The sequence below is a fragment of the Podarcis filfolensis genome (assembly GCF_964270895.1).
Source record: "Podarcis filfolensis genome assembly, chromosome: 3".
NCBI classification, from domain to species: domain Eukaryota; kingdom Metazoa; phylum Chordata; class Lepidosauria; order Squamata; family Lacertidae; genus Podarcis; species Podarcis filfolensis.
The window spans coordinates 85,982,481-86,262,492 of NC_139606.1; the positions used below are offsets into that span (position 1 = coordinate 85,982,481).

Consider the following 280,012-nt stretch of genomic DNA (forward strand, 5'->3'; position numbering starts at 1 on the left):
CCAGGATTGTGGATCTAATGATCAGATGACTATGGAAAGCCTACCAAAAAAAGCCTTGCATGCAAGAGTGCTCTCTTCACTTGTGATTCCCAGCAGCTGGTATTCTGCTTCTCAGCGAAGAGAGAACATGTTATGCTAGCTATAGTGATTATCTTCAATGAATCTGTCTAAGCCCCTCTGAAAACCACCCAAGTTGGTGGCCAACATCTTATGGGAGCAAATGCCACGGTTTTAACAATGCTGTGTGAAGAAGTACAGTGGTACCTCAGGTTACATACCCTTCAGGTTACATACGCTTCAGGTTACAGACTCTGCTAGCCCAAAAATAGTGCTGCAGGTTAAGAACTTTGCTTCAGGATGAGAACAAAAAATTGTGCTCCGGCGGTGCGGCAGCAGCAGAAGGCCCCATTAGCTAAAGTGGTGCTTCAGGTTAAGAACAGTTTCAGGTTAAGTACAGACCTCCGAAACGAATTAAGTACTTAACCCGAGGTACCACTGTATTTCTATCTGTCCTGAAACTTCACCAGCTCCCCTGGAAGGCCCCAAGCTCTAACATTATGAGGGAGAAATGTTACTCTACTTTCTCCACATCATATTTACGCACCTTTACCATGTTCCCCTTACTCCCAAATATTGCAACTTTTCCTCATATGGAAGGCAACTTTTGTTTGTGTGAAGGGACTGGCGACTGAAGACGAAAGGTGGCTTGTGAGACGTTTGCTCCAGATCCCTTACAGTGGCAATCCTCTGTAGGTCTACTCAGAAGAAGCAGGCAGCGGTTGACCGTGTGACCCAAGCAGCACTGTCAGATTAGCAGGAGAAACGGACCCTGCTTCCTAGCAAGGCTGCACTCTCCTAGCCTTTCCAATCGCGCTTGAAAGTACAACCCAGAAAGGGGCTCGTGGGTCCCAAGGTCGCCCTTCCTCCCGGCCCTCCGCGCTCTCGAGAACCAACGAGCAGATGGAAAGCTTTTCCCAAGGCGAAAAGCCAGCGGCGGGGAAACACCTACCGAGCGCTTGTGTTCGGTTCCCAAGGGGTAGCAGCCATGGCACGATGATCCACCCCGCGGGAAAAAGGACGGGTAGCGCGAAGCAACAAGCCCGGGGCAGCGCCTGCGATCACGTGGCGGCGAGGGGCGCGCGCTTGTGAGGCGTTTGCCCAGGGCAGCCGCGCGGGGGGCGCCTGGCGGCTGCGCCGCACGTTCTCACCGTCCGAACTCCGGCTGGGGGCGCGTCCTGCGTCTGGAAGCGATTGGCTGGCGAGGCGCGCGCAGGGGCTGAGCTCCGCGCCGAGGCGGCCCCCTCGCCCAGCTTACAAATGCCGCCCAGCCCGCGCGCCAAACTTCACTCCAACTCCGCCGCTGGGCGCTCTCGCGCTCTCCTCGTTGCGCGCCTGAGGTGGCCTCGCGCCCCTGCCTGCCTCTCCTCCCTCTGCCGTTGCTGTGGCCGAGGCGGCTGCCGGGGCTTGCGCTTCTTGGGGCAACTCCGGCGGCAGAGACATGCCTCCGTCGTCGGCGCCGGCTGCTCCCTGGAAAAGCTTCACTCTGGCTTTGCTCTTAGCCACCGGCGGAGCGACTCCCTCGAGGCGGGTGAGTCGTGACGGGGAGGAGGGCGCGGGGCGAAGGCGAGGGGCTGAGCGCTATAACCGAGGGCGCTTGGCCGGGTTGCAGCTTGGCTACTACTACTACTCGACGGGGTTTGCTTGTCTTTGCTCGGCTGCTTTCCCTCCGCGGTCTTGCCCCGAGCGAGTGCGAGAGGAAGAAGTGGCGGGGGGGGGGGGAGAAGCACCATTTGCCCCAAGACACAGAGCCAGGGCTGCCGGCGTCGATCCCTCTCGCTCCCACCCCCAGCCAGCAAAATCAGGGAGCGTCGTCTTTTGAGCCACTTTCTCCCGCCCCTCGGACAACTCCCTTGTCTTCAGGCAGTTTGGTCTGCGAGGGCAGAGGAGCTCGACGTAGTTGGATTTCTTGGCAGTTACCATTCTCCCTTCCGCCGCTTTCCTCCTTCCGTAGGCCAAGGGCAGCCGGGCTATGCTGCATACAGCTGAGCAATAGTGCGGGAGGTGGGTGGGTGAGGGAGTTCAGTTATAAAGCTGGCGGGGTTGCAACCACCGTCAAAAGTTTATACGATCTACACAGTTTTTGTTTCCCCCCCCTAAATCATTGCTTATCAAATAGCTGTTTGCAACCGGTATCGCAAAGCAGCGTTCAGAAACTGAGTGTTCCACTGGTCTAAGACGCGCTCATCTCAAAATCTTGACAATATAATAGACCCATGCCTGGCACAGGGATGAAAAGGGAGACCGACTTCTCCTAGAGTACCGGCGGACTGATTTCTCAGGGTGCCAGGCGCTCCTAAACAACAGCCACTTGATCCCAGCTGAAGCATCTCTGCTATAGTTCACTCTGGAGAGGTTTCCTACATCCATACAAGCAATACTCTGCCTCCTGGTGTCTGCTGTTGTGTGTGGTGTTACTTTTCGAAGACTATTGGGGGTGGGATGCTCAGATTAGCTGGCTGTAAATGGGGCTGTGTCAGGGACTTGGTTGGCATTAAGTGAACTTGCAAAGACAGCTTCAGTTTGTATATAGGCTACTCAAGCAGCATCTGCATTGGGGTATACAGTACCCATATATGAATGAATTGAATGATTTTTTATTACTTCGGTCACAGACCAGTTCTAGCCCACATACTATACCAAGGAAGTCATAAAACACGATAGGGATACATTTGAATTTGCAATTAGGTATAACAGGGACAATACAGATATAGCAACAGTTAAAAAATACATACATTGAAACTTAGTCACTAACATATAACCTAAAATTATCATTTAAAGCCTTAATCATTATGATAGCATAGCTTGTTCCCTAAGTTTTATGGCAATCGCACAGAATTTGGCTACCCTTAACGTGATCTCAGGATCCTTGTCCTCTACCAGGGATTTTAGACAAGTACCCATGTATATTGTATATTGTTTGGGACTGTGTTGTTTGCTAATGGAGAATAAAATATTGGGCTTTCAAAAAGGTGTTGAATGGCCTTATTTGCGCATCGTTACCGGTCACAGTGTGCTGGGTTTCAGCATTCTCAGAACTGGGAAGGTGTGATGCTGAATATATTTTAAGTACATGCAAAGTCTGTATAAAATGCTTATGAATTTGTGGGTGCTTTTTCTTTTCTTTAAAAGGGTAAAATTTCTTACCTTTGTGACTTTAAATATACTGAATATATTAAATATACCTAAAAATGCTAAGCTTTGTGTAGCTAATGAATGTTTTTGCTCATGAGAAAGATGCAATGGGATTCTTCTCCAAGGAAGTATGCATACAGGCCAAGAATCTTTTGTGGTCTCAGCAACTTCACATAAATTTAAACTTCTTAAAAGAATCATGGTTTACCTTCATTTACCTTGAAGTAGTTTTGATTCAACTACAGACATTCTGGACATTTTGACACCTGTGTATGAGCATCATGTGCCTCTTTGCCAGTAGAATTTGGCGCCTATTGTAAGTGTTGATCAAAAGCAAATGGTAGATTATGTGGTCAGACTTTTGTTTTTTTTAAAAGCATGCATCCCATAGAAAATGCTAGAAAAGAGAACAAGATGGTTTTGTAATAATGGAATACACCTACTTATTTGTCTTAGTTATAGCTGTTAGCAAATTATTGCCAATCCTCTTGGTTGACACAGCATCCAGAAAGAGCTTTCCAACTAGGTGTGCTGGAAAAGATCCTGAGGGATTTTTTTTTTTAAGTATGGGCAGTAAAGTATCATGAAGTTCAGTTAGTTGGTCTGAAGATAATGTCCCCCGTAAATAGAATGTTAAGTTTATGCTGCAGTGTGAGTTTATTCAAAGCATTAACAGGCAGTGCATGAAGCCAAGACTGAATTGCTAGTTGAAATACATGACTTTAAAGAATGGGAGAGAGTATCAGCAAAATGTATAATTTTGCTTTATTAGTTTTGCCATTAATGTAGAAAGAGTTCTTGGGATAGGATAAATATTCTTTTGTGATTCAGTACCTTCAGTATTTAGGCTTAAAAAAAACCCTTTGGGGGTCTTTCAATGTAGCGGTACCATTTATATATTTACTACATTTCTATTCTGTCTTTCTGCCAAGGAACTCACAACAGCATAGTTGGCTCCTCTCCCCTTTATTTTCTCTTCAACATAACCATGGAGGTAGATAATGTTGACTGACACTGACTAACCCATGATCATCTAGTGTGTTTCATGGCTGAATGGGGTTTTAACTTTGGTCTCCTTGGTCCTAGTCTAACCACTGCACCATGTGGAGATGTTGAAGAGATTTCTGGTCCCTCTCCTGCAAAACACCAACAAAGGTTTATTAAAAATAAATAAAATGTATAATTTCATAAATGGTCAGTCACTGTCCTGCTTTCAGGAATATCTTCTGACCTAGCAAGTTCCAGTGTCACCCTTGCTTGTCAGGAGGTGTCTGGCCCTTGCGGTCAATAACTGCCTGTGAAATGCGTTTGCTTTATGAAGAGGAAGTGAGACTCTGAGCTCGATGATGAGGATTAGAGGGGATATGGCAGGAATGGTGTCATTGGGGTAGTGGAAGAAGAATGACACACTGTTGCATACTTCAATGGATCCTTCATTAGTATTCCATGGGTCCAAGACTGAACGAAACAGAATTACAAAATGAGCAGATAAAGGATGGAGGAGGAGGCTGCTGCCACCACAGTAGTGCAGGTGACAGAATGAGGCCATTTCAACAGTAAGGATTGAACAGAATGAGAAGATGCAGAATGAAAAGCAAAAACTCATATCTTTGTCCCATTTGCTTAAGAGAGCAATCTTAAGATGCAAGCTTCTCTGACAAGGCCTCATTGAGCATGAGGGAGGATAGGCTTAGGCAGATACTGTTTTTGCTGTAGGCAACCCAAGGAGCTGCTCAACAGAAGGACTTGAAAGAGGCACTTTCTTCTTTAGAATTACATGAGCTCTTGATGCAGTTTTATAACCAAGCCTCTCTGCATTTCTTCTCTTGACCCGGTGGCTTTGTCCTGAGTTAGACTTGTGCAGTGTCTTCTGGTTTCTATTAATGTGCCCTCATTCTGTCACCTGCAGTATATTACTATACTGCAAAAATGAGGGATCAGTCCCAATGGGGCTGCGAACATTTTTTTTTAAACAAAAGTTTTACAAAATAATAGTAGCCTCTTAATGTTGTAATAAAAAGTTTTCAATATGTTAGAGCTAATAACACGATTTTTCAAAAGGGAGCTGCACATTAAAGAAGGGAAGGTTATTACAAAAAGATCCTTTAAATATTTGCCACAACTCGCTATTTCCATTTCTTAAAGATGCCCAACATAGGGTTTAAAAAGCAAAGAATGTGATAACTTGTACTCCACTAACACAATTCTGGCAAAATCGAGCAATTTAAAGTTGAATTTAGTAAGGCTTATAAAATGATAACTTTGGGCTGGATGGTACCCTGTGAGAATGAAGAGAGCTTGTTTGAAAACTCCTTAATACACGCAAGACTGAATAAAGGTCATGTTCATTCCTGTAGCAACTAACCACAGAAAATATCGGTACATATCTCAAAAGATGCTGTTGATCAGCTAGCTGCCCACATCAAAGTTTTCTTGTTCTCTAAGCCATATGTTTAAGTTCAATTCTATACATTCTATTCAGTGGGACTTCTCTCAGATAGGTGTGCATTGGTTCATAGCTTTATTGGCAAAATTATTGGCAAATTTCAAGAAACCCATCCATCTATGCTGCTTGCTTTTCTATTTCTGTTTAAAGTTCCTTAAATGTTTCTAACAAAGTAATATACGTCAAACATCTGTTGGTTTAATGCTGTACTTTATTCGCATTCATGTGCTGCTCAACTTGAAATGTGCTCACTTAACTGCATTTCTTGTGCTCTGTTGTCTCTGGGAAGCTCCTCATAGATATTTCTGCTGTTCCAATAATTAACCCATTCAATCAGTGGTATGCAAGGTATCCTGAGTAAACTGGGAGGAAATGAAGAGAAGCTCTTTTACTTGCTCTAGACTTCTTGACGTGGACAGCTTGTGTATTAACTGTATTTTATGCGTTGAGGTGACTTGACCATGCTATTAACTCTTTTTCCATTCCTGATTGGATTGTGCCATTGAAGAATTAAAATAAATGTAAATTATATCACTTTAAAGATCCATTCTGTTCAAGATCCATTCAGTTGTGAAGTCCTCACAACAGCTACACAAAAATTGATACTGAACATTGTATTCCTGGAACATAATGTATCTCTGTCTGTAGTCCCTTCTCTACCTGTAGTCCATTGTGTACTGTGAATATTTTTATAAGCATTTTTAGTAATCAAGCTGTCGGCGTCATGCATTTTTGGACAGTTTATTCATGCTGTCTTCTGAATGAACGTTAAAGTGGAGCGGTCGTTTCAAAGTGGAGAAATCAGTATAGAAGGGTGGAGAATTCATATATTTGCTGCACTCTATAGATTAGGGCAACTCTTTATTGATTGACAAAATAAATAAATAAATAAAGATAGATTAGGGCAACTCTTTAAATTGCTGAGAGAAGAAAACGTGTATCTTTCATCAGTAGGGAAGGGTCGTAGCTTTGAGTCAGCGGGTGAGCTCTCTCTCGTGCACGCTTTCTCGTGTGTTTTAACATAATAACTTGCTTCTTCCCATTGTCTGATAAAAGTTATTCAAAAAACTTTAGCTTGAATTTTTCATAAATTACATCTGTACTAAAGAGTAAAACTCTGCAGGAAGTTTCACATATTGTTAGTACCACTTTAAACCATTATGTTTTCTTATATTAAGTAAAGTTGCAATCATGCCCACTGCTATTTGATTTAAGTGGCATGTAAGCATTTCTAGAATCGCAGAATTGTAGAGCTGGAAGGGACCCTGAGGGTCATCTAGTCCAACCCCATGCAATGCAGGGATCTCAACTAAAGCATCCATGACAGATGACCATCCAACCTCCACTTAAAAATCTCCAATGAAGGAGAGCCTACCACCTGCCCAGGGAGTCCATTTCACTGTTGAACAGCTCTTACTATCAGAAAGACCTTTCTGATGTTTAGTCTGAATCTCCTTTCTTGTAACTGGCAGCCATTGGTTTGTCTCCTACCCTCCAGATTGCCATCAAAGTATTTCAATGCAAATCTCCTTTTGAACACCAGTAGTGGAAATTTATCTGCAAATGGAAATACGCACACCATTGAGTAGTGGTCTCATGAGAATGTTGTGCAAATTTCAGCTTGGGCAAATGTTTTCTTAAATTTTAAGTAGAGAATAAGACTGCCAATATCTCCTAAGGGAAAATTAAGTATTCACTGCTTTACTCGCTTGGTTGCTCTTGAACATGAAGGTGCTATGTCTTTTGCTTGTCAAATCCTAAATGTCAAAAATGGCACAACACCTTTATTACATTGTGCCTAGTCTTCTCCCAGAGAAATTGAGATTTATGGCATACTACTAATTTATCCCCCTGTTATATATCAAGAATTTCAGGTATTTGACAGCATGTCTCTTCAGTTATGGTGGTTGAATACTTTCATAATTTTCCTTATTTAACAGTTTCATGTTTTCCTTATCTGCTCTCCCTTTTATCATCTTTGGACTTTAACTTGTGTCCCTGTTTCTCACTTTAACTGGTTTGGTCAGTCATTTGCTGACCATTTGTTGACTGTATTCCCCTTTTAGGCGAAATCAATACCATCTTCACTGTAGGTCAAACTGCTGTTATCTCTGCGATCCTTATTTTTCCCGGAGTCCCATTTCAGCTGAAAGAATGACATCTTTGCTAAAAAAAAGTACTGGTAAATTAAAGTTTATACTTTATCACAGAGCTCTTTTCAGACCACTTTCAGACAATAAAATGCAATCACATATCAAGGAGAGGTAGCAAGTATGAGCTGTGACTGTCTCCACCCTGTGTTTTTTATTCATCGGATAAGGCAGGCAGGTGTAATTTAAGTGTTTAAAAGTGACGCTGTAAACTTTTGAGTGGGGAAATTGCATAAATGCACAGTCCATTTCGGCTCAGAAGGTTACAGTTCTTTTCCTTTATTTTGGTTGCTGAGACTCCTTAATGTACACACATTTGCTTAAAGTAAGCACATTTGGTAGTTGTCATTTTACCTCTTTGCTTGTTGCCAGATTTGGAGCGCTCACAACCACTGTGCAATTGACTGAAAGACATAGGATGTTGGTGTACCTGCAGTTTCCTTGTTCTTTCTAAGCAGGAAAGTTTGTAAACAGATTATAATATACTAATAATAATACTCAACTTCAAGGAAACCGAACATGCAGAAATTCTGCTTGTAATTTCCCAGTGCTTAGGGAAAGGAAACCAAGACATAAATGCTCCTTCTGCCAAAGCAATGAATGTTTGCTAACAAATAATGGAGAGGTGTATTTGTTTCAGAGGCATTTATAAATGGCCCTGTACAATTGCTGCCTCCCATCGGAGACATACGTTTCTTCAGTTCTTGCCAGTGAATAGCAAATAGTTAATTCCTGTTGACAAGAGTGAGAGTTATGCATGGTTGCTTTCCTTGTATTCTGAAATGCGTGCTAATATATACATCATCCTGATTCAAGTTGGTGAAAGCTGTAATAAATGGATCAGTTTTGAAGCATGACCATTTCCTGTTCCTCCTGTCACAAGGCTGCATCTTTTGCACTGTGAAGAGAAGCAGCTTGTGGAAGGGGACAACTCTTGAGTAGAAAAAAGGGGCCACAGGAGGAAGGATAAACTGAGGGAAAGCCCTCAGTTGAGCTCAGAGTCCCAATCCAAGACTGCTCTGGGTTCAAAAAAGAAAAGTACTGTAGGATATAAAAGTTTTGCTCTCTCTCTCTCTGGTTGCTTCTAAAGATATTTGTTTTAATTTGCTTCTTGTTGAAGCAAGTTAGATTTTTAAACAGTTGTTGCTCTGTTTTAAATTTCAATATGATTTCATTGGTCTGCTCAGGAATGGTTTATGCTGGTTTAAGTGGTACATTTTTAGATATTGATTTCATATCTTACAGCTAAGATAGTAACTGTTAAGTTGCCTTGAAAAACTACTTGTTTTGAAAGGTTAAATAAAAAATAAATTAATGGAAGCTCATCAAGCAATCACAAATCTGCAGCCAGAATCCGTTGCATGAGATCTCCCTGTTGTAACTGAAACTAAGTTAATGGCACTTTGCTAAAGTCTTGCTGGATTTATGTCTTTCCTTGCTTGTTTCTTCCCACCTGGAACTGTCAGATGACCTGACATCTCAAGAGTTTTATTTGTATAAAACTAGAAATAATTGTTGGAGGTGAGCAGGATACTTCAACACACAATTTTCTGGATATTGGCAAAAACATATATATTTGAATGTCAGCCTTTTCCCTTTGTTTAGTGATCTTATAGTTCTCCTTCTCCTCTGAAGTATGTTAAAAAAAAAAAAAGATACGTTGGGGCAGCAGATTGTTTCATCTATTCTTACAGATAATAGTTTTGCCAGTCAAAATCCCTGTGTGTTAGAAAGCTATTTTAGCCAGTTAGCCTAACAGCCAGTTTAACAGGACAATCTGATCTATTTAGTGATGAGTGCAACACCATGTAGATATATATATATACTGCTGCTAATTTAGTTGACTCTCTGCAGCATTCTGCATAATATGTGGACAGATGTTCAAAGGAAGTTAGTACCACTTTAGTAAGGTATTGACCTCTCTCAAACATAAACTTGTGAGTGGAGCCCTTATCAGCCCTTATGAGCAGTTGCATCCAGGAACAGGTGCAAACAGTACCAGATGTTTTCTGTATGTTTGAGACATGTTCCTAGAAAAACATACGGTGCTGCTGCACCTGTATTGTTGAAACACTGGGAAGCAATCATTAAAAAGCAATTAAACTATGTTTGTGTGTGTGTGTGCGTTATGTATATAAGATCTATTAAAACCTAATGATCATTACAATAAAAACATCACAGCACCAACTATTTCATTAGTAACAATCAGTTCCCCAAAGCCTGTTGGAATAAGAACAGGCTTTTTGTTGTCCTGCCAGCGGAAGGACAAGAAGAAGGGAGCCTTTCTAATTTCTCTAGGAAGGGAGTTCCAAAGTCTGGGAGCAGCCACTGAGAAGGCCCTCTCCCGTGTCCCTACCAAGCATCCCTGTGACAGTGGTGGGACTGAGAGAAGAGCCTCCCCTGAAGATTTCAGAGCCTGGGCAGATTTGTATGAGGGAATGTGGTCTTTCAGATAGCCTGGACCTAAGCTGTATAGGGAAGTACTCCTTTGAACTAGTTATCCTAGCAATGAGAGGAAAAGTATAGATGGAAGAGATGGTAATTCCGGCATGAAATGTTCTTTTTAGGTCTTCAGTGGGAACAAAGACTTATACAATATATAATGAAATGACTGCTGTTTGCAGCCAGAATGATTGCACCAAAATGAGGACATCACAATTGCATTGGTTTTTTTGAGGACTGAATTCTTATTCACATGTTTAACACAAGAGCTGCAGTAATGGGCAATGAGGGAACAACCAGCAATATCACTTGGTATTTATCTGTGGCAGCTCAAATGCAAGATGTAATAGTTGTGAAGAGCATTTGCTTATTATGCAGTAGTAAGGTGTACAATGCCATTTGGTTTCATACTTTAGGTATTGCTACTGTTGCTGTGGGCTGTGGATTATGGTAATAAGCAGCCCATTAGTTGCATCAGATTCCAGGCCGTGAATGCATTTCCTGTAAGCACAAGAAAGTGTATAAATTATGTTAGGTGATTTAACCTAGACGTATTGATAGTGGCACGATTTAAAGCACAACACAAGTTAAGGTTGTGCAATGTCATGGACCAAAATGCTAAACCAGCATTGCCAAATACGTTAGCACTAGAAGCTTAAATTCCTCAAACAATTGAGATCTAGCTTAATGCCTTTCAGAACGTAAGGTTTTGCTTCTGCAAAGGAAACATCTTATTTCACTCTTACACAGTGAAAGCCAACAACGAAGAGATTTGGGAGTTTGCAGAGAGCAAAAGTATAGAATGCTAGAATGATTGACTGCAAGACGGGGATGGTCATGTCTGCACAAATAGCAGCACAGTGCCCCCTCTAAATGGCTCCCTGTGGTGGCTGCCTTCTTCACTGGCAACTATCTGCTCTGTATGGAGAAGCTTTCTGTATCTCTGCTACTGTGTACCCACTGAAATATGATTTACGGATGTTGTTCGTTTTGCAAGCCCTCCCCTTTCACAAAAGTAAAACTTATTTTCTTGCGTCTAAGCTTCGTTTTTTCTTCAAGTTGCTCTTATGACTTGCTTTTAAATTCTGCCTGGTGAAGCATATAGGAAGGCCTTCTGCGTTGCTAACTTCAATCTCTCCTCACTGTGTGAAAATTCAGAGGTTGATGCTACAGCGTTTAGTTTCCTTTTAGATGCAGAAGAAATTTAGCTCAAATTGCATTTGAACATGAACCTGCCTGATTTACACTTTTCAAAATGGTATGCAAGCCAAAGTGCAGCTGTTCTTCAATATCTGCATTCTTCAAATTGTGCAATTTGGTTCTCAAACCCCCCAAAATGTGTTGTGGTAAAGATGCATTTATTCAGGAGAATAAACAAAAAGATGCATAGCATTAAGGAAAATAGCTTGCACAAATGTTTACATCAGATAAGATTGTATACAAGAATGTGTATGAAGAGAAATGCAAACTAAGGGCTTACATTAGGACTTACAAACTAAAGATTTACATGAGGACTTAAAATAAGAAGATGATGACTGATACAGAAAAGTGAACAGAACATAAAACTGGAAAAATGAGAAATTAAGAGAAGTATATTGGACAGATTTGCATCCCAAGATGAGAGTGAGCACTGGAGACTTGGTAGTGATTGTTTATTTCTGTTTATAAATACACACGCAGAGTGCAGATAACACAACTGCTTATTCTGCCTCAGATTCCCAGAGAGGACAACTGTTCACCAAGATGATTTCACCAGTGTCCTACTTGGTTAGTCTTATTCACCCTTCAAAAACTCACATCTGTGTGTCCGTCCATCCTGCAAAACTCTAATGGCTATATCTTCCCATCTTCAGCCCATATGGGGAACTTGTAGCCCTTCAGAGGTCATATTCACATTGGCCCTAGCCAGCATGGCAAAAGGTCAGGGATGTTGGGGGCTGGGATCTGTTCCTGCTTTAGCCAGTCTTAAGTGGCTGTTGTTGCACCAAGGTGATTTTTGCATAGGGTCTTGGCAAGGCATGCTCCTATCTGGTGTCCTCCCTTCCGGTCCTGAATCTCTGTATCTGAACTGTTCAGTCTCTGAGTGAGTGAGCACTGGCTCTTATTCATGCCCCTTGTGATGGGTGCTCACTCTTACCACTGGTAGCTGGAAGGAGGCTGTTGCCAGTCCTTCTACAAAATCACTTGCTAGCCCGTCAATTGCATGGATGCTTTGTACCCTGGCAAGTAAGAAAATAAGAATGCTTACTGGTAGCAGGAGAGTGAGGCAAATATAACTCATTGTGAAACTTCCTGCCTATTCCTATGTATGTTGGCATGTGAAATGGGCTTAGGCGCACCATAGAATTGGCTATCTAATAGAAGCTGCAGAAGGGGTCAGGTGGGAGATTGCACCACAGCAGCTAAATTAGGTTGGAATAAATTTCTTCCGTGGTTGGAAAGGCTACTAACTTTTTTGTAGCCTTCTGCTAAAAACCAATTTCTCACAGACAGCACTCTGGCACAAACAAAGCCATATGTTCTGAAGAGTTGGATATACAGAATGAAGAGCCTACCTATTGCAGCAGTGTTTGAAATCTACAGGTAGTGGCATTTTAATTGTGAAGAGTTGTGGGATGGGAACTGGGAAAAATTAGGAGTGAGTTTTAGGAACCAGGGTCTGTGATCTCTAGCTAATGTATGTAATGCTATCTAGAGAGGTGCGAGCAGTGTTCAATTTCTAAAGATATGTACTTGGAATCAGACTTGCAGAGGAGCAATGCCTGCTTGTCTCATAAGTGCTTCTCCTTCACTCTGTATGAGCAGGCAGAGCAGGCTTTACTTGCTTAGTGGAAAGTGAAAGGCATTCCACATGTGCTTTGGGGCACAATATATTGACTGGTGGCTTTTGTAGTCTCTGCAGCTGTTAGAGGTCACTGGGTCCTTGCATTTTCATTGCTTGGCCTGGTGAGCCTGTGCAACATGTAAGATGCCAAATGTAGATGAGAATGGCATCTGATGCCTACATGCTCTTGCTACATATTGTTGATGGCGTCCTTGCTTTTATTGCTCTTAGTGCAACAGCCCATTAATCAACCGTTTGTTCAGATTTCCACTTTAATGCTGCTGATTGAATTTCATTGCTGTTTGTTCATCTTCTATGCCTATGTTTCCCCCTCTTGTTACTGCTTCTAGGTCTTGATTTCTCTGAAGTTTTGTAGTATATCCCCATGAACGCTTCCACTTTGTTGTCACTCCCTTTCCACTCTTATTTCTCGCAAACTTTGTTGTAGTGTATGTCAGAAACTCTCCCACCCTTGCTCTTTTCCTCCCCTTTTCTATAACGGATAACAAATTGAACAGTTAGCAGCACAGAACTTAAATTAAATTGGGCAATGTAATGGTTTTCTAAAGAGAGATGTGCGGGGACTTTAGAGTTTTAATTCCCTACAGCCTAATTAGGAGTGCTAGGGCTGCCCCAGACTAGTGTATCCCTTATAAAGTCCCAATGTTTTCATTGTTCTCACTCCCTTATGTGTTATTTTATTGTCCTTTTATGAAAAACAGTGTTCAACCTTGAACTGAAGGGGGTGTGAATGGCTACAGAGTGTTTTTGCTACTTGGAAGAGAATCTAACAAGGCTGCAACTGTTCTCAGAACTGAACTTCTCTGTGTCTGACGATGGATTTTATTTTTACTTCTAAATGCACTTGGGGATCTGTGAAGGGAGCTTAGGCTGTCTTATTGAAGCGGAAGGTATTTATGCTGATCTGCACCAGATACCAACAAGCCTGGATTTGTATTTGTATGTGTGTGTATTATTTAAGGGTTGTCCAGTGGTGGCTGGTGCCAGTTGGGGATTGGTAGGGCATTAGGAGTGGAGGTCAACTGTAGGTGGAATTGGAGCCAATGCAGACAGAGCCAACTAATTCTAGTTTTGTCCCCCAGCTTCCTTCCTGTTTTGCTCAAGGGGGGTAAATAATCAGTACATGATTCAATTTAAATGAAGTAGATGCTCTCTCTCTCGCTCTCTCACACCCGCACCCACCCACCCACCCCTGAATTAAAATTCCCTTGAGTTGATTTTTGTTGTTTAGTTGTTTAGTCGTGTCTGACTCTTTGTGACCCCATGAACCAGAGCACACCAGGCCCTCCTGTCTTCCACTGCCTCTCACAGTTTGGTCAAACTCATGTTGGTAGCTTCGAGAACATTTCGTCCTCGTCGTCCCCTTCTCCTTGTGCCCTCCATCTTTCCTAACATCAGGGTCTTTTCCAGGGAGTCTTCTCTTCTCATGAGGTGGCCAAAGTATTGGAGCCTCAGCTTCAGGATCTGTCCTTCCAGTGAGCACTCAGGGCTGATTTCCTTAAGAATAGATAGGTTTGATCTTCTTGCAGTCCATGGGGCTCTCAAGAGTTTCCTCAAGCACCATAATTCAAAAACATCAATTCTTCGGCTATCAGCCTTCTTTATGGTCCAGCTCTCACTTCCACATATCACTACAGTGGTACCTCGGGTTAAGTACTTAATTTGTTCCTGAGGTCTGTTCTTAACCTGAAACTGTTCTTAACCTGAAGCACCACTTTAGCTAATGGGGCCTCCTGCTGCCGCCGCGCCGCCAGAGCCCGATTTCTGTTCTTATCCTGAAGCAAAGTTCTTAACCTGAAGCACTATTTCTCGGTTAGTGGAGTCTGTGACCTGAAGCGTATGTAACCTGAAGCTTATGTAACCCGAGGTACCACTGTACTGGGAAAACCATAGCTTTAACTATACGGACCTTTGTTGGCAAGGTGATGTCTCTGCTTTTTAAGAGTTGATAGTGTTGTTGATAGTGAGTTGATAGTGCTGCCTAAATACAGGCCTCTTTCATTATGAGGCTTGAATATAACTGGACTGCAGGTGCTGTGGATGATAGCAAGGTTAGCATCATTCAGCCAAAGTACAGCAACACACTTTTGATAGATTTGTGGCTTGTTATATATGTCGTTTTCCTAACAGAGAAGCATGCCAATTGTTGAAATACTGTTTTGAAATACATTCATCTCATAAAAGAAATGTGTGTAATGCACTATGTCGTGTGACATGCAGAATTTTCCTGTAAGGAAGAGACATCTGTCAACAATATTAGCCATGATATTGTTATAAATAGAGCAATGAAGACATGGCCTTGCTTTGGCTCCAAAATTAAAAGCTTCCTACTTTATTAAGCACTTTTTCTTTTCTGTTGAAAGTTTTTTAATATATGGAGATTTGACTTTTACATTCCTCAGAACGCTTGTCTAAAGTGGACTCTTGCTCCGCAATTTCACTTTCCCTTCAAAATTTTCATTTCATTCTGTAGTGGTGCAATTCATTTAGTTGTGCAATTTGTTTAGGCTGCTATCCTTTGCCCACTTCCCATTGAACTTGGGGCTTACTACAGAGTAGATACAGTAAGTACAGCACTTCCATGCAGTCTCTGCCCAAGAGGGTGAAGTACTTCAGCTATAGCTATTTCTTACCTAGCCTTCCACATTGATAAACTCTTAGTTTTAGATCTCAGATTGATTCTTGCCTTTGTTTTAAAAGTACTGAAAAATGTACATGCTGAACTTGACTTATATAAGTAGTCTTCACCATTTTCCCACCTGGGGTGCACCTTTTAAACCACTTGGGAACCATTTTCTTTTTCTTTTACCTTACATTTTTATGGGGGTCATGCTGCTGCTACAACCCACCGTAGATCAGGCTGTGACCTGGTAGCAGGTCCCAATGCCCCAGCTGAAGACCATCAAACTCTTTTCTGGCAAACCTTCCCCTTTTGATCGATTGTTGTGATCGTATTGTAGCTTGGGAACCTTTCAGAAACATTTTAAACTGAATCCATGGGACTGAATTTGGTATTGGTTTTATGTTTGTTTTTACATACTGAAGAATGGATCAGGCAATTAAGAAGTAAGAAATGGAGGGGGAAATCATCCACCATGTAATCCCAGAAAGGTCTGGTGTAGGTCTGAATACATGTTATTGACTTCTGTATGTAGGAGGGGTGCCAACTTGAATAAATTATTGTAGGGGTCCAGGTAAGTCCTGCCCCACATAATTGATCACATGACACAGTGCACACACACACACACACACACACACACACACACACACACACTATTTGCATGAGAATGCCCATTGACTTTGTGGGGGCCTGGCCCCCTCAAATACTTTATTGTGGGGGCTGAAGCCCCCACGGTCCCTAAGAGCTGGTTCCTATGGTATGTAGGGTCTGCATACTTTTGTTTGCATTAAATGCTCTCTGCTTTCCATACCAGAAGAAATTCCAGGTTCTGGGTTTAGTTTCCTTTGGAGGAGAGAGAAGATAGGAGAATTAGTCAGATCATAGTGGAAGGGAACAGGCACCAACCACTAAGCAAATGCAACATCCCCAGAGAGCAACTTGCATATTCTAACTCCAAAAGCTTTATCACCAGTTCCAGCCTGGAGCTCTCCTATCTTCAATCATTCTCTCTCCCTACCCTGGCCATTCCAATAGCAAAACTGAAGTGTTTTGGGCTCAGTTAGACAGGTGTCACTTCCTCTATGATTTGATTGGTATCTCTCTACAAATGCTCAGTGATTTTTAGCTATCAGTAGACCCTTGCTTGCCATTTGCTCCCACTGATGAAACATCAACCACCATCCTGGTCGATTAACCAGCAAATGAATGGTGGGCTAGCAGCCATAGCGATCTTTCGGATGCTATGAAAGTGTATGTACGTACTCTCTGGCTCCTGTTGAGCTCTGAAAAGCAGATTAGAAAGCTGCCAGGATGTGAAAAACAAAGGAATCAGATGAGTCACTCTCTGTTCAGTGACCCCTGCATTACCTGAACAAAGCTGGAAATGATATTTCAGCGACTGCTGTTTTTTCTTCTTCACATGTTAGAGGATTTCAGTCAGATTCTTAATGATATTACTTCTACTTACTGCCACCCTCCCCAAGTGAAATTGGTGAAAGTGTTGATTATCATGTGTGTGTGAAAAATTGGTGGTTAATTAAAATGCCCCCTTATTAGGAATTTATGAATAGGTGGTAGGAGAGATTCAAAGCAATGAACACAGGAAGCGGGGAATAGGATAAGAATGTGTTGCCATGTGTTTTATGTAACTGTGTGGTGCTTGGATACAAAGGTGATAAGTGTTTTTAAAAATATCCGCAATTTCTAGAGCTAGAAATGTGGCAGACTATGCTGAAGCTGAGTCAGAGCAATAATATTAATAATACTATTATATTTATTTATTTATACCCCCCTTTTTCTGATGGGACTCAAGACAGTTTACAATTAATTATTATTATTATTAATTTAAATTTGTATACTGCTACATACCAGTAAATCTCAGGGCGGTTCACAACATAAAATTAGAATATAAAAAACCCACAAAATACATAATAAAAATAAGAACAAAAACAATCCAATAATTTCCCTCCCATAACACATTAAAATAGATATAGGATATTTATCAGCCCAAGACTTACTTGAAGAGGAACATTTTCGCCTGGCACCAAAATGGATATAATGAAGGCATTAGCCAAACCTCAAAGGGGAGAGCATTCCACAAGCAGGGAACCACTGCGGAAAACTCCTGTTCTTGTGTTGCCACCCTCCAGACCTCTTGTGGAGGCACACGAAGAAGGGCCCCGGTGGATGCTCAGAATCTGGGTAGGTTCATATGGAGAGAGGTGGCCCTTGAGGTATTGCGGTCCTGAGCCTTTTAAGGCTTTGTAGATTAAAAACTAGCACCTTGTATTGGGCCCTGAAACTAATTGGCAGCCAGCACAGTCTGTCCAGGATCGGTGTAATATCAAACTGTCTTGTCCTGGGGAGCAACCAGGCCGCCAAATTCTGCAATAGCACAAGAACTGCTAAAACCATAGAAAAACCAATCATTAAAACACAGTTAAACATTGACAAAATTAAAACTATATGCATATATAAAATCTGCTTTAAAATGTACAAGTCGTTACAATAAAACAGCAGCCGATTCCCAAACATCTGTTGGAACTAGAAAGCCTTTAATTGCTGGCAGAAGGTCAGCAAGGAGGAAGCCAATCTAATTTCTCTAGGAAGGGAGTTCCAAAGTCTGGGAGCAGCCACTGAGAAGGCCCTCTCCCGTATCCCTACCAAGCATCCCTGTGACGGTGGTGGGACTGAGAGAAGAGCCTCCCCTGAAGATTGCAGAGCCTGGGCAGATTTGTATGAGGGAATGTGGTCTTTCAGATCGCCTGGACCTAAGCTGTATAGGGAAGTACTCCTTAGAACTAGTTATCCTAGCAATGAGTGGAAAAGTATAGATGGAAGAGATGGTAATTCTGGCCTGAAATGTTCTTTTTAGGTCTTCAGTGGGAACAAAGACTTATACAATATATGATGAAATGAGTGCTGTTTTGCAGCCAGAATGGCTGCACCAAAATGTGGACATCGCAATTTCATTGCTTTTTACAGTCATCAAAAAATCATTCTGAGATCACAGTTAACGGGGATTATTATTTTTTAATGAACACTGCAGAGTTTTATTAGTGGCAAAACTGAAGGTGAATGAATGGTTATGCAATATTAGGATACGGGCAAAACTCCACATCCTGCAAATTTTGGCTCTTTAAAAAGCTTTCAGGTTCTCGTGGATGTAAAGATGAGTTGAGAGGACAGTGTTGAAAGAAACATCACATGTGGGCGATGGGGTTAAATAATATCTCATTCCAATTGTTACAATTTCCATGGCGTCTCTATCCCCTTTATATGACATCTACCCCAAATATATTGGCAAATGAATAGACATTTTACATCATTAATGTGGCCATCGTGGAACTGAATCTCCTTGGCACTAGATTGGGTTGCCTTGGAGCATAATTCTTCTTTAGCACACAATCTGCACAGCTTTAATGTGTAATCATGAATCGTTGTCATTAACACCGAGCTAGGGGATATGGTGGGAGAAAAATTTGACTAGCTAATAAGTTGTACTAATTTTCTTAAAAGGCGTCCTGTTGATCAAGTGATTGAGAGTAGAACTTGTCCCTTCCAAGGTACAATACATGTACAAGGACAGAAGCTTCTGAGAACATCTAGTGTCATTGCCTTCTTGCTACTGAATGTTTTAATAAACAGTTTCAGGTGTATTCCATCCAGGGTTTCCTTCTGTGCATCAGAAGCTTGTCTCTGTTTTATACATCTGGAAGAATTTGTTCCCTGTTCTCTTTGCCTTCCCTTTCCTGTTCATTTGCTTGTGTGAACTGCTTGCCTCTTAAATGCTCCCCATCCCCCCATCCCTCTCGCTGCTCGGCATTCTGTGAAGAAATAGGCCCGTTTTCTTTTTAATGTGTCCCACCGACTTACCTAGTGGTTGACTGCTGTTTATGCTATAATGATTATTTACTATATAATTGTCCCATAAAATAACAGGATGGTGATCGCTCAAATATAATTAAATGCATAGCAGCAATAAAAAGTGTTTAATTTTAGAAACCTGCCGTAAAACTCTAGATACATAAATATTTCTTGTCAAAATAGCTTTCGCATAGGCCACTAAATTTAAAGAGGTGTTATCTGCATTGTACTGACTTTCGTATGAACCTAGGAAGATGGTCAGATACGCATATGGATAAATGTGTGTGGCTTATGTTGCTGCCAATTCACTTGAATATTTTGACAATGGGATAGTCTACTAAAACTTAGAGTGTCATTTTCAGAAGATTTGTTGTTCTTTCAAATTTAGAACAGTAAGAAGGTTAATCTTGCCTGCTACAATGTGCAGCTTTTAAAACTATGGGAGAGACAGGCTCCCTTGCTCTTGCAGGTTTGTGGTCCCCGCATCCCTGGACCTGCTCTGCATCCCCTCAAGTTCTTTATCCTGGTTGGAATGTGTCCTTGAAGTGTGATGAAGGTGATGCCTCTTGCTTGCCTGGATGGAGAGTGAGTTTGTAGGTGGGTGGAAACCTCTGACCTTGGCATGGTTGGAATGTAGCTTACTGTACAAAGATAAATGTCTCACCCATTGTCGTACCCACTTTTGTCTCTGATCCCACCTGCCACTGGCATGGGGAGTGCTTACAGAAGGCTACCCGCAAGCGAACAACACCTTTGGGCTGAAAAAAGGCACCTCTCTCCTGGAAACTCTGCATTATGTAATATCTCCGTAAAAAGAGCAAAGGATCAAGTGTTGATGACATTTGTGTTAGGTTTCCATTCTGTCTTCCCTTATAAAGTTGATTTTTATCTGGATTTTTAAACACTGAGTTGTACTATTAAATGATTTGTCACTTTGAATTGGATGCTGCTTTGTTGTCTTGTTGTCAATCACAAGGATTTCTGCTATGAACAAATGCAGTGAAATAAATGGTTAATTCTGTAATCTATAGCAGCGTTTATAATATCTCCAGATACTTAATGTTTTAATAGTTGGATTAATAACCGTCTGTGACAAGCAAAAGATGAGCCATGGGTTAAAAAATTTACTTCGGGTGTTACATTGTTAGGAAGGCTATGATCTAATTTCTCGGGGAAAGTTTTCTTCCAGGAAAGTTGGGCGCTTTGTGATTCTGTGTTTATGGTTCTTTCTAGATATTCCGCAGAGGTGAATGGATTCCTATTTGCTTAAGACTAGAACTGGGTAGGAAGTGGGAGATGCAAAGCTGCTAGGGTAAGGTTAATGAAGTCCCGTCCCCCTCACAAGGCTGTGTTAGCTGTTGAATAGGTCCTTCAATTTTCAGAATATTATTGTTACTGCATTTTCCTTCCACCCAATTGTGCTCTGAAAATAGCTGGGAAATGAAATTCTCTGTAAGTTAAAATTCCAAATGGCTCAGCTGATTTATAAATCTAAGATTTTAAATCTTCCCTCAATCCCCTTCCACCATTCCATTCACACTGCCTTTATTCCAGATTAGGGTAAAGATTAGTTTGAAGACTGGTAGTGTAAGGACACGGGTGGCCCTGCAGGTTAAACCACAGAGCCTAGGACTTGCCGATCAGAAGGTTGGCAGTTCGAATCCCCACAACGGGGTGAGCTCCTGTTGCTCAGTCCCTGCTCCTGCCAACCTAGCAGTTCAAAAGCACATCAAAGTGCAAGTAGATAAATAGGTACCGCTCCAGCGGGAAGGTAAATGGCATTTCCGTGTGCTGCTCTGGTTCGCCAGAAGCGGCTTAGTCATGCTGGCCACATGACCCGAAAGCTGTACGCCGGCTCCCTCGGCCAATAAAGCGAGATGAGCACCGCAACCCAGAGTCAGCCACGACTGGACCTAATGGTCAGGGGTCCCTTTACCTTTACCTTAGTGTAAGGATGAAAAGAACTGCAATGGTGAGATGACAGTGACAGAGAAATGCATGGAATATAGAAGCCCAGTCTGGCCACAGGAAGAGCAATGAACAATGCTGGACTTGTGTGCACTGTGTTAATAAACACAATGCACTGCCTTGAACATTTCACAGCTTTTTTTTTTTTACTTCAAAACGCCTAGCCCTTATTCCAGGATGCTCCTTAGATTCCTATATAGTATATGAAGACTTTCTTTCTTGGCCATTATACTTCACTCCATGTAACTACTGCTATGTAGACACTCAAATGTGTGTCCCAGTAGCAATCCACAACACTGCAGACTAAAAATGTGTTAAAATTCTAGTGAGTACACTATCACTTTTTAAAATGCAGCTGAGGGAAAAGCTATTAGTGATGGTTGTGGACTGGTACTCCTCCACCCGGTCTTCATCCACCTCCCCCGGAAACTGCTTAACTGGATTTTTAACCTTGCATAGTTACTTGATAATTACATGCTTCCCATGCTAACAAGTTGCCCTGTATTCGAGTTCCGTAGTTTTGACTTTTCAAAGATGATAAGTTGACTCTTCAGTGCACGTGTATCATTGACATCTGGCGTGCCATTTTAGGTAATGCAGCTGGTTGCTGTGAAATGATTCAGGGTTCAGTTTTAATTGAAACTCTTGAATTAAAATCTATGCAAGGCTTGTGAAGTTTGCCCACAAGCATCAATGTTCATATTTAGTTGGAAAGCTGGGTTGAAATAGAAGCAATGTTTTGGTAAAGGTAAAGGCACCCCTGACCGTTAGGTCCAGTTGTGGCCGACTCTGGGGTTGCGACGCTCATCTCGCTTTACTAGACAAGGGAGCCAGCGTACAGCTTCCAGGTCATGTGGCCAGCATGACTAAGCCGCTTCTGGCGAACCAGAGCAGCACACGGAAACGCCGTTTACCTTCCTGCCGGAGCGGTACCTATTTATCTACTTGCACTTTGACGTGCTTTTGAACTGCTAGGTTGGCAGGAGCAGGGACCGAGCAACGGGAGCTCACCCCGTTGCCGGGATTCTAACTGCCAACCTTCTGATCGGCAAGTCCTAGACTCTGTGGTTTAACCCACAGCGCCACCCGTGTCCCTAATGTTTTGGTAAGGCTCCAGTATTACACTTCTGGTTTTCCCCAGGTTACTCCAGCATTTGTGACTGCCTTCCTTTCTCTTTGGACACATTTTCATATTAAGGGAAATATAAAAGTATCTAGCTGTATAGAATCTAAACACAAATATACACCACCTATTGAGATTAATCATGCAGAGTTCCACAATTCCAGAGTAGCATGAAATCCAATAAGAATAACCAGTCAGTGCAAAAGGAAAAATGGATGGGAATGGAGGGAAAAAAGAAGCAAACCCAGGTATCAAATACTTAATACTATATTTTCTTTTTTTTATCAGTGGCTTGGATGGAAACAAACTGCTTTCAGTTCAAAACTTATGCCTTGGTGCCTCCTGAGACTTATCCTGTTGACTGAGCCTTTGTGGAAGTGTCAGTAATGTAGCCAGAAGGGTGGGATCTGGTGGCTTCTTGTCACTCGCACTGCAACAAGTAGGCAGGCAGCTCACAGGATCCTGTTGATAACTACCATCCCCAGGAAAGATTGTCTTGTTCCAGTTCCGCACAGGGCTGTTGTAGCTCAGGATCTCTGCAAGGGGAGAGGAGGAGCCCAACCCAGCTGATGAGAGCAGCAGTGTTTGGAGCCAACAGCAGTTCCTTGCCATCTGTTGCTTTTAAAAGTTGGTAACAATATAGCAATAACAAACTGCATGACCAAAAAACTCTCCAAGCAGGGATGTGGCTCTTTCCAGGTGTGATGCAAGGGGCAATTACCCCCCCCCAGTGCACCGCCTATAAAGGGCCTGCTTATGTGGGATTATTCATTTGTCGATAGAAAGCTTATGGCGTTGCTGGCTTCTTGCAAGGGTGTTGAGGCCCAGATGACCATGAGATAAACCAGGGGTACCTGGGGGAATAGTGAAGTAAAATATTTTATTTACTACAAAGTTTGTTTATTGAAAAATACTAGGCAGTTAATGTGGTACCATGCATTTGACGAGACCAGCATGCAAGAGTCTGACTAAACAAAACATCTTAAATGGACAAGTACATCCAAATATTATTATTTTTTTATCAGTGAGATGCTTCTGTGGAGAGAAACGACAGCCTCTAAGATTGATGGTAAGATTAGCTGTCTTCCCCTTGGCAGGCAAGTTAACGAAATGCAGCACTAGTTTCTAGCATAAGGATGGATCTGTGTATATAGTGGTTAGTTGCCCCCTGTGTAAGGCAAGTGAAATATCAGCTGTGCTCTTCTACAATCAGAGGGGAAGTCAGAGTATACACATCTGTTATATTGGGGATGAGCTCTTATGTTATCTTGTTATACTAATGCATCAAAGCACCCTTACTAGTATGAGCAGTTTTATCCCTTGAAGCACCCTTCTTGAAATCTATTGCCAGGCTATTTCCGAGTGTTTGCAACACCACTATACTTAAAAACAATTATGGGAGGGATGGCTAACAGGAGCTGATCAATACAGTGGATAAATGAGCAGTGAACCTTGAGCACTGTGACAATGAGCTTCTAAGGGAGTTACCCTGGGCCATAGTTAATTAAAATCAAAATAAGCAGCTTCCTTCGGCTGGAACTGCAGCTTTTGAGACATAATCGTATTCCTCACTCACAATCACTTACCATTAGGAGATGCAAGAGCCATGAAATTATATACTAGAGATTATGTTTAATAGCTTTGTGATTATTCTTTTACTGCCTTGTGTCCTCTGTTTAACTTAGACTTTTAACAATTTAATATTGGTGTGGCTGAAATGAATAAACAGTGAAAGCAGGATAATCTAATGTCATTTGACAAGGGGCTACAGAGTTGAGAATTGTTTTCCCTGCTCTGAGAATCTTTCCATTTAAGTAAAAATCAGCAAGTCTCTTCCCTCCCTCTTTGGAGTGTGTCTCTGTTTGTTACCAGGTTCACTAGGTTCATAGCAATAGAAATAAGTTGTTTACTTGATTTACGGCAGCTTTCTTACACTTGTCTTCATGGAGATCCGACGTAGAACATCTCTTTGTAGTGAGTGGGGACATGTGAAAATTCGTGATGATGCATGGGAATAATGAATGATGGAGGGAACAGGGATATTACATCCATTGGCTTGCCTCCCCCTCCACACACCTGTTGTAGGCGTTTTGAGAACTTGAAACCTGAAGGGTGGGTAAGTTGATGGTGAGGACAAAAAGGGCATTCCTCTTCTCTCTTTGATACTCTACCTATAATGAGCCCAAATGATCACATTCACACAGATCATTATACAAAGGGTATTATAGAATTTTAAGAGTTAGAGGGGACTTCTGAAGTCATTTGGTCCAACCCTTTTCTCAGTGCAGGGTGCAAGGACAGCAGACCCAACAACAGCCCATCCAGCATCTGCTTAAAAATGCATACCTCCAATGGCAGACTGCTTTTACTTCTGCACAGCTTTTCTTAGGGAGTTTTTCCTAATGTTTAGCAAGAGTCTTCTTCCCTTCCATTTCCACCCATTGACTTGGTTTTTGTTCTGGAGTAGTAGAGAACAAGTCTGGTCCTTCTGTGTGACATCTTTCCAGGTATTTGAAGACTGCAATTTAATGCCTCCTTTAATTATCTCTAGGCAAAACATGCCAAGCAATTTCTATGGTTCTCCATAGATCTTGGTCGTCCAGTGGGCATGGAGGAAAAAATAATAATCTAAAAAGGTGTATAGGAATTACTTACTGTGTGGTGAGATTTTCCTTTGGGGCTTTATTTTATTGGAATGTGAACTTTTAAATAAAACAGCAATAATGAATTCTCTCCATCCTTTTTATTGAAAATTTTGGTTCAGTCCCCTAGTGCCCATTCCCCATGGGCTGTAGTGGTTGACAGGGTGGTGGTGTTCACCAGGCTTCCCAGTACTGTTAATGTCAGTGACCAAAAGGGAGAGCAACAGGGAGCTCAGCACTGATTGGCCACTCTGCCTGTGCCACTGTGCTGCCCGCTATTGCCATGTTGTTGTTTAGTCATTTAGTCGTGTCCGACTCTTCGTGACCCCATGGACCAGAGCACACCAGGCACTTCTGTCTTCCACTGCCTCCCGCAGTTTGGTCAGACTCATGTTTGTAGCTTTGAGAACACTGTCTAACCATCTCATCCTCTGTTGTACCCTTCTTCTTGTGCCCTCAATCTTTCCCAACATCAGGATCTTTTCCAGGGAGTCTTCTCTTCTCATGAGGTGGCCAAAGTATTGGAGCCTCAGCTTCACGATCTGTCCTTCCAGTGAGCACTCAGGACTGATTTCCTTCAGAATGGATACGTTTGATCTTCTTGCAGTCCATGGGACTCTCAAGAGTCTCCTCCAGCACCATAATTCAAAAGCATCAATTCTTTGGCGATCAGCCTTCTTTATGGTCCAGCTCTCACTTCCATACATCACTACTGGGAAAACCATGGCTTTTACAATACGGACCTTTGTTGGCAAGGTGATGTCTCTGCTTTTTAAGATGTTGTCTAGGTTTGCCATCGCCTTTCTCCCAAGGAGCAGGTGTCTTTTAATTTCGTGGCTGCTGTCACCATCTGCAGTGATCATGGAGCCCAAGAAAGTAAAATCTCTCACTGCCTCCATTTCTTCCCCTTCTATTTTCCAGGAGGTGATGGGCCCAGTGGCCATGATCTTTGTTTTTTTGATGTTGAGCTTCAGACCATATTTTGCGCTCTCCTCTTTCACCCTCATTAAAAGGTTCTTTAATTCCTCCTCACTTTCTGCCATCAAGGTTGTGTCATCTGCATATCTGAGGTTGTTGGTATTTCTTTCGGCGATCTTAATTCTGGCTTCGGATTCATCCAGCCCAGCCTTTCGCATGATGAATTCTGCATATAAGTTAAATAAGCAGGGAGACAATATACAGCCTTGCCGTACTCCTTTCCCAATTTTGAACCAATCAGTTGTTCCATATCCAGTTCTAACTGTAGCTTCTTGTCCCACATAGATATTTCTCAGGAGACAGATGAGGTGATCAGGCACTCCCATTTCTTTAAGAACTTGCCATAGTTTGCTGTGGTCGACACAGTCAAAGGCTTTTGCATAGTCAATGAAGCAGAAGTAGATGTCTTTCTGGAACTCTCTAGCTTTCTCCATAATCCAGCGCATGTTTGCAATTTGGTCTCTGGTTCCTCTGCCCCTTCGAAATCCAGCTTTCACTTCTGGGAGTTCTCGGTCCACATACTGCTTAAGCCTGCCTTGTAGAATTTTAAGCATAACCTTGCTAGCGTGTGAAATGAGTGCAATTGTGTGGTAGTTGGAGCATTCTTTGGCACTGCCCTTCTTTGGGATTGGGATGTAGACTGATCTTCTCCAATCCTCTGGCCACTGCTGAGTTTTTCAAATTTGCTGGCATATTGAGTGTAGCACCTTAACAGCATCATCTTTTAAAATTTTAAATAGTTCAGCTGGAATATCATCACTTCCAGTGGCCTTGTTATTAGCAGTGCTTTCTAAGGCCCATTTGACTTCACTCTCCAGGATGTCTGGCTCAAGGTCGGCAACCCCACTACCTGGGGTATACGAGACATCCATTTCTTTCTGGTATAGTTCCCTCTGTGTATTCTTGCCACCTCTTCTTGATGTCTTCTGCTTCTGTTAGGTCCTTTCCACTTTTGTCTTTTATTATGGTAATCTTTGTACGAAATGTTCCTTTCATATCTCCAATTTTCTTGAACAGATCTCTGGTTTTTCCCATTCTGTTGTTTTCCTCTATTTCTTTGCATTGCTCGTTTAAGAAGGCCTTCTTGTCTCTCCTTGCTATTTTTTGGAAATCTGCATTCAATTTCCTGTATCTTTCACTATCTCCCTCGCATTTTGCTTGCCTTCTCTCCCCCGCTATTTGTAAGGCCTTGTTGGACAGCCACTTTGCTTTCTTGCATTTCCTTTTCATTGGGATGGGTTTAGTTGCTGCCTCCTGTATAATGTTACGAGCCTCCATCCATAGTTCTTCAGGCACTCTGTCCACCAAATCTAAATCCTTAAACCTGTTCCCCACTTCCACTGTGTATTCATAAGGGATTTGACTTAGATTGTATCTTACCAGCCCAGTGGTTTTTCCTACTTTCTTCAGTTTAAGCTTGAATTTTGCTATAAGAAGCTGATGTCAGCTATAAGAAGCTGACAGTCAGCTCCAGGTCTTGTTTTTGCTGACTGTATAGAGCTGCTCCATCTTTGGCTGCAGAGAATATAATCAATCTGATTTCGATGCTGCCCATCTGGTGATGTCCATGTGTAGAGTCTGTTACGAAAAAGGAGCAATGCTGCTGAGTGCTCCAGATGGCTGGAAAGCCAAACAGGATGTTTATGTTATGGGACTGTACCGTGGGAACCAGGGACAGTCTATTATGTGCTCTGAGCACCGGATGTTAGCTCAGAGTGTCACATGACCCTGTACTGGAAGTACATGGGTGGAGTTATTCTCCCTCTGCAGCTGGGTATCAGAGAGTGCAGACATGTTGTTCTCTGCACTGAGGAAAGACAGAAATAAAGGCATGTAAATACATTTCTGTCTGTCTCTTTCCCCTCCCTGGGGATGGCAGGGAGTGAGGGAGGAGGAGTGGCTGTGTTCTTCTTTCACGTTTGAAGAAGGATCGGCCGATAAAGACCTCGCCTTGTCTTGCCGGGAGTCGTTGACGGGGGGGTCAACATGGATTCAAGCCGGGCACCTGGAGGGTGGCCAAATTCCTCTGAAGACAAGGCTTGAATCAACAGAGTCGTCTCTTGTGTTGTTGGAAAAGAGTGTTTGTGATGACCAGCTTGTTCTTTTGGCAGAACTCTATTAGCCTTTGCCCTGCTTCGTTTTGAACTCCAAGACCAAACTTGCCAGTTGTTCCTTTTATCTCTTGACTCCCTACTTTAGCATTCCAATCGCCTATAATGAGAAGAACATCCTTCCTTGGTGTCATTTCTATAAGGTGTTGTAAGTCTTCATAGAATTGCTCAATTTCAGTTTCTTCAGCACCAGTGGTTGGTGCATAAACTTGGATTACTGTGATGTTAAAAGGTCTGCCTTGGATTCGTATCGAGATCATTCTATCATTTTTGAGATTGCATCCCAGTACAGCTTTTGCCACTCTTTTGTTGACTATGAGGGCCACTCCATTTCTTTTACGGGATTCTTGCCCACAGTAGTAGATATGATGGTCGTCCGAACTGAATTTGCCCTTTCCCGTCCATTTTAGTTCACTGATGCCCAGGATGTCAATATTTATTCTTGCCATCTCATTTTTTACCACCTCCAACTTACCCATGTTCATGGTTCTTACATTCCAGGTTCCTATGCAATATTTTTCTTTACAGCATTGGACTTTCCTTTCGCTTCCAGGCATATCCGCAACTGAGCATCCTTTCGGCTTTGGCCCAGCCGCTTCATCAGCTCTGAATCTACTTGTACTTGTCCTCCACTCTTCCTCAGTAGCATGTTGGACGCCTTCCGACCTGAGGGGCTCATCTTCCAGCGTCATAACTTTTATATGCCTTTTGTCTTTGTCCATGGAGTTTTCTTGGCAGGTATACTGGAGTGGCTTGCTGGTTCCTGCTCTAGGTGGATCACGTTTGGTCAAAACTCTCCACTATGACCTGTCCATCTTGGGTGGCCCTGCACAGCATAGCTCATAGCTTCTCTGAGTTATTCAAGCCTCTTCGCCACGACAAGGCAGTGATCCATGAAGGGGCGCTATTGCCATACCCTCCAACATTTCTTCATATGACTGGGTTGCCATCCACTCTGGGCAGCTTCCAACATATGTAAAAACATAATAAAACATTACACGTTTAAAAACTTCCCTATACAGGGCTGCCTTCAGATGTCTTCTAAAGTAACTTGTAACTTGTATAGTTACTTATCTCCTTGGCTCAGGGGCCACATAACTCCATACCCTCCAACATTTCTCTGGTGAAAATAGGAATGTTCTAAGGAAAAGCAGTAAATTCCAAATCAGAAACTGGGATGGCTTCTGTAAATCCAGGACTGTCCCTGGAAAATAGGGACACTTGGAGAGTCTGTGCTGCCTACAGGCAACTAACTCTGTAACCAAGCCCTACGTGTGTGCGTATATAAAAGAGTCACGTATAACTGATAACTCATTTCCCCATTTCTCCCTACCTCCACGTTCCTCCTCTTCCTTTATTTTCTCTGTGCCATTTTTTTACATTGTAAGCTCCGCAAGGCAGGGGCCTCTCCTCTGTCCTCCTCTTCAATGCACATTCATGGTGCTATAAAAATAAAAGAAGTATTGAACTTCCAAATTGACGCCTGTCCTTGTTTCTCACTTGCCAAAGCCTAAGAGGGGATAGCCTATTGGGGGATGCCCAGAGCAAAATATGCAATATATTCCCTCCTTCTCAAATATCCTTTCCACATGTGGAATGTAAAGGTACACTTTCTCCTTCAACAGGCATGCAAATCTTCTGTGCTCTCTGGCATTGTACTGAAACAATGACATTCTCTGAACTGCACTAAGCTATTGTTGCTGCTGGCTAAAAAGGATCAAAGAAGGTGTGTGGGCAGGAAATCTGAAGTGGGTGGCATTGCGACCTCTTATCAGTTTGCTTTTATGGAATCCTTTAAAGTCCTTGGGTGAAGTTTAGCTCTCTGGGTACCTGCTGCATGGTTAGCATGTATACATCTACAAATACATTTTTAAAAGATGCTGCTGAAACATCTGTACTGAACATGAGCAACTGAAACGTCACCTTCTTGAAATAAAATATTTGTTTGGAATAATCTGCCAGGAATTTTAGATTTTGCAGAGGTTATCCATTTATAGTGCTAGCCTTATGAATCCCCAAGTTGCAAGTTTACCAGCTACACTTGACTGACACACTTTAACAAAGTATAACCTATATTTGTTGTGGGTTCAGTTCAGGCTTTGTACAACAATAATTGTAGAAAGGGATAAACTTTTATTTCATTCTCTGTTATTATCAATAACCCTATACTTCTGCTAATGCATACATATGGCCCAAGGAAATGTAAACATCTCTTGTTACAAAATCTAGATCTTGAGATTTCAGTAGTTCACAATATGACATTTTTCCATCTCCTCTTGGATATCGGGGGGGGGGGGGGGAGTCTGTGTTTCTAATTAGTTGCAGGTCCCTTCTGGAGTCTGTCCAGAAGAGCCACTCCCTTAGTTGACACTTAACCTCTAATATTAGTTTTAAGATTCAACATTTTCCCCTCCTAATCCTTGTGAATGAAGGCTGGTGTAAGTTACCCAAAAAAACCCCCATTCTTCTGGAATTGCTAAGTATCGATTTATCGCTAGATAACAAATTATGTTTATTTTTAGCACAAGGAACCTGTAGCCCATTTTCTCATTATTGTTCCAGTTCTTTTTGCTGTTGCACGTAAGATATATATGTGTGTCTTGTTGTGCGTGCTGGGTCTTCCTTTTATGTACCCTGCTCTGGGATTGTTAGAACGAAGAGTGGGCAATAAATAGTTGAAATAAATGTCAACTTTTCAGTGTTCATCTTGGGAATCAGAAATTTCGAACAGAACTGTGCTTCTTGGTTTAATTAGAATTATCCATATGTAGCAGTTAGCAATGCATATTTAAATGTGAACTTGGCTTACCAGCTGGCTAGCTCCTTTGAATATGCATGCCAAATTATTTAAATTTCTCACTATTTGAATGAGATCATTAAAGTTACACTTCTGCTAGACATTGTTCTTCTGCTCAAAATCTAGCTTATTTGTCAAAAAGCAATCATTTGAACTATATACAGAGAGGTATAGAAAGCTTAGAAATTCTGTAGTCCCTGTCCAGAGTGACTGCGTATGATGTGTGGCTGCCTTCTCCAGTTTCACAGGAGAGAAGTGGATAATTCTTTAGTGACGAAACTGGAATATGGATCCCTCTTCCTTCTACTCCCTGGGAGGTTTGAGCTACTCCTGCCACAGAGTTGTTGTTGTTTAGTTGTTTAGTCATGTTCGACTCTTCGTGACCCCCATGGATAGCAAGTTGGGGATGGCATTCTCCAGGTGTCTTGCATCTCCTCTGATCCTATGTACTAAAAATATTTTCTTAATAACGGGAAATGATCTAGCAACTATTCACAGCACAGAACTTGATTTTCCCTCATTGCAGAAGGTCCCATGTTCAATCCCCAACAGCTCCAGTTAAGACTGGGAATGTCCTCTGTCAGAAATCCTGTAGAGCTGCTGCTGGCCTGTGCAGACTGTACTAAGCTAGATGGGCTGATGGTACTGACTGGGTATAAATACAGATACACTATTGGCAAAACCTATTGGTGTTTTGCAACTTTCTGACTAGTTGCAGGACCTTAGCCAGACCTAGCAGAGTAAATGCAGAATCCACGGAAGCAATTGGCAACTTGGCTGCAGACAGGATAGACAAAGCAGGAACCAGGAACTTATAGTTAGGTGTTTATTATATACAGTGGTCTATTTACAGGAGCAGAACACGGATCTTTAGCTAGCTCTCTCATACACGACTCACAACTCCTACACTGACACAGAACAACTGAACTCCTGAACTACCAGTTAGTAGACCATTAATTATCACTCCCTTGAGAGAGCTTGACCAGTCAGGGAGCTGTCTCCATGCCTCTGTTATCTCCAGGCAGACTTACTCCTTCAGATTGCCTTCTGGCTCTCTGACAAACCTTAATTGACACTATGTGAGTAGCTGCACGTACACAGTTTCCCAACATACACCTGTGGCTTGCTAGCAATATCATTGCATATCTTGGAAAAAGGTAGCCAAATTCCAGGAACACGTTAGTTTTTTCTCTGCTTGTACAATCTTTATCTGTTTAGGAATATGGGCTTGCACCGAATACATATGCAGTCATTCTGAGAGAAGGGGCACCTAAGCAGGCATATTCAGAACTCTGTTTTGGAGAGAAATACATATGATCTGATTTAGTACTGCTGTTGACTTGGGCACAGTGACACTTGCTATAGCTGCCTCAGTGACTGATACGACCAAGATAGGACAATGCTGGAGTTATGTTGTGTCAGTCTCTCAGGATTTATCCTCTGATCACAACCTATAGATGTTAGCTATCAATAGGCTCATACATCGTGGGTTAAAATTCTCTCCTTGCTCCAGAGTACCTGACATAGTGAGTAATACAGCCTGGGTGGATGTCAAGCTCAGGTTCTTGTAACCCCTGCCACCACAGGGTCCACCATCATTGACTGAGAAGTCCCCATTGCAGAAGCTTCTGCTGTTGTGTCTTGGTGCCCTTGGTGAGCACTTGGCCCAAGTGTGTCATCATTCTCTTTCCGTACCCCACTCCCTGGCTTGAAGTTGAAACAAACGCCTTTGGTGACAGCAGCATAAGTTCTATTGGGGTTGGCTGTTGAGTAAATCTATGATATACCCTCTTTTGGAGGAAGCAGGACATTTGGCTGGAGCAGGTCAGTAAACTGTCATTCTCTCTCACCATCACAGGCCCGATTCCCCTTGGTGTCTGATCACACCACCGCCACCTCTTCCCTATACATTTATATGCACACGCAAACTGAGATCTGCCAAATGCTCAGTATTAGAAGGGAGTATGGGAATATTAATTTGGTGCCTGGGTTCGTCCATTTAAAGGAAATATCCTAAAAGAAACACAACTCCAAAACTGAACCAAGGGATGAAATACAGCTGTGCATAAACAGATTAACTAATCACACTAATTTTGGAAGAATCTGGAGGTGGGGAGGGGAAATGAGATGCAAGCAAAATAATGCCCCCAAGTGTCTCATAGCTCTAGGCTGAGGCATGGGAACAAAAATAATTGTAAGGTACATCCACCCAACTTTAGCTGCTATGTTTGGTGTTCTGTATATGATGCAATTTGCTAAATCTAGGGGGAAAGATTTGCATAGCTAATGCCCCTAGTGTATAGCCTCCTAATTTCCTGTTTTCCTAGTTTAATCTTTTATTTCCAATTGTCCCCGCTTCCCCACAATCTGGTCCCATCTCTCACTGGTGGAACTGCGGCTATGCTTTTTTTGTAAATATATTTTGCAAGCCACGAGTCTAGCCACCACAATATCTCCCAACTACTCTGAAATAAAAGTTGAGAAAACACTTTTCTTTGAAATCTAATAGAGTGCCAGCAACTACAATGTGAAGCAAATGTTTCTTGTTTTCCATTATCTGGGTAGAAAGGTGATGATCTTCTTCCCTTGAATTTTGGACTTGTGTGGCTCCCAATTGAACTACAGCAGCTAGAGAAATTTGAGATCTTCCAATCCTTGTTTAATGGCAAATACGGACTCATTCCATGATGCTAAATGTGTTTCTGTTAATGGTTGTGAACTAATAGTTTTATAGGTTTGTTCTGGTTACTGTCAAGGTTTGTGGCACGACTTGATGCTCTTCTCATTCCTTGGTCACCTCATGAGAGCAAGAGCCCTTCCTGAATTTGTTTCAGTTACTACCAGCTTGATTTAAATTACACAACGATGGAGAGAAACCTTAATGCTCAGATTTCAATATTGGTTCCATAACTGCTTTCAATTGAATAATGGGTTGGTTAGAGGAACAAGAACTGTCACTCTCCCTGCAACTGTCTCGTTCTCAAAAGGTCTGCTGTGGCCAGTCAATATTTTTTGTGGCCTGAATCTTGACGGCAGATTGAGCAAGAAAGGCAAGAAAGATGCAGGGTGAGTCCAGTTCAGCAACAGAGCAATAGAGCCCCCCCCCCATCATCTTCCCACCTTAAAGACTGCAACTTAATCGTCGTAAGGACCTGACAGGTGGTAGCAAAGCTATCAAAAAAGAAGTGGAAACCCAACTTAACATCTGTGTATCTCCTCCCACCCTGAAGCTGAATGATGTCATAATCCAGTCATCCACTAAGTAGATACTTTCCACCAGGATTGCAGTTTTCGTCTAACTTTGAAGCACTTTCAGAAATAAAAACTACACAGGTTAATGATTAGAATAACAGTTGACAGTGCAGTATTTTGGATTCTGAAATTTAGGAGAAATCCTTACTGGCAACTTGAAGAAGTTCTTTATTCTATCATTGCTGGCTGAGCTCTGTTTGCCTTAAAGCCCTGCTGTTCCTGTCTTTTTGTATGTTTTTTGCAGGGTCTGAGTAAGGGATCTCTGCATTCTTACCACAAGATGGAGCTCCAGGAACTACGTTTTTCAAACAGATGAGGACACTTAATGGATTTTCCATTGACTGTTTTTATATATTCAGTGGTCCAAACTGTGGAAGTATTCTAATGAAGGATTCTTTCAGAATGCCTAAGACCACCGAAGTTGATGTTTGGTGGTTGCAAAAGGTCACTAAGCTTTTTAGGGAACATGGTTGTCTGACTTGCTCAGTAGCACATAGTGTTTCCACTGAGATGACTTTATTTTAGAAAGCAACCAAAACATTTGTGGACCTTGCTTTGATTATGGCTTGGTGTGCGTGTGCAGTATTAAAACATAGTTTAAAAGAACCTACGTTCTTTTTCTCCAAACAAACCATGAATGGTAAGCCAAGAACAAACTTTAGTTTCTACTCATGATTTGTTTGGAGAGAAACAAACCATTAGTTCAGGTTTGCAATTAAGAATAAATCAGATCCTGGCTTCCTCCTGGCTTGTTTTGATTCTAAGTGTGTTAGGAGCAGGGGAGAAGCAACTCTCTGGAAAAGAAACAAACCCTTCTGCATCTTTCTTGGGGAATGGGTAGGGGATTCATAGAATCATGCAACTTACTTTGACCTCCCTGCATACAATGTATCAATAAATTTTAAAATCCATTCTTCGATACTGAACAGTGTTGGGTTTTTTAAAAGTTTTTAAATGAGCCAAGTGTGCTTCGTGTGGCTGTCACCCAGGCTGCCATCCAAAGTCAAATGATTATTGCAGTCAAGAAATGTACATTTGATGCTTGCTTCAGATCTTTGTTGAGTGGGGTAATTTATCCAGAGATTAATTGCACTTAATTATATTGTCAAAATGAGTTAGTTGTGTGTGCCGTGCACAATTTGAACAAATTTGTACTTGTCTCATCTATTTGATGGCATTGCATTGTGATGGCATCCCACTGCTACTCACACAACGTCTTTTATTCTTTTTTTATTTCATTTTGCTGTATTCTTTTTTTATTTCATTTTGCTGTATTTGCTCATCTTCGTGAAATACACATTCAAAACATCTTCTGTTATTCAGTATCGCGAGGGAGCATTGTGATGCCTGAAACCAGTGTGACTGGGTCTCATTTCTGCTTACATGAGCAGATGCTATATATTTCAGGCTGGTTAGAATTCCCCACCCACCCCTTATTTACTTTTCCTTCAGTCAGGACACATTCTGAGCCCTCATCAAACCTTCTGGAAATCCACAAATTGATTCAGGAAGTTTAAAAGCATCATAAACTGGTTTGAGTAAAAGGACTGAATAAACAGAAGACAGAATTTCTAACCTGACATTTGTTTAGGCTCTCAACAGCTGTCGAAGCTTTAACATTTCAAGACTTCCAGAAAACCTTGCTGAATAAGGTCCACCAAGAAACCCTCCTATGTGGGAATGTTACAAACTGAGATGCCCTCTGAGAATGACAGGAAACTGAGTGTTTGCAAACTACACAATGCTTACAACAAGTCTCTTTAATGGAAATTGTGTATCACAGATACAAGCCCCCGTTGCAGTACTACAGAGTGTACATGTGTTATCAAGATGCAGGTAGTTACAATGCTCTGTGGAAGAGACTGGGAACCTCTGGCCCTCCAGATGTTGTTGCACTCCAACTAGCCACAACCATCATGGCTAACAAACAGAGATGATGAGAGCTGTTGTTGGCATCCCTCTGTCTTGGGGAACAATAGAGAAGTGCACTTGGGGTGGGGGATGAAGTCCAGCTGTTGGAAGGTTGCAGTGTCTGCTGTGGCTGCAGAGACCAATACGGAAGAGACGTGTTTTGCTGCAGCTGGGGCAGATGAAGGTATCCAGTAGTGCTGCTGCAGATGCAGCATAGTGTTTCTTCTCTCTTCATTCCTCCCAGTGGTCATTCCTCCTCTGGTCACTGCTATGAATTCACAACCTGACTGTCGGTCTCCAGGCACTGCAAGGGATTCCCACACAGTGTGGTTGATGTTGCCAGCTTGCAGACATCTTCGTAACGCACAGTTGGTCTGCCCACAAGCCTATGTTGGAAGCCTGCTCCCCCTAGAGCATGTCCTTGGGGATCCTGCCATCTTCCATTTTGTGGAAATGACCAAACAGTGCAGACAGTGCTAAGACAGGAGTGTGAACATGCTGTGAATGTGGGCTTGGGAGAGCACATCTCTGTTTGAAACTCTGTCCTGCCATGTGATATACAAAATCTTCAAGTCACAGTGCATGTGGAAGGCTGAGGTTGCATGTATCCCATCACAGCATTTGAAGAGCACAGGAAACTACAAGGTATTAGCTGTGTATAAATTTTACAACCAGTGAAGCAGCCTTTCATAGATGGTTGAGTTAACAGATTATACATCTCTGCCAGTGCCAAATGTATTTAAAATATGATGTTTGTATGTACTTAGCGCAGCAAGATTTTTTTTTTTTAAATCTTCCGTGCAATGATTTGATTGATTTGTATTTTTTTGTAATCTGCTTATTTCTCCAGAGATACAGTGTGGCTACCATGCAGTAGTAAAAACCAGAATAAAACACAGAGTTATATCCAACTTAAGTTATACTTGGAACAGACCCACTGAAATCAGTGGACTTAAGCCATGCCCATTAATTTCAATGGCTCTACCCATGAGTCACACTTAATTGGCTACAAACTCATAATCCCTTTCAAAGCCCAATTTACATTGAAATAAGTTAACAATATCTAACCTGCTTAACGAATGCCAGCAAATTAGGTAAATAGATTGCACTTTATTAGAAATCTTTCAGGGCCTTCCATAGTTTCACTGACAGTGAGCTTCTGTCAGTAAGGACCCACTTAAGCAATGCTCATCAGATTTGTTGATAATGTGGGATTTATTTATAAATCACTGGAATACAATGAAAATGTATCTCCCTCACTGTCTCTCTCCTCCATTAATATATTTTATATATACTTCCTGTATGAAGTAGTGTCTATTATATGTTTTGTCTTTTATATATTTCCATATAAAAGTTTAAAACAATTGGATTTTAACATCTGTATAGTGTCTGAAAGCATTATAAGAAGTGCACATGTGGTTAAGCCAATAAATTCTGGTCCCTTTGGATTTCATTTGTCTGTCTTACTGGAACAGGATGTTTTTATTTAAATCAAATCCCACAAATTAGACATTCTTACAAGAGAACATGTCTGATTATTTTCTTATTACAGTTTGCTAATAACTTTTCCAAAGCCTGCCTTGTCGTAGTATATAAAAATTGCTACAAATATGGTATCTAATTCTGGTTAGTAGGTGGACAGACTTGCCGTATGAAGTATTCTTTAAAGAAAAAAATGTACAAAAAAATTAAAACTGTCTTTTATATATTAAGGAGATAATAAGCTTTCATTTTATTTCTTAAAGGTAGCACTGTATTTTGAAAGAGAAAAACTAGCAAAGCTTATCACTTTGTGCAATGGGTCTCAATTAATGAGATGTCAATAATGCCAACGAGAAAGCAAAAAAGGGAGGAGAATGGGCTACTTACTATGAGTTACTCATTTAGCATGAGTAGTGCTATGCAGATAGTTGCTCAAAATTGCATTCTGCAATGTACATTTGAAATGAATACTTCCGCTTTAGCTCGTATAATAGTTAATGGAAATCTGGTAGACTTTTAAACATTAGAAGGGGATTGCATGCCATTGTTTCCACAAGTGGTGTTCATAGTGGTACTGCATGTTTGAGTAACATCAAAGTGATCCAAGTGTGGTTCCCTGCATAGAAAAAATACCTACTTAAAAGTGTCTGGGAGAATGATTTGGATTTAAAAATAAAAATTCGAGTATCACAATTCAAGTAGTCCATAGTAGGTATTAAAAACACCTACCCTGGGTAGAAGACTACTTTCACCAATTCGTTTAAATTAAAATAAATAAATATATCCCTACACTAAAATGATTTCATGCAGTTGCATCCATGTCAGGCTGCTTTAATGAGTAGCAGGGCTGTGTTTTATTCCTAGACAAGCTAAGCCTGCACACAAATTTTGTATATAAATCTACACTTATTGAATTTTAATTCCTGAGTTGGATCTGTGGGTGAAATACAGGTGCCAGCAGGAGCTATTCTGCCAAGGATTAGATTTAGACCAGGGAGCTTTGCATCGACAAGATAAAGGCTGTAATTACCATTAAAAACTGCACAAATAAAGGCAGTTAATAAACATGTGTGTTGTGTGCAGGCAAGTTGGTTGCATTCCCTTTTATGATTCCCAGAGAGCATATTTGTGATTGAACATAATGGTTTATAATGCCATTGGCTTGTTTGTCACAGAAGGGCAGCCCCCCCCCATCTTTTCTCCATTAGGTGTCTCAAATAGCTGCTGCTTTTTCTCCTGACTTCCCCCTCTGCTTCTGACTTGCGTTGGAAAATATAACACCACACAGCAAAAAAAAAGTATGTTCAAATTATTTGGCTTTAATGGTTCTTAATTCCTTAAGTCCTAGCTTGAGTGCATCATTGCATTCTTCCATTTTATTAGCATACTCCACTATGTAGAATATGGTGGGTCTTGCTTTTGAGTGCATAGGATTGGGCTGCATGCCTAAAATTCCAACTATGTGTGTTCCTATTTATTACATTCACACCCTCCTTTTCAATATACTCTCAAAAGAAATCATAATAACTTACTGGTAGTGAATGCAGAACAGGGAATCCAAAAAAGATCAAAGAATTAGGCTTGGAGTGGAGGAGGCAGTTCTCAAGTTAGCCACATAGCAAGGTGTTCAGTGCTTGAAAGATGGTTTGGAAATGGATCAGTATGCCTTGGAAATGCTTTTGACAGTGGTGGTAGAACCTAGCCATCATAACTAGTAGCCATTTACAGTATAGTCTTTTGCTCTATTAACTTGTCTAATCCTTGTTTAAAGTCATACAAGTTGGTGGCCATCACAAGCTCTTGTAACTAGCTTCTCTTAGTAGCTTGAAAAATAATTTACTAGAATGCCTAGAGGCTGGCATCAAGGAAAGGTACTACCTTGTAGAAGGGTACTAATAAATTACGTTCTACCATGCAAACAAGGGATGGAGCAATCTGTGCCTCCACTGCCAGCAGGATCACCCCCTGCTCATGTATTGCTACCAGACAAAGAGTTAAGTACAAGGTTGATATAAGTTTTGATAGTAAGAACAGCAGTAATGGAAGAGAATGAGGGCAGCAAGAGATGAATGCGTATGTTACGCACTTTGGCATGAAATTTAGAGAATTAAGCTTGAGCCTTCATGGAGGTCTTTGAGATTTTGGGACCTGGCGTATGTTTATATATGAATACAAATATCTGGAACCAAACATAAATGTGTGTAATTATATACAAAGAATGGGGATTTTTATTCCACCAAATACACCTCCCTACTCTTTCCTGCCAAAAGGAAAATATGGATATGCAGACAGAGTATTCCCCAAACTTTCAATTCAAACTGCTAAAATAAAACTACAAGGGCTGTTAATCCTTCCGCTTGCGGGTATAGACTTGTATCAACAACTGTGGTCAAGAGACATTTCAGCAGCTTTGTGGTAGATTTTGCAAAATTAGGTTCCTGCTGATGGTTTTATGACTTCTTCTTAAGTATCCAGCCTAGACTACTGAAGATGGTTTGGATGGGCCATTAGTTATTTAAAGGATGGTAAATTTTTAAGTTCATAATTTAGTTTTATGGACGTTTGTGTTAGATGGTACAAGAGAAGGCAGCAAAATGTGCCAAAATGTGTTCATACCTTCCAAACTTATTTAAACATTTATATTTTCTTTACCTTGCTCCCCAGATATAAAAGCTTACATATCAATAATTTAAAATTTAAAAAGACAACCCCTGCCTTCAAGCTCACAGTTTAAAAGTCATTGCACAAAAGGAAAAAGGGGGATGGGGAGGTAGGACAAGACAAAAAACCTCTAGTCCATGGAATGTGTCTTAATGTTAGGAATGTCTAACTGGGAAGGTTTGTTCTGTCACCCTGTGTTTCCTCTACTACTACCAGGGTTACTAGATACTGTTAATAGAGATTAGGCACAAATCTGGCGAGTCACACCTTCAATAGTATAGGTCCCTCTTCAGCCTTCTTCTCCCTTTCCTGATCCTTCCTCATTGCCAATGCAAATGAGAATTTTATTGGTTTCTTCAAGGCTCCTCCTCTTACCAACAATACAAAACTCTAGCTGTTTTCTACTCATTCTTCATCAATACTTCATCAAGCCCTGACTAAGCCTTCACCTATGTCTTGAAGGTGCAAGATCCCCCAATTAGCAGAACCATATGCTGCAAAGTTTTGCTAAGATGTACCCACTCAGATTACAAGTAAGGAATAGCATGTTTGAATACTCTCACATATAAAAAGCCTTCTCCATACAGAACACTTGCAAGTTAGGAACACAATTGCTTTTTAAGTTCAGTTGTAGTGGAGCAATGGAGACAAGTTTTTCCTACTGTCTGGTGATGGGCAATGGTCTTTTTTATAGTAAACTTAAAACCATTTGCTTTTTAGGGGCTACCCCATATTTACTTCAAAAATTTGCTTTGCATAGGTAAATACCACAGAGTGCGCAACATTTTCAAAAGTAGGGGGTCTGTGGCTTGGCTTTTGAAAAATAGGGGGGTCCTCAGTAATTAGCTAATTGGGAACCACTGCTCTAAATGGATGAACACAGTGGCTTGCTTCTGTTTATACTCAGGCTTCTCCTTTCATGGAGTCATGACCCAATAAGTTCCCAAGCATTGAGGCATAAGCTGCTTCTCCTGCACATTGTCTCAGCCAGAGGCCTCTCCACCTTCACTAATTTGGCATGGAGGGGTGTTGGGGTATCTGACTGTCTGTGTAGGCAGGAGCCTGGCAATGGGGAAGGGGTTGTCTTCAACGTCTGGGGCTAGTGATAACCAATGATCTTGGATGAGGGCCCTGGTGCCATTGTCAGGGGGCAGGTTGGTATTGGCATTGTTGTGGGTTCACAACAAGCATATCTTGCTGGAGAGTGATTTTGAAAGGACAGCTCGTTTATTACAGAAGATTGAAGGCCTTATGGGATGAAAACAATGTATAATTCTCATAAATCCTGCCAGATGTCAACAAGGAATAATGTGTCAAGCAACAAAGCATTGAGGATTGTTATGAGGGAGGCCAGTATGGGCATTGGCTTAAAGTGGTTGCCAGTGTCATCTTGATTCTAAAAGCAGGAAAGGGGGGGGGGGCTTGTAGTTTACTGTATAGCAAAAATGCAAAATATTTCCGTGAATGTCTGTCACCTGGTTGGTCTCTTTACATGCTAGTTCCTAACGCTTGGGAGCTGTTGCTAGTTTGGGGAGTTTGATCCCATGATGTAAAGTTGTTTACTATGTTTTAATCCACAGGAAAAGGTAAAGGTAAAGGGACCCCTGACTATTAGGTCCAGTCGTGGCTGACTCTGGGGTTGCGGCGCTCATCTCGCTTTATTGGCCGAGGGAGCCGGCGTACAGCTTCCGGGTCATGTGGCTAGCATGACTAAGCCGCTTCTGGCAAACCAGAGCAGCGCATGGAAATGCCGTTTACCTTCCCGCCGGAGCGGTACCTATTTATCTACTTTCACTTTGACGTGCTTTCAAACTGCTAGGTTGGCAGGAGCAGGGACTGAGCAACGGGAGCTCACCCCGTCGCGGGGATTCGAACCGCCGACCTTCTGATCAGCAAGTCCTAGGCTCTGTGGTTTAACCCACAGTGCCACCTGGGTCCCAGGAAATCCATCACTAAATAATTGGATTTGGTTAACAACATATCTGAGATGCTATTTTCTTTCCATCCAGAGACCCCAGCTCTCCTTTCCTTCACTGAAGCAGAAATGGGAAGAATATCGGCTCCAGTGTTTGGAGTATCTCCATGAAACACCCCCTCTTATGGCAGGTAAGGCTGCTCAGCACAAATGGCACTCACAAAGAGCATCCTAACTGCATACTGCTACAGTTCTCATAGGCCATAATGTGTTTTCCATCATCTCCCCTTCCTATTAGTTTCTGCAACCTGGTCTGCAGTGTCCTGAAGGGCCAAGTTCCTAACAATGGAAGAAAATTAATTTTGCTAAGTTATAGAGTGTGAGCCTCACCCAGCTAGAAGAGAAGGACTGTAGTTCAGTTGTAGAGCTTGCTTTGCATACAAAAGGTTCCATGTTCCATCCCTGTTATCTTCAGCTGGTAGTGGAACAGATGTCTTTCTGAACCTTGGAGACTCACTGTTGGTCTAAGTGAACAGTACTGAGCTACATGGGTCAATAGTCTGATTAAAATTAGGGGATGTTGTGTGGGATGTGGGAGGGAGTCAGAAACAAAAACCATAGTGGGCATCAAGTGCATGCCCCCCGTCCCATATTTGACAGACTAATTGTGGAGTGGCTCCACCTAGGCATGTACTCGTAACTTTTGCTGCTGGGTGCTCCAGTGCAGTGTGTGCCATAATTATTATGGGGGTGCCGGTCCATGTACAAGGGGGGAATTCCCCTACCTCACATTACAATGTTCAGTAAGCTGTCCCCCCCTTTTTGCTATCTGCATTCAGAAGGGAAATTATTGTGTTTTAAGACATTTTATATATATTTTTTAAAAAACACACATCTTGGTATTGTATTAATTAAAGGCATTTAGGATAGCTTACATTAAAAGTTTAATGTTCAAATATTAAACATATATATTACTGTAAGTATACAGTATCAGTGCATCATAGTGGTAGGAGTAATTTAGTCAGCTAAAATTACTTGGTAAAACAAATATGTATTAACAGGCTTTCTAAAACTGGACTTGGCAGGTGTCTATCAGAAAAGGGTTCCAGATTGGGACACTCTTGCTGAATATATACCCGTTCCACTATAATAACCTTGATGAAATAAGGCAGATGGAAGAAGGCTGTATTGGATTATTTTACATGTGTGTATGCTCATACCAGGAGGAGGCAGCCTAAGAGCCAAATTAGGCAAGATTGATTGTATGTTTTTTAAATTTTATTTTACAAATTATTTTCATCATGCCCTTGCTTTATCACTTACATATCACAAAATGTTGGGTTGTTTTGACTGTATGACGGTATCAAAACCTGTACCAATCAACTGAATGAAAACACAACCTACTGTAACAAGTTCAGGTTTCTGGTCATTTGGTTCCTAGTAATTTGAAAAAGAAAGCCTGCAGCATTAAAATGTTCTGGTCCCAACCCACTGGAATGGATAAGACTCGATCTGTACCCCCCATATATATAACAAAGCATTAGATTTTTCCATTGCTTCTTCTTAGAATTGCCCTGTAACATTAGAGAACGACACTCGCTGGTAGCAATAATAGTAAGAAGGTATTAATCTCTCTTTGCTCTGCTAGGCAGCCAACACTACACTCCTAGGCTGATGGTTTAATAAATCTGAAACTGAGCCTTTAGCGTGTTGAATAAGCTATAATGCTGATTGGTGGGCTTTTGTGTGAGTATTTCAGCAATGTGTCAGTGTGTATAGTGTGGAATTAAGAGCATGACAGCAGATCATTTGTATTGAGAAAAATACATAAGGTATGTTGAGTTATTGAACTAGCAAATGCAATGCCAGAGACATGTGTTGCAAACCAGACAAAGCAGGATATCTGGTACCAGGATAATACCTTCAATGGCAGCTGCTCCTCTTCCATAGGCTACAGTGATAATCTTATCAATTCAAGACCAAGTCGCGGGTCAGCTGAGACAGGTGAAGAACCACTGAGGTCATACTTAGCTATTTAGCAAGTAGAATTGGAGCTGATGGTGAAGTACAATCACCTTATGGCAGGGATTCAATGAGGAAAGCGACAAGGACCCAAGAAATGAGCTGAGGACACATGACACAGCTGCCTTGCTGAAGCTAAGTAGATTTGGGTCTGGTCAGTATCTTGATGGGAGACCACCTAGGAACCCCATGAGTTTCAAGATAGAAGATAAAGGGGATAGAAGTATATTGAATTAATAAACAGAATGGCAAGAACTTCACTAACAAATGCTGTGAATTGTTTGTGCAGTCTGTATTGAGTCATGCTATTAACTTACAGTTGTAGCTGTCTAGCAGCTTGAAGTAAATTGTAAAGATAGAATGGTTATTTTCCCTACCTCCTTCCCCCCCCCAATGTTTGTGTCTATGTGTTGTGGGGTGTTATTAGGGAACGCGCTGTCATTATTACAACACTCGGTTCTGGATTGGGTTTCTGTTCAGTCTTAGTTGCTGAACAGGGCTGTAGAAGCATTGCGGCTGATGATTGGCGTAAGACACAAATAATGGATTTAGATCTCTCTTTTTTTGGGTGGGGGTACCTATCTAATATTAAATCCTCCCAACCTGGACTCTTGCAATGCAACCTCATAAAGCTGCTTCTTCATTTTCTTCCAATTTCTCTCCAAATATTCTCTATCTGTAGAAGGCAAGTTCTGCAACAGGACATTTGATGAATATGCATGCTGGCCTGATGGTCTGCCTGGCACCTACGTGAACATGAGCTGCCCTTGGTATCTTCCATCACCTAGCCCAGGTAAGTATGTTTTCCTATCTTTGAAGAACATCCGGTATACACAATTTCTCTCCCACCAGCCTGCTAATTTTATTTATATGTTTGTTGCGTGTATATTCTGCCACTCCTTTAAGGAACTCAAGGTGGAAGACATGATTCTCACTTCCCATATTATCCTCAAAAACAGGTAGGTTGGGCCAAGAGAGAGCCCAAGGTCACCCACTGAGCCCCATGGTCAAGGGGAGACTTGAATATTGCACTTCTTGGTTGTGGTTCGACACTCTTAGCTACTAACGTGCAAAATTTGCTAAAGGCAAGCTCAAGTTCATCTGGAACTCTGCATGTGCCCAGAAGCTATGTCTGACTTCTCTCTGAACAATGAGTGCAAGCATCACTGTGGTATAACAGTAAAAGCATGTGCAGTGTAAAGCCAACTTGATCATGGAAATATAAGTGGCAAGCAATAGGGCCTTGCAAGCCAGAAACATGAGCAGGTCTGCATGAACCTAATTAATCACACCCACACTCACACACAACAACTCCTTTTTGTAGTTACCCCTTAGGTGCTGGGTCATGTAGGGTGGGAAATACGTTGGGACTTGGTGTTACTTGAGCAAAGAGGTAATTGACGTATGGACTGGTTCAGGACTGTCGGTTTTAATTCCAAAGATCCCTTCAGTATAAATGGTTTTAATTCCAAAGATCCCTTCAGTATAAATGTGGGGTGGGGTGGGGTGGGCACTATGCTGAGTATGGGTGGGAAAGAAATTTCTTTCTTGAAGTCCTTTTTTCTGACATACCTCTCTCTCTCTTGCATGAGTATTCATATTGTATTATGTTTGGTTGCTAGCTACTGTTATCTTAGGGTCATCTGAAAATTGAATTTACAAGCTCTTTATCGGTTTCTCAATCATTAATAAACATATACATTATTTACAGCTACTTAAAAATTTGCTTGTATTAATGTGCAAAATTGTTGACTTCCCAATTAATTGATATAAGAGCCCATCAAACATTCTATAACTCCTTTCAATAATTCTTTTCCCCCTTTATCTAATAACCTACATGCAGGATTAAATGCCTTCCCTTCAGCAAACCTATTTATTTTCCAACTTAGGACTTGGTGGCAGTCATTTGGCTGCTAACAGCACTAAAAATCATCACTGCAGGAGAGAGCCAAGATTTACCATAATCCTGTACCTCAATAAATTACCAGAATGTGCTGCATCTTTCATGTACTTTTGCAAATAAGCAAAAGCTGAATTATCCTGGGGTAGAGTACAATTTTCACTTAAAACACATTAACATTTGGATCTCTTCAGAAATTTTCATCAAAGGATTGCAAACCACTTTGGAAACAAATTAAGCTTTATAATCCTCTCATTCCTGTTGCTATAGTATATCCTCATTTTTCTTTGTTGTCCCAATAGACTTAATGATGGGCTGTGGCAATCCTTGGTCTCCTCCATTATAAATGGATGTGTAGTGTTGTGTGTGTGTGTGTGTGTGTGTGTGTGTGTGCTGTTAATCTCGTCATACTTTTACTTTAAAGTGGATTACTACAGTGCAGTCTATGTGGGGCTGCCCTTGGGTTTATAAACACCAGCAGGTGCAGAATGCTGATCAGGGGCATCTTGCTGACAACACGTGAGACTATTGTTGAAATATCTGCACCAGCTGCCCATCCACTACCAAGTCAGGTTCAAGTGTTTTAATTTACAAAGCCCTGAACAACATAGGTAGAGGGTACCTCAGGGACTGCTTGAACCCTTATATTCCAGCCCAGCCACTGAGATAATCTGCAGCGGCATTGATGATCATTCCCCAAGTTGGCGAGACTCATTTGATAACTACAAGAACCCAAGTCTTTTGTGTCACTGGCTCTGTATTAGGAGAGGGGTAGTACATCAGGTGGGAGAAACGTCACATTCCTTATGGGGTAGCTTGTCCACCTTTGATCTCCACCCTGTACTCAGCTCCCATGTGTGGCTCCTAGAAGCTATCAGCATGCAACAGTGGCCACCCCCTAGGAAACAGCTTTAACTGGCTAGCTAAACCAGGTGAGTCTAGCTGATAGGTCTCAAATCCTCAGTGAGTTAGGGACTTTCCCTGCATGTGAACACATGCTCTTGTGGATTGAGCGGACGAGACCAATTGTGTGTCAAGGCCCCCAAGCCAGCCCCTGTTAGAATAAAAATTCACACTGACACAGATTTTTGGTTTAAGGTTAATGGGCAAAAATTTAGGCCACAACTTTATTCATTACAGCAAATGTGAGCGGTATTGGCTTAGGTATTGACAAAGGACTATATTGGACTCCTGCCCCCTTTGCAGGAAGTCAGTAATGGTAAACCACTAAAAGAGGAAGCTACATTGGGGAAACCCGCCTGTAGCTCTCCTTGGTGTTCCCAGAGCCCTGGCATGGCCCTAGCCCCTCAAGTGGACTTCGGACAGGATCCAGGCCCCGGATTCCTTCAACAGAATACCCTTGGTCAATGGAGGGGCAGGTGATGGCCGACCTCCCCTCCCCCACAAGTCAATGAGCCAATGCCTAACCGCCAAACCTTACAAAGTTGTGACGATTGCTAAGAGGTAGGCGAAAACCAAGTGGCCAGGGCCAATCTGCCAAATGGAAAAATTCCTACCTGGCCCCTGTTCCAAGAGAGAAGTGGGCAGATGGGACTCACCAACCTAGAAAGGTAGCCCATCTAGGAGAAGGAAAACTCTGATCCTAAACCTATGCTGCCTTGCATAATAGTTTTGGGAAAAGAAAAGGTTAAGGAGTAAACCCTGCACAAATCCAGAGTGTATTCCCTAAGACAGTTGGATGGCACCTTGCATGCCTGCTTCCGGCAACTCCTGCAGCCAAGCTGGTGCCCAACACATTGCTTTCCTTTCCTTTGGACCGCGCCAGTGAGGCCAAGAGTCTTGTCATCTGAGCAGCCCAGGATCTCCATACACACTGCCCAGGCTTGTACCCTAGAGAGATCACTTTGATGCTGCTAATTGCAGTGGTTTGACTTCACCCCTGAAGGCACTCTCCATTGTCCCCTGAGACAGACAGATGTCAACAAGGGATTCAGCAGGCACCTTCTATCCCAACTTTTCAAGGCCTGCTGAAAACTTGTGTATCCCATCAGACTTATACAAACAATTAAGAATATATCTTTCCATAATAGTGAATTTATTTCTGATTTTAACTTTTTATATAGTTTTATTGTATAGCTTTATGTGTAATTATTGTAAATGCTCTGATTTTTAAAATAAATAAATAACAGTATATGAATATTGTTATAAATAAAAAAATGAATAAACTTAACTTCCCAAAACCTCACCACAGCAGCAATGTGATGGGTCTTCCTCCTTGGGCCTTCATTATGTACTAAAACCTAATCAGCATATGGGAAAAAATCTTTTTGAGTTTCCTTTGCTAATCTGGACATTAAATCCTTTTCCAGAAATTATGTAACCAGATAAACTAGGTTAGGTTTTTCATTAAGTGAGGGTGCATAATGGATTCCCTTTTAGACAGAACTCTTACTAAAACTGTTGTAAATAAGAATTTGTTTAAGTTAGCAAAAGTCAGGCCATTTCACGTAGCCCAAGATGGCAGCAGCTGCATAATTCTAAAGCCACCTACTTCTCTTATTTCTGCCTTTATGTAGAATAATAGTGCAAAGAGAGAGCTAATGGTTCTGCCACTCCTTAAAATTTTATTAATTAATTAATCAATACCCTGCCTTTTTTCCTGACAAGGATTCAAGGCAGCTTATAGATAAAAACTGTAGAGTCTTCTCTTCAAGTATTTTGGCCAATTAGAGCTGGCCAAAAATGAATACATGTACTAAAGCTTCATAGCTGAACTTCTGTCAAGTATCAAGATTATTAGCATCTAAACCGGTAATTTTATGAGGGCAAGCAGACCTAGGAAGACTTGAACTCTGAAAATGTGTAACAAACCATTAATTGCCTATGTGTAACAAAGGCATAAAAAATAAATTTACCATGATGCATACTTTGTGAGGACTGGCTACTTTTGTCGACTTTGGCTCCCAGCACCTGAGTTTTCCTTTGTCAAGTGGAGCCCAACTAAGACTGTCAATTTGGGCAAAGAACCTGTAGTCAAAATTAGTCAGGAGTCTCACAGTTCTTTAAGGGGTGAAAGTCATGAACTATTTCATGTTGTATTCATCAGCTTTCATTGTCCATGCAGATGAAGAGGTTTCTAGCTCTCTCAGATTAGAGTTTAGTTACTGCTATCACTATTGGTAATCATGCAACATGATCACTTGCTTTTAGAAAGAACAGAAATCTGTGTAGTTATTACTGGTGGTTAATTTAGTGGGCCTAGACATCTGGCAGCAGGAGCGAAGCCTGTCTTGCATGGCCCACTGGTGAGCGCTTGGCTTTAGAGAGTTTTACGATGTGGGCATTTACCTTATTTGCACTGCCCATATTCATATTTGCTGTGAACGAGAACATTCGCGTTGTTTTTCCTGAATCACAGATTTTGTTCACCCTCAATGTACTTCACACTCCAAGATAGAAACTACAGGACACCCCTGCCTCCCCTCCCGCCCCCCAAAATGAGATTTGCTGGCAGATGACACATCAAGCTTGGCAGAAACTCCAGGAAGAGGACAGTGAGATGAAAATTTATTTTTCCGTATTGTAGCCAAGCGAGAGTATCATTTGCTTTTTCATCTCTTCAGGGGATTGGTTTTTGCAGGCTTTTGTTCTCCCTACAACCCCCTTTTGTCCTTAAATAATAGCTGCCTTGCTCTCCCGCTCCTTTTTTTAAAAATGAAGATCTCTATGAAGCCTATAAACAGCTTTTAATTTCTTAGAGATAACGTCCAACCTTATCAATATCCAGGATACTTTCATTTCTGCTCTTCCTCGAGTGAGTAGGAAGAATACTCAGGGGCTCACTTTTTCAGGTCTTTTTAGGTGGGGGATTTTTCCTGAGCTAAATGTAAAAAACTTGCCCGGTGGTAAATTTACCTTCCTTTTTTCAACCATGCTGAGGCAATTTCTGGCATTCAGTGGAATCACTGCAACTGCAAAGGAGCATATTGTGTCCTCAGGAAAATAGAGCTTTCTCTTTTAGAGAGGGTATCTATCTCTTGTTACTGTCACTGGGAATGTAATCTCATTTTTGTTACCGTTTTATAATTTAAGCCCTGCTGCCAATAACACTGTGTAGACCAAGAAAGCTTGGAGTTGCTACGGTAATCCATTTTACATTTTATGACTCCTTCAGGGTCCTAATATTTATTGTCTAATGGCCCTAAATCCTCTTAAATAGAAAATCTTCCAGGGACGCAAGTTCCAAACAAGAGTTATAGGTGCAGTAACCACATTTGTTTTTCTTATGCCCTCTGGAGTACACAGGGTTTTGCTGCAGACTGGTGCAGCATAGTTATGCCTCAGGAGCACTGATACGATATGTCCATATGGCTTGGTCATAAGAGCCAGGGGCAAGAATGTGTTGCTTCAAACTATAGCCTTACTTCTGAACAAAATGCATGGCAGGTCAAGGCTTTACTAGATGTACAGGATGCAAGTAGCGCAGTTGTTTCAACTGGGTGTTTAGTGAAGCATTCCTGCAGTACAAAGATAATTTTGATTCTAACCCATTTAATTATATTTTTTTTTCTGAACTGTGTCCACATGACTTATTATTCTGGATTGAGGGAAGGAGACATGGTTAAATACTGGTTGCACACTTATCTAGTTCCAAAGAAAGTGTTGGTGGATGGGGTTGCTTTTGAACATTTGAAGCTGCTAGGTGAGATCATACAGGGATTTGGAGTGTGGTGTCATCAATGAGTTCTACCTGAGAAAGCAAGTAGTTAGCTTGATCGAGACCCAGGTGGCTTGTTTGACTTGGAGTGACTCTTCCCATCTTCAGCTGCTTCACCAGCTATGACGGTTCCTGGTTGAGGATAGCCTGGCCACAGTGGTCCATGATCTGGGACCCCCCAACTGGGTTATAAAGCATTGTGCATGGACCTGTGCTTGAAGACAACTCAGAAGCTTCAGTTAGTGCAGAACACAGAAGCCACATCTGGTGTGGCTGGATAGGATGTTTTTTTACACTGATCCCTAGGAGGCTGTGCTGCCTGCCTGTTTGCTTCCAGGCCGAATTGAAGATGTTGGTTTCAACCTTTTAGTGTCCTGAACAACTTAAGGCCCAAATACCTGAAGAGATGTCTCCCGTATACATACCTGCCCATGTCTTAAGATCTGCTGCTTGAAGTGCAATATGTTTTTGCATGTTATGTGTCAACAAGGGAGAGAGCTTTCTCTGTTATGGTGCCCCAACAGGAAACCATCTCTGTTAGGTTTTTGGTGCCAAGTTAAAAAAACCAAAAAAACTGTTTGCCCAGACTTCTGTCCCATTTTTTAAATCTATCGCGTTGTGCATCACTGCATTTTAAAGTTGATTTGATAGTTTTACAGCTGTATGACAGGTTTGGTCTTGTTTTGTATATTGGCCTGATACCTATTTGATGAACAGTGGTTTTCATATATTTTAATAAATTAAATGAAACTGCCATTGGGTTCCCTGATCCCACTTACTGCCTAAGCCTTTACTGTATGGCACAGGATGGATGAATACTGAACTACATCACCTTTTCTTTTTATGTAAGCCCCCATATTAAGTTTGTTTATTTATATATATACCATCCTTTTGCAAAACATCAGGGCAGTGTACAACTACAGAAAAACGTTTAAAAGCAATACAAGCTAGACATTCCTGCATGTTATGTCTCGAATGTGGAGATGGAGTTGAGAGCCAAACTCCATGTAATTACATTTAAGGTGTTTGACATCACTACCACGATATGCTTGCAGACTTGGGTAGATAGAGACCGTGAAGGCTTATTTTGCTCCCAGTGGTCTGCCATGCATAGCTGGCATGCTGCGCTTAGTTTGGTGAACCAGATTATTCTGTGTTATGTTAAATAAAGTAAAGATTTGGTTTGAAGCATAGAGCTTGGGCACCCGACACGCTTGAGTTGAATTATCAGCATAGATGAGTATCTCAGCATGTTTCTCATATTTTAAATGGTACTAATATAAGTCTGCCTGAGAAGGTAAATGTTGCAAAGAAGATAAAGAACATAAAATATGTAAATACTTTATAAATTATTAATAATTTCATTTCTGCAAAATAGTCTTAAGTCGCAAAGTGCTAAGCTTGTGAAATGGAGTCATTTGCCTCTCATCAAGCACACAGGCTGTTTAATTTTGCACAATGACTCATATTTGCATTGTTACCCTTTCACATTCCTGCATTTTACTGACGATGATCCTCCAGGGAGCTTTTCTGTTATAGGCCAAATGGTCCCCAAGAGGCACAGGTCCCTACTACTTATTTTGAAAGTGCTGCAGATAAAAGTTTTATCCCCCAAACATGTTCCAAATGTTGACTTTTAGAATTTCTATTCATCACCTTAAATTTTATTTGAGCGAGAGCAAAATCCTTAATGGCGTCATGTTTATGAGGGAATCCACTTTTTATAGCTTTTCCTTGAAGATAATGACAGCAGATTCTGGCTTATTTCCAGAGTCATTTTACACTTCTGGGGCTAATTTACTTTGCTTCCTGGCAACTGGAGTAACCTGAAGTGAGTTAGGGAAGAGCAGGAACAAGTGCTCAATCAGCATAATTGCTTTTGCAAGAAACAACCTGGCTTTGCATATGTGAAAGCAGCTTGATTATCACCATCCCTGGAGTCAAATTAAGCAAGGGGAAAGTCCCTATTGAATGAATACAAATGCAGAGCCTTCTTTGAACTTGTGCTCTCCTACAATGTGCTGGGTGGGTGAGAGTCGCTAGGCTGTGAACTGCAAATCAGCCCTGAGTGCTCACTGGAAGGACAGATGCTGAAGCTGAGGCTCCAATACTTTGGCCACCTCATGAGAAGAGAAGACTCCCTGGAAAAGACCCTGATGTTGGGAAATATTGAGGACACAAGGAGAAGGGGATGACAGAGGACGAGATGGTTGGACAGTGTTCTTGAAGCTACTAACATGAGTTTGACCAAACTGCGGGAGGCAATGGAAGACAGAAGTGCCTGGTGTGCTCTGGTCCATGGGGTCACGAAGAGTCGGACACGACTAAATGACTAAACAACAACAACAGACCTATTTGGATTTAGACACAGGAAGGAACCCACTTTCTGTGCATTTTGATTTTTTTAAATGGGAAATAAGTAGAAACAGTAACTAGATAGTAATCTCCAGAGATAAAAATATCACTTGAATGCTTTGGAACAGGTGGTTAAGAAGATGGAGTTGCCGGATATGTTGAAGCCTCCAAGGAATCCTGCTTTAGAAGAGATATCAAAGGGAAGATAGTGTTAAAGGATTTGGGTTGGGCTGGGTGTCATTGTGGGATCCTCTTCAACCCTGTGATTCTAGAGATGAAAGACTGGGATATGGAGAAGGGGAGGACTGCTAATATAGGCAGACTAGTTCCTTGGTCAAGTCTTCTCTTTTGTAATATAAGCTAGGACAATATGTTTCCATTGGAACTAGAGAGCTGGAAACATAAGTAAGGCAAAAGTGGCCATACATTTCTTCCTTCCTCACCTGGTTGGATGTGATATCATTGAAGGATGCATGTCTGTGTGTGCAGGTCTGGCAGTATAAAAGAACAGTAGACAACTGGTGCTGGTGACTTGCAGTCTGTGAAGATCCAATTGCTAAAGTGCTGGGGTTCCCCTGGAAATCTGATGGGAATCAATATCTTTTGGAGCTAATGCTGTTAACCCCCATCTTATTCTCAGCCTGTATGTATAGCACTAAAATGTAATATATTTGCAGTGACTTTATTTAAAGGAATCCAATCCAAGGTACAGACTGAAACCTCTGAAATGTCTTCCTGATTGAATATGGGGCATGTATAATGGTACATTTACAGAAGTTCCACAGAAGTATAGCCACACAAAATAATGGTTTATTTCCATAATGGAAAAAATACTGTATCCATGAAATATTGCACTAACAGAGATGCCATGGCATAGGTCTGGTGTAACAACAGGAGTCAGATTCACTTGAATAAAAGTTTGATACTGAGTTCCATGTTGAATATTATCATTGTGCATTATACCTAACTCAGAAATGACTGTTCAGCTTCAATACTTTTTCCATGCCTATAGAAGAAATTTGAGATGAACGCTTAGTATTTACCTATAGAAGCTGGTTTCTTTCACATTGGTACAGGTGTGTTCTAAAGTGCTTCGTATTATTTTCAAGATCATTTTTAGAGGACTTTTTATAAATTATTCTGCCATCGTTGTGCAAAGGGAACTAAGGGTGGAAATAAAAGGTAGTTGTAGACTATTTTTTTTGTTCTCCATGGGGAGACAGACTACAAGTTTTTATGAATAGAAGCTTGCTTTGCTCATGAAACAAAGGTTGCTGAAAGCCGATGTGCTGCCTGTGTGATTGATAAATTTAGGTTGTGCTGGTTGAGTGGAACTGTTCAAAGAACAAAGTCTTGTGCTAGGATATATTATCTTTTGCCATCAAAGGGCAAACCACTCTGTCAAGGAGCAGCAAGTCAATCTACCACAGCAAATAATTTGGCTATTACTCATAAACAGCAGATTCACCACTGCCTTCTGGAAAAAAACTGTTACCTTTTCCAGAACATTTCCCCTGTCGAGAATTAAGAAGAGTTATTAAATTTGGGACAACTTACGATGCTCAACACGTGTGCAGAGCGCACTGAGGGGAAACTCTACTCTCTGCCTCTTCTCCCTCAGCTTGTCTTTCCCTGTCTGGGTAAAATGTGATAGGCTAGGACATGATGTAATTTGTTTCAAAGATAAATTATGTGGCAATTTATTCCAAAGGACAATTGGGTGACTAATCTTCCACCATTCCTGACACACAGCTGTAGTAAAATGCAGATCAGGTTGGTTGTTTTAAAGGGGGAAGCATTTAATTTGTTTTTTTATTTCCAGCATAAGTGAGCTAGCTAATGAAATATTTGTGAGCCTCCTGGCATGTGATAACATATTTCCTATATCTAAAAGTGTTTTGCCAGATGTAGTATTTGATTTGATTTACAAGCTCATCCAAGAACAAGATAAATGATGACATTAACTCCAGTTCTAACTATTGGCCTCCCCTCTCAGTCTTTTATCAGCAAACAGGGACTGTTTGGATTCTGGGCACCAATCCATATCTTTAAACATTTAATACTAATAAGGTGTAATTGACATGGAATTCAAGCAAACAGGCTCTATTAAGGCTATCGCTTCTAAGAAACTAACTTTTTGTGTGAAAGCATCTTACATAGAATGTGAAATAAATCAAAGCCCTGGCCTAATTGTGCAGCTTTACAGCATCATTTTTAGAATATTGGTCTCTTTTGTGTAAGCTTTAAATGCTTATTGATTTCTTCCAGTTCGAGGCAACTTCCATGGAAAAATAAGATCTCACATGAAGAAGCAAGGTGATGGCAGTTGGATATTAACATAAAGCTGTTTTGATCAAAGCAGCGCAAAGCTGGTGCAGCACATTGTCTCACCTTTAAAAACACTTTCACAAAGACAAGTATAAACTGTCACTTCGTACAACTCTATGAACTGAGTGTGACTTTTTTTTGTCTTTGTTGCACCTTATGAAACACATCCTTGCAACCTAATACAGCATTCAGACATGTCTTTTGAATTCCTGTGTTCTAAATAACTCCCATCTTGTTAAATCCTGGCCACTTTTGACATGCCAAAAGCAACTCAACATGAGTTTGGCATTCTGGCTGGAGGTTTCTGTCCCCTCCCTACACCCTGGTGACTGGTGAAATTCAGGACGTTCCTTTTAAAGCAAAAAACAATTGTTTTAGGTCTTTTGCACAAGGTAAAATGTATTTAAATACAAGCTAAAGAAATGCATATTTTAAAATAAAGATGTAATCATAGCATAGAAAATAGCATAGAAAAAGATGTAATCATAGCATAGAAAATAGTATCAAATGAATTATTATTGGCTGGAACCAGAGTTGCACTTAGCAGAGTTCCTGAGGAGGTGATTTTTTTTTCTCCAAGGGGTTGGGGGCCACAGGAATTGCACAGGGGAATTGGGGAAGATTACTTCTTCCTCCAGCGAGGAGTCATTGCTGGATCTTAGTGCCTTCCATGAATGGAAGGAGTCCTTTCATTTGTGGTTCAGTCAATCTAGATAAACATTTTGATTTACTGATTCAGATTTCTGAAGCTCCTGTGGAATGTCTGGGCTTGTATGAATGCAAAATTCCTGGCCAAAGGGAGATTTCAACTGGGAGAAGCATTAACAATTTTTATGAATAGCAGTATATAAATATTTTTATAAATAAAAATAAATGAACTTCAAATTCTGGTAATGCCACTTTTAAAAAGTAAACTCTTAAGTTTTCTTAAATAAATTATCTGAGATTATTTCTGTGTTTACTATGGCAGCAACAAACATTAGTATCTTTTGGTTACCTCTTGGCTTCTGAGAGTGCCTTGTTCATTGTCCATAGAGAACATTTAGATTGTAACTTATTTGCTGATATGGATGCCAACCAAATGCTAATTTCTATCGAGTGGGATGTAAATTATTCTAAGAGAAAAGCCATGTGGTTCAGGAAATAGGTTAACTCTCAAGTTACAGAGTTCAGATCCATGGAGTTGTCACTTGCCGCTTTGCTGAGAAACGTATAATAAACTTGCTTCACTTTTCTAGTAGAAAAACAGTGTCAAAATTCATTAAACTCGAAGTGTCAGAGTCTGGGTTCAGATGTAAAGCAAATCCATGGTTTGTACAAACCATTGTTAAGAACTGTATCATTGTTTGATCATCTACATGTATAACAGACAACCAGTGCTTGTCTGCTTTTGTTTCCCATCTGTTCAGGACCCAGCTTAATAAGTCCACTTGAATCTCCAAGAAGGGAGGAGAGATGAGACACAACAGACACAAGGCTTGTTCATATCTCAGCTTGATAAGCCAAGATATATGTTTGTGCAAACTGAGTCATTAAAAGAAACCATAGTTTACCTAAACAAGCCATGTTTTCATGTTACATTTCTGTACATAATCAGATATGTAACATGAAAATCCTAAAATGTGTTAGAAGCAGCTTGAACTGCTTCTGTGTTAGTACTATGGTTAAATATACATTACTGAAAGCTGTCAGAGGGAAATACCAGGCTAGGGCTTTCTGCTGGTTGGCAGTAATAATGGGTTGGATTTTGCTTTTGTTTTATGACATCTTCCATCATTGTGTGCTTTCTGATCTTGGATAGGGCAAGTTTACCGCTTCTGCACACTGGAGGGCACGTGGCTGCTGGAGGAAAATTCCACCATTCCGTGGAGGAACATATCTGAGTGTATGGCTACTGATGAAGTAAGTTCCTAAGATTTTGCTGAAATAATCACTAGCCTGTATGCCACATCCTCTGTCCCCAGAGACTGTTACAGCAGTACTAATGGTAGTGATATTTTTTAGATGTAAGTTTTCTGTTAGGTAATAAAGCATGCTACCCACTGCTGGTTGCTCGAATTCAGATTGTTTCAAAACTTCAGTGGAATTGAAACAAGTAGCATGGGCATGGCATTCTTTGGTTCCAATGTTTATCAGGGCTGATACTAATTATTGCAACCAGTATAGAAGCTGCAAATGTTGAAGGAAATTGCTTGTATGTGTGACCATAGGGGGGAGAAAGCAAGAAAATACACCGACAATGTGGTATAATTTTGTGTGGTTTCTCCCTTTACAAGATACTTGTGAAAGGCAATGGGAAATGGATGGGGTTGCAAAACTCATCTTTTTAGCAGTTTTGTATTTTCATTTACGTTGCCTTCAGCTGGGCAGTACTGACTTAGACTATTACCTGGACTTTTTAGGAGGAACTATGTGAACACACATCAGCTTAAACCATGGGTAGGCAAACTAAGGCCCAGGGCCTGGTTCCGGCCCAATCGCCTTTAAATCCGGCCCGTAGACGGTCCAGGAATCAGTGTGTTTTTACATGAGTAGAATGTGTCCTTTTATTTAAAATGCATCTCTGGGTTATTTGTGGGGCATAGGAATTCATTCACCCCCCCAAACAAAAATATAATCTGGCCCCCCACAAGGTGTGAGGGACAATGGACCGGCCCCCTGCTGAAAAAGTTTGCTGACTCCTGTCTTAAACCAAAGGATTTCAATGCTCAGAGGTTTCTGAAGTAGTCTGTGCTGCCCCACAAAGTTTTGCAACAAGACAAAGTACTTGCAAGCAATTTGTTGGAAACTTAAGACTTTAGAAAGCTGAATGCAAAGCTGTGTAAATGTTCCTCATCACATGAAATTAGTTGGGGGCAGTCCAGTGGAAGTCAGACTACCATAATTACTATTGAACATAAATATAGCACTTCAGAGATTGCAGCACAGTAATCTTCACAACTAGGGACGCAGGTGGCGCTGTGGGTTAAACCACAGAGCCTAGGACTTGCTGATCAGAAGGTCAGCAGTTCGAATCCCTGCGACGGGGTGAGCTCCCGTTACTCGGTCCCTGCTCCTGCCAAGCTAGCAGTTCGAAAGCACGTCAAAGTGCAAGTAGATAAATAGGTACCGCTCCAGCGGGAAGGTAAACGGTATTTCCGTGCGCTGCTCTAGTTCGCCAGAAGTGGCTTAGTCATGCTGGCCACATGACCCGGAAGCTGTACGCCAGCTCCCTCGGCCAATAAAGCGAGATGAGCGGCGCAACCCCAGAGTCTGCCACGACTGGACCTAATGGTCAGGGGTCCCTTTACCCTTTACCTTTAATCTTCACAACAACTCTGTGAGGTAAGGTTTGAGAGCAGTACATGTGAAAAGGATCTAGGAGTCTTGGTTGACCACAAACTTGCCATGAGCCAACAGTGTGACGCGGCAGCTAAAAAAGCCAATGCAATTCTGGGCTGCATCAATAGGAGTATAGCATCTAGATCAAGGGGAGTAATAGTGCCACCGTATTCTGCTCTGGTCAGACCTCACCTGGAGTACTGTGTCCAGTTCTGGGCACCACAGTTCAAGAAGGACACTGACAAAGGCCTGGAAACGATGCCTTATGAGGAACGGCTAAGGGAGCTGGGCATGTTTAGCCTGGAGAAGAGGAGGTTAAGGGGTGATATGATAGCCATGTTCAAATATATAAAAGGATGTCACATAGAGGAGGGAGAAAGGTTGTTTCCTGCTGCTCCAGAGAAGCGGACACGGAGCAATGGATCCAAACTACAAGAAAGAAGATTCCACCTAAACATTAGGAAGAACTTCCTGACAGTAAGAGCTGTTCGACAGTGGAATTTGCTGCCAAGGAGTGTGGTGGAGTCTCCTTCTTTGGAGGTCTTTAAGCAGAGGCTTGACAACCATATGTCAGGAGTGCTCTGATGGTGTTTCCTGCTTGGCAGGGGGTTGGACTCGATGGCCCTTGTGGTCTCTTCCAACTCTATGATTCTATGATTCTAAGGTTATATTGGGCTGAGGGTAAGAGATGGAGGGCTGCTTAGAGAGAGCCAGTGTGGTGTAGTGGTTAAGAGCGGTAGTCTCGTAATCTGGGGAACTGGGTTTGCGTCTCCGCTCCTCCACATGCAGCTGCTGGGTGACCTTGGTCCAGTCACACTTCTTTGAAGTCTCTCAGCCCCACTCACCTCACAGAGTGTTTGTTGTGGGGGAGGAAGGGAAAGGAGAATGTTAGCCGCTTTGAGACTCCTGAAGGGGAGTGAAAGGCGGGATATCAAATCCAAACTCCTCTTCCTCTTCTTCTTCTTCTTCTTCTTCTTCTTCTTCTTCTTCTTCTTCTTCTTCTTCTTCTTCTTCTTCTTAGAACCACCTTGTGATCCTCCACGTCAAAACTGAGATTGAAAGTGGTGATTTCAAAGCTCATTTTAGACATTCTATATCAGCTTTTGGCTATAATTGTTTACTGTAGGGGTGAAGTGCATGCTCTCAGGGATAATCTTCTGGAGGTCAGAAACAAACATTATAAGGGTCACTTTTCTTTCTTTCTGACATTCCCTTCTCTCTTTCTCCCCCTGCATTGGGGGAGAGATAAGCCATTTCTACTGCAGGTCTGAAGGGCTTTTGTCCTGCCTCCTCCCTCCAAATGCTTAAACTCTCATTCTTCCCCCCCCCCCCCACTATCTTCCTGTCCACCTCTCCCTCTGGGCTCTTCCAGCCAGCATGAAATTATTCTAAGGGTCACATGTTGCCGACCGCGGTCTACATTGCCATGTTACGATTATTCAGCAGAAGTGGGAAGAATACAAATAGAGAACAGGGCAGGAGAGAAATTCTACAAGTTTGAAGTGAGGTTAATTAAAATGCAGGAAATCCCCAAGCTTGCTTCCCCATCTATTTTCTCATTCTTTTGAATGCCTGTGACATAGCTGAAGATGATGTTCAGAGAAGCTGAATTGCTGTAATACAAACCACATGCAGGGACATTTTTTGTCTCCATTGGCTGTTTAAAAGATTATTTCACAGTTGTGTAGAAAGCTGCCAACAAGACAGATGCTTAACGACAGTGCTTGGTCGTTTGGCACCTGTCTCATTTCCATAAAATAGAGTGCTTTGGGGGGTAATGATTTAGAAACCCTGAATACTGTGTTGTGTCCTGAAATGTAAATACTGATTTTTATTTTCAATTTTTGACAACCCCACCAGCTTATTCTCACACTGTTTAGAGCCATAGATAAAAATAGAACTCAGAACAATCTTTAGATTTGGGTAGGGTGAAGGTCATCATGTGGCTTGGCTGTAGCTGTCCTTGAGCATGAAATCCAACTGGAAAGATTGAAGCTCAGAGGAATGGTCACAGACTAACAATTGGTCCAGGCAGAGCTCATTAAAATAAATGGAAGTTCTGCCAGTGACTTATGAATTTCACCTATAGTTCTGCTGCTCCTGTCTTAAGTTTGTGCCCTTTGCAATTTCAAACTAACTCCATGCATTGGTTATTAATTTAAAGTTGGCTGACAAATGTAGTTACTGCTCTCCCTTCTGTTCTGAATTCTTCTTTCCTTTTCCAAATTAGTCTTCCCTTTAAAAACAGCAACACCCCTCCACACAATCCAAATCATTCAGAAGACATTTGGGTGGCATATCTCATATACCGCCAGCTCATGTGGTCCTGGAGAATTTCCCCTTTCCTGTGTGAGAGGAGGCAGCACTCTGTTTGTACAGGGGACAAAACACCACTCCAGTATCAAGATACAAAATATAAGGGCCAAATTAGGCTCAATAACAGACTTCCATATTTGGGTTTGAGTTTCATTTTATTATTTTCATGTAATGAGTTTTTAAGCTTTCAGGATAAGTTATGCTCCCAGGGCACATCGTCCTGAACAAAAAAAGAACACATGGTTTTGGGATTCCTGATATATTGGACTTGATGTTTGTGATCTGTACTACTTATGTTTTTGTATAAGATTGTTGGCTTTGCGGTTCTGTTTATTCACTCAACTATGCCTTGTGTTGACCATCTGCTCATCTTAGAGGCTTTTGAGGAAGCTGGGTTCGTCCAATAACTATATCCTTCCATTGTGTTCTTATGTTATCTTCTTTTAGGACTCACCAGAAGGCCACATGCTATTCCTTTCTGCCATCTATACCACTGGATATGCTCTTTCCTTCTCGGCCCTTGTCATAGCCACTGGCATCCTCCTGGGGTTCAGGTAACCTTGATATGCCTACAAAGAGTCATGAACTCCAAATTGTAAATAGCATTTGACTAGTACTTGTGTGCACTAATGATGCCTGTTGCAAAATTTCAAAAACCTCAAACCTTTAAATGCAATAAAATGGGAAGTCAAAGGCAGCATAAAGGTGAGCTTCACATAAACGGTGGAAGAGTTTAAAGAGTTTGTTGTAAACTATTACAAACATATAGTGAGGAAACTGCGGTGCAAGAAGAGAGTGCCCAAGTTCACTGTGTTATATAACCAATAGTGATAATATTTTGCCTTCATCAGTCAGAACCATACTGGGCTATCGCTTGTTCTTGGTGTGCTGTACATCGGAAGCAGCTGATATTTGTGCTTAATAAAGAGACATAAACTCTCCTGCCCCCTCCCCCGAAGAGGTATTAGTTTGATGCTATAACAGATGTAAACTCTGAAATTACTATTAACTCAGATATGGCTGAACTATTGTGTAGGAACATTTTGCTTTGTATCATAGACAGAGCATTTTTATTTCGATGGAGGGACAAAACTGCCTTGCTCTACTGCACATTTCTTTTCAGATGGGGTTTGTTATTAGGTGGCAGAAAGGCAAGGGAGAAGAAATGTTTGAGATTCTTGAATAAAGGATTGCTGTTACATTGATACTGGGTTCTAGCTACTGAGTTGAATTTTTTTTCTTTTTGACAGGTTGTGATTTCTGTTCTCCTAGAGCATGACTGAGATTCATAATGAATGTTCATTGTTACTTATTGTGAGCCTAGAGGGGAAATCATGCTCCCACAACAGTCCATATAATTCTTAAGTGGCATATCAGTATAGAGGCTTTTCTTTCTTTTCAAACAATAGGTAGTAAATATCAGAACTTCTCTTGATGGAAGCTGATGCTTCTGCCACAGCCCCCTGCAGATTTTCCCAGTACACCGAAAGCTAAGGCATGCCTCACGAAATGTATTTCTTTATCTAAAGAGATTTGAAGATCAGTATAAAAATCTCTGTTCTTTAAATCCCTCTCCTGTGACCACTTTAGTAAAAATTCAAAATAGTTCCCCACTTCTCCACATCTTTTTTAGTCTAAATGTGGTTTGGAGCTTTTCGGGGTGAAGGCATTATAAGTTTTCCTTTCAACATAAGAAGAAATCCCTGCAGCTCTTCCTGAATTATATGCCAAGTGACTCATTTGCCCACTTCAGTTTTGAGCGGAGTCCCCTTGTTGTCGACAATTGTTACAGCCTACACATTTTAGTAACTTAAACATCATGATTATTTTTCAGGCATCTGCACTGCACCAGGAACTACATTCACTTGAACCTTTTCACCTCATTTATCCTCCGTGCTATATCCATCTTCATTAAAGACTCCGTGATAACTTGGATGTATAGGACAGCCCCTCGTGAACAGCAGTGGGAGAGTTTATTCTCTTATCAGGTAGGGGGATGAGGCCAAAGCACCTTTAGTATCAGTGATCCTGTGACTCAATATATTTGTATTTAACTTTCCATCTTCATTTGAAGGAAAAGGTGCCCTGGGGTGTCTTGTTAGATTTGCACGCTTCTAGAGGTTTGCTGTCAGTGCTAGTCTTCCAACTGTCACAATTTCAGTTGTGAATGATTTTTCTGATACAGTTGAAGTCTCCCTTGATGCTCTTGTTGTATAAAACTTTTCCTCTTTGCTCCATTTTATTTGTCATTTTCTTTCCCTGAGATGAGAAGGAAGCAACCAATTCTTTTTCTGACAAGTGTCTGTTGAACTATGTCTCTTTAGTTACTATTCCAATATCCCAACAAAGATCTAGAAATATTACCTCAAAAAGCCAAAGACTACATAGGGAAAGATACCAGAGTTTTCCCAAAGCAGAAGGTCTGGGATTCCTGAACAGTTCTCCCATTATTATACTTGGCAAACAATTACACTTTAGTTTGATATTTGAACTGTGTCACCCAAAAAAGTGGGAATTCAGTCGTCTCTGTTCCCTGATTTTGTGAGGACTGAGCACCCCTGCTTTTACACTGATTGGTAGTTGTGAGAAATGTCTTGGATCCTGAGAGACTCAAACAGTAGGAAGGTTGCCAAAGGGGACTTGCCTGCCTCCTGCACTCCCTGAAAGCCTCTCTGAAGAGTTGGAGAGACTATCTTGGATAGTGTGGGATGGGGCATGCAATGAGAAAAGAGGAAATTGCCCAAATTGAGCAGAGGTGGGCTTCCACTTGAACAAGGTGCCTCTGTCTAATTTTAGATGACTTCCTCACCAGCCGATCCTGCCATGTTTAACAGGGCCCTCCGACCCTCTGAATAAGCTTTTCATAGACAGATACACAGGTATATGTACACACATACAGGGGATGTGGTGGAAAAGCTATTCTCCTGTTGAATTTGTTCTTTTTTGCTCAAAATACAATTGACACTCTCAGAAGGTTTTTTTAAAATGCCATTTCTAGCCAAGTACTGGCTGGGGGAATCTGGTATCTGTCGTGTCACATGCACTCCTGCTTTTGCTTCCTTGTCTTTCACAATGCATCCTGTATTCGCTAATTTCTCTGTTCTTCTGTTTCAGGAGTCACTTAGTTGTCGCTTGGTCTTTGTGATGATGCAGTATTGTGTGATTGCCAACTACTATTGGCTGTTGGTGGAGGGAATGTACTTGTATACACTGCTAGCACTATCTGTTTTTTCTGAGCAGAGAATCTTTCGGCTCTACCTTTTTGTTGGCTGGGGTAAGTGAGTCTCTCCTCTCTCCCCACCCGCCACCGTTTTTAATGAAAAAGTGCATTTCTCTGCTTGAGTGCTCTAGGATAAATGGAATTGAAGCAGGAGTAGGGGGAGCATTGTCTTTTGCAGTAAAAGAAGTACTAACCATTTGATCTACTTTCTTTTCTCTTTTTGCTGCTAAACTCAGATGCATCTTTAAGACAACAACATAGCCATCATTTTTATACTTGTGTTAGGATCTTCTTCTGCTAGGCTTGGGCTTGCTACTCTACTACCTATCAGTGGTGAGGATGGTCTTCTTTTAAGAAGCATGCAAAGGGGCAGGGATGAAGCTGCTCTCAAGTGGGTCACAACTATAGCCTTTCTTGTAGAGTCCGTGGCATGCTCTAGCTATGCCTTTACTTTCAAAGAGAAAATAATGGGATTCTTTGTGGAAGAGAGTGCTCAGCTGAGCATTTCACAATACTCATTTCCAAGGGAGTGTATGAAGACCAGCAAACCAAATCTCTATTAACTGCACTATGATTTTGCCAACCAATTGTAGTTCAAGTGGCTTTTGCCATGAAAAGGCTATCTGCCTGGTAGTTATATACATTGCAAAATTGTGACTGACCAGGCAAGAAATGTATCACATATATCAGGCACATTCTTAATATCTGCTTGTCAAACTATTATGAAGTCTCTGTGATAAATTATCCGTTAGCCTTTGGAATTCTTGAAATGTGATTATTATAATAGTGACGCCTAGTGCAGAGCTCAGTTGCAAATGCAAAACTTTGGTAACGATCTTGCTGCTTTATTTTAACATTCCTAGCATTTGTGGTTGTGCCAGCAATGTTTGCTAAGAGCTCTGGAAACAGAAGGCAGTGCTTAAAGAACAGGACTTCCTGTGCTTCTTTCATATCTCTCCCCCCCCCCCACTATCCTGAACCTGATCAATAATTTCATAAAGCATCCGATTGCTTGCTACTAGATTGAATTAGGAAAAATAAGGACAGTGTCTGCTAATTTTCCTTATTTGTATCATTCTAGCTTATACCATGTTGATTCTAGTTTATACTGTGACACCAATTTTCTGCATGGCTACTTAAATGTTTTTAATGTATTTTGACTGAATCATATGTATGAAATAATCAATACACATTGAAGATTATGTTGAACAATAAACCACATAGGGTTGCCATGTGTCCTCTTTTTCCAGGATATATCTTCTCTTTCAGGGGTAAAATTTGAGACAAATTGCATTTATTTGCTTTGAATGATCATCATAGCGTCCTCTTTTTTGCTCTTCAAAATATGGCAACCCTATTATAGTGGGGGGACGCGGGTGGCGCTGTGGGTAAAACCTCAGCGCCTAGGACTTGCCGATTGTATGGTTGGCGGTTCGAATCCCTGCCGCGGGGTGAGCTCCTGTCTTTCGGTCCCAGCTCCTGCCCACCTAGCAGTTCGAAAGCACCCCTAAGTGCAAGTAGATAAATAGGTACCGCTTACTAGCGGGAAGGTAAACGGCGTTTCCGTGTGCTGCGCTGGCTCGCCAGATGCAGCTTTGTCACGCTGGCCACGTGACCCGGAAGTGTCTCCGGACAGCGCTGGCCCCCGGCCTCTTAAGTGAGATGGGCGCACAACCCTAGAGTCGGACACGACTGGCCCGTACGGGCAGGGGTACCTTTACCTTTACCTATTATAGTGGAGGAAATGTTTATATTTACTATTGTTCTTTTTTAGAATGCTTTGAGAGGCTGGAGACTTAGAAGGTTAGATTGCATTTTAGACTTTGCAGTCATAAGTGCTTTTATTACAGAGCACCCTTTTCTTTGTGTTCTCATTTGGTTTGGTTTTGAAAGTATAAATAGCGGGATGTTGTTAAAGTTCTTTGGTTTATCCAACTGTGTTGTTCATGATGTTTAGATATTTTGCAACACACACAGTGTATACAAAACAAAAAACACAAATCAGTTTACCAGCATGCAAGACAACATACATAAGCAGAGCCTCCTGAAACTTGCTATTCCAGAATATAATGAGTAATGCCCACTTTTCAATAAATGTATTTCATAGAATTGTGAGTTGGAAGGGACCCTGAGGGTCATCTAGTCCAATCCTCTGCAAGGCAGGAATCTCAACTAGAACATACCTGTAAAGAGCCAGTGTGATATAGTGGTTAAGAGCGGTAGATTCGTAATCTGGGGAACCGGGTTCGCGTCTCTGCTCCTCCACATGCAGCTGCTGGGTGACCTTGGGCCAGTCACACTTCTTTGAAGTCTCTCAGCCCCACTCACCTCACAGAGTGTTTGTTGTGGGGGAGGAAGGGAAAGGAGAATGTTAGCCGCTTTGAGACTCCTTCGGGTAGTGATAAAGCGGGATATCAAATCCAAACTCTTCTAAATGACAGACAGGCATCCAACCTCTGCTTAAAAACCTCCAAGGAAGGAGAATCCACCACCTCTTGTGGGAGTCTGGTCCCCTGTCAAACAGCTCTTACTGTCAGAAAGTTCTTCCTGATGTTTAGTTGGAATCTCCTTGATTGTAACTTGAATCCATTGGTTCAGGTCCTAGCCTCCAGAACAGGAGAAAACCAGCTTGCTCCATCTTCCGTGTGACAGCCCTTTATATATTTGAGGATGATTGCCTCATCTCCCCTGTCTCCTCTGTACCAGGCTAAACATAGTCAGTTCTCTCAACTGTTCCTCATAAGGCTTGGTTTCCAGACCCTTGATCATCTGGGTTACCCTCCTCCCGCGTTCCAGCTTGTCAATATCCTTCTTAAACTGTGGCACCCAGAACTGGACACAGTACTCAGGTTGTGGTCCGACCAAGGCAGAATAGAGTGGTACTACAGTGGTGCCCTGCAAGATGAATGCCTCGCAAGACGGAAAACCCGCTAGACGAAAGGGTTTTCCGTTTTGGAGGTGCTTCGCAAAATGAATTTCCTATGGGCTTGCTTCGCAAGATGAAAATGTCTTGCGAGTTCCTGCGGGGTTTTTTCCCTTCCCCCCCCTTTTTCCAAGCCGCTAAGCCGCTTATCAGCTGATCCGCTAAGCCGCTAAGCCGCTTAACAGCTGATCCGCTAAGCCGCTTATCAGCTGATCCGCTAAGCCGCTTAACAGCTGATCCGCTAAGCCGCTAAGCCGCTTATCAGCTGATCCGCTAAGCCCGCTAAGCCGCTAATAGCGCTAACCCGTTAAGCCGCTAATGGGCTTGCTTCGCAAGACGAAAAAACCGCAAGACGAAGAGACTCGCGGAACGGATTCTTTTCGTCTTGCGAGGCACCACTGTATTACTTTCCTTGATCATGAAACTATACCTGTGTTAGTTTGGTGTCATCTGCAAATTTCTTGAACCTTCAGTACTTCACCCCACTTGTTACTTTTTTCCAGGATGACGAGGAACCATTAGTGAGCACTCTTTGGGTTTGACGAGTTAACCAGCCACAAACCCACCTAACAGTTACCTTGTCCAGTCTACATCCAGCATGCATCCTTTTATAGTCAGGCCGTTTAATCATAATTGCAACAGTTCATCCATGAATAACCAATCTGAGATTAAAGGAGCTGTATTGGTTCTTGCCCTACCGCCCAATTACATTTTCTGCATAACCTGGCAGCAGTGAGTAGATTAGCCACTATCTCTGAATCAGTCTTATCAACCAGACTTTTTAAAATAATAAAACAATGCTACCTTTAGGTCATGTGGTATCATGTAGATTGTCATTTCAGTAATTGAGAATAGTTAGCATAGTTGTCCAAACATTTTGTATTGTTGAGATGTCTAGAATATATGGGGGATGGGGAACCAGCATGCATTGAGTTGCAACAATAACAGCAGATTAATACAGCTTAACCTACATGGTGTCCAATACCACTGAAATCGTATTTCACAGATATTTGCATTTTTAATGTCTAAATTGCTTTGGCAAGTTTTTGCCCTTCTGCTGGTTCACCTTGTGGTCTGAACATTCTGGCAAATGAACTTATTGGCAAAATTCAAAATTCATACAAATGATCAGTTGTAAATTATTCACCTTGCTCTACCAAATGCACAGTGATATATTGATGATGAAAATATTGTGCTCTGTTGAAGCCAATAAATAAATATAAATAATAAAGAGCTCAGATAGATAGAAATGTCTAAAGCAATTCTGCCGGGGGTGTTCTAATGGCACTTTACAACCTACAAATTGTACAATTATTTAAAATCCTACAAAGCAGAGAGCTGACAAAATGTTTTACCCTTTATAAAAAAAATTGTCTGACTTTAGACATTTATCTAAATAAATGGAAATGGGGGGAATTAATAGTCTGTCCAAACCTAGACAGACCTAAAAATCCATTATGAGGAATACAGCAGAGCTCTGTCTGTCTTGCTGCCTGAAATATTTCTGATTGCGAGCTCAACTTAGCAATACTTAAAGACAATGGTTGCAATGCGGGAAGGGATCCAATATGCACTCTGAGCAAATGCAGTCTAGTTCTCCTCTGAGAGCTGAGAACAGCACATTAAAATGCAGGTCTGTGTATGGGTTTAAAAGAGAGAATGTGAAATTATCCTTGTCTTCATGGGACGTTGAATCATGCCCAGTTACATATTTTTCTGTTCAGCAGTAGAGTTCTTACTATGATAGTGCTATAAAAATGTTTTCTTTCTCCAAACCTTTACTAGATATATTACTAGATATTGACCATCTTAAAACATCCATATACAAAAATTTCTCTCTCTTTCCCTCAAACTAATAGCTGAACTTGATTGGCTATATAAAAAAAATTGCATCTTTCTTATCTCTACTTATTTTGTAGATGTGGAGGTTTGCTGCAGTGGGATTAAGGAATTGTGACTTGGTTCAAGGAAACAGTAGATTTTGTTCCTCTTCTTTAGTTCTAGCACTGACTCCCAGATCAAACTTATACTCACCTCAACACCATACATTTAAATCACTCTTATATCGCTTTTAAACTCATGGCATCCCCAAAAGAATTCTCAGCATCCTTATGGACTACAGTCCTAGGATTGTTTGGGGAAAGCTATGGTTGTTAAAGTGGTATAAGACAGCTTTGAAGGCATGCCCTGAATGTGTCATGAGGCTTATTCACACATTGCAGATTTAGTAATACTGGCTTGTGTTCCAGAACACGGATACATGCATTTAATCCATATGAGAGCACAGAAAAAAACACACTCTGGCTCTCTTGTCTTGCAGCACATTTATGCACTGTGTGTATAGATACTAAGATGTGTTTAGTTGCATCACACATTGCATTGTACAAGCGGGTATAGACAAAAACTATAATGAGTACTTAATGTACTATAGTGTGAAAAGTGACTCTTGGCTAGTTTTTAATATAGAAAATCAGATATTTTTTTTACACCTTCATGTATTCCCTCAGTTTTTAGTGAGTGACTAGATAAAGAACATGCTTGGGCAGTTATAACCAGGTGAAGAGCAAGATGTTTACTTTATTGTTTTTTAGATATTCTTGTGAATGAGTTTTGTATGTGGGAAAATGAAAAGCGACAGTGTTTTTTGCTGCTATGGCAACTACCCCAGTGGGGAAGACCTTGCACAATAGCCAGCAGGTTGATCTTAGAAGTGCAGCTCCTCTACAGTGTTGATGGATTTCTTCTGGTTTGGCTTACACGACTACTGGTGCTAATCAGAACTACCTGAGTAATTTATTATGTCCTAGGTCTCCCTTTCTGTTATCTCCCCTAGCTTGTTAACTAATGCAAATTACTTTCTGAATGAATTGCTTAAACAAGCAGCAATCCATACGTCACTTCGAAAGGTTTTATTGCTCATTGCCTAATCATTATGGCTTGTAATCATAACTTTGTGCTTAAGTTGTGCACTTTTGTTCACTCTCCAGATAATGCAGAGCGCTGATGTGCCATCCTATTAAATTTTAGGGATAAGAGTGGTAGGAAATTGTGTTGTCTTAACCTTCCATTATTTCTCAGATTCTTAAATAGAGGCGACTTCCAGGTTATGCAAAGGATAGTAGGATGGAATTGAATGAAATATTTTTCTTATGCCTCTTAGAGACACTTCCTCAGTGTTTATTATTATCCAAGTGCTCCATGCTTTCCCTATTCCCTATTATTGCCCTATTCTGTCGTTTAAATAGAATGTTTCTGCATGGGCAGTCATTTACATATTCCTGACTGGGTTATGCAGGTAACTTCTAGAATTATTGCACGAACAAATGACAAATCGGTTGAGAAAATTGCTGGATAAAGTTACATGGGCAATCTATTATGGTGCAACTGTTATTGTTCTTTATTAAATTTGTATACTGCTCTATACCCATAGAGCTTAGGGCGGTATACAACACAAACTCTTACACATCTATACTCAGGGATTCCATTCAGTAAGGCTTGGCCAGGAAGTCTCTTGAACATAAATCATGGTTTCCAAATATTTAGCATTTCAGCTAATGTTAGGTAAAGTACTGGAGTTCTATATGTAATCAGATTTAATTTTTATTAGTTCAAATAGCATTGTGTAATTTTACTTATGGTGAATTTGGATTTTTTGGCATCTTGAGGTTAGGATTCTACCCTTGGACCTATTGAGGAAAATTGGTGAAATAGCATATTTCTGAATAATGACTTTGTTTAGGGCTACTTAACTGAGACATCTTCATTAATATTTTCCTAGAGTACACACACGCTCTGTCCTTCTGTAGCTATGGAGGTAAATGTAACAGAGCACTTTTCCCATTGTTCTCCTTCAAAGTACTAGTGGTGAGTATTCTACAACTATGAAGTCTAAAGAAATGAGATGAAAATAGGAGTCTTAAGCCCAGAACAGAGACTACAATTTAATTTTGATTCAAAACACATTTGAAATAGTTTCCCACAAGGAGAGAAAAGGCATACTCAGTGATTGTCCTTTTTCTGGTGCCTGTGAAAACCTGGACTGCTAAACAGCAAACTGTTTTTAAAGATTCTTCAGCTAAATGATAATAAACAGTTGGTGGATGGGCATTACCTTTTATGTGCATATTTACTGGGCTATGTTGCATAAATGCCAGTTTGGATTTGAGCTTTTTTTTTTTTTTTTTTTTTTGCTTTCAGCATAAATTAAAGTCTGTGTGTTTTAAGAAAAACATACTTCAAAATTCTTTACATCACTTCTGGATTGTAAGAGTACGTGTTTCCATTCACAAAGCTAGAGGGTTAGTGAGTTTTCTAGCTAACAAAGGTGTGTAATGAATTAAGCAGAATGGAAATTGTGGGGGAACTGTTTGTTGCATCTCCCTTTGCTGGATTGTTTTCTTATTCCATTCTTCCTTAAGACAGTGCTCACTTTTAAAAATGGACAAAAATGCACTGCACAATACAAAAGGCAATGAGGATAGGGAAGGATGAGGAAAACAAGCAAATTCAGGTACAACTACTGTGAATATTAACTCATCGTTAATTAATACTCACAATTTGGTTGAAGTATCTTTACAAGCAATCTCTTTTTATCTATTTTACTCCATTATTCCTGTTTTCATAGATATAGTGACAGCATCAAGGCAGTGTCATATATAGAGTACAAAGAAACATATTCTGGAACTACTGCCCTCCAAGAATTTCACTGTGATGCTGAAGAACTGTATATATTTAATTACATTTGTATGGTTACCCAGTAAACATACATTCTCTCAGCAACTCACACAAATTAAAAGAATAAAATCTTTAAAATATTATACAAAACAATAAAAGCAGCGGCTACAAAAAAATTCTAACTTCATAGTTTTGTATGAATACAACTCAGATTGCACACATGGTATCTCTGTTATCAGTTATATACAACACCAATGGAAATGCCATTGGCCTTTGACCCTTTCGTTCCTGCAAACTTATGTTTGACCTTGATTACCTTGGTCACTTACCTTGGTGCCACTGGCTGATCTGTGTTGTCCCTTTACTTCGGCTGGATCTATACACATAAAAAACCACCATGGTGAAACACATTATAAAAGCTCTTAATAGAAAATCCCATTGGCGATGGATCACAGTTCTATAGCTCCAGCTGCTGTTGCATGTTTATAATGCAGTTATAGTGATATAATTGATGAGTGTAGCTGAGTCTCTAAGTACTTAGTTGTCTGTTTTTCATATGTCATACTCATTTTTAATTTCTATTTGCAGTTTATTTTAGCTTTTATAATTCTTTCTTCCCTTTTCTTCAAATAACTGTTGTTGTTTAGTCGTTTAGTCATGTCCGACTCTTCATGACCCCATGAACCAGAGTAGCCAGGCACTCCTGTCTTCTACTGCCTCCCGCAGTTTGGTCAAACTCATGCTGGTAGCTTTGAGATAACTGTCCAACAATCTTGTCCTCTGCCGTCCCCTTCTCCTTGTGCCCTCCATCTTTCCCAACATCAGGGTCTTTTCCAGGGAGTCTTCTCATGAGATGGCCAAAGTATTGGAGCCTCAGCTTCAGGATCTGTCCTTCCAATGAGCACTCAGGGCTGATTTCCTTAAGAATGGTTATTATAAAATAACCATTACAGTACCATAATTTCTTAGCTGCACTCCCACCCCTCAGGTTCATTCTTTAAAGATAATGTTACATTGGTATCATATAAATTGCAGCTACTAGGAAGCTGTCTTTGGCTACTGATAATTTTCATTATAAGATTCTGAGACCTCTCAGCTGACCTGTACCAGCTAGCCATCACTTTAAGCGAAGTGTAGGCAAAGAAAGAAAGACTGTGGCTACCTGCATACAGAATGAAACTTGACTTGGAGAACCAGATGACGCTTTACTGTAGCACAACATAGAACAGTTCATCTGCAAAGAGTTCTCAAAGAATCTCTCTCTCACCAGGCAACAGAGCAGTAGATGAAACTTGGTGTTAATAAGTGCAAATTAATACACATTAAGGCAAATATGTTCAATGCCACACATACACTGATGTGTTCTGAATGCCTGAAACTACTGAGAAAAAGGCACCATGGCTATTGTAGAAACCTCATTGAACCATTAGCACAGTGTGTGTCTGCACTGCAATGAAATAGGCAAACATAATGTTAGGAATTAGTAGCAAGGTTGAAAATACTACTATGATTATGGAAATCTATCGTATGTGTGCTTCTAAGATAGGGGTATACAAGCAGAGATTTTTATCCATTAAAGGGGCTGCAGTTTCCCCCCTTCAATTTTAACACTGTGCTAAACCCCTTTAGTCTCTCTCTGATTCATTTTGTGTTTCCAAGTGTACTTTTAACAATGCAAACAGTTTTTTCCAGCCTGTGACAGCCACCAGCTGCCTGGTTATTCTCTGAGTATACTTATCCATTGTTAAATTGTCTAAATTTATCACCTTTCAACAAATCAATATGGATTATTGGAACTACTCTTTTTTGATCTGTCAACATTTCCAATTAAATTGTCCGTTTAAGATCTTTCATAAACATAACTCCTGACAACGCAGCTGTGTTTGGACCTAATTGTTTTAATTTCCACTTTTTTCAGACCCTTGGAAAGCTTTCAGTCACAATACTATTTTCAACCTTAATGCTGGATTTATTGCATTGGTCCATATTGTCTCAGAATATATGTTTTGAAATAAACTTCTCAATTTCTCCAATATATATGATCTCTTCCAGAATCTCATTGCTCAAAAAAATGTATTTGGCAGGCAAAATAATATAAGGGAATATTACAGTGTCAGGGAAACATAAACCTTCTGCTTTAGAGAATCTAATAAGAATAGTTTTTGTTTTCCTTGGTTGCTTTTCATGCCTTACAAAATCCAAAACCTTTTCACTGTTCCCTGGCTTTAACTTGTAGGTAAATTCTAGAATAGAAACATCAACTGTAGCACAATTGTGCCCATCCACTTCATTGTATTCATTTCATTAATTACAATTTTTATAATGTATCAGAGATCTCTTTGTAACTGTGAATCTGATCCCAGTTGTTTTAACTAACAGGATTATAAAAATAAAAATTAACACCACATCATGCAGTTAGTTATAAGATATATGTAATTTAAGTGAGCTAGTTTAGATGCAATGCTAAACTATTGTTTGGTGTTACAAGAGCAAATGTTGGTGAGCTTTGAGTACCTTCTGTAGCATTTTTTACATCCAGCTAAAGAGGCAGAAAGGAACATGCCATTCAAAAAGGGGAAATGAAATGAAAGGATGAGAAAATTAAGATTCCTTCCCCTCTTTGAGGTAAATTTATTCTCTCTGTTGTCCCTTACTGGTGACAAGGAGCTATTATAGCATGTTGGCAACCACAATAGAATCTGACTAGGAAGGAGCCAAGAGGGCCTTGTGTCATAGGAGAGGAATTATGGGAGATGGGCTCTTTCTATTAGTCTATTATCACTCTATTCTTCTTATAAGAAACTTGTCAAATAGAATATTAACATCTTTATTAGGATATACTACACTGTTCTTCACTAGTTACCAGTTCTTTAGTAGGGAACCAAGTTTTTTTATATGTGTTGCTGCTTTTTGAATTATCCCTTTTTACAAGGGCTACTAGAGAATAGTCCCGGCTATTTTTCCATCTGATGTCAGAAAGTAAACTGTGTTTTGGAAAGGATTTGAGTCTACTATGTTTCCTACTAAAGAATCATTCTTTCTTCGGTTGTGGCTCCAGTTTTCATTGCCTTTGGCTTTCTCCTATATGAATAGGGGCAGAAGTTAGCAATATGTAGTCCACAGATTGACTAAAACACTGCCGGGCTGCATTAATAGGGTGGTTTATTTCATTTCCCCGCCATTTCTCTGTGTTGATTTCCATGTCATATCTGAGCTTCCACAAGATGTAAAAGCAACTTCTAGAAAAATAGTGGAATATAGCACAAGTTTAGGGTTCATTTCTGTGTTACTTGCAAACTTTTCCTGGAAACAAATAACATGGAAATGAGCACAAAAATTGTGCTGTTTTCCACTATATTTCTGGAAGTGACTTGTATGTCGTGTGAAAGCTCAGATATCATGCAGAAATTAACAGTTAGGGGAATTTGGGGAAACAGGAATAAACTGCTGTCTGAATGCAGCCTCAGTGTGAGCTGAAGAGAAACTAGGAAATATAGATCTGTACTTAACTTAATATGATGTTTTCCCTGTTACTTGACATATCTCTAAGCCTGAAGCATCACCATTCTGAAGCTGCTATCCTGCAAGTGCTGCTCTCCGCTCCCTACAAAATACTTGAGAGTTCAGTTCCATAAATGTAGCAAACAATCAACCAGTTTTGACAGAGTATTGTTAACCTTTTTACGCCTTTAGGTTTGCTTATGAAAGCACGGAAAGTAGTTGTTGCCTAGCGACCGTCTGAAACTCAGTGCAGAAACACAGCATTCAAATTTCAGGAAAATATTAAGGACCAAAAGGGCTTGAAATTAAGATTTCATTAATTAGTCTGTTGTAAAGCTTGGAATATAGTAGATGTTTGTGTAGACCAAACTTGCATACTTAGCTCCACTTACCTGTAACACTCACTTGAATTCAGTAGGACTTTAATCAGATTATGTTATAACAAGGAATTCTGCAGCTGCAGGCTATGGTACCTTGTCAGAGATCTGTGATAAAGTTTATCTAATTAAAACAGAAAAATTAACATCAGTGCACACAAAGCAAGCAGGTGTTCATTTCCTAAAGTAGTGGTCCTATCTCTGGCATTCTTCTGAGAATGGCTTCTGAAAGGCTTTCTTTTGGAAATTTGATACAGAAAACGGACTATTTCAGTTCTTTTTATATCTCTCTTCACTAAGTTGACTTCTTGCCCTTCTATAATATAATTAGTTCAAACAGAACTAATTTAAAGCTGTAACTGCAGCTGTGCAAATTAGCAGCTGCTTTAACAGCAGAATTCATTGTAAACTATCCTTTGGAGTGCTGTATTTCAGGCTGGCAGGAGAATGGTAGCAGCTACTCTCAGACTCTAAATAGACATAGTGAAGGTATTGCTGTAGAGCTGTCTCGTGCACACCATCCCATTTAAGATGTAAAAACTACCTTCTCCTGTTGAATCTAGGTGGCAGTAGCAGGAAATGCTGGAATCTGCTTAATGGCTGATTAAGTAGTGGTAGTTTCAATATGCATTAACTTCCAAAGGTCAGTCAGAGGGCTCAATCTAGGCTGAAGCAGGCAGTAACCGAAGACTAAGACAAGACAATCTGACTGCAAAATCTATTTTCAGGGAACCCTTAGGGAGTTTTAAAATCAAATTACATGAGCGGTAACAACTTTTTTGACTTTGCTATAAATCACAAGTGCCAATACAAATTGCACTGAGAACATATTGCGTATAATTAGTTTTAGAAGGATTAAACGGCCTGAGGCAGTCGATTTTGGATTGTGAAGCAGGAGTTTGGGAAAACAAAACATACCTGTTCTCCTGTTGGGGAGCCTGCACCACATTTTAATACTATGAAAAACAGTCCTGAATGAAGAAGATTCTAGTTGCATTGGGAATATGCAGCTGCCATCTCTTTGCAGGGATAGTATTTCACTTATCCCATTTCTAAGCTGAGAAAAGTTCCAGGAATAATTTTACAGGTTTAAGTTTTCTTTGCATAAGAGAGCGGTGGAAGCATATGATATCTTTTGCATAATTGTAAGTGAAACAAACCCTTCTGAGGAGCACACATTTGGGTCTTTAGCTAACCGGGAGAAGGAAGCTGCTTGTTGTGTTGTTGTCGTTATTCTTCTTGTTGCTCTTGATGCAGGTGGGGAGGGGGGGTTAGATAAAAAAGATGGAAGAGGGCACATCTTTATAATTATTTTTTTCCCCTTCATATTTTTCCGTGTGGTACTACTGCCAGCCAGAGTAGATAATACTGGACTTATGTTATATGTTGTTTATTTATAATATCTCTTACCTGCACTTCATTTTCAAGGCACTGCCAGAGCAGGTTACATTAAAATCAATACTAAATACATATTAAAACAGGATGCCCAAACAACGTACATAAATCAGTGAGATAAGCAATTCAGCAGACTTCTGTAAAGGCCTAGATGAATAAGAGTGTCTTCAGCTGGCACTGAAAACTCAATAGATTTGGTGCTAGCTGTACCTGAGAGGAGAAGGGATTCCATTATTGGGACACTGATCCCCCAAAGGCCTCATCTCACACGAAGGATAGCTGGATGAATAGTCTATAGCTTACCATGAGGCAACTGCATGTAGTGCTAGAGGTCTCAGGCTTAGAGCTGCCATCCTTGAACCTGAGCATTTTATAGCTATATGGACAGAGGAGTGTAGAATTCAAAGCCCTCATTTTTCTCTGCTATTCTTTCATTGGGAATGGAAAACTATGATTCAGGTAGGTACAATTGTACTTCTTGCTTTTAACTTGCAGGTGGATATACTTGGATGCACCTAGGGAGTCTCCTGAGTATATAGAAATCACTGTTTTGTTTTTCAGTGCTTCGCTTCAAAACTGCTAGGCACCTGAGTTCTGGCTATGGCAAACATGGCAGTTTGGTAGCAAATAGCCACCCAGTCAGCAAGCACATCCCTGTATCTGACCTGCAGTGCGCAACCTGACCACCTTGTCTCATCCTTTCCACCTTTATATACCCAAGGGATTTATTGCCCAGTACTGGCAGTAAAACATGCATGCATACACCTGACCAGATTTATAACTTCTAATTAGATGTTGGTAACTTTGTGTACAGTATATCAGTGCAAAGCACAGGCTGTCAGCTCATAGGTATGCAAATTGCTTTCAGATCTCAGGGTTGTGTTTTAAACTACTGACAAGAACAGACTCGTTCAAATTTAGCAGCAGCAACTGTTTTTGTCTGGTTTGTACGTATTAAAATACATCGCTCATTTCAAAAACCAGGTAACCCAATAAAATATGACCGTCTTTCTGAGGCATCCAGGCCCTCTGCAAATCACAGGGGCTGTTGCTCCGCTCAGCTATTTGTTTGCTCTAAAGAAATAAAGCCTGTTATCTTTGAGCATTCATATCTCATCTAACCAGTGTTATGGTTTGAGGCTTTTATTAATACAATTTACCTTCTTCGCTTTGCAAGAAATTAAACATTCGAAGTATTTAAATAGGTTTCATTAGATTAAAGGAAACACCTGGGTTTGGAAATGATCTGTGGTGGGACACCGAATGAATATCTTCAATATTGCAGCTGGACTGTTCTTGCTCATCTGTCTTGGTAAACAGATGTTGGGTGTCTGTTGAACAACTTCAAGGATGGCACTTCACTGGTCTCACTGGCCCTCAATATCTTGTCCAATCTATACTGTTCTTGTTTTAATTTATTTTCTTAAAAAAATGACTCTAGAAGTGAAGATAGCTTCTAGCCATTTATCTGGGCTTCAGGTTATCTAATGAAACTGCCACGATGTATTAATATTAGCTTTGGCATTCCATAGTTCTATTGAATAAATTTTAGATTAAATTCAGTACTTCCACCTTATGGATTTTGTAATGTGAAAACTTCTTCAGGAAAGGGTGTTTGTGTTTAATTCATTTAAGTATAATGGGCTCAACTTACTGTCTGCAACCTCTTCTTCACTAAAATTCCAGTTACAGATAGGTAGCCGTGTTGGTCTGCCATAGTCAGCGTGTATCTGACGAAGTGTGCATGCACACGAAAGCTCATACCAAGAACTAACTTAGTTGGTCTTTAAGGTGCTACTGGAAAGAAAAAAATTTTTTTGTTTTCACTAAAATTGTTCTGCGTTATATAAAAAACTTTGTGTCGCCTTCCTGTTTCCTTTTTCTTGTTTCTCATTTTCTGTGCATATCTTGTTCCCTCTTTTTTTCCAGGTGTGCCAATGCTGTTTGTTATCCCCTGGGGAATTGTCAAGTACCTTTATGAAGATGTGGGGTTGGTTCAGTTCTGATTCATAGCTGATCGCTTTTGAGGGTTGTGTTTGCTGTGGGGAGGGGAGAGGTGCCCATTTTCCTTTGGCTTGATTGCTTTGGCAGTGGCTGTTCCATTGACTGACATCTTATCCATTTGCTCGTGTTGCAGCCTGGTTAGAGCAGATCATGTTTTATGCTAGAAAAGCATCTCATTAAGAAAAAAGAAGAGTTCTGATGACATTTTGGCAAAAATAAATAAATAAGCACAAGCTTTTGCTGGCCAACCATTTTCTGCATCATTAAATACATGTGTCTTTGGAAAGGTATTCTATTCTATATCCTGGCCCCTTCCTCTCGCTGCCCCTAATAACTCACCACACTGGTCAGAATGTCTCGAAACTTCTATTTCCAGTAGTGGCTGTTATGGACAAGCATAATCTGTTAACCAATCTTGATTCTGAAGTTAATCTCCATGATGGGGAAAGTGTGTGTCCTATAATGGTGTGGCTGTTGAGGGAAAAGGTTGTGTTTTTACTCAAGGTTACATGAGCTGGGGATCTTATATTTCCAATGGATCATTTTCAAGCACCAGAAGAAAAACACTTTTGTCACAAGATGTGGTGATGCCTACTTGCTTAGATTACTCTAATACAGAATAAGACTTTACCAGTGGCTGCTGGTTATGATGCCCATATACAAAAGTGTTTTCCTTCCGGTGCTTGAAAATGATCCATTTTTTTAAATTATAATTTTACTGGTGTTAGCCGCCCTGAGCCCGGCTCTGGCCAGGGAGGGCGGGGTATAAATAAAAATGTATTATTATAATATTATTATTATACTGCCTCCAAGATTAGAGGCAGCGTGTTTCTGAATACCAGCTGTCCTGCCTATACAGTTTTCCCATGAGCAGCTGTCTGGCCACTGTGGGAAATGGGAAACTGGGCTAGATAGTTCTATTCATCTGATCCAGCAGGACTCTACTTACTATCTTACATTCAGTGATGCTGCCAATAATATATTCTGCTTCCAGAGGCTGGCAAAAATTTCCAACTGTGTGTGTTGTGTCTCTAAACAACATTCCTCTGATGAAAATATGTTATTCTCAATATGTGTCTGATTTCCTATTTGCCTTTACTTGAGTTATTCAGACTTGTTTATAAATACACACCCCTATTTTCTATGTGGGTGGCCTCTTGCTACATCAAACTATATCACACAAAAGAAATAAAAAGACATTACCATGTACTTCTTGTTCTTTTACCTTTTACTGTTTAAATCTGAGCGAAAATAAAATAGCTTCAAAAAACATAATTTAGCATTCAGTTCCTCATCAGGCTATGCATGCCTTAATAAACCTCTTCATCATACACATGCAGCTGGGCAACAGGGATTGCAGTAGGGCAGCCTGGCCTGATTGTTCCTGCCACAGTGGCTATCACACTGTTTGTGATAGTGAGGTGGTATTCTCATTCAGCACCAGCAGCCCACGAATCATGCAGGAACAACAAATCCAGCAGGTATTACTTCTTGTAAGCCTCTTTCAAATGTCACAGCCGCACTCTGTGAATGTTAAGAGTGGTAGGCTATGCCAACCAACATAAAAGTGGTTGTGGTCGTTTGCACATCTGCAACATGCCTACCTAGAAGTGATGTGGGTGGGGGCAGAGTTTGCCACCATGATGCCCACTTCCCGACACGTTCTTCTAGAGTGCCAAGGAAAAGCCTGAACATGTGAAAATAACATTTAAAAAAATGTACCACTTCCTCTCTTCTGTAACTGGTGGTGGTGTTCAAATGTTTTGGGCTCCCAGTTCTGTTTTAGGAGAATTTACTCAGTGGATGTGTGAATTAGCTACTGAATGCTCCCCTTTTGTGCTATTTGTCCTTCCATCATTATTTCCTCTTCCTCCTCAGTTTCCTTTCTTTCCCTCTTGTGCTCAGGGATCATAAGTGTGGGGGGAAGTAATGGTTCTTTATGCTGTGCATCTTAATACATATACTGCATCCCCCAGTTGTCACGTACATATACACCTGACATGCTACTGAGCTGCTTACAACCCTTGCATCTAATTTACCTAGTCATAGGGCAGAGACATTGCCCTCTGGGGTAGTTTGTTAAATGGAGCCATGTATTAATGCTCATGACTTGGGTACAAAAAGTTGTACTGGCACAAGGAGCAGCCCCAGTCTTGGAATGGTTGGTAGCGTGCTGATCCAGGCTACTTCCTCCCATAATCCCCTGCCACAATCACCCTTTCATGGCTGCCTGCCACTTATTCACAGTCCATTTACGTACCACATTTCCTGCAGAGCTGTGCTTAAAAAAACAACAGTCTAAACATAATAACAATGATACATAGCTTAAATACAATAATAACAGCAATTCTTTAAAGAGATATCAAAGAAAATTAAGTGGGCATAAACCAAAGGGAGGCTGGTGGTGCTGTGGTCTAAACCACTGAGCCTAGGGCTTGCTGATCAGAAGGTCAGTGGTTTGAATCCCCACGACGGGGTGAGCTCGGTCCCTGCTCCTACCAACCTAGCAGTTCGAAAGCACGCCAAAAAGTGCAAGTAGATAAATAGGTACCACTCCGGCGGGAAAGGTAAACGGCGTTTCCGTGCGCTGCTCTGGTTTCGCCAGAAGCAGCTTAGTCATGCTGGCCACATGACTCGGAAAAACTGTCTGTGGACAAACGTCGGCTCCCTCGGCCAGTAAAGTGAGATGAGAGCCGCAACCCCAGAGTTGTTCACGACTGGACTTAACTGTCAGGGGGTCCTTTACCTTTTATAAACCTTACCAACAGCACAATTAATGTAGTGTAGCCCCTAAACTAATGGCAGTAATAACTAGCAACTCCTCAAACTCTTATTCCTAGACTCAAGAGTCAAAAGTCCCCATAGAGTTTTGAGCACAGGGTGGGTGAGGCATGACAACTGGAAGCAGCCATGTATGTCTTATGCTGTTTATTATTTTTTCTTTAGCTACAAGAGCACAAGTTCATGCCCTGGTTACTAGTTATGTATAGCCAGTTCACAGTTTGGCACAGGTACTTGACACATTAACCTTTAAAGAGTAGGCGTAAAGTGTATGAGCATAGCGGGCAATGCACATGCTAAGGACCAGTCCTGGTTTCCAGCATGCAGTCCTAAGTATTTGAAGAATTATATCTCCACGGTGTTTGGTACTGCAAGCTCCTGTGCATGCAAAAGTGTGAAATGACTCTTAAGAACCAGCTCCAGTGTTGCACTGAGTGTGTCCCCCCTTAAAATAATGTGCTGTCATTGTGGAGTGTACGTATAATGAAGTATTAGGCACTGAAAATTGTATTGACTATTAAAATTGTTTTGATTACATAATTCATTTTTGTAATGAACCTGTTAACGTTGTATCTGTTTTGAACCCACTCTGAATGCATTAATTTCAGAAAAATGAATGTATAAATAGACTGGATGTTTGTGTGACAGTCACGCTACCAGCCGCGCTGGGTGCCATGCCATCTGAGGGAGGCTGTGTTCAACTAACACAGAATGTACCCTTCTTCTCAGCCTACTCTCCCACTTTTAAAGCACACCAGACAAGATGTTAATTACTCTGAGAGAGTTCTTATGGATGTGAATTGTACACCTGGCTCATAAGTCATGTAACACTTTTGTGTGTGTCAAATTGCCCGTCAAAAATATTCCTAGCATTTTCTGAAGTTCTTGTCTAAAGCCAGATCAAACTAAGACCTTGACTAGGACCATTTTTGTTCTGATGATCAGTATACAGTACCTTAAAGAACCAGACATCGTCCAATCCCTGCTTCTAAGCATGCTGCAAACTCAGTAGTTTTTTTGGCAATGTAAAAATGTGCCAGGAAATGTTCATGTTGAATTTCTTGCCTTTTGTATTACTCAAAGCTGGCTTATGATTTCTATTAAACAAAACCCACTGCCTGATGCATTCAGCAGGCCCTAATGGGCAATTTGGGTAAACTAAAACTTGTTTAAATATTTCTAAAATGGTATAATAACTAACCTTGTGCCTTTTCTTCTCTATAAAGTGCAAGGTTTCTGTGCCTTAGGCTCAACAGTTACCCTTTGTCTCTGTGATGCTACAGTAGATGTGCAGCAGATTGTAAATTGCATTTGTGACTGGAATAACCCCTTGCTTAGGAGGGATATTAAGAAATGAATAATGTCCAGACCACAGTGGTTCAAAGCAACTGACAGTTCTAAGTGTGTACGGTACTGAAAATCAATAATTTTAAACAGTAAAGACAGAGAACCTCATCATAAGTGGGCAGCTTTTTTACATAAATGGTACAAGTTAGCTTTTATAAAACAGGTTGTTAGAAAGGGGAGTTTTTATTTAGTTGCAATTCAGTGGATGAGTCTTGTTTACCAAGCAAGGCCAAATGTAATTAAAATTGGAAAGGAATCCTCTCCTTTCCCTGTTCTGCTCACTTATTACTTTGGCAGGTGACCAGTGTTTTTTGTTTGTGTGTTTGTTTTTTGCCTCCTTGTGGTAATATGTTGGCTGCTCACTTGCCTCAGTTGTTAGTCAGTCTTGCAAAACTTATTTCTGTTGTATGGTGCCCTTTGGCTGCTGCTTAGGTACTGTGGTAAAGACTGATCACATTGAACCATTATGATGATCTATTCTGGGATAGAATAGCCTGAATTTAAAAAACAAAAAAAGGGAGACTACATTTCCATGCAGTGGTTGGGGGCCGCATGTAAGATACCCAATTCAGAATGTGCGTACTGTCTTAGCTTTCTGCAGTACTGGTATAACATCATAAACCACCAAATTCTGGTGTAGCAATTTCATTCTTAAGCCCTTGTTTACTCATGCATGCAGTTATGAAATATAGTTGAAATTCTGCTTGCTAAGGACCATCTGGCCCAGGAATGTTTGCACTGCTTGTGCTGAACAGTGAGCAGTCCTCAGAATGATGGCAGAGTCCAGTGTGGAATTTAGGAATTGCAGACTTAGTTGCTCTTGTTCAGCCTCTTATTTTCACTCTGATCTGCTGTGGATTTGCAGCACTTGAGGATTAGAAAAGATGAATGAGTGTATTTGATCCCAAATATTTCCCAGCACACACACACACTTAAGGTATACCCCATGGCATGTACAGAAATGTAATTTGATCTTCAATAAAGACTCCACTTATATGGTAAACCTGTGTCTGCAGGGTTTCCTTTCAGGCTGCAAGTGGAAATTTTGCATAACTGAATGTTCCTCTATATAGGAAATTCCCTGTACATAGAAAACATAACTAGGCTAAGAACCCCTTTCCCTGATGTTTTCCACGAAGAGGAAATTTTCTGAATGGAATAAGATTTAGTTGTTACCCACAGGGAAGTGGTACAGCCCAGACAAAAGCTTACCACCTCAATGAGAATCTGGCCTCTCTGACAAACAAAGATATAAATAAAGAAGACACCTGAAGGCAGCCCTATACAGGGAGGTTTTTAACGTTTGAGGTTTTCTGTGTTTCAATATTTTTTTGGAAGCTGCCCAGAGTGGCTGGAACAACCCAGTCAGATGGGCAGCTGCTAACAACAACAACAACAACAACAACAACAACAACAACAACAACAACAACAGCAGAGTTGGCATCCTTGAACATATGAGTCTTTCCCAGAGTGAATGTGATCTACTGAAATTCTAAATACTACTCTGAGAAGTGGTAACTGTGCTCTGCTGTCTTTGACTCCTCAACTTAGATTTAGATCTTACTGAAGCATTTATAATGGATGCTGGTGATTGCATTAAGCTTTGGGATTTAATAACATAGGCTTGGGAATGTACAAAGGAACTAGGCAGTGTGTGCAGATAAGTTACTTACATTTCCCTACCACTTTTTGTTTTTCTGGCATTTTAATTTTACTGTAATGATGTTTTGATTGCACATTGGTATACATTTAAAAGCAGTTAAAGCTGTGGTGTGCTGTAAGAAGCCAATTAATGCACAAGGAAGTCTAACAGAATTTAATGCCCAGCACCATTACTCAACCTATATCATTATACCAGAAAACATTTAAATTTGTTCTAACGCTATTCAGAGGAAAGCAAACCTTTTCCCCAGCACACTTATTATCCAGCAATAATTCTTAAGTCGGACCAAATAATATGCCATAAAGCTGTTCCTTGGTCACATGTATCCCTGAAGTGACTTTCCTGTGACCAAGTCCTTCCTCAGAGAACTACTGGTAATAATATCATAAACACACTTTTCCTATGCTTTAGTAGCCATGTTCACACATTACAGAAACCCATAAACCATGGCTTGCTGTGAACTAGTACCACGCTAATGCAGGTGAATAAATTGCTCCTGTTTTGATGCTGCCTTTCTTGAGTGGTGGACAACAACCTTGGTTTACCATGTTGTCTAAAGGAGTAGTTGTGGTTCATTTCTCCCAAACAAACCCTGAATGGTAAGCCAAGAAAAAAGCTTGGATTAACATCATATTTTGTTGCTCTCAGCTCAGCATAGGAAAGAGCAAAAGGAGAGCAGTTCTGCGGTGTGCACTAGCCCTCAGCTTGTTCATGGTAGTCCATGGTCTATACATGTGAATGTGGCCAGTGGCTAAAACGTCACTGAACATTATCTAGGAAAAAACTGATATTTAAAAATAAATTTGTGATGCAAAGTCCACTGGAAAGCGGTAAAACCACCTGAAACTGAGGGGACCATTCTGGAACTAAAACTACCACTCCATCTTTTTCCATGCTTTGAGAGTGTTTACTTGTTAGCTCATGTGTTTGGATGCATGTCAGCAGGCTCTCTGTATTCTGCAGAGTGGGTAACATAAATGATGCACCAATGGAGCTATAATATCCCATCCCCACATCATAGCCTGTGCATTTGTTGTAGCGTGGTGCATATATGTTTGTTTGTAATGCCGATGGTGAGGTTGATAATTCATGATGCATAACCCATACGTCTCACAACTGGTTTAACCTTTTATCAGTCAGTTTTCATGAGCCCTAGTACCTCTCCATCTAGCCAATGTTCTGTCACACTCTTGTGGGAACAAGAAACCATACAGAATGGGGCTAGGCAGGCTTTGTTGACATTGGCTGAGGAGCAGTTCATATCTTTACTCCATTCCATATAAGGTGGATCACAACTTATGAGGAAAAGGAAATCATTGCATTCAGGGACACCATTGCAGTAAAGGGCAAATCATGTCACCCCACCCTAACACTGGGTGGCCTGACCTCGCTGCCAGGAATTTTGCAGGGGGTGGGGAGGGATGCACACTGTACAATACCATGTGACATGCGACATACAAGACACCTCTGTGGGCACACACACAGATACACACATCGTGAGAATGCATATATTGCTAGTCTTCAGTACTGCTGAATGCCTTAGTTACAAAATGATCAATTTATCACGTGTTCTTCTCAAACAAGAGGAGGCACTCTGCATGTTACTGTGAGAACATGCTTGGCTTTTCTTAACTGCAGAGAATTTTCTAAACAAAAATAGACTATTTTTGAGGAGGAAGCCTAAACCAATAAACTACGGTGGATGCCATAGGCTTGTTTTCTTTCTGTCATCTTCATAAAATAATTCAGATGGGATGGAGAAGGTAATCACTGAAAGTCCAAACAAGCTAGGTGTTTGAACCGATAACTGAGAGCAGGAAAATTGTGGCAAACCTAGAATTCTGACCAAAATGACACACTGTGAAGAAAGAAGAGTTGGTGCAAGGATTTTAAAATGGGGGTTAAAACATTGCTAGCTTCAAGCTCAGACTTTCTAGTATGTGGGAGGAGATTGACTAACAAAATTCACAATGGCTTGTATTCTGACTTCTAATAAAATAATTCTCCATAATCATTTACTGATAATTCATGACAAATTGTGGTAGAGAAATTTGTCATACGAAAGCAGAAAGTGAGGCTTAGGAGCACCCAGTTTAGCAGTGATCGTTGCAAATTAGCCTAAAGCTTTCTCTTCGGCAAGCAAGCAGTTACATCCATCTGTGCAATGTACCGTGCTGGTTTGCTAGCACTTGCTGTTGTTTTCCATCTACGCTGCCGAGACGTGTGATGATGAGGAAATTATTGCATGTATGTACTAAAGTTTCCCCCTGCCTGTCTTGTTCTACTTCTCCAGCTGTTGGAACAAGAATCTTAACATGAACTACTGGCTGATCATCAGGGTGCCTATCCTTGTTGCTATAGGGGTGAGTGATCAGGAATATTTGCAGAAAATTTAGTGTGTTCCAGAGACAAAAGAAAGAGATGGAAATATTATTGTACTGGTGTGCACCTCCACTAACAAATGTATTTTGTACTGAGGTAGAGAATGTGATAGGTAATGCCCTTGGTTTTTAACTATCATGTTTATAGAGGATGAGTTTGTGGGGACACTTTACTTATTCTTGACCTTGGTGTCCATCACATAAACAAGTCACTTGTAGCTTAAAATGGCACCTTCTTCACAGTTTCCATACTGGTCTGCAAGCAGACCAGACATACAGTAATTTCCACTCTCCAGAAGAAGTATGCTTCACACTCTGAAGTAGCATAATTAGCATAATTAGTAGCATAATACATAATTAGTGCTTCTTACCTATACAGTCTAAAACAGTGGTTCCCAACCTTTTTTTGTCCATACGCCACCTAAGCATCTCTAAAATCCTGATCCCCCTCCCCATGACATATAATTCTTATTATTCAAAAAGTGGTCACCTATTCACGTGGAGGAAGCCTAAAAGACCATTAACTGTTAATAACTCATTCTTGAATTTCCCCCTTAAAAATCAAATTGCCCCTGTGTTGGGAACCACTGGTCTAAAAGAAACCTTTCCATGTACATTGCCAAGTATAAATTAACCTATTTATTACATCTGTATACCACCCTATTGCAGAACTCTCAGGGCGGTTTACAAGCACATTAATTAAAACAGTGAAAGGCAATCATAAACAGAGGATCATTAAAAGCAACAATAAATTAACCAACACCACGTCTACATCTTGACTCTAGAATAATTACTGTCAAGGTACATGGATTATCCTGATGATTTCCTAAAAAAATATTGGTTCCATCAACAACATACCTGAAAAACAGTGCACTCCCCACAAGACACCAACAAAACTGTAATTTGTAGCAGTGAGCTACAAACTCATCTGATATAAATTTTATACATCTGGAGAGAGAGACTGGACAGATGAAACCATTATTTGTAAGGTCTATTTTGTTTACAAGATGAACTCCAGTTGTGGATCACTAGCTACTCCAGGACACAGATCATGTGGGCACAGCCTTCTTTCTTGAACTTAGTGAACAAATATTCATTTTATGTATTACTCTTCAAGTTTGAGTAGCATACGCCAGATACTTGGCTCCTGTGGATTGCAGGTTAGGTGACTTCTTGCAGAGGACCATGTTTTCAAGTATAGAGAGATGGATGGAACCTGGCAAAGGAAATCAGCAGGGCAGTCTGTATATTTCGACAATAATCTTTCTCGTTTCCAAAAAACTTTACCCCATGAATTTACACTTGGTATTTGCATTTAAAAATAATTGTCTGTGAGTGGTTTATGCTTTTTCAGAGTGTGAGGCACTCTGAAAAGGGCTGAACTACCTGGCAGATGATACTTCTGTAGAGTGTTAGAATTAATAGAAGTTTGCTTTAAAAGATGCACCGTGTAATCCTTTACTTTTTGTTTTATCCAGGTAAATTTCCTGATCTTTATCAGGGTTATTTGCATCATCATTTCTAAGCTGCAAGCCAACCTGTTGCGCAAAACTGACATAAAATGCAGGTGAGTCATCTTGGCAGCAAACCTATTCAGTGCTTATCTTAGGAGAAAGTGCTTGCAGGAACGGATTAAATGACATCATTTCAGATTGCAGCTAGTAGGTGGCACTGAGCAGAAACTATCACAGTTTGATTGCATATGGGGAGCTTCTATTTGTTTTTAAATAAGAGGAAGTCTTCAGCTTTTTTCAATTCAATACCAAAAACAAAGGATTAGACAAGTGTTTGGGGAGTAATGATGCAGAGAAAAACTGGCAATATGAGCCGATACCCATAACAAAGGACAGAGGTGGGAAACCTCTGGCCCACTTGCCTCTCCACAATCCGCAGCTGATCAAGAAATTGTGGCAGGGAAGGACTGCAGCTAAGTCCTGCTGCTGAGCTGCTGATGGAAGAAAACATGACTACGTTTCTATGCTGTGTGGTGATAAAAGGGAGCCCTTTCCTCAGTGCACAGCACAGAAGCTGCAAAAGCTGAAAGTATGTGTCAGTATGAATGCGGTGTGTTTAAGAACCTGAGCAAGGTATTATGTGTGTGTGCATACTTTGGCCCTGACCACTTTCCTCTCAAGGGAATACAGACATTGACGCAGAGGGGCAGTTTCCCAACCCTACTTAACAGTAAACATTGAGTCAGATGCTTGAACAGGTAGCTAGTTCTATTTCTTTTGCACATCCCTTAGCAGCACACAGGGTCATGGTAACGCAGTTACAAATCCTTTCCTAGCACAGGTCCTGCAGTGACATCTCTGTCCTGCTTTATCAGCTTGTTCTTGACTTCCCATGTCATATATGTTCGAACATTGTGTTTATGCAGAGCCTGCTTTCCGACATCAGAATCAAGAATTCTAGTTTCTCCTGCTTCCTTTTCATTCAGTTCTTTTTAATTATTGGTCTCTTGGAAGTGTAAAGTAAAATATATTGACACTAATAAATTATTATTATTATTATTATTATTATTATTATTATTATTAATATTGTTATAATAATAATAATATTTATTTTATTATGGTTTTACTAGCCATTTCCTTGGGGTTTGGAGCATATGTCCAGTAAATATATATTCTTATTGCATCACAGTAGTTCTTTTCATTTTCTCAAAGTTAGTTATCAACGAATGTGTTGATGGTGCTTTGAAGATGTCACACATTATAGAATACTAATACAAATCCTTCAGCAGGACTTTTGCCTAATGATTGCCAAGAACTTGATGGCCTCTGTGAGAATATTTTTTAGTAGCTAGAGTGCATTTGATCTCCAAAAGCCATGCAGCACATGGTGATCCCACAGAGGGGAGGCAATTCTGGAGCCCAGTACAGATGGTATAGTCTGGGGTGCAATGTATTGCTCCCTATGCTTCGTCATTTGTTGTTTTTATGCTACTACCTCTACATTTTTAATATTCTGTTATTGTACCAATAATTAATTAATAAGAACAGTTCAATCCAGGTGAGCAAGTAATCGCCATTTACAAATGGGGGAAAACTGACACTCAAGAATGCCCAAGTTTGTGAACAAGAAATATAATGGTGCTTGAGAGAGGAACATAGGGGGTTTGAAAGAAGGTGATAAATGGTACACATGAAACTGGAAGGGACACTGGGAAAATAAAAGTATACGAACATATGAATTAGTCAATATAAGCTGCATCTATTTATTATTTGAGCATTAGAATATTAAAAGTGTGATTTGCTTAAGATAACCCAAACAAGTACATGTTTGTTGTTGTTTTTTAAATAAATTTTTTATTAATTTTCCAACATATATCAAAACACAACACAACTGACAATACACAAACAAACAAACATACAAACACGTATAATTTCATAACCTCTTTTTCTTAAACCTTATTTCAATGACTTCCCCATACCTCCCTTTTCTGCATCCCTGTTTTAAACTTTTCCAGCAACCCCTAATTTCAATTACTTATAATTCACTTTCTTTAATCCTTTTTCTCTTACCCAATTATTTGTCACTGCAATTCTGTTTTACATTACCCATAACATTTTAGCACTCATTAATTTTACAACAGTTCTTAAGATAAATTTTGAATTTCTTCCAATCTTCTTCCACCGTCTCTTTTCCTTGGTCACGGATTCTGCCAGTCATCTCAGCCAGTCCCATATAGTCTATCACCTTCGTCTGCCACTCTTCCAGCGTGGGTAGTTCTTGTGTCTTCCAATACTTTGCTAAAAGAACTCTTGCTGCTGTTGTAGCATACATAAAGAACGTCCTATCTTTCCTTGACACCAGTTGGCCTACCATGCCCAGGAGAAAGGCCTCTGGTTTCTTATGAAAGGTACACTTAAGTACCTTCTTGATTTCATTATAGATCATTTCCCAGAAGGCCTTGATCCTTGGGCACGTCCACCAAAGGTGGTAGAAAGTACCTTCAGTTTCCTTACATTTCCAGCATTTATTATTGGGCGTATGATAGATTTTTGCAAGCTTGACTGGGGTCATGTACCACCTATAAATCATTTTCATAATGTTCTCTCTTAAGGCATTACATGCCGTAAATTTTATACCGGTAGTCCATAACTGTTCCCAGTCAGCAAACATAATGTCATGACCAATGTCTTGTGCCCGTTTAATCATAGCTGATTTAACCATCTCATCCTGTGTATTCCATTTCAACAGCAAGTTATACATTCTTGACAAATTCTTAGTATTGGGTTCCAACAATTCAGTTTCTAATTTTGATCTCTCCACCTGAAAGCCGATTTTCCTGTCCTGTTTGAAAACTTCATTTATCTGGTAATAATGAAGCCAGTCTCTTACTTTTGACTTCAATTTCTCATAGCTCTGCAATTTCACTTTTCCCTCCTCTTGTTATATGATTTCCCAGTATTTTGGCCATTTAGATTCCATATTAAGTTTTTTCACTTCCTTAGCTTCCATTGGTGACAACCACCTAGGGGTTTTGTTTTCCAACAAATCTTTATACCGAATCCAAACATTATATAGTGCTTTCCTAACAATATGGTTTTTAAAACCTTTGTGAATTTTTACCTTGTCGTACCATATATATGCATGCCAACCAAACCTATTGTTAAACCCTTCCAGATCCAAAATGTCTGTGTTCTCAAGAAGTAGCCAGTTTTTCAGCCAGCAAAAAGCCGCTGATTCATAATACAGTTTTAAGTCTGGCAGGGCAAACCCCCCTCTTTCTTTTGCATCAGTTAATATCTTAAATTTTATTCTGGGCTTTTTGCCCTGCCAGACAAATCTAGATATGTCTTTCTGCCACCTCTTGAAACAGTCCATCTTGTCCACAATCTGCAGTGTTTGAAACAAAAACAACATTCTCGGCAACACATTCATCTTAATAACAGCAATTCGGCCTAACAAGGAAAGTCTCAAATTTGACCATATTTCTAGGTCTTTCTTAACTTCTGTTCAACATTTCTCATAATTGTCTTTAAATAAGTTCACATTCTTAGATGTTAAATTAATCCCCAGGTATTTCACTTTCTTTGCTACCATTAAACCGGTTTCACTATGAAACCTCTCTCTTTCAGCAACTGTTAGATTTTTCTCCAGTACTTTCGTTTTCTGTTTATTCAGCTTAAAACCTGCTACTTGACCAAATACTTGTATTAGCTCTAAAACTCTTTTCGTACTAGTGTCTGGCTCTTGTAAAGTTAATACTAGGTCATCTGCAAACGCTCTCAGTTTGTATTGTTTAGCTCCGACCTGAATCCCTTTAACCAGCTGGCCCCCTCTGATCATGTTTAATAAAACCTCCAAGACAGATATAAAAAGTAATGGGGATATTGGGCACCCCTGTCGTGTCCCTTTTTCAATAGCCACGTTATTTACAATTAGTTTTGCTTTTTGTTCAGAATAAATTGCACCTATACCATTCTCAAAACCTTGGCCTACCCCCATCCCTTCAAGATTCTTTTTCATAAAGCTCCAAGAGATATTGTCAAAGGCTTTCTCCGCGTCCACAAATATTAATACTGCCTTAGTATTAATATTGGCTTCTAATAATTCCATAATATCTATTATGTTTCTCACATTGTCAGATAAATGTCTTCCTGGAAGAAAGCCCGCCTGGTCTTTGTGAATCTCTCCCACCAAAACTCTCTTCAGTCTTTTTGCCAAAATGTCTGCAAAAATTTTGTAATCCACATTAAGTAATGATATAGGGCGGTAGTTCTTGATCTGGTTCTTCTCAGTCTCAGATTTTGGTATAAGTGTAATATACGCTTCTTTCCACGATTCAGGTGCCTTCTTCCCCTCTAAAATTTCATTGCAGACTTCCTTCAGCGGTTGTATCAACCATTCTCTCAATGCTTTGTAATATCTGGAAGTCAATCCATCTGGTCCTGGAGATTTTCCCAATTGCATATTTTGAATGGCTCCCTCTATTTCTTGCTCAGTTATCTTCTGGTTCAAAATCACTTTACTTTGTTCAGAAATTTTTTGTAATCCATATTTTTAAAGAAATTCTTCTATCTCTTTTTCATTCACCGGCCCTTGTGCATAAAGTCTCCTGAAATAACTCTGAAAACAGTTTCTGATCTCATTTGGTTTATAAATGTTCCTTCCCTCAACTTCTAGGCTTGTAACCATATTCAGTTTTTGTCTCTTCTTCAATTGCCATGCCAGAAGTTTCCCACATTTGTCTGCCTATTCAAATGTCTTTTGTCTCATTTGTTTTATTTTCCATTCTATCTCCTGATTCATCAGTTCCATGTATTGCCTTTGATAAAATTTAATTTCTCTCAAGATTTCATGTGACTTTGGCTTTGATCTCAGTTTTTTTCTCCTTCTTTTATCCTTTCCAAGATCTTATCCTTCTTCTCATTCTGTCTCTTCCTTTTTATAGCATTCTGCTGTATTAAAAATCCTCGCATGACGGCTTTACTTGCATCCCAAATTACTCTTTTCTCCACCTCTGTTCTCAGATTTATCTCAAAATAGTCCTTCACCGCTTTCTGGGCCTTTTTGTACACCTCTTCATCTCTAAATAGGGAGTCATTCATCCTCCATCTGAAGGAGCCAGCTGTTGTTAAGTTCATCTCCATCTTTACAGCATTATGGTCGGAGCAAGTCTTTGGGCAGATTTCCACCCAAACAAGTACATGTTTGAGCTGGGACCGGTTCATAAGGGTCTTCCAAAGACTTTGCTTTCTGTTCTGATACTGCCTTTTTGCTAAAGTTTCCTATGCTTTCTATTCTCTAGATTGGCCAAATCTACGCTGACTCTGATTCCACTGTTGGGGACCCACGAGATTGTATTTGCTTATATTACTGATGAGCATGCCCAAGGAACATTGCGCTTTGTGAAGCTCCTTTTTGAACTCTCCTCCTCTTCCTTTCAGGTAGTACCCAGCAATTGTGTGTTCAGAACAACATTTATCATCAGTGCTTCAAGCAAAACAGACCAGTTTCAAAAATAAAATGATGCACAATTATAAAAATCAATTGAGCACCCTGCATTTAGAACCCATCTCAATGCAGATGCATCAATTAATACTTAGCAGAATAACTGGGAAAGAGATCTAGGACATCAGATCCAAACCGCCATCTGGAATTGGATATGGCCAAATATTTTCCAATGAATAATCAACACAAATTTAAATGAAAGCTTTTATAAGTTCATTTTTCATTGGCACTCAGTGCCTGTAAGGCTTAATTGTATTTACGCCGCAGCATACTGAAGAATTGTATTTGCTGAAGAAAACAAATACAAACATGGGCTGTATTTTTTTGGTCTTCCTTAAAATTAGAACTTTTTGGACAAGTATATAAAAAGAAATTGAAATTATAATGGGGTTATTTTATGGTAACCCAACCTAGTGTTTTGAACTACAACTCTTTGCTCGCTGGGGCTACTGGGAGCCTGATCCAGTAGGCTATTCTTTTGTTTTTATCACATTTCCATCAGAGCATTAGAAAGGTTTCTGCTTCCTCCCGCAACAGTCGCTAAACAAGGAAGTCGGGGGACATGTGCCTCACAGAAGTACCAAGCACTGGCACTGAGTTTTGCAGTATGGTAAATGAACTATCAGCCCTGAGCCTGCTAATCTATTTGAACTAGCAGTGATCAGCATGAAGATGTCCATCAGCATAAGAGATGTTACTGGTGCTATCACTCACAAATCTGGATTTTAATTGTGAAAGTCCTGATTGCCCATCTATTTCATGGGTAGGCAAACTAAGGCCCGGGGGCCGGATCTGGTCCAATCGCCTTCTCAATCCAGCCCGCAGACGGTTCGGGAATCAGCATGTTTTTATATGAGTAGAATGTGTCCTTTTATTTAAAATGCATCTCTGGGTTATTTGTGGGGCATAGGAATTCGTTTATTAAAAAAAAAAAATAGTCCGGCCCCCCACAAGGTCTGAGGGACAGTGAACCGGCCCCCTGCTGAAAAAGTTTGCTGACCCCTGATCTATTTGTTGTATCTGCTGCTTTTTTATGCTGAAACAGTCACTGTTCTGTTGCATTTATGTATTTATTATTACATGTATATCCTTCTCTTCCTCTGTGGAGCACAAGGTTTTCCCCTTCCCAATTTATCACCACAACAACCTAAGGTCATCTAGTGAGGATCATGGCTGAGCTGGGATTTGAACCCAGGTCTCCCAGGTTGGAGTCCAACACTAACCAATTTCAACACACTGACTCCTCCATCACTTTTATGGAGAAAAAGGCACACTCTTAAATTGCAAATAAATTGAATTTAAGTGCCACATTATAGGAGCTGCTTCTTCAAGTCCTGAGTCAGCAGGGTATTACTCAGTTTACAGGGATGAAGTCTTTTGCATTCTTTTCTCAAGATGTACTTGTAGCAGGATTAGATATAGTTTCCTCTCCTAGCTAGTTTGGCTAATGAAGTTTAATGCAAGAATGAGTATGAATTATCTAACTTTTATTTGTTGTTGTACTGATTTTTCCCCGCAGGGTCTTCTGGTTGCAATTCTCTACTGTTTTAACAACAGTGAGGTAAGACGCATGTACCTATATTGCAGTATTACAATCCATACAAAAAGAGAGAGAGGGGAAAAAAGAATGTTTTTCAAGTAATTTAGTTGACAGAAAACTAAAGCATTCAGATAGCGGTTCTCTATGAATATATCAAAGTAGCAGTATGGAGAATTAGAAGGCCATTGTATTAATTTCTGAGTAAATAAAAAGGTAAGTTATAATAAAGCCCTGATATGTTGAGGGTTGTAGTTGAAGACCTGTATGATGACATCCCTTTGCTTGTTAACTTGAAATATGTATCGGGATTGGAGGAATTTTTGTTGTACAGCCTTATTATCCTGTTGCCAAATTGGATTTTGTTGACCCTGCCAGAATAAAATTTAAAAGGATTATGTTACTTGAATGAAAACAAGGACTCTGAAAAGCTTAAAAGCTTGAATAGTTTGGTCACCATTTTATAAGCCTCTTCCCCCTTCTCTTCTCTGTGTGTGTGCAGATCTGTCTCCTCTCCCCTCATTATGTTCCCCATTTTCTCCTCCTCACCCTTGAATTCCCCACCAATTCTCCCCTCAGCCCTTTGCTTTCTCACACACATTTCTTCCCACAACCCTATACTTCCTTATGTGTTGCTGGCTGCTTTCTTTTTCTTTGTTCCCTTCCCACCCACCCTCACCAGTGGGAAAAAAGAGGAAGGGTTTTTTTTTCTAGTGTTTTTGTGTTTGGTTCCCCTTATATAGTTTCCCTCCCTATTTTAGAGAAAACACACTAATTTAAAAATTAGCTGAACTATAAAATAACAGTTGTAACAATATGTTAAAGATAAGTAAAAATTTATCAGTTTTAGACCCCTAAGTAATAGCAGTTGCCAGGACATTACTCGGTTTGCATCTACATAGTTCCATCCTTATTTTAGACATCATGATATATTGGCATATCATGATGTTTAGCTGGTATCACAATGCTGAAAACAGCAAAGAATCCTGTGGCACATATTGCCCAGCCCTAGTAGGCGATAATCTGGGTTGGTTTCTCTATTTTGTGTGAAATTTTGATCAGAACAGAGAGATATCTTCAAGGCAGTGTTATAGAACTTGCATGTCTTCGCAGTGGGCGCCAGATCCCTGTGCCTGAACTTTTACAGAAAGGCGGTCTCGGAAACTTCATTTCAGGGACTCAGGGACTGGCCACCTGTCTGATTTGGCCCACCAGGGATGCGGAGATTAAGATCTGGACCACCTGCTTTAATATGTGCCACAGGATTCTTTGCTGTTGCTTTCTGCAACAGGCTAATATGACTAGCCTTTGGAAAAGATCATAAACAGTAAGAGACCTCATAATGGATTCCCCCCCTCCCCTTAACAGTAGTATCTACAATACAAGAGCTACTGAGATGAATTAGCTGGCTTATGCTTGCACAATTATCCATTTACAAGAGGGACATAGTATTTCCTTATTAAGTATCCTCTATTTTTGTGCAAAAAGCTAATTCTAGCTGATGTGATAAGTGGCTTTTGCTGCTGCTTCTAATTTTGCTGCTACCGTGATGGATCAAATCCTAGTGTACACACTGTGCAGCTCTGAATAAAAAATTAACTATTTAAATCTGCACCCTTTTTACTCTTGTAACTGGACCCCGCACATTTTGTTTAACAGATGATTAGTGCAGATCCATGTTCGAAGATGGAACCTAAAGTTACTCAGTTGGTAGAGCATGAGACTCTTCACCTCAGGGTCATTGGTTTGGGCATCACGTTAGGCAAAAGATTCCTGCATTGCAGGCAGTTGAATTAGATGGCCCTCATAGTCCCTTCCAACTCTACAATTCTACTGCATTGCATTTGGATCTATAGTTCTAGTTTAAGATAAGTACTGTAAGGCTTAGTGGTGAACTGTCCTTAATCAGTACAGTTTTGGAGCTTTCGGTTCACAGGTACTTGAGAAAGTGGCTTATGGGGCAGCCAAGGAAGCTCCTGGGGGCTGGGGGAGAAGCCAGAGAGTAGTACATCATCAACACCCTTGTCCAAGCTTACAGGCTTCTCTTATTTGTGGCCATGACAACCAAACTACGCACATTATGGGGTGGGAGGGAATGCTACAGAACTGGATCTCTAGTAAGAGCTTTCAAAAATAATAATTTGCTTTATATAAATGCTATTTCCCCCTTACCAATAGCCTAAGAACAGATATTTCTAATAGATTTGACCATGTTGTACCAACTTTGCTGCCTGCTTATGTCCTAAGTTTCTTTCACATGTCACTAGACTTGGTTTTGCAGTGACAATTGGATTTAAACGCTACTTTCTCCCACTAAAATTTTTTAGGAAATGAGAAAACGAGATACTTTTGCGGCTTTTCCAATTTGTATCCACACCCAACCATAGTAATTAAAATACTCTCCTTTCACTTACATTTGTGTGTGTGTGTGTATTCTTAGCACTCCGATCCTCCCCTTTTTTTGTTGCTGTGGATCTCAAAGTCAGCATAACGGCATTTGCCAGGTGATTCCCCCCTCAGTCCAGTCCTATGCATCTTTACCCAGCAGTAAGTCCCTCTCACTTCAAGGGCACTCCCAAGTAACAACACAATCCTAGCCATGTCTACTCAGAAGTATGTTAGTGTGGTTCAACAGGGGTAGGATTGCAGCCTGTGCATGCCTAGAATTTCAGTCTTATTCAAGATTTCAAAACTGTTGAATTAACATTCTATAAATTGTGGTCTTTAGCTCTATCTATATGCAGAAATACACTTGTTGACTGTCACAGTGAGTATCTTGGATTCTCAAAATGGCGTTGAAGCAGGAAATTCAGACTAGTTTGAACCATGTGCCCTCTTAACTTTAGATCAACGGGTTGCTGCAAGGAGTTAAGTTAAGGCATACCGTTCCCAACTGCTGCACAGACATACATCTATTTATAGACGAAGGAAAGAGTGCTGCTATTATTTTGGTTATGAAACTACCTATGAAGGACTGATGAAGTAATTACAGAAATTATCTGAAACAATAACAAGGGCAGCTTTAGAACCTTGCCAGTGTTTAATTATATGGGATATTTCCTCTTTTCTTAGTGCTACAATAGAAGTGGCTCAAAAATGGATTATTCCCCATTCATGTCTTTTTGTTTCCTTATGCAAGGTTCGGACAGAATTTCAGAAAAGCTGGGAGCGCTGGCGACTAGAGCACTTTTATGTCCGCAGAGACAGCAACATGAAGCCTCTCAAGTACCCAGCCAACAGTATAAGCAGCGGAGGTACCCTGGGGAGCACAGTCTATGCTGCCACTTTCCAGGCTACATTCAGCTAAGATTTCTGTGGAGGCTAGTGCAGAGGAGTCTGACCAACTAACATGAACTGTAGGAGGTACAATCGAATCCCCTTGAATATCCAGCCAGCCAGATTGCATGAGGCCTTTGGAAGACTTGAACCTCCCTCATTCATGGCTGCAGGCAGCTGGACAAGCTTTCAAAATAAAGCAGCCACCTAATATAATCAATACATTTGAGGGGAGGACATGCTCTTTAAAGTAAGCTTAAAGCATTTCTTTTCAATATCAGAGGCCTCCAGGTGCCCAAAGCCTATAAACACTGTGTTGATGCTGTCACAAAGCGTAAAGGTAATCATTTATTAGCGTGGGTAGACAGGTTGACAGCTTTACTGATTAAATTACAAGGATGCAGCTGATCATTACAAACAAGAAAAAACTCCCATTGGGAAAAATGGGAGATTAAACTTTTGCATGGTTACAAAGAAACAGTCACCATAATCTGTAGAAGCATTTCAAGCCTTTCCAAGTGGTAGCTTTCTTAAACACCCAATATGCAGTCACTTGACTTGGGTGTTCCAGGCATTTCCACAAATGGGACTTTTGTGTCCCCCTCTAATCACACTGCAAGAATAGTATATTCGCTGCAGTTTTGAATGTCACATGTGGTGTCGTGGACACCTGATGGCCAGTGCCAGTGACGTTATTTGCAATGAACGGTTATTCATCTCTTCACTCCTACGGCACAGTAAGACGTAGTTTACTTTTTGTTGCGTGAGGTGTTCTCTGTTTATGGTAATGTGTACAATTAAAAATGGGAAAGATTATTTAACAAATAACCATTTTACACCCTTATGCTTTTACATACCTCTTTTTAAATAAATAGCACATGCTGTACATTTCTTCTCTGCAGCATTGGATTCTATCCCTCATTTTTGTAAAAAACAGCAGCATAGTAAACCTGATAAACAGGCAATTTCTATGTGGCAGAGCAATCCTCTACTGACCCCAGCAGGACTATTCTACTCATCCACTGCTTGGGGACAGCATATAGTACTGGTGACTGGATCCACCTACTATTTCATCATTTGAAAAGGCTTGAATTGTTCTTGTGCCATTCAGATAAATTTTTGCTGGTACGTCCATGATTGAAGTATATGAATACTGGAGATTTGATGTTGCCTTTGGTTGCATGCTCTCAAACATGTTAAAGAGTAATTTTTCTCTCGGAGAAACTTAAATCTATGTGCAGATGATGGTTCTTTTCCAGGTGATGAATGCACACCCTTTCTGCTGTCATTAGTGTGTTTTTTAAAAATGCCCAGTCTTACCACTCTCATAGCCCTTTACTGCTTCAGAAGGCTGCACAAATATTATTATGAACCAAAGTAATTAGTGGCTTTCTGGAATTGAGTATTTGACAGGGAACAACATATTATTCTCTGCCCCCTGTAGGTATAGAAGTGGATAAACAGGGACATGGAGAAAATAATACCCTTTATAACATCTATGGAGACACAAATGTAGAATTTAGTATTTTAGAACTTTAATCATTTGTTCACAGGAGTCCTGAACTTTAGCATAGGTTTTTCTATGCCTTGCTTTTTTTCTTTCCTCTTCAAGTGTCTTATAGCTACAGGGCTCTTTTATGCTAGATGTTGAAAACAAAAACAAGCTGATTCAGGAGCTATATTTTCAGCACTTTGGTCAGCTCACTCTTCTATGCTACAGCCAGCCGGATTTCTTGCTTGTCAATAAGCCTTTAGAATCTTAAAAATTATGTAGACTGCTCAGCAGGAATGAATTAAAAATATATAAATCCAATTTGCCTTTTCAGTAAATCCAATTCAAGTTGTCAGTCATTCCTAGAACGTTTGATTGCATACAGAGAAACTCTGGTTTCAGAGAGCATCATATATTAATTACCTTATTGGTAGTAATGGTGTGCACTGCAGCACCGAGATGAAGTACATTTGAAGCTTGTCATCTCCTCTAAAAACATATTGCATGATACTATTGTGGCCGTTCTGGACTGGACCTTGGATTTACCAGAATCTGAAAGGTTCTGCTGTGGGCCCAGGAGACTGTCCCTGTGTTGTGAAGAGCATGTATAGAAATCTCTATGGCTGTGTACTGTGATGCCATAATTGGGCCTTGCAAGCTGCATCTGTATATACTGTGTGCACCTAACAGTAGAGAAACCTTCACCAACGTGGTAATCCAGGGCAGTCAATGTGGTAGCTTCCAGATGTTGTGGACTGCACCTTCCGGCAGCCTCAGCCAGCATACAAATGGTCGGGGGGGGCGAAATCCAATTGTGGCCCAACAACTTCTAAGAGCAGCACATTGGCTGCCCCTGCTCTAAGCCATGCTGGACACGCCGCCTTTGCTGGAGTGATGCTTTTATACTGTTACACTAGCATATTAGGATTCTGTCCATGCCAGATGTGAGCTACAACGTATTAGTTTCTTGAGAACCTGAGGCTACCAAAATCCACTGGACTCAAGCAGGTTTGCTAGCATAATTCAGTGATGTGGGATGCTCAGTGATCTGGAATACCAAACCCTTTTAAGGAGTTGAATCGGCTGGCTTTGACAGAAATCCTACACATCAGACACAGCAACTGTAGCTGCCACAAATTTAAAATTGTCTATAGAGCCGGCCATATAGACTGTCTCCACTGGCCTCCTTCAAGCCACTTTCCTGGTTTTAAAAGCTGACAACTGCAAGCATTCCCCTGTTATACTTTTCACAATTCACTCCAACACAATTCCCATTGGTGGGAAATAGTTGTGCTACAGATGTCTATTTACAGGCAAGCATGGTTGAGATCTGTGAATGCTTATTGTGCAGTTATTACTAGAGATTGTTTTGAAAATGGGACTTCAGAAGATTAGCAGTGTCTAAGCCACGCCTGTAGAGTTCCCAGGGCCAACTAGAGTCCTGGAAGGTTGCATGTCACCCCACTGGCTGAGGTCCCCACCCGATTTACACAAAGGAAGGGGGAGCATGTGGAAGGGAGACAAGCTCAGTGTTATATGAGAGGAGAGCAGACACATGAGTGACATGCTCCACCATGTTTAATTTGCCCTTTAGTCAACATCGGAATTTCTGTAGCATAATAGATCTTGTCATATGGGAAACAATGTCAAATGCTTCACCGAACAGCAGGAAAAAAGGCAGTAGGCAAGGTTATTGAATGATGTGTCCCAAGAGACATTTTCTAAATTTTAGTAAATTTTGTCTTGGTGTGTAAATTGAACCTTCTCTTATTTATCTTTCATTTTCACCAAAATTCTAGGCTAGGCAGCGGTTTAAATTCATGGCTTTTAAAAACTTTCACTAACTGTTCCCTTGTTCTTAAAATCACTTTGTGTTTCCCTTGATTTTTAACCTCTCCTCTTATGAATACCTTTTTAAATAAAATAAAATTCAATTAAACATGGGCCCCCACCTTATTTTGGTCTTGCCCCAGACCCATCTTGGCAGGTTATGGAAACCATACTGGCAGAGCTTGGTTCAATGGGGCTTTCAAGGAGCAGAATTACAGGAGCATTCTGACCATGGAAGGAGATGGGTAGAGCCCACCCAAATCTCAAAGAGCCCTTTTGCAACTGGCAAGATGTTTTCCAGTTTACTCTAACCAAGGAAAGAATTGCTGCCAAAAAAACCACCCATACACAATCCTCTCTTACTATTATGTAGTGTTGATGTTGTTAAATTTGTTTGTTCTATTGTATTGCTATTCCTCTTTCAGCCAGCTATTTTTCATTTCCGGAATGTGTTCCTAGTAAAGTGATGATGGATGCAGTATATGCAACTCCTTTAAAAGCTTGTTTAGTCTTGGGAGAAGATAGCAGATGCAGAAGAGAGCATTCAAGACCTCTCTTCAGCAATGTCTGTGGGCTGGTGGAAGCAGCCTTGGGAAACAAGAAACGCCCTTTCGTTACCAGCAGCCTGTTTATAACGTTCCCAATAAAACTAGTACCGATGAATAGAGGAGATGTGCATGAGCCTCAATGTTCAAGCTGCCTTTGCTTTGGAATTCATAGTATGCTTTAAGACTGCTCTTCATATGGCGCTCAAAAACAGTTTGAGCAACCCAAGACGCACCAGCAACCTGCTCACTCACTGTGATTCTACTTAAGTTTCATTCCACAGTTATGCACACAAGTCTTGTTAAATTAATACAACTTGTGAGGCACCTAAGTGGAGGCACGTATTGCACATGTACCAAAATGGTGAATATATATACATATATTAAGCATTAAAAATGAGTGAATGTCATATTTCTATCCTTACTGTTTTGATTCTTTTTTAAAAAAAATAACTGCATGTATTTATTTTTAAATGTTATAAAAATGGGTAACAAATTATGAATTATGTTCCTTTGTGCACGTGCGAATTCATCCTTGTCTTGCAAAAGCAATGTAATTTACCATATAAAGGTTTGCTGCAATTGATGTTAACTGTGTAATTCTCTCCTCATGGTTTCCAAGATGTGTCAGACATAAATTTATTTGCATCTCAGTTTACTTTAGATCTACTTGAGCAGAATCAAGGTTTTTTTCCTTCATGCATTTTTAAAATATCAGGCCTTGAATCCACACATACCAATGAATGAATTGAATAATCTTCAAAAAGTAAGCAACTGAAAAAAGTAAAATTTGCACACCTAGCATCTCTTGTATCCCTAATGCAAGATAATGCTGATCTTTATGGAACCAAATCAGGTGCCTGACATTGTAAACACACACACACACTTGAACAGTGAAATGTAATAAATTCAATAAGAGAGTTGAAAATAGGCTTTAATAGTCTCTACTGACTCAGATGGCACCACTATCCTATGGCCCCCAAGTATGGGAGTGGGGAATCTGTCTGCAGAACTGCACACAAGTAATCTGGCCTGGGGAATTTCTCTTCATCCATATCCAACATCCAGGGTCCCGGGGAATTAGAGTAGCGGAGCTACTCTTCTGAGGGACAGGAGTTAACACTCCAAACATGCTGATGGATTCCATTTTAACAGTATGCTATGTGTTTAGACATTGTCCGCTAAAACATACTAAATTCATTTAAAACACACTGTACCTCAACTGATAGACTGGTCAACCTGCTTGTTTTCAAAAAGTAAAATATGTGGTTTTCTGTAAGCAACACCTGATACAACACACCAGTAAAATCTGTTTGCCCTTTCCAAGCCTTTGTAACACATTCTCATATTTTGTTAGTTTATTAATCACACCTTGCTATTAACCAATTAGGAGGTGATTTGAAGCACAATCCTATGGATGTTCAATATCATTTGCTTCCAGGCAAGTGCCTTAAATTCCCGCACTGGGAATGCGGAAGTTTGAGCTGAGATGTCATCTGTATGCTGATGGTACATAGCTCTACCACTTCTGCAAATGATATCTGCTGTTTTTCCCTTGCCAATTTAGTGCAGCTGTTTTGTTCATATGTGGTGGTGTTAGTATAGTTTGACTTTTTGTGCAAGCTGACTTTTGTTAAAAGTGGGGTGTAGATCCAAATTTTCAGTTCAATGAGCATTAATCAAACACACATACAGTAGAAATACAAACCTAATGTATATATATTGTCACATTATCCTTTCCACAAATGTGGCTCTTCTGCTTTTGACACTGGAGTGGATCAAATTTTTAAAAGAAGTTATAAGCAGACTTGGAGGTTATTGCTCAATGAAAGGCAAGGTCCCCCTGCCCCTCCAACTGGTTCTGTTGAGGTCTCCAAATTCAACTTAGGTGAGGAGAGAAACCCCAAGAAAAAGAATAGGTGTATATATTAATGTTTGGCATTGGTCTAAATATATATGCATATTTGTACATGCATTCCTGGATCTTTTAATATAAAGCTGGCCAAGATATTTTGCTTTCATTTGAAAGGGATGTCTATGAAAATAACAGCTTCAATGGTGAGAACCATATAGCCTAGAACAGGAGCCTTTTTTGGGGGGGAGGCTGAATATGTATGTTTAATATCCTGTCTTTAGTTGTTTATTGTATAAGAAACAGTAACTGCAGCTCAACTCTTTAATTACAATATTGTAAACATTTCTAAAGATGAAAAATCTCACAGGAAACAGTTCCCATTTTGCTCAAGCGGAGAGGATAGACCTAGTGATACTGGTATAGGCACTAGTTACCTCTGGGCTAAGGGCCGATACTGTAGTTCTCTCTCAAACTGTTCTGCTGTAAGTGTTCCATCAATCGCTTCACATCCTGGGTTAAAGACAGAATAGGCACTTCTTTCTCCAGTCTGTCTTTCTCCAGGGCCGCGGGTTCCTACATAAATCCAGTAAAACATAGACAGGACAAAATAAGGCAAACCAAACTCTAGTTCCACAAACAGTCCCAGTAAGACAAGCCAGATGAGAAACTTGAGAAAGGTGACATTCAGAAGAAAGCAACTGGTCCACCATGGTGCAGGGCATGTAACAGCTTCAGTTTGGGGCCTTTCTGGCCTTTGACTGGATTCCTGCAAAATAAAATAAAAAGCCACCTGGGTTATTTATGCAATGGACAAATAATTAAGGCTAGAACAACAATTGTTTCTAAGATCAATTTTGTGATGGAATATTGATTTCCAAAAAAGACCAGTTTTTTCACACGCTGCAAAAGATTGAGCAATCTGAAGTAGGTAAGGCGCAAGAGGAGTCAGGCTGTGCTGGGCAAAGGCCATGTCACCATGTTGCAGGAAATATACACTTGGCAGAATCACAGAATGCAATTACCTGAAGATGTTCTATGCTCTGCAGCATTCGAAAATACCTTTCCAACAACAAGTCCAACATGTGCTCCTTGTTTTGTATTCCACTCAAATACAGAAGCAGTGCTATCATCACTTACATTTCTGCCTTTGAATCTTGGATCTGACAGATTTACAACAGCATGAACTGGGGGGCAACAAAATTATGGTGCTCTGCACTTTCTCCCACTCCCAGTCCTTTGAGGCCTAGTCAAGAGAACAAACAGATCCACCAACTATGCCAACAATCAGAAGGACACAATGGCAGGAACTGAATCCTCCACTTGTTTCAATGGCAGTGCCTTCCTAGAAGCAGAAATGCATCTTGCTCTTGCATTTGCAAGTTGTACTCTCATTGCACAGCTCAGGAATTGTTTGTCACAGTGTGCAGAAATTATAATGATCTGTACACAGTCTTACATAAAAGTCTTCCTGATACAGTTTTAGTAACCATTTTGGGGGGCTAAATCATAGAAATATAGAATTGGAAGGGACCATGACGGACATCTAGTCAATGTAGGAATCTTTTGTCCACTATGTCCCATGATTAAGAATATCGTGCTCTACTGACTGAAGTATCCTAGCTGCATCTTCTTTTAAACATTCTGTTCATATTTCTAAAATAAAGTATTTCATAATCCTTTGGGGTTATTAATTTGGAGGTGGGGGATGGCTTTGGAGAAAAATGTTTTCCCTCAGTTTTTCCCAACCCTTAACACCTCTAATGATGGCCAGTGTTTTTAGTTCCCACCCCCCAAAATCATCATCATCATCATCATCATCATCATCCAGAGACATGGCTCACTAGCTACCAGTACTGAGGTAGGCAAAGAAAACTGAAATTTCAGCAGAATATCTCCAAACAGGAAGACCATGGGCAACACCATAATAGATGGGATTCAGCTTTTATAAAGTATAAAACAGCAAATAATGAATAATGGTATGTCTAAAGACTCATGCTCAATTATTCTGAAAAAAGAACTTGGGACCAGAGCAGAAAGCTCATTAAACTATATTCTCAGTAAGTTGTAGCTAAAATATCCATTCAGCCCATCTCCTCCAGCCCTACTATTAGAACAGTGGTTCTCAAACTTTTTTCTGGGCCACACTTTCAGAATAAAAAATTGTGCCACACCAATTTTTTTATTGATAAGAATAAATTGGAAAACAAAACGAAACAACTAGCAGCGCTTGATTTATAATATGGAACACAACTAATTTATAATATGATCAGGGAACATCTAGAAAGTATAAAACAATGCAGCTATGTAAGAACATGACTCACTCCCAAAATATAATTATAAATGTGCCTCTTACAACATATGTACCTTAAGTATGTATACAAATTCAATGAGAGGTATGAGATTGCTTTTGCTGGGTAATCTTGTTTATACTAAGTCTAATTTGAGACAAACTCTCATCTCCTTATCCAACACAAAGAAACCCTTCTCTTTTCTGATCTTTCATATTTGTGAGAGTTGAAAATCCCTGTCCACCACAATATGTCATGGAGAATTGTAGTGGAAAAGCCTTTGTTCCTGTTCTCATTTTGAAAAGATACCTATCCATACTCTACAAATAAAATATATATATATTTTAATACCAATCTATACTACACTGAAACATTGAAATTTTTCGTTGATTGTCCTTGAATCTTCCTGCCACACATGCCACCCTCTCCTGCCCACACCGGCGTGGCACGCCACAGCCTTTTGAAAACCACCGTTCTCACTAATCTCAGCAGATGAGAGGGTTTGGGTGTTTTGTTTGTTTGCATGCTATCTTAAACCCCTATTTCTAATGCTTACTCTTCAGCCTTACTCGTGTTTCCTTTTCTTAACAAAGTTTACCCATTTAACTCTATATAACATGTAGTTTCTCCCAACTACTCTACTGTCAATCCCTTGGAACACCTCACCAGATGATAAAATGATGAACTTCAAGGCAATTGTTGCCTTGAGAACAAAACTTTTCCTCCATTCCTAATAAAAGATGGAAAGACCGCGGATGGCTAAATTCCTGAAGGACGCTGGACCACATCTCCACAGTATGGTGCAAATGGTGTTACACTGCTGCCCCAACAAGGTTTCACGAGCACATATGCCCACTCCCAATCATAATGAACATTTTGATCATTATGCACTGTAAAACAGAAAGCACCACCACCAGGAACACTTGGGTTCGAATCCTTGCTTGGCTGTGCATCTTGCCCTGACTCATTCATTGCTCCAGGGAGGACAAAGCTACAGAAGAAACATGAAGATCATCGGCCTATCCTATTCCTACCTCACAGGGATGGTGTGGAGATGAGAAAGCCCTGAGGATCTTGGTTAGAAAACTGTAGTGATTAAAATATATGAGATAATAGTAGAGCCCAGGGAGGGAGAGAAGGCTCTCTGAGGATAAATAAATCAGTATAGGAAGAGCAGAGCCAAGTGCTAAAGTTCTTCCTGGAGTGCTCAAGGCCGGGGCTTCATTTGTGAATGCTCTAACACGGCGGGGTGGAGGAAGGAGATAACCTTAGAACAGCAGACCTGGAAGGGACCCCTAGAGTCATCTAGTCCAACCCCCTGCGATGCAGGAATGAATGAACCTGTACACGCAGGAAATCAGTACGTCAGAAAGGCGGCTAGGCTAACAACTTTCGCCTGACACACAACACTCGTGCAGCGGTACCTGGCAGCATAAGCATGGCCTTGAGTTGCAATATCGCACGCGGCAGCTCTGACTGGAGAGCAGCTGCAGCGGCAGAAGAGCCTGCAAGGAGAGCGGCGGCGCGATCCTGCGCGCGTCTACCGGAGGCCGAGCGGGTGAAAACGCGGCCTTCCCCGCCCCGCAACGCGCCTCGGGAGGCGGAGCCGCCTCGCGCCGAAACTAACCAACCTCACTCGGCAGCGGGGGCCGGGCTTGGGCCTGCTCCTTCGCCTCCTCCTCCTCCTCCGCCTTTCCCGGGGGCTTTGCCGAGGGAGCGGTGTGGCGGGTGCCGCGGCGGGCAGCCCGGAACTCGGCCAGCCTCTGCTCCATGCACGCAGCAGCAGCAGCAGCGCCCGCCTCCGCCCGGTGCCACGTCCAGCACAAGCGCCCAAGAGCCGGCGCCCAGCTGCGTTTGCTGGCGTTGCGCGCTTGGCACGGCTGGCCGGGATCTGCCCCGGCGGGGAGAGCCGCCCCCGAGGCGGGACCGGAGGAGGGGCAGGAAGGCCCGCACCAAGTCACAAGGGCGAAGTGGAAGGAGGAGTAGCCGTTTCCATCCCGCCAAGTTTTATTTAGGTTTTTGTTTTGTATCTTTCATGGCCTCAATTTTCAGCTACGGTTAGAAATGCTAGCCTGTTCCTCCTCGTTCCAGCGGGTCTGGAAGTTTGCACGGGAACGAGCCCCTTAAAGCTGCTGGATGGTGACCGCTTCGTTTCCCACTTGCAGGAGTCAAATAAAGAAAGTGGTGGTGGGAAAGGACATTGGTAGCAGAGCATTTCTACACCTTGACATAAATAACTAGGATCGTTGTCATTTCTGCACTCCCCACCCCAACGTGGCTTTGCCCATCTTCCCTTGTAGAGTTTCAGGTGCGAGATTGTATTTGCTGGATTGGGGAGGGGGGAGGAAACTGGAACACGGTTGGTAGCAGCCCCCTCCTGAAGTTGGAACATGACAGTCTGTTCTGTCCCATCTAGTATATCCCCACTTGTGATGTCTAGCAGCTGAAATTCACAGGCATACTACCTCCAACAACTGAGGCAGAGGTCTGGCCAGTAGCCTTTGATAGGCTTATCCTCTATGAAAGCCATTTTACAGCCAGCCAGGTTTATGACAATCATTGTGACAATCAATACTTCAGCTTTTCTTAAAACAAACACAAGAAAGGGCAGTAGGACCTTTGTGTACAGGTGAGTTTGTGTGTAATATTAACACCACAGACTGGGTATATTTCTGGATTTCGTACTCAATGCAAAAAGTATTAGAAAGTGGGTCATGGAAGGTCAAAGGGAAGGTGAGAAAGTGTTCTCTCTTCTTTTTAACATGATTCACCTTTCTGAATGGCCCTAATTATCTGGTTTGTAAAATTACATTTCCAAGTAATTTTACAAGCAGCAAGATCCATTACCTTTGCTATCACCATTATCATTTTTATCTGGCCAATTGGAATCCCCATCTGCTTTTATGTTAAGAAATTATGTGACTAGGTGTTGCCCTATTTCACTGGAACTTCCTTCATTTACCATATAGGCTGCCTGAAGATGTTTGCTCACTTGAATGTATTTGCAATAGCTTTTCAGGGTTTTAATTCCTTTCATCTACATTGAATGCCAATATATCAAGAGACCGTACTGTGTTTGAGAGCAGAGGAATAGCTATCCTGTTGTTTTCTCATCCTTCCCCCTGTATTTGTGGTTCAGAATCCTGGGAACTTCGCCCTTTGTTAAGGGTGCTGGGAACTGTAGCTCTGTGAGGGTAATCTAGAGCTCCCAAGATACTTTGGTGTTTGAATTCTTTAAATGTATGGTTTGTTCACAGCCAAAGCATTTTACGTAAATGGAAGGGAATTTGATCTTTATGAAATGGAGTTGGGAATTCATCTAGCTGTTCTGTTGACGCTGTTCACAAATGATGGGATTTTACACATCCCCTTTGGGCTCAGCATCCTGAGTCAGGTGCGTCTTTCTGTCAGGGCCTGGGCCATCAAGAAAATAATTTTTGATGGGCCGGCATATCGATTTTATAAGCAAGAGACTGGAGGTCAGGTATCAGGAAAGCAAGACCTAATGCTAGATGCAGAAGATGTTGCCATGGGCAGGCTGGAGGTCAACTACCAGAAACGCCCGTCATAGTTCCTAGATGTGATAAAGTACTCAGGCTGCCAGACTAGCTCTAAAGGAAGGACTTCTTGGAGCTTGAGGCCCTTCCATTGGTTTTGGAGGTCATTTGGAGGTCAAACTGTTGGATCAAGAGATAGATCTCAGACCAGCACTGGAGTTTGAAGGACCCTTTCCCAGTAGAACCTAACTGGGTCTGCCTTTTGAAGGCACAGACAGCGCAGGAGATAAGGCACCAAAGGCTAGCTACTGGAGGTTTTGGTTTGAGATCCCACTCTGGGCTAGACCCCTGAACAGCACAAGCAGAAGCCAAGACACAGATGGGTTCAATGAAGAGATTTAATGAGCCAACTTGGATTTATGAAAATATCTCCTCTGTGACCTGCTTCATCTCTGCATACCCTGCTGTGAAATGGAGTAAATCTAGAAGGGGACTCTGAGCACAAAATATTTGAGAAATACTATCTTGGAGAGAACGTCACAATTTCTTTCTTGCGAATGCAGACTTGCTTAGTGGTGAACCTGTTCACATCTTGAATAGCAACCGAGTACATAGAAGCCTAGCAGCCTTTATGACATATTCAGGGCTTAGTTCCTCCGAAATGTATTTGTCAAGAACTTAGGATCTCTTGCCATCAGGCAATGTTAAGGTTTTTCTTCTGCTCTGTATATCACTGTATAGTCATACCTCGGGTTAAAGTAGCTTCAGGTTGAGCGTTTTCAGGTTGCGTTCCGCGGCAACCCGGAAGTAATGGAACGGGTTACTTCCGGGTTTCGCCGCTTGCGCAGGTGCTCAAAATGATGTCATGCGCATGTGCAGAAGTGGCGAATTGCGAGACGCGCAGACATGGGTTGCGTTCGGCTCAGGATGCGAACGGGGCTCTGGAATGGAACCCGTTCGAATCCAGAGGTTCCACTGTATAGACCAGGGATGCGGAACCTGTGTTACTCCAGATGTTGCCAGATTGTAACTTTGATCATCCCTAACTGTTGGTAATGCTGGCTGGATTGAAGGAAGTTGGAGTCCAACTCTGGCTTCTTATCACTGTTTCTGTAATCAACAGCTTGGTTACCATAAACATCATTCTTCATATGCCAGGTGGAATGGAAGCACCAGATATTTCATACATCCACAACTCTTTGCAAAATTCCCTGCTTCTTTTAAGCTGACCAAGCAATAAGAGATTCAGTCAAATCCCCAGGTTTACATTTGAACCAAATCAACTGCTGCTGGTCGATCACTATGACTGTACTGGTGTATTTATTCACTTCTGTGTACAGCTTCATCCAGAGGTTTAGTCCAATCAAAGCCCAATCATTTAGGACACTGCTGCTCTACAGCTCTGCTGGCCACACATTTTATCTGCTCCGGCCAATTTTGTGCATGTCAAACTGTTCCGAAATAATATTAATGATGAACAAATCTCATTTGTTTTCTTGAGCACAGACGGATTCATCTAATTTATTGAGAAACTGCCTCCTATGTGAAATGTATATGTATGCACTCTGACTTACTAAATGCTCTAATAAAAAGAGAGGGCCAGCTGATTATTAAATTAATGATCGAGTTTCATTACTGCAGTGGAGCCAAGGGAGCAAAGTCTGTATTAGCAGATGTTGGCAAAGGCTGTTTTGACAAAGGATTGCGCCTGTGTCTGTACAGCTCTTTACTGAGGTTTTGCAGATTTGGAACTCTGTGAATCAGTGAAGATAAGCATGAAACTATTACTTCATTTTAATGAGTGTGAATTTTATGTATACTTACTTGGGAATATGGCCCTTTGAACACAGTGATACTTATAGGAAAGCACAGTTTCTGGCTGCGCAAGTCCCACAGAATACCCCGAACTATGAACTGAATTTATTTCATGAAAATAACTTCTACAATGACCTTGTAGGTGGCATTGTCTTCACAAGTTTCATGCATAGGTCCAATAGTACCTTTGTGACGCTCTGGTTCATTTCAATGGGGGATATAATGTGTCCTTTCGTCTTGCTTTTCAAAATATATCTTTATGTTGTTGCAGCCTCTGCTCACATCTAACATTTTGTTTGGATTGGAGCCACTGATTGGGGGTAATACATGGGTAGGATGCTTCACCGACTACTGTGCACTGAAATGTTACACTTTCCACCAAAGGACAAGTCAGAAATATCAGTGGTTTAATGAAGCTGATTTAGCATGAAAAGATTCGGTTGGAGTTTATTTTTACAAGGAAAGTGTTGAGAAATATGTTCTTTTTAGTACAGCTGTCAGCTGTAAATGTCGTATAATCTGCTAAATCTGGTGAAGCAAAAGAACATGATTGAACCATAGGGTTATTTCTTAAGTGATGACATTCTACAAACACATTGGAATTTTTGTTCCACTTTGATGCAGTTAAAATAGCAAAATGCTGCAATGCGTTATAAATATTGGTGCTCAGAATATTGTTTTCATTCCTTTTGGATGGAACTGTAATAGTGTGAAATAATGCCCATATATCAATTTTTGACTTGAAGTCATTAGTTCCTTATTCTCATATGAATCTTTGGGCAAGAAAACCTGCAGAATGGTATTTGCTTCTTGCCTGCTACTTATCTATCATCTGCCTCTAGCAGGGTGGTGATGGTTCAAATGCCTCTACTAACAGTTTGTACTGATGCAGAGATCCGTGGGGCTATTAAGACAACCATTATAGCAATTCATTTCCCCCCAAAGGCAGACACATACTTTGTTTTCAGAGCTGCTTACACAGGGGGATTTTGCTGAGTTGAGAATAGCTAAATGAGAGGCCCACAGAGTGAGGTGTCTGTACCTGTACACACTTGCCACCAGAGGCAGATTTAGGAAACCACAATCAGTTTGGTCACAGTGGGCATGAAGTGCAGCGGACGCCACAACTATTATTTAGTTAAAGAGGCGGTGCAGGGGACTTCCGGGTTAGCGCCTCCGGCAATGGCGGAATTCCTCTGATCGGGAGGAATCTGCTCCGTGGAAATCAGGGTCTGGCCGCCACGGCGAAGGCGGAGACCCACTAAAAACCACAGGCGGGAGAAGCCTGTGGACGTGGGATTCAGCTGGCACCTTTTGCGCCTCCCCTACTCACGGGGAAACCCGGTTTCGGGGATCCGGAGCGACGTGGGGTGAGTGGTGCGGTGCTTCGAATTGACTGCTTCTTTCACGGAGTGAAGCCGCATTGCTGCTGCCGGAGAGCGCTGACTTTTCCCTGTGGACAATTGGACTTTAAACAACTACCCGTGAGTAGAACGGAAAATTGGATCTTTAAACATTTTAATTTGGCACCGAAACGGGAAGGTTTCAAACAGGAAGTCCGCCTTCCTCTTTTGTAAATAGATTGAAGCAAAGACGTTGCAAGCTAAAGCCTTGGAAAGCCTTTCATAAAGGATTAAATTTCCATCGGTTAAAATCATTAAACCCCCCTTGGAAGCAGGGGAAGAGGGGGGAAATTTTGGACCTAGTAAGCCTGCAGGAGAGAGTGATGAAAATCAAATTACCACCGCTCTGAACCTGTAAACGGGCTGCCAGTAAGATTGACGTCTTGGGAGAGTTCATTGACTGTGAACAGAATGTATGTTGACAGCTAGCTAAATAAGAGAAATATATTGTTTCCATTGTCCTCTTCTGCGTTTAAAAAGGAGGGAAAGTAACTGAAAATTGAAACTAATTTTACTGCTTAAACTGTGCTTGAAAGGATTGATACAAGTGGAGACTGTTTCCCTCTAGAGGGAGCTTTTGAAACTGTTACAAGAGTGGAGCTGGGGAATCTCCAGCTGCAAGATAAGAAACTGTGAGAATCAGAGATTGACCTTGGACCATTTAAGAATGTCGATAGAAGAAGCCTTAGTGACTGTACTATGTAAGATAAGCTATTCGCTGGAACAGCTCCACAAGAAGACGGATGTTATGACTACTAAAATTGATAACTTGGGACAAAAAGTGATTAATTTGGGACAAAAAGTGAACATCAATACAGAAATGATTCAGGATTTGACACAGGAATCTACTTCGACAGGACAAATTGGGGAGAAGATGAAGGAGAAAGTTGTTGTTGTTGAACCTAAAGTAATACAAGTGGGAGCACCAGCCTTACAGAGGCAAATTGAGGATTATAAGTTGAGGCCTTTTATGATTGAATATAGAAAAAGTCGGATTTTGAGGATCGGAGCCCTGCTCGGACTGGAGAAGGAAAGTTGGATAGATCCCTTCATGCAGGGATTTACTGACCGTTGGGACCTGGATTTGGGTCAGGAGGTGATTGGAGTTGTGGGGGCCTTTGGATTTGGAGGAATTTTGAAACATGTCCTGAAATATTATATGGACCTTAGTTTTAACTATGGAAAGTTGGCTGACCTGTCAAGAAGGAATAAAAGCATTGTTAGGTTGGAGTCTCCCCGAGATCTGCTCTTCAGCATCAAAGAATATGAAGAAGACCTGCAGAAGGGACTTGGAAAAGAGTTAAGAGCCTCGGACAGAAGATCACCAGGTTGATGAACTATAGGGAATTGACGGAAATGACTGGCAGAATCCGAGACCAGGGAGAATAGATGGTGGAAGAAGATTGGAAAAGTTTAAAGTTTATATATAGAAATACTGTAAAATTAATGAGTGTTAGAAAAATGTTGGAATGAAATTTTACGGCTTTAGTAGAAATGTTATAAGGAGTTAAGCATAAATAAGTACTTTAGCATTAATGGAAAATAAGGTTAAAAATATGTTAAGATATCTATATGACAAAAAATAGAGAAAGATGGAAAGGAATTGCTGAAAAAATTAACAGAAGTGGAATACAAAAAGGGAGGTGAGAGGAGGTCGATGAAACAAGGGAATGAAAGATAGAGTATTACAATGGTATGATGTATGTTTTTAAATTGTTGTTGTTTTGTTTTGTTTAGTTTAATGTGTTAAGGTTGCGTTTTGTATTGTTTATATATTGTATTGTATTGTTTTTTTCTCTCTCTTTTGTTACTTCTTCTCGTCTTTTTTCTTCTCTTTTTTTCTTGTAAGTTTTAAAAGTAATAAATATTATTTCATTAAAAAAAAAGAGGCGATGCAGGGTACACACACCAAATTTTAGTGTTGCACGGGAAATTTGAGACCCCAAGGTCTCCTGCTGGTTGCGGAACCAGCAGCAGAACTGTCTGAAGAATGCAGGGGTCAGAAGATTCAGCGTAGTTACCCTCTCTCCTGTCACATAATAATAATAATAATAATAAGAAGAAGAAGAAGAAGAAGAAGAAGAAGAAGAAGAAGATATTATTATTATTTATACCCCGCCCATCTGGCTCGGTTTCCCAACCACTCTGGGTGGTTCCCAACAGAATAATAATAATAATAATAATAATAATAATAAAGTGATAAAACATCAAACATTTAAAACTTCCCTAAACAGGGCTGCCTTCAGATGTCTTCTAGGAGACAGAAACACATCTACTGGACAGATGCTCTAACACTGAATGGTCACTCTGCAGAACTTCAGGAATGCAGAGGCCGGCTTTTGCATTTTTTTGCAGAATGAACCACTCTAGTGAGGCAGTGATTCACAGGTTCTTGAGTAAAGCCTGGTATAAAAGGCTCTTTTAACAATGACGCACCATTGGCCCAGTGCTGGTGTTTCACATCCCGTCCCTGCACATCACAGCATTACGGCATAATGGACTTGCAAGGTTCTGCAAGGGGATTGAGGTGCCTTCTGACTTCGCAATAGGAACACAGGAAGCTGCTTTCTACAAGTAAGCCCACCAGTCCATCTCGCACAGTGTTGTTGATAATGACTGACAGAATCTCTATGCAGTTTCAAACTGGAAGTCTTTCCCAGCCCTTCCTAGAGATAGCAGGGATTGAACCAGGGAGCTTCTGTATGTGGAGCATATGATCTGTCGCTGAGCTATGGTCCTGCCCCCACCGCCTGTTGCTTCAAGAATATCTTTCCTGTGCATTTCTGCTTTGTGGGAGTAACAGCAGTTGTGAGAGAGGGAAAGTTTCTGGCGCACAAGGCAAATTCAAGATCCAGGATTTGCCTTTGTTTTCAGTTGTGGTCACTAGGAGATAGGCACATCTGTCAATCTTTGTTTCTCTCACTTTCTCCAATCTTTTCCAGTCCTACCGTCAGTTTTTCACAACAATTTGCAATTATATATAACTATTTGCAAGTATAAATAACATGAAACTATTGAGATTATTAATATTGTGCATTTGGAAGCAAATCGGATGTATAAAAAACTCTTCAAATAAAAATTGTCCACTCCAAAAATATGGTTCAGAAGCTTTACTTCAGAACTTAACTCCAAAACAAACTTAAAACAATCAAGTTGCATTCAGATAGATGCATAATATCATGTCCTGGTCCCAGCATTGATAAAATATCTCGGGATTATGAATACCATCCAGAGCTGAAATCAAAGCTCTGCCTCTCTTGCAAATGGCCTCCATTAGCCTGAGGCTGGAGAGAGAATCACATCCTTTCTCTTCAGTGGCTTCAGAACAAAGAACTCGCACACCCAAGATGGATGCCTATAGATTAGCATAGGCATAGACCTGCAATACAATTCTTTTCATGTGATTTAAGTTAAACACCTAGTGACAGAGCTAGCAGAGATACAGTCTCACTTAATCGTTAAGTGGTAGGCTCTCTACAGCTTTTGCTTAGTTCAATGGAAGTTTCCGTGCCATGCTACACAGACATATTACAGTTACTTTCCATTTCAATGTACAATTAAACAATTATACTTAACAGAAACGCCATTAGCATTTTAGTGTGAATTATTCCCAATTTACTTTCTAGGGCAATGTTGCCTAATATAGACATTTTGTAAAAGCACATTTTATGTAATATTCATATTTTCAATAATATATGCATTTTATGTGCACAATGCATGGCTGGAAAAGTGTGAAATGTGAAAGATGGCTGTGTTTTGGTTCACTTATTGTTTCAGAAAGTGTGAATTGCCTTTACATGAGGACTGAATCAAATCTCTCCCCTGTACCTAATGGTAGCTGGCATTTTTGTCTTTCTTTCTCTCTTTCTTTCTAACTACAAGAAAGCTGTTCTAAGGGAGCACATTTGTGTTTCTTTGAAAGTTACAGAAATAGAAAGATAGCCTCTTTGCAGAGCAGATCATGCTAAATTCAGCATTGCAAGCAAGACACACAAACACAAAAAGCATTATTACCAAGGGGCAAGAGCTTATTTTTTTGCAGACATATATAAAGCTGAGAGGTGCTCAAGAGTATGCATAGAATTTTGGTAGGTTTTTATAGCTAAAACTTCACCCCCTGGATTTAAGTTGGGAATATCAAATGCAATCCTATAAACCATAGAATTGATATGAACTCAACAGTTGGTTTTAGCAGAGACAAAATGTTACCAGTACATAACTAACAACTTCTAAAAGGAATTGTTTAAGCATTTGTTAATATTAACTGCAGACAGATATTTTTGGCAAATAAATATTCAAGACTTGCAGATGGGAAACAATTATGGTAAAATGTCAGGTGATTTCCAAAAATTAAGAAATCAGTGTCAGCCAAAGGAGGATTCTGATCAGGGAATTCTCCCCTGCCACCTTTTTATCTTCTTCTTCTGCCATGAAAAGGCATTATGGAAATTATTTCCTGCTTGCTTTTCACAAAAGCTTTTTTCCTAGGTATTCAGTTAAAAGGAATCACATTCGTTTGAAAAAGTGATTATTTTTATTTGATAATGTATCTGTATTTTCCCATAAATACATTGTATATATAAATACAAGCGAATAACTTTAAACGTTTTACTTTGTTCCATCCAGAAGGTGCGTGATAGATCACAAAAGTTAAAAAGATTGGGCAGGGGGCAGTCCCGTTTTTACATTAAAGAACTAATGTTTCATGGCTTGAACTCTGTCCATCCAGTAACTTTACGGCTGAGCTGAAAATACAATAGGCTCACCTGTAAAAGCAACCAAAGGGATCCCTGGGCAGCAATCTTTTTAGGGGTATGAATGAAGCTGCCTGAATATATTTATTCCAGCTTTTTCTGCAACATCGCAAGGGATTCTGGAACATAACTGCTAGAATAGATAGTGCAGTCTGCTTGGCGACAAAATGCCTTTGGTACCCAAAGTCTTTTATCTTATCATAACATTCAATTAATGCAAAATATTAATATGTACAACAGCAATCAACAATGTGGTTTGGCACTGCAAATACTGATCTTCCCTGTTGTACATAAGACTATCAACAAAATGGAGGGCATCCATTTTTGCCACAGCACCCTGAAACTCTGTTCCAATCCTCCAGACCCGATTTAGGAAAAAGTGGGAGACTGCATAGGGGAGGGGAAATCACCAAATCACTTCCCTTCCCATTCCACTGATGGGTGCCTTCCGTTGATAGATGACTTCCGTCAATGTCACTATTGGTTACCACTCAGTATCTGCATAAGTCCTTCACTGTGCTGAACCTGTACCTAAGAGCGGTGAATGCAGATATCAGGCACGTCCAACTCCCAAGAGACTGTGATCTATTCCCAATATACAATATCTGGCAGTGATCTACCCATTGTCATTGGAGGGAGGAGGAGAATTAATCTTTTTAGGGGGCAGTGACCAGAGTCGTTGTTGAGCTTTTGGGGAGGGGGGGTTGGCCAAAGTTGATGAGGGGTTTTTAGGGGGCAGTGACCAGAGTTGTTGAGCTTTTTTGGGAGGGGTGTGTTTTTCCCCCCAAATTTTTTTTATTGGTTTTTACAATATTATCGACAAACAAACACACAAAATGTCAGGGAACTGCCATCGGAGCCAAGAGTGGAGGTAAGGCTCCCCAACGATGCAGGAGAAGGGACCAGCAGGGAGAGAGAGAACACTTCCTTTGGGGAAGGAAATCAGCGTGACACCAGGAAGAAAGGGGAGCAGGGAAGGACTTCGGAGACATGGCTCCAAGACTCTTCCACAGAGACCAGCGGGGAGAGCCCAGGACCTCCGCTGGCCACGCCCACTCTGCGCAGAAGACTTCCACGCAGGGAAGCTAGGCGGAGACTTGGCGTCAAGCAGCTTTTATGTTGGAAGAAGTTCAGGAAACACCCACTGACGGATTCTGCCAGTGACTGACACAGCCACGGAGAAAGGGCTGTCCAGCCAGGGAAAGGTTTAGCCAGACAACGTTGCCTAGAACAGCAGCCCCCTTACGCACGAGCAACCCCAATTCCCTTTACACAAAACAAACAAACATAACAAACATAAATCATAACCTTATTGAAAATAACACGACTTCCTCGTTTCCCCTTAGTTAAATTTCGTTGCATGTCCTTATAACGGTTTTCCAAATCCCAATTTTTATACACTTTAACTTAAACATTAACATCTTTAAATCTTCTCCTTATAGTATTAAACATATTATTTAATCAGTTAACATAAATGCAATCCTAAGCCCATTAAATATCTGGAAGCTATTTCCAGTTAGTTTAGCTTAACAAATTTAGCTAAATAATCAAAAAATTTCTTCCATTCTTCATGGTATTCCTCCTCCTTCTGGTCGCGGACTCTTCTGGTTAGGAGGGGTGTTGGCCAAAATTGCTGGGCTGGGCTTTTTTAAAAGGGGAGTAACCACAAAATATGTGCAGTGCTGCCTATCGCACACAGCATCAGACGGACATTGTGGGCAGGAGGTGGGGATATTGCTTCCCCACGGTCATCCAGGAGCCCCCATGATCTACCACGGACACACTGGCGATCTACCTGTTGATCGTGATCAACTGGTTGGACATCACTGAATACTCCATCCCATACAAAGGCTAGGACTTGAGTCAAACACTTTGTGGGAGATGATATTTGCAAAATGTGCCTGTTTCACCTTAAAAAGTTTCCCCCCAAAAAAACCCAAAATGTTGACCTTGCTTGCACCTGTGTCCTTGAAATTACAGTCCTGTCAAGGCATTCTTCTCTGTTTAGCCCTCTCTGCACAGATTGTTGGGGTGGGCAGTTTTATTGGAGCAAGCACATTTCTGCTTATACATAAAAGGTAATGTTCTGACGGGGGAAATACTTCAATTGCATTATTATGGCAGCCTGAGCAGATTTCTGCCAAATCCAACAAATGTTTGTGGCAGCTTTGCACAGCTGCTATAAGGAGCAGATAACGGTTGTCTGAGTTAATACATGCTGTTATGAATGATCTTTTTTTTTTTTCTTTATGGGTCCAAAAAGGAAATAGGAAAGGATCGATGAGCAAGTGGGAAGATGCTTTGCTTTAGCCACCCTGGCTACCATTATGCTTCTGATACAACCCAATTTATCATGGTGTTAAATATGTTCCTGCCTAACTATAAACATAGAATGGGCCCTGTTGACTTCATAAAAATTGGACAGGGGTCTTTGATGTATAGTGGGTACTTTGCAATACAGAATTCCAAACAATGGTTGAATCGTTCACATTTTAAAACTCCTCACCAAACATCCCTTTGTTTAGAGGATTATCAGTTGTTGTAACATTTTTACTTCTTTATTTGCCTTTTGGTGGGTTTTTATGGGGTAGTTTTTTCCCCACAGTCAGGAAAATGTTTGACATGTCTGTTCCTTCTTTGAACATCCAAATGAGTGGCTCTGCAAGCGTAATGAAAGCAAGTGATAAGGACATTAATTGATAAAGGAGAAACATTTTGTGCATATTAAAAGGAACGAACAAAAAAATCCCTTAAATGCCATCTGCTACCCAAAAATCTTTTTTATAAAGTGGCTCATCCTATTTTGTAATGTCTACCTTTGCATTGTAGTTAAAGGTGATATGAATATTGCACTTAAACAGGGGTTATTTATATATTTAGCTATATCTTCTCATTCTTTGCTCCTCAGAGGATCTCGTCATGGCTGAAAGAATGTGCATTACAATATACGTAACATATAGTTCAAGCTTTCTGGGTTTGTCACTGCCACATTTTGGAATGACCAAAAAATTAAACATAACAGATGAGGGTACTTGTCGATACAGTGGTACCTTGGGTTACAGACGCTTCAGGTTACAGACGCTTCAGGTTACAGACTCTGCTAACCCAGAAATAGTACCTCGGGTTAAGAACTTTGCTTCAGGATGAGAACAGAAATCACGTGGTGGCAGCAGGAGGCCCCATTAGCTAAAATGGTACCTCAGGTTAAGAAGAGTTTCAGGTTAAGAATGGACCTCCAGAACAAATTAAGTTCTTAACCCGAGATACCACTGTATTCCAATCCTGATCCATGTTCTAGGGAACAATGTAAATGGAGTGAGATCCAGATTAAGAACGGAGCAAAGCCCAAACAACCTGGGTCAAGGGTCAACTTAAGAGTTTTTGAGTACACTCATTTTCTATATACTGTAAGTGAATAGCTACCATTCTCTTCCAGAGAACCCCCCCACTACACATTTGATTTTAAGATGCCTCTCCTGTCTTCTGCCCTGCATTAGCATACACATGTACACAAACAACATAAGAAAGGCTTCCAAGACAGGACTGTGGTCTTATGGAAGGACAATCTGGTGGGGTCCTTCTTTGAATCTTCCTTCCTTCCTTCCTTCCTTCCTTCCTTCCTTCCTTCCTTCCTTCCCTCCTTCCTTTCTTTCTTTCTTAAAATATTAAGAAGAGCCTCAATGTCCTTTCTTTTTGCAGATATGCGTGGGATGTATGGATACCATTGCCTCTATTTCCAGTGTTCAGAAGTGAGTGTTTGCAGTGCTTATATAGCCAAAACATCACTTTCCATGCCAAAGAGGAAGGTATCAGCAGGCTGGAATGTTTGCAGAAGTACCAAAAAAGGTTCCCAGAACATCCATGCTGATTGACTGTTGCTATGGGGATGGGGGAAATGGTGTGGGAACTACAGTGTCCAGAAACCTGTACAGAAGCACGCCATGCTGCAACATTTTGTTGCTGTTCCCACTTATATGAATCTTTTGGGAATCAGGCAGGCAATATTCTACCCAGTTGTTCAGTAATAAGCAAGTCTACTTCTTCCTGGAGGATTCTGTCCAAGGAAAGGAAAATGAGCCCAAAGGAGTGAAGTGACTCAGAAGCACTTGGTACAAGGTTATACTCTAAATTTTTTGCTGATAGAGAGTTAAATTAACACACACAGAGACCATGTACCTTTAGCCCTTTGCAGCATGAAATATCTGACTCTAATGTTTGGAGACTGGGTTTATTGAAGGCAAGTCTGACCTACTTTATCGCTTTATGATAGTTCTAGCTATGGACAAAGAAGGAACAGACATTACTTGAACAGTAAATCTTCTTCAAGGGTAATATTACATTTGACATGTTTAGTCAAGCAGTATGGGTCTTTAAGTCTTTCCTTCTCTCACTTTGTAATAAATTTAATGTAGTTCTCTGTGTCCTTAAAAAGAAAAACTTTTTATATAAGAAGTTTAAATGCTAGTTCTAAGATTAGTTTCTTAGAAAGTTGAAGTGATGCTGCTTCTGTTTCAAAGTGATTTTGAAATACACTTCATCAGTATTCCAGCAAAACAAATTGTTGTCCTCAAAAACAGAACTGACTCTGAGGTTAATATTAAAGTAATACAAGAGAGAATGGAGGGGGAAATTAGAACAGTTCCCAACAGTATTTCTACTGCTAGCAAACTCCTAGTTTTCATTTATTGACAGTGAAGTATTAGCAGAATTCTACTCGCTAGTTTATTAAATTGGGAGGGCCAAAGAAGCAGATGGTACAATAGATTCTGGAAAAATGTGCTGGATAAGATCATTTGAGCATTTGGCCCTGATGCTCCAGTTTAACTTTGGAGCAGACTGAAAGTAACACCTTGAACCAAAACAAAAAAAAATTTTTCCTTCCAGTAGCACCTTAAAGACCAACTAAGTTAGTTCTTGGTATGAGCTTTCGTGTGCATGCACACTTCTTCAGATACACATGCACACGAAAGCTCATACCAAGAACTAACTTAGTTGGTCTTTAAGGTGCTACTGGAAGGAATTTTTTTTTTTGTTTTGACTATGGCAGACCAACACGGCTACCTATCTGTACCTTGAACCAAAAGTACTTTCCCCTGCCCTCACCCACTTGATGTCTTAAAGGAATTTTGTGGACCCAAAAGCACAACTTCTGTTTTTGCTATGTTGCTCAAATTCACCTAGGACCCAAAGATAAGGTCAAAAACCTCATTTGAGCTTGATTATTTTTTTTACTATGAATACAGGCAGTGACAGTGGGGCCTTGTGATCTTTCTAACTTTTTAGGTTTTAACTAGGAGTAGTAAAAAGAAAAAAAGAAAATAAATCACCATAGAAATCATTGGCTTGTGGTGGCCAAGCACTCAGAGCAATGTCACTTTTTAAAGCCTTTGATTTTCTATTTCTTTATTATTACATTTATATATCACCTTTCCTCCAAGTTGGGGCACATGGTTCTAGTCTCACAATGACCCTATGAGGTAGGCCAGGCTGAGAAACAGTGACTGGCCCAAAGGGCTCCTTGTGAGCTTCGTGGCTGAGTGAGGATTTAAACCCTAGTCTCCCAGCACTCTTAACCACTTCACGCCAAACTGGCTTTCTAATGCCAGCTCTTCCTATAAAATTGTAGCAGAGTTCATCCACAACCTCGCAATAACAGAATCATTCAGTTGGAAGGTATTTAGTCCAATCCTCAATAGATAAAGTTTTCATATATAAATGAAGAATAGGGTACAGATTGCTCCTTAACAAGGGAATACGTACCTCTGCTTAAAATGGCATAAATCTGTCGGGTAGTAGAGGTTCTGTATGTTTAATTCTGCAGCAGGAGAGAGAATTTTTATAGATGTGGTTTGTCATGCAGGAATGAGAAGGAAATAAAACCGTTTCCCCCATTGAAAGTGGTGAATCAGTGGCTTGTGTTTCTGTCACAGTTTTTGAAGACCAGAAAATCGTATGATAATTTTCTGCAGTGTCAGAACTGGAGCAACCAAGCAAAATACAAGGAAAGAAGCAGTAGGATGCAGTTCAGGACAGATAGAAAAGAGCAGAAGGAAAAGGCACACGAAAAGGTAGCGCAAACAGCTCACATACTGAAAAATGCAGAGATCAATGAGAGCCAGTAAAACTTCAGGCAGTGGATGTTAATCAGACCTGCTTTGTGCTTCCTTCTGTTAGAGAAGAGACTGAAAGCTCAAAACTGGGAGGTTGTGGTCAGTGAGGACACAGAGCACCAAATCAGTTGCAGGTAAGGGAACAAGATCTGGCTGCCCACTTGTCAGTCACCTGACACCACCATGATTTCCGGTGACCCAACTTCAAAGGACAGAACTACACAAAGGAAATATCCTTTCCTTACTTCCTTTGCAGACCAGCTTGAGTTCCAGCCATTGGTGAAAAGGAAGATCCCTACAGCCAATCTAAAAATGACCAGTAGCACAACTGCATTCTGGTTATAAGGAACTGGACAGGAGGGCAGCACAGCTGAATTGATACACTCTTCTGTAGACCACGAGGCAGCAACTTTGCAAAGCTAGCAAGCTCTTCACTATATTTAAAACAAAAAGGGGTGTGGGTGATACTGTGGTCTAAACCACTGAACCTCTTCGGTTCGCCAATCAGAAGGTTAGCAGTTTGAATCCCCGCAACAGAGTGAGCTCTGTTGCTCTGCTCCAACTTCTGCCAACCTGGCAGTTTGAAAGCACACCAGTGCAAGCAGATAAATAGGTACCGCTTCAGCAGGAAGGTAAATGGCATTTCCGTGCACTGTGGTTTCCGGCACGGTGTCCCGTTGGACCAGAAGCAGTTTAGTTGTGCAGGCCACAGGACTCGGAAAGCTGTCTGTGGACAGATGCTGGCTCCCTTGGCCTGAAAGTGAGATGAGCACTCCATAGTCGCCTTTGACTGGACTTAACTGTCCAGGAGTCCTTTACCTTTTACCTTTATATTTAATACAATTTTTTTACAGTGTATCAAAACTGTCCACAAGGTGGCAGTGGTAGGATTCAGTAGGAGTGCAAAGTCTTATTTAAATCACCCCGGCTGAAGTGAGCTTTGCTTTCCGCAGCAACTTCTTTCTTGCTAGTTCATTTAATAATGCCAGCGGAGGAAACATTTCTGGATTGCCATCCCCAGCCATCACCTTTGTACAATATCTATCTGTACAGTGATGTCTTTCTCATTCAGATGGGCTGCTGTTGTTTTCATTTCCTCCTTTATGGTCTGTACGGTGTCACTGCTGTAACCTTTTAAAGGCTGCTTTTCATTTGTAGCTGGGCTAAAAACACACACCATATTATGGTTGCCTACACATTTCGTAGTGTGTATGGAGGTCCTGGGCTTCCCAAACGACAAGACCCACCTCCTGGCCTTGCTGAAGTGGTTCAAAGGAGCGGAAAGCAATACATTTGGCACCAGTTTGGCTGCAAGACTTGCTGGAAGGAGGAGTACAAGGTACCATCCAACCATCTTAGGGACTCCACTCCTGATTTGTGTAGGGTTTACTCCTTAGCCCTTTCTTCTTCTAAAAAATATCCCACAAAGTAGTGAGTATGGATTGTTCCTTAAGGTTTACTCCTGAGGCCTTTCTTGCAAATGTGTATAGCCGCAAAACAGTGGAGGTTTAGATCGGCTACTTTCCCAGATTGACAATCTCCATCTGCCACTCACTTCCCTCTACAGCACGTGCAGAAACCGCCTTCTTGACCGTTGGACCCACTATTGGTCTTATCCACTCAACCCACCGAAGCTTGTCTTCTCACGCAGGGGATAGACCAGTCCCTAACTCACTGAAGGTTTAACTACAAGTAGCTTATCTGTGGAGCCTTCCAGTCTGGTGGTGCTGTTTCTGAATGCCTGGTCAGTTCATCATACGACCAATGCTCATCTACGACTTGCTCATGGAAGAAGGGGTTGACTTGGCAGGCATTGATAAGACCTGGATGGAGGAGCCTCTTCTCAGGGACTTGCACCAGTTGCCAATTTGCTCCTGAGCCAAATTAAAGGTGTTCATATTATTACACAAAGCCCTAACAGCTTGGGGCATGATCTTGTGGCATGATGTATTCCTCTTTAACAACGACATCAAAAGCCTCCTGGAAATCTCATAAAATTACATAATTACATAATGTTGGGGTCCAGCTCCTGAAAAGAAAGGAAAAGACTTGTACCAATGGCCGGGGTTCTTCATCAGCCTTCTCCAATATGGTACCCTGCAGATGATGTTGGATTCCAACTGCCATCAGTCCCAGTCAGCATGGCCAATGGCAAGGGGTGATGGGAGTTGTCCCTCCCCCAAAAATAAAAACCTGAAAGTCACCAAACTGGGGGGATGCTGCTCTGCATTATTGGTCTGGTTCCAGCTTCTCAAGCATTTGCTTTACATTAGAGAGGAAACTGGGTATTTTATTTATGTATTACATTTTAATGGTCTACCTTAGGAAACTGGGTGATTAAAGGCACAATGTTATGCCTACTTCCTTACCTAACAGTAAGCCATGTTGAGCACAATGGGTTTTTTTTCTGAGCAGGATTGTGCTCTCAGGTTCCACACAACAAAGCTCTGATGGACCCAGTTAATAAATTTCTTACACTTACTTATTACTGCCACAGTCCTGGTAAGCACAATTGTGAGTCTCCATCAACAGCATCAAAGGTGAAATGGAAAAAGAGCAATGAAGTTAAGGATGCTATATTTCTGCCTCTAGAGATGCGAAGTATTGATAAGGTAACATTTATGAGGAGCTTGTATTTCAGTTTTCCATGCTAAAGCAGCAGCTCTCTGATTAAACAGAGGAGTTTTATCCTCTGTGGCTTACAGTCCAGTGACTTTTCCCAGTGGAAATAAATTTTAACATAGCCTACTTAAGCTTCCTAAATCTGCATCCTTTTTTGAGGTACGTAGTGGCAGATTTGTGTTGCCTTGTTTTGACCCATATTAAACTGTTGCTGCACAGAGCTTGAAACTTTGTCCCAGGGATCTACCGTCCATAAGTCAAAGGGGGAATGTGTTTGAGCCTCCTCATCTGTAACTAAAATGAAACCAAGGCAGACTGCTTATCTGGGAATGCTTTCTCTTGTCGGAAGCCTGGCTTTAGGCAAATCCACCTGGGCTATTTGGACCTGTGCCAGGATCTCAAGGAAGCAAAACAAGAGTCGTTTCACTTGGTCCAAAGCACAATCCATCATGTTGATGCATAAGGAGGACCAGCAGGATCACGAGGCAAACAGCTCATATATCTGCCCACATGAAAGCACTGTGCTTTCCTTCTTGGTCTAAGCAAGACATTGCATGCCTGCAGTCAAGGTGTGATGGGTTTCTTCTAGGGTGACCAACTGTAAAGAAAGATGGGCATACAGTACCATTAGAGCATGGGTAGGCAAACTAAGGCTCATGGGCCGGATCAGGCCCAATTGCCTTCTGGATCCGGCCCACGGACGGTCTGGGAATCGCTGCGTAGATCGCCAGTGTGCATGTTCTTTCCCTCTCCCTCCCTCTCGCTCACATGGTGGCGCCACCTCTGCCTCCTCCCTCCCTCCTCCTGGCTTCTCCCTGCCCTTCCTAGAGGAGGAAGGGGGCTGGGCTTTGTTTGTGCCAGCAGCAGCAGCAGCAGCACTCGAGTGGCTGCCATTTTAAGCAGCCCCCCTCCAGAGCCCTTTCATGCGCTGCTCATCGTCCCTCTGCCACCGCCACTGCCGTCAGTCCCTGCCGCTCCCAAGACACAGGAAAGCAGCCACCAGGGCTCGTGGTGCTCTTGCATCATATTTTTGTTCCAAAATATAGTCTGGTCCCCCACTGAGGGGCAGTGGACTAGCCCCCTGCTGAAAACGTTTGCTGACCCCTGCATTAGACCATCCTCCATCAGCCTGGAGGGTAGCAGGTTGAAGAAGGCAGTGGTAGAGATTCTGCACCTTTAGTAGTAAAACAGCAGAGGACATTTCAGCACGTACTGTTTTCCCACTCCTGCACAACCTGCCGGACTTTGCAGAATTCCCTTCCCCATCACTTAGCACCCATGCCCTTGCCTCTTTTTCAGTTTCTCCCTAGTCACCTCTCTACCTAGTCTCTTCTCTAGCCCTCTTCTCGATCCTCCTCCTTTCTCACCAGCAGAGCACAGTCTCTCCTACTACCCTTCTGTCTAGGCCTTAATAGAGAGGGATGCAAATCAACAGGCAGGGAAACGTAACAGCATTTCAAAGGCAAAAGGTATCACAAAGCAAGATTAGTGTCATGCTGTAGATGGCGCTTAAATGAGCACGCAAACTATTCATGTCTCTGAGCCTCTTTGAGTGTTCTGAAGTGGAAACCAGCAGCAGAGGACACAGGGCGTCTTCCCAGTGTCATGCAGAGCCGCCACTGATGTGTCACCTAATCACTGATCTGCACAAGATTTGCATGTGTGACTTTTATAGCTGGATGCAACTTTAGAAATAGTAAGCTGGAGATGTGGTTACCACCTGTAGTGGGTGGGGAAAAGACAGACCCAGGGCTTGCCCACATGTCTTTCTATAAATCTTTCTTTGGTGATCACTCGTAGCCGAGTAAGATTGTCTTCCATAAACACGGTTTTAACAATGAGTCCGTAAGTGACTGTGGAGGCCAATTCTGGATCCACACATCCTTCCACAGTGGGGACATTGGTTCCCGGGTAGGAATTGATCACGGTGTGGATTTGCCAAGCGTGCCTTCCTCTTAGCACGTTTCTCCCTTGCTTCCTGAGTTTGAGTGTTTTCAAAGTCCATGACACCTTTGATAAAGGCTGTTCTCCAACTGGAGCGCTCGCAGGCCAGTATTTCCCAGTTGTCAGTGTTTATACTACATTTTTAAAGATTTGCCTTGAGACAGTCTTTTGACACAGTAAATCGTAATGCCCTGTGGACTGTCCTTCTGAAAATTGGCTGCCCAGATAAATTTGTAAATGTCATTCAGCTCCTCCATGATAATATGACAGCAACAACCGCAGATAACAATGACTCTCAAAGTGAGCCTCCCCCCCTTTAAATGTGGAGTTTTTCCAATTCTTGGTACTTCTGAAATAGCCCAGATGCTGTTGTTGCTATTATTTACCGTACTTCATTTGTTAATTACTTCCTATGGAGCAGAGTTCAGATGGTTAAAGTATGGTGCTAATAACACTAAGGTCACAGGTTCAATCCCTGTTAGGGAAAGCTGCAAATTCCTGCAATGTGAGTGGACAGACTAGATGATCCTCAGGGTCCCCTCCAACTCTATGATTCTTTGATCTCCTAAATAGAGACTATTATTTGTGGCACGACACCCCTTTTGTTTGTATTTATTTTTGCTTCGGGTTTGTTATGGCCAATGGCTAGTATAATAAAGTTATCTGGGTATTGGGTTCTATGATCTCAAAATGATTTCACACAGCAATAAAGCATACACAGAACAGTTACATATTTTAAAAAAACCACTTTCAACTCCATTACAGACACCAACATTATACTTCAGTGAAGTTAGGGAACTTTGCTGCTTCTGGTCAACCTTTTCCGCTTCGTGTTTTAAGAGCAAAGGATGGAAACCATCTTATATCGCTCTGGTTCATTTGCAACTTTAGCTATTCAGTGTTAGTTTTGTTTTTTTATCTGCTAACCTTGGGAAATTATTTTTGCCTGATAAAACCCTTTTTTTCCTGAAGACCATTGTTTTAACATGTCGGTACATGTGCCATTGTTCCAAACAAACTGTATCTGAACTTGTAAACCATACAGTGAAAGGAATGGGCAGATGACTTTCTCATCGCGCTCTGTTCTCCCATGACTAAGATGACTTTTATTTTGCCCCAGAAAGGTCCCATAGGACATTTATTCCTGACATAATTGCAAAATTCTTTGTTTTTCTTCATATCTCATGAACAATTCCACTATTGGGCTCTTTGATCGTTTTCTTCCTTTTTTAAGCCTTAACCTTCTGAGGATGTTCCCCATTTTTGGCTTTGGCTTTTTCCCATCTCCCAAATTGGTCCTTTGCGCACCAAACAGTTCTTTCTTGGTGATAAACAATTTTTTTTCCATAATTTGCAATTTGCTTTTGCTGTATTCCTCATTTAGCTTCGATTCACTCAAAGGACTAGAGGCCTCCCCTAGAATCAGTGGCAATTATGCCTCATGTATTTGAAGGAAGGCAGAGCCTGGCAATGATATACACATTTTCCATATTATCTTTTTTGAAATCTTACGATATTTCTATTTTGGACCATTTGCTGTGATCCCAGTTCGAAACCTAATTAGATTATGCACACTTATTATGTTAGGGTTAGGAGAATTCCGATTTCATGTGGTATTCTTCCAAAATATTGTTGTTGTTTTTTTCAATGTGAGAGCCAGATGTGCTCCTCTTGAGAGCTTTGCCATGGGCTTTTATGGGGAGCAGAAGGAGTGGAAAGTTAAACATCTGAGGATGTGACTCCTAAGAGCAATTTGGGTTTTAACTACTGCAGAGCCTTTGAATTTAGCAGTCTGCCTTGTTTCAACAGGACCACAGTCACACCATATATTTTAAAGTCTGTGATGATGCCACTTTATACAGTCATGGCTTCCCCAAGGAATTCTGGCAGATGTGGTTTGTTAAAGGTGCTGAGAGGTGTTCAGCGATTCCTATTCTCCTCATGGAGCTAACATTCCCAAAGTTCCCTCTGCAAAAGGATGGATTGTAGCTCTGAAACCTGAGCTCTGGGAATTGTAGCTCTGAAATCTGGATGGCTTCAGCGTGCAAATTGGCGTGACTTCCGTCTTGTAACAGCACCACAGCATTTCACCATCAACTTCTTGAGTTAATGAAGGAAATACTTTATAAATACAATCATTTTCACATAGTTAGCAAACAAACATATATGAGTAAAAGAAACAGAAAAAAAAAATATACTTCTCCCCACCTAATGTAACATAGTCTTATCCCTGAACCAGCCTGATTTGACTGGAACATCCATGGCTTCTGATTGGATCCTGGAATGTCTCATTTTGTGGTTCCATGCTCTTGTGCAAGTCAGTTGGCTTCCCTGGAGGTGAGTCCTGGCTGGTGCTTTTGCCTGGGGGGAGGGAACCTGCCCCATCACCGATCCAGCCTCCCTGCTGCTTTTGCCCCTGGCTGGTGGGGGGGGGGGTTGTGAGTGCCTCTGTGACCCGAATGTGGGCGTCAAATGCCACAATTTTTATCAGCAGGATATTGGAAGGCATGCATAGGTTTCCAAAATGCAATGGAACAAAAGCACATTCCATCCATTCCCAGGTGTTTGGTTTTTTTTGAAGCAATTACATGAGTGGAAAGGCATCAAAGGGGCCAGAAAGATCCAAGTGGTATACCCAGTCCCATGTACTCTGCATCCAGTGCTCTCCCACTTCCTGGTTTGGGAAGCAATGTACACACAACATTAGCCACAATCCATATCTATTCTGCATCCATCCTGTCATTTCTTATGAAACACAGTTCTGCGTTTTAATGCATTTCCTGGCCCCAAGAGCTTTGATCCCAGTTGAGATAAAGAACATGTTAAGCCTTATGAAATATACTCAAGTGTAAATTTCATGCTCATTATTCAGCTCATAGTAGCAATGAATGAAACCTTCCCCAAAACGTCTAGCTATATATACATTATTTACACAATGGGCCTCGCGTGATTGGCTAATTCTGGGCTGCTCCTGTAGGCCAATCAGGTTGTGGATTCACCTCCTCCAGAAGCCTGATTGGCTGCTCCTGCAGGCCAATCAGGTTGCTGATTCACTTCCATCTGGAGCTGGATTGAGTGGCTCCTGCGGACCAATCAGACGGCTGCATTCTGGATCCTATTGTTCTAGGATTCAGCTCAGTACATAACACCTTACAACTTCACTGTGCATGCACACAGGCGACTGTACCAGGCCACTCTGTCTTCCTGCTTCCCTTCCTGCTCCCTGCCTCCTTTTCTCCCCACTGGAGCAGCTGTTGCAACTTCAGATTCAGAGGATGAGACTGCAAAGGGTCAGCACCAACACTGGCACAACTCGCAGTGCTCTTTTGCACAATCAAGAGCAGTACTAAAAGCCTATGTTTAGGCTTTGTGCAGGCAGTTTATAGAACAGGTCATCTGACATACGGCATTTAAGGAGGTGGAGATGTTTCGCTTTGATATTGGGGTGTAAGTGTCTGGTTTGATGCTCATGCTACTGAAACCTGCTATTAGTACTTTCTTCTTCTTCCTTGGTGAACTGTAATTGTTATCACCCCAAAACACAGTAACTAGGGCAGCACTGCCATTTGGGAAGCCTTATAGTTATTCTCTACTCTGCGCTGCTGTAGAAATGTACGAATGAAGGGAAAAGGAGTGGCGGCCCACACTTCAATGCTTGAGCATGGCAAGCAAATATTTTACAGTGAAATGCACAAATCAACATATAGTATTCCTTGTAAATTCTTATGTTGTGGTTTCACTGCCTCCCCTCAATAAATCAATACATATTAAGCCATAGCATTTTAAAACAGCTTCCCACAGCTTTGTAAAATTTATTACGATCACAAAATTCACCCAGTTTATTGGCAAATTAACAAATTTCTGCCTTCCCCCTTCTGTGGAAATAGTTATTTTTGCCATCAGAACTTGTTGCCACATTTCATCTAGCTATTATTTAATAGCAGATCCACAATGCACCTTTAAACCACATTAACCCCCCCCGCCAAGAATCCTGGGAATGGTAGTTGCCCCCTCCCCAATAGAGCTACAATTCCCAGCACCCTTAACAAACTACAGTTCCCAGAATTCCTTGGGGGAAATCATGTGCCTTAAATATACATTAGGTGAACTTTAAATGTATTGTGTGGGTCTGCCCTAAGTGTCAGGAGTCATTTGTCTCTAATAGGTTGCATATAAAATTCTTGTGGCAGCTACTGTGTAGCGGATATCGGCTCTTCATCATGGCTAAGCAGCTGTAGCTTCAATATCAGTCAGAAGGAATAATAAGAAATACATTAGTATATTAAAACCTATAATCCTTATATGGATGTGTTCAAAGGTCTTGAGTAGATTACAGTCCTCTCTAAACACATGATATGTTCTGCAAATCAGTTGCCAGCAGTGGGTCTTTCTTTCTTTTCCTTCCTTCCTTCCTTCCTTCCTTCCTTCCTTCCTTCCTTCCTTCCTTCTGTCCTTTCCTTTGATTTATTGTTGTTGTTGTTGTTTAGTCGTTTAGACGTGTCCAACTCTTCGTGACCCCATGGACCAGAGCACCCCAGGCACTCCTGTCTTCCACTGCCTCCCACAGTTTGGTCAGACTCATGTTTGTAGCTTCGAGAACACTGTCCAAGTAGCTTCGAGAACACTGTCCAATTTGATTTATTATCCACCCTTTATCCTTAGGTCCCAGTACATCAGTGCAACAAGTAATACAGTTTAAATGGTTCCTTCCCCATAGTTCTCATGCAGTCAATGGGAGGGAAGAATTTATACTGGACTTAAATGAGAACATTTTTGTGTTTGAAGGAGAGATGTGAGGGGAATGAGGGGCACAGGAGCCTGTGGGTCCATGCATGCCAGCAGTTTAACAAACAAATGTCCACTGAAATATGGACATAAAGAACATCCCGTGCGTTTCCACTTGATTCTAAAGAAACTGCTTTTAATCAGAACCTGGAGATAATGTTTCCCTCCCTTTGTCTCCAGAGACTATGTGCTTCTTAGATTAATCTCTTTTACCACTAGTTGTCGCCACTAGTTCAGAAACCTAATCCGGGAGTATAGCTTTTTAATTCGGGCAGAAGAAACAACCTTACAAAAACCCTTATTCCCTTCGTGACATCTGCAATGGGAAGAAGTGTGTGGGTGTGTGATCTTCTCCCACCCTTTCAATTAACTAATCAAATGTAACTGTCAGGTCACAAGCGATGGAGGGTGGGAGAGAGGGAAACTATCATTTCTCTGACGCGCATTTGGCAGGGATTGCTAAGAAAAGTGCAAAGGAAAGATAGAGACCGGATTGCGGATGCAGGATAGCCTAATATGTCTTGGATGCTTTGCCTTTGAATCGCCATTCAGGGACCTGAACAAATTAGGAATAAATTAGGATCAAGAATCATCATCATCATTTTTAATTTGTATACCGTCTTTCTCTCTTACAATACTCAAGGCGGTTTACAGGCTGAAGAAACAAAAAAAAGTACATCTTATAACAATCCAATGCAATACAAAAATGTGATAGTAAAACATAACTTTAAAATAGGCAACCTACATCAAAAAAGTAACATTCAACAATAATTAGAATAGTATTAAATAATAATAACATATAAAAGTTAAACGGAAATCCACTCAACAGTTACAATAAATAATAAATAAAACAAAGGCAAGCCACAGTACATAAAATAATACAATACAAATTGAGAAGCAGAGACTAGAGGGTGGGGCAAGGCAGGTTGAAGGAGGCCTTGTCTGATGAAGTATCTCCCCTCACAGTTCTTCCTCCGGGACCAGTTCCCTTGTGAGGACTCCTAGGGTTGGAGGGTGGGGCAAGGCAGGTGGAAGGAGGCCTTGCCTGATGGAGTCTCTCCCCTCAGGTTTAGGCTGAGAGGCAATGACTGGTCCAAAATCACCCAGTGAGCTTCATGGCTGAGTAGTGATCTGAACCCTGGTTGTCCAGATCCCAGTCTGATACTCTTAACCAGGGATGTCCAACCAGTAGGTCGCAATCTATGGGTAGATCCCCGGCTGATCCTGGTATATCGCGGGATCCTTACCGTGTATGGGGGAGGAGCCAAAAAACTCTGTGCAATCCTACCCCCAAAAAAGCTCAACAACTCTGGGCACTTCCCTCCTAAAAAAAAAGCTCAACCCCCCCCTTTTCCTCCCTCCAATGTTAGATCACTGCCAGCTTTTTTATACTGGGAGTAGATCACAGTCTCTTGGGAGTTGGACATGCCTGCTCTTAACCATTGTGAGGAAGTTAACCTTGTTTTAAGCCTATTATTTATCTTTGTGTCTCCCTCTCCCCATCCCTCATGCACGGTGTCTTCAACGCCATTTTTATTCCTCAAATTACTGCACCCTCCCTGGTTTAATCATACGGTCAATCCCAGCTACCTGGCACGAGATAGCCAGTCAGATCTGCCTACGTGCTGGTGTCACTGGTCCTTGCTCTGCATGGCTAAACACTCCAAAATGCTTTTCAACAGTGCCAAAAATATTCACACTTTTGGCTTAGCCCCTCTGCAGATGCTCCAGGTATCTCAGCACCTGCCGTGCAAGACACCTGCCGTGTCTTACTTGACAATGGGAACTTGCTTTCAATGGACGATGTTCCATCATGTACAGTTGCTTTCTATGTTAAATACTATGGGAGAGAATGCTTGTTTCTCCCCCTCTTCCCACCACTCTGCAGCCAATCATGACTTGCCTAAGCTCTGCAAAGACTTAGTGCATGGCACACCACACCAAATCAAGATCAGCTGCTTCATAAAGGTTGATGTTACTCTCCTGCCCCTCAAAATAAAATGCCCCTTTGGAACAGGTGCCTATTTATCTAGCTTGTGCAAACTACAAGAGCCATAGCTCACTGGTAGAACATCTGTCTTGCATGCAGAAGGTCCCAGTTTTGGTACCTGGCGTCTCCAGATAAGTCTGAAAGAGACTCCCTGTCTGAAACCCTGGAGAGTAGGCAATACTGAGCTCAGTGGACCAATGGCCTGGCTTGGTGTAAGGCATTTTCCTATGCTCCGAAAGTAGAAGCCAGAATCAACTATTATGATTATAAATGCTAATGACTGTAAAAGGTAAAAAAGGCAAAGGACCCCTGGACGGTTAAGTCCAGTCAAAGCAACTATGGGTTGAGGTGCTCATCTCACTTTCAGGCCGAGGGAGCCGGCGTTTGTCCACAGACAGCTTTCCAGGTCATGTGGCCAGTATGACTAAACCGCTTCTGGTGCAACTGAGCACCGTGACAGAAACCAGAGTGCACAGAAATGCCGTTTACCTTCCCGCTGCAGCTGTACCTATTTATCTACTTGCACTGGCATGCTTGCAAACTGCTAGGTTGGCAGGAGCTGGGACAGAGCAGCGGGAGCTCACTCCATCACGGGGATTTGAACCACCGGCCTTCTGATCGGCATGCCCAAGAGGCTCTCAGTGGTTTGGACCAAGATGAAACCACTCAGTTTTCTTTCTCTTTAATTTTTTTTTAATTAAATTTTTATGCTGCTCTTCATCCAAAGAACACCTGGCGGTTTACAATATAAAGACACAAAAATACACAACATTGCAACAAACAAAAACAATTACACACACACACCTTTAAAAGGCCATAGATTAATTAGCCAAAGATCTGGGAGAGGAGGAATGCTTTTGCCTGGCACCTAAAGATATGTAACAAAGGCACTAGGTGAACCTTCTTGGGGAGAGCATTCCACAGATGGAGACACCGCAGAAAAATAGGCAGAAAAGGTCCATTCTCAGATGATGAGTGCAGGGTCTGGGCCACTTTATATGGAGAGAGGCAGCTCTTGGGCTCTTGCTGTCCTGAGCTGTTTAATACAGGGAAGGATTTTATTTTTAATGCGACTTAGCATAAACTGCAAGAGAAATTAAATTTCACAGATTGGTCAAATCCTAATGTTTCTGAAGAGCTATTTAAAAAGATAATATGGGTCACTAACAAGAATGAAATAATATTATTTTCAGATGGATTTTTTTATCACTGGTTTAAATGTTCCACAACAGCAACTCATTCCAGTGCATCAACTGCCATTTCAGAAATCATTTCGCCTTTCCAAGTTATTAGCTGTTATGTCACATTGGTCCCCAAAGCCCTCCATGATTGCTTGCAAAGGAAATATTTGGTAAATCATGTAAACTGGAGATGATGAGGGCTAATTAATGGGCAGACGGAAAGAGGTGGAAGTCAAACAGCCAAAAGATGAAAAGTTGCTATAGAAACAACTTCTTACAACATTGCAAGCCACTGAAGCTTGAATGACATATTCCAGTTTACAGCCCAGATTGACTTCTGGTATTTGGTTCACTTTAGTGTCAGGATCTGAAAAGGGGGGGGGGGGAGAGAACCAGTCTGCCTAAACTGCATGGAAAATGTTTCCATCCTTTGAAGATAAACAAGTTAGCATGCTTTTCTCTCAAAGAAAAAAAAAAGAGTTAATGAAGTAAGGCTTGAGGAATATCCCTCTGTCCAGCATAAACAATGATTATGCTAATATCTCAGGCCATTGCAGAATACAGACCAGGAACAGACCTCGGCCAGGATGCTGTGGGAAAAAAGAGAAGACAACAACAGCTGGAAATGTTTGGCTCCTACAATTAAGATTTTAAACCCCTCGGATGATGGGTTTCAAAGCTGATGCTTCCTGCAAGCCCATTTGCGTGGGAATCGGAAAGGCTTCTCTCAAGGTAGTCAACAAATATCGCGACTGCGTATATGCACAATTTGTTTGCAATATGGCTGCAATATTTGTTGTTGGGCACCAACCCAGTCTCCAGGCAGTGCAAGATTCCAGGGGTTCCAGGCACTTACTCCGGGTTAGGTTTCCTTGGAATGAGGGGCAGTGGAGACTGTGGTGTCTTTATGATATATGGTTTATTTACACATATATTTTCAACCTGAGCTGAAGATGGAGCATTAACACCCCAAAAGGTCTTGCTTCTCCCATAGCCACAACCTTGGATTCAGGCAGGAATTAAGCATGTCTCTCACTCTTAGGCTATTGCCTAAGCCCAGCTCTCTCTCTCTTACACCCAACTCTAGCTGTTATCCTTTTAACTACCAGCCAGGTGAGGAAGGGGACCCACCCATTTGCCCTCTGGTATTGAGCCACTGCCTTTCTTATGCTACCAACCCACACTTAGGGCTATTATAGCCCTGCCCAGTTAACTCAAAAATGAGCTATTCCATTGGAGTCCACCCCACAAACTCACAACATTATATACACACACACACACACACACACACATATATACACACACACAAACACACATTTGGAAGAAACTTATCGGTAGAAAATAAAATGCCTTCATATAAACAGTCCTATTAAATTCCACCTCCCTTTACTGATGCAAACTTGAACCATCTCAAACAGAAAGGTGTTAAAACACTCCCAATGTTGTTCAGACTTGGGATGTCTGCAGAAGGAAAGGCACTTTGCTCAGTGGCAGACCCTATGCTTCAGTCTTCATAATCTTTGTTTGAAAGATCTCGGAGCATGAAGCTTGGGAAGACTCCTGCTAGAGAACTTGGAGATCTGCTGCCAGTGAAGAGCAGACAAGGCAAGGCCACATAGACCTAAATGGAAGCTTCTTATGTTTATGTATGTCATGTTTAGATTGATAATAAACATATACCTCATGTATTGTACATAGTGCTTCCAGGATTGTTAATCAGGAGACCACCTGCTACATAGCAGTAAAAAAAAACCTACCACTGGGGAGCTTTGGTCACCATCCACTGAAAGATCTATTGCTGCACATAGCAGAGCACCTACATGTGCACCTAATCCGCTTTAAAAAGGTATCATTATCACTCCAAGAATGCTACCTGGAAAAAGAACAACTCTCTATTTGTTATCCCTAGGATGATGTCAAACCTAGACAGCATCTTAAAAAGCAGAGACATCACCTTGCCGACAAAGGCCCGTATAGTTATGGTTTTCCCAGTAGTGATGTATGGAAGTGAGAGCTGGACCATAAAGAAGGCTGATCACTGAAGAATTGATGCTTTTGAATTATGGTGCTGGAGGAGACTCTTGAGAGTCCCATGGACTGCAAGAAGATCAAACCTATCCATTCTTAAGGAAATCAGTCCTGAGTGCTCACTGGAAGGACAGATCGTGAAGCTGAGGCTTCAATACTTTGGCCACGTCATGAGAAGAGAAGACTCACTGGAAAAGACCCTGATGTTGGGAAAGCACAAGGAGAAGGGGACGACAGAGGAGGAGGTGGTTGGATAGTGTTCTCGAAGCTACCAGCATGAGTTTGACCAAACTGCGGGAGGCAGTGGAAGACAGGAGTGCCTGGCGTGCTCTGGTCCATGGGGTCACGAAGAGCCAGACACGACTAAACAACAAAGGATGATATAGAATGGTAGTGCTTTTCAAGCTTGGAAAGGATAATAAAGGCCCTCTGGTCAGCCTTCCTAATGCCACGTTTCCCAGAATGATACAAAAAAGCAGAATACAAAATTGACTAAGGAAGAAAACCCTTTGAAATGCCTACCTGCCCTCCATTGTATTTACTATGGCTAATTATCATGATCAGCACAGCCATTGCAGTTCATCACAGTGCTGCCTTCATAGCTATGTCCTCTAGGAAGCCACTGATATGTAAGGAATCCTGACTAGGTTCCTCTCCCATGATATCATCTGATGATGAGGCCTTTTCATAGGCTGTAAGGGAAGAAGAATGAAACAAAACAGCTATTGAGATACATTTGGCACAATATGCAAATGGGTAAACTCATGCCCCGACCTCTTTTTGAATAAACTGTGATGTGCCTTATGAAATGTTCTGAGCAATAAAATAAATAGTCTTTTAAGAAACAAATTGTCTGTATAAACAGGGAATGGAATGGAAAGCCTTGGCCATTTGCCAGTTGCCTTCCAGAGATAAGTAAAAGGAAATACAGGACAAGAAGTGGACTTGCTCACTTGTTCCACTGCAAATGGGCAAACGCCAGTAAGTGTCTGAAAGCAGAGATGATGATACTGAATTGTTGCCAAAGTTCTCATCTCCTGGTGTTTTAAGACCTTTTGCTTCCCTTATTGTGCACGGGGTGGGGGGGACAGCAGCAACACATTGCAAGGGGATGTTCTGTGACCTTTAAATCAGAAGATTTAAATTCTGTGATTATATACCCAAGTCATGAGTGCAAGAAGTTAGCTGCTGTCTTTTTCTATTCAAAGCCTCAAATTGCAGCAAGAAGTCCCAAACCAGCATGTGGATCATTTCAGGAAAAATTGGGGGAGAGTATGTCCTCAGTATGTTCTGGGACTCATTGTCGGTCTTGGGGTGCCTCCAAACTGTCGTTATTTTAGGTTGGAGTTCAAAGGCATACTGGTAAATTCAAGGTGCACAGTTATAGTTGATTGAGAGGTCTTGCACAACACAATGGTTTTCCCAATTCAGGATAATTTTTGCATTCAGGATAATTAATAATATAATATAATATAATATAATATAATATAATATAATATAATATAATATAATATAATATAACAATACAATACAATACAATATAATAATATAATATAATAACTGGCTGGTTGCCCCAGCCACTGGAAAGTATGGAATAGTGCTTAATTTCATGAAACATCATCAAATCTCCCTGCAAACAAATCAGGATGGTTGTTCACTAAGCAGCTCACCTGTAAGAGGGTGTTAGATGGAATGGGAGGAATGTTTATCTTCTGCCAGTTCTTGAAAGGACAAACCACAGACATATAGAAAAGTAGAGTTGTTTGTGACCCCTGGGACATGGCATAAATGCAACAAGCAAATAAATGAAACTGGGCAACCCTATGCACTGAAACAGCTCTGACAGATTTTGCGAAAACATCCAAGGATTTCAGAACTTCCTTGGGAAGCTTAGTTCTCAAAACAAATATGATGCACATGGTGAGACATCGGTGTAAATCAAACTTCCCCAGTGTGGTAACTTTCAGGTGTTTTGGACTACAACTCCCATCCACCCCAGCTGGTGTAGTTAAAAGGTCAGAGATTATGGGAGTTGTGGTCTAAAACACCTGGTGGGGAATGCTCATGTACAACGTGCACCCTGTCACATTTAAATGCACTTTCTACATGGGTTGGCAGTCAGGGGTGACAACCTGAATAAAATATTGAGGGTGGGGAGGTAAGCCCCGCCCTGTATAATTGATCACAAAACACGGCGCACACACACACCATTTCAGTGGCAATGCCCATCAACTGGGGGTGGGGGTGTCCCAGCCTCCTCAAATATTTTATTTGGGGAGGCCTAAGGGACCTCGGCCCCTAGGAGTTGTCTCTGATGGGTTGGCTCATTCATGTTACACCAGCAATCAGTAGTCCACTCTGATGCCATTACTGGAATGCTACATGTGAACTAATCCCACATAGTAAGTGCATTAAACATAACAGGGCACGTGTGGAGTGCCGACATAAGCCAGTTCATCACATCTTTTTCAGCACTTAAAGGTAAAGGGACCCCTGACCGTTAGGTCCAGTCGCAGACGACTCTGGGGTTGCGGCGCTCATCTCGCTTTATTGGCCGAGGGAGCCGGCGTACAGCTTCCGAGTCATGTGGCCAGCATGACTAAGCCGCTTCTGGCGAACCAGAGCAACGCACGGAAACGCCGTTTACCTTCACGCTGGAGTGGTACCTATTTATCTACTTGCACTTTTGCATGCCTTTTAATTGCTAGGTTGGCAGGAGCAGAGGCTGAGCAATGGGAGCTCACCCCGTCGCAGGGATTCTGATCAGCTTACTCCTCCACTAATGAGGTGGCTGGGAACGAAGGCTTATTGTTACTATTCTGCAGTCCTAAAAACTCCTGATGAGCTGAATAACACCCCCCCCCCCGTGCATCATGCTGCTTATGTCCTTACTGCATGTAAAAAAACAACAGCCCAAAATACACTAAATGAAATGTTCAGTTATTATTGCTCCATTGTGATTGTCTCAATGCCGCAAATATAAAACAAAGCAGGATCCAGAGGTTTTAAGAAGCTGATACTTCCCTATTATAGACTAAATAGGTCAGATGCATTTGTATTATTTTGGCTGCTATGGAAAGCCTTCAAAGATAAGAAAAGAAACTTATTTTCCAAAGAACCTGAAACGTTGTGCTAATGTAATATAATGTAAAGTAAGGGTGGCTGTCTCCAACATTATTAATGTTTGGAAGGAATCTGAAAACATTCCTGTTTACCCCGGCATTTGGTGGCTGAAAAGTACTATTCCTAGCAACCCTGAGATAATTGGATGGAAGAATGTTTTTAACTGTAGCTGCTTTTAGATGTTTTTAATAGTATATATTTTTAGAGCATTTTGACTGCTTTGGATTGTTTTTGCTTTGTTTGTTTTCAAATGGTCTGCCTCTGTATCTGTTTGCCACCCTGGGCTCCTTAGGAAGGAGGGTTGGGATTTAAATTAATTAAATATGTGTATGTACTGGGACTGTATGGTGAAAAGAGGGTTATAAGTTTTCATAATTAATAAATAAAAGTGTGCCAGGAAAGATGGGGTGGGGGTGGGGGGACCTCAGTGAATGAAGACTGCCAAACACATGCTAAGAAAAGGCCTCCTTTGTTCTGCACTCCCTATTCATTTCAAAGACTTGGGAAACATTTCTGGACAATTCGCACCCATTTTGCTCAGCAAGTATTAGGTGGTAATTAATGCAAGCAATTTGCAAGCATTTCCCCAAGAATCTTCTTCAGCAGGTTTCAACAGAGTTGACAGGCCCAGACACCAGTATATACCCTCAGAGGCACGGGGTGTGGTGGGGTGCTGTGGTCTAAGCCACCGGGTCTCCTGGGCTTGCCGATCGGAAGGTTGGCAGTTTGAATCCCTGTGACGGGGTGAGCTCCCAGTGCTCTATCCCAACTCCTGCCAACCAGGCAGTTCTAAAGCACACCAGTGCAAGTAGATAAATAGGTGCTGCTGCGGTGGGAAGGTAAATGGGGCTTCTGTGCGCTCTGGTTTCCGTCCTGGTGTTCCGTTGCACCAGAAGCGGTTTAGTCATGCTGGCCACATGACCCAGAAAGCTGTCTGTGGACAAACGGCGGCTCCCTCAGCCTGAAAGTGAGATGAGCGCCACACCCCATAGTCGCCTTTGACTGGACTTAACCATCCAGGAGTCCTTTACCTACCTCAGAGCATGCAAAGAACACAGACATCTTTGAAAAGCACTGTGAAGTTTGTTACATAATAAAATTAACAAGGCACAAAACTCTAAGCCTTTTCCCCAAATATCCATGTATTGGCTCTTAATAGGACCTTCCTCATAGGCAGGGCCTATGCCTGCATTTTGTCATGTGTGCTTCTATTCTCAGTGCCAGGCTAAGGAAGTCCCAGGTAGACAGGTGCCTACTTTCCAGAGCCGTCTTTCCCATAGGACTTAGTGGTGCATCGCACCAGGGTGCCAGCCTCTCAGGGGCGCCCCAGCAAGTGGGGGAGCTGCGTGGCTTTGCTGGTGGCCTCCCCTTTTCCTGCACACCTGCCAGCTGCGCCCCACCAACCATAAGGCTGTCAGACACGCAGCTTCCCTCCCAAGCCTCTGCAGGAATCACTCTCCTCCCGAAGACGCTTCAAAGGGAAGCTGCGCTCTCCTCCCGTGGAGGCTTGGGAGGGGCGCAAGTTCACTCCCAATCCTCTGCGGGGACCACTCTCCTGCAGTGGCACGGGGGAGAGTTGCGCCCCCCTGGATGGCTGGCGGTGCACAGCTACAGCCACCCCAACACTATCTGTGGTAATTTGGGGGTGCTGGGTGCTGCTGGGCACCCCAGCACCACATCTGCTAAAGACGGCCCTGCTACTGTCCCACCCTGTCCTTTCCATGGGCTATCAAGCCACCCATCTACTGGTAATCTTAATTGGGAAGCAGACTATTACTGAGCCCCCGCCTAAGAGAATGGGGAGGGTGAGGCTCAGGGCCCTTCAAATGTGGCACTGACCATGCTCAGAAGTAAGTCCTTTCAAGTTCAACGGGGCTCATGCCTACTTCTGAGCAAAGGCGATCTTACAGTTCCTACAAGGATTGTTTAAATGTTAAACTGGAGGCAATGTTAAACAGGAAACAATATGGTCCAGAACCGAAAGGGATGATAGAATAACATATATTGGTTTAGGGTGGGAGATCAATGGAGGAGGGAAGAACAGCAGTGTAGTTGTGTGAATGTGTGTGTTAAGTGTGTGTGGTTGTATGGATGCCTGGCCTGCCTTGTGACATCACTAGGCAAATCATTTCTTTTCAGTCTGGCTTTTGGCCATTATCATTATTATTAATTGAATTTATATACCGCCCTATACCCGAAGATCTCAGGATGGTTCACAAAAAAGATCAAGATCACAATATATAAAATAAAAAAACCAACCAACCAACCAACCAACCAATAACCCAATAATACCCCCCTCCCCAAAAGAGCCACACTTTAAAAGGGTATAGGATGTTGATCAGGATGTTTTTGCCTGACATCTAAAGGTGTATAATGAAGGCGCCAGGCGAATTTCACTTGGGGAGAGTTCGATAATGGGGACTATTAGACACTGTGGCCTCCTTTAGTGGCTAGGGTGTGTTTGACCTCCTTTTATATATATGCAGGTGTTTAGCTTTTATTTTGTCTTAGTGTTTTTTTTATAGGGGACCTTTCTCAGCCCGAGTCCTCTCACCTCCTTCTCAAATCCTGGTTAGCACTTGCCCATCTTTGGGAAGAAGGTGGGAGAGTTTTAGGACCCTGCCAATGCCTTAACGCCTCCTTCCCACAGCCCACTACCTCCCTTACCTGGCTTTGGGAAGGTAGCTTTGGGCCCCATATTACCAAGGTGTGGCCCTGCACATGCCAGTGGTGATTGAGGCCACAGGCCAAAAGTGAGCGGAGCAACTCTTACCTTTGGAGTTGTCAGGGGCTGGGAGGGCCACATTTGGCCCCCAGGTCTGCTCTTAAGCTACTGAGACTAAATTCTTTTCAGAGGAAGGAAACAAGAACCTTTTTTTAAAAGAAGTATTTTGCAACACATTTAGAAATATTGTGGAACTATCCTAGCCCTAGCAAAAAGGTTGCAAAACACCCTTCACTGTCATACCCAAGGCTCCTTGATGCCTTGGCTCCCCCTACCCTTTAAACATTTGAGGTTGTACAAAGCAACACAAGATGTACGGATCATCAGTGAGCTTCTGCACAACTCCCCCTTTTTCCTTAGGACCCAAAGTGGGTTTCAAAAAGCTGTTTGGAACATGCCTGGCTATTTCTGTTCTCTGACAATTCAGTCATGGAAAGTTTTCCGTGTCGCACAACAAGGCCAGAGAGCAAAAAGTTTATCACTGAACCAAAGGAACTTCCACGCGAAAGACAAACAAACAAAAGGCGAAAAACAGAGCAAAACCTTGAAGGCAGCAGCTTGGCACTCAGTTACCTGGCCAGGAGTTCTCTGTGTCCTTCAATGAGTGTGCAAACTGACTCTGAAGACAGTTAATTCATTTGCTCAAACAGACACAGTAAGTGCAGTTCTGTGATTTCTTTCTTTCTTTTTAACCCAAAGCAGGTTGAAAGTCAAAATATAGCAAAGACACAGAGGAAAAGCTGCTTAAACCATTTCCTTCTGGTACCTTTTCACTGCAATATCAACCTCCCCAAGTGGCTTTCTCCCTGAAGGCAGAAAGGTTTAAAACAATTTCACAAGCCGAGAGCTATGAGTGGAGTTAAAACTATCCTGGTTGATTGCTCCAGAACATACTGTATTAATACTGTTTACATTCAGTTCTGTTCCCATAGCCTACTTCTATGTATTTAGGTTTGGCAATATGCAGGGAAGTTGAGGCTAGACAGAGGCCATGAGGAACAGGATCTTCCATCTGCATCTGGATGACAGACTTGTGCATAGTCCCAGAATAGACACAACGCAAGGTCCCTGTCTCCCAGTCCTCCATTGATCCTGGCTCAAACATGCAGAGAAAGGGAGTAGCATAGCCTTTAAGTCTCAGCAGCTGAAATGTACATGTGGCATTTAAAAATCTTTCCATGCATTCTTTCAGAATTTTGTCATCACACCCTTTCTTAAATATCCACATTTTTCACCTCATCGTAAACACTATCTGAATATTTCTTCAAAGAAGCAGGAACATTGGAACAAACTGGAGGTATCCCACCCTTTGGAAAATAGGCTGGAGGAATGTTTGCTGTTGCTGGGATTCTGGTGATATTTTGCTTCCCTCCTGCCACGAAGTGCTGCTTGATAAACTCTGAATGTGCCTTTGAAATCCATCCCCACCCACACTTTCCAGGCCACAGCCGACCCATCCATCAGGCAAGGGGAGGCAGGCACCTCAGGCATCAGGATCCACAGGGACAGCTGATCTGGCCTCCAAGGAATGCATCGCCCACTGCTGCCACTGTCGTGGTGACAGTGTAGCACACTGTAGCACTCGTCCAGCGGCACACTCCTTAGAGGCCAGATCTGCCACCTCCTCAGCAGCCCCCCTCCATCCCACCTCTGCAGTGGCCTCTCAGTGAATAGAAGGTGCTGCTGGTCTTCTCAGGGAGGAAGTAGCAGGGGCTGCCCCACCTGGCATGATTCAGAACGGGCCCCTTTAATTCCCACTTCAACCACTGAGTAAGGTTGATTTGGTGCCCTACATCCCTTCCTATTCCTAATGTAGAGCTTCACTCACCCCATCTTCCCTAGCAAAGGAGTGGGTGTGCTATTTTGTGGTTTACCTCAGGTGCCAAAAAAATGTATTAGGCCAGCCGTGTTCTGTGGAGCTGCCCAGATATTCAAAGAACTGGAGGCTGAAACCCGCCCACACCTATAAGTCGAAACCCACAGGGCAGGTCTGCACACCATCAGGCCTAATACCCACCCACAGGGTGAGAAGGCTAAAACCTACTCATAAATTTTATACCACTCACCTATATAGACTATAAAGCCAACCCACCCCTGTAAACTCTGAATGTGCCTTTAAAACCCGCCCCCTTCCTTCCAAGGAACAGCCTGGATATTTAGGGTGGTGGAGGCTGACGTCCACCCATCACTTAACTCCAGATTAGACTCACGGGAAGCCACAGGCTTGCTCCAGAGTTGGCTGTGTGGTGGAATGCAGCCAAGGATTCCATTCATGCACATGGCTTAAGAACTCTCGGCGGTACATTTAATTACAGCAACTAATAGAGCTGTCTCTGCATGCTTGACGGAAGACAGATATGTTTCGTTAGATGCAAATGAAGAGGGATAGAAACAGCCCAGCATTGGAGCTTAAGCTCAGCCAAGGCAAAGCCCTGAAATCTGTTTTCAGTGCCAGGGTTCACAGCCCAAACATTTTGAAGAAGGAACAAATGCTGGTGGAGGCGCATTGTGCCTCATCCATAAACAAAATGCTGCCTCTCTAGGATTAGAGGGAAGGGCTTTCCTAGGCTTGTTTTCCAGGCAGGATGAGCCCAGACAACCATGAAATGTAGTGGTTTGTTGTTGTTGTTTGGTTAAATATGAACTGGAAGGTTGTGTATAGATAGCATCGTGAGAGAAGTTCAGAGACAGAAGGAGATAAACAGATAGGCAAAGTAGTCCAGTCAGTTCTGTACAAGACTTGTTTGTTGAGTCTATTTCAGACACTCATCTTTCCTCATGTGCGAGTAGTAGGCAGGGCTGGCACGCTCATGAGGTGGACTGAGGCAGCTGGCTCAGGCAGCAGAATCTCAAGAGGTAGCACCTCAAGTCTTCTCTGCTTGCCCCTGCCACTGGAAAAGCAAGGAGAAGTGGTGGCAGCTTCTGGCTTCTTATGAGTTCTCGTGGACATCTTCTGTCATCTTGCAGAGCTTGCATAAGATCTTGGAGCCACTTCACCTCAATTCTTCTGTGGCAGCAGGGGAGCCTTGCCCACCACCAGAGAAGCAAGAAGTGACTTTGGCTTTTGGGTTCCAGTGAGAAGTCATGGACCTCCTGTGAGATCTCACCAGAACCCAGAAGCTGCAGGTGCGTGACCAGGGTGAGCAAGGCTTTGCAGCGTGAAGGTGGGGTAGTGGCGGGGAGGCAGCTCCTTCCTGTTTTACCTCAGGTGGCAAAATAGGATGGGCCACCCATGAGAGTATGTAACATATCCCTCTCTCAGTTGTGAACTTGTACTTATTGCTTGATGCAGTAGCCCTAACTCCGCAGAATGGAAGTGTATTCCCTCCCCCCCCAATTAAGTTATGTTGACATTGAGTCTTGACGTTATAAAGGCTAGTACAGGTTGATTGCATTTCTGTCTACCATGACTGGGTAATGCCAGTAGAAGTGGGCTTCATGGATTCTTGGGAGTGGGACAGGATGCCACTAGTTTTAAAAGCCATGGATTGTTCATTTATTTACTTAAAACAATGGTGGCAATAACTGCACATTAGAATCAAGGGTGCAATTAAGCCCATATCTAGGTTGCCCCAGGGCTTTTTTCCAGCCAGAATTCATCAGAAGAACTCAGTTCTGGCACCTCTCAGATGGAGACCATTTCCATTCTAAGAGAATGAGGGACGTGTTCATGGTGAGTTCTGGCACCTCTTTCTCTAGAAAAATAGCACTGGTTTTCCCCTAAGATAAATGCAACAAGGGCCACAGGCGTAGTGCATATCTAGCATATGAGTACTGAGCTGGGATAATCCAGTTCAGCTGAGCTTTGCCCTAAAACCACATGAGAGCTAAGGATGCTTTGGAGGTGGAACTCTGCCTCGAAAAGTTTTGAACAACTTCCAATGAAGCCAGCCTCAGAAACAGAGCCAGTGTGAGGACCAAGCTTCTCAAATGCAAAGTGGTACTTCACACCTTGTTCTCCTGCAGATGAGAGAAAATCAACAATCTGCTTCCTAAATGACCCTGTCATTATTTCAACAAAGGAAGGAGAACCAAGAGGGGAAAAGAAACCCTCCAGAACCACAGAGGCATGTACAATATCAGGAAATAATATTCAGGCAATTGAATCCTCGGGGTGTGGACCTGTTGAGAGACTGTAAGCCATTTTGTTCTGAAGCAGTCTGCCTACACATACAAAGCGTGCAAGTCAAGGAGCCACTTGTGTGTGAGAACGTGCCGTAATGTGTAATGGAATCACACAAAGTCTCTCTAAGCCAGGAGCTTTTCTAATTTCCTACACAGTAAACAGGAACAGCTGCTTTCTGCAAACGCCTGCTGGTTAGGATGGAAAGAGAATGAATGTGCTAGAAACTTGCTGAACTGGGAAATGTGATTTGTTTTAACAAGGATGTCAAACCTTTTTGTGTGTGCCCTTCAGAGTTGCTAGACAGACAGAAATTTGACAGCTAGACCCTTGCTTGCCAAGGAGCTACAGGTATGAAGAAGGCTTTATCAGTTGCATGGCTACCTGTTATGCACCTGTTGAAGAAACAGGAGCCTGCCAGGGCAGGAAGCTTCAGGTTTTTTCCCACCTGCTGCTCTCCAAATTCTGCAAACTGCACTGAACTGATAGTGAGAGGGCAATTAAAAGACAATGATTTATTTGTCAGGAAGGCCTGACAGTAGCTGAGGCCAAAGTCAACACATACTCAGAATGTTATTTAGCCATAAAACTCTTCAGAGATCTTCTCTTACTTTTCTCGTATTGACAGAGGCATTTCCAGCAGTCAGTCATTTTGTTGATGAGTGAGCTGCAGCTATGTTTCGGGAGAGTAATGTGAAAGTTAAACACACACACACACGTGTGCACACATGCACTTGTCTGAAAAAAATTGTGGCACCCTCAAGATGCCCCTGGCTTTTAATTAGCATTATCATTTCATTTTCAGTTATGAATTGCTTCCCTTGAGGCATCCTGAAGTGATTTACAATATAATAACATACATAAAGGTAAAGGTAAAGGTAAACAGACCCCTGACAGTTACCGTAAGTCCAGTTCCAAACAACTCTGGGGTTGCCGCGCTCACCTCGCTTTACAGGCCAAGAGAGCCAGCGTTTGTCCGCTCTGCAGACAGTTTTTCCAGGTCATGTGGCCAGCACAACAGAACACCGACACCAGAGCAGCACACGGAAACACCGTTTACCTTCCCACCGGAGCAGTACCTAGTAATCTACTTGCACTTTTTGGAGTGCTTTCGAACTGCTAGGTTGGCAGAAGCTGGGACCAAGCAACGGGAGCTCACCCCATTGCTGGGATTCGAACTGCCAACCTTTTGATCAGCAAGCCCAAGGCTCAGTGGTTTAGACCACAGCGCAATCTGCGTCCCCCATACATACAGTATTTAAAATAGCGTAAAGAAAAATACTTAAAAGAGTTGCATATATAAAAACAATTATGAAAACAGTTATAAATTTTAAAATGTTTAAAACATAAACATCAATTCAATTCTGACACAGACAGCAACTGAGATAAAGATCTTCACTTAAAAGGCTTCTTGAAAGAGGAACATCTTTAGCAAGCACTGGAAAGGCAGTGGAGGTGGAGGGGAACGTTCCAAAGGGTTGGGGCTGCCACACTAAAGGCCCTGATTGCAGCATTGTGCGTAAAGGATCTTTTGATAGGATGGTATCTGCAGGGTACCCTCTTCTGAAGAATACAGCGATCAGTTGGGTATGCAAGGGATGAGCCAACCGTACAACCAAGTGGTACAGCAAATGGTTGCAAACAGCAACATCAAGCACTTGGAAGGCCTGCTTCCACATTGCCACCAATTGACAGTATGCTGATAATGGAATGACTAGCAAGGTCTCCACAGAAGATCTTAAAGGTCCGCTTAGTTCTCTACTAAGTGAGGTGACCTGCAAGGTATCCTGGTCCAAAGCTGCTTGGGGCTATAAAGGTAAAGGTAAAGGGACCCCTGACCATTAGGTCCAGTCATGGCCTACTCTGGGGTTGCGGCGCTCATCTCGCTTTATTGGCCGAGGGAGCCGGCGTACAACTTCCGGGTCATGTGGCCAGCATGACTAAGCCACTTCTGGCGAACCAGAGCAGTGCACGGAAACAACAAAACCTCAAACTTGGCTCAGTAGCTAATAGGCAGCCCCATGCAGAACTTTCAACACTAGTGAAAGATGTGGTCATCTGGGTGTCCCACTGAGCAGCCTAAACAGCTGCATTTTGCACTAGCGGCAGCTTCCAAATAGAGTATGGGCCACCATGTCAACTTAGTTGGTCTCTAAGGTGCTACAGGAAGGAATTAAAAAGTGTATCTGAAGAAGTGTGCATGCACACGAAAGCTCATACCAAGAACTAACTTAGTTAGTCTCTAAGGTGCTACTAGAAGGAATTTTTATTATTATTTTATTTTATTTTATTTTATTTATTTTGTTTTGTTTCTTCTTCAGGAACGTTTGTAGTCCAAGAACATAAGGAAGTCAATACTTTAGAGGTATCAATGCAAATTTATAAATAGTCATTGTAATTCAAATAGAAATGCATCTTGCCTTAGCTGAGGAAACTGTGACCAGGTTTCCATCATGCCTGCTCAATCTACTGTCTGGGTGCTCTCCCTTCTTCGAGTATTTTTAAACCTTAAACTTCACTTGGACCATGCAGCCTTTAAGAAAGAGGACTGTCTGAACAACTCAATGAGATTATGGTCTAGGGAGTGTCCAAAGGGCCCAAAAGAGAAGTCTGGAGGCCTTCATTTGGCCCTTGAGCCTAAGGTTCTCCACCAAACCAGCTTCATATTCCTTGTTGGTCATGACACCTTCTGTGCATTCCCAAGCTGTTCTCTATCTCATGGGATTTCTCCAAAGGCTGCTAAGAAAGCAAGCAAGCAAAGAAACAAACCAGCTCATTTGAACAGATAAACGTTGAAATCTGTAGAGGAAGTGTAGGGGCCAAATTTGAACAACCACAATGCATGTGCCCATGTTGACCATTTAATGTTCATTGGCTTTATGACAGATTGCTGAGTAATGTAACTATCTGCTGCTCAATAGACCTTTTCCTCATTCCTTTTTAAGAACATCATTATCCCTAATCCATCACTATTTTATCTTTGTAGCACCTTATTACATATAGTAAAAGAAAACTCAGTCAGCAGCATCACATACTCTTTGCTTACTTTTTATTTTTTAATAATAATCAAACAGCTGCAAAACACCCCTTCTCACCACCATTCCTTAACAGTGCTCAACAGCATTCCTTAACAGTATTCTTTTTACTTTTTAAATTTTAAAATCCTTTATTATTCAAATAGCTTAAAATACATGAATTGTAAACATTGTACATTACTAATAGTCCAACATATTACAAACGTACCAAAAAGAAAAGAAAGAATACAGAACAAAGAAAAGAAAAAGAAGAAGTAAAAAATATAAAGAACCTTCCGGCTACACTCGTCATACTATTTTACAAAATAAAGTTTTTTCAATGCAGTCAGCAGCATCACATACTGACCAGGAAACAATAATTACACAACTGTATTCAATGGCTGCTGATAGGGTGGTGCTCTGGGACAGGACCATGTTAGTGTACATAGTTGGGAGCCAACGTGTGTGCGTGCGTACGTGTGCGCACACATGTGTGTGCATTCATTCATCCATTTGTTTAGTTCTTTTACATTTTTGCATCACATTTCTCTTCCTGGTTCTGTGAATCATTTAGCACATGTCTGGTCAGACAGACTCTTGCTGAAGTCTTCATATATTGCAATGCATCAAAGTTTTGTTTGAACATGGATATCTGAACAGCTACCAACTTACTTTTAAACTTTCAGTACAAGCATTTAATAAAAGTATTTACTGTTTTATGAGTTCTGTGAGAATACTGGACATCCTTTTTAGAAGATGAAGAGGGGAAATGTGAAGCTTCTGTTTTTAGAGCATACTTTATATATATTTTTAAGATTCTTCTACAAATTCGTAATGGTTGGTAAGTAGTTTGTCATGGGGAGATGATTCACCATTGAGTTGGCGTGCTCTGCCTTCAGATTCCTTAGTCTTCTCATACAGTTGTACAATTATCTTGTCTACAACAAAGGAAAAGCTTCTTTTTGCTTTTAAAAGTCAATTGTAGGCAGAACACACATTTTTCCTGAGCTTTTTTATAAACACAAAAAGCCTTGCCTGTTCCCTGGAGTGTGGGCTTTGGCTAAGTATGGCTTTTGGCTAAATGAAAGGGGAAAGATGCTAATGATAACAGTTGTTCAACAGCACAACTGACTGCCGATCTGCTGGAGGGAGATATTTAAGTGAAGGCTGAGGGACCATTTGTTGGGGATGCTGTTGGAGGTACTGTAGCTGGACTTCATGACCTCCAAGGTCCCCTCCAACTCTTTCGTTTTGCATGTATCATTTTTGTGTTCTTAAATCATGTCCTCCCTAAAAGAGGGCACATGTTGCGGTGAGACCTGGAGACTGACCTCCTGGTTGTGGGTGGGTACAGTTGGTCAGCCACAACACCCGATTGGTAGGTCCCTCATTGCTGGGTTTAATCTGGCCCATGGGGTGCAGTCTAAACAGACCGAGGGACCTATATATACCCATGCACGTGACCCAGAGCTTCCTCTTTCGGCGCGTGCATTCGGAACACTCACCCACCTCTCCCTACTTTTAGGGCTTGTTGCGCTTGACCTTGCTATGCCGTTGTGTGTCGTCTGTCATTGGGACAGGGGCATGGCAGGAATTTTCCCCACTTGGCTGATTGGCTGTTGCCATTTGGGTTTCGCCTGCCGCATAGCAAATCGTCACAACTTGTAAGGTTTCGGATAGGCACTGGTTCAGGTGATAGGGATGGGAGGAATCCAGGGACTCAACTTGGTTTGGTCAACCCCCGACAGGGGGTTGTGACTGTGCCTGAGTCCAGGGGAGCATCTGGGGAGTGAACAGAGTCTGTTCCCAGGCTTTTCACCTGCCTCAGGTGTTCACCCTTGGCTGACCTATGATAGTGCTCTGGGTCAGCGCTACCTGCAAGGGTGCAGGGAGCTAGTCGAACCAGAGCCTATGCAACCACTCACTTTTCTGTAATCAATAAAGTTGTGGCCTAAATTCTGCCAAAAACCGAAACTAAAATTTGAGTCAATTGTGTGTTTATTTAGGAGGGAGGTCTCTGGGTCTGAACATGCAACTACTTTTAAAGTGTAAATGTAAATCAACTTGAGATGGTGGTTTAATATGTAATAATACATATTGTAATAATATGTATTATGTATATGTATTATGTAATAATAGTAATAATAATAATAATAAATCACACAGGCTCTCTCAGTTGCATTATATTTTATGTGCTGGAAACCCATAAAGAGTTGAGCATTACCAGTTGCACACTTCCAACCTGTGTATGATGGCTTCTGCATTTCAAAGATGTGCCTCTCTGAGCATGTTCTGGCTCTTTCCTTACATCCATTTTTAAAATGCAAATAGGAAAATTAAATGTTGACTTCCCACCCCTCTTTTTCTTTTATTGTTGAATCACTGGGTGGAGAACAATTCCAACTAATTTTCCCTGATGGTGCAACTCCTTTGTCCCTTTGCTTCTACATGAAATATGAGTAATTATATTTACTCTCAGGTGTGTGAGAGCGTGCCTGTAAAGCACTTGGTAATCTCTAGAGAGAACATTGTCAGAGCCTGGCTGTAGATAAAGGGCAAGCGAAGGCAACATCAGTTTATGCAACGTGCTTCTTAAGCAATTGTCTGCAAAATATGATGGATTATTTTCAGTGAAATCATTTCACGCAGCAAAATATATTTACTAGCATTTGCAGACCTTATTTCAGCCCATAAATATTTCTAAAATCAGAATGAACTATGTACCATTCAAACTCTTTAAAGGGCAATGGAATGTATCTGCTGATCAAAATTTTTGTGGATCTAGGTTTGCATGCTATCCTAACAAAACATGAGACTATATTGCAGAGACGAAAGGTTTAACTAAAGAAAGGAAATAAATTTAGACTGTTTTCTTCCTCATGTGTCTTTTAAAATTAATATGGATTGTCCTGAATTATAGGGTGGCTTCCTTAGCCGTGTACACACTTTTTTCCCACTCCGCATTCAGTGTGCTCCCACTGCTGGTTTGGAAAATGGTGTACACATGACACCAGCTGCATTCCATATCTATCCTGTGTCTCTTATGCCATTTTTAAATGTATTACATCATTTTTATAGGTTTACCCCCAAACTAGCTTCTGTCCTAATTGAGAAAAATAGTGACCAGGCTGCTTTTAAAGCCGGTAATGTGTACACAGTTTAAGTTGCTCCAGTAAAGTATGATCCATACAAAATTAGAAAATAATTTAAGATAAGATCTGTGCTGGAGCCTGACCCTGACCAAGTCCCATCTAATTTGGTGCTCTGTTCTCACAATGGCTAACTAAATGCTTATGGGGAGCTCACAAGGAGGGCATTTGCGCAATAGTCCACTCTTCCCATCATGTTCCACCATGACTGATATTCAGAGTCACACTGTTTCTAATATTGAAGCTAGTACATAGCTTCAGGCCCACTTAGAGGTCTAGAGAGAGCCAAGCCACTGCCCTCTATTGAGGCTCCTTAGCCAAAATGAAGACTTTTTAAAATGACAAACACACAAAAATAAGGCACCTAAAAGAGTGAGAGAGACATAAATTTGTAACTTTTAAAAATAAATTTCTCCATGTTTTTTAACATTACAAACATCCATTCAAACAAACAACACTGATATAAACTTGGGGTTCTCTGAACCCTGAACTTCCCCTCACCCCCCTGGTTTTCAAAATGTACATTTTTTTATCTTACCGCAGTTGATCAAATTTATCTAACTTTAATTTAATCCTTTTTTTTAGTCTTTTGGTTTTTGCAAATTACAAGTGTTATAAAAATCCTGCCAACGTCTTTAATTGTTTACAATGTTCTTTAATATAGTCTATGTATTTTTTTTCCATCCTGCATAAATTTGTATCTTTAAGCTGAGAGAGTTTGTCACATTTGGTCTGACACACACACACACACACACACACACACATACACACACAGAAAACACAGCTATGAAACTTATCAAATACAGTCAAACCTCAGAACTTGAATGGCTCTGTTGCCAAACGTTTCAGTTCCTGAATGCCCCAAACCCGGAAGTAAGTGTTCCGGTTTTCAAATGTTCCTTGGAACTCAAACGTCTGACGCGGCTTCCATTATGCAAAAACCTAGCTGTCAGCCAATTGGAATCCGTGCCTCAGAACTTAAACGTTTCAGAAGTCGAATGGTCTTCTGGAACGGATTATGTTTGAGTTCCGAGGTTTGACTGTATCAACAAATCAACAAGTGTCTAAATCTGAGGCCCCTTTTGAGTCTGAGGCCCAATCCAAATGATTCTCCTGCCCTCCAACTCTGTTTGGCTCTGGGGAGCCATCATAGCTAGTAACCATTGGTTAGGAAAATAGCTAACTCCCCCATCATCCATCACTTTGGCCTTGACCCACCCTCTACTTCCATCTCCTTAGCTGGTGTGTGGAACAGGAGATTTTGGCTGTGTTCACATCATAAGCACATTTAAAGCGCATGACATCCCTCTACCCCAAACAATAATTGGAACTGTAGTTTGTTAAGGGTGCTGGGCATTGTAGGACTGTGAGGGGTAAAATACAGCTCTCAGAACTCTTTGTGGAAAGCCAAATATACTGTGTTTATGCAGCTTCCATCATGGCTCTCCAGCTTCTTGACAAGCTTGGTCCTCTTCCATGTGACTCTGAGGAAAGAGCAAGGGGTTCATCAAGCCATTTCTTCTTACAAATTCACAGCACTTGTACAATTTCTGCAGGCTTGGAACAAACCTGAATGCTGTTTTCCACTGATTTCTATGAGCTATTCTGTTAGCAGTTCAGTGCTATTTAAGATAATGGCTCCCAACAACTGGTATACCAGAACAAACATTTACTTCCTCCTCTCTGTCTTTGCCTAAAGATCTCTTTGAGAATCCAGGCAATGAAGGGGTCCCATGTAAAGCCAGAGCTAAAAATAATTTTCTGAATTTTCTGTGGGGGTAACTAGTCTAATTAATGCACAAAGGGGTTAATACCATCAAATAAGCTTTCTTGCCAGCCTTTGCTATGTTGACTTCCCTGTACCTTGGGAGGAACTAGGTACCAAGAATTATTCTTTTATACTCCCCCCCCGCAAACCAACACAGTCCACACTTCAAAGTGCCCTATTTTCATGGTTTTTAAAAGAGTTTTGTAGCTTCTTAATCAAGTGGGAGCTAAACTGAAATTATTTCCTGGGAAGAAGCAAAAAAAGAAAAGAAGAAAGTTGCAACAAATTGAGTTAGATTTGCTTCCTCCTTGGTTACCTCCATGAGTCGGCTCTTCTAAAAGTAGAACAAATATTGGGAATTGCCTGTCAAGAATGGAGGGAAGCACTTTGAAGGTTTGCATCACACCTCCATTGAGTCATTTTTTAACTCCCCCTGAAATGTTTACAATGTGGCTTTAAAAAAAGGGATTCTGGAAGTTACGAAGCAATTTAATGGTCTATCAAAACACTAACTACAATAGGATAATAGGCCTGTAATTGCACTAGTTAGCTGGAGGGCTGTTATTTATTTATTTTTAAACAAGGCTTTCATTACGAGTCACCATAAAATCATATTGTTAGCATACTGAGCATAGAATCCAACTCAAAGGGGCTGTGGGGGCTTCGGCCTCCACCAGAAAATATTTGAGGGAGCCGGGCCCCCACAGAGTTGATAGGCATTCCTATTAAAATGGTGTGTGCACACATTGTGTCATGTGATCAGTTATATGGTGCGGGGCTTACTTGGGCTCCCACAATAATTTATTCAACTTGGCACCCCTGAACCTGAGTATTGTAGAAGGTTACTTTGCCTGAAAATAGCATCAATTTCTTTATCTGGCAGGCTGCCATACTGTCAGGCTTTGTGGGAAGTGGGTCTTCCAAGGACCAGTGAGGCATTCTTAGAGATAAGACTGGTTTTGGTCACCTGGGGTTCCAAGTCCAGGGCTGGCCCTACCATTAGACAGAGTGAAACTGCTGCCTCCAGTGGAAGATGCTGAGGGGTATAGAGCAGGGGTAAGGTGTTCGAGGACATGCTAGCCTGCTGCCCTCTGGTGTGAAGGAGGACACTGTCCCATCCTTAGTGTTGCTGTAGCATTTAACTGCCAGTCTAGTCACCTTCTGCACATGGAAAGGAGCACCACCTTGTCCACCTCAGGTGGCCAGATGTTTTGGGCTGGCCTTGTCCACATAGATACCTGGACATCATAGGTGGCCACAATATCTCAGCTTCGACCCTCTATGTGAGGAGATTATGGTGTTGGATTGCTTTGAGCTCTTAGGCTGCAAAATGGGAAGGAAGTACTATTGAATTCTAAATGGACAAGTATATGATTGCACTGTATTTTTTAATTGTTTTCCACTTTGTGTATGAAATAATGCATTGAGGAAGAGTTGTGGGAAGGTACCATGCAATGAAGACAAAGACTACTGTCGATCTTTTGCAAAATATTTTAAAATTGCTTTAATAAAAATTCCATGGTAAAGAAAGGCCATGAAAGCAACATTTTTTTTGTACCATGGTTTGAATGAGTGTGAATGAGCCACAGCATTTTACTTAAACCTGGTAGATTTGATAAAACACCAAGGCTTCCGCTGCCACCACATTTTACACCCATGCAATATAAAACTCTCAAAATGAATGAAACCACAGTGACTAATAGTTTTGGGATTAGTTATCTGTACTCTACTCAAATATTTAAAACAAATATAATGTCCTGTTCTGTAGTGTGTGCTTAAAAAAAAAGCTGTTTTTTCACATCTGGGAATTATGTCTCACTCTTTAATGTTAGTTTACTTAATGGATTTATAGTTTGCATTTCTAGGTTGTTAAGGCAGCATATGGACATAAGGACATAAGAAGAGTCTGCTGGATCAGGCCAGTGTGGCCCAACCAGTCCAGCTCCCCATTTTCACAGTGGCCAACCAGAGGCCTGTGGGAAACCTGCAAGTAGGACCTGAGCTCCAGAGCCCTGTCGTTTCCTGCAGCTTTCAGCTCATGGTACTCAGAAGCACATCGCCTCCAACCATGAAGTCAGAGCTTAGTCATCATGGCTAGTAGTTACCGATAGACTTTACCTCCATGGATTTGTCCTCTGTTAAAACCACCCAAATTGATAAGACATCGCTGAGTCCTGAGGGAGCAATTGCACAGGTTAACTTTGCACTGCATGAGGAAGGACTTCCTTTGGTCTGTTTTGAATCCTCCGTCATTCAGCTTCATTTAATGTCCACTGGAGTTCTAACGTTATGAGAGAACGGGGGGAAACTGTTCCCTGTCCCCCTTCTCTATGCCATACATAATTTCACACACTCCTGTCATGCTGCCTTTTACTCCCCCTTTCCCCAAAGAGCCTTAAATGCTGCCCGTTTACTGCCCTTTCACTCACTTTGGAGAGGCCCTTTTGGAGCTCTTCATAATCCTTTTCGGTTTTGACAACCAATTTAATATAATCAGCAAACCACCCTACTGCTCCCCCCTAACTCTAGATCATTTCTGAAAAAGTTAAAAGCATAAAGTTTGTTTTTTTAAAAAAAATAGTTTTTATTAAGGATTTCTTTTGTGTTACAAAACAAACAAGCAGGGAAAGGTGATTCATATATCTAGCTATGTATCATCTATATCTATCAATCATCTCTATCTATCTATCTATCTATCTATCTATCTATCTATCTATCATCTATCATCTATCATCTATCATCTATCATCTATCATCTATCTATCTATATCTATCTATCTATCTATCTATCTATCTATCTATCTATCTATCTATCATCTATCTATCTATCTATTTATCTATCTATCATCTATCTATATCTATCATCTATCTATCTATCTATCTATCTATCTATCTATCTATCTATCTATCATCTATCATCTATCTATCTATCTATCTATCATCATCTATCATCTATAATTTTTCATTATTAAAATTTCCTGTTATGTACCCAGGTCCTGATCCACAAGAGGACCTTTCTTTGTATGACCACTTCGTTTACTTAGGCGTCTGTGCTGCAGTACTCTGTCGAAGGCTTTCTGAAAGTCCAAGTACACTGTGTCAACCAGATCAGCTCTTATCTATATGCTTGTTGACACTCTCAAAGAGTGCTCAGATAGAGAGGACTTGCCGATACAGAAGCCCTCACTGGTTCTGCTTCAGGAAGGCTTGGTTATTTTAAGCAATACCTTCCACCAGTTTTCCAAGGACAGATATTAACTGACCGGCAATGTCTAGGTTACCCTCCCACCCCACCTGCTACATCACTTTTTTTTTTTAAATTGCATTATGTTGGTCACTTTCCAGTCCTCAAGTATGATAGGATTTTGATATCACACCTACCCCAGTGTAATCAGTAGAGTTGTGCTGTGCCAGCAAAGTAGTCCAGAAGAGCTTCAGAGTCTGCTCCTCCTTGCAGTTGTCAGTCTTTCCCAGAGGTCAAAGTGGCTTTATACCCACCAATGTATGTACACACATTCTTTGGAGAAAGATAGGCTGCATGAGTAATACCAGAGGTCTGTGGCCTTGAGCTGTTTCAAAACCCACTACAGCTGGCATCCTTACCCTGAACAGAAATCAGTCGTGGACAAAGGGCATAGGGGCCAAGAGGTCTTCGACCCTCCCAATAAAATATTTGAGAGGGCTGCCCACCCCCAGTTGATGGACATTGCCATTCAAATAGTGTGCATGCACTGCATCATGTGATTAGTTATTTTATTAGTTATTTTATTTTATTCAAGTTGACACCCCTGCTCGAGACACAGACCAAGCAGTTAGTGCAATTTCACACATATTCCCAAATTTCACCAACAAATATGAGGGACAAATTGCATATCAGCTATTTCACATTTGAGAACTCTCAGATAGATACCATCCAGACCTGACAATTTGTCAGTTTTCATTTAGTCTATTAGGCCTGGAACTTTGTTTTTCATCACCACTATTTTTCTTAGTTACTCAGACTTCCTTCCTGCAAAGATTTGTTCAGGCACTGGGATCTGACCTATATCTTCTGCTATGAAGGCAGGTGCAAATAGCCAATTCTGCTTCTCTGCAATCTCCTTATCCTTTTTTAGCACATATTTGGCTCCCTTGTCATTCAAGCGTCCAACTGCCTCCCTAGCTGGGAATTGTAGACCCAAAAGTTTGGAGGGTACCAGGTTGTCAAAGACTGTCCAGAACATCTGAAGCAGCAACACTAAAAGAAGTGGCCATTCACATGGGAGATAAAGTGTTACCATGTTGCATGGAAGTCACTTTTCCATCAGTAAAGACTTATCCCATACATGGAAATACCACCTCTCTAAAGAGCCAGTCTCAGACTTCTTTCAGTATTGTGTAACTTCTAAGAAAGCTACAGCCTCTTGAAGTCAGGGTCTATATTATTTATAAATATTTTTATTTAATCTTTCCAGTATAGCAACACAAGAGTTCCCCATTTGATTAACATAGCCCCCTAAACCTCCTGAGAACATGATTCAGAGGTCAGCCAAATCTGTCCCACCACAACTGGTTATGTGTTGCTGCATATTGGAATTAGTTTCTGATACATATGCTATGAGGGCACACCATATGTCTACAAAAGTTCTGTTTTTCAATTGTTCAATGCTTTTAACTGTGTAGGCAGCTTTCCCATGACAGAGTACAAACCTTATGACTCCAAGCAGACAACTGCTAATTATCCAGTTTGAATCCAGGGTCTATACATTTAACAACCAATGATATGGTTTAGTAAAGCTGAGCCAGGAGAACTCTCCTCTCCCTCCCTCCCCCCTCAACCCTCCTCTAGTATTACATTTTGAACATCTGAAATATACAGTGGTACCTCGTGTTACAGACGCTTCAGGTTACAGACTCCGCTAACCCAGAAATAGCACCTCGGGTTAAGAACTTTGCTTCAGGATGAGAACAGAAATTGTGCAGCGGCAGTGTGGTGGCAGCGGGAGGCCCCATTAGCTAAAGTGGTGCCTCAGGTTAAGAACAGTTTCAGGTTAAGAACGGACCTCCGGAATGAATTACCATAAGTTCTTCACCTGAGGTACCACTGTATTGAGATTTACAAACTGAAATAATTCTTGCTGTTCCTCAATAGTCCAGTGGAGGTCACTGAGTTCCAAGTGGAGAATTTGCACACATGTTAGATTCTAGGCCAAACTACACATTACACATTACAGGATATCCTTTTTAAATTTGTTTTAAAAGCTGCTTTGAGAGCAGGCGATTGAAAGAGAAGCAGCAGCAAGGAGGATTTAATACTTTCCTCACCTGTTATTTTCTCCAGCTTGTCACCCTGAAATTTCTCTTCCCTGATCCATCTAATATAAAATATATGATGCATATTTTAAACCCTGGGAGGGGTGAGGACAGATGAATAATGAATTAATAAAGGATAAAGTTATCAAAGGCTACTAGCAACAACGGTTGTTGCTTCCTCACAAACAAATGCTCAATAAAGAGTGGGCATTATATTACCTTCAAACCAGCCTTTTGCAAGGAAATCAGGATCAATGCGCAATAAACAAGACCTCTGGAGGAGCCCTGGTTGGCCACTGTGAGACAAGAATGCTGGACTCGATGAGACTTTGACTTTGTCTGATCCAGCCGGGCTTTTCTTATGTTTTTATGACTGTGTGGACAAAGAAAGTAGCAGATGTATTTATATGTACACATGCCTGAGGTTTCTAAGATAAGGACTGAAGGTAGAATAAATGCCAAGAACACACATTCTGACATGATAAACATGACTGAATATAATACTTCATTGATGGAGCAACAAAACATGAAGTTCCAAAGGGCTTTTCTGACAATAACCGCTCACCTAGGGCTCCAGGTGGGCAGTTTTTGCTGCATGGTGCGGCTGAGGTGGGTCCATGGAGTCTGCCATCTTCCAGCGTGGCTGGGGGAGGGGGTGGTTATCTGGAGCCAGCCGCCTCTAGCTTCTCAGATATGGGTGGGCAGTGCCCACAAGGCCAATCAGAAGCAGGGGTTTGGGGGCTGTGCCCACCCCGTCCCTGTCTTATTTAAGGGGGCGCACCCTGTTGGCTGTTTGTTGCTGGTGACCCTGGGCCAGTCAGCATTCCTCTGCCTAACTTACCTCACAGGATTGCTAGGAGGATGAAATGGGATGGCAGAGAACCATGCTTGCCCCCTCGAGCTCCTTGGAGGGAAAGTGGGGTATAAATGTAATGATAATTAATTAATAAATTAGTAAACATTTCTCCTGTTGCCTGGAAAGGACCTATAGCACAAAATGGGAGACAGCTGAGAGAGCCATTCATAACGCCTTTTCAATCCCTGAAAAACATGCCCTTTTACTAGATTCTAGTTCAGTTGCTTTTCACTGCAACTGTTCCTTGTATTGACCTTAAGGTTAAAGACAGAATGTCCAAGAAGACTGAAATGATCCCAGACTGATTTTGTGTGTTCCAGTTTTATAGCATTCCATTTGGGTCCATTCATTCTCTTTTGTGGGGACTGTGATGATCTTTGGCTGATGCATTATAAACATCTGCAGAGTATTACTATGAAATGGTGATGTTACATAATAAGAAGATGTGTAGGTAAATAAGCCCTTGATAATGTGACTGATGTTATTTAGCCCAGCGATTGAGAGACGCCATATCTCAGTGGCAGTATGTATGCAAACGGACCCAGTCTGTATGCAAACAGACCCAGCATCAGTCCCTGGCATCAGTCCCCAGCTCAAAAATATTCCCCATCTCACATTGAGTTATTTGTTTCCCATCCGGATCGCTGATCCACTCCAGTTCTGTTTGGCTTCAGTCATGACACAGCATCAGCTGTTCTCACACCACCCTCCCCCATTTCAAATCTATGATTAAAAACATTGTGCCAGTTATTGGCACATTTCCCCTGCCTTTTCTGTTAGTCTATTATGCAAAATGTCTGCATTAATGAAATTGAGAAATGTACTGGCTAAAGGTGCATGTCGCCGAAGCATGGGCTCAGAAACATTTTGTATTTCATTGTCTCAGTGCAGCCATTTGTGGAAGGCTGATTGTCTGTAAGTTCTGTTACTTTTTTAAGATTGGCCGTCAATGAACTGCCGAGCTTAAATTCTTTCTCTTTGTAGTTTTTTCATGTTCTTTCCTCCCAAATCCCAGGTGACCAGACGTTGAATGTTGTAATGATTAAAATGAGGACAGCAGCTTGATCACTTCCTAATGAGGACAGGAAATGATAATGAAATGAAATTTCAGCCAGATCCCAACCCCCCCACCTTGCCAAAAAGAAAAGAAATAGGTTAATGAAAAACTTATGTACTGTTCCCCTTGGAACTGCTTAGCAAGGGAGGAAGTGGAAACACTGGTCCCTTCCAGACAACCTGTTGTTGAGCATTCAGTCGAATCTGTCTGCACAAATTTTGCAGAGAGGTTAGATGAGACAATATTGACTATTTATTGAGCATTCGTACTGTTTTGTTTGTGAAAAGGTTATTCAATCTTGCATTAATGCAATAATTATGCAAACATTTCCCCATAGCTTTGTACCGTATTTTTCGCACCATAGGACGCACTTTTTCCCTCCTAAAAAGCAAGGGAAAATGTGTGTGCGTCCTATGGAGCGAATGCAGGCTTTCACTGAAGCCTGGAGAGCGAGAGGGGTCGGTGCGCACCGACCCCTCTCGCTCTCCAGGCTTCAGGAAGCTATCCGCTAGCCATGGGAGACCCAGCTCTCCCACGGCTAGCGGAGTGCTGCATTAATCCCGAAGCTTGGGGCGTGCGGAGCTCAGCGCGCCCCAAGCTTCTGGGTGCCCGCAAGGTCTCCGCGAGCCGTCTAGCGGAGACCTTGCCGGCACCCAGAAGCTTGGGGCGCGCTGAGCTCCGCAGGCCCCAAACTTCGGGATTAGCGCAGCGCTCCGCTAGCCGTGTCTAGGCTGCGGATGGTAGCCTGCTTCCGGGAGCGTTGGGCGCCCTGAAAGCAGAGCGCCCGGCGCTTCGGGAACATATCCGCAGCCTAGGCAGCCCTGCGGGAGGTCCCGCAGGGCTGTCTAGGCTGCCGAAAGCAGCCTGCTTCCCGGAGCGAGGGGCGCCCTGAAAGCAGAGCGCCCGGCGCTTCGGGAACACATCTGCAGCGTGGGGAGCCCTGCAGGAGTTCCCCGCAAGGCTCCCCAAGCTGCGGATAGCAGCCTGCCGCCCGGCGGGTGGGGCGCCCTGAAGCAGAGCGCCCCTCACGCCAGGCAGACATCCGCAGCGTGGGGAGCCCTGCAGGAGTTCCCCGCAAGGCTCCCCAAGCTGCGGATAGCAGCCTGCCGCCCGGCGGGCGGGGCGCCCTGAATCAGAGCGCCCCTCACGCTGGGCAGACACCCGCAGCGTGGGGAGCCCTGCAGGAGTTCCCCGCAGGGCTCCCCACGCTGCTGATAGCAGCCTGCTGCCTGGCGGGTGGGGCCCGCTGAAGCAGAGCGCCCCGCGCGCCAGGCAGACATCTGCAGCGTGGGGAGCCCTGCAGGAGTTCCCCGCAAGGCTCCCCAAGCTGCGGATAGCAGCCTGCCGCCCGGCGGGTGGGGCGCCCTGAAGCAGAGCGCCCCTCGCGCCAGGCAGACATCTGCAGCGTGGGGAGCCCTGCAGGAGTTCCCCGCAAGGCTCCCCAAGCTGCGGATAGCAGCCTGCCGCCCGGCGGATGGGGCGCCCTGAAGCAGAGCGCCCCTCGCGCCAGGCAGACATCTGCAGGGTGGGGAGCCCTGCAGGAGTTCCCCGCAAGGCTCCCCAAGCTGCGGATAGCAGCCTGCCGCCCGGCGGGTGGGGCGCCCTGAAGCAGAGCGCCCCCCGCGCCAGGCAGACATCAGCCAGCCCCACAAGCTCGGGGGACAGCAGGGAGGCGCAGCGCCACCATCCCGCTGTTCCTCGACCTGGTTCGGTTTCCCTGACCTGCTTTTGGGGGGGAAATAAAGGGGAAATTTTTTTCCTTTATTTCCCCCCAAAAAAACTAGGTGCGTCCTATGGGACGGAGCGTCCTATGGTGCGAAAAATACGGTATATTGCAAAAAAGTTCTGTTTGGGGGCAGGTGGAGCTGGTTTGTTGTGCAAGAGTGCCAAACCAGCTTTCGTTGTACAACCTGAATTTGTCTGTATGTGATTGAATCCCACCTAAAACTAGTGACAACCTAGAAGTGCCCACTGTTGGTGAAATTAACAGAGGCAAATGAGACAATTGTCAGAGCTTTCCCTGTGGGTCCCATTGCTAGTAGCATTAAACCTGCACATACCCTCTCTCTCCCTGTCTGCCCATCCCCACAACATTATCAGGTCTAAAATACTCTGAACATGCTGTTGTGATTCTGTTTCATGGTTTGCAAGGTATTGTTGTGTAGGGAAAATCAGAAACTCTTGCTGTCATTTCTCCATTGCTGTTGGTCAAACTTCATCAAACAGAATATTCTATGAATGTACCAACACTGTACTGTTATACAATTCTCCAATATGTTTTGGAGAGCAGACTGTAACCTTCCTGACATGGATGTTGTGAGAATAAATGGGAGGAGGCGGCAAATAGTTATGCTGCCTAAAGCTCATTAAAGGAAAGACACATCATCTCTCTCTCTTGATATATAGATATATAAAACTTGCAGCCCTACTTCCGTCAAGAAAATTATTGGGAAAAACACAGGGAGCCATCACCACAAGGATCCCAGCCAGGAAAAAAAATGTGATTGTATTTAAGGGTGGTATTAAAAGCTAAGTAAACCCCAGATAGCAGCAGATGTTCTCACTCGCAGGTGCTTTGAAAGCAATAAAAATGCTTCTAAGCTTCCTTTCTAAAAAGCCTAAATTCTCTCATGAGAAATCTTCTTTCTGACTGGATTCCCAGACTTCAGAAATGATGATGACATTGTGATCCATCACACTAGGGCAGGAGGAAGGAGAGGTTGCTAGACAGAGCACGGAGAAGGTCAGATACTGTGGAAGAGTCTATTCCCCTCACTATGAGGACAGACAAGTGGAAGGAAAAACTGTGAAATAACAGCAAATTTTGGATATGCAGCATGTGGGTTTTTTTAAATGAATGGAAAAGAATACACAATCCTAATTACTGCTCTTTGAAATGCAAGCCTTCTTATAATCTGAGGCCTGCTATCACTGGGCAGCTTCCAGAGCTCAGCACCACAGCAGGGGCCACCAGTGCCTCACCAGTGGTGCATCACAAAGGCATTGTCCACTGCCCTCCCATTTCTCTCCAAATTCAGACATTATTCCGGGAAATAAGGGTACAGGCTCAGCAGCAGACACAAGGTTGAGGAGTTGCGGTTCAGGAGTTCACGAACAGGACAAGAAGTTCAGAACTGGACAGATGCAAGAAAGATGTCCCAATCAGTTTCTACACCCTGCCCGCCAAACTTTGAAAGACGAGGCGTGGTGCACTTACTAGTGAGACTTGTTTGCTCTGCAGGAATGTTGGGATTGCAAACACACACTCCTTTGGGGTGGGTGTGTCTGCTCTCACCTGTGAAAACAGCACCTGGTTCTAGGTGGCAAGACCGCACCTGTTTGGGCTCCTGTTTAGGCATTGCTGCCTTTGGCTCCACCTCCCCTCTCAGCTGCTCCAAGCCCCTGCCCCAAGCCCCCAGAGAGGCTGTCTACCACACAAGAAAGTCAGGGAGGAGAGCTGGCATTTCTACTCCCTCTTCCCAAGTGATTCAGGTCAGGGGGGAAAGGGGTGACCCACTCTTCTCACTGGAGAGCCAATGTGGTGTAGTGGTTAGGAGTGGTAGACTTGTAATCTGATGAACCGGGTTCTCGTCTCTACTCCTCCACATGCAGCTGCTGGGTGACCTTGGGCCAGTCACACTTCTCTGAAGTCTCTCAGCCCCACTCACCTCACAGAGTTTGTTGTGGGGGAGGAAGGGAAAGGAGAATGTTAGCCACTTTGAGACTCCTTAGGGCAGAGGTCATCCAACTAAGGCCCGCGGGCTGGATACGGCCCACTGGGCTTGTTAATCCGGCCCGTGAACCTTGCGGACCCTACCGCCCGCTCAGTCAGTCCCTGCACTAAACAGGCTTGGCGCAGAGGCCTTGCCATGCGGAGGCTGAATTCCCCGATGTGGCACGGTTTCTGATTGGCTGCAGGAAGCTCCTGCAGCCAATCAAAAGCTGCAGTTGCCTCTGGGTGGCCAAGCAGGAGGAAGCGGCCGAGTGGGAAGGAAGCAGCAGCGGCATGGGCTCTGTGCCCCGCTGAGACAGAGGATGCCGACGCTGCTGAAGACGAGGCAGCATCGGCAGCTGTGGCGTGAGTGGCATGGGGGGGGGCTTTCGGGAGGGGGGTGCTTTCGGGAGGCGGTGGGTCTGGCCCCCAAGGTCTGAGGGACAGTGGACTGGCCCCCCCTGAAAAAGTTTGCTGACCCCTGCCTTAGGGAAGTGATAAAGCGAGCTATCAAATCCAAACTCTCCTCCTCCTCCTCCTCCTCCTCCTCCTCCTCCTCCAAGTCAGGTTCCCACCATTCAGCTGCTCCTCCTTCTACATCCTGTATTAGAGCCTGCCAAACCAATAATGACAGTGCTGCAGGACTCATGACACATAGGTGCGATGTGATTGTAACATCCAGTTCCAGTTTGCAATCTTATTGTTGTCCTCTGAACTAATGGCAGTTTCCAAACAGCCTTCAAGGGCAGCCCCACTTAAAAAACATTGCAGTTATCTAATTGGCTCTTCTGTGCCATTTTCTAAACTACCTTCCTGAAACTCCTGTAAGACTGTGTTTGTGTGTGTGTGTGTATATTTGCATTGTTCTGGTGTTTTTCTCTGCTGGTGGTCTAGTAACAGCAGCTTGGTAATGGTGGGGTAAATACTTTCCGCCAGCTGTAATGCTCCAATCAAAATCAGAGCTCCCTGTGACTGGTTACTTTAAAATGACGGAAAGAGGAGGGTCCTCATTAGGACATCTAATCACCGCTATTCTGCGTCATGTCTCTTTCATCTCTGAAAAAAGGTTTGGGTGTGTGTGTGCATAAGATAATTTCAATGATGTGTTTTGCAAGAAAAAAACTGAGAAATCATGACATGTCACCTGTCTTGCAAAATAGTATATTTTCGCTTACTGACATCAAACTGGCAAATACAGAGAGAGTATCTTCAGAGATATTTTAATTTAGTTAAGCCTTGTTAGGGGAGGACTGCAACACAACACATTTATTTTCCCTGCAAAGAGTGCAGACCTCAAATACTTGCACACACGGATGGGATTTTTAAAGCACATGTCACCTTAGTAGGAGTAAACATGATACACGGAGAAAGGCTTTTTTTTATAGCTCTCCACATTAATGGGAAACACACCTTACATAAGCTGTGTCACCAAGCCAGCAGTCTTCTGACCCCCTTGTCCTTTCCATTTGTTTTCCTTCTCAGTGACATTGTGTATTCAGTAAATAGTTGTGCTGTTGACCAAGAGCTGGCTCAAGACCTTTTGCTGTTCAAGCCAAGGACGAGATGATGCCCCTTTCAGTTTCAGACTTAGAAGCTCACTAGGTCACATGACACACACAGTTGGGGATGGTTAAATCTGTCCATTTTGGTTTCTTTCAGTTTCTATTTTTTTCATCTCCAATTCAGTTCTCCACATAAAGGCAGCCACTTGCAATGTATTTATTTATTCTTTTAAATGTCCACTTGAAAATTCATCAGCACTTCAGTGTAAATTTCTCCTAATAGGCATATTTTTACAGTGCAATCCCCCCTAAAATAATGCATTTTTATATGCTGTTTTAAGCCATGTATATGTTTTTTTATGAATGCTTTATCCCAGTTTGTGCATTTTTGTTCACATTGCTTGGCTCAAGTACTCCATGTTGCACGGATGCCTGATGATCGTCTTCCAAAGCAACTACTCTATTCCGAACTTAAAAATGGAAAGCGTGATGCTGGTGGTCAACAAAAGAGGTTTAAAGACTGTCTCAAGGCAAATCTAAAAAAATGTAGTATAAACACTGACAACTGGGAAACACTGGCCTGCGAGTGCTCCAGTTGGAGAACAGCCTTTACCAAAGGTGTCATGGTCTTTGAAGACACTCAAACTCAGGATGCAAGGGAGAAACATGCTAGGAGGAAGGCATGCTTGGCAAATCCACACAGTGGTCAACTCCCGCCCGGAAACCAATGTCCCCACTGTGGAAGGACGTGTGGGTCCAGAATTGGCCTCCACAGTCACTTACGGACTCATTGTTAAAACCGTGTTTATGGAAGACAATCTTCCTCGGCTACTAGCGATCGAAGAAGAAGAAGAAGAAGAAGAAGAAGAAGAAGAAGAAGAAGAAGAAGAAAAAGGCCGGACTAAGAGAAGTGCGTTACTATACTTTTTTATAGATATATATAAAGAGAATTAGGTAGGTAACTGAATGAGGTAGCTGAATCAAAATCTTCCCCATCCCCTTTGACATGTTGATTGAGAAATTAGGAACAGCAATAACTCAGTGGTAGAACATCTGCTTAGCATGCATAAAGTCCCAGGTTCAATCCTCAGCATCTCAAAGTTGGGCTGGGAATGTCCCCTGCCTAGAACCCCAGACAGAGTCTGTCTCAGTATAAGGCTGCTTCCTATGTTCCTAAAATGGCAGCCTCCAATCTGTGACACTTTGGTCACACCCACACCATGCATTTAAAGCACGTCTAAAGCACACCTCCCACCAAAACCCCTGGGAACTGTTCCACCACAGAGCTCTAGTTCCCAGGAACCTTTGAGGACAGCTTTAAATGCCTGGTGCAGATGCGACAATACATTGGTTGTGATGTAGGATGTTTGAATTGTGACTCCAGGCCACACATTAGCTACACAATGCTCAACAGAACACAAGAAAAAAGAAGTCCAGTACTTCTATGGGCTGTTAGGGCTCTGTACCAGAACTGTGTGACATTTCCCCAAACTGTCACTTCCTGCTGTGACTGAAGTGTTGCAAAGGGTTGTTTTTTTTTAAACCCACTTCCTGGCACAAAGAAAATGAACACGAAAGGGGAAAGTGTTCATTACTGAGTTCCAGCACCTGTTTTTCTAGAAAAATTGCTCTGCACATACCCCACAAGAAACATGAGCACTATAGTTTACCCCTCGCAGAGCTACATTTTCCAGCACCCTTAACAAACTTCACTTTCAGGGATTCGTGAGATGGGGGGCTGGAAATGTACTTTAAATATATGGTGTGCACACAGCTTGAAGCTATAGGCAATGAAGTAAGATTAGTGTGCACGTGGAAAGGAATGTAACCAGTTCTCAGTTACCTATAATTTCCTCTGATTCTGACTCATTATAACACATACTCTTTGACTGTCATGGCTTTTAGGTTTTTTAAATAGAAAAGAAATGTACAGAACAATACCATAGCCAGAATTAAGCCCTACTGAGTTCAGTGGAATTTATTCCCCAATATAGCACCACCAGCCCTAGTTACAGATAACAATTCTTTAAAAATACGTAGGGAATCGTTTTTGCTGTCTTTCAAAATTTTGGAACAGGACAGGGGAAATGGATTAAAATCTTCATCTCACTCTTCACTTGCAAATCTATGCCTTCCTGCTCAACCTCTGGTTTTGGCCAAAAGACAGGAGGAAAAGCCTCTGAGGCTGACAGAGATTGTTTATTTTAAATGTTTGTTATTTTAAAAACCAAAGCTAGGGTTGAAATAGCTAAATAGACTTCCCTCTAAATGTGACAGCCCCAGATTGTTGGTTCAAGGGGGGAGGTGAGGTATAAAAGGAACATTCTTGGATGCCAAGATCCAAGTTTGGGGCAAGTACTCTTTGGTGTGGGAGCCCCAGCAGAGATTTAAAATCAGAGAATAGGCAGCAAAGTGTGGAAATATAGGCTTTAAAATATGTCCCTCCAAGTGAGTTCCAAAATGTCCCCTTAAAGGGTTTCTTTCCAAGATATAGGGAAAAGACCAAATGTTTGGTAAGTCAAAAATGGTTTGTCAATATGCATTGTTCTAAATCAGTTTGATTTTTGTTAAAATGAACAGCAGTATGCAATCATTTTTTAATAAATAGAACACATTTTAAAATGATGCATCCCCTTTCATACTAACCCAACTGCAATGCCTACTTGTATTTCTGCAAGACTGCAGTTCAGCAGCAGCAGCAGCAGCAGGAAGTCCCGGGTTCAAATCATTTTGTAAAAATGAAAGGCATTTGCAACCTTCTTCCGTGTTAAGAATGCTGGGGAAAGGAGGTGTGATGTCATGCTGCTAGTTTTGAGATGCTAGTACCTCAAAGAGGCCTTACGTAACATGAAATGAGGAAGGTGGTGTAAGAGCATGAATGCCAACATTCTCGTGCTGTGTGATTTCACTGGGAACTTTAACTGACTTCTCTGAGGTAATAGGTAGATCTTTTGTTTTCAGCAAAAACGCCTTTTTAAAAAATCTTCCTCCATGCTACCACTACACATTCATTTCACTTTGAGCTTGCAAGCTGATGAAATCTCTTAAACCAAACCAACCACGTTTCTTCTGAGCACCATTTTATCAGTCCTTGTCTCTTTTCAGGCATTTTGTTCCGACGGTGATTTTGTCAACACCTACACATTTCTCAATGTTTCCCGGAAACATTGAGAAATGTGCTTTCGTTCATATGATTGCTTACTATTTTAAACCAAGTGCCCTTTTCTGAGCCTGCATGCACACTATACATAAGAACCATACATTTAAAGCGTATGAGTCCCCGCACCCCAGAATCCTGGAAATTATAGTTTATTAATGGTGCTGGGCATTGTAACCCTGTGAGAAGTAAACTGCAGTTCTCAGGATCCTTTTGGGGAAGTCATGTGCATCCATTGGGCCTTAAATGTATGATGTATAAGCAGCCTGATAGTAGTAACATTGTTAGCAGGGCATTTTTTTCCAGCCAGAACTCAGTTCCGGCACCTCTCAAGTGGGCCTTTCTAAGAGAACGAGGGAGGTATTCATGCTGAGTTCCAGCACCTCTTTTTCTAGAAAAATAGCACTGATTGTTAGTGATATATCACTGAGGCCAACTCCTTTTGGGGGCAGTTAGCAGTCGCAGTTAACAGAACTGAGATGAACGAGTGTTTGTACACAATCTGATTTAATGGGATACAACGATAACTGAATTCCACAGACATTGTATGTAAATTCCAAAATGTCTGCTTCTCATGATGATTCACGGCGTACTGCCAATGGTAATCCTTGTATTGTGTCGCAAGAGGAGGTGAAACTCCTTTGTTGTACTCTTCTGGGAGCATATACATAACTGCATGTACTATTCCCTTTACCATACTTGGCCGTGTGTGTGGGAGCCCTTGTGTTGAGCAATTTATCCCTTCCACTGTTCCATCCCATTGTAATAAGGACCAAATTTACCTGCTTTAATAAGGACCATCTTGTGAAGGGATTGGGGTTGTCATGTTTTAATGCACAGATGTTCAGGTTTATGAACGATTTGGAGAACACACACACCAGTTATTAAGATATAATTATAGATTACTAAATCCCCCCCTCTCTCTCTCATCATGTTTTCCTCCACTGAACTACAGTCCTGTGGAAATACACATGTGGCCATAATCCAGTACAGACTTATGCATGGTTCAACTCACTGAAATAAATGGACTTAAGCTTTTGAACTATGGTGCTGGAGCAGACTCTTGAGACTCCCATGGACTGCAAGAAGATCAAACCTATCCATTCTTAAGGAAATCAGTGCTGAGTGCTCATTGGAAGGGCAGATCCTGAAGCTGAGGCTCCAATACTTTGGCCACCTCATGAGAAGAGAAGACTCCCTGGAAAAGACCTTGGTGTTGGGAAAGATGGAGGGCACAAGGAGAAGGGGGCGACAGAGGAGGAGATGGTTGGATAGTGTTCTCGAAGCTACTAACATGAGTTTGACCAAACTGCGGAAGGCAGTGGAAGACAGGAGTGCCTGGCGTGCTCTGGTCCATGGGGTCACGAAGAGTCAGACACGACTAAATGACTAAACAACAACAAGAACAAAGCATGCCTTGCCTCAAACTGCAAGAGTGTCAGCTGTCTAAACAAATCATCCACCCACCCACCCACCTTTTAATTCTCAACATGTTTCAGACACAAACACAAGCCAGTCTTAAGCCACTGTCTCTCTTAAGATAGCAAATGGTTCTGTGGTCTGAGCAGTTGCATTGCCTTGAGTTGATTGCAGTCTGGAAATATAAGGCGGATGGATTACTCTTGAATGGGCGAGTAGCTCTAACTGCCTTCCTTTACAAGTGAGTTTTTTTGTTGAAACATGCTGGGAATCAAAAGATACTTCTTTGTCTATGCAGCTGGTGCTCTTGCAGATTTGACGTGACCCTTTTAAAATCTCCGCTTGCTGCTTCAGACTTATTTATTTCTGAAATAAATATGGACTGAAATAACACTTTTAGTGTCTTATGCACACTTAACTGTGCTGGATTTTGGCTAATGTATTTTCAGCCAGAATATGGGATTTTTTATTTATTTATTATTTATGTGCAACTATTTGTGAAACATGGTTCTCCACACACCCCTCAGGTCACGAGATAATATCCATTGTGCTTATCAGCTAATTTATATATAGTTTTAATCAGGGCACATATGTGCTAGCACAACTGATATACTTGAGATGGCATTCTACTGCCTGATTCTTGTTTACTCATTTATCTGAAAGGTGTTAGCGCTTTTGGAGCCTATCACTTCCTTCATTTGAAAAACACCTTTCAGGAGGTAGGACATAATAGTCACACCTCCCAACCAGCCAATCAGAATTCTTTCATTTATACAGCACAGTTGTGAGCACTATTGCACATTGTGAATGCATCAATTTTATCAAGACTATGGAAAGGTGTTTGGGGGTTTTTTTCTGGCTAAGATAGCATATCTTGCAGGCCTATGAGCTGCTGAGCTCTAACTAATGGACTCTTAGAACTATGGCAGGTCTGTAGATTTAGCACTACACTATACTATGCTGTGGTCTAAACCACAGAGCCTAGGGCTTGCCGATCAGAAGGTTGGCGGTTCAAATCCCCGCGATGGGGTGAGCTCCCGTTGCTCGGTCCCTGCTCATGCCAACCTTGCAGTTCGAAAGCACGTCAAAGTGCAAGTAGATAAATAGGTACCGCTCTGGTGGGAAGGTAAACAGCATTTCTGTGTGCTGCTCTGGTTTGCCAGAAGTGACTTAGTCATGCTGGCCACATGACACAGAAGCTGTCTGCGGACAAACGCCGGCTCCCTTGGCCTGTAAAGCAAGATGAGCGCCGCAACCCCAGAGTTGTTCGTGACTGGACCTAATGGTCAGGGGTCCCTTTGCCTTTACCTTTATACTGAAGCCCATGGCCAGAAATGTTTTGGTGAAGAGGCCTAAGGATAAACTATGTGTAGGGTGCATCATGAGTTAATGTGAAATAGCAAAAAAAAACCAGCTACAGATACAAGTATAACCCTGATATGTTTATAGTTGCTAACTTATTATTTAATTAGACTTTAAAACAGAGCAGGGAATGTTAGAATCTGCTCAAGCAATAAGGCTATGTCAGGTTTAGCCATCACATCCCTTCGCAATTCAAATTAGCATGCTATAGGACTTCAACAATGGTGATTGTAACCAACAAGTGAGACCATGGTTTCCTAATACATCAGTTCCAGGCAAGTATCTTGCCAACAAAATATTGGTTTGGGTAGCTGTAGGCTTCTCAAGAGAACTCTCCTTATTACTGTGATTGTGACATTGGTTTCCTTGCACTGGTACAAGGCCAGGCTCTGTAGTCGTTTATAGATCTACCAGTTGAGACAGACCTGCTTGGATTGCAAGAGCCAAGAATCTCAAAACTATTCTGTAACACAGGGATGGGGAGCCCATGGCCCCCTAGAAGTTCTGTCCAATTAATTTTTATTATGACCCTCTAGATGTTGTTGGATTATGATTACCAAGATCCCTGAACATTGGCCATTCTGGCTGACGCCGGTGGGAGCTGGGAGTCCAACAACATCCAGAGAGCTGCAGGTTCCCCATCTCTTGGTGAAATATTTGAAGTAAATGTTACACCTGCAAGAAACAGGCCATTCCCATGGAGGGCTCACTATTCCCCACCTGTGAAGCACAATAGGAATAGTGAACCCTCCATGGGGATGGCATATTTCTTGCAGGTGCAACATTTACTTCAGCGCATCTGTGGTGCATCTTTTGCACCTCAACTGGACTTTCTTGTTGGCTGTTAGTTTTGCTGTTGGTTGGCTGTTACATTGACCTGGAGATTCTCCACATAATGGTGGCAATCCAACCAGCAAGTCGCTCTACATTTTGCTGGTAAAGTCTGGTGTAAAACCACAGGGCTACTTATTTTGGGCCGTATTCCCATGACATCCGTGTGTTCTCTTGTTCCAACAAATGAAGTTCTCTTTATTCTGTGATATAATATCTCATTGTGGGCCCAATGACAGTATAATTATAGGAAGCAAAACATGCAGACAGCAATTGAGGAGCAGTGTTGTATGGTCACCTATGTAGGAGACACTTGGGAACATGACTGTGTACCATCATCTGTCTTTGCCTTCTCATAGCTCCTCATGATTCATGCAACATCCTCACTATAGCAGCAAGTTGCTGGAATGGGAAAATAAATGCCATCTTTTATCACCTTGTTATGTTGAACATGCTTAATGAAGATCAGCAGTGGGTGTGCCATTTTACACATACTTTAGGATGCCAATTCCCGCCCCCTCTCAGATAATAAGCTGTCAGCTTCCTGTGAGAAACACTGGTCAATATGGCTTGTATATAAAGGTAAAAGGTAAAGGATCCCTGTATGGTCCAGTCAAAGGCAACTATGGGGTGCTGTACTCATCTCACTTTTTAGGCTGAAGGAGCTGGCATTTGTTCACAGACAGCTTTCCAGATCATGTGGCCAGCATGACTAAACCGCTTCAGTGCATGGAAATGCCATTTACCTTCCCGCCACAGTGGTACCTATTTATTTACTTGCACTGGTGTGCTTTTGAACTGCTAGGTTGGCAGAAGCTGGGTCAGAGCAATGGGAGCTCACCTTGTCATGGGGATTCGAATCGCTGACCTTCCGATCTGCAAGCCCAAGAGGCTCAGTGGTTTAGGTCACAGAGCCACCCGCTCCCTTGGCTTGTATATACCAGGTTGGAGAACCTATGGTCCTACAGATACTGTATTTGTTTGACTGTAGTCCCCACCATCCCCAACCATGGGCCCTGCTATCTGCAGCTTTACCCATCAATTTAAATAGTCACTTGATTTCTGAGTGGCAATTTCCTGTTTAGCTTTCATGTTCCTTAGGCATTGGGTACATAGCAAATAATCCATGGGTAGGCAAACTAAGGCCCGGGGGCCGGATCCGGCTCAATCACCTTCTAAATCCAGCCTGCGGACGGCCTGGGAATCAGCGTGTTTTTACATGAGTAGAATGTGTGCTTTTATTTAAAATGCATCTCTGGGTTATTTGTGGGGCATAGGAATTCGTTCACCCCCCCAAAAAAATATATATAGTCTGGCCCCCCACAAGGTCTGAGGGACAGTGGACTGGCCCCCTGCTGAAAAAGTTTGCTGACCCCTGTTACTAATCTAAGGGCATCTTGTGGCTAAGTGGGCATTTGAACCCAGCTGCCTTTAGTCCTAGCCTTACTCTTTGATGACTACACTGCACTGTCTCTTCAGAAGCCTTGTCTATCACGCTCAGGAGTGCATCCTTGTCACAATCAACACAAAACAATACTCAGCTGATACAAGGCTAATGGCTTCCTTTTAATTATCACTAGAAAGCAGTGTTTCCTTACACACCCAGAAACTGACTGAGCAGTACAAAGAGATGTAATCAGTGGAGCATGAGGCCATAAACCGGCTATCAGGAGCAAGGCATGCAGGCTCTTCTGATCCCAGTGTAGGTTGCTTTTGCTTGTTCAGAGCAGTCATCCCAGTATATAATCGCAAAGAGGCAAAAAAACTGCAGCATTTCCTTGATTAAGGTTGCACCAACCTCGCAGGCTAATTGGTTAGTCAAGATCAGAATGGGTTAGTGACATGACATAAAAACATGTGGTTTCCTTTAATGCAACTCTCTGATCATTTGTCTTTACCTTTACCTCCACTGGAGAGAGGTGTAAAGCAAAGCTTTCTTTCTACCTGGGAAAAAAAGCTATTAAAAGGTGGTATCCCATCTCTCTACAAGAAAACCAAGCAGCTAATGCAACTGTTAGCTGCTAACATTACAGGTCTCCAATGACTTTATCATCTCAAGTGATGGTGAATGAGTTTTAAAGGAACACACTCCACCTATTTATTTTTTTAAATGCTTAAACTATGTTTATACCCAACAAAAACCACAATTGTCCTATTTTTAGGAGCAACATGGATCCTAGCTTATTTTCAATGCTTCTTGAATGTATCACACCTGGTTTCTGAAGCTTAAAGTGGCTCCTTTTAAAGTTAAGTTGAAAGTGTATCTCCTGATGTCTTAGGAAAAAGTAGCATCTTAGGAATGACTTCAAAATAAAGATAATGTGCCTGAACCTTGAATACCCATTTCAACCCCACTATAGGAATTCTTCAATATCTTCAATAAAATCTATCTATTTTATTGAGTGGTGTTAACTAATATTTACTCTGAGAAGATCCACTGTATTAATCATGTTAATTTCAGCAGGCCTACTCTCTCAAGTAAAACTCAGTTGAGTACCACACAGTATGTTTTCCCACTGCAACTTTCTTGAATTCAGTCTAGTATGTCATTTCCTTTTGCCAATGTCCATTAAGTGTGAGGAAGAAAAACTTCTTTTTTAAAAATAATAATCACTTTTTATTGAAAAAGAGTTAAAATAAATTACATTTTACAAAGTCTAATATGTACATACAGTGATTCCAGTGACACAAATCAGCAAACAAAAGTACAGACTGAAACAGGAATTGTGCCTATTCATGTGATGGAGTGAGAGATGAGATCATTAGGTCTGTGCACACTTCCAGAAGCATATGAAAATGGAGACCCTCATTTTAAAATTCAGTGCAGCATAGAAAGCATGAAAACTAAAGGCTCTAGGTAACTTTTAAAATCAGCAGGGATACATAATACTTTTTCCAGAGAAGATACTAGTACATTTTCACTTGTACCATATCAATAAAATAAGGGGAGTATCAGATCATGCTCAGGGCAGAAAACTTTAGAGTTTATATGTTTTGAAACACCCATTGCCAGCAATGGAGTCAACTATGTATTCAAATTATGAAGAACCAATAAAAACGTTGCTTAAAAGTTTCATACCACTGTATTAAATTCATAACAGTTGTGTGAGTGTTTCAGGGCTTCATTTAGTGGCCCCCCTTTAAAAGAAAAGCTAGAGCGATATACTCATTTACACTATCTATGGGTCAGTTTTGCAGTGGATATGCATATCAATCAAACATCAATCTGGCGGGTGGGTTGTAAAGCTTCTCCTGTATTTTTCAGAGCAAATTTTCACCCAGTTGCCACCCTACTATAAGATAGTTGAATATCCAATCTCAGTCCCAGGAATGACCCCAATGTTTGGCTAATTCTGGTCATGAGAATATCCTCTACACCAGAGGTTTTCAACCTTTTGTTGTCCACGGCTCCCTTGACCAACTACATTCTTTCTGCGGCACCCCTGTGGGACTCAGGAGTCCAGTAGTGTCACCCCTTGTGTGTAGAGCTGGCAGCCTCTCACCCTTTTTTGAACACCCTCCCTTGTGGGGTGTTCCCTCAGCCTCCTTTCTTTCCCCCTCTCCTTGGGAGTCATCTGGACAGCTACTGCTGCAGTCCCTGGTGTATGAGCTGCCCGCCCCAAAGAGAGGTGCTTCCCAGAGGCACCATTCGCTCACAGATCTTATAGCCAGAGCTGCTGCAATAAACAGCTGTGTAAGTCTCTGGGATGCAGAGATGTGAGAGGGCATCAGAGGAAGGGAAGGAAAGAAAGAGGAACAGAGGCTAGTGTTGCCCACGGCACCCCTGACCACCATTCAAGGCACACTGGTTGAAAACCACTGCTATAGACTGTTAAGGAAAGAAGGAGAGTTGGTGGGTTGTTTGGTCCAATTTATGGAACTGTATTTCCTCTCAATAACACTATGAAGCTTAGCAGCTATTGCCAGCATTCTGGGTTGTTCTGAGCCCAGTGACAACAGTAGCGGTGGGACGAAAGGTAATGCAGCAGTACCAAGGTTTCATGATCCACAGCTTGGTAGAGATAAGTGGGAAGGAGACTCCTCCCTTTCCCTACTGAAACACATGCATAAGATCGATGCCCTGGTGCTTTTGAAGGTTAGCAGCTATCTTTTTTTATAAAAAAAAATCCCTTCCATAAACACCTATAACATGAACATAAAGTGGAGATTCCCCGCTCTCAGGCCGGAGGAGGAGGAGAAGTTTCCAAACCTAACACTTTCGCTTATTTTCACATTATGGAAATCCTTCTCAATACTTGGCTGAGAATTCAAGCTAGTCAAAGGCACTTCAAAGGGACTTAGACTGAAAAGACTGAAGCTCCACTAAACATGGAAGACAGTACTTCAGACCAGGAGAGTGCTAAGGCAAACCAGTCCTCTGGTAGGTCTAAGGTGACTCCATTGTTTAATGAATGCTAGGTAAAGAAAGAAACCAACAACTAACCGGTAGAATCATAGAACAGTGAAGGGAAAATGAATAGCTTTCAGCAGCTAAAAACCTTGATCCAGTAAGTTATGCATATAGCCTTTTGGGCTGGCCACTTTATGACCAAAAAACCCCCTCTGCAAGGCACATGGTGGATTTGTTGAGAGGTAAGATTCTACCAGATGATCCAGCTGTTTCTCACATGTCCACTTTGATTTTAACCAGGCACTAGGCAGAACACTGAAGTCTTTGTATCTATCAAATTTGTCTTCACTTAAAACAAGGATAAGGTTTCCTTGGAAGTGGGTAAGTTCCTAAAATGCAGAATATTTCCTAGGAAGGTGTTAATCACATCTAAAGAGCAGTACCTAACCTACGTTTTCATCAGGACACACAAGCTCACCTGTAGATGTACAGGTGAGTCTATCATTTTGTTTCTGCCTGCCTATGCACTAAACAACACAACAGTCACACCAAGAAGACGTAATGTTTCAAGGGAATTATACGTTGTTTCTTGGCTGTTCCTATACTGATCTTGACACTAAAAGAAGTGTGCACCGTTCTGTACCTCTTTTAGTACAGAGAGAAACCTTTAAGTCATTCATTCATGGAAGACACAACAGATTGCAATGTCAACATTATGAAGTTATTTTCATAAAAATGATTTGCACTTCTGTAACAAAAATGGGACACAGTTCAGTACTTAGTGTATTCACTGCTATTAATATGAGGAACACTGTCACTGATAAAAACAGCACGACATTTTTTGAGTTGAGAAACTGTTTGATGCCAAATGTTGTTTTACTGAGGTAAAAATAAGTCATGCCTGCAAAGGGTCAGTCTAACTATTAAAAAGTAGCCACAAAGCCTCTAAGTGAAACATCACTAGCCTCTTGGCCTTATTTCAGCTATACATTACATAATGCATAAGATAACACTGGCAAATCCAATTGAACAATTTCCTGTCTAGAAAAGTGTGAGAAAATAGAAGTTTTGGGTTCCTTCTTAATTTCTTTTCTCCTCTTGCAACCTTCTTTGTATATACAGTACACATTTCCAAACAGAAATGAACAGACCATCTTTTGCAGGTAATGCCTTTGAGCTGTCCTTCTGCAGACATTTTCTAAGAAAGGGAATACTACACACCTCTTCCCCACTCTTCAGAAGCCAAACAGTAGTCAAAAAGAGAAGTTTGAGTATATCTAATCATTCAAGATCAGCACTGCAAAAATTCCACTTGGCCCTTCTTACCATGTCAGATTCAAAAATCCTCCCTCCAAGATTTTCATCATCCACTAATTCTTCCCTTTCAGATCAAAACAGGAGGAAGTACAATTAAAATCTACACTGGAGTGACTCACAACCTGATCCTCAAACATCTCTAGGACTGTGATCTAGAACACTTAGGCTAGAACACTTGCTTAGATTGTTCACCATTGTAACTCTGCTCCAAAGATTTATAATGTAATTTAAAAAGGAATACCAACCACTGAGTTAATTATTTCTCTGCCATGTAAAGCCAATTATCAGATAAAGCCCTTTGCCATGATATCCAGCTTTGGCTGCTTTTATAAGTCTTCTCATACTCTCCCCAAATGTTAGTTAACATTTTCATTTTACTTAGAAAGCAGTTGAAATACAGCAGAAATATATGAAAAACCAACAACATTGTGTGCCCATAACAAATATACATCTACTCTAAAGTATCAAATGGAGTGGATAAAAATGGAATGTTTTAGAATCAGAGAGACAATGAATATAACAAAGCAGCTCTTCGGCTGTTCAGACAAACATCAAGGTATTCAGGCTGTGTTTTGCATTTTTTATATATCTAAAAACCAGTCAGTCAAAAGGGCAGTGTCACCAAACTTCACTTAGGAGACACGAGCACATGAAATTCAAGTATTTTCTGTAGACTATGGACAATGGAAGGGCACTTCTGATGCAAAACTCATTGCCACTGTGCTTTTCTTCATTTTAAATCTGTCATCTGCAATCTCCTCGCACCAATCTTGTTACTAAATTTTAAATATTAGTCATATGTACTTTTCATTATAACCAGGTTTAACTGCAGATAGTTTCTTGTACAATAGAAGATATAATGTCTCCATAAAATTGGTTCTGTGTCTCTAAGTTAGTGCTTTTGTTCATGGACCGTCAGCTCACGACTCAGCAGAACTGGCATAACTTGAACAGTTATTGTTCAAGTTCCCTAGTCAGGACTGCCAATGTATCTCAACTCTGACCTTTAGATACTCAGCCCTTCTGGTTCAAAGCATCCCTTTGAAGGAGAATGGAAAGAGAGCTTCATTGTGCGATTATGAGCTTGCATGAAACAATCAACATTTTCCACTCTGAGCCTAGATGTGATCTGAATTCAATTTTTCAGAAATCAAGAGTTAGTGCAGTAGCCAGCCATGTCATACATACAATCAATCCAAACCAGTCTGATTTCAAAATCAGAACGTCATTCTTCATCAAATACTGAATAGGCCCAATAACTCCAGGCTTTTCTTCCTAACTTCAAGCACAACCAACTCCCCAAAGGGAAAAGGAACCCTCAAGTTTTTAGAATTGTCACTTCACAGTGAGTAATCAAACTGAGTAACAAACAACTAGAGATAACATCCAGCTGTTGAACGCTTTCAGTATGCTAATGCAAGGAGGTGGTGGCAGTAGAAAATGCCAAACATGGTATACCTTCCTCTTTTTCCTCCTCATGCATGTTCATCTGTTCAAATCTGTGTTAATTGATCTTCAGGAAGCCAGCAACAAAAAAGAAAAAGCTGTTGTTCACGTTGCAGCTTTTGCAGTATTCACTATGTTGTATTCATTCATTAGCTGCTCATAAGGCACAGATATCTCTAAATCATTATTGGTAAATGTAGATTCATCAGAGGATGAAAATGTCACCAGTTTTTTTGGAGACTCTGGTTCCTCTGCAAGATTGTCATCCATAGACGACTTTGAAGTTTCTTCATCATCTGAAATATCCTCTTCATCCTCATCTTCATTTACAAAAGTTATATTGGCATTTTCAAAGATCAGGGGTCGATAGTCCCTGGAGTCCCATGCTTCTCCTTCTTCCTCACTGATCCGATCCAGTTGATTTACAAACCCACTGCCCTCAATTGGGCTATCCCCAATACGCCTATCAGTTAGATGCCTCATAACATGAAAGTTTTGGAGTCCCAGAGAAACCTCATCATAGTCAAATAACTTGCTCCTTGTGTACATCACTTTGACATCTTGGCTAGAATGTTGCAAGGCTGGCTTCACTGGCTCTCCATTTAGGATTTTGTCATTGCTTGTTTTCAGACCCTTCTTTCCAATCTGCTTGATGAGATCATTGTAAGTCTCTTGCTTCTTGGAAAGGAAGCTGAAAATGTTCACATCTTTTGGGTTAGACATCTGAAGAGCTTTTTTTGTAGGAGGGTGGGTCTCAAAGGACTCCTTCCTTTTTTTCCTTCGTTTCTTGATTGCTTTGTGGACCTCAACAAACATGCTGACCTTCCAGTTAACAAAGAGAGAAAGCCATGCTAAGCCTAGGTAGATCCACAGCTCCACAAAGTATCTGTAGAGTGAATGGTAGGTCATATCTGGATTCACACCTGAAAGGGGAAAAAACAGAAAACAAAATTATAAGACCATACATACATACATGCCTTAACATTAGATTGACATTTTTATGTTTCACAAGAAACACAGGCAAGTTGTGCTTCCAACCCACTAAAAAGGAGATTTTTTAAAATGTGAACAACTAATTGTAGGGTCTAATTTTTAGTACCTCTCATAACTTAAAATAGTCATATGGTACTTTGGGATCAGGGTCAGCCTTTGTGCCTGAGATCAAGTACCAAACCTCAACAGTCTGTTCTGCAAACATCGAGTGTCCAAGATTAAAAAGTCTTGTCACATATTTAAATTCCAATAACTGCACATATATGCTGACAGATGTTTCCATAGCTGGAGCCTTCTTTGTACAGCATCTTGTCTATCAATGAGTACCTAGGCAATCTCCTCATCACGTAACACATTGGCTGCCCAGTTTCTAGCCCTAATATGCGTTAATTGTGCCTTTCTTTCAGACCTACTGGTTGGTTATCTGGAGCAACCTGTCATTCAGAAACCTTCTTGACAGAGTCTCTAAATTATTATTCTTAATAAAAGTATCTATAAGATGGCTTTTGGGATTTGGCATGCATTTGTGACCGCTCATTTGTACCTGCCCCTTATGTCTAACTACTTGCCCTCAAGCTACTGAGTGGGCACATTGGGAAGAAAGAGGGGATGGATGGACTTTTACGCCCAGCGTGACTGAAGTGGGTCTGCTGGCTGTTTCCTTATTTTCCAAATTAAACAACTGAAGGAAATGGTGAGTCCCTGCATCTCACTAGCTTAGTGGAAGGGTGGTGGTAGCATTACCAAAGAGTTAGTGCTGTGGTTAGTATTTTACTCTCCCCAATCAGGGTGAAATTCTTCCTCACACCAGTATTATTATTATTTTTTGTTCAGTTCACAAAGCAGGTGGTTTGCAAAATGTCAGTCAAGTCCCAAAACACAACCAATAAAATGCTTACAAGAGCAATCCATTAAAGCAAACATTGCAACAGAACCAAATATGGCACCATAACCATACACAGCAGCAATGCTTCAAGTAATACTGAGCCTCACACAGTAACATAATGCCAAACACGTGGCTGAGCCTATACTTCTTTAAATGGGGTGGGATCCCAGTAATGTAAGAGCTGCCAGTGCCTCAAGGGGGAAAAGATCCCGCATTCATGACAAAGGCGGCCCTCAATGTGTCACCACACAATGAGATACGCTTGCTTGTGGGATAAAAAGAAAGAAAGACTGCAACCGCTGTTCTCAGCTTAATAATTTGCCCTTCCAATGCTTACATGTAATCTGATTGTTTATGTCAGTTGTGCATGCACCAACAACCACCCACATGACAGCCCGCGTGATTTTTCTTCTTTGCAGAACTTCCAATGCCAATAAAAAGTGGAGATGAGTCACTTATATAGGAAATCACTCTTGCAACTCCGCACATTGACTTTGTGATTGGCGGTTGTGTTAAGAAGTGCTGCAAACTTGCAAAGTATTAATGTTAATTAGCTGCCAGGGTGTCATGAATTGTTACTGACCAGCAACGTAGTCTCCAAATCCTATGGTGGTAATAGTGATGAACGAGAAGTAGAGTCCTTCAATATAATCCCAGCCTTCAGTCACCATAAAGACAAAGGGAGGAAGAACCAGGTGGATCAGGACTCCCCAAAGGATGAAAATAGCAGTGCATGTAATTTGTGCTTTTCTCTGCAATAAATGAAAAGGGGGGGGGGAGGAGAGATAAAGATAAATTATTTTGTTCTCTTCTTGTGTATTTTGCATTAACGAAACAAACAAAACCACAATAACTGTCTATCCTGTGGCAAGAATGTAGCAACTGCAGCCAAACTGAAGGAAGTAAATATAGGAAGTAAATGAGTAAAATGCAGGTTCATTTGAATTTTTGGTTATTTCCAGACATGTTTTCTTCTTCTGTTTTCTTGCTGGTAAAACAAGAAGCATCTTGGCATAAAATCATCACACCATGGATTTTCCCATAGCATTTTTGCTTTGTGAAGCATTTGTGTGGAACCTGCCCCACAGTTTAACAGTTAAATGAGAGAAACCTCTTAGTAACTACCTTTCTCTCTCAAGTTTCTAACTTGTAGATTTTTTGAGATAGAGGTTCTTTTACATAAATACCTCAGCAGAGCAAAAAAAAGACATGGCAAATACACAGTGCAAAACCTGTGTTGTAATAAAACTATATGACACAATGTGATGAAGTTTAAACCATTAGCAAGTTCTTTCTAGCCAATGAAGATTCACCCAGCACCCAAGAAAGAGGGAAACCAACCAACCAAAGAAACCCCAGAATTGCTCATTCCTACAAGAACATAATGTATTTCTTCAACTAAGATAAGCCCGAGCCCCTCAAAACAGGGAATTCTCAAAACAGGGAATTTAGAGGGAAACAGAAGAGTACAGAAATATTGTGAGACATTATGATGGTACAAAGGGCAAGGAAATACCATTTTAACAGATCTGGACAGGGTTCCAACCTTTTACATTCTGAAGCATATGCCACCCCTTCGGATTCTTTGGTAAGCAACAGCAGGAAGCCAGTGACAGTTCTGGTTCTGCACTCTTTCTTATTGGCCCTTATTTAGAATTTACTTGAAAAATCTGGGCAGTGCATTCTAGCTGCATATCTGAGCAATGTATTCTAGCTGCAATGTATGGACAGTCTTAAGACTATAGGATGGACCAAGAAAGTAGGGAACAGAGGAAAGAGGGGAAGTTGGGGCAGAATGGAAGGCTGGGAATAGCTACCACATCCCCAATCATCTAAAATTGTTTCTGATATGCTGATATGTGAATTATGGGTAATTCTCCTATACATATCCTTTATATTTTTGTGTAGCTCATGCATAGGAATTTGTGCTAAAATTTCAAGCAGCTTAGCTGCCTTGGTTTTAATTCTGTCCAGTACTAATTTATACTGCAAGCAGTTCTGGCGTGCATCAATATTGTTATCAGTAAGGAAAAGTGATGAATTGCATCTGAGTTACTTCTAAATAAAGGAAATGTTTTCTGCATCATCTGTCTCATAGATTGATTTTAAAGGTCTTCAGAGTTCCATGCATCCTGTGCCGGCAGTAAGATAATCAGAAATTCATTTCGTACCAGGCTTACTCCTCTCTTTGTCAGGAACTGGCCCAGCCTCTTGGCACGTCCTCCAAAAAACTTCCCCAAAGCACTGATCCATGTTAAGCAGAGAGGAACACCAAAGAGTCCATAAAATATGCAGAAAAGTCGTCCAGCTGCAGTCTTTGGAGCAACATTTCCATATCCTGAAAAAGAACATTGTATTAAAATTTACCTATGCCATTTTCAAGCACCAAACAATAATAATTTCTTCTCTGTGAAAGTTTTTGAGCTTGCTTACACATGACAGTTTTGGTCTGACATCCTGCAAGATCCTGCAAGATTTTTACTTGCCTCTACTGTGTAACATATGATCATTTAGTAAGTCACCAGTCAGTATTATCATAGCCTGCATATACATATCGGACATACATGGGCACTCACTGCAAACAGTAATAGGATATGAACTGGGCTAAAGATTCTGTGATTACACATTGCATCCGCAGAAGCTGGCCTCAGAATTCTGAGTCCTAAGATTCTTTGCTTTCCAGTTTAAAACAAGTAAAGTTTTAAAACAAGTAAACCCTAACCCTTAATAAAGACGTTTGAAAATGAGTGGATAGACAGTGAAATTTCAGAAAGCCAGTCAGAAGCCATGCAGCTGAATACTGAACAAGACATTGTATTTGCCAGGCTGTCATCTCATGATTGATCTGCAATGCTGGTGGAGGAACCACCTCACTTAGCTGTTGCTCTGTGCAAACACCTCTGTTCTGTGCTGTTCTACATGGTTATGAAGATGGGATCAGAAGATATTTTGTTTAAGGATTCAGACAGGTTACATATGCCATGAAAACTGGCACAAAAACTGGCACCCAAGCTTTATTAAATAATATACGGCATATACCAAATTGCTCAGCCACCTGCCACTGAAAGAGAGAAAGACAAAAACAACTCTCTTATGCTTTCAGTCCTCGTGGCTGAAAATACACTAAACAAGGACCTAGGGAGAGCAGAGCCCATGTGTTGTAAGTCAATAAGAATATTCAAGTTTAAACCAGTTTCTGCTTTCTTGAACTGTTTATACAAAGTTTTTCTGGGCAGGGGGAGGAGGAAAGAATGTCAAGTTTCCTTCAAATTATTTTAAATAATGGTAACAAGTAGAACATAGTGCTTTATTTGGTTATGCAGTAAGGTTTCTACCTCCCCTTGCCCACCTACTCTGGTCAGTATGTTTTCTAACACTAAGCATGTTCTTTCTCAAGACAAACAAACAGACTGTGGCTCTGATGTTTTCCTACATCTTACAAGATTTTTTTTAACAACATGAAAAATTTTGCAAAACAAAAAGCAGCGTAAATAAACCCTTTAACACTGTTTTCTTTCATTCTCTCTCTAGCTTGGGAATGAGGCACAAATAATACATAAAGCTTTTTATTGGTTTGATTGTGGCAACTCATTTTAGTCGCTTTGAATCACTTTTGTGACTCAAAATTGTGGTACCCAGAACTCGACACAATACTCTAGGTGTGATCTAACCATGGCAGAATAGAGCAGGACTATGACTGTGATTGTGGCTTCTACTGATGCAGCCTAGAATAGCAATAGCTTTTTCTTTTTGCTGCTGCATCACACTGTTGACTCATGTTAAGCTTGTGGTCTACTAAGACCCCTTGTTCCTTTTCACATGTGCTGCTGGCAATCCACGTGTTCCCCATCTTATATTTGTGCAGCTGGTTATCCCTGCCTAAGGGAAGAACCTGACATTTGTCCCTACTGAAATTCATTTTGTTAGTTCAGGTCCAGTTCTCCAATTGGTTAAGGTCCTCTTGAATGCCTATTCTGTCTTCTGCACCATTGGTTACCCCTCCCAGTTTGCTGTCATCTGCAAATATGATGAGCATCCCTTCAATTCCTTCATCCAAGTCATTTATAAAGATATTGAACACCAATGGGGTCAGAACAGAACCTTCAGTCACCCAAATTGTCTATTTTTTCCAGGATGATGTGGAACCATTAGTGAGAACTCTTTGGGTTTGGTCAGACAACCAGCTACAAATCCACCTAACAGTTACCTCACTCAACCCACATTTTACCATTTTCTTCGCAACAATGTCATGGGGGACTTATGCATTCTTTGCTCACCAGAGGTTTAAGAAGGAGAATATTCAGAAAGCAAGAGCAAGCCAAATACTCACCAATGGTTGTAATCACAGTAGCAGCAAAGATGACAGCATTAGGCCAGTTCCAGTAGTTGAAGGTGTCATTGCCATCAATAGAAACCCCTTGTCCAGCAGCTTCTGATACCACCTATAGAAAAAATGACAGCGGTCACTCAAAATGCACCCAGAGAGTTAAACAAGACAAGTCATTCTTCCATTACAAAAATATTTTTTCCATTACAAAAATAAAATGCAGTCTTCGAAATATATTTTACCCCATTCACACATGTTCAATTTTATCAATTTATCAGTGATAATTTTAAGATTGGCAAGAAAATCTAGTACCTCCCAGCTTATAATATTTTTCAAAACCCTATAGTATTTAATAGCTGTAGATTTTGGAAGTAATTGGAGTTAAAAGAGTAACTATTCAAAGCTGTAGAGCTATCTTTTGTATTAGATTCTGCAGTCATAAAAACACTTGGGATAGTCTATAGTCCAGTTTTCAAATGCAGTAAGCGATAAACTGAATTTGAGAATGATTTCTCGGTGTTGCTTTAAAGAACACGCAATGTTGTTTTGGGTCTTATCAAGGCCAGAGCGTAAGCATGGTGAATGGAGTCTTTTGGCAAAGCTGTTCAAATGAAAACAGTACAAGCACAGTGGAGTGCTTGTACACTTGCTGTGCTCAGGCAAGCCTCCATGAAACCAGGCTTTTCAGTTTATTTTTCTTTGCCTCATTTCCTAAATGAATTTCATGCTATCAGGGCTAACTGAGAAAGGGAACTGAGTGCAAAGAAACTTTCAGACTTGCTGTCCCAATTTGAACACTAAATATTTATTTTGGGCATTTTGTGGCAAGCGAGCCCATTCCTGCGACTTAAGCATTTCAGTGTTTTAAACATTTCTCCAAGTACAGCAGTTTTTAACAAGGGTGACCTCGACTTTCTGTAGGCATTACTTTGGGACACACTGCACTTCCAACCTTTTTTTATTGGTCCATTGTAGATTGCATATATTGATCCCAGCAAGAGATATGCATTGATTGGAGCCAACGAACCAATAATTTTGTTTTTCTTAAAACAAAACTTTAAAACCAAAACTACTTAAGGGAATTGAAGAGGAATTTTGCAATCCCTTCAGATTTTCCTTTCAGGGATGAGGGAGAAAGATGTCAGGAGCCTGGGGCTTTAAAGGGATGATTTACGGTAATATTAAGGTGGGGGTTGTATGGCCAACCTCAGCATCTGCATATTCACATAACACCTAGTGTCTCACAGTACAAACTGTCTCTGACATCACTAGGACTCTCACACTTCCCCATAAGTGAAGAAACACCCTTGCTTTTGCTGAATTCCAGAGAAATCACTGTCAACCTACTGATAAAAAGAGCAAAACTGAGTGCATGTATTTAGTGTATACCTCAGAAACAACGGTAGCCTTCAGAAATGGAGAATATACTGAACTTCACATGCATGAAATTATGTCAAAACCTGCCCCATGTCATGCATATACCTGACAACTGTGAGTAGCCTTTTGCCCAGCAGGTAAGGACCCAATAGCAAAATGAGCACATACGTTGTATTTATAACACAAGAAGACGAAGAAAGAGAAGATATAAACAAAGTTAAGATCAGGACGAAACTGCTGACCCAGCTAAGAGGCTATTTCCACAATCAGTTAAGGCCGCACTCAGAAAACTAGTGGAACGCAACCACAGGGAGCATGGTCTAATGAGGCAAGCCATTTGTGGCATGACTTTGGCGATTTTCACTATGTGGTCTCTAAAATGCCAGAACAAAATTGAAACAAAATTTTTTTTTTCCTTCCAGTAGCACCTTAAAGACCAACTAAGTTAGTTCTTGGTATGAGCTTTCGTGTGCATGCACACTTCTTCAGAACAAAATTGGTTTGCATGGGTATGATTTAAGTTATCAGAAAAACATGCAGCACTGCTGCACAGCACGGGCTCCACACAACTGAGTGGACTGATTGAACTGCCCAGAGCCCTTTTAGGAAGAGGTGTAGCAATTCCATTATCTCTCCCCGTCACTCCTCTCTTAAGGCCAAGTGATATTTCATGACCTCAGACTCCCACAGTAAAATCAAAGAATCTGAATGCCACTGTGCCTTATGCTGGTTGGGCCATCCTGGATGTCATGATAAACCATGATTTATTGTTACATAATAAACCGTGGTCTCATCCACTACTCCTCTCCTCTGACAGGGTTGCAAAGGGGAGATCGGAAGCTTTCACTTCCATTTTTTGATTGACCTCAGTTTAGTGAACACCCAAACCCTAAATTGTGGCTAACCTTAAGTATGGTTTGTTTAAAAAATACAAGGCAGCTTCTTAACCATGGCTTAAATTTGGCATGGTTTGTTGGGCTGGTCAAAACAAGCAGCTGTGCTTAATAATCATAATAAAAAACAGAAGTGAAATATTCATATGACTGTGCCAGAGGCAGAGAGGGGAGGGGACAAGCATAAGGGTCAATGTGGCTCAATTCTGTCATGTAAAACAATGGTTTATGGCAATGTCTGAAACAGCTCAATATGCTAAATCTTATGCAGATAACTTCATTAACCACAATCTCTGTTCAATTATGTATTTCAATCTATACCCTTGTCTGCAATTCAAAGAGTCAGTGAAGCAACACATGCATAATAGTTTCTTCTTCCTCTCACATACAGATGACTACACTGGGAAGTTTCAATCTTACAACAGGCCACCCGAAACTACTGGGCTCACAGAATTTTGGATATCTTGCTGTTAAACTGAGGCACCTCCTCCTCCCCTGAAAATTAATTAGATACATGACAGCATTAACAGGTGATGGTTAATACAACTTCTTTCAAATTGGCTTTCTCCCATTCCTCATATATGAAATAGCAGACACAATCTTCAAGTGCTTGTGTTTCAGGGTAAAGAGGCGGGAGGCATAAATCAGCAGATGGAGAGGAAGAGCATATCAATGCAGTTCATATCCTGAGAAGCTACAGGGCCAACTCTTCTCATTGCTGTGTCAACATTTCACAAGTTCGCGCCCACAGCTGTTCTTCTGCCAAAGCTGCACCTCCCTCTTGTCCCCATTGGCATGCTTTTACCTAGGATGAGCTATGGCCTTGCTTGACACAGCTTTCATTCTTTTCCTCATGTCTTTTGGCTATGATAAATCTCAACACGGAACTGAAGCAATATGGAGTTCATTTCAAAATACACAATCAAGCCATAAAAATTCAGGACACCTCTGGAAGTGAAGTGGCATGACACAGAGCAGGCATTGCCCTGTTTGTTTGTCTTTTAGAGAGGGCTTAGTTATTATCAGGGTATCTAGAGTTTTATCCTAAAGGCATTCAATTTTTATTTAAAAATTGAAACTTGCAAGTCTTGTTTCTGTTAAGGTCGTTTGTGGGGTTTTTTTTTGCATACATTGCATACATGCATGTGTGTAGGATTTTTCCTAAATAATTGGAAACCTGCTTTTATTTCATAATTTCTTCCGATTCTCTTCAGCATAATTCAGTACATGGGCCTTATTTTGTGCCAACTCCTGTTGTTGTTGCAGTGGTGGTTGCCATTCATTGATCTCAAGAGTGTGCCTCCAGGGAAGAAGACAAACCACTGTGTTAGCAGCACTGACATGAACTCCCCAAGAGCAATAGGTTTGGTATCAGCTTGGCTGCAGGAGTTGCTGGAATGAGGTGTACGAGGTGCCATCCAACTGTCTTAGGGACTCCATTCTGGATTGGTGTAGGCTTCTTAGCATTTTCTTCTCCCAAAGATATCTCTCAAGGCAACAGAGGTTTAGGATCAGAGTTTTCCTTCTCATAGATGATGAGCCCTATCTGCTCCAGCCTTTAAGTAATTAGGTACTAGACTAGAGGAACATGAAGCAAAACTGCTATGCTTGCCAGCATATAGCTAGAAGCCATACACACAACTCACGTTTAAAGGCACATGGTAACCTACCCACAAAGCTTAGTCACATGGCTCCTGCAATTCGAGTTCCTCAAACTTTAAAATTGCTGTTATCCACCCTAAGCCTTTAAGGAAACAGGGGTTAAGTTTTAAACAAATAAATTATTGTTCTAAGAGCACAGAACCAACAGGGATCTCTTCCAAAATTACAATCTCACCTCAGCTATGTTAATTGTTGCTTACTATGCCTTAGGATACATGTACAACCTTGAAGCAGACACAACTTACACAACTGAGATTAAAAATAAAGAAATCACGAGGCCGGAAAGAAGTGAATATTGTTGCATGGTATAAAAAGAAAGTAACAACTCTGAGCTGAAGACATTCCACAACACACTGAAGTAAATAATATTTGGGTCATTCAAACAATTTAACTAGCAAGCGTCGTGTTTCAGATTTTCTTAAATTTGGCTGTGAAAAGTTGCTTTAAAAGTTTCAGAATAAAGAGCCTAAAGGGCAGAGCTGAAAGCAGAGCTGAAGCACCAACATGTGCATAATAGAAGCACTGCCCAGTTTTTCAGCTGCTCCTGAGGCTTCAAAGAGATGCTTCCAGATTCCTCAGCTTCTCTTCTATCATAAAGGCTATCATAAAGGCTAAATTCCTGCGAAGGAATCACCTGATTCCCTGACAAAATGGCAGCTCCCAAGTCCAGCTAAAGCCTTATAAAACAGCTTGGTGTTTTTTTACAACTGCACAATATTATCGGAAGGTATGCTAGCGCAGTCACAATTCTTATCTGTTCAGATAAAGCAGAAGATTATGGTCATATAAAACTTGTTTTGCTGCAATAGGTTTCATCAGATGATGCTTATACTTATACACCTTGGCACAAGGCTGTTTACAAGTCAACACAAGCAGGAATAGCAACACAGGCAGTGACAAAATTAAGCTCTAGTAAAGAGCTAGACTGAACACCTTGCAATATAAAGGCTATACAGTTTTCAGATAGGGATGTGTTGAAATGTTAGCCTAGAAATATTTTCAGGGCAAATGAGCCTTTGAGGGGTTCAAAATATTGCCCCAAACCTGCTTATTTTTATGGGTGGAGGTTCCCTAGCATTGTTCACAGCTATTTTTTCTCCTGGACTGCAAATAATTCAGTACCATTTCTCTGTTCTGATATGCACTTTAGTGGTCCTAGCCAATTAGGGACCAGACAGTCAGTGTGATGATGCCAAAAGTAGCTGAGTTAGAGAAATGGCAATGATTTCTGGTCCTGTGGTCAATGCTAACTAACCAGGAACACACTGCCTATCTAGTGCCACAAAAGGTTTGTTCTGCAGTTGCAAGAAATCTATCCTTTAATATGGAAGCACCCAACACTTGGAATTCCCTGCCCATTAATATTAGGCAGGAACTTTTACTGCATTTTTTGGCATCTGCTAAAAATAAATTTGTTTCAGCAAGCCTACCCAGGAATGCAATTTTTGCATGTGATTTCAGTAAGTATAGTTGTTGATAAAAAAGAAAATAACACCAGTAATTTTTAGTAAAATGTCACTTGTTTTTAATGTTTGCTTTTTTATATGTATCTTTTTATATATCATTATCCATGTTATATGTATTTGTCCTATGTGACCCTGTTGTACTCTTATTTTCCTTATTTGATGAAACACTCAAATTTTAGAAACGAGAATATGCATTTAATGCCTGCTTCCAAGCCCCTTATGTAATTTCTTTCAAGATAGTGGAATGTCTGTGGATCTGTTATCTAATCACAGGAACACACAAAATACCAACGATTTAGCCAATCACAACAAAACAGCCCAGGAGCATGGGGTTTGAATTTATAATCGGATGAAACTTCATATCACTGTTCCTCTTTCAGCAGTTTTTTATTTTAACAGAAGCCAGCAGCAACAGAGCAAAATAGTAGGAGACAATAAGCCCTCCAGCCGCTCTCCCTGCAGTCCTGCCTTTGATTTCATCACTAGCCCTTTGGAGAGAAGGATGACAGATCAAGGCAACAAACAAGAAAGGGGACCCAGAGGTTGGATAAAACATAATCACATGGGTCTACATAAAAACAGCAACACAAACCAGCAGTCTGGAGACAGAAACTTCTTCACACACAAGAAAGGGGATTTTCCTCTTCTTTCTGTTTTCCCCAGATAAGTTTGTAACCAGAAATTTTATAAACACAGCATTTTGACGCTAGAGAAAGGGTGGAAAGAGGCTGAAGCAAAGAACTTTGGTGCGGAGCGAAAAGAAGCTGCAAAAAAGGGGCAAATGACCAGATCACATGCAACTTGGGAGATAAGCTTCACCACTTTTCTTAACCGTCACTTAAGGTGTCAACTCCTTTCCAAGCACTGAATAGGAGGCCAGATGCATATGTGCAAATGTGTGCGTAACAAATACATTCCTAGGAATTAGGACTTCCTCAGAGTGTATCCAAATCATGAGCACTCAGGCCTTTGGTTACTGCCCATCCCAATTTCCCATCTCAGACATAAATGGTAATGTTATGAATGTTCACTTGGCCTCTGCCTCCCCAGCTGCTTGAAACCTACTGGCACATGACCAGGGTCAGGAGCAAACAGCCAAACAAGCAACTCTTATAAGCAGCCTCAGGCACTTGACACAGCAGTCTCTCAGGGACTCTAGGAAATTGACTTAGGATGGCTGTTAAATCACTCTCTGCTTCCCTCTTACTTCCCACCTAGTAACATTATTTGAGATTCCATTTGATACTTGACTTTTCTGGGAATGCTCAGTGACCTTCGGGGGTGAGAGAAAAACAAACAGGTGAATTGCATTGTCTCAAGCTGGCAGGCAACACCCTAGAGGTTTGCAACCTGTGGGGAATTTTACACTTTCATTTAACTGACCTTAATAGAAAAGCAAAATTTGAAGGGCTATGGGGTGAAAGAGTCCAGGATATGAGTCAGCATCAACATTCATGTGCACTTGCACTGAAGGAAGAGTGGGTCATTAATCATATATATATGCAAAAGCCAGAGATACTCTGAGATGATAAGTAGCTGCATATGCCAATTCCCATATCAGCAGGGATCACTTTAACAGGCTCATTAGTAGGGGTGGGGAACTTGTGGCTCACCCAGATGAAGCTGGGCTACAGATCCCAGGGCTGGCCCACCCATGAGGTGGACTGAGGCAGCTGGCTTAGGAGGCAGAATCCAAGGGGTGTCACTGCTGGAGAAGTGAGGAGAAGTGGCTTCTGGCGAGAACTTGTGAGGGTTTTCAGGAAATCTCAAGAGATCTTGCTGGAACCCACCACCATGTGATCCCGGGTAAGTTAGGCTACAGCTACTTTCTCATTTTGCCTCAGGCGGCAAAGATGCAATGTTTTGAGAAGCATTTCCTGTCTATTTGCTTCAGCCACAAGTGACTGTTTGCTAAACTCAGTTTCCCCTAAATCTTGATGATCTCTTCATCATGGCCCATGTCATGGTCCCCTGCAAAGTTTGTACCCTTTTCTTGGCAGAGAAACATATGCATTAGGTGTGGAAGTCTACTTCACATTTACTACTGTAGCTAAACTGAACCCCTCACACACATCAGTTGTCTGGCATCATCTCTTGAAATGAGAACAATGGGAAGTCTAACATGGTATGAGGACTAGTTACTTTGTTTAGAGATCTAACTGGATCACCAAGTTATAACTCTTGTCAACATCCAATCTTATCACTCATCTCCCCGCAAAGTGTTATCATACACTTTACTAGTAATGTTGCCAAAATGACAGGGGCATAAACATCTGAATACGTGCTCCTCTTTACTCATGAGAAACATATAAGGAGCAAAATGTTATTTCTAATTTAATCATTGCCCCAGCCTAGCTGATGTATTAGGGAGATAGTGTATAACTTACTTCCTTTCAGAAGATTCATAGCAAGAGCATGAGACTCTTGAGATTAGAACCCCACTCCCTCTTCTGCTTCACTGGCAGAGCGATGCAGTATAAAATTAATTGAGCATAAATTTAGCTAACTCCATCTGAAGACAATGTAAAAGAGCTTTGGCTTATTTCTTATAGGGAAACTTTACTGTGAATTAGCCCAAAGGCATAACAGGAGCCAGGTAAATAGAGCAGGAAACTGTCCTGGCAGATCATATCTATATTCATAAAATGCTGACTTCCAAACAGTAGTTACGTACAGCATGACCCTTAGAAACGGAGGATACAAACATAATGTAAGAAGGGCCCTGCTGGATCAGGTCAAAGGCCCATCTAGTCCCCCATTCTGTTCTCACAGTGATCAACCAGATGCAAGCAGGACCCTCCCCAGCTGTGACTTGGTCATCATGGCTAGCAGCCACTGATGGACAGTCAAATTTAACCTGGAAAACACTATGTATTCCTTACACCTCTAGCACCCAGGTATTCATTGCAAACATTGAAACATAGTTGTGAAAATTGTTCACCTCCCCTCAGAGGAGTGGATTCAGATTTTATTGCTGCAAGTGGCACCACTCCCTGGCATCTAGTTTCTGAAATGCATGAAAAAACAGGTCCATTGCATGAAGTGGACCTGCATTAGGAGGTGCATGTTGACTCCCACCCTATACACTATTGCAGTTTCTGGAAGACTAAGCTATCTATGAGATATATAAGAATTGCTGCCAGTTTTGCTGCTCCACCCAAGCAAGAGAGAAGCAAGGGGGGGGGAGAGAAAAGTGGGGAGTGTTCAAAGTACAGACGTTAATACTATTTGCACTCTTTGATAGCTGTTTAAATTTGCTAAGGCCTTATTCAGGTTTTCATCTGTTATTGCCTATTGTGAAGAACTGATTGTTGCTAGCAGATACCGTTTAATCATTTCAGCAGTTGTTTTGACTTGCAGTTATCTTTCAAAGGAATGGAATCAAAGTTCAAAGTGCTGTTGCAATTTCTCCACTGAAACGTGAACTTTTCTCAGCTGTGCAGGTGCAGCTGGAGAACTTTATGCACCGCATAAAGTGGATTACCTGGTGAGTCAGGCTATAATCAAATTAAAATTTTGGCTATGCTCCCCCTCTTATCAGCTGGCCTATGTGCTGCACAGGTTTTTTAAAGAACCAAAGTTCTTTACTGCAGAGTAAAGTGAAGTTAAAACATTCAACACAAAATTTACAGTTGCAATCCTAACGATGCTTACTTGCTAATACATTTGGCTGGAATCTGTAGGGCCTACATTGGAATAAATATAGCTAGATTTGGGCTAACTGTTAAACCTACCAACTGATTAATAAGCAAGTGGATAATAAAATCTACATCTCAGCAACACAAATATATGTAACAACTCCTGCTGGATCAGAGTGTATGTAGTCCAACATCCTTGATTCAACTTTGGGCGGTCTGGTTCTTCTGGGAAGTCTACAGCTGGCTATGAAGACAAAAGCCTCCCCTGCTGTTCCTCCCCAATAATGGCTTTTTAATGCAAAAAGCACCAAGAAACCAAATCATACTCTGAGAGAACAGCTTTGCTCTTTCAGATCGTTTTTGTAGCATTTATATAACAGTACTACTGAGTGTTCACATATTTTGGGGCTTCAAGGCACGATGTCTCATTTATTGCTGTTCGTCTGTTATTTACTATGCCAGCAGCCTAGACTTGCGTCTGAACAAACCTCTGTTTCTTACCTAACAAAGCGCCCAGAGCTTGTGGCAAAGTCTGAAATCTAAAGCATGCAAGTAAATGCTGCCTGGTTTCTTGTTTATTTCTTATGTAACAGAACTACACACACTGGGCATAGTTTTACTTCTGATTGCTGCGGGAGAGGGAGGGAGGAGATGTTGTCCAAGATTTTGTTGTTTTATCTACCAGCAGATTTGCCAGAGATTTAGGAATTCTCCATTTTTAAAAAAGGAAATGGGAGAGGGAGGGGAGTCATGTTTCATAGTAGCTATACTCTGCTTCATCACCAGCCTCTGTGATTATATCTGTCTATCTATATCTCTATATCTATACAGTGGTACCTTGGGATACATATGCTTCAGGTTACATACACTTCAGGTTACAGACTCCTCTAACCCGGAAATAGTACCTCAGGTTAAGAACTTTGCTTCAGGATGAGATCAGAAATTGTGCTCTGGCAGCGTGAGGCCCCATTAGCTAAAGTGGTGCTTCAGGTTAAGAACAGTTTCAGGTTAAGAACGGACCTCCGGAATGAATTAAGTTCTTAACCCGAGGTACCACTGTATGTCCCAACGACAGCTCTGTTACAAGCACTATTTATTAATCAAAGGGTGAGCAACAACTTCAGTGCAATAAAAATAAAAAAAATGTAAAAGCCAAAACATATGTATCATCTCCCACCACTACCTCAGTGAGACTCACCAGAAGCCCACAAAACAAGAGCAGTTTCCATTGCACTGAATGCTGGAATCACTCAGGCTCCAGGGAAAGGAATAAAGCATGACCTGAGATAAGAGGCATAACTAAACTAAAATGAACAAGGCAAATGTTTCTGTTCCACTTGGAATGGTTTTATGTGTTTTAGAATTGTAATTGTTTCTATTATTGTATACCATGGTGAAGGAGTGGGTAAAAAATCTAATAAACAAACAAATAAACCAGGTTTTAGAATATGCATGTAAAGTGAAGATGGCAACAATTAAGCTTAAAGGATACCTGGATCTTAAAGGATCTGCAGCAATTGGTTTTCCTTTGAACAAGTCTGAACTTTGCACTGTTAAGCTGGGGGCAGAATCAGAGCAATTAATGTTGGCACTCAACATAAATAGCTGTTTAAAACAAGCTAAAACCATCCTGCCAATGTTACAGGCAGCTTTAGAAGCAAAGGATATCTTTACATACATTTACTATATGTTAAATACTTCTTTTTGATTCCTCGTTGGGGAATTATGTGGTTCCCTAATCTGTTTCTTCATAGGTTACTGATAAAATGCTACCAGAAAACATAAAGAAGATTGCATTGTGGTGACAAGCTAGCAGTATCTGACAACACGTTGTTGCACACCATTTTAGTCTCTGAGTGGTGTGAGATTCCAGGGATCCAGTTGCTTACCCAGGGTTCTTGTTTCCTTTGGAACTGAGGCACAGCAGAGACTGTGGTGTCTTTATGATAATCACACACATATACAACCTGAGCCTATGATGATGGAAGGGTTCATAGCATTACACTCCAAGAGGGTCCTGTTTTTCCCATTGCTGCAGCCTTGGATCAAGAAAGAAATGATGTCTCTCTGACCCTCTGCTCAGCTTGCTGCATTTAACAGCCTGGCATTTCTCTCTCTCTAGACCATATCCCAACCAACTGCAATCCAAATACAACTCTGCTTTTTTCCTGCTAACTATCTCTCAGTGGAAGTGGGGGCTCACACCCATCTGCTGTCCAGCACAGCGTATCTGCTTTGTTTGGTTGCCGATTACCTTTCTTTTGTTCTCCATTATGGCTCTTCTCCCAGGTGATTTCCTGAGCACTGAAAAACTGGTTTGACCTGTATTTTGACACTGCTAAATTCAACACCTGGCAACCCAGATTAACACTCTAAGCATTGATTAAACACCAAGAACCACTAGACCCAGGAATTTAGGGGAGGATCTGGCATCCACAAACTCATTACTATATGAACCTATGTTCATGAAGACATTGCAATAGGGAAAGGTTACGCATGCTGTCCTCACATGCATTAACAAAAAAGATAAAAGAAAACTTAAATCATGGCATGTAAATTGGCAGCTATAAATTGGGTCCTCTGTTTGTCCATTGTCCTGCAGCTTACAGTGCAAATGAACACCATACTGCCAACAAAAGGTTACCAGGCATCACAGACTGCTGGATCACACCCAGAGCAAATCACTGTCATCCTTGAACTTTTGACCTACTTGCATGATGTCAGAGCAAATAAGCAGAAGCTAGGATGAAAGCACAATTATTCCATCCTTACATGTTGGTTTAACACTAAACTTACTTTCTATTTCTTTTCCCCCAACTGCAGAAGCCATTTCTAGTTAATAAGTTACAAGCATCCTTGACTAGAAGAGCTATGACTGATTACCAGTCCTCTTAACAGATACTAATTCTGCAAGTTGACATAATTACACAATGGACATGTTTTACTTCTGAGACAACTGGAGTGGGGGTGGGGAATGGCCTTCCAAATTTGGATGATTTCCCCCCATTTAAAACAGCCAAGAATTATCTCCCTGCCATGAAGTCTGGAGAGTACTTCAGAACAGAAAACAGAAATCAGTGTCAACAGTGGTTAAAGACAAACAAGCAGCTGTTGAGAAACAGCCTGCTGTCAGAAAACCGAACAGTTTGGTGTGGGCAGATTTCTTCAGTACAGAATTCTATTTAAAGTGTTAAAGCATATTATAAAATCTGCACAAAATCAAAATATTTAAATGAACTACCATTAAAATGTGGCTATCCCAGTGTCGTATTTGTCAGAGTACAACTTAAAACCCTAATTGATGTGGCCTGATTTGCATGGACCATGGTTTAGAATTATGTGCAAACCAAGCCCAGTGCCTTAACTATAGCTTATTAACTATGGTTCATTAGTGGAGATAAGCCATGGATATTTGTTGGCTTACTGAACTTAACTATGATTTAACATTATGTCCAAACATGGGGACTTCCTTAGCTATGCTTTAAGTGTGATTTGACAATCGAAATTGCCCACCAAGCAGAGACACTACGCAAGAGCAGCTGTAAAGCAAAATTGCTCTCAGTGCTAAGCCATCGTCACTGCCAACTCTGCCTGGTAACAATATCAGTTTCCCTACCAATGTGGCTTTTGTTTCACAGCTGCAAAATGCATAGCAGAGGAAAACTTAAAAGGGACCTTTTTGAATTATTTTCTTAGTCCGTGTTTGCACTGTTGAAAGATTGCACTGTTGAAAGATTGCAACTAAATGCAGCTTTATTACATGCCTCTTTAACCTGTAGGGAAGGGTTTCAAGTCATGTTTATGTGCCAGATACCTGCTGTTCAAGGTTTCAAAAACAATTCACACAGGTAGCAGCAGACACAATAATCATGTCACACTTTCACTCCCTGAACTGACCTAGGTGAACTAGGATGCCAGTGTGTGCATTAAGCAAGGATGTGCTTTGTGGTCTTTAACTCTCCCTAAATTTTCTATAAAGCACAGCTGGGGAAATAAAGCCAATAAACATTGCAGCAGCAAAGTGGGGCAAGTAAAAGGGTTAAGAAACTGTGTACTGCTAAGAACTCCAGGTATTTCTTTGATAGGGGAAAGTGGGGAATTAGCCATTGACAAGAGCAAATGAAGCACTCAAGAGAAAATTTCCACACCTCCTCTCTAGCAGCTGGCCAATGGGAAGGGGTACTGTGATCCAGTGAGCAAGAGCAGGGTACCTCAATGGCTTTCAGGAGAGCAAGGAGAGGAAAGTGGGGGGGAGGAAACAAGTCAATGAATAACAAAACAGACCTAGGGTTGGTTGGTTGGTTGAATGGTTTGTGGCTTAAGCGTGGCTTGTTTCACAAATTCTGAGTTAATAAAACCATAGTTTGACTTAGTGTGATATATGCGGCCTGTGTATGAGGATGAGAAGTACAAATGATGCCTGTGCTCCTAGATACAAAATTTATTTATAGTTAATCCCCAAAAGCTCAAACACAAGAAAAACATAGACACTGCTTCAAGACAAGAAGCTTGGAATTCAGTTGCCTAAAAGAGAATTCACAGCCTTCAAAACCATAGAAGTATAACAAAAAAATGGACACCAGTATTGATAACTTCTGTTGAAATAGTGTGATCTTAAATCAAAGTCAAATACAGAAGAATGTTGCATCTTGTTTTCCCTGCAGAGTTTTGCAAACATCTACTAGCTCAATCATCAGCAGATAGATGTTTGTTCTTCTGAAAAATGATAGCTTGGTTTTTCAAGACAGATGGCAAATGAAGTTTTGCAGAATTCTGTGATGTTTATAGGTGGTGCATGGAAAATTACAGAAGAGTAGTTGACCAAACACAGCATGTCTGCCTGAGGACAGGACTCCTCCCAAGACACAAGCACACACTTTCATTGCTTCAGTGTTCCCCTTGGCATGGAGAACAAGGATTCAGTATTTTAGAGAAAATGGAAAAATATCCTGGGAAATCAGAACCACTGTTGTGGCAAGACAACCTTCTTTTTTGTGGGATGTTATTTTAAAAGAAGAATCTTTCCCCTCGTGTCAGCCCTTTTCTACTATACGTACTTCAAAACACTGTGATGACCCCAAACTGAAGAATTCAAAGTACAAAAATGATTTGGCTTTAAAACAGCAAGATGGCTCACTTTATAGAGCTAAGCCCCCGCCCCGTCTGAAATTGCCACACTCTTAGTATTTTATCAACAGATAAAATTCAAGCGGTGAAAGTATTTAACAGAAATGAGAAAACACTCTAAACAGCCACATCAAGGGCCTATTGGTTGAAAGGCAATGTATACTGCTATAAAATGTAAATATAAATAAAAAGGCGCACAGTCAATACTCATGCAAGCTAACATATTTCAAAGTAAGTTAACCTGATGTGCCAAACAAACCCCCACACAGGCAGCTGCAGGTTTCTGTTCCTGAAAGCTCTGGAATCTTATTGAATTCTTAAGAACAACAACAATGGACCGCAATTTCGATTGCTGTTCCTCCTAAAAAATTACCTAAAGCTACCATCCTGTGCACACTTACTTGGGCAAGCCGTATTGACCCCAGCAGTATTTACTTCCCAGTTTAGACTACAAGTATCTAAAGCAAAGCTGGCTAGCCTGTGACCCTCTAGATGTTGCTGGACAACAACTCCCATAATCCCTGATCATTGGCGATGTTGGCTGAGGTTGGTGGGAGATGAAATGAAACAGCATATGGAAAACCATAGGATGCCCACCCACTAAACTAGACCTCACACCGAAACTAGACACACTCCCACTCAAAGAGAGGAGGTACCTGACTCACATGCTCCGCTGTTGACTCCACTTGTAGGTACAATACACTGAATCTACAAAATCTTTATTTTCAGCTGGAAACAGCAAGTTCCTCATTTCATAGTGAGTTTCCATCTAGTTGTCCTACATGTAAACCAAACGAAATCCAAGAGAACATCCACCCCATATAATTAAAAAAGGAGAAGCAGCTAAACAAACTATCCAAGGGTGAGTATTGCCAAACCAGTAACTGGTTACTGTGTCATGAAACAGCAATTTAGATAACTATTTTAGAGGAGTCATTAATTGTAGTTAAAGAGACATGTTCAGTCAACACAGATGGTTTAAGAAACAGCATGGATAACTGGGGAAAAAACTCTTCACCACCCCAATGTACTGTAATCTGCTTTTGATTCTGCACAACAAGCACACTGTCTTATAGTGCAAAGAATCTGGAGTTGTAACACCAGTTGTATTGCATGGGTGATACAGTTTTAGTTCACATGTGAACCTTTACATGCAAATTATATCTCATTTTCAGTCTGTGTCTCTTTTCGGGTTGCATCCTATTATCTGCTTCCACTGGTTCCTCATTTTTAATCCTTAACTGCAAGGCTTTTCAGTTCTCAAGAGTGGGATATTAAACTTTATAAACAAACAATAAAACTCAGTAGCATCATCCCAGTTCTTTCCCAACACTGCTCCAGAGGATTTTGCAGTTGCGGGTGGTAGCAAGAAGCACACCCAGTTCTGCACAGCTGGTCTTCAAACTTGCTGGATCACGTATGTGTGTATTTCATACGCGGATCTGTGTACCCAAGTAGAAAAAGTGAGGTTCTGTTTTAAGGCTGCTGAAGGAGGTAGAGAGAGATGCCTCCTTGCATACTTTCACTTTAATGGCACAAGACCCTGAAAATGCCAGCATATTCCATATGTAAGTTCCATATTCAGGAACTTACATTTTTCAAAAGCTTAACTAAGGCACAAAATAGAGCCTTTATTATCAAACTTCGGTTATCCAAGTCCACATAAAAGACAGGGCCTTATCTGGCCCCACTCTGATGTGGTCAGGAGGACTGCCAGCAATAGAGGATTAGTGGTAGCACTGAATTGCTCCCTAAAGCTTTGGTGTGCTCCATATAGCCCAAATCAGACCTAATGCATAGTATTCTCATTGAAAGAAACTTCGGCTTATTAAAGCATGAGATGTTCTCCTCTTCATTCTCCTGGGAGTTTAGATAAAATGAAGCTGAATGAGAAGAAATAAAAAGCTGCTTGGACATTTAACAGTGCTTTACAAATGAGTCATGTGCTGCTCTCAGTTTAATGTGGTTAATAGCCCTAAATTGAATTATGTTAATTTAATATAATTTAAATCCAGATTAATGTTGAGGCTTTGACACATAACTTGCATTAAAAGTGCAAAGGTTTGTCTAAACTGCATTTGGATACCAAGGTGTAACTTATGGGAAAACTGAACAAGTTTGTTTCATTATAATTAGTAGGACAATCAGTCTTACAGTACAAGCTAATGATATCTACTCAAATGGAAGTCGTGTGGAATTCAATAAGGCTTAGGGCTTATAAACATCCACCTGCAGAAAACCAGAATTGACATTTGCTCTGGTTTAGCTGTACAGAGTGGTTTTCCCAAGGGAAGCGCAGGGCTAAATAAATAAATAAATGCATGCTTGGAGTGTTAAAGTATGGACTTCTGCTTGGAAAGAGTGAGGCAAAAGGCAAGTGAGGACGAGCCCTTAGTCTCAGGTAAGTGGGGCTAGAACTTAACTCATACAAATCTGTTATTTGTCAGTTAGGAGGTTTTACTCTGTTCTGTCTGGAAAGAGGATATACTATTTCAAGGATGTAGTTTGAGTTCTAACTGCCATTTTCCTAATTTATTTGAATTTCAATATTTGGGGGGGGGTTGCAAAGAATGCTATTTAAGGTCTGGCTCTGTGTAAAATAAACCTACTTCCTGTGCTGTCATGGGTTCTAGTAATAAAAAATAACCACGGAAGGCAAAAAAAAGGAAAGGGGGGTTTCCGTCTGTGGTTCTTCAGAAAAGGTAACATGTAACCAGCTACAAGTCTTGATATGATTGCTACAGAAACTTTTTGAAATGCTGTTATCGTTCTTACAAAGACACAAACAGGCTAGTCAAATGACATATTATGTAAATTCCTTCCAGTAGCAGCTTAGAGACCAACTAAGTTTGTTATTGGTATGAGCTTTCATGTGAATGCACACTTCTTCAGATACACACGAAAAGCTCATGAAAGCACAATACTACAATACTGTCTTATTTATTTTATAGCACAGTACATTGATTACTGCTTTCATTTTATGGATCAATGGTCTTGTTGGATAGTAAAATTCATGTTAAATTGCTGTTTTTAAAAGTCTGGAACAGATTAATCCGTTTTGCATTACTTTCTATGGGAAAGCGCACCTTGGTTTTGGAACGCTTTGGTTTTGGAATGGACTTCCGGAATGGATTAAGCTTGAGAACCAAGGTACCACTGTACAGAAAGCCCTAGAAAGTGTTTCAGTGTACTATTAGAACCAAGCCTTACAGTGACAAGTGAGCTTTGCAATTTCTTTACATTAAAATAAACACAAAGACTGCATATGCACAAGGACTGTGCCACTGTGATACTGTACCTTAATGCAATCACATCCTCTAGTTAGTAGCATACCACTAACCCCATGGTGGAGTGCAGTATTGAACAGTCTTGCTTTTAGCGCTGGGTTGTGCCTGCAGGATATACTTCTGCACTCAGAACTTCAGGCTTCACACAAATTGTTGCTGCTTTGTGGTTGGGCTTCATATGACAGGCCTAGCTGCACGTGCTGATAAGCCATTCAAAGAACTAACATGATCTGCTCTTACTAAGATCTGTATTAGATGCAAGCAGCTAAGATAGGCAAACGTGCCCTTGAAAAATATGACCAGGAGGACGCATTTTGCTGGAAGCAGCAAATTTCTACTAATTGCTCTCTTTTCTCCCTGTCCTCAGTTTCTGTAGCTTTTACATCTGCTTAGTACAAAAATAAATACATATTATCCCTGCTCACCTCAACAGTGCAGGAAACGGATGTCTCAAACTTCTTTCTTTTAGCCAATTTTGTATTTTCAGGAACCACTGAAAATGTAACACCCTTCTTTTGAAACAAGTGCAGCTGCAAGCGCTGTTGCATCATAAAGCCTGAAACTGGATCGACTCAATGATGTGTGGGCCAGAAAAAGGAGAGCAGCTGTTGGGGCTTCTGTCCAAGTAAGCAGCTGTCCATACTGGAGGAGGTCTGGATATGCATTCTTAAGATGTCTGTAAAATGGAAGCTTGGCTACTCCCTAAACATTTCATGTTACTACTACTATTACATGATTGACCTTAGCTGTACATCTCAATTGGAGAAAATATGTAACGCTGCTGCATATATTCAGAGGTGGATTTAGGGGAGCACGACCAGTTTGCCCACACTGGGGGCAGAGCTGAGAGGGCGCCACAACAGTGACTTATAGAATGTATGTTGAGAGGCGGTATGTGCGCGCGACCAATTTTTGGCATTGCACAGGATGCCACTGAAATTTGCAAGTCTAAGTCTGCCACTGATACATTTCGGGGGGGCATTAAGTAAAATTGTAACTATGTGTCAAAGTCTTTCTGGAAGTTTTGACAAAATAGCTAAGTCCAGGAGTTCGTGAGCTTGCTAGTTCTGGATGAGGCTGCATTCCCTCTGAAAGAATGGCTACATAGCTTTCAGGTCCTCTTGAATCAATCTTTGTCATTGTAGGACCAAGCAACCTCTTTGGCAAGGAGCACCTACCATCAACTTAGGCTGGTACACCAAGTATGTCCTTTCCTGAACAGGGCTAGCTTGGCCACCATGATCCATGCATTGGTATCCTCACAACTGCACAACTGTAATGTGCTTTCTGGGGGGCTTCCCTTCAGACTGGTCTGGAAGCTGCTGCTGCTGCAGGATACTGCAGTGAAGTTGTTAAATGCAGCACATAATTACATCTGCATTGAGGAAACTGCTCTGGCTGCCTATTCGGTACTGGACTATCTTCAGTGTGTTGTTACCAATACCTAACTAATACCAAGGCATTATTACTGAACAACTTGGGATGAGATTAAAGCAGATTTCAGGTAAATGAATTAAGTAAATAATGGATTGCATAGTGCAAATGGCAGAAATAGTGGTTCTCTCAGGCGTTGTCCTAGAGCTGAAGATATCTCAGTAGTTCTTTCCAAGTTTCAGGAGGAGTTAATGTTGCTTCAATTCCACCAAGAGTGTACAAGATACACATTTACTTGGATATAGATGTTGTGCTTCCTCTTCTTCTTCTTTCTTATGTCTTTTTTAAAGTACCCAGGGTGGGGTAAGAGACCGCTCTGGCGAAGATAGCATCCTGTTCTTTGGAAGAAGCCACAAACTTGTTGTTCACATTTAGGTTTATCTAGGCTTCCTGCAGCTGCTTCTTCCCACCCCCACCCTTTATCCAACTGGGACAATCAATGGTATGTATCTTGAAAGGTCATGATAGCCATTGTCCTTAACTCACTGTCTGAAATATAACTGGCTCAGCTCTTGGCCAATCTGCTTTAGTGTATGTCAGACAGAAGTTGGAGTGAGGGTATCAAAATAGTAGGAATGTAAAATGTAATATGGCTAGCCCTACAGACCTCTACATATGTAGGCTTTCCACTGAATATATCTACACACCATGCATGAAAAGGGGCTTATACTAGTCATGGGGTTGAGAGACAGAGCTTATCCAGACAATGAAGTCATGCTGCTACTCCATCCTTTTGGAGATAAGTCCTGCAACTCTTAATTCAAAGACAAGTTTTCATTATATAATCAATAAAAACAAAAGGTGCCAGGAGTCATCTTGCTGACTTCCACTCTTTTTTAAAAAAGCTGGATGAATTGTGCTCCCATGTATGATAGGGGAAGCAGTCGCACTCCAAGGAATAGCAAATTAGTTTCACAGCAAATTCTGTATTCATCTTAATTTACTTCAGCCCTTACACCCCTCCTTGTAGGCAGGATCTTGGATGTTCCGGTCCTAAATGGCATATGCATTTAGGAAATAAGATGCCCATGGCATTTGCTGAGCTACATAGAATACTGCAAACTGCCCTGTGATCCTTGGATGAATGGCAGTATATGCATTTTAATAATTATAATAATTTTGACAGCACTCCAAATTGCAATGGCTCACTTGCTGAGGGAAAAAATCTCATTTGCTCAACAACAATATAAATGCTTATTGAGATGTGGAGAAAAGAAAGCCATTCTACAGCTTCTTGCTATAAATGAAGGTGGAAACATTCCTTCCTCAAAGCAAGTATGGCAGGAGCTGGGACACTTTGGCCCTCCAAATGTTGTTGGATTACAACTTCCATCATTCTTGACCATTGGCCATGCAAACTGGGACTGATAGGAGCTGTAGTCTAACAATATCTTGAAGGCCACAGGTTAAATACTGTTATTGGGAGTGTGGTGTGCCTGCTCCTCTCTTCTTCCTCCATCAGCAACAATGCAGATGTTAACATCTGTTTAATTGACATAGCAATATAACATGTAATCAAGTTCTTGTTGAAAAATAAATTGGTACGTGACAAACGCTATAGAAAGAAAGGCGGAGGGGAGGGGGGAGAAAGAGGAAGACAAGAGGTGCACAATTTCTAATTTGCACAAGACACAGAACCAAGGAAATGATGCAACAAGCTACCCATGTTTCTGTGACTCAGTGGTTGTTCATAACATGAGTAGGGTGATGTGCTTTAGTGGCACCTCAAGGGTCTGTGTCTGGAAATATGGAACCCAAAATTTTCCAGCAATGACAGAAGTCTACACAGGAAGGCATTGGGGTGCATCCTCAACTTCCTGTAACTGTTTTTACTCCAGGGAAGAAAGCGCTTTGCTTCCATTTTTTTGAAAATAGGGTCTTGTCCCATTTAGTTATTAATACTAGTTTGGCAGTTATGCCAGGAAGGAAGAAAACCTGCTCTCAGGCAATTCCACTTTCCCAAGTTCTTAATAATTATCCAGGAAATAAAAATTCACAAGTGTCTCAGCTGTTTCACTCACCAAAGTGTGTAAACAGTTACTGGCTACTTATTTTTTAATGTTTGGAAGTATAACTCCTATTGGACACATGCTATGATTCTTGGCTAAACAATTTTACACAATAGGGTAACAGGGACCTCTCCAATGCAACTTTGAACAACAACAAAGTAAAAAAAAAAGGCAAGCAAACAAAATTAAATGCAGGATCTGCATCTGAGTTCCAAGCTGATCAACTCCATCAAGATTTAACATACCCAATTAAGCCATTTTGCATTTATAATGATTTTTTACAATCATATTTTTTATGGCAGCCTCTCACTTCAGTTTCACAAGTCAAAGTCATGTCAATACAAGAGGAATCAGAGGCTGAGAATTTTCAGCTGTTTCAGAGGGAATAAGTACAAAGGCTGAAGAGTATATTGCCAAAATACATAGGTCTTCTCTCAAATCTTCAGGATTAACAGATCCATTATGGCCTAAGTTTTTGTGTCTACCTCCTCAGACATATGAACTACTATAATCAGTTGGAAGATGTGCGAATATTGGAACGAGGGGCATTGCAAGAAAAAGGACATGAAATACAAAGGGGTAGATTTTGTGATTGCAGTACTGATGTGAAATGTAACAAATTATTTTGTTAAATTTCTGCTGCATGTATTTAGTGTTGAGCATATATTGCTTGATTGTAATAAAACCTCTAAGCAGTTAAGGGGTGGGGTAGCATTAATGTTAAGCTTTGAAATAGCAGTTCACACATCACCAGTTAGTATAGACTTGTCCTTCCTTGTAACAACCTATGAGCTTTTTAAAAATTCTCAGCAAACTTACTTCAGAGTAACCCTCAGTGAACCCAATGGGAACAGAAGGTTCACTTACTTCAGTGCAATGCAATGAATTTATGTGCGCTACCATATACATGATTTGCATCACCCATTCTTGCAACCTCCCACCAATCCTCTGCATCCAGCCAGTCCCTGATACAGGGGTAAATATCAGATGTAATAGAAGCTATGGTTTCCCACTATGTGAATGTGTATCCAGTTTGCACCTTTACCCCCTCCTCTCTCTTCCTTGGGTGTGCCTCTGAGTTGGAGAAAAACTTTTGCTTGCAGGTTTTTAACAAACCACAGTTCCTCATTATGTCTGAATTCATGGAACTGTGGATTGTTTAGTGAAAATAAGCCAGAATTAAATCATGATTGCAAATCCTGGTTTGTTCTAACAAATGTAAAACTTTAGTTAGGACATAACAGAGAACTGTGCTTAGTATAAAACTGATCTCCTCATGGGTGCAAAAGAGGAAGCAAGCACAATGTTCACTGTGGTTTATTCATAAGTGAAGATCATTAAGACTGAATTAGGCCTATGTGTGTTCTAAATCATAATCCCAGAGCTGGTTCAAGCTTCTGCCTAAGGCAAAGGAAGACATGGCACTCCCTATTCCATGTACAGAAGCTGGCTGGACTGGCATTTGAATTTTTCTTCAGTGTTGGTGATGGAGTTACACCTGAGAGCAGCAGACTAGCCTAGTGTGCAGGGCTCTGCCCTCCAACACTATGCTACCAGTCTCAGAGTTGGCTGCTTCACTGTGCTCACATTCAGTGCTGCACATTCACGGGTCAGCAGTAATCCACACTTCTCACTACTTCCATCCTAGCCCATGGAGTAGCACTTTGTGCAGCATAGCAGCATGATAGCTGCTGCAATGTCAGCAGAAGAGGTAGAGTCAGGTCACAAGAGAAGTGACAAATATCCCCCTAAGCTGGGTATTTTATCTCAGTTGCATCCTCAGCAATGAAGAACTCACATACACAGCCAGACCCTATTCATGTTTACTTACATGTCAGCTTACTCCCAGCTAAATGCATGTAAGATTGCAGCCTATGAACATTTAGTAACTTTGTGCAATTTCAAATTAAAACATGAAGAGCCCTAACTAAAAACAGGATACAAGAAATAGAAACCTGACATGAGACTTCACTGTAATAGAGTGGAGAGAAACAGATAACAGTACATACAGGACAGAGTACGGTTGGGGAAAACCAAAGGCAAGTGGAAATTAATGAAGGGATTCAAGCATGGGCACAACATGAGCAAAAGGGGAAGGAGATAGATGTACCAGCAGCATTTCTGAATTCTGCTGAAGAAGAACTTTGAAAAAGAAAGAGGAAGTTCTAGCCCCTTGAACAGGAAGCCTCTGAAACTTTTACTTATAGGAACATGTAGCAATGATTGTGCAAGATCAAGAAGCATATTCTGTGTGCAACATCTTATACATGGAAGGCGAATGATCATAGCTTTACAGTGTTATAAAATTTGGTGACAATGACCCCTCAGGCAAAATACTGAGAGATTATTTAGCTCAACAACTACACAAAACCCATTTCCAATGAAAAGGAAGGTAAATGCCAACAGGTTTTCTTGAATTTCCATCCCATGCTGAAGAGGTACTTTTCACGTTGTTGTTGTTTTTAAATAAACTTGATTGATTTTCCTCTAAAGCCAAGCAACTAGTTCCTCTGAAAACTAGCCATGACTAGCTCAGTTCACATTACGGAATGTTATCCCAGTGAATCCAGTGGTCAGAATATTTTCATTTTGACTTCAATAAAAGCAATGCTATATGATAACAATGAGTGAATTTATTGTAAGCCCATCCATCCTTTTTTCAAATTGGAAAACTGGATCCATTCCATGTATCCCCCAAAACAAGTGAAAACAGATAGACAGACATGCAGCCTGGGCTGTATAAATTGATTGACCCTTATTGCATAACCCTCTACAGTTATATTAACTTCAAAGTGATGAAGCACAGGAGGAATAAGATATATACCAATGACCCTTTCCGTGGAAGCCCTGCACACAGGCTTTTCACCTCCCCACAATTGGCTTGGGGGTGTCTGTGTCAGAAGAACCTCCAGAACAGTGCAGAAGGGTGGAATCATTCCATCTGACAAACCTTCTGCTTGTGCAGATGGAACGCTTGTAATAGTGCACGTTTAATTCCACCCACAAACACTAAGAACATAAAGAAGAGCCCTGGTGAATTTCCTACCAATCAGCATCATCAGATAACCCTGGGTATTAGGAGGAAGGCTAGAAATACTTCTCTGTCTTCACACCATTATATACCTCTATCATGTGCCCCCTTCTGTACCATTTCGTCAGATGTTGCAACCTTTCCACATAGGACAAATGTCTCCAGGCCCTTGAGCATTTCCGTTGCCCTTTTCAACTTCAGCAGCAGATGAAAGTGCTATGAATACGCCAGAAGAACAAGCTTTTCTAAAAGCACACACACACCACAGAATGCCTGTACCTTCCTGTATTTCATGACATTTTGGCCTCCCTCTTTTATAATTTCCCAGCTATATCTGTATACGTAATACATGCATATATGCCAGTTATTATAACATCATCAATGCACATGGTGCTTTACAGGGTACAAAAAGGGTCAGGTCCCTGCCCTGAGGAGTTTACAGTTACAGGAGCTTGCAAAACTGACAATGTTTCATGCATAGGACAGACAAAAGCTGGTCTACAAAAGCTTATGCTGCAATAAAGACTAGCTTTCAAAGGTGCTGCAAGACTCTGTTCCAGAACCAGTAACATGTCCACTGCTATATACTACTAGAAGTTCAGTGAGGATTCAACCTAAATGATATTTTATGCAGCTGCAACAAGAATCCTGCAGTTCTTTATTTTACTGTCTGGCCTCACACTCTGTGCAAGCCAGAGCTTAACAAAAGTGCCAGGCAAACTTTCCACATAATGGAGCTTATGAAGCATATAAGAAGAGACAGGCAAACAAAGAAAAGGATCAAGGGCAGGAACTATTCAGCATCATCCTTTGTTTCCGGATCTCATGTGGCTCAATCAATGGGGCTCCTGCAAGTTGAGCTCTTTGAGGACTGGAATCTTTCTATTCACATTCAGATCTACCAGAGTATCCATACTGAGCAGATAATGAGAAAACATTCTAGAGAAGCTAGAAGTTGCAGGAAGGAATATTTCCCAGTGAATTAATTTAAACAGATGTTCACCTTTGAACTTTCAAGAGGAAAACACTCATGCACCCGCACACAACTCAGTTATCCAGATGCAAAGCATGAAACAGGTGTTTTGCTTATTACTATACAAGCCTTGCCATTCAAATATTGAAAGAAAACTTAAAACTGCACAATGTTTTAAGGACACATCACGAAGTTTCCCCTCTCTCCCTGTTTGCACTTGCTTTCTTTTTATAATCTCTTCCGCGCTTTTCACCTGCTCACAGGCTTAAAAGTTGTACTGATAACATCTGTACAACATTTGAAAAAGAGGAAACGAGAAACTAAGCACCTGCTGCTGACATAAAACAGTACAAAACTGTGCTGGGCCTGCCGCTTAGAAAAGTCACAATAACAGCCACCGGCAACGTGTGACTGAGGAGGAGTTTACAGAGGGGAAAGAGTGTGACAAACCAATTGAGTCTGAGCACTCTGGGGAAAGTCCAGTTCTTAAACGCTGCTTAACAGATAAACGCCTTTGTATGTCGAGAGGGTACAGTGAGAGGGCTCGGAAAGGGTGGGGAGAATGAAATAAAAAGACTGCTGTTACAAGTGAGCTTCGCGTTGAATGCCACATTTAGTGTGTGTGTCCCCCCCCCTTCAAAGAACGATTTGTTCTGCAAACACATACTCCCAACCTCGGATCGCTCCTGGTGTTCATCTACTGTACTTTGAATTTGGTTCATGCATTGTTAGGTTTGTGCAATTTAGGGAGGGAGGAGGTGCAGGGTTTGAAACGCACCGACAGAGCTAAACAATAACCCATGCTTTCATTCAAAGGGTTGGCTCCTTCCCCCAGGAGGAACACAATGATGTCCCCCGTGTAAGGGGGGGGGGACTCTCTGTGTGTAGGGATGGGTGGTATTTCCCCTTTTTATTTCGTGTGCGCTCATGTCCTCAGGTGCCATTTGCTTAGGCTTATAATGCAGTACTCTTTGAAGTCCTCCGCTTTGGAAACCTCCAGCGTGACCGTCGGTTCACAGAAGGTGGACAAGCCGCCACACTCCAGCCCAGCCCAGCGACTTCTCCATCGGATTTCTTTCTGAAGAGCAGCTTTCCCCCCCGCTCCCAAACTCACCTGCAGGATCTTGTCCAGCCCTTCCTGGCCCAGGCAGGGGAAATCCTTGAGGAGTTGCGTTTTCTTGTCCTTGTAGCTCTTCGTCGCTTGCTTCCAGTAAGGCTGCTCCAAGACTTCGAAAATCGCTGCTCCGATGGACAGGTAGAAGATGATCGCCGACGTGAGCAGGGGACCCCTGTCGACCATGGCGGCGCCCAGTGGGGGACGCTCAGCGACAGCGAAAAGGAGAGGCGGCCGCCGGGATGTGCCTGGCGAGGGAAGCGGAGAGCAGACCTGAGCTCCCTCTGGAGAGAATGCGAGGGACTCTCGCGCGCCGCCTTGCCTTAGCCTGCCTGCCTCTGCTCCCCACCCCTTCCTCCTCCCCGAAGCCCCTCTTTTTATTTGCCTCTCACTTCATTCTGCTCTCCTCCCACCGTCTCCTCCTCCTCCTCCTCGTCGCTTCCCCCCACCGAACCACCCGTTCTTCCGACGGTCCTCCTTTCTCTGCCTGCGTCTCTTTCGCTGTTTGAATTTGGTGCCCTTCTGCTCCCCCACTCCTCTCAACCAGCGGCGCATGCGGAGCCGTTACCGGTTGGCCGGTGGCGGCGGCGGCTCCGTTCTCCCGCCTCAGAGACGGAGGCAGCGGGGAAGCCTCATTCAGCCCGCCTGTGTCCCATGTGGCGCGCGGACTCCGTGTCCCGGCGCGTTCCGTGGCAGTGGCGGCGGCAGCAGCGGAGGGAGGGCGCCGTGGTCGCCACGCCGCGTGCGGCAACAGCCGTCTCTTTCTCAGCTTCTCCCAGCCCGCGCTCGGCAGCGCGCTCTCTCAGCACGGAGTGGCCCCGGCCCGCCCTGAGAAAAGCTATTTAGGAGCGGAGCGCCCGCCCTGCGCGGTGCCAGCTCGTGGAATGGTCAGAGCTAGCTGCTGCCACCGCCTGGGCGGGGTGAGCTGCGCTCCTCGGCAGTTAAGCGAGGTGCTTGCTTGCTCTTACGTTGACCTGGGTGGGAGCTTACGTCAAGTGTGTGTGAGTGTCTGTCGTCTGTCTGTCTCTTCCACTCTCATATTCCCGCCCTCCGAGGGCTGAAGAAAAAAAAAAGTGGATTTAAAAGTTTTTTTTTAAAAGGTGGATTTAAAAGTTCAAAAGGGTAGCCACGTTCGTTATCTCAGATAAAATGATCACTCTGGAGCTGAAGCTCATCTGTATGCTTTACGCAGTGCTTGAAAAGGAATGATGATGATAATGAATAAAATAAAATAAAATAAAATAAAATCCTTTATCCGCAGATCTCAGGGCACAAGAATACAAGATAAAAACACAAAAAGTAGTGTGCAGGCCTGGTTCCCTTGGCAGCAGTGCGTTTTGTTGGGGGTCTCCATGCTGCACCCCAGTCGTTGCCCCACCACCAAATGACAGAGGGCTATCTATCTCCCTCCCTTTCTTCCCCCCTTTCCACTCAAGGAGCTCAGGGCAGTGTACATGGTTCTCCCCTCCTCACTTTATCCTCACCACAACCCTGCGAGGTAGGTGAGGCTGGGAGGCTGTGGCCGGTTTAAGGTCACCCAGTGAGCTAATGCCGGTCGCCCAGATCAGAGTCCATTGCTAACCACTGCACCAAGCTGGCTGCCAAATAATAATGGTGGGTGGGGTTGCCTTCCTCTAAGCATGAGTTGGTTGACTTTGCCCTGGTGCAGCTTCCCAAAGAGAGAGTCCAATCACCTATGGCTGCTCGCTCACCCTCTGTCTCTAGGGGGTGAGTGACAGGCACGTTGCATCAGTGCAACTGATACCCAAAGATTCTGCTTCCCCAGCATCTCTTACAAATTCAATGGTGGCTGGTGCTCATTGAGACTGGTGGCATGGGTGTAGTCAGGATTTATGTTAAGGGGGACAGGCATCATGTTAGGGGGAGCAGAACCTCAGGTAAGTATTTTTTATTGATTTACCTGTTTTAGGGGGGCAGCTGCCCCCTGCCCCCTCCCTTGGCTACGCTCATGACTGGTGGGATAGAAGGCAGGGGTGCCAGCAGGAGGTTGAGCTAGAGCCAATGACAGGCAGAAACAACTGGTCCCCAGTTTTGTCCCCAACCTCCTCCTTGGTGACTTCTACAATTTCAACACTGGGATGAAGGAGGGGGAAGCTATCAGTCAGTGCCACCCTGGGTGTCAGTACAGTTGTGGCAGAAAACTCTCGGGTCCACACACAGCTTCCCAAGTGTCCCTAGAAAGATTGGCAGCCCAAGCGTGCTTGGGCAGTTGAGTCAGTGCTGAAGCAACAGAAGGCTACAATCCTATTCACACTTAACATGTTAGCAAGTCCCATAAATTTAGTTATTTGTACCCTTTGGGGGAGCTTTGAGGTTGGCTTATTTTAGCCTCAGGACTCTGTGATGGCATATTTTCCAAGGCTACCCAGTGAGCTTTGTAGATGGCACAGATTTGAACCCAGATGGTCTTGTTCCAAATTCAGCACTTCTGCGTAAACACAAATTAGAACAGCATGTAAATATATCTTTAGCATGTCTGGATGGTAACCTGAATGTATTAAGAGATAATGAGTAGAAAATGAGCCTTCAAATCACAATATGTGTGGTCCAACACAGTTCTGTTTCTTGGTCTAAAGCCTCTCACACAAATTATTTTTGTCCCCCTCCCACAGGTCATAATAAAAATAACAAGCATATCTAGAGTAATATTTTCTCACCTAACATTTGGAGGTAAGCATATTTTCTCAAAGAACAAAACATGCTTGCTTTTTCTACCTCCGTTTTTCAGAGGGTGATCATATTAGTTTGTAGCAGCAGAACAAACTGAGTCTTGTGGCACTTTTAAGGGCTAACCAGTTTTATTATGGCAAAAGCTTCCATGGACTAGAGACCACTTCGTCCGATGTATCATGAAATGCATCTCTTTAACCACAATGACTACAGTTAAGGTTTGGTGGGTAGTCCCCCCCCCCCCCCCGCATGGGCTCAGTTCTGTCAATGATTTCCCCACACTTACTTTGTAAATGTTTTACTAGGTACACCCTGGGTGGAAAGTAAAAGATTAGCATTCTCATCCCAATATGTGAGGTCTCACACATCTAAGGATAAAAGAAAGTTATAAAGAGTTGCAGGCATTACTGCTTCTCACCATCACAGACAGCTTCATGTTTACCTTTGGAAGTCAGCTATGTCCTGCTGGTCCTCATTGTGGAGATACAGCTGTTAAAGTCACAAGAACAATATTTCCCCATTGCCATCCCTAAAGCAAGACCTAGGCTCTCATATGCCCCATTAAACACAGAATTACTTCTGAAATACACATTTATAGTATGTGGCTAAGCTGTTTTGCAAAGTTTTTACTTTTTGCATTTGCCATTTGAGGAGGTGATTGTTTAACACCCACCACACTTTATTGTGTAGTAGTATTTGCTGAAAACAACTTCTTTGGTGCACAGTACCTTATCCCAGACAAAATCACCACAGGAAGGATGCCTTCTGGTTGCTAGGGGGGAAGATGGAATTACAGAGATTCCATGGACTACTAGAATATAAGACAGAAGCAGGGCAAGTGAACTAAAGAGGAGGGGGAAAACTCTTTAGGACCCCAGGGGTTCCTATCCCCCAGTGTCCAAACAAATCAATTATCAATCAGCAGTTTAACTTCACTCATTGGAAAAACACTGACAGGCACGACCAGCCAGGATGACTCATTTCATACAGTGGCGTAGCGTGGGGGGTGCGGGGGGGGCCCGGCCGCACCGGGCGCAACATCTGAGGGGGGCGCACTCGCACTCGCAGCGCTAAAATCCACTGGTTAGGGGGTGCAAATTACTTGCCTTGCCCCGGGTGCTGACAAGCCATGCTACGCCACTGATTTCATAGGCACTGCTTAGAAGGGTATCTGCACATTTTGATTCATAACTTTCTTTCCCCTGCTTGTGGGCAACAGTGAAGAGTTTCATGGCTGCATGGACCCAATGGAACTGGGACTACTGCTGTAGAAAATACTGATCTGGATGGACTAATGATCTGACTTGGTATAAAACAGTTTTCTTCTTCTTTTTCTAATGGGACATTACTCCCATGTGCATGGGACAGAAACCTCAGTCAGAAACTGACAAGTAGCATGGGAAAATATTTTCATTTTCTTTGAACTATTCTTTTGTCTGTATGTTTGTCTGCATTCATTGTAAGGGACCGCCGCATAAATACTGGCATTGCATGTAGAACATTGTGCGTATTTAATAGTGTGCAAGTGAGAAACTCTTGTCGGTGGTTTTCTGTGACACATTTAGAAACCAGCCTTTATCCACAGTTTACATAAGAACTAAAGTACAAAGCAGACAGCGCAGAAGGATCTTGCAAAATGATATCACCAGGAAATAAATTGACTGATAAAATCAGTACTGATAACCGTAAAGTAATGCAACAACTACTGAAAAACAATTCTAGCTAGAGTGTTAGGGTTACATTAGCGGTTAGCCAGTCAGGAAAGAAGTGGATGTAAGTGAGATTGTTCACTTACTACAGCAGCAAGAGGGACCTAACATACCTGGAATATGCTTTCATGCACAGATCCTTATCTGGATGAGAAGTTTGCTTGTTTATTTTAGTGCAACCAATGTGCCAGTTTATGGAATAACAGACAAAAAGGCAGGTCCTTTCCCCAAGGAGTTTCTGGTTTCACACAGGTGAGCAAGAAGGTGGCAAAGGTAAACAGGAAAACAATATGTATTCAGATCAGTTATTCACACTTAAGCTTAGATTCAGTAGGGCATTGCAATGAAAATTGTGCTGAAGACTTGGAAAAGGCTCTGCAGAAGGATTTTAATAATGATGATGATGATGATGATGATGATGATGATGATAATAATAATAATAATAATAATAATAATAATAATAATTTATTATTTATACCCCACCCATCTGGCTGGGCTTCCAACAAAATATTAAAATACAGTAATGCATCAAACATTAAAAGCTTCCCTAAACAGGGCTGCCTTCAGATGTCTTCTAAAAGTCTGGTAGTTGTTGCTCTCTTTGACATCTGGTGGGAGGGTGTTCCACAGGGCAGGAGTGACTACCAAGAAGGCCCTCTGCCTGGTTCCCTGTAACTTGGCTTCTCGCAGTGAGGGAACCGCCAGAAGGCCCTTGGAGCTGGACCTCAGTGTTTGGGTAGAACGATGGGGGTGGAGACGCTCCTTTGGGTATACTGGACCGAGGCAGTTTAGGGCTTTAAAGGTCAGCACCAACACTTTGAATTGTGCTTGGAAATGTACTGGCAGCCAATGTAGGTCTTTCAAGACTGGTGTTATGTGGTCTCGGTGGCCGCCCCCAGTCACCAGTCTAGCTGCCGCATTCTGGATTAGTTGTAGTTTCCAGGACACCTTCAAAGGTAGCCCCACAAAGAGCGCATTGCAGTAGTCCAAGCGAGAGATAACTAAAGCATGCACCACTCTGGCGAGACAGTCCGCAGACAGATAGGTTCTCAGCCTGAGTATCAGATGGAGGTGGTAAACAGCTGCCCTGGACACAGAATTGACCTGTGCCCCCATGGACAGCTGTGAGTCTAAAATGTCTCCCAGGGTATGCACCTAAGGTAAGCGAGAAGCAGCTTCACATAGGGGTGTTAGGAAAGTGTTCTAGGCATAAGCAGGGAAGGGAAAGAAGAAAGACTTGAGTCAAGTGAAAAGAAGAACTTGAATTGGTGGAGGGGTGGAGCTGGATACATTCCTGGAAACAAACACATTCTGCCATAGACAACTGTCCTATATCTCCTCCTGCCACCAAGACATAGCAAAACAAAACATGTGATGTACATTTTGATGATCAGAATTCCTCTCCACTTGCATGCAGCAACCAATGTAGTGGACAATTGCCTAGTAAAAAAAGAAAGAAAAGAATGTCAGTAAGAATGTTGTCCTAACAAAGCAAATATTTTTGATTGCCTTTATTGGAATGTTGAAGACCAAAACTACCAGCTGATATATTTCTTTCCTTCTTGAACAACTGTTAACCTTTGTTTTCCCTTTGTTGGTATGTTTTGTTAATTGAGATTAAAAATCAATAAAAAATATTTATTTTGAAATTATATTGATTTTTTAAAATTAAATTTTAAAAATGATGTTTTAGCAGTGTACACTACCTTGATATTTTATGATATAGTGGTATAGAAACACTTCTATAAATAAATAAAATAATAAGTGGTGGATATCATCCAAAACTACAGTTAATTTTATTTATCCTTGGTGGAATTATGATAAGGTAAGCTATATTGGAAGGAAACTGTTTTTGTGATTAGTGCAGTGATTGGCTATGACTTTTCATTTAATCAGTTGCTAGGGTATTGGAAAAACTTTCTGTGTCAGGAGCATTATGATTTGTGGTAGAATTTTTAACTGCAGTTAAAATCTTAATAGCTCCTAAATAGCATGATTCAAACCCACCAACTTAGAGAATGGGTTTCAAAGACTTGTGACTTTGCCTTAATGGCTACATTGCCTAAATATGTCCACCCGTGTGATTGTAAATGTTGATGTGAGCCAAACTAAATTGACAGAATATTGAACAGAGAGACCACAACGTTTCTTGTATTTTTGTGGAGCTTGGGGTAATTTTGTGTAGATTATCTTAGTGTATTTGAACTTCCAGTATTTCACAATTATTAACGCATTTCATCACAAGATATAAAACTTTCATTACGCACTGAGGAAAAGGTATTAGGGTGCGCCCACTTACTTCATTGTGAGTATTCTGAAATAGCTGGGTTGTGGATTGCATAAAACGTCCATATCCTTAACACTTGACATTGGCTTTCCCATGACCTTCATGACTCAGCCCCAATTAGAGTTGGTTGTTCCATCCGGAAGTTTCGAGGATGGAAGAAATAAACTGTTATAGGTGTGCTCTTCCTGAAGATGGGCATTAACCGAAACTGTTGGCATTTGAACAAAATCTGCGCTACAAAACTTTTTTTCTGTGCTAAAATATTACTATCCATAGCAAAACCTTTGAATTTTAGGGGGGTTTTTTTAAGTTTATAAGCCAGGATAGCAGCAGCTCTTGAAAAACAACAACTATAATTTTAGTGGGCAAAATAAATATTTTTAGTTTTTTAAAATATGCCTTGTAATTGGTTTTACAGAAGACAAGACGGAATGAAGTGGCTGGATGGGTAGGAAGCACCAGCTGGGGAATGCCCAAGGGAACCTCCCCCCCCCCCCCCCGGGAAGAAGGGTCAGAGCCAGGGGTTTGGTGGCAGGACAATGATGCATAGTCAGAGGAAGAAGAGGAAGCAGACTGGGAGGAGGAAGTGTTGAAAGCTGAAGAGGCAACAGGGTTTAGTGAGCAGGAAGAGCCTGGGGCAGAGAGCAGTCCAGGCTCAGAAGTAGAAGAGGAGGCTGGAGAGGAGACAGACCAAGAGGCAGAGATGAGGCAGGCTGCTGAAGAATCCAGGGGGTCTCCCCCTCCTGCTGTGACCAGCTCCCCTCCTTGCCGGTCTCCCAGAACACACAGAGATATGAAGAGGGTAGAGCAATGAGATACAAGGTGACAGAGCCTTGGACTACTGGGGAAAGAACTGGGGGTGGAGACTTATAGAGTGGCAACTGCCTTCAGTCCTTGCAACTGCCTCAGTCGGGCAAAACCTACTGGGAAGAGTAGCTGTGATCACTAGGCCTGCACTGTTTTGGTTTCTTTGAATAAATAGTTAACTTCACTAATGGCATGTTTTTATTGCTGACCTACTCCTGACTCTGGTTCCTGACATGAAATTTCCAAAGAAAATGTGATTGTTGACATAATCATGAAATTACTCTTGCTCTTGTCAACAAACCCTTTCAGTTTGGAAATTTCACTTCACTAATCTCATCTTAGGCAGAGCGAATTACAAGGCATATTTCCCCTAGCTGCTACAGTTTATGCTATAAGGAAGAATTTGTCTTAGCCATGGGTGCTCTAAGAGCTGTGCTTTTCTTTAAGTGCTTTTCCATAAATGGCACCTCTGTTTCTGTCTTTTGATTTTAAAATGCCTCGCTTTACCTCATAAATGTTTCCCTCTTTTCTCTCTCTTTTTTTAATCCTCCTTTTCCACTCCCTGACTTTTTCTCACCCGCTCTGTTTAAACAGTGCCTTTATTGTTCACTCCCATCACCTGTCACATGGGCCCCACAGTTTTTCCTGTTAGTTGAGTTAATGAAAAAGTTCATTTATATCATAGCTAAAAGTAAACCTAATTTTTTTAAAATACAATGAGATAGAAACAGATAATATGGTTGTGAGCAATTCCACAATTATCAATCATTCTTACTATTTGCATAGGTCATCAGCTTCAGGCTTTCAAGTCCAGAAAGGAAATGACTTTCAGCTGAGGTGTGTGTCTAAGACATATTTGCTGTACAGATGTTTCCTAGATCAAGCACAATTAACAAATAGATGTCAGAAAAAATGGTTCTAGATCAAGCATAGGAAGGTGTGAGGCAGAAGCAATGGCTTGAGACTTAACTAATCATGGTGTGAATTTAAATGGGTGTTTTGGAGTTTGAAATACTTTGGAGCTCCATCTCATTCAGCCTGACAAAGGCCACTGATGCTGATGGCAATAAAATTGGCCCAGGATTTCCAGTAAGTGTTCATAGCAGAAGACAAATTTAAATCAAGTTCTTTGGGTGAATGGCCAGCCTGTATTTTATTTCACTTCAATTGGTGGTGCCTCAGGGCTGTCAACAACTTGGTTGCAGCCAAATTTAAGAAGGATCATGCCAGCAGTACCATTCTTTTAAAAAAGTGAAGTTCAAAAGGGAAAAAATGGTCCAAATGAGAAAAATGAACAAGGATATCTTGTTTGTATTGAAGGAGCTAGTCCTTCAGGAATGAACCCACCACATTTCCAGTAAGGATTATTTAGAAGCTATGTGCTCTGTTGCTTATTCAACTTTGGCTTGTGAGCACACATCTAGCTGTGTTTTATCTAGCTACTGTCATAAATCACTTGTGTAAAGGGGAGTGTGTTGCCCAATGAAATGGTGTTTAGGCAGACTTTCCTTTGGCTTCAGGAAAGTCTTTTGGTCTTAAGATCACATTATGCCACATTCATTCTTCATGGCAGATTGGCTACACTGGTTTTGGGAAAACAGACGAGCTTTTGGTTTTGCTGCAAATGCTGATTGAAACATGCCTCAAAATAACAGAAGTTCTGTCTACAGAAGGCATCCTCTTGCCATGGAAGAACTTTAGAAAACTGCCAGCACCCAGAAGCATCATAGCCAGACACTGGAGAGACCTGTCAGGAGTAAGCATGGACCAATGGTACCAAATAGTATGGGAAACAGCCCTACTAGAAAAATTAACCAATAAACTGAAACTGACATGGGGACAAATAGAAGAAGACACCTTCACCCCGGTATGGCTCCCCTTTATCACCACAGCGCAACAAGACAATGACAAAAATCCACCAACAACATACAAATCAATATGGCTAACCTGACCCAAAACACCCACCCACCCCACTCACACATGAAAACAAAGACTACCACAGCCAACCACAAATAAATAACCACACCATAGGCCAACCCCAACCTCTCTCACCACCAAAGGAACACAAGTGAACAACAAAGAACCTGCACAAGCAACACTGACACCAAACCCTACATATAGTTAGTAAAATAGAAACATCGCCACCCAACCTCACCCCCACCCATCTTTCCCTTTTCTTCCTAATGTCTCAACAAATGAAACTGATTTGTAAAAATGTTACCGGGGGGGAGGGGGGAATACGAGAGAGAGACATTGCACACACTTTTGTAAATCAAGAAAATCTTTAATAAAAATAAATAAATAAACAAAAGAAAAAAGAAAACTTGCAGCACAGTATAGAATACTCTGTGATGTCCTGAGATTTATCTGCCTCTATTTCCCAGCACATAGATTGCTTCAGCAGTATCTGCAGTAAACACTGTTTTAGCTCATGTAGAGACTTGTCTTTGTTCCAGGGAAAGTTGCTGAACAGTTCCCTACTCCTTGAGCCTTGTTGAACATATAGTAGAGGCTGCCTAAAATAAAAACTCTTGAGTGTGTTTGCCAAATCACACCTTATTAAACCAAAAATTAACTGGTGTTATCTCCCTGCCCCCAGCTCATTTGCTGTGACAATTTTAGGCGCAGCCAGTAGGTTTCAGATGCTTAGGCTTTAGATAGGCATGTAAATATCCTAACTGCACATCTAGGGATATTCGGTTTGCAAATCCCAAGTGTCTCCCAGGGGTCTTCACATCATTTTACTTGTCTTCTTCTAATTCTCAATAACAGGGAAAGGGTTAATTCTCTAGTTCAGGAGTGGCCAGCCTATTGCTCTTCAGATGTTTCTGAACGACAACTATCATTTCTGATTATTGGCCAGGCTGGCTGGGGCTGATGGGAGTTAGAGTACATCAACATTTGGAGGGTGACTAGTCACATTTTAACCACTCCTGCTCTTGTTAGAAGGTTGCTGACTACATCCAATGAATATTTCACTTATAATTTCCTATGTTTCTTTTGTCAAAGAGAAACAATAGAAATAAATCATAAAAGAAAATTTATTTAGTAGGATTTTTTCTATGGACAGTTAGTGAAAACTTAGAAGATGATATTGCTGCGAGACCATCTGAGAACTCTTAAGATTTTAGGCATGCAGACTTTAGTAAATTTGATAGGCAGCTAATATCGGTTGGGGCTGCAAAGGGTTTAATTATGAAGCTATTGGTTCTGTGATTTTACTGTAACTGGATTAAATTTGTAAATTACCGTACATTTCCTCCAATATGTCAAAAAGGCGCCTGGATTTTGGACCGTAAAAAACTCATAACCACTACAACTTTTGAGGCAGTTGACAGAATTTTGCATTTCCCTTAATCAAATAATCCTACAAAAGTTATGGGTCTCAGGAAGTGTATGATTATTAATGCAAGTAATGTATAATCATTTATGCAATGCAGATGAAGACACTAGATTCAAATTCTGGAAATAGGCACTGCTAATTAGAGTGGCGAATTAGGCACTGCTAATTAGAAATAGGCACTGCTAATTAGAGTGGCGAATTAATTAGAGCAAAAGGAAAGTCCAATGCTGTAAAGAAAAATATTTTTTTTTATATAAAATATTTATTGAAGTTTTAAAAGTTTATATAAAATAGAAAAAACAAAACAAAAAACAAAGACAATAAAAATACATACAAAACATACAAAACACATACAACAACAAGTATAATTTCAATCCCTTATATTCATAAAACTTACTTTCCCGACCTCCTCATACCTCCCCTTTCTGTATTCCAATCTCTAATTAATTCAATTCAGCAAATCCTTCCCCTAATTTCTGTATAATTTTAGTTACAGATAGGTAGCCGTGTTGGTCTGCCATAGTCAAAACAAAAATTTTTTTTCCTTCCAGTAGCACCTTAAAGACCAACTAAGTTAGTTCTTGGTATGAGCTTTCGTGTGCATGCACACGAAAGCTCATACCAAGAACTAACTTAGTTGGTCTTTAAGGTGCTACTGGAAGGAAAATTTTTTTTTGTTTTGTATAATTTTAACCTTTCTTTTCTTGATCACATCATCATTACAGCTTATAACCACTTAATTTCTGAATCAACATCGTTCTAACCTTCAATAATTTTACAATGTTTCCTAAGATAGTCCTTAAATTTCTTCCAATCTTCTTCCGCCGTCTCTTTTCCCTGGTCTCGGATTCTGCCGGTCATTTCTGCCAGTCCCATATAGTCTATAACTTTCATCTGCCATTCTTCCACGGTGGGTAGATCTTCTGTCTTCCAATACTTTGCAATGAGTATTCTTGCTGCTGTTGTAGCATACATAAAAAATGTTCTGTCCTTCTTTGACACCAATTGGCCGACCATGCCCAGGAGAAAGGCCTCTGGTTTCTTCAGGAAGGTATATTTAAATACCTTTTTCATTTCATTATAGATCATTTCCCAGAAAGCCTTGATCCTTGGGCATGTCCACCAAAGGTGAAAGAATGTACCTTCAGTCTCTTTACATTTCCAACACTTATTATCAGACAAGTGGTAAATTTTTGCGAGCTTGACTGGAGTCATGTACCACCTATAAATCATTTTCATAATATTTTCTTTTAAGGCATTACATGCCGTAAATTTTATACCGGTGGTTCTCTGTAAAGAAAAATATTGCATAGGAACCTGGAATGTAAGAACCATGAACCTGGGTAAGTTGGAGGTGGTAAAAAATGAGATGGCAAGAATAAATATTGACATCCTGGGCATCAGTGAACTAAAATGGATGGGAATGGGAGAATTCAGTTCGGATGACCATCACATCTACTACTGTGGGCAAGAATCTCGTAAAAGAAATAGAGTGGCCCTCATAGTCAACAAAAGAGTGGCAAAAGCTGTACTGGGATGCAATCTCAAAAATGATAGAATGATCTCGATACGAATCCAAGGCAGACCTTTTAACATCACAGTAATCCAAGTTTATGCACTAACCACTGGTGCTGAAGAAACTGAAATTGAGCAATTCTATGAAGACTTACAACACCTTATAGAAATGACACCAAAGAAGGATGTTCTTCTCATTATAGGGGATTGGAATGCTAAAGTAGGGAGTCAAGAGATAAAAGGAACAACTGGCAAGTTTGGCCTTGGAGTTCAAAACGAAGCAGGGCAAAGGCTAATAGAGTTCTGCCAAGATAACAAGCTGGTCATCACAAACACTCTTTTCCAACAACACAAGAGACGACTCTACACATGGACATCACCAGATGGGCAGCATCGAAATCAGATTGATTATATTCTCTGCAGCCAAAGATGGAGAAGCTCTATACAGTCAGCAAAAACAAGACCTGGAGCTGACTGTGGCTCAGATCATCAGCTTCTTATAGCAAAATTCAAGCTTAAACTGAAGAAAGTAGGAAAAACTACTGGGCCGGTAAGATACAATCTAAACCAAATCCCTTATGAATACACAGTGGAAGTGAGGAACAGGTTTAAGGATTTAGATTTGCTGGACAGAGTACCTGAAGAACTATGGGTGGAGGCTCGCAACATTATACAGGAGGCAGCAACTAAAACCATCCCAATGAAAAAGAAATGCAAGAAAGCAAAGTGGCTGTCCAACAAGGCCTTACAAATAGCGGGGGAGAGAAGGCAAGCAAAATGTGAGGGAGATAGTGAAAGATACAGGAAATTGAATGCAGATTTCCAAAGAATAGCAAGGAGAGACAAGAAGGCCTTCTTAAATGAGCAATGCAAAGAAATAGAGGAAAACAACAGAATGGGAAGAACCAGAGATCTGTTCAAGAAAATCAGAAATATGAAAGGAACATTTCGTACAAGGATTACCATAATAAAGGACAAAAGTGGTAAGGACCTAACAGAAGCAGAAGACATCAAGAAGAGGTGGCAAGAATACACAGAGGAATTATACCAGGAAGATATGGATGTGTCGTACACCCCAGGTAGTGTGGTTGCTGACCTTGAGCCAGACATCCTGGAGAGTGAAGTCAAATGGGCCTTAGAAAGCACTGCAAATAACAAGGCCAGTGGAAGTGATGGTATTCCAGCTGAACTATTTAAAATTTTAAAAGATGATGCTGTTAAGGTGCTACACTCAATATGCCAGCAAGTTTGGAAAACTCAGCAGTGGCCAGAGGATTGGAGAAGATCAGTCTACATCCCAATCCCAAAGAAGGGCAGTGCCAAAGAATGCTCCAGCTACCGCACAATTTCACTCATTTCACACGCTAGCAAGGTTATGCTTAAAATTCTACAAGGAAGGCTCAAGCAGTATGTGGACCGAGAACTCCCAGAAGTGCAAGCTGGATTTAGAAGAGGCAGAGGAACCAGAGACCAAATTGCAAACATGCGCTGGATTATGGAGAAAGCTAGAGAGTTCCAGAAAGACATCTACTTCTGCTTCATTGACTATGCAAAAGCCTTTGACTGTGTCAACCACAGCAAACTATGGCAAGTTCTTAAAGAAATGGGAGTGCCTGATCACCTCATCTGTCTCCTGAGAAATCTCTATGTGGGACAAGAAGCTACAGTTAGAACTGGATATGGAACAACTGATTGGTTCAAAATTGGGAAAGGAGTACGACAAGGCTGTATATTGTCTCCCTGCTTATTTAACTTATATGCAGAATTCATCATGCGAAAGGCTGGGCTGGATGAATCCGAAATTAAGATTGCTGGAAGAAATATCAACAACCTCAGATATGCAGATGACACAACCTTGATGGCAGAAAGTGAGGAGGAATTAAAGAACCTTTTATTGAGGGTGAAGGAGGAGAGCGCAAAATATGGTCTGAAGCTCAACATCAAAAAAACGAAGATCATGGCCACTGGTCCCATCACCTCCTGGCAAATAGAAGGGGAAGAAATGGAGGCAGTAAGAGATTTTACTTTCTTGGGCTCCATGATCACTGCAGATGGTGACAGCAGTCACGAAATTAAAAGACGCCTGCTTCTTGGGAGAAAAGCAATGTCAGACCTAGACAGCATCTTAAAAAGTAGAGACATCACCTTGCCAACAAAGGTCCATATAATAAAAGCTATGGTTTTCCCAGTAGTGATGTATGGAAGTGAGAGCTGGACCATAAAGAAGGCTGATCGCCGAAGAATTGATGCTTTTGAATTATGGTGCTGGAGGAGACTCTTGAGAGTCCCATGGACTGCAAGAAGATCAAACGTATCCATTCTTAAGGAAATCAGCCCTGAGTGCTCACTGGAAGGACAGATCGTGAAGCTGAGGCTCCAATACTTTGGCCACCTCATGAGAAGAGAAGACTCCCTGGAAAAGACCCTGATGTTGGGAAAGATGGAGGGCACAAGGAGAAGGGGACGACAGAGGATGAGATGGTTGGATGGTGTTCTTGAAGCTACCAGCATGAGTTTGATCAAACTGCGGGAGGCAGTGGAGGACAGAAGTGCCTGGCGTGCTCTGGTCCATGGGGTCACGAAGAGTCGGACACGACTAAACGACTAAACAACAACAACAACAACAAATTAGAGTGGCATCTGGTAGATCCATACCACTTCCTATTTGAGTTTAGTAAGGTTATGTGTGGTTGCTTATCTTTTCCTTGTAGTTGAATTTTGCAAATATTAAGCTTTATTACAGAGTTTAGCAGGGAAAAGGAATTGCAGTGTTTTGTCTGCATAAAGACTATATTGGCATCACATTTTTAAAAAATCATTTAATTCTTATAACAAGCGGCCAATTTCAGCTGCTATATCTTTCTCAAACACAGAAGTGAAACATCTGCTGAGACTGACAACACTTTTCTTGTCTTCCTTTTTATCTAAGAATGAGTTTGCCTGAAGCATTGAACACTGAGTATTAGGCTCCGTTGAGTATTATTGCATCACTGGGTATTAAATCTTAGTACTGCCTTGGATTGCATTACTTATAAAAGTGGAATATGCACAGCAAGGAGAAAGTGGTTAAAGAAGCATTTTTCTCCCTCTCATAACACTAGAACTCATGAACATCCCATGAAGCTGAATGTTGGGAGATTCAGGACAGATAAAAGAAAGTGCTTCTTCACAGAGTGCTTAGTTAAATGATGGAACTTGGTTCCTACAGGAGACAGTGATGGCCACCAACTTGAATGTCTTGTTTGGGGAATCCTAATGCAGGTAAGCACGGGACGCGGGTGGTGCTGTGGCTTAAACCACAGAGCCTAAGACTTGCTGATCAGAAGTTCGGCGGTTTGAATCCCCGCGACGGGGTGAGCTCCCATTGCTCGGTCCCTGCTCCTGCCAACCTAGCAGTTCGAAAGCACACCAGTGCAAGTAGATAAATAGGTACCACTCCAGCGGGAAGGTAAACAGCGTTTGCGTGCGCTGCTCTGGTTCACCAGAAGCGGCTTAGTCATGCTGGCCACATGACCCGGAAGCTATACGCCGGCTCTCTCGGCCAATAAAGCGAGATGAGCGCCGCAACCCCAGAGTCAGCCACGACTGGACCTAATGGTCAGGGGTCCCTTTACCTTTACCTTTAATGCAGGTCAGCAGGCATATATCTCCTGGCAGATTACAATAACAGTACTTCTTGTTGTTGGAGATTAAGTGGCTTTCATTCAGACAGGCTCTGCAATATCTTTTGAAAATGCTGCAATAGCTTTTGTCGCTAGAACAATTTTCACAAGAAGTATTAGCAATATACATCAGAACACTCTGCTTTCCAGGTTACAATCACTGGCCAAGTGTGTATGTATTCTATTATTCTATAGGGATTTCTGGTTATTATTTGTGTGTCTGCACTACAACCTGTTACAGTGAGATGACCAATACTATAGTTTGTCAGTCTTTACATAGATTACTTTCTGCCCAAAGCTTACTGAGAACTCAATATATTACAAAGTACGCTATTATCACAGTTCAAGGCTTTCAAGTACATTCTAAAGCAAGTGGCATTTCCTGGTTTTGCCAAGAACATTGTCCTAAAATAGAACAGAAAACCAATGGAAAACAACAAGCATCTTCAGCATGAACCAATAAACCCAGTGACCGTCAGTTTTTTTTAGAAATATCTCTAGTTTTTATTATATCCATGGAAGAGAAAATTTAATCATATTTTGTTCAAAGCTGCAAATATATTTTTGTATGAATAAAACTGTGTAAACCTTAACTCAGTGGAGCCATTCATACTGTTTTATTATATGTGATAATAAACTTTTGTGGAATTCAGCTCTTTGAGTGAAATTCAGTGGTCTGTAATAGGAATTTGCCTAAGAAGTTGGATACAGGTCCCATCTTAGAACTCCGCATTGCAAGTGAAATTTGAATTTGATCTTGCGAAACATCTGCTGTTTACATACAGATAGTGCTTATATTTCTTTACACTAGATCGGGGTGAGGAACCCTTTCCAGCCCAAGGGCTAGATTTTGAGGGCCACATCATGCCAGTGCTGAGCGGAGCCAGTGGGAAAAAGTGAAGGGAGCAACAAATGTCAATGTACTGGAGGCTTGTTTGATCAACTCTCACACATTCCTCTCTGTCCTCCATCTAGACAAGCAAAAGGCATTATAAAGTACAAGGACACATTACAGTTGGGGAAAAACATCTGGGTGGAGCAGGGTTGCACCCTGGTAAGGGGTTTGGAGGGTGAGACAGAGAGACGTGGAGGACCAAATTTGACCCCTGGACCAGCCTGAGGTTCCCTACTCCTGGGCTAGACCCATCCAACATCAGTGGTGTTTAATAATAATAATAATAATAATAATAATAATAATAATAATAATAAATTTTATTTATACCCCGCCCTCCCTGGCCAAAACCGGGCTCAGAGTGGCTAACATCAAATATATAACATATTACCATAAAATCAAGCAATCAATTAAAATACATTCTAAAATCAAATCAGAATCAAAGTGACTACACAATGGAAAGGGGCAGGGCCATTGCTCTTGAGAAGTTTGGATTTGGATTTGATATCCCGCTTTATCACTACCCTAAGGCATCTCAAAGCGGCTCACATTCTCCTTTCCCTTCCTCCCCCACAACAAACACTCTGTGAGGTGAGTGGGGCTGAGAGACTTCAGAGAAGTGTGACTGGCCCAAGGTCACCCAGCAGCTGCATGTGCAGGAGCGGAGACGCGAACCCGGTTCCCCAGATTACGAGACTACCGCTCTTAACCACTACACCACACTGGCTCTTGAAGGACTGACGTGCTATTAAGATGTAGTCAGACACTGGTGCTTTTGAAGGGCTGCCATACATCTGGATTTTCCCAGACAATACCGGGATTTCAAAGGCGGAATTAACGTCCAGAAAGCATGCAGGGAAATTATAGTTTAAATGGCACTGAGTATTTGAACATTTAAAAATGACATCTAGATGCTAACCCCCCACCCCAATATTAGTTATAACTTCATATTCAATGCACAAAAACATTGTCTGGAAAGGTCCTTTGACAGTTTCAGCATAGCTTGTTGCAAGTTCTTGGGAAGTTGTTATATTCCTCCCTGTCAATGAATAATGCATAGGGTAGACTTTGTTCCTTGTTTTTCTTTATTAAAGCACTGATTTCATAACAGTATGACATTCCAAGCAGCTCAGGTCTTGGGTACTGTTTAGCTTACAAAATAGGAAGAGTAACTCAATGTTCTGCCCATCCTTATTACATCAGCCGTAGGCCTTTAGTAATTCCCGTCTCCCTAAAACACATGTCTTGGTACATTCAAAAGGTATTTATTTTTTCACCTACTGAAAAAGGAGAATGCCGTGGGTGTAACTCTCCGGAATACAGCATAAGGGCAAGGTTTGTGGTGTTGTGTTTCTACAGTAAGCAATGTGAGCCATTCTATGTACCTGTCTGCTGATATGGAAAGTTTTGGGATTAGCTGTGTAAATTGTCTTTGTGGGTTTTTCTGGAGTCCGAGTTTTTAAAATCCTTTGCAAGATCTTACATGTGCTGTTGTTAAAAAAAAAAAAAAAAAGCAGAAGCAGCTATGCAATCTGTGCAGAAAACAACTGAATTTAACATTTATTTTTATCTGCTAGACCTCCTTAAAATTACAGCCCATGCATGCTTTCCTGTTGTAATGGTTCTAGGGGTTGCTCGTGCATAAGTTGTCGCCACTCCTGGCTAGGTTACCTGGGTGAACCCTTTCTGTCTGGACAGCCTCTCTCCTGTGGCTGCCTCAATCGCTGGCAGAATCCGTCAGTGGGCGTTTCTTGAACTTCTTCCAGCAAAGAAGTTCTTTGACGCCTAGTCTCCTCCTACTCTCCCTGCGCGGAAGTCTTCTGTGCAGGGAGGGTGTGGGCAGCGGAGGACCCGTGCTCTCCCCGCTGGTCTCCGGCGAGGAGTCCTGGAGCCCCCTCGCCGATTCCCCCTTCTGCCCCCCTTCTCCACTGGTGCTACGCTGATTTCCTTCCCCAGCAGATGGGCTGCCTCTCTCCCTACTGGGACCCTCTCCGGCATCCCTCTGGAGCCCTCCCTCTCCCTCTGGCTCCAATGGCAGTTCCCTGACACCTGTGTATAACTCCTATGGATTATAGTGGGACTTCCTTCTGAGTTGCCTGCAGTAAATGTATTTTAGGAGACTGCCCATCTTCATGGGCATCCTTCTTTCTTAAGATGTCTAACATTTGCAAGTTAAGAAGAGTAGTTTGATGCACCAAGGGACTCTGCCGTGGCTCCACACTCTGTGGAATTGCTTGTCAAGGATGGTCCACCTCATTCCAAATCTCCAGTCTTTCCAGCACATTTTAAGACCTTCCTGGTTTTGAAAAAGCTTTTCAAATTTCTATCCTATGCACATTTATGTGGGAATGAGCCCCACTGTACACAATGGACTTCTGAGTAAACATAGGATCTGACAATTTCAGCTTTCTCCCTTCCTCATTTTTCCACTTTTAAATGTAAAGGTAAAGGTAAAGGTAAAGGTAAAGGTAAAGGTAAAGGTAAAGGTAAAGGACCCCGACAGTTAAGTCCAGTTGCGAATGACTCTGGGGTTGCGGCACTCATCTCGCTTTACTGGCCGAGGGAGCCGACGTTTGTCCACAGACAGTTTTTCTGGGTCATATGGCCAGCATGACTAAGCCGTTTCTGGTGAAGCCAGATCAGCACACAGAAATGCCGTTTACCTTCCTGCCTATTTATCTACTTGCACTTTGATGTGCTTATGAACTGCTAGGTTGGCAGGAGCTGGGACCGAACAACGGGAGCTCACCCCATCACGGGGATTCGAACCGCCGACCTTCTGATCAGCAAGCCCTAGGCTCCGTGGTTTAGTTCACCACATTTCTGCAGTGCTTTGCAGACTTTCTTTTTTAAAAATCCTCATGAAAATTCTTCAGCATATTTGTTCAAATTTCTCCTAATGAACACATTTTGCAAGGAATTTCTCTCAACATAATGCATTTTGGGATGTTATTTTTGTGGGAGATTTTACAGTCAGACCTTACAATGCATGTTTATGCTAGTTAGTCAATGAGGCCAAAGAGCTGTAAATTGTTAGAGAAGTTTTAGCTAGGTCACACACCCTGAACTTTGGGGAGGATGAAGTAAGGCTAGTTCCCCCCCCCTCTCTCTCTGCATAAAAAATATAAAAAACACAAATACATAATAAAATCAAGAGCCAGAACAAAACAAACTAATAACGCCCCTCCGTAGCTGACCAGATACATGAGGCTGCAGCTCCCAAGCTCCAGACTCCACGTTTGAAACTAACTCTTGTATTTTTGTACTCAGTAGTTTTTTACCGGTATTAACTTTGTTGTACCATTAAATGATGCATGTGAGACCTCTGATTATGGTAAGTAAAGCATTTAAACTTACTTAAATTTGTGGTCTATTCACTGTGAGAGGGATAGAGAAGGGAGAGGGATAGAGGAGGGAGAGGGATGGAGGAGGGAGAGCAAAGAGAAAACATTGTGAGTGCTTAATACTAGGATATTTAAAGGTCTAACGACCTATATTTCCTGCACTTTGAAGATGCTGCATATATTTCAGCTTTAAACTTTGCTGGGGACTCTTTTGGCTAGAGTGTGAGTTAAGCCCTTCATTTTTTGAATTCAGGCAGTTACCAATTTTTCCTTGTGACGTTTCCCACACATGTGGGACTTCTGGATTAATTGGTATCTCCCAGTTATTTCCCAACAATTTTCACTAACATATTCATTTTTATGCACACTTCCCCTTAATATTTTGTGAACATTCTTTGGTTAGAGAAATCTGGGTAAATGCAAATTTCAAAGGGTGACCCTGTTTCAGTTTTCATATAGTTTTGGAAAGGGCTAATTTGATAAATTTGGCTTTAAATGTGAACTGGATCAAATTTCTCCCCCATTCCTAATTATGACTATTTTATTTAGAAAGAAATTTAGGGCCTTCTGACCTGCTGTGCTCAAGCTATGCTATTATGCAGCTAGTTGTGATTGTGTATGTGTGGTTTTCTTGTTATTGCTGATTTTTGCTTTGTTCCTTGATTTGATATTTTTAACAAGTATTTGAGGCTTTTATTCTTGTAATCTGCCTTGGAGTGCTTTGGTAGAAAAGATGGGGTTCAATTAAACAAATAATAAGGGACACAATTCATGGTACTTGAGAATAGGTTCCCAATGAGAGAAAAAAAATGAATGTACAAAGAAACCCAACACAGTTAGATTTTTAAGAGAAGTTACCTCTGCAGTTACAACAAAGGCATTGCTGATATTGCATTAATAATAATAACAAAAACTATCTTATGAGGATACTGAAATCACTGGTTAAGGAAACATTATACTAAGCATTCGATAAAAAAAGGTGTTCCTTTATTGGCTGATTCTACATACTCTAGCCTGGGTCAAGTGTTTGCTGGACAGTGTGTCATCTTGACATAGCCAGGCATTGATTTTGACGTTCAGTGGCTAATCATCAGCTAGACTGCAGCTAGCACTTTAGTTAATATTTTTCTTTTGCATACAGCTCTATGGAACAAACCGAAGCAAGCCAATGAAGGAGCATGGGAGGGGACAGGGGGTTGGTCATTTACAGGAGGGTACAATAGGCAAAGAGTAGTGTCCTTGTAAAATTGATATATAACAGACAGCCCAAATTTTTGTAAGAGTTCCAAGGTTTCCTGGGGGATTCCTTTAGATAAGAATTTGAAGGGCGCTGGTCGTTTCTGAAGGTACATTCCCCTCTCAAGGTCCAGCGTACACAAGGAAACAAAACTCTTCAGACAAAAAGTACCAAACAAAATCAGCTGTTTTCCCCCCATGCGTTCAGCAGGACAGCCTGTTCACAATTTCACATGAAGGATAGAGAGAGTGAGATTATAGTCCTAGTGCTTTGAAGCATCCGAACTCAGGTTGCTCCTGAAACTTTTACTATGTAGTTTTGGAAATGTCACACAGACTTCAGAATACATTGAGAGAGAGAGAGAATACTTGTACCTCAGCAGAGTATTGGTGCAAATACACTGATACTTCAGCACTGAAGCCAAAATAATAGATGAAATAGAGCTAAAACATGACTAAACAGGGCTATGAAAACACCACTGACCATGTAAACAGTTTTGCAGGTTGTATTAATGGACATCAGCTGCAGAATGAGGAAGTGCACTCTCAGAAATTGTATAGTCTGCTATATTGTATCCAACAAGGAATAGACTGCCCTTAGAGAGTTTGACTGACCTTTGAAAGTGGTAGATGATTTAGGAAAATGTCAGGAAGCAATTGAATGCTGGCAAGGTGAGACCTGATGGATCTTCAAGGAGGACACAAGTGCAATCCTTTACATGTCTACTGAGAAGTAAGCCACATTGAGGCCAATGGGGTTTTCTTCTAGGTAAGTGAGTATAGGATTGCAGCCTAAAGAAGTGATTTGATGAATAGCTGCCGTCTTAAACTTGTAGTTAGTTGAATCGGGCCCTATATTTCTATAGAATATTATTTACTCTTAACTACTTTTCAGTTTCTATTCTACTTCTTATTAATTCACTAGTGTGTTCCCCTAACTTGTCTTTTTTTAAAAAAAAATAATAATCTTTGTCTAACTTTTGATTACTTTAAGTGCCATTTGTCCTCCACTTTTTATGTAGCAATAGAGATGTTTGCTGTCCACTCTGCTTACCCTTTCTCCCTTGAACTTGTTGTGTGCCCTCCATTGCCATTTCTTGTCCTTCAGAACCCACAAAGTACACAAGTATAGCCTATGGGTTTTGAGGGAAACATACAGCTCTTTTTCACTGACGCCCAATGTTTTCCTGCAAAATATTGAATCTTCCCCATTTCCAACCAACCTCACTAACCACCCATTTTACAAACATAGGGAGCGTAGCATTATAAAAATGTTGGGAAGGTATGAGAAAAGATGTAATGCGGCATTGCAAACTGTAAATGATCAGGGCACATTCCAGCAACTGGTAATTTTTTTGTTCTCAAGAGGCTACCCATGCTGGATCCAGACCCAGAGCCACCCACCCACCCATATATATATATATCCCAAAATCCAGACATTTGCTTTAAAATGTAAACTCCCTCCCTGGTGGGCATGTAGGACCCCCAAAAGAGGACATGTCTGGTCATTCCCAGATGTAAAAACTAACTGTATCGATTGATATCAGAATGATGCACCCTTGGATCCTTACAGCTTCCTGCATTTCAAGGGAATAATCTCTAATACCACCAAATATAATTACCATGTATGAGCATGTGAATATGGGTTGAGCAAACATATAGCAGGTGCATTGGGTGAAGAGGAACTTCTGCAGAAAGATGAGTAAGGTGTGTTAGTGGAACAAAACAATAGTGGCTGGGGGAAAACCCAGACAAAAGCAATTCAGATTAGGGGAAGCATTAGTGGTAGAGCCAAGTTCTAGCTGCCTAGACTTGCTCAAAGGGAGATGGCTTCTATTCCACCTCCTTAGCTATAATTGCCAAATTATTGTATAACGAATAATAAGGAATAATAACAGTAGTGGAACAGAGTCTTACATAATCAAGGAAACGAAAGACTTTGGTTTCCTCTTTGCAGTTCATGAGAGAAACTGATTTGGTGCACTGCATACTTTAAAGTATTTACTTGGGTGGGGGTGGAGTTCTGCTCATTGTCTCTTGTGTGGCATGTAAAATGCCACTGCAGCAGTGGCATGTGGGGTAATGTTCAGGTTTTCTGTTTTAAAAAGTCAAAGTGGTTTTATAAAAAGGTCAAACAGTATAATACGAAAAACACAAAATTCAATATAAGCAATACATTAAAATTACTGAAATAGCAGCACTTAAACATTTAAGAGTAGCATTCAGTAAACATCTATAAAAACAACAGATCTCTGAATGCTTGTTGGGGGAGGAGAGAGGGACCTAAAAACAGAAAAGAGTGCAGAAGAACAGAAAAAGCTTGCAGAATAGGACCAAAACCCTATTTAATTTAACATCCTGTTTCTCAAAGTGGCCAACCTGATGCCTGTATGAAACTGGAAAGAAGGAAAGAAGGCCAGTAGCCATCTTCTGTGGGTTCAATTCAATTTCCAAAGCCATTTCCCCCAGTTGCCTGCTCTGTTTCTGCCCCCTTTTATTGTTTTATTGTTAAATTGCCACGCCCATAAAGCTGAATTATGAAAAAATTAAATGCATGCAAGTTGTGAGTTACTATATAGGATAGTCGAGGGGAATGACAGTGTGGGATCAACACCCAAAGCTCTGACAATCAGAGCACCTGCCCCTATCTTTGTTGTAGCTGTGGTTAGCATCGACCATGTGTATCGCCTGAAGTGCATTAAGTCAGCAATTTGCATGTGGGCTGCATAATCAAAGCATCAAAGCCTTTGGAAAGAACTCTTCTTCAAGTTTTTTCTCACCAGCAACTGTGAGTCCCGGCACTAGCATGGATTTTGCCTTTTTCAAAACTGTCACACAGTTGGCATTTTCACTGGGTTATCCACTACAACCCCAATATTTCTATACCACCCTTCATCCAAGGATTACAGGGTGGTTCGCAATATAAAAACACATAAATACATAACTTAAAAACAAACAAAACAACAACACCCCACTCTCTCTCCTGGTCAATCTCTGTTAGCTCAGCCCCTATCAGTATGTATGTAAAGTTAGGGGGGTTGGGCTCAAAGTCATCACATTACATTTACAAGCCCTGTTCATGCATTTGTTCACCCACACACAGCAAATCATCTTGCTCCCTGGAAAATCAGGGTTCTAAAATGCACAAGAAGCCTACCCACCACCCTACAAAATTTGGCATCATCCCCAAACTGCCTTCTTTTTCCTCTCCTCATTCCCTCCTCTAGCTCAACTTTGGTCCCATCCAGATGTTTTGGACTACAAAAAAACATAAGAAGAGGCTGCTGAATCAGGCCAATGGTCCACCTAGTTCAGCATCTTGCTATCACAGTGGCCAACCAGCTGCCTGTAGGAAACCAGCAAGTAAGAGTCGAGCATGAGAGCACTCTCCCCTCCTGTGGTTTCCAACAGCTGGTCTTCAGAAGCACTGTGGTCCAAAAAACCTGGAGGACACAAAGTTGGTGTAGGGTACTCTTGGTCACTTATGCTAGCTTTCGACAGGAAGACAGTCCCATTGTTTTTTCCAGCTCTCCCAAATAGCCCTGCCTCCATATACAAGGGTCAGTATACTGTATCCCTGATTACCACATGCTGAGGGCAGTATTCATCTTGCTCCACTTGTGAAATTCCCTGGGGCATTTAGCTGGCCAACACTGAAGACTGTGGGAGGCTAGATTCTTTGTCTGATCCACCTTCGGCTGTTCTTATGTTCTTAGATGACACTGCCATATCTGCCCAACAATGGATACCATTTTAGATACAATAAACCTCTGCTTGTTCCACCGTAGCTGAAGTACAATTCTACAAGCTGAAAAAGATTTGTATCAAAATGCAATGCTTCCCACACCCCCCCCCCAAAAAGGTGGAGGAACTTACCATGAAGTTTGCTTGCTTGCTTGCTTGCTTATTCATTGTGGGCCCAGTTGCAGTGCCACACAACTCTCCCCAGGCAGTGGCTAAATGTAAGATGTGATTAATAATCTCAAGCAGATTAGATCTGGATTAGAAATGGCCACAACTGGATTAGATGACCTGGATTAGAAATGGCCACAACTTTATTGATTACAGATATAGGTGGATTTTTGGTTCAGGCATTGGGTGTACAGTGGTACCTTGGGTTAAGTACTTAATTCGTTCTGGAGGTCCGTTCTTAACCTGAAACTGTTCTTAACCTGAAGCACCACTTTAGCTAATGGGGCCTCCTGCTGCTGCTGTGCTGCCGGAGCACGATTTCTGTTCTCATCCTGAAGCAAAGTTCTTAACCCGAGGTACTATTTCTGGGTTAGTGGAGTCTGTAACCTGAAGCGTATGTAACCTGAAGCGCATGTAACCTGAGGTACCACTGTATATCTGTTCCAGCCCCCGTCCCTGCCCCAAAAAACAATTCCTTAATTTTAAAAAGGTAAGGGAACTCGTTTCCTCCAGTTCCTGCTCACCCTCCCCCCTGTCTAAATGCATAGTAGTCTGCCCTCCCAGTGGACAATCTGGTTTAAAATGTTAATGTGCAAGGGAGATTGCACAGAGTTTCAGTGTCTGTTGTTGGAAGTGCGATGAAGCATGACTCATCTAAAACAAAGGTTGATCATTATCTCCTGTGTACTTTGGAACAAAAGACATGCCCAGAAAATGAGGGGCTCCCAGGCAACCCTACCCAGCATTGGCATGTGACAGCTTCATTGCAGAAATGAGTTGCATGTAAAAAGGAAAGGAAGGATGCTGCATCTTGTTGATACTGCTGGAGGAATTTAAATTGCCTGGCTATTATTAACTGCCCAGTAATTGCCAACCATTAAGAGCCTGATCTTAAACACATTTCCTGGAAGCAAGTCCAAGTTACAAGGAAATTCTTTGAGATGCCACGTATTTCTCATTTTTTAAAAAAGCAGCAACATTTCTCTTTTCTCATGGAGCATCCTAGATGCTTTCTATGCATCATGCCAGGTGTATCTGAACTGATTTGTCCCACAGTGCTGATGTAATTTTGTTTTTGTTTTGTTTTTTGGTGGCCCGTACGGTGAGTGCTGATGTAATGTTAAGAAAAGCTTGGCATCATGTGTGTAGGGGAAATGACATAGAAGTTTGTCACCCAACTGTCATTCCTCCAGTCTTGACTGGGGAAAGATTTCATCCATTCATTCATTTGACAAGATTTATACACGGCTTAATCAAAACACTGTAAGTGATTAATATAAAATGATTTTTTTATAAAAAAAATTGCACTAAGAACAGCTCTTTTAAAAACATTGGATGTAATAAAGCTACCAAAATATAGATAAAATAAACATTTTTAAAAAAATATTCATAGTAAAATTATATGTCTGGGTAGGCTTGTCAAGACAGACGTCAGAAATAAAACAATGAAGAGCCCCTGCCTAAAAGAAATAGGCAGGGATTTCCAGAAAATAGGTGCCACTACACTGAAATATCAAATTTTTACAAATACGGAACCAACATTACATGGCACTGAGATCCCATTCTTTACACCTATTATTAAACACTAGTTTTATTTTGTGCATAAGCAAGCAACAATTTTTCCAGGTTCAATTTTTTATTTTCCAACACTTCAGAAGGAACAAAAATGATTGATATTCATGGGGAGCTCTTGATTTCAGTGGTACCACCTTTCACGTAGAACCTTAGTAGTCCTTAACATGGAAAAACAGCTTGCGACTCTTGCTGCAGTTCTCTTCAACAGTCATCTTCTGTGTTAGTTTCCTGTGTTCACTCCTTTTCACTTCCTCCACAATCTGGATTGACTGGTTAAAGAATGCATCCTCAATGCCTTTCACCTGAATATAGCATTGACTGAGTGAGTCAGCCATTTATCAATAAGGGAAATTTAGGGTGTCCAGTTGGTTTCACTGTATTGCTTAACTAAACAGTACACAAGAGAACTGGATTCTGCCAGGGGCATGGGAATTTTGAAACCAAGTGTACAACAGTATTGGAGAGGGGATGCAATTCTGGATCCCCCCCCCCAGAACAGGAGCAGTAGTGTCTTTGGCTAGAGCCCCAAGGTAATTGATGGACCCTCCTTAGCATAAATAGGCTCCAGCTCCTAGGGGCTGAGTCAGTTTTGCGCCCCCAATGTATTTTTTGATAGGGCTGCTCAGGGGGCATTTGGTTCTTCCCCCTGGCTCTTCATGACATTGCGTGTGTGACATCTAGATGTTGCCCCCTCAATCAACTAGAGCAGATGGTGCCTCTGCTTCCAGGTCTGGTAAGTGAATGAAATGATGAGGCTTTCAAGTTTGGACAGATTAGCACAGAGGAAATCAGAGACTGAGGGCTTACCCACTGTTATGAGAAAAAAACCTGCTCCTTTTCCCTTATGGAGTACCCAAGAGCCCATATAGAGTCCTTTTGTAGGTTCTCTATCGGTAGGAGAAATAACAGAGGCCAACCACAGAATACTGAGAATACTGAGAAGCAAAACAGCTATTAAGCCTGATCTTTATTAAACTGTTGCAACAGGATCCTCACTCAACACAAGCAGGAAAGAGGAGGAACCAAGAACAAAGGTGTGCCTGACCTTTTTTAGACTTTTGAAACCACCCTCAAACTCCAGACCACGCCCAGAAACATCATACATACATCACAGGGGGTGGTCTAAAACAGAATCCTGAGTGTGTTATCTCCTGTCTGGCAGGTTACCTGATCTCATTATCTGGGGTTTGGCCACTCTTTTGTTATTTTTTGTTGTTGTTTAGTCGTTTAGTCGTGTCCAACTCTTCGTGACCCCATGGACCAGAGCACACCAGGCACTTCTGTCCTCCACTACCTCCCGCAGTTTGGTCAAACTCATGCTGGTAGCTTCGAGAACACCATCCAACCATCTCGTCCTCTGTCATCCCCTTCTCCTTGTGCCCTCCATCTTTCCCAACATCAGGGTCTTTTCCAGGGAGTCTTCTCTTCTCATGAGGTGGCCAAAGTATTGGAGCCTCAGCTTCACGATCTGTCCTTCCAGTGAGCACTCAGGGCTGATTTCCTTAAGAAATCTTTTGTTATTATAACTACTTAATTCCTGATTCCAGGTCACAGGCTCACCCTATTCACACCTTAAATGTGCCCTTAAGGCAGGATTTGTGAGCACAGAGACAATGGGGAGGTTTTTTTCCCCATTTCCTTCGACACTGCAGAGAAGTATTTGAGGTAATTTTGGGAAAGAGAAAATGGTTTCAGGACTTTTCTGTGGGTTTCAGACATGTGGTTTACATATTTGTATGTGTTTGCTTGGTACATTTATGGCAAACTGATTATGTGTAGCTGTTTGTCACACAGACGTGCTGATTTTGATCATGCTGCCATTGCACCCAATTTTAATGGGGCGGGGGGGAACAGCCTTCGGCCGTCAAGAATCAAGTCTACCTCTCTTAGATGAGCATACTTATTCCAACTGATTTCAGTGACAAGGGTTTGTGATAGAAACATGCTTATTTCCTCCATTGAAACCAATGTTTGGTTTTTATTTGTTTGTTTGGGGCTTTGATGTGTAGTTAAGCCAGATTCAGTCCATATTTTATATATGGCTTCATACATGTATGACAGGCATAGGCAAACTCGGCCCTCCAGAAGTTTTGGGACTACAACTCCCATCATCCTTGACCACTGTTCCTGTTAGCTAGGGATGATGGGAGTTGTAGTCCCAAAACATTAGGAGGGCTGAGTTTGCCTATGCCTGACATATGACTTCAGACAGGACTAGAAGATGTTTCACACACACACCATACTGGTTGAAACTGGCATCATCATTTGCATACAGAATGTACTGTTACAGATTTGTATTGCAACCCAGCCAAATGGTCAGGGTGGTATAACAACAACAACAACAACAACAACAACAACAACAACAACAACACAACACATGTCCTGAGGGATAGCTCTGTTGGTAGCGCATGAGACTCTTCATCTCAGGTTCACTGGTTTGAGCTCCACATTGGGCAAAATATTCCTGCGCTACATGCAGTTGGACTAGATAATCCTCATGATCCCTTCCAACTCTATGATTTTATGTGCCTAAATCTTCTGAGTGCTAAGAACTCCAAGGGTGTTTTCTTGCCATGTCTCCCTTGGAATCAGGTTAATTTCAGACTTGCTGGCATTTTGTGATATATGCTTTATTTATGCGCATACACAGGTTGAGCATGGGCAAAGGGACAATTTAACTTACACAGATGCCCCAACTTCATGACCCCGTCAGGTTTCTAAGGAAATATGAAGATGGAACAGGGCAGCTCAGCCCTCTGTCCTCTCAGCCTATACCTAGAAAGGATGAGTCATCGTTTTGCCTTTCTTGTAAGTTCACAAAAGTTTCCTCTCACCTGAAAACTATCAGTTAACTGAGGACGAGATCCTGCAAAGAACTTGCCAGATCAGTCCCTTGCTAATCCTGGAATTTTCACAGTCATCATCACTGGGTTAGAAGATACCCTGTGAGGTCATTCAGAACCATTCCCAAACCCATAAGAGTATGTACAGTAAGCCCACCATTTACGTGGGGGTTAAGTTCTGGGGATTGTGCCTAAAGCCCTCCTAATGAATTGACAGCTTTGCAACAATAACCACTCCCCACAAAAAAGCAGGAAATCACAGGTTTATTTATTTATTATTACATTTATATCCCACCTTTCCTCCCAGGAGTTCAAGGTACATACTTGTCTCCCCTCCCCATTTTACCAGTGAGAGCCAGTGTGGTGTAGTGGTTAAGAGTGGTAGACTTGTAATCTGGTGAACCGGGTTCGCATCTCCACTCCACCACATGCAGCTGCTAGGTGACCTTGGGCTAGTCACACTTCTCTGAAGACTCTCAGCCTGACTCACCTCACAGAGTGTTTGTTGTGGGGGAGGAAGGGAAAGGAGAATGTTAGCCGCTTTGAGACTCCTTAGTGTAGTGATAAAGCGGGATATCAAATCCAAACTCCTCTTCTTCTTCTTCTTCTTCCATCACAACAACCTTATGAGGTAGGTTAGGCTGAGAGGTGGTGATGGGGTTACCCACCCCACTAGTCTGTAACATTCAGCTTCTAAAGTCAAACTAGACATATGATATATGGGAGTTCCTGCAAGCCCATATCTTTCAACGCAGGGCAAATAGCTTTGAGAAGGATTTTCAATGGAAATACGGCTTGGGGGAAAATATCCCTTCCCATGACTCACAGTTCTGATCTGGATTAAATTCTTCCTGCAGCTTTATCCCCTACCAAAGGAAGAAAGCATTGACATTCCATTTGTGGCATTCTCAAGTCATAGCTAGTTTGTAGCTTGACAGGTTTATAGGGTTTGACAGGATTTGACAAAGAGGAAAAATGCAAAGTCATAAGTTTATGGTACAATTCTGTGCAGCAAAGACTAAAATGCTATGTAGGGGCATACTTTGAAACTGGATAAGCCACTAACCTCTCACCTGAAATCTCTTGGCAAATATGAGCCTTTGATCATGCTTATCTAGTAACAGCATCTCCTGCTTTAGGGAAGGAACACAAAAGAAATGGCATTTAAGAAAAAGGTCAAACAAATTTGCAAAGAGGCTATAATTGCTAAATCTTTGCATGTGATGCAATATTTTATGCTTTGAACAAGAGTTCACACAGTTGTTGTTGTTGTTTTTAAATCTTCAATTTAACAGCTTCACTTCTTTTTTATCTGCCAGGATCACATGTCTTAGGAAAGGGGCTCTAATTCATGAAAGCTTTTACTGCAGCAAATGTGTTAGGAAGAAATGTGTTATGCTCAGAGTAGACTCACTGAAATCAGTGGTTAAATCCAATGGATCTACTTGGCGGATAATGTAATTCAATATCTCACCATCTAAGGTGCCATGGGACTGTTTTTTGCAGCAGCAGACCAATGTTGTTATCCTCTGGAAGTAATTCTTCATTTATTATACTGGTGATTTTAAAGAAAAGTTTCACCTCATGCATTTCACAATACAACTCCATGGCATGAAGGGAAGGCTTGCAGGTTAGGTACTTCCTTTCATAGTGTCCTTTGGAAATGCCCACATCGGCTAGAAAAATAAAGGTTTGAGAATGTGCTTATTTTGCTAGAGTAGCATAAATACAGATCTGGCTTCAAACATGAAGGCAAGATGGATAATAGGCAAAATGGCAATACAGTACTCAACTGATACGTGAGAAGGTAAACAAAACAAAGGTATCTATAGTTACCTTAGTTCTGCAAGTCAGCAAAACTTTTTGCAGCTGCCTTGATACGTTGTAATACTATTGTGTCCTTAAGCCTATCTGTCCTCAGATACCTGTTCAGGGTGTAACAGAGGTGCACTCGCATTTCTTGAGATTATGTGAAGAGGATAAGAAATGGCCTAAAGTGGCTTCAAGTAGAAGCTGGTTGATGATTCTTCCAGGTAATCTCACCAGGGAGTAATTTTTCACAACTTAGCCTAAGAAGGTGATGGCAAAGCAGCTCTAGTGGGACAGTCCCCCCCCCCCCATGGAACTGGTACATAATAAACTACATTCCTGAGTCTGTCAGTATCAAAAGGGAGCACAGCGGCTGATCTCTAAGCTGAAGTCCATGACTCATGCAATGCCTGGAGTCTATCCAGGTGTGATTAACATGGATGGCAAACAGAACTCCAATTAGCCTTAAGTAGTTGTAATGGCTCAGAAGAGAATGTCCATGCAAATCACTTACTTTGTTGATTGCTGGGACTATCTACTGATTTCTTTATCTTTAAAAAAAACAACAAAAAAACACCTCTTGACAAAATAAATAATTTCCAGACAGTTCTGGCTTTAGATTCTAGGAGGGTAAGGGCTGGTTCAGGCAGGTTATGGCAATTTGTCTGTTGACATTCTTCTTGCGGCATTCAAAATGCCCATTAAAACAGGTTCTGTCTATCTTGCTCCAGTGGCTGCCTGCCAAGAGTGTGATCTAAGAGTCTGATGTAGAGGTTTGCATGTGCAGGACTTTAAATAGCAGAAATTCCGTCCTCCTAAAGAGATCTTAAGAAGAAAAATGGCTTATTACAACAACAGCACAACAGAAGAGTGAGCTTGAGGAAGGGAAAGCCGCTAACACTCGCAGGGGAATTTGCTGCAAAGGGCACAGATGCGATCATCTCCTTGAGTGACAAACATTTATCAGAAAAGTATCACCGTTGGTTTTAATGGGACATGTGTCTCAAATAGGCATGCTTCAGGGAAACATCTGGAGATAAACCGTGCAAAAAAAAAAAAAAAGCTAGCATAAGAGCTGTGAACCCTCCAGAAAGTATTGTGGGGAATTTAAATCAGGGTGAACAATCCTTTTTCTGTCAAGGACCATATTTCTCCCATGGCGATCTGTCAGAGACCACACAGTAATGATGGTGGAGCTTGAGTTAAAAGTGGGCAGCAGTTGGAGCCAAAAGCGGACGGGATCTGAGCCAAAAGGAAGTGAGTGAGTTACCTCCTTCTCTCTCTCTCTCTCTCTCTCTCTCTCTCTCTCTCTCTTTCTGACACTGCTTTGTCATTGCCACCCCCTTTCCTCCTTGCCAAAATTTCCCTCCTAAAATTAGGCCAAGGGTGGCATGAACTTGGGGCTGAGAGTGTAGGCTGCCCACCTGTAATTTAGATGGCAGGTCATGTAGAATGAGACTCCTTCTTCTCTTTTCTAATGTTTGCTTGTTCTGAAAAGCAGCATTTGTCTGTGAAACAATTTCCTCACAAAGTGGTTTAGTGTTTGGGTTGAATTATTTACATGTGCTTTATCTTGTATTTTATTCTGTGAACCGCCCTGGGATCCCTTGATGAAAGGTGATATACAATGTTTAATAATAATAATAATAATAATAATAATAATAATAATAATAATTCATCAAATAACAAACAATAAAATACATGGATAAAGCTATAAGACAGTCTTGAAAACTGCTTGTTCCCCTGCCATTTTGCCATAGCAGTAAGAAATCCTATTTAAAGTTTACCATTGTTTGCTTTTTCTGAAAAGCAGCATATGTCTTTGAAACAATTTCCTCACAAAGTGGTTTAGCGTTTGGGTTGAATTATTTACATGTGCTTTATCTCGTATTTTATTCTGTGAACCACCCTGGGATCCCTTGATGAAAGGTGATATACAATGTTTAATAATAATAATAATAATAATAATAATAATAATTCATCAAATAACAACCAATAAAATACAAGGATAAAGCTATAAGACAATCTCGAAAACTGCTTGTTCCCCTGCCATTTTGCCATAGCAGTAAGAAATCCTATTTAAAGTTTACCATTGTTTATTAGTAGTAGACTAACAGGCGTTCAGCATGCCATCAGCATTCATAACATCCTTCAGAGGCAGCAGGACTTTGACCAAGGACCAGTCCCTTCTTCATTAACTAATATCACTTCCACCAACTCTGTGCAATTTCTAATTTGAAGAAGGAGAAGGAGAAAAATGAAGAGCCACTAAGGAAAAAGTGCAATGTGGTTGCCTTCTTCACTCCATTCCCTGCGTGAAATGCGCTACCCATGGTGTTCACAGCCTGTTTCCCCGTGACTGTTATGTGCGTAAGAGTGAGATCAGTGTAGGCCGATGAGTTGCTAATTATACGTTTCATCAAAATACGGGAACCAATTTTCCATCTGAGGGGTGATTGTTTTTGCTTGCCTGTTCTTAATTTGGCATATCTTACTTCAAGCATGGGTTTGTCCTTATTTTGCTAAATAAAAAAAAAATGTACTTGGAAGCAAGCCCATCTTTATGTCAAATTGACCTGTGATCCAAGAGACAGATCTTTTCCCAGCAACAATGAATCTATTTAGAGGTAATATGAAATACAGACCCGCTTTGAAACAAATTTGCTTTCCTATACAGGCAGAAATGCAGAGAAAACACCAGGTCAGAATATTTGCCTATCTAGTCCAAAGTAATGTTCTCTGATAGGGAAGCGGCTCTTCAAGGCCTCAGAGACAGAGGTCTTAGCCACCACCTGTTATGTACCTGATCCCAGGGACCTTCTGCATGCAGAGCACAGTCGTAGCACTGAGCTATTAGAACAGGGCAGTCCTACTTTTCATACCAAGTGGGCCGCAAGAGTACTTCGACAAGGAACCCGCAGGCCACACACTGCCTTGTGGCGAAGCAAGGCGTCAGGCTTTGTGAAGGAGGTATGAGGCTTTGGCAAGGTCCCAGATATCCTCCCACTTCCTTCCCAAAGCTGAGAAAATGCAAACTAGGCTTTGAGAAAGAGTAAAGAAGACTCCAGGACCCTGTCAAATCCCTCACACCTCCTTCCCCGAAGCCCAGCACTTTGCTTACCCGGCTTTGGGAAGGCAGCGTGAGGGCTGAGGGGGCATCAAATGTTGCAGAGGGCCACCCAAAAAGGCCTTGAGGGCTGCTTGCATTGGACCGCCCCGTATTAGAGGGCTGTAATGCGAGAAGATTGGAAAATGTTTATTGACTATATGGGGCGGGGGATTGTGTACACTTGAAAACGTTGGCAGCATTAAGAGAAATTTCAACAGTGTAAATATGAACCACGGAAAGAGAAGAAGGGAAGTCATTGATTTTTTAAGGTTGTTTAAATGAGTATTCTAAATTGTAAAACAGAAAATTTAATAAAAATTATGAAAGAAAGAAAGAAAGAAATGAAATTCATAAATGACAATTGTTAAACACTATTTAAACTCTGCAATGGGCAAAATGAAGTTTGTAAATACTGAGGCATTCTGGAAATTTGTAGCAATGGAAGTGTAAAATTATTTTCGCATGCAGCTGGGCTAAAACAAATAAGGAAAACTGTATCTGCTTTGATCCTGCTTGTTTTGGACCTGACTCAGCCATCACTCACTTAATTACTTGTGGTCCTTTTTGCTCATTCCCACATACAATTTCCTAGCGCTGCTGTGAAAGACGATGTCTAAATTTCATTGTAACAGATGAAAAACCAGGACTCAGAAAAGTAATTGTATGGATAAAACGGACCTAAAATAGAAGCAAAATTACTCTATGTATTCATAAATGATATACTTATTTCCATTCTTCCAACAAGGTTTTAGAGCTGCATAAATTAAGTCTACCATCTTTCTGGAACACAAAGACAATATTGTTGCACACCACCCCAGTCTCCAAGCAGTGTGAGATCCCGGGGGTTCCAGGAGCTTACACAAGGTTTGGTTTCCTCAGAATGAGGAACAGCAGAGACTGTGGTGTCTTTAGGATATATGGTTTATTTACACATATATACAACCTGAGTCTACAGTGGAGGGACTCACAGCATCAGCACCCCAAGAAGGTCTTGCTTCAACCATAGCTGAAGCCTTGAGTCCCTGCAGAAATCAGGCATGGCTCTGTCTCTCAGCTACCCAGCCTAATTCTAGCCTCCAACTCTCTCTCACACCTCGACTTCGGCTTTTGTCTTTCTAACTAACAGCTAGCTGAGGGAGGGGGCCCCACACATTTATTCTCTGGCACAGACCCATACTTGGGACCATTACCAAGAAGCTACTTCAACAATTGAATGATCAATTAGATTTTAACCCTTGCTGGATCCAGGAATTAGAAGGGACTCAGGCATACAGGCTAATCCCATCCCCAACTCACAACACTTTTATTACTTTGAGGTCTTATGCAGAGATACAATTTAACTGTAGTTCTATTAAATCGTCTCCCTTGGGTATCTTATTATGCTATTCTTTTCTAAACCAGCAAATGTATAGGCTAGCATCCATCTGTCTTGGGAGACAATGGAGGACTGGGCCTTCAGGGAGTGTGCCTGTGAATTTGCTGGTTTAGAAAAGAATAATAATATAAAAAGATACTCATAAATTCATAAATGCACTAGTAACGCCATCTGCAAAGTGGCACCTCCCATTCCATTTCTTCAAAGACTCTTTCCTTGTCAATGAATGACGTTGCAGTTAATGGGGAATTTTGTGAAATGCGGAGTGTGTGGTGAGTCGAGAGAATAAGCTGTTGTCCCACACAAGGGACATACAAGAATTTTGCATATATGTGGTTTTTCTAAGTGAACAAGTCACAATAAAGGACACAAAGTCACATGCAGTGCTAAATATGCGTGAACTTCATCTTGGGGAGAAGTCAGAGTATTGTAAAAAAAAATAAAAATCAGTTGAAACCATACTCTCATTACCAAAAATAGACTCTGTGTAGCAGTGCCTTTAGGGTACAGCTATCTCATCACACTCACAAAAATAGCCATCACATGGATTCACATGTAATGTTGGATGGAAAGTCCAGTCCTGTCCCCCCACCCACTAATAGAACAATTGTATGCATTTTATTCAGATGAACCCTACTGTATGCAATGGAGACTACTCTTAGGTAAATGTTCATAGGACTGCAGGTTAAGACTGGAACTTGAGGAATCGTCTTCACACAATGCATGGCACAACCCTTAGCACTCCAGTGTCCTGACAGTTACAACAGGCTTCCTTTCAAATTCAGTATGAGTTGTAGATATTCTCTGGGGATGGTTCAGTAGTTTTGTGTATAATTTATACCCCACTTGCATGTACTTCAAGTGGCTTACAAGTTCCGTTTAAGAAGCAGTAATCAATAAAGCAACATCAATAAAGAAAATGAAAGTATCAGTAGCTGTGGCGTGAGCCAGATGACGTAATCAAAAGCATGTGCGCAGTTTTCAAGTATTTTAGCTACAGCAGTAAATGAGAAGAAGCCATTCCCAAGAGAGAGCTATCTGTTAACTGTATCTTAATGTATGGGAACATGACTCTTATTTTCAGATAACTGTTGCTGAGTGGTTTGACTTCATATTACCACCATGGCCATTAAAAAGTGAAATAGTTTTGTTGGCCTTCTTGAACCAGGTTTGAAGAATGAACACATTCTTGCACAGAGCTTGGCTTTGAAAGTACACCTAATTATGTGCTGGGCTGACAAATTCACTCCTAGATTTCTCCAGACCTAAAACATTTAATTCAATAAGGGGAAAAATGATGTGCATGTGTAACACTTTGAGTTCCTAATCCCTTGATGTACCAGGTTGACCCTGTGAAAGTCTCTGTTGAAGTAAAACTCAGATACCTATTTATTTTACAATGTGTACAAGTTAATAATCCTTTATTGTGTTTTTTGAAAAATGACATTCATTTTCTTGAATGCAGCTCTATTCTGATTAGATGCTGATGAAAATAAAGAACTAGAGAGAGAATAATCAAGAAACAAATTTTAAACAATTTTTCAGTGGATGTAGAAATGTGTTTCACTACTTCTAAGCAAGGCTGCCAAGTGCATATTATTTTTAAGTGGTGCAGCTCATAAAACTACCTTCTGACAGGTAACTGATACCAGGGTCTAAAAAAATCAGTAAATATCATAGACAGCCTGGAAGTTTTATTTATATATCTATATGTTTCTATTGTCCTCACCTCTGGACCCCCCAGCCTGGATGTGACCTGCCAGGTTTACTGATGTCAGCAACATTTCCAATTATTTGGTGTGGTATGCAAATTAGTCCAGCTTGTAATATTTGGCTGTGAGATCAGTCACCCATTGTAATGTGGACTGGGGTCACACTGAGTAGGGCACAGTGGTGTATCCACATACATCCACTAGCGCTACATAGGTTTGGGAGCAAGACACTGGAGCTGTCAGGCTCCAAACATGACAAATACACAATGCATGTCATTCAGCTGTGCATCTCCCAGAAGCATGGAATGGTCGGTACTCCATCATGACTCATAACTTCTAGTCCCACCCCAAAGGTACCTTGGTGAAGATAAACAGGTGATCTGGAAGTAGTGTCACCGTCTCCAACATCTTGCTTTTTAACCAGTTCAGTCACTACCTTCAAATTTTACCTGCAGATGCAGATTCAATTACCCCATCTCCAAATGAATCCAATTAACTTCAGCTGCCCTGAGATCACCCCTGTGAACACTGCACAATTATAGACTCACAAAACCCTCTCTCTAGAGGGAGGCAACAACCAGCAGTGAGGCTGTAATTACTATGCACAGACCCAGACTCAGGCTGGCTAGCCGAGTATATGCTCCATAAAAGAATCTCTGTCAGAAAAAAGGAATGGAGACAGAGTGACTCCAAGGTCTTTACTTTGTAGAGACAGTTCCTTCTTTCAGACTTGTACTGAGTTCTTCAGCCGTCCTCCCCTGTAGACAGTTCTGTCAATGAACTGCAAGGTACTATAGAAATAAAAAGGCATGGATGAGAACAAACCTGACACACTGTTTCAGTTCACTGAAACCTATGGAATGCCATTGCACTTGATTACATGGCAAGCAGAGATTTTGGCAGTCAGTGACCATATGGATAACTTCTCTGCGTCCTTATATCTAATTATAAATGTAGCTTCACATTAGCAGTCAGCAAAAGTGGCCAGCTGCTTTTAACTGTCCATGAATATAATGAAATAATGGCTAATGACTGGATTATGGGAGGGTGGGGGAGACAGAGGGTCCTTAATGAGATCCACAAGCCATACCTCTGACGTCCCCTAATTTTAGTTGTACTGTGCCTCCCACCCCCATCTTCAAAAAACAAACAAATAACTAAGGATGCCTGGCACCCTCTGGACTCCCATAATTATAATACTGATAATGGCTGCCTCTGTTTATTGATGAGTTACTGTATACATTGAACTTATAATTAAAAAATATAGTACAGTACATCAAAGATGCTCTATGTATGCTGAATAAAGAGGACCAGTGAAAAACTGAAGGTATTCTAAATGTGCTCAGAGACTACAACGTGCAGCAAGAAATGCAGAGCCTCTTAAAATCTAGATATATGTCTGTCTTAAAGGGACCTTCCTCACACTTTGGGAGTCATAGTTAAGTCACCTGTCTGTTAACAGCTAATACAGATCAATTTTATTGGACCAACCAAAGAGAAATGTATGTTGTTGTCATTTCTGCCGTATTAATGGTGTTTTAAAGACAGATCTTGTCTTCATCATTCTTCCAACAAGAAACCAAACAATAATATTGATTTGCCTAAGAGTATCTGACAAAATCATGCTGGACAGGGATTTTGCTGCAAATTAGTCCAGTACTTTGTCCAGTGGATTATACTGTTGTCTGATTCAGACGAATCCCAGCCCCAGTGCAAGGACCTTGAGTTTGTTTCTGCCATCACATAGAAATAATGTTTGAGGCTGTTCACCCAGATGAATGAAAACAATAGAAATGTTTATAAAATGAACTTTTTTAAAAGAAAAGAAAAGAAAAATTGAAATATTTTATCTCTATTTCACACACCATTTCAATTACAGCAGCTTTCTGGTTTGCCTCACCTCTGGATCTGGGTGCTTAATGCTTAAAGCCATCATTTTTTTCATGATGTGTTGAGGGAAGGAGACCCTCTTGCTGTGTTAGAATTCCATTCCTAAAGGAACCCCATCCCTACAACAATTTAAAACACTGTTTAATATGTCACCATTATTGTTCTTTGGAAGCAGTGCACTTCCTCTGTCCAGTGCTGAAGCAAACTTCATTTTTTTTAAAAAAGTCATCTTTTTTAGTAGGGAAAGGGCGAAGCAGTATCACAACCTTTCTTCTGCCAGCTGTTACTTGCAGACAGGAGACTGTGTTATCACCATTGAAAATGGATTTGTGTGAATATGAAGGAAAGTCTTCTAAAAGGTGGGTGGTCACGTTGTGGCTCATTGCATTGAAAGACCCAGAGGTTAGCATGGCAGACGCCACTGAAGTGAGTCAAAAAGAGTGTTCTTTACCTGAGGGACCACAGTTTACCTGACGCTGTTGTCTGATTAAGCCTGTATGGCTCAATCAGAATGACATCTCTTTTTTTTGTATGACTCACACTACTTATTGGAGGAAGAAGCTACATCTTAAATTCACATGATTCTCATATGCTATGAATGTACGAGTAGATAATTAACCGTTGCTAGCTAATAAATGCTGGCAGAAGCAAGGATTCTGTTCAAAGGCTTTACAGACAGGAGTTGCATAGTTTGTGGCAGAGAAACTGACTCATAAACTTTAACTAGTAGGGGTGAATGTCAGATGATCTCCATCCCGCATATGTTTTGGAACATTTTTGTCGTTAGAGTTGCAAGGAGCCAGACTTCAAGATGAGTTCCAGTGCAGGTTTGGAAGTTGGAACCACTGAACACTTGATAAACAAGGTTTTTGAAGTTTGCCTTAAGTGGCCCTGCATACAATAGCGAATTCTTTCATCCTAGTAGCTGGATGCCGCTATGTGGCGCCTGCCAAATATTTTATGCAATTGGTTGTCACCACTTTGCAAAAGGAGACAATCTAGCGAAAGCACTTGACTGTACATGTTTATTTAGAAGTGTGTGAAACCAAGAGATCTGGGTTACCTTTCTAGTAAAACAATATCTCAGAATGGCTTGCAGGAGGAAAAAACAGCTACCTAAAGAACAAACAATAATTAAAAGTGTTTTAAACAGAAGAGATCAATAAAACATTTAAAAATGAAATCAGAGCAGCAGAAGAGAGGGTTCACAGCATTAACAGCTATTGTAAGACACTAAAAGTCTTGGAAAACTGGAAGATCTTAACCTGCATTCTGAATGATGAAAGAATTTAGACCATTCTCAGCTACCGAGGGAGAAGAGTATTATACGAAAGGGTTGCCATAACTGAGAAGGCCTTCTCCATAGTCACCACATACTGGAAGTGCTTGGAGGAGGGTCTCCAAGGCAGCTCTTAAATTTCAGTCAGGTTCATACTGGAGAAGATGATCCTTTAAGAACCCAGTACCAAGCTATTAAGATTTCATATGTCGTGACATGTTCACCATTCCTCTTACATTGTGGGCAAATTGGAGACCTCTTTTGGGGATCCCTTGTGTAGTTCCTCACCTGCGTAATAGCTTATCACTACGCATGCATTTTAAAGTAGCAGTATAATTGGGTATGATCCAGCCAAAGTGGTCTAAAATCCTGTTGATTCCAGTTGAAGAGTTAAGCATGAGGTTGAAATCACTGTGAAAAGCTCTTAGTGAATCATTCCTATTATCTAGGTTTTTCTTCCCACCCTAAGAATTCTGAACAAGTTCTATAACACTGATTAAAAGAAGTACAGTCATTATTAACGCAGTTTACAAAGAAAAAAAAATCACGAAGGACTTATAAATAGCTTGTATGGTGATGTCAAAGAGAGCAATGAAGGAATTCACTTCAAAAAAGATGGCGTGAAAGAACTCCATTCATTTACTATTGATTCTCTAAGAAAAGGCAGTATATTGAAGCAGACAGATTCCCCCCTCCCAAGAAACAGAGATCACTTAGAATGTCTAACTTAGTTCTTCTTTAGTTTCTACGATCACTTCATTGATTACTTGATCAGAAACTGAATGGAAGACAACATCTGTCCCAGCTGCATCTCAGCTTTCCCTGAATCATAGTAGCACTTTTTCTTAAATAATACCAATCCTTATTTATTATTGTAGCCAGTGCTTTGGGAGGCTTGTGGGTGAGAGGTAATTATAGGACAAATTGTTTTTTCACCTGTAACACAGATTTCTCACTCTGCTACATGTTCCTTTCTCTTATCCAACTGCCCCTTGCTTGAAGTACAGTCATCAAACCCTAACAACCAGTTTAACAGGAATTGTTTACCACGAATCAGTCCATGCTGGATTCAGGGGGAGGCTATTGTACGTCTAGCAGCTGTAGAAGCTAGTGACCTTAAACCACCTGCTGAGAAAACAATCAACATATTTTGTGTTTGGAGCCCTGTTGCATATTTACTAGAGTAGCTTGTATCTACCAGTTATTATGATGTTAGTAATTCAGTTCAGACATGAATCATGGATCGTCTCGTAACTCGGACAAACAGAAAATATCAGGAATGTTTCACCTGCAACTGAATGAGTTGTCTTGCAGCTTACAAAGTCCATGCAGGTGCTGGCACAAACTGCATCAGCCTCCACATGGAGGAGAAGAAAGGGAAGAGATCCAGTCGGCTATTTTTAAAAGCCCATTGGAGAAGAAAGCAAGACACTAGGTCTGCATAAGCACAGGGTGTGTGCGCGCATTAATAAATATACTTACTATGAATCACCATAGTATCTAGGATTTTTTACTGGCTCTTGTTGAGCTCCTTAAGGCATGGTGGGGAAGGCACATGAGGCAACCACCTTGTTGAAGCTAAGCAGGTCTGGGCAGGCAATGGATATGTGAGCACCTGGGAACCACCTTCAGTTCCATGATGGGTGGGATACAGTGGCGTAGCGTGGGGGGTGCAGGGGGGGCCGGCCGCACCGGGCGCAACATCTGGGGTTAGGGCAAATCCACGGGTTAGGGGGCGCAAATCCACGGGTTAGGGGGCGCAAATTACTTGCCTTGCCCCGGGTGCTGACAACCCACGCTACGCCACTGGTGGGATATAAATGTGAGACAGAAATAAAATACCCCCCCCCCATTTAAAAGGCTAGATTGATATTTGGTAGGCATACTACAAAAGAGATGGTGTCAAGGACCAGTTGGATGCGGAGGAATGGTGGGAGGAGCCAGCTGGGAAACCCCTAAAGGAAGAAGGCTCAGAGCCAGGGGATTGGTGGTGGGACAATGATGAGTGGTCAAAGGGAGAGGCCTGGGAGAAGGAGGTGTCAGAAGCTGAAGAGCTAACAGGGTTTAATGACCAGCAAGAGTCTGTGGCAGAAAGAAGTCCAGATTCAGAAGCCAAGGCAGGAGAGGAAGGAGACCAAGAGGCAGAGAGGAGTCTGACTGCAAAGAGGCATGAGTGTCTCTCCCTCCTGCTGTGACAAGCTCACTTCCCCGCGGTCTCCCAGAACCAGAGGAGGCATGAAACAGGAGAAGCAGGTACACAGGTGCAGTCTCAGACTGTTTGAGGAAAGCCCTGGGGAGGAGAGGACTTAGTTGTGGGAAGGTGGGGACCTTCAGTCTGCAACTGCTTCATGGGGTAATTCCTATCAAAGAAGAGTTGCTGTGCTCTTTACAGATGCTGTTTTTTCCTAATAAAGAGTTAACTCCACTTACCTTGTGCAATATACAGCTGCCCTGCTCCTGACAAATGGGGGGGGGTGAGGAAAATAAGCAAAGGTTAATACTATGGCCGCAGTATGTAGTATCTGTGTCTTTAAGGCAGGGATGACTAAACTGGTGTCTCCAGGTGTTGCTGGACTCCAGCTCCAGCCAACACGGCCAATGGTGAGAAAAAGACTGTAAAATGCTTTGTGTGCATTGGCAGAAAGGTGACATATAAATATAGCAAACAAATTAATATTCACAAAACAATTTAAAGTACAAGCTGTTCACCCATAAAGTGTTTTTTATTTGACTACCATGGTCAATTAAGATAGCATCTCTTTGCCTATAGGTAGAAGTAAAAGCTACAAGCCGACTATTGCTCAGGTTCATACAGAAGTGAACTTCAATAGGTGCATTAAATGAAAAAGGTCAGCAGAAATCATCCATCCCCATTTTGGAATTCCAATGATTTGATTACCAAGGATGAATCTGTTAATGGCTCCAAGTTATGCTGGCTATATACAACCTTCTGCTGGGAAGCAATGCAGGGAGATGTCTTTTGCCTTTGGACTTATTAGGAACAGCTGATTAGTCAATATGGAAACAAGAAGCTGAATGAGATGGACCACTGGCCCATTCTAGTAGTGTTCTTCTTACAGTGGCTTGTTCTTCTTTTGTTTTCTCATTAAAGAAAATAGCAATGCTGGAGGTAGAAATGGATTTCAGCTACTTAAGATGGCATTGGGAAAAGCAAGAGAATATTGCAGAAGAGAACGTATAATACTGTCTAGCCTGAATTATATTTATATGTAGGTCTTTGATTACAGATCACTGAATAAAAGCACTATCTCAATAACTGATTGCTCGTGCATTTATCCCATTTCTGTTCTATACATATGCTGCAGCTTCCTTGAGTCCCATTCCTTTGTTATGGATTGAAGTAATGTAGCAATATATTCCTATATACAACATTGTGGCTCTAAGAGAGATGTCAAGACTGCCAAAACCACTTCAGAGACTGAAGATGCTGTGCCAAAAGAGTAGTGTCTGGCAACAACAGTTCAGCCTTGAGTTCTTCACTGCTCCGCTTTACCTAACGTATTTTCCACCCAAAACCCAAATCATATTGTTCTCTTTTCAGAGCCAAGAAATTTTTCCATAAGTTCAAAGTCACCCTTTCGGATGCACTGCAATTACTCACATATTGAGCAACTTTTTAAATGAAGGCCAGCAGAAAATACTTCTGTGTTGCAACCAAATTAAAATCGACACATCCAGATCATTATTCATAATAGTTTCAGCATCCACATCCTTTGTGCCTTACTAGTCTTGTTTTAAGACTGCGCTGTAAAGAGTTTGCTTGAACTCTGTGTTGAGAACTGGTGACTTTTCACACAAATCGAATTTTGCTAATGAAGGGTGACAGAATTTACAACCCAGTCCTAACAAAATCTCATCAGCATCAGCCGAATTTACTACCAAATAAATATGCTTAGGTTTTAGTCATGCAGCACAATGCTTTATATGCCTACTCAGAAGTAATTCCCTTTGAGTTGAATGTGACTGTCTCCTAGGCTTAGGCTGCAGTCCTAACCCCACTTACCCAGGAGTAAGTCCATTGAATTCAATAGTTGGACTAGATGACCCCCGGGGTCCCTTCCAACTCTATACTAGTTCTTCTTCTTCTTCTTCTTCTTCTTCTTCTTCTTCTTCTTCTTCTTCTTCTTCTTCTTCTTCATTCAAAAACAACAACAGCCCTGTATCTCATGTGTCACATTTCTGGGTAGAGAGGTATATCTTCCACATATCACAAAACTAAGAAGGTGATTGAGCTGAATGTGTCAGTGGAAGCCAATGTCATCAATTTTCAGCCTTGGCTCAGTTCTTTAAGCAAGTCTGCTGTCAGGGACTGGGCAGAGGAGGAATGGTGGAGACCGCCTCCCCATCTTGACCCTTCCAGGGAGGAGGAAGAGGAAGACAGTTTAGATTTAGAACAGGAGTTTGAAGGAGGTCACAGCTCAGAAGCAGATGAGAGGGAAAGTTGGGAAATAATGGGAGAGGAGGAGAAGGGAGCAGCAGGGGTGTAACAGCTGACAGACACAGTGTCTTTAGAAAGCATTCCAGACCCTCCATCTCCCAGAACCCAGCGAGCCTTGAAAGTAGGAGAGCAAAGAGCTCTTAGACTGAGGGCATATAGCAGCACCTGTAGGAGAGACTATGAGAATGACGAATGAGGAAGTGGGAGAGATGGGTGTGTGTGGAGATTCACTCAAGACAACACCATTATCCAAGAGGCTGGGTTCTATGGCCTCTCTCTGTAAATACTGAATAAAAAGTGGAGGGTAAGAAACATTCCCTTGTCTTTGTACGTTCCTGGGCAACCGGCTGGGAGTCGCTGGCAGCAGCCTTACACCTGTGTAATTGTATCAGAGGGAACTGTTATATTTAGGTTACAAGTGCTATTGCCAGAAAAACCATGGCATTATTTCTAGAGATGGGCAAGTTCTCCAAATTTTTATCTACACCTGCAGCAGAATGCGGCGAAAACATGGTGGCAAAGTCTCAAGATGGGAGAATGAACTGTACCATTTCCTGCTCCAAATGGCAGAATCACGTTTTCATGGAATTCCCTATGTTGGGCAGGGGGCAGGATTCACCCCTCCACACAGAAAATTTGCATGCAGGAAATAGACTGAGCTTGCAAATTGTTCCTGACCATTTCAAGACTTTTTAATGCAAAGCTCCTCACCTGCTCACTAAAGAAGTTATGGTCCACCCTGCAATTTTGTTTTGCTTCATGGGTAGAACAGGTCTGGCTTTCATTGCTGATTATTTACAGGGGGACATCACAATAAGGAAGAAAACCAGATCACCTCACTTCCAAATAGTAACAACAAGGAATGAGGAATGCTGTTTATTTGGTAGAACTGAAAAGAATGAAGATGACTTTATCCCGTTCCTGGAAGTAAGCCCAGTGTTAGATAACAAGGAAACTATGCTAATAATTTTCTACCTAAACAGGCAAGCATTTTCAGGACTAACATTCTGACTGGCGCCTTTTATATAGCCAAAGCTGTGCAGGTATCTTACCAGAGGCAGAAAGTTCACTATCCTTAAAACTTTTGGTGATTTTTAAAATTGTTCTGGGCAAGCAAGAAGCTTACAGCATGAGCTTGTGCAGGTATAGAGATGGTATATGGATTATGGACTGTATTCAGCTTTATGGGTTCCACATTGTGCAAGCCTGCCTTCTAAGAGTTCAGAATCAGATTGTGTGGGTCTTTCAGAATTGTATCTTACAACAACAACAACTTTATTATTTATACCCCACCCATCTGGCTGGGTTTCCTCAGCCACTCTGGGCAGCTCACAGCATATATCAAAACATACTAAACCATCCAACATAAAAAACTTCCCAATACAGGATTGTCTTCAGATGTCTACTACGTAAAAGTCAGATAGTAGTTTATTTCCTTGACATCTGAAGGGTGGCTGTTCCACAGGGAAGGCGCCACTACTGAGAAGGCCCTCTGCCTGGTTCCCTGTAACCACACTTTTTGCAGTGAGGGAACCGTCAGAAGGCCCTCGGCGTTGGACCTCAGTGTCCGGGCTGAACGATGAGGGAGGAGACACTCCTTCAGGTATACTGGGCCGAGGCCATTTAGGGCTTTAAAGGTCAGCACCAACACTTTGAATTGTGCTCGGAAATGCACTAGAATCCTAGAGTTGGAAGGGACCCTGAGGGTCATTTAGTCCAATCCGTTGTGATGCAGGAATCTCAACTAAAACATCCATGGCAGATGGCCATCCAACCTCTGCTTAAAAATCTCAAAGGAAGTTGAGTCCACCACCTTCTGAAGGAGTCTGTTCTACTGTCAAACAGCTCTTACCATCAGAAAGTTCTTTCTGATGTTTAGATGGAATCTCCTTCCATTGGTCCTAGTCTAAGAAGAAATGAGATTCGTTTGACATGACTTTTTTGGGGGAGGGGGGAGAAATTCATGTTGGGTCTCACTAATCACAACATCCTTTTCTAAGTGCTCACAGACCAACAGTTTAATTATCTGTTCCCTGTATCAGTGTCAAGCTTCCTGGTTGGTAGTTATCTGGGTCTTCTCCCCCTGTCCCACTTTTGAAGTTGGGGACAATATTTGCCCACCTCCGGTCTGCAGGGACCTCACCTGTTCTCCAAGAATTCTCAAAGGTTATAGACAGAGTCTCTGAGATTACACCCACAAGCTTCTTTAGTACACTTGGGTGCAGCTCAGCAGGCTCTGGAGAGCTGAATTCATTTAAAGTAGCCAGGTGTTCCCTCACCACCTCCTTTCCTATCTTGGGCTGCAGCTCCCTCCTTGCATCATTTATTTGGTTAGCCTCATGAATTGTTATTAATTACATTATTACCTCACTCTTCCTCCAAAGGTGTTCAAGGTAGTGCACAGTCTCTTTCCTCATTGCATCCCCATTCCTCCTTTTGCTCATCCATAAGAGTGCTTCATGCATTTACAACATGGAGCTCTCACATGCAATATCTAGAGCTGCCGACCTGGTGTATCAGAAATGCGCATGCACTGCCCAATACACTAGTGTTGTCAAAACTGGCAATGGCAGACAGCATGCACATACGCCTGCTGCTGATTTTAATACAGTGGCTATTGTGTTTTCATGCATACATGGGGCTTCCCCCATGGTAGATGGCACTCCACAATAAAAAATATCCCACACTGTGAGCAATAGGGAAGCCCTACTTGCACATGCAACATTGCCTCACATCCATGCAGTGAAAATAAATCACAGTCATAACAGAGTCAGAGTTTGCATTCCACAACTGACTTCACCTCAAACGCTACACGTGTCTTGCTGCAAGTCCCTGAGTGATTGATGTGCAAGGATGAATCAGTCCTTATCTGCATGGAATGAGCTCCAAGGCAATGTGCAATGTGGCGCTTTGTAGTAGGTCTAATGTTGGTTATACCTAAGGGCTTGACAAAAGTACTCCAGGGAATGGCAGCACTTCTGGCAATCTTTATTCCTGCAATCTATGTATGAGAGATACGGTGGGTTGCACAACCCATGTACCTGATGTGGCTTCTTGCTGATGTGTCCAAAGGAAAACTATGTTCCTCAGGATGCATCCCATGCTCCTATTTCCACACTGTCGTGTTAAACCAGAAAGTTTGGAGGAACCCTTTAGGTATAGCTCGGTCTCTGTGCCAAGTCAAATATTATGCATATTTATGATTAATATTGAATGAAAAAAATGTATCTACATTGCAAACATGTAACAAGCATATAAATAGCTCTTTTATACACTAGGCATTCTTAGTAAAGGTAAAGGTACCCCTGCCCGTACGGGCCAGTCGTGTCCGACTCTAGGGTTGCGCGCTCATCTCGCTCAAGAGGCCGGGAGCCAGCGCCGTCCGGAGACACTTCCGGGTCACGTGGCCAGCGTGACGAAGCGGCATCTGGCGAGCCAGCACCAGCGCCGCACACGGAAACGCCGTTTACCTTCCCACTATAAAGCGGTACCTATTTATCTACTTGCACTTAGGGGTGCTTTCGAACTGCTAGGTGGGCAGGAGCTGGGACCGAACGACAGGAGCTCACCCTGCCGCGGGGATTCGAACCGCCGACCATGTGATCGGCAAGTCCTAGGCCCTCCAATTTTACATGCCTACACGTTTTTTTTGTTATTTTCTTTCCCTGCTCTTGCAAATTGATCTGTTTGTGCCGGTGGAAGTGAGATAAATGGCACCTTCACATGGAAGTCATCCATGCACCCACGCCGAGTATCATAATGCACACTTGAAAACACAGGAAGTGTTTCTGGAAAGGGCAGATAACCCCTTTCTTTAGGACTCTCCTATACCAGCCATGGGGAACCTTTGGCCCTCCAGATGTTGATAAACTGCAACTCCCATCATCTCTGACCATTGTTGATACTTGCTGGGGCTGATGAGAGTTGTAGTTCCAGGATCAAATCAGAAGCCAGGATGACTTCTCTAATTTCAGGAATGTCTCGTTAAAATAGGGGCAGTTGGAGGCTGTGGGTATATGACTTTCAGAAGGCTGCCCAGAAGGGAATGCAGCCCTGGGTGAAAAATGTTCTTCACCCCTGACATAGATGATTCCAGTTTGCAGGCAGCTTGAAGCGGACTCAAAATTGCCCATCAAAAGATAACATAATAGGTGCCTTGTCAGACATACCTGTAGGGGATACAGAATCTTTTCTCCCATAATGACACCTGCATAGTCATACTTTCTCTCCCAAGGTAAAAGCATAGGCCAGCTTTTCAACATAGACCAGTCAACTCTCCCCTCAGGTCAGGCGATTTTAAGTCTTGGCAGGTCACCCTGCCCTCTGTGTAATTCAGTGGAAAGGGGAAGAGGAAGAAGAGATGTGTTAATTGAATGGGAGGCCAGACAAAGGATCATGTAGTATGTGCTAAATACTGTTAATTAGCTCAAGTAGTGCCTCATTATAAGGAGATTGGCAAACCCATTAGCACTGTTGAGGGATTACATTCCACTTCATTATTTTTCAGTATAATTTCACATTTCTTTGTAGTGGGTTCCACAGCAAAAGGGTTCGGTGGAGAGAGAGGGGCATTATCTCAAGCACATAAACCCAATAGTCTGTGCTTTGCAAGCAGACACTGAGATGCCCTGTCAATTGTGGCCTTCTCACCCACTATTTATGAGCCCCTGGGGAAGTTCCAGATTTCCATCATTTAGGATCTGTCCCCACTTCTCTGTGAAAATATCTTCAAATTGTATTGATCTAGAAATCACATACAGTAATATCTTGGATCCCGAAGGCCTTGGTACTCGGACGTTTTGGCTCCCGAATGCCGCAAACCCAGAAGTGATTTTGGAACCCGAATGTCCCACAGGGCTTCTGCAGCTTCTGATTGGCTGGAGCCATAACAGGGTGAAGGCATCTTCTTCTATTTGTCCCCATGTCAGTTTCAGTTTATTGGTTAATTTTTCTAGTAAGGCTGTTCCCCATACTATTTGGTACCATTGGTCCATGCTTACTCCTGACAGGTCTCTCCAGTGTCTGGATATGATGTTTCTGGCTGCTGAGAGCAGGTGGCAGTTAGGGTATGTTGCATGCACACAGTAGGGCAACCATGATGGATCAAAATGGATAACACTATGTCATGTCTATGTCTCTGCTGTAGAAGCTGCTTGTATCTTTGTTACTTTGCTTTGCTACTTGAGGACCTTAACCTTGTGGTAAGAGTCATAAGAAAAACAGCTGCGACACAAAAACCAAAGTGAACCCGTAACAACTTTTGGCAAACCAGCACTGGACTGTGTCAAAGTTCCCTGCATAGGGAGCTGCTGACACAGCAGAGATTCTAGTTGCTCATTTGTGGTGGGGGACAGTAGGCATAGCGCACGGCCCCTTCACAAGTCACTCAACTCACACTGGGTTTATTTGCATGGCCATTATGTCCAAACTGCTTGTCCCTTCCCAGTAGTGCAGGCATGTCCAAAGTCCGTTTCGGGGGCCTAATCCGGCCCATCGGTCAGTTCAATTTGGCTGCTGTGTTGAGTGAGTGCTGCCAGATACAAAGGGAAATGGGGTGTTTAAAGAGAATGGATTATAAAGAAAGCACTGAGTTTAAATTGTGAGGGAAGTGTGCATTCTCTGGAGACATAATGGTGTGATCCATTTAAATGTAAAAAAGCAAAAAAGGACAAACTTGATTTGTAGACCCCTCTTTGAATTAGTTCTGTGTCCTAGGTGGGGCTCCAGTGCTCTGTGGTTCTCTGTTAGCTTGAGATGCTGGCAAAGTTCACCTAGGCCAGGCTTAGAGAAGAATTTTGGTGAGCTTCCTAAGCCCTCACATTCTTCTCCAGCTCAGATAAAAATAGTTAAAGAATTCCTGGCATCCTTCCCACCATCTCAGGTGGCCCTCCCCTCCCCCTTCCCCCCAGACCCTCCGCACCAGCCCTTTCCACAAACACCCTCCCTTCTTCCCTGGCAAGCAGAGGTGGGAATAACAGTTGCATGCAGGGAGCAGGAGTGTTCCTGCCTTGCTTTCCCCTTCATCTGAGTAGCAGCGCATGGGGGTACAAGGCCCAGAGGCAATGCACTTCTCCCCAAATCTACTCTGGATTTACTTGGTGTAGAAAGAACATTGGAATTTTGTCTGCATGCTGAGCACACAGAGTCCTTTTCACTGCGTTCACAAGCCAGATGACTATTGTTTTAAAACATTACTCAGTCACATTTATTTATGAGCTCTGTAAGCGGAACAAGGCATTTTCCTTTGCTCCTTCAATATTGAGAGATGTCCTTGGTCTTGACACCTCCTTTTAATGTCTTTTTTCCATCGGATATAAAACTGCATATAAAAAAGGGGGGGAGAGTATGAAAAGAAGATGTAACTTTCCACAAAGATATATCTCAGAGTGGGGAACTGGATCTGGCCAATGGATGCAGATCTTTATGTCCTGGACACACTGCAGGTCAGATTGGACAGGTAGGTGGGGCTGCCCATCACTGGACTTAACAATGAAGTCAGGCGACACATTGCTTTGAAGCCTCAACATTCAGCTAACCTGTACTACAGATTAAGGAGGCCTCTTTCTTCGTCTGGCACATATTGGGAAGAAATAAAGTGATGATAAAAGTTATGATAAGAAACACCAGGAGAAGCTAAAGAAAAATGTTGAACGGACCTTGGTAAAGATGAGGTTTCCAAAGGTGAGGCTTTTGATCAGAGGAGCAGGACAGTCTCTGTCTAGCTTTCTAGCTTACAGTTAGAAGTGCCTTGCTTTGACCCTGTCCAGTTGGCTTGCTCTCAGAGCGACTCAGAAACCACTGTGATGTCAAAGATGGGAAGCCTGCTTTGATGGTGGAGAATTGCCATTATTGTGCACCCCGCATGTAATGGTTGTGCATTTTGGTGTTGAATTTGTTGATAATGGAATTCAGTAACTAGGAATGAAAACCCTTCTGGATGCTTTTCAAAGGCAGAGGTTTCTTCTGATGTGGCTTTGCTCCACACCAGCCCCTGTTGCATCATTATTCTGGGAATATGCTGCCAAGAGTAAAGCTATACATGTTGGGAGAACCTCAGCAATGCAATTCAGGGGGGGAAAGGTATACTGTTGTATATTTATAGATCTTTCTCGCCAACCAAGGAGTTTCAAAACAGGGACTCTGTAGGTAAAAGGTAAGGTTTGTTACAATCAAATAATACAATTATTGCATAATACAAATGGGCACTGAAACTACTGAGTTATGAGAATCGGTACTGAAAAGATGTAACACGAAAGATACAGTCTGGACCCTTCCAGACAACTTGATTATTCACTTTATTTTTCACAGATTCCACCTACCCAGTGCAGTCCCCCACTATGTCCCATGAAAAGCAGCTCCTGAGGTTTGGGGGACCTCCCTCAGAATGATTTGGAACAAATAGTGCAGAGGGTTGAAGTAGGTAGAGGGGTAAGGTGAAGAACTGGATCACCTATCTTGAGCAAGCATAAACATTTGCTGCAAGTAGAAAGCCACTGAATGCAATCCTTCATCTCCACTTTGAATCCTGATGCAAATGTGCACAATATTTGATATACGTGTTTGCATGTAGTGCTATGCTGGGGGCATGTTCACCATAGCTTAGAAACCCTTCCTGTCAGATGTCAGTAAGTACGGCAATATTCTGGATCACAAGCATTGATGGAAGGTCAGTTTGTGAGGTAAAATACATTTGCAATCCTTGGGTCACTGTTTCGTGAATAGCATAGCTCTCAAGAGTGCCCCCCCCCCAAAAAAGGCCATTTCTGCATCAGGATGGAAGAGGTTACATTTGTGCAGTTTCACTATCCTTGTTAGTTTTCTTTAGTTCTAAATAGAAACAAAACCCATAGATGATGGCAGTTGTTGTTCAACCCCCTTGGGAAAGCACCATTTTGGCTACACTTACACTAGGGAGTATCTTTTGTTAGACTCGGGATACCTGAGAAAGCACATTTAGGATTGCACTGGACTTAAATAGTGTTACAATGTGGTCTATGTGGTAAATAGGAAATTTGGTTTTCCCAGCCCAGAATCAGCATCCTGGGGCAGTTGCCAAGACCCCAGCAGGGCCCATCAATGTCCCCAATAGTGGCAGTTGTAGGTGACTATTTTAATTTCCCTCAGTGCCCTGGACTCACACCACGTCAGGTGCTCAGGTAAGCTCATGTCAGGTAGGCCCATGTAGGAGCAGGCCCCACAGAGGCCACTGTGCTGAGAGACCTCTCAAACATGGAGCTGGCTTGGGATTTCCCGTCTGAAATTCCCTAGGCCTTAAAAAAACAAACATAGAGCTATCGCTCTCAGTCTGGCAAAGAGTGTTTGTCCATGAAGTGGTTAGTAGAGGATGACGGAAGATCAGCTGCCCATGAATCAGGCCAGACCCCTTCATTATCAAGGACCAAATAGGAAGAGGAATGACATCGCACCCATTTGTGGGTGAAACTAAATCCAGAGGCTCATTTGTAGTCCTGACAATGAAGAGCAACACGGAGATTTTGTGGAGTGTTGCGACGATTATCAACTGACGCAGCAGATTTTTGCTGGGAGAGAAGGACTTTAACTGTATTTTAAGGAAGAGATGAATACACTTTCAAAACTCATTCCAACGCAAAGTCCGGAAGGCACAACTTTTGACCCTATGGTGGTTTTATAGAGGACAGACTGACATTTGTGTCAGTGTTTACATTAGGCAGGAGAACCAGCCCAAGACTGCCTGACCCCTTAAAAGGGTCACAGGACAGTTACTGAATAAGGAAGTAGATGGTTGTTTTTTAAAACCCTTTATATACAGATATCACATTCTAGAAGCAATGGGAGTGCTTTATTGACTTCACAATCCTAAGGGGAGGAAGAGTTTAAAGATGGGCTGAAGCATGTCTAAATTTGCCCCTCACTTGGAGGTATGGAGGACTGTGATGTCTGAAGATCCTTTGGATCCCAGCCATGTCCCAGAACATTCATTTTCTGGCCTTGCTGATATCAGAGCACTGGGATCAAGTTAGGCCATGGTAGAGTGTTAAAGCTGCTTTCCTTCCCTGCCGCTATCCTCATCTGAATTGCTTCCTCTCTCCACCTTCCCTGCTAGGGTTGAAAAAAATTAGTGCAGAATGGGCAATAATACGATTAATGTCACATCTAGTTTATCCCTTGGTGAACTCCCTTTCTTGCAATATATCCTGGTGGAATCCACATGCATAGGATGCATATTTATAGCCTTTCTTTCATTTTAGATAAACTCTTCTTATACAGCCTCTCAGCATTCTGCAACTTTCTCAATAACCCTTCCACTTTTGTGGAGCTGTCTAATCCTTAGGTGGGCATTCAAGAGTAAGGAAAAATGCACACTGCATCCTTTTTTGTTATCTTACATGTGATCCCCATGTCAAACCATATTACAGAATGCCATATTAAGTATATTTTGTGTGTTCACAGACACTGACGGCTGTGAGTACGGAATGAGAATCAACTAAATATGCTCCATGGAATTTAGGCAAATTTATATCTTTTCATATGGAGAAATAACATGTGATTGCTTTGAGAACAGCAACAACCAAGAGCCTCATGGTGCCCCCTTAATAATGAATTTATTGTGCTGGAAAATTTGGTGGGCAGAGGTCCACTTCATCAGATGCTTGTGATCTACAGTTTTAGATACACACATGGGGTGGTCGCTACACCAGCCTTTGCCATCCTCCAGATGCCCTCCAGATGTTCTTGACTGCAACTCTAATTGGTTTCAGCCAGCGTGGCTGCAGGGTCTCCTTGCCTCTTTCCTTAAATCCCCTTCCCCATTTTTCAGGGGTATTGTTAGTGGGTAGCTCAGAGCCCCTGATTCTTCCATCATTTGCACTGGCCTTGGATCTTCTGTCCCACCCACCCCCCTTTTAAAAAACAAACTAGTTTTTTATGCTTACAAGGCTTCTGGGTATGTTACAAAGTGCAGTGCCCAGTCAGCCACCACTTTCATTTGTTAAGCAGCTGGAGGAGGAGGAGAGGACCGAGGGTTAGATAGCTCTGTGAGTGGAGGTCATCCTTTTCCCATTCTCTGGACCCCTTGGGAAACTCAACAAACCTGCTGTACCTGGAACTGGGTGTGGAAAGTGCAGCTGATTGATAGGAAAGGTAAAGGTAAATGGCCCCTGGACTGTTAAGTCCAGTCAAAGGCGACTCTGGGGTTGCGGCGCTCATCTCGATTTCAGGGTGAGGTAGTCGGCATTTGTCCATGGACAGCTTTCCAGGTCATGTGGCCAGCATGACTAAACCACTTCTGGTGCAACGGAACACCGTGATGGAAACCAGAGCACACACAAACACTGTTTACCTTCCCACTACAGCGGTACCTATTTATCTACTTGCACTGGCGTGCTTTCAAACTGCTAGGTTGGCAGGAGCTAGGACAGAGCAACAGGAGCTCACCCTGTCTCAGGGATTCGAACTGCCAACCTTCAGATCGGCAAGGCCAAGAGGCTCAGTGGTTTAGACCACAGCGCCACCCGCACAGCTGTGGGCAGTCTCTTCTCATTGTAACACTTTTGTGGGTGATCTGAGAGTTTGTTTGGACGCTGGGTGAGAACCCGAAAGCTGAGAGGGAAGGTGTGTCAGAAAGGAAATGAATCATTTTTTTATTCTTATATGTTGGTAACTTTGTATTAATGTAACCAAGTTACATACATTAGGAACAGTTTCAAGTGGTCGGCTAAACCAGGTGTGGGTAGCCAATGGGTCTCAAACCCTTGGTGAGTTAAGAACTGGAGGTATGTATTGCAAAGACGGGCTCCGGCAGATCAAGTGGACGAGACCGATAGTGGGCCCCACAGAAGGCAGTTTCTGCACGTGCTGTAGAGGGAAGTGAGGGGCAGATGGTACTCATCAACCTGGGAAGGTAGTCCATCCAGGTGAAGAAAACTCTGATCCTAAACCTCTGCTGCCTTCTGGAGAAGAAAATGCTAAGTTGTAAGTCCCTAAGATGGTTGGATGGTGCCTTGTACACCTCCTTCCAGCAACTCCTACAGCCAAGTTGGTGCCAGAAGTATAGCTCTGCTTTATTTTGCACCACATTAGTGAGGCTGAGAGAGGGGACTTGTCATTTGGAAAGCCCAGGCTTACACCCTAGGGAGGTTACTTCAGTGCTGCTAATACAGCCATTTGACACCCCCCCCAGGCATACCCTATTGTCTCTTGAGTCAGATGGATGCCAGCAGCAACAATAAAAATAATGTTACATTTTTATATGTATCATCATCACCATCATCATCATCATAAACTTTATTTTTGCGCTAGCCAAAGGCCATGGCATCATTCACAAAGGGAACAAAAAGAAAAAGCAACAATAACCATAAAAACCATAAAAACCTCAGGCACTGCAGATACAATAAACCACAATCACATCTCCTAAGAATTCTTTGTTGCATATGATAGGATAGCAATGGGTTCTCAGGTAGAATGTGCCAGCTTAAATGTCCGAATCACCTTTGCAATTGACCACTATTTTATCTAGTTCTTTTCTTCTGATCTTCTTAGCTGCCAACACATATAGTGCTACTTTATAAGTTATGAAGTCATCAGTATCACTCAGCAGCGATTTTACCCTTTCCACCCTGTTTGAGTGTGTTCCATTCATGAGCAGAGGTTTTATAAATCGGTCTCTTGATTCTATATATAGCAGGCATTGCAACAAATAGTGGTACAGGTCCTCTACGCAAGGTTGCCCACACATACAAAATCTCTCCTTGTACTGGACTTTGCCTACCCCAATAACATCCCCGTGCGTAGGGAGAGACATGGGCAACAAGAAAAACCTCTCCCCTAGAGATGACACCCTCCAGCATCACACCCAAATCCCTATGGCAGGACCTCCCACCCTAGATGGAAGAAGCCTTTAGTCATTTCTATAAGAGCCCAGCATCAGAAACCTCGCATCCTCAAGATTAAATGTTGGTGATACAGGCACCCACACTGGAGCTGGTGCCACAGTGAGACCACCTGAGAGCTCTCACTGTTGACTCAGTAGACCCAAGAAAGATCTTAACATCTTCACCTGGAACATGGCAGGATGGGACAGCAAGAAAGGAGATAAAGATCTTACTACATTTCTGCAGAATTCTGACATCATCTGCCTACAAGAAACCTGGCTGCAAGATGCTAACCTTCCACACTTGCAGTGATACTCTCAGCATAGCCTCCCTGCTGTCAAGAGACATCAAAAAGGATGAGGAAGTGTGGGTCTGACCACCTTTACCTCACTGGAATTTGGCTGGGGAAATCAGTGTTGTGGAGTCAGATCTCCTTTATGAATATTTCTTGCCACTACAGTTCAGTGCAGGGGTAGGAGACCAATTTTTCTGCATCAACATCTACCTTCCAGACCTGCAAGGAGAGGAGTGGGTCTCTTAAAGCCAACATGGTGGGTGTTCCAAGTATGGTCTTGGGAGGTGTAGCTGGCTTGGCAGTGGCCACAATTGCTGTTCCAGCAGCACTGGGAGCAGCGGGTTTCACTGGAGCTGGAATTGCAGCTGGCTCTCTGGCTGCAAAAATGATGTCAGTAGCAGCCATCGCCAATGGTGGAGGAGTAGCAGCAGCTGGGAGTGCTGTTGCCGCGCTTCAGTCAATCGGTGCTGCTGGGCTGTCTGCTGCTACCACAGCTGCAGTGACAGCTGGTGGAGCACTGCTGGCTGCCATCTTCCCTTAAGAAGAAGGTACACATATACAGAGGCAATATCTACTTGGAAAAGCAGTACTTGGGAAATTACGCTTTGCCGTCAACGACATAACTCACTTGATTTACCTTAAGTAAAATGTGATTTTAATCAATGCTACGTTATTCCTACGGGCCAAAATGTGCAAAAATAAATAAAGCTTTGAGAATTAAACAACAACAACAACAACAAAATCTACCTTCCACCAGTACATACCCTAGCTGTGGTGGTTAAGATTTGGACCAATCTAACAAGCCTTATAGAGCAGATAAAGGTGAAATGCTCAGATGCCCGAATCCTACTATGTGGGAACTTTAATGTCCACATTGGCGACGGCCCAGAGGGAAGCCTAACATCACATGGAATTGATCTGGATGACATTTCCCCCTTTACTCATACTTCCATGGATAAGAAATTAAACCCTCAAGGACTGAAACTCCTAGAATGGGTTTTTCTGCATGATTTCTTGATATTAAATGGATGCCCAGCTGAGACCTCCAAGGGCCAACTCACTTTCTTACATAGTAAGGGAGGAAGTGTCATAGACTACTTCATAGTTTCACCACCACTCTTCAGCCTGGTGAAAATAGTAGACATGCTGGTAAGAACTGAAAGTGATCACTTCCCGCTTTTAGTTTCATTAGCTCCTTTCCTAGAATGTCAGCCTCCTGCAGAGTCAACATGTGCAGTTGGCGAATCTTCAGGCATGTCAAGAGTGAAATGGTCTCTGATGGTGAATGACGAAATACATAAGATCCTGGCGAGTGACTTAATGAAGAACCTACAACATCGCCTCATAAACATCTCAACAAACCCAGTTTCGGATTTTCTACAAATCAGCACGCTCCTCAGACCTTATCTAGCCAAGCCCAATAAAACAAATAGCGTTTTTATATGTAATTGTGTATTTTTGTGATATTTTGTCTAAGTTGCCTGTTGTTGCTTCAGTTTCTTTTGTACACCACTTAGAGATATTTTAAATAATCAAATAATTAAACCAAGAGCTGAAAATTTCCATCTATCTACAAATACATAAATGAGAATTTGCTGATTTTATGCAAATTTGCACCACAGGCCTGTGCTTTGGATCTTTAAAGTACCTAGCAACATCTCTGCCGTTCATGCTTTCCATGTGCATGAGAAGTTGCTGCAGATGCCATCTTTTACAAAAAAAAAAAAAAGGAGTGGATGATAAGCTAAGATTTATAGAGGCAATGAAGCAATACATACCTCTATTGACTTTCCACTTTCACAATCTAGTGACCTGTATTCTGGTTTTCTAGATAAGGTGACTCCAGCTTTAACAGTCATTGCCAACCCATTTTGGCATAACCAGCTACAGATCAAGCATGACTGCCTAACTGGATGGACTTGTCCCACTTGTCTCATGCAACAGAATGCTGCGTCAGCAAAAGCTTTTTCATATATAAAAAAATTCAGAGTCTTCATACTGACACTCAACATGCTGTTTTTAGTCTAGAATGATTCTAGATCATTGGTTCCCAAACTACACCCCTTTCTGCCCCAGACCACTTGAAAATCTTTGAGATTCTTGGGAGACCACTTCATGATTTTTCTGCCCGTTGGAGCAATTGTAACACATTGTGCTAGATGCTGATGATTTAAACTCTATTTTTACAGACACACTGTAGACCACCTGAATGAAGTTTGCAGACCACCAGTGGCCCAAGGACCGCAGTTTGGGAGCCCTGGTTCTAGATCTTGCTGTCCACAAGAGTGAGTGTGGTTACTTGATACACATTTGAAAACCTTCCCCTTGATTAGGTTATCCATGTCTTTTCCTTCCTGCGCATGTCCCAGGTGACTGAAGAAGGAAGTGGTGATTGTGATCTTGGTGTTATGTCCACCTACACTCTCCATTTCTGGGGTTGCCTACTTCTGTTTTCAAATGTGGACTACACAGCAAAAACAAGAGCTCAGTTTCCACTGATTCTAGAATAAAGCATTGTATGTACACAGCCCTCACATGGGAAAAGTGATCTCCTAAGTCATAGATATTGCAACATCTCCTCTAGGGCAGATCATTTTTTTAAAAAATTGCACAGTGTTCAGAAATCCTCAGAAATGCAACAGGCTGTACCTTAGCAAGAGCTTCACAACGTAGCTGGGCTTTTAAAAAGTTGTTTAGCTTCTACATCATCAATTAAATGGATAGAATCTTTTGAAATGAGTTCCACCCTCTCCTTAAATATTTGCAGTGTGCTAGAAGCAATGCCAACAGCTGATTGTGTTTTATGAGCACTTCCCATCCTCTAAATGGTGTGGTGCTGATTGATGAATGGCTGTTTTGATTCCCATCTTTGCTTGGAACTTTGCGCAGAGAGTTTCACAGTGGAAGGATCTTAGGGTTAGTGAGCCACGCCATCAAAGGAGGACGTCAGAAGGAATCTTTTGAGGTTAGCCTTGTTTTATGTGGATTTGGTGGTTTTAGGCACTTGCTACATTTTAGAGTTAAAAGCTCATTTAATGATGCAATGAAATGTGAGAGTTGCAAGATAAGAGGAGACGGGCAGAGATCCAACACATGGATGTAAATCGGGTGATATCATATTCCACATATTAAAAATCATTACCTCCTTGTTAGCCCAAGCAACAGTCCAGATTTCTGTACATTTGGAAACACTCAGGCATAGCGGGAGAAATTCAAGTCACTGGAGCTACCGCAGGGATAAATTTAGCTTGTTGCTGAAAAGCCACTGTATGCCTCATGGAAAACACAATTTCACAATAACAATACTTGGCACTTATATAAGAAGTTAGATTTCAAAACATTGACTAAAACTCTCACAAGAGTGGCAGCTAGTGAGATTCAAGGGTTGGGCACCCCACAGCCCTACTTTCCTGTTCTGTCCTTCCTGGATACCAGTGCCAGTGTCCACACATGGGAACCTTGTGGTTCTGTCAGGATCTCAGTGCCTGGCAGCACCCACCACCAAGGCCTTCCTTGACCCCACACCACTTTACATTTTTTCCAGGCCCAGTACTCTGATCATCGTGGGAAAGCTGGGTTGAGCCACTACTTTAATTATCTGCAATGCCCTTGACATATTGTCATTCCAGGGCAATATGGGAAATCAAAATAGTGGCTAGGCCTGGCCACCTGCACTGCTTGGACTGTTGCTGTCTGCCACAGCCGGGCTGGCCCACTAGGGAAGAAGCCCAGCAGAGGTACTTCTCAAACCCACAGCCAGCATTCGGTTAAAGGTAAAGGTAAAGGGACACCTGACCACTAGGTCCAGTTGTGACCAACTCTGGGGTTACGGCGCTCATCTCGCTTTATTGGCCGAGGGAGCCGGCATACAGCTTCTGGGTCATGTGGCTAGCATGACTAAGCTGCTTCTGGCGAACCAGAGCAGCGCACGAAAATGCCGTTTTACCTTCCCTCCAGAGTGGTACCTATTTATCTACTTGCACTTTGACGTGCTTTCAAACTGCTAGGTTGGCTTATCTAATGAACTTTTGGGAGCGAAAAAACAGGGGCAAAGAATCCCAGAAACATCACAGTACCTTTGAGCCTCTCTTGTGTACATGTATATTCAGAAGGAAGCTCCACAAAGTTCAGTGTATACCTTACAATAGTTACAAGGATGCTTTCAGCATAGGTCACCCAGACACCCTTTTCTCTATCTCTTTTTCTCTATTTGAGCAAAAAGGGATTTGAGACTTTGACACGGATATCTATTTAAATGTTTATAAGTACTTGCCCATTTTTTCTGGACAATTTTCCAATTCAGAAAACACGTATCACTAGTCAAATGTGAAGTAGATTTGCAGCCCTTCTTCGGGATTTCAATTTAATCTCTTTAACAAAACCACCTGCCTCAAATACATGTTTCCCTTAAATGTGTTGTTTACTCAAAGTATGTATGAGCGCACTTTGAGGTAGATAATGGTATATATTATTGCTTCAGGTACCTCTCATTTTAAAGCAATGCATATTCCTATGGAAACATCTCAAGCAAACAAACCATCACTGAACTTCGCTTCTGTCCTCTTCACCACTGCTGACTTTCATCTAAACAAACATACGCCTGCCTAACTCATCCACACACCCAAGCCCAAATATGTCACAGCATGTGAAATATGATGATGAAATGATGATGCATTCTGACACCTGGCACAGGCACCAACACACACGGCGGCATCACAAGCACCCTCTGCTGCTGAAGCCAGGTAGCTGCTACTCCAAGAACTGTCTCGTTCATCCAGACCAGTGGCTTATGCAGTGTACCGGATGCATATTAACAATCACAATTTGACTGAGCTGCTGTGCTACAAACAATTCACAGCATGTTAAACTGTGTCAAGCAACCTCAGTTAGTAATATGAACGCTGCCAACGAGCAAGGACATCTGTTTCTGAGAGATCTTAAGTTTGTTTGAGTTAGTTAGCCATACAGGAACATGGTGATTCATGCACTGGTAACCTCACAGCTCAATTATTGCATGGCACGCTATACGAGGCTTTTCTTTGGCTTGGCTTGGAAGCTTCAGCTGGTGAAAATTGCTGTGGCTAGACTGTTGATGCGGACAGATTGCCACCAACACATAACTCTGGCGCTCAAACGCTTGCAGTGGTTGCCCATATGTTACCAGGCCAGACTTAAGCTTGTTGTTTTAATTTACCAGGGGTGGATCTAAACACAGGGGGGAAACTGCTATAAATAAGTCAGAAATTGGATCATTTTAACAAAAGAAAAAATCTTTATGGAAAATCGTGTTTTAAAATTTCCTGCTCTCTGGCGCCATCTGGTGTTGCATGTTTATAGTGCATTCAAAGCAGTGTTTCTTTACTAATGTAGCTGATACCCCAGTCCTTAACAGTTTGGGTCCAGGATACCTCAGGGATTGCCTGATCCCTTATATCCCTGCTAATCCCAGAGGTCTCTTTGTGGTCCCCCATGGTTCGTATCCCTTTTTTTAATGTCACCGGCTTTCTTTCTTGCTTTCCTGATTACTTAATAAACTACTTAACTTGGATTTTCTTCCCATCTACTCATTGGCTTGGTTTCATGCATGCGAATTATTTATGATTTATTAATTGTATTAATAAGGCATGATAGAAATATGTTAAATTAAGAAATAAGCAGAAAATAAGAAATAAGAAGAAAAGCCAAACACTTCCCCAAGGATTTCAATATATCTGCATACCATTGCAGACATAATTCAATGCCACGATGAAGCTGCTTGGATATACCTTTACTTTGATAAATAAACCGTTTAAAACGTAATAGTTTAGATCTGCAATTTCAAATAAGTAGTAACTCTTGCACTGCATATTTGTTTGATCTTCATTTATTTATGGTGCTCAATATGTAGCATTCTATATTTTTGACAAATTTATTGAACAGATGCTTTTAAAAGACAATAGGAAATAAAACACAACTTCTTGATTCTAACTTTTAAAGGTCTGTGTGATTCCACCTTCATACTAAATTTAAATGCTTGTAAAGAGAGAGAGAGAGAGAGAGAGAGAGAGAGAGAGAGAGAGAGAGAGAATCTTCAGCTGAGAATAGAAAATTGAGATAGGTAGGTGTTAATTCTTCTGGTAAGTGCCAAATTATAATTAACACAACCAACAATTCCTGGTAATTGGCCTCCATAGAGTTTGATCATTAGCTTGTGAAATCAGTCAGCGCTCCAGCTGACCCCTTGCATAGGAAATGGTAAGAAAACGTAAAACAAGTCTTTTGCTGCAAGTAAGCTGCAGGGAGTCTGCATGTGTGCCACACATAATGAGCATACTTTTATAATCTGTGCATTACTCTTCGTAGCTCAGCATACATAATGTTGAGCTTGGAGCAACAGTAACCAGAGTTTAAATCCCAAGTTCAAAATGGTTTGTGAGCAGCACCATGCAAACTGACACACAACTGCGAAGTTCATGAGATGCTATCATTTGTGTGATGCCAAGTGTACACACACCCA

General features: G+C 41.8%; 3 protein-coding genes across 6 annotated transcripts; 1 reads left to right on the forward strand and 2 right to left on the reverse strand.

Moving 5' to 3' along the window:
• Window positions 1–985: 985 nt before the first annotated feature.
• GLP1R (glucagon like peptide 1 receptor) lies at window positions 986–103,638 on the forward strand. Of its 4 annotated transcripts, XM_083604555.1 has the most exons (14): window positions 986–1,588; window positions 42,497–42,593; window positions 45,107–45,217; window positions 55,626–55,673; window positions 57,487–57,587; window positions 61,770–61,876; window positions 63,157–63,310; window positions 64,437–64,596; window positions 79,342–79,402; window positions 87,501–87,570; window positions 89,067–89,155; window positions 94,346–94,484; window positions 96,068–96,109; window positions 99,225–103,638. In XM_083604555.1, exons 1-14 carry the CDS (start codon window positions 1,499–1,501, stop codon window positions 99,390–99,392), a joined length of 1,437 nt encoding a protein of 478 aa, XP_083460681.1. In that variant the 5' UTR covers window positions 986–1,498; the 3' UTR covers window positions 99,393–103,638. The 4 variants fall into 4 exon arrangements, with proteins under 4 accessions (XP_083460681.1, XP_083460682.1, XP_083460684.1 ...); XM_083604556.1 differs by lacking the exon at window positions 55,626–55,673; XM_083604558.1 differs by lacking the exons at window positions 986–1,588; window positions 42,497–42,593; window positions 45,107–45,217; window positions 55,626–55,673 and adding an exon at window positions 49,785–49,839.
• A 506-nt stretch (window positions 103,639–104,144) lies between these two features.
• SAYSD1 (SAYSVFN motif domain containing 1) lies at window positions 104,145–109,291 on the reverse strand. The gene is made up of 2 exons (XM_083604640.1): window positions 109,003–109,291; window positions 104,145–105,849 (listed from the first exon to the last, which is right to left on the reverse strand). The coding sequence occupies exons 1-2, from the start codon at window positions 109,141–109,143 to the stop codon at window positions 105,514–105,516; spliced, it is 477 nt and encodes a 158-aa protein (XP_083460766.1). The 5' UTR covers window positions 109,144–109,291; the 3' UTR covers window positions 104,145–105,513.
• Window positions 109,292–179,182: 69,891 nt separating this feature from the next.
• On the reverse strand, window positions 179,183–216,897 carry KCNK5 (potassium two pore domain channel subfamily K member 5). Its single transcript, XM_083604554.1, has 6 exons — window positions 216,489–216,897; window positions 215,921–216,168; window positions 189,913–190,024; window positions 187,754–187,920; window positions 186,166–186,334; window positions 179,183–184,626 (listed from the first exon to the last, which is right to left on the reverse strand). The coding sequence occupies exons 2-6, from the start codon at window positions 216,104–216,106 to the stop codon at window positions 183,809–183,811; spliced, it is 1,452 nt and encodes a 483-aa protein (XP_083460680.1). The 5' UTR covers window positions 216,107–216,168; window positions 216,489–216,897; the 3' UTR covers window positions 179,183–183,808.
• Window positions 216,898–280,012: the final 63,115 nt, after the last annotated feature.

Excerpts from the sequence above, each read along its gene's own strand:
- GLP1R (XM_083604555.1), top strand. The coding sequence starts at position 1,499 with ATGCCTCCGTCGTCGGCGCCGGCTGCTCCCTGGAAAAGCTTCACTCTG. Across the intron at positions 42,594-45,106 it reads AACACCCCCTCTTATGGCAG|AAGGCAAGTTCTGCAACAGG; the intron begins GTAAGGCTGCTC and ends CTCTATCTGTAG. Across the intron at positions 94,485-96,067 it reads TCTCCTCCTCTTCCTTTCAG|GGTCTTCTGGTTGCAATTCT; the intron begins GTAGTACCCAGC and ends TTTTCCCCGCAG.
- SAYSD1 (XM_083604640.1), bottom strand. The coding sequence starts at position 109,143 with ATGGAGCAGAGGCTGGCCGAGTTCCGGGCTGCCCGCCGCGGCACCCGC. Across the intron at positions 105,850-109,002 it reads GGCCCCCGCTGCCGAGTGAG|GAATCCAGTCAAAGGCCAGA; the intron begins GTTGGTTAGTTT and ends TTTATTTTGCAG.
- KCNK5 (XM_083604554.1), bottom strand. The coding sequence starts at position 216,106 with ATGGTCGACAGGGGTCCCCTGCTCACGTCGGCGATCATCTTCTACCTG. Across the intron at positions 190,025-215,920 it reads GGCTGGACAAGATCCTGCAG|GTGGTATCAGAAGCTGCTGG; the intron begins GTGAGTTTGGGA and ends TTTTTTCTATAG. Across the intron at positions 184,627-186,165 it reads ATTTGGAGACTACGTTGCTG|GTGTGAATCCAGATATGACC; the intron begins GTCAGTAACAAT and ends TTCCCCTTTCAG.